At 38.6% G+C, this 243793-nt stretch overlaps 5 protein-coding genes and 1 long non-coding RNA gene across 8 annotated transcripts; 5 read left to right on the forward strand and 1 right to left on the reverse strand.

Annotated features, from left to right (window-relative positions):
- The first annotated feature begins 2065 nt into the window (after positions 1-2065).
- Positions 2066-62613, forward strand: SPRED1 (sprouty related EVH1 domain containing 1). Its single transcript, XM_082316628.1, has 6 exons — positions 2066-2574; positions 37654-37828; positions 45756-45924; positions 47233-47282; positions 55839-55997; positions 60837-62613. The coding sequence occupies exons 1-6, from the start codon at positions 2543-2545 to the stop codon at positions 61494-61496; spliced, it is 1245 nt and encodes a 414-aa protein (XP_082172754.1). The 5' UTR covers positions 2066-2542; the 3' UTR covers positions 61497-62613.
- Positions 62614-91466: 28853 nt separating this feature from the next.
- On the forward strand, positions 91467-109228 carry FAM98B (family with sequence similarity 98 member B). The gene is made up of 8 exons (XM_082317964.1): positions 91467-91576; positions 92492-92640; positions 93484-93618; positions 94329-94507; positions 101355-101435; positions 101830-101946; positions 104356-104523; positions 106026-109228. Exons 1-8 carry the CDS (start codon positions 91512-91514, stop codon positions 106377-106379), a joined length of 1248 nt encoding a protein of 415 aa, XP_082174090.1. The 5' UTR covers positions 91467-91511; the 3' UTR covers positions 106380-109228.
- Positions 109229-111397: 2169 nt separating this feature from the next.
- Positions 111398-154639, reverse strand: RASGRP1 (RAS guanyl releasing protein 1). 2 transcript variants are annotated; one of them, XM_082317962.1, is made up of 17 exons: positions 154238-154639; positions 151712-151881; positions 135250-135355; positions 133042-133104; positions 131067-131198; positions 129808-129961; positions 126434-126607; positions 125633-125749; positions 123589-123864; positions 121278-121358; positions 120570-120674; positions 119418-119527; positions 118604-118748; positions 117843-117879; positions 117092-117238; positions 114905-115278; positions 111398-113448 (listed from the first exon to the last, which is right to left on the reverse strand). In XM_082317962.1, exons 1-17 carry the CDS (start codon positions 154267-154269, stop codon positions 113314-113316), a joined length of 2358 nt encoding a protein of 785 aa, XP_082174088.1. In that variant the 5' UTR covers positions 154270-154639; the 3' UTR covers positions 111398-113313. The 2 variants fall into 2 exon arrangements, with proteins under 2 accessions (XP_082174088.1, XP_082174089.1); XM_082317963.1 differs by lacking the exon at positions 120570-120674.
- On the forward strand, positions 154431-180912 carry LOC309593432. Its single transcript, XR_014228825.1, has 4 exons — positions 154431-154551; positions 155753-155926; positions 174673-174729; positions 177382-180912. It is a non-coding gene; the product is annotated as an uncharacterized lncRNA (long non-coding RNA).
- A 15880-nt stretch (positions 180913-196792) lies between these two features.
- On the forward strand, positions 196793-209222 carry ARHGAP11A (Rho GTPase activating protein 11A; the record flags this gene model as incomplete). The annotated part of the gene is made up of 11 exons (XM_082317961.1): positions 196793-196921; positions 199517-199587; positions 199918-200014; positions 200566-200822; positions 201342-201502; positions 201620-201766; positions 204279-204446; positions 205694-205829; positions 206181-206289; positions 207075-207222; positions 207634-209222. The coding sequence occupies 11 exons, from the start codon at positions 196793-196795 to the stop codon at positions 209220-209222; spliced, it is 3012 nt and encodes a 1003-aa protein (XP_082174087.1).
- A 2896-nt stretch (positions 209223-212118) lies between these two features.
- Positions 212119-243196, forward strand: LOC309593430 (neuroendocrine protein 7B2; the record flags this gene model as incomplete). 2 transcript variants are annotated; one of them, XM_082317965.1, is made up of 6 exons in its annotated part: positions 212119-212168; positions 213409-213641; positions 230054-230203; positions 233781-233893; positions 239350-239403; positions 243101-243196. In XM_082317965.1, 6 exons carry the CDS (start codon positions 212119-212121, stop codon positions 243194-243196), a joined length of 696 nt encoding a protein of 231 aa, XP_082174091.1. The 2 variants fall into 2 exon arrangements, with proteins under 2 accessions (XP_082174091.1, XP_082174092.1); XM_082317966.1 differs by having other exon boundaries at positions 212152-212185.
- Between the last annotated feature and the right edge of the window lie 597 nt (positions 243197-243793).

Consider the following 243793-nt stretch of genomic DNA (forward strand, 5'->3'; position numbering starts at 1 on the left):
CCAGTCTCTCCCTTCCTTGGGAAAAGTGGCCAACCAACAGTAGTGTGGGAATCAGACACATATCGCCAAGGGATCTCGCACCATCTTTTTCAGACAGGAAGAGAGAACAGCTCATCGCTGCTCCTATGACACCGCCGGAGTTTGGAAGAAATGCCACAGTTACAGGGAAAACTGAAATGGGATTAGAGTTCACAGACAAGGCTCTTGGAGAGCAGCTGTGAAAATGTGAGGAAGCACAAAAGAAGCCAGGGATAACGAATGTCCATCAGGGAAGCGATGTCTCTTACAGTAGCACCGTAATATTTTACTCCATAGATTTTGGACAATGAGATATACCAGTTGGCAAGCATGCATACAAAGACTAGGCAAGAAGAAATCAAAATCCAACCAACAGACAAAACCACAATATAATCTTTTATTATAATCTAATTTACTTGATGGTCTGACTCATGATTTTTGAGTCCTCAGGGTTTGCAGCACTGCTCCACTTTTCCATCAGATCAAGCAGCACATTTACTATGTAAGTTCCTGAAACGGGATTTGGGTTCAATTGCTGCTGCATCTTGATTTCACTGCTTACCTGGATCAACTATAAACGCTTCCATTTCAGTGTGCACTTAGAGAGAGGGACCAAGTCAGGGTTTCGTGCACCCTCCTGTGCCATCACCCACTTAGAACTGCTCCCAGACTTGCACAGTTAAGGAACTAACTACAAGGGGCTCCCCTTCCAAAGGGAGAAGGGGAGCCGCGCACATCTTCAGAGGGGGGATGCTGCCGGCAGCCTCACACAGCATCACTTCAAGCAGAGCAGATCCAGGTTAAGGTGACTGCATCTCTTGGCTCGCCCGTCCGTCCTCTTTACCGGCGCATTTCTGTTGGGCACGGAGGCCAACGGCGGGCTGCAAGGATGGAGATGCCGGTGCCAGCTATCGGGAACGGGACACGGCGGGTCCCGCTCCGCCGGCCCCTCGCACTCCCCAGAGGCTGCCGCACACTGAGCGCTTACGTTCACTTCGGCTTAAAGAAGTAGAAGAGTGGAAGCCCGGCCCGCCGGCGCTCAGCCGCGCCCGCCGGAGCCCCTCGGCCGCCGCAGGCCGCCGCCAGGCCGGGCCCCCCCTCCGCCAGCGGCCCGCTCCCGCCGCACCCCGGGCCGCCCGCCCCGGCCCACGGCGGCGGCCCCGGGGGTCCGCGCTGCCCCGCGCCGAGCAGGGGCCGCCGGCCGCGCCGGCCTTGCGGCCCGCCTGGGGCCGGCGGGTCCCGCGGCGGGAGCGGCTCGGCGGCGCCCCGCGCCCCCGGAGCAGGAAGGAGGGCGCCGCTGGGGCAGCTGGCATATCCCTCCGCGGCGCCGTGCGTGCGTGTGCGGCGGCGGCTCCTCGGTAAAGCGCGTGCGGCAGCGCCGGGGGGAGGGAACTACTTTCAGGGACGCGGCGCGCGGGGCGGCCGGCGGGCGCCGCGGGGAGGGCGGCGGCGCGGGCCCGTGGGGCGGCGGGCGCGGGCCGCGGGATTACTTTCCCCCCTCCCTCTTCCCCGTGGTTATTTTGGATCAAGCTGTGGCGGCGGAAGGAGCTTGAAGTCAACGCTTCCGCCCAGTTTTCCTGTGAGGAGGCGGAGGCGAGGAGCCGAGGCGGCGGCCGCTAATGGAGTTGCTGCCGGGGAGGGAGCGCTGCCGCTGAACTTCCCGCGGGCTTTCTCCCTCCTCTCCCCCTCGTCCCGCGGCCGGGGGCTCCTCGCTCGCCCTGGCAGCGCCTCTCGCCCCCCCTCCCCGCTCCTCTCCTCACACAAACAGCCGTGACGCATCCTCGCTCTCCTCCGTCCCCCCCCTTCCCACCCCCGGGCTGGTTTAAAACGCCTCCCTCCCCCCGTCAGCAGCCTTCTCCCGGGGGCCGGCTCGCCCTCCCTCCGCAGAGCTCGGCGTCGCTTCGGAGGGGGTGGGAGAGCCCAGCCGAGCCGCTCTGCCCCCCTTTCCCCCGTTCCCCCCCCCGCCTGCCCCGGCCTGTGGCGGCTCCGGTGTCTGGAGGAATTTCTGCCGCCGCCGCCTGCCCCGGCTGGGCGCGGGAGGCGGGCGGGCAGGGAGGCGGCCGAGCAGCAGCAGCAGCAGCAGGAGGAGGAGGAGGAGGAGGGCAGCAGCGAAGGCGGCTGCAGCGGGAGATGAGCTGCAGCGGGAGGACGGTGCGGTGCAGCTTTTTGCGGCGGGGAGCCCTCCCTTGTCTCCACCACTCTGTTCCCCTTTAACCGGGAGCCGCTCAAGAGCAGAAGATCCGTGGTTGTTGCTGCTGTTTCCACCACTACCTTCACCATCATCATCATCATCTCTAAAGACGGGGAAATACGCTCCAGCGCCGGACAACAGGATTTCGTGTTTCCAGGATAAAGATCGCTCTCCCCCCGCCTTGCCCTCCCCCCCAGTTCAGACACTGCCCGTGCCCTGGCCGGGGGCGGCGGACCGGGGGGGTAACAATGGTGAAGTTTCTGGTGAGTTCTGGCTGCGCCCTGCCTGCCTCCGTGCTGCTCCGTCTCCCAGTCGGATCGCGGTGAGGAGAAAATGAGCGAAGAGACGGCGACTTCTAACAACGAGTAAGCGGCCGTTCCCCCCGCGCCGCGCCGCGCCGGCGGCTCGCCCCTGCGCCCCGGGATCGGGCCGGGGCCGGGGCCGGGGCCCGCGCGTCCCCCCGGCTCCGCGCCCCGCGGGGGCCCCTGCCCGCGCACGTACGTGTCCCGGCCTCGCCGTGCGCCTGCTGCGCGTTTCTGCTCGCGTACAGGGAAGCCCAGAAGCTCCCTCTTTGTGAAGGAGCTTGGTTTAGAAGGGGCTGCGAGCCAGCGGCCAGGAAAGCCTGGTTTCATTAAAGCCCGGTAGAAAACCGTGCAGGTAACGCTGGTGTCTTGGAGGGGGAAGGTGGGTTTTGCATGCCCAGAGAGGTATCGGCACGTACCACCTCTGATAATATCCTATTACTTGTAGATATTTCACATGGAAACTAGTGTGTGGGAGCTTCATCCTGCAGGAAACTGCTCCTGAATTTTAATTGGATGAGTCAGTCAGTGTAAATACAGCTTAAACCTACCCTAAAGCCTTTTTTTTTTTCCCCCCTTTTAATGAGCACTTGGGACTTCTTTATTTTAAAAAAAAAAAAAAAAGAGGAAGGGGACAGTTCGAGGATCTCTTTAATATTTTTAATGTGACTGGTTTGGAGGAAACCCAGAGGAGAATGTGTGTCTGTGCGGCTGTATCCCCCGGCATACGATCTGTCTTTGAAATACATTTTGGGTCGGAGGAGATAAATAATTGTCAGAAAACATCCGACTTCTTTATGGCACTGAAAACCAAACATAAAGTATTTTGAAACTTTTAATATTATCGGGAAGTTTAAGGTCGATGGCTGCAGTCCCCGAGCTTTGGCGTTACGATTCGCGATGTCGGTGTTGGCTGGGGCTGATTTTATGAATGATGCGGGTGCCGGCCGCGGCCATGGCGGTGGGGAGGGAGCCTTGCGCCCGCTCTCTCCGCAGGTGGCGGTCGGTGGGCGAAGAGCAGCCCGGCTGGCGGGGGGCGGGCGGGTCTCCTCCGGCAGGAAAGACGGGTTTCCCCTTTCGCTGCCTTCCTCCGAGCAAAGCCTGCGCGCCCTCCCGCGCGCTCCCCAAAATACGGCGTTTTGATCCCCGAGGAGCCCCGCCGGGGAGCGGAGCCCCGCCGGGGAGCGGAGCCCGGGGAGCGCGGAGCGGGCCGGGCCGGGCCGGGCGGGAGCCGCTGCGGCGCCCGCGGGGCCGGGAGCCGGGGCCGCCGCCATGTTTCCTTTTTTGTGAATCGCTCTCATTTGCATACCACAATCTCCATTCATAAAAAAAAAAAAAAAAAGACCAAAAAAAAAATTGCTGTCATCACCGCTGACCTGCGGCAAAACCTGCCCTGCAGAGTGCCCAGAGCTGCTGCTCCTGTGCTAAGGACCAGCCTGCAGCCAGCGGCTGTCGGAGGACGGCCTCCGGGACCTGCTGTATTAATATGTGCTGTTCGCTGCTTGTTGACACAGTTATGTGGGAAATATCAGCTCGGGGAGGTGCTGGGAGCACGTGATCCGCTCCATTCATAAAATACCTGGCTGTCCATTCACAGTGCAGTACAGTGTCTGCATTCAGCAGCCTCGCAGATCAGACCTGCATGGGAAGGGAGAGGCAGCCAGGCCGGCAGGTTTCTCGGAGAGGGCAGCAGAAAGAGGGCTTATGGCTGCGAGCATGGGAAGCTACTGTAAAGATGGAGGGGGGGGCGAGGGACTTGTTTTTATGGTTTGTGTTTGTCCTTTTCCTGTAAAGGAGCATTAGTTCAGAAGTACCCTCTCGCTGTACCGTCTAACATTTAAGCAGGGAAGAGTTTTATTCAGAAAACGTTGAAATGTTTTCCCCTCCAGAAATACTGCCTCAAAAATAAAATACTGAAATTCAAATTCATTGTTGTGAACGTTTTTTTAAGACAATATATTGATCCATTTTGGGTAATTTACATTTTATTGAACAATACCATCTTACATCTGCAAGATATCAGCATAGTGCAGAAGGAAGTCAGTCATACCTAATGAGACATCTGAAAACGTTGCCTATTATACAGGTAACAGTGAAGACAACTAAATTGATAGAAATCAGCAATGCAGTTAATTTTTGTCCATTTGCTTTGAGAATTTTATGTCAGATTAGCTATCGTCATTTTTCCTTAACCTATGCTGTGGCTGAAGAGACCTCTGAAATATCAGAATAACAGAGAATTGTTTTTAATATAGCATAAACTGACCTCTAAACAGTTTATTAGCTTTGATTTTAAATATTTTGACATCTTTAAAAAAATGAAATCGAATGAAACTTAGTGATGAAGGATCCCTGAAGCAGACAATGTATTTGTTTGATGTAACTGTTTTGTGGTTGCCAGTGTTAAAATGGTGATGTTCACTGCTCATGAATACACTATTTCATTACCTTAACAAATTACACTAAGGTGATCCTTAATTATACATTCGTGGTGTGGAGGAGGCTTTGTTGTTAGTGCAATCTAAGAGAATACCTGAAAGATTACTAATCTTTACTTAAAATGAGAAAGGAAAGCTCACATACAGTATTTGGTTTGAGTTAATTCAGTGTTGTTATGGCTGTTGAGCTAAATGTGTATAACCTTACAAAACACTATAAACAGTGCTTTTTTTCTCAAAGAACAGATTTTTTTACTTTGGTTATTAGAATATCAGAAAAAAAATAAGAAAAATATTTCTCTTCTCGGTTTCATTTGCTTTTTTTGACAGCGTTTTTGGCGAGGCCAGAGTCGTCGTTCCTCTTCGGTTGATTTTCCACGTAGCACAAGCATGTCACTTTAAATAATAGGGAAATATGATTGAAACTCCAAAGAAACCGTTTGTGAAAATAGGGCAGATCTACAAATTGAAATTCAGCATATATTAAAAGTTCACTGTGTTTAATTTTATCAGTATAATTGATGACATCAATGGCCTTGAATTCATTAACAAATCGCTTGGCGTATAAGGGCGAATACGGGTACTTTGCAATGCATTTTGTGTCAGTGTGGCTACCGGGAATATTCTGGTAATTGAGCATTATTCTATGTTTATAAAACTTCATTTTATGGAGTAAGATATAAATATTTGCGGTGTCTAGAGTTTGACCTCAGTTAATAATGTTAAAGTCTCAGTGGTGGTAGGAAAGATGAATTAAAAAGCTGCATTAAGGACTGCTAGGTTTCTTGTCAATCGTGAACGTATGGAAGGCAGCCTTATAAAAGTCTGACTGCCACGGATGAATCTTCGTTGGTAATTTTTACATTGTTCTTGTAACGACGTTATTGTATTTGTCAGATATTAGTTAAATGAGAGTGTTTCTGTATCTCCAGATAATTCATTTTTTTTCCCCCTCAGTGCTGTTTTGCAATCTGTGTGGTCAGCGTGAATACAATGTGGTGTTCACAAATACTATCAGTTTTTAAATGAAGGCATTAGTAGGATTTGTGGACTCGTGGGTCAATTTGTTGTTCGTGCAACTTGACATAATAATGTCAAAGCAGGCAGGTTGGCAAGAACTGTACCAAATTCCTGTTTTGGTGGCAGATTTTATTGCTGTCTAGAAATGCTACTGAATTTCAGTGTTAGGTAAAACAGAATAATTGTTACGTTATGTAGTCCCCATTCAGTAGGGATGAATGATGACAGCCTTAAGATGGAGTCTGAGTTGCTGCTATTGAAAAGTAGGAGCACTGCTTTATTGGTTTGTTTACTTTCCTCTGTATTGCAGGTGGCCTCTTTCTTTTTCAGGGAATGCTTGTGCTCTTGAATTATATTCGGAGTTGTTTTTACGTATTGTATTTTTACAGATTCAGACTGTCATATGCTAATTGTTTTGCTACATAAATATAGATAATCTTATACTCATTTTCCTAGATAATTTAATTCAAGAGATTATAAATTAAAGAAACATGGAGAGTATACTAATGCTGTGTGCTTAACAACTTCTAGATTTATAATGTTATAAACACCCTTAAGTGTTGATTTGAAAAAGTAAAGCCGAACTAAATTTCTAAAATGAAATACTTGATACATTCATGTCTTCTTTCAATATTTATGAAAATACCCTTTATACTGTATTTGTGCTTCAGAACTCCTTGTATTACATTCCAAACACTGAAAGATGAACATGAAATCATATAGCAGAAAGTAAAGCCAACTGGTTTGGTTTTATTAGTTCTGGGAGGATTTTAACACTTTTCAGCAGGCTCATTTTCTTTCTGCTATTTAGGGCATATATAGACTTTGGAATTCTTTATCCCTTAACGTAAGGAATTTGTAAAAAGAAGTAAGAATTTTTTTTTTTTTTTAAGGAAAGCATCTTTTAAACCAATTGATTATATGAAATCATTGCAATTCTGATATATTTTCTTTTGGGGGAATGGTTCTTTATAGAGTCCTGGGGAGGCTTTTCCAGTCTTATCAACTGCTTCTTGCTGTCTCTTTGGCTTTATGTTACATGACACTATTTTGAAGGTGAAGCTGAATTTGCATGTTACATAATCTGGGAGTCAGGTTTTTTGTGTTTGTTTTGTTTTGTTTTTTTAATTTAAAGAAATGTTTTAATTTTTTTTTAAAAAAAAAAGGTTCACCTTAGCAACATTCCTTGATTACTGTGGTATTGCAGAAAAATGCTTTCTGGATGTTTTGGCATAACTGGAGCCAGCGATAATATTTGAATTAAGAAATGACGAGTGTTTGCCTTGTTTATTCATTTAAAAGTTAATGTTCTTGAAGTGTTAAAGTGGCAGTGAGGACATCAGCCTATGTTTAAAAGTAGAGATGTTTCTTGAAAGGAATATATCCTGACAGGATTGGAAGTCACAGGATTAAAGCTGAGGGCATTCCTGGTGATTTTTAGGCTAAACACTGGTATTTTTATTTGTTATTTACCCATTCTTTGTGTATGTCTGGAGAAATCGTATGCATTGGTGATGACTTGATGGGATATGACAAAAATCAGAAGCAAAAAATACTTTTCAGAATATTGACACAAGTTTAAAAAGGAGACAAAGGAAATACTTTTGTCGTTTTTGGTTTTTACTCCCCTGATTAAAAAAAAAAAGTAACTATGATATGGCATACAATGTATGTTGTCTTAAATGGTGTCTTCTGATGTTTAAATGTCTGCTTTCTCCCTCTTGTTCTTCTTTCTTGGTTGGAACGTTGCAGTTTCCTTAAAGGAATTTGAAAGATGGCTGGGAGTTGCCATGTTGTTGAGGATCCCAGTTTCTTTATGGATATATTATAGACATATCTTTGTCTTTTTCCTCTCTGTTCTAATGTGCAACAACATTTAAGCAAGCAAATTTTAACTAGCGCAGTTTGCACAGTTACTGAGCAGCTGCAATTGTTTGTAAACAAAAATTAAATGATCCCTGAAAATATGAAATTTGTTCCTCCTTTCTCTCCCTTGAAAATATTCATTCCTCTTTCTGAAAGCACTTCTACTTGTGAAGTATTTATTTAATTATTGGTGACTAATGTGATAGAAATATTCCAAATTAAAATCCAATAAGATGTAAACGTATTTGCAACATTTTTTATACTTTCTAATACTTCGTTAGATGTGTCTTCTAACCAGTCTTGGTATTGAGCAGAAATAATCTTCAACGGTGCTTGTTTTTTGAGGGAAGGAAGGGGACTGGATGCTTTTTTGGTATGCTGTATTAACATATATTTCTAGACTTAAGACAATACCAGTACATATTTTTGTTGCACTTACTTTTCCTGTACTCTGTAAGAGAAGATTATTTTTTTGCTAGTGCTTAGACTATGATCTAGTAAAATCTGTTGGCTGGCACTACTCCCTGTGTTTTTTCTCATACATGAGGCGGTATCATGTTGTATATGCTAACATATTTTATGGTATATGGTACCAGGGTAAACATGGTATCGCTCCGACTTGAAAAATACTTGTAATAGTAATCAGTCTATCTAAGACTATGGTGGTGTTGAATGGCACTTACTTGTAGGAAGTAAGCAGACATTTTAAGTGCATGTGTTTTCACATCTTTTCAAGCTTATCTTTACATAATGTTGATGCTGATATCTGTGATACCAGTTTGTTAAAAGAATATATATTCATTCATTTATATTCAGAGCTTTATATTCACTGTTTTTCTCCTATGTATGACAAGAAAAGAATTTAAAAAAAAAAAAATTACCAACAAATCTTTAGATATGCTAAGGGACAAAAAATGTGCATTTAAGTGCTTTGAGTACTAAAATTGTTTATAAATGTGGCTCCAATTAAATAATAACTGACTTGCTACACCCAGTTGCAGGCCCTAATTCCCAATGCTCCAAATAAGGTAGGGAAAATGAATAATAATAAAAAAAACCCCCAATATAATGATGATAAATGCATCTATATACGCAGGGAGATCACAAGCATTTTTTCTCTAAGAACTCACTGTCATATGACAGTAAATACTTCAATTCAAACAGGGAAAATAGGCCATAGAAGCTTCAGCAGCTACTGTGCTCCGTTCTGCATTGCTGCCTGATACCAAGTTTCCATTCAGAAGAAAATATTTTTCATGTGTGCTACACAAGAAATCCCTAAATGTGTACTGTTGAAACATCTAAACCATCTTAAAAATGAGGTGGTAAAGATCTTTTTTTTTTTTTTTTTCTTTCCCTTTCTTCCCCCCCACCAGATGTGTTCATTCTTGTGTGTGAAAATTTTGACTACTGCTGTTTGCGATATTTTATTTGGGTGAGGAAATCTTGTAATCCATACTTCTGCTACAGTGAGTCAAACACTTACCTGTTCAGAACCACTAAAGAAATTCTGTGAGCTGACGTTTGGCTTGAGTGGTTTGCGAGTGCAGGTGTCATTAAAGTCTATGGAAGAGTTGTCCTTTTTTTCTAAAGAAGAAACTCCAGAAAAACAGTACCAAATAAATAGGTCTTCCCCAAGATGATCTGACAACTATTGACAATTACCATTTTTCCTTGACTTGTACCGAGGCGTTGCGACACTAACGGAAGTATGTAAAAGCAAAAATGAAACTGATTTATTTCAGCTTTACTAAAGTCAAATGCTGTGAATAAACAAGCATAGCAAGAAGTATCAAGAATTTCATTAATAAAACAAGTAAGTACTGAAAACTAGTGTCAGGTTTATTAAAAATTGTTACTGAGGCTGACTGCCTTCTCTAAATAAACCCAGAATTGGTAAGATATAACTCTCGCTGAGGATTCCTGCCTGGGATTTTTTTCTTTCAGAAATTGTGCAGAACTGTTTTGGTGAAGTGGTATAAACCTTGAGGGCAGAAGTGATTTCTCTCTCTTTAACCTTTTGAAAGGATTAAGTAAGGGTAGTGAAAGGTGGGACTACAGAGCCTGCTCTGATTTAGGGATTTTTGTGTAGCTTCCTAGAAACTTTTCAGCCTCTCAGACGTGATGAAGTACTCTGTGCTCCAGGTATTTCGTTCTGTGCATGGCATGCTTACTCTGGATCCCAGTACAGCATGCCTTAATACGAAGTACATTTAAAATGGGAAATCCTGAGTTTTTTTAATCTACGTAAGTGATGACCTTATGTACCAAACCTGTATGTTTTTAAGCACTAGTTACTGTTGCTAATCACTGGTCTTTGCTCCCTAAGACCAAGAATAGATTGCAAGTTTCCTAGTAGGGTAGACTTAGGTAGCTATGTTTGCCCTCTTCAGGGGGCAATTATCTATCTCATTACAAGTTCCACTTGTAGTTCAAATGCTACTCATCTGTGCTACTGACATTATGCAAAAAAATTTTGGGGTTGCTTTCTCTTACTTTAATTTTGCAAGATTTTAAGGAAAAAAAAAAAACCAAACAAACTGTAGAATAAATTATGATTGGTGGTACCAGTGGTACATAATGAGTATGCCAAGGGAATGCAAAGTGTAAAATGAAATGCTTGGGGATTTTCAGGCTTGAGAACTGAGATTGTTTGTGCAAATATAATCCATGTGGCCGGGGGGTATGAATTTGGATAATGAGACAGAGCCAGGAATATAATCAGATTACCTGAGTTCTGCTCTCAAACCTTCACCAGGAGGAAACGCCTGTTTTCTTTTTTTCAGCCCCTTGCCTCATACACTGCTCATCCTGTGCCAGAGAAGAGGACTGCACCTTCTGATCAGGCGCAGGTAGTGCCGTGTAATGGAAGGCTGCATCTTAATAAGCATTAAAATTCAATAAATACTAATATTGAAAAGTAAAGCAGTGTTCTAACAGGTTTGTTAGGGGTTTGTTTGTTTGTTTGTTTCTGCAGTTTAGTCTGGGTTTGGTCTTTAATCTTCAGATTTCAACTATGGGAGTATTTCAGATGTTGGTAATATTGCTGTAATTCTATCCAGACTTGTAGCATGCTGTTTCTTATATTCTTTCTGCTAGCGTGATTTTCTTAGTTCTTATCTGAAAGTTGGGGGTTTGGTGTTGTTTTTTTTTTTCCCCACAATTTGGAAGCTCTCTCTCTAGTGTAGTATGAGAAGTTATTAGGGCGAATAATACATTTGTTATGTTGAACTTGCTTTTGGTTTGGTTCTTTTAAGGCGATAATGACATCTCTTATGAGAAGTCATGCCACTATGGGATATGTGCATCTAGCATGCTAGTCGCAGAGCACCAGTTAGGCTGTTGGCATGAATGGGCATATTTGCTGTGGTGGCACCTAACATACGGATTACCATTAAGCCTGGATTTCTGTGGTGTCACTCGTGTATCCTACAGGAATAGTGTCCTGCTTCAGGCATGTAAGTGCAAAGTACTTGCAAAGTACTCATTGAAACGAAAATGCCAGTTGCTTGTCATTTCTTAATCAGTAAATATGTTTTTCTAATTAGTTCTTTTTTCCGCCTCCTTTTTTTTTTTTTTTTTTTTGGCAACAGGTAGGTAAAGTGTATTGTTCTTAAAATTTTTTACCATGTTCTGCTCTGTGGTTCCCGAAGAAGTTAGAGACAGTGTCTAAAATCAGGCTGTTATTACACACCTGTTTTTATGCATTAAGGCCCATAAATGTCCTGAGTCTTGCTTCATCATCTGCTTCTTTCAGCCTCCAGAAAACTTTTTAATGGATGTGTAACTACTGCTTAAACAGTCCTGTGGTGATCTCTAGCATAGTACTTTCATGCTTTCTGTATTTGTACTGAACGGGTCTAGCTTAAAATATCTTATATTGTCTTAGCTGTATTCAACTTGACACATCCTCTAGAAGAGCCCCCATATGCACCTTAAAATGTACGTGCTTTGTTACTATGGTGATGGAAAAGAATCGTGCATGTTAACAACCCCGCGTTAGGTAATGGAGGATTTGCAGAAATCAGTTAAGCGTTTTCCTGGGGTGCTGAAAATTGAGTCCGTGACCATACTTCCACCCCAGCCTCTTGGCTACAGGCAGGCTGAGGGAATCTTGTGATGGGATTAGACGCTTCTCTGTTTTCAGGTTGTTTGGGGGATGAAGAGGACTTTCTGGAAATGGTTTCAGAAGAAGCTGAAGTAGTGTTGCCTTATCACATGCTTTTAAGTGTTTTACGTCATATACTTAGGGTGCTCTGCACAGTGTAAAGGAGATGCTTGTGCAAGCATGTTTATGTTTGTCACTGATACAAAACCAGTTTCGTTTTTCTTTGAACTCCCTAGGTTGACAGTGCAGGAATTCACTACCTTTCATTTCTCTGTTATGGCTGCCTGCAAAGGGGGAATATGTCAACATTCATTCCCCTGAAGCAAGGTAGAAAATATGACCTCTTCTTCATCTACTAGTAGAATTCTGGATGAAGAGCAGGTCTGTTCAAGGAAGCGATTCCAGAACAAGACATAGATTTAGAGTGCTATTAGTTTAGTATAGTGTAGTTTCCTGTGGGGGCCTTCTATTCTCCTTCTTCTGGAGTAAGTTGTGGTTAACTAGGGGAAAAGTGATAAGCTCAGTTGTCTAATTAGAGGAGCTTTTCAGGTTCTCCCTTCTTTTTCCTTCTCTGCTGTACCTTTTTAAAACTGTAGTTTTCTTGCATTAGTTATTTTGTTATTTGTGTATATTTTTTTCTTTTTTTACTGCTGAAAGTGGCATATTTTTCTGTGTTTTGAAATGCATTGGCTTTTAGAGAAACCCATCCTTGTAGGTTTTGTTTTGTTTTTAGCATTTTAGGCAGCATTTTTCTGAGCATTTCTCTGTATTAGTGTTCTCATACAGCTTATCCGAAAAAGCTTCTCTGGAAAATAAGACACTGGTTAGTGTCTCTTTGAGACATTTTGACTGGCCCACTGAGCACCCTTATAGGTCTTAATACCAGGGTTTTACCCTTGAGCAATGCTAGCAAGAAGCCTGTTTTTTGCCACTCTGGGACAACAAAAACATAACCCAAATAAAAACATGTGTTTCCTTTGCTGTAGAAAGACAGAATACTTCCCACAGGCTACGAGTTCTTCCTCCTTTCCGCAGTGAAAGGAGAAGACATTACAAAAATGTTGAAAATCACTGTTGAGTGACTTCTCCACTACAGAAAATTCAACTTTTTTGACATTTGTGAACAAATCTTTCTGAACTAGAAATTACATGTATAACTACAATTACATGTATAGCTTCTTTTCTGAACAAAATCAAAATGTATGGATTAGACTTGTGGACTAAATGGAAATAATTTTACCAGATCTGTTATTTCAGCTGATTTTTTTTTTTTTTTAGGCCTGAGCAGCTACTGGGAGGTATAGGACTGGCTCTTCTATCTTTTACTAAATCTGTGCTGCGTGAGCTTGACCCCCCACAACTGAAACTCAACAGATGAAGTAAAAGCTTTAAGTAAGCTTTAAGGTCCTCATGCTCCTTCCAGCTGGAGGATGCAAACAATGAGCTTTGGTCAATGTGTCATCCCAAATAAGGCACGATGATCCCAATCTCTGCCATGTGCTTCAGGAAAAGATCATTTCAGAAGAGAAGGTGCAAGAAAAATCCTAATTAACTTTTACATGTCAAAGGAAGGAACAAGTGTCACTTCTCCAGGGCAAGAGTAATTTTGGCCAGCTTTTCTGAGGTTGCTTCACAGTTTATTTCCAAGGCAATTGCAACAAAATAGTGCAGAAATCATAGTATCCTACAGTATAAAGGATCTGCTTTCTACATTTTTTTGTTTCTTGTCTAACTTGTAGTTAGATATTTTACAGTGGAGAAAGCATAACTGTCATTTCTCAGTTGCAGCATTAATATCTATGATCTAGGGTGTATTTGGTGAGAGGGGATTTTTTGCAGTTTTGGTATTCCTCGGCTGAGACAAATATTCCCTTATTTTGTCTAGATAATAAAATCGTATATTTGATTCCCAAGAAATGCAGTCTTAACAGTTAAATTGAAAGATGCTGTTCAAGCTTTTATCATTAACCAAGAAAATCGGTTTGGTTGTATCGTGTTTTCAGTAGGATGCAGCTTCTGTTGTCTTTATTTACACTGGAAAATGGTGTTCTCCAAATGACTATTCTTACTTTCCTCCACAATGAGTTGCTCAGCAAATAATTTTGTCAGGAATTGCTTCTGTTTGAGTTTGGGATATGTCCTTTGGCAATAACAATGCTGGTCAAGAAGTGGGAAGTTCTCTTGGTCTAACCTTTTTTTTTTTTTTTTTTTGTGCATTATTCCAGTAGATCACAAGAAGCTGAGATTGATACTTCTCAAGGTTTAAATAGCCAGGAAGTAGTTGTGTGCCTTTAACTTTCATAGAGATCACGATCAGAAATTGCTCTAATATCTGACAGCAGAAGTAGGAAGGATTATGTATTACTTCTGTCTATAACTTTTTTTAGGGTTTGTTTTTTCCTGGTGATGAAACTTCTGTTCATTCATCTTCAGTCTCTTGAGCTCCATTATATACCATTTCCTTCACAAAGGAAAATGTTTTGTGTGTGGTTTATTTATTTCAATACGAAGCCTTGCAGCAGCAGTTGCCCAATCTGGTGGTTGAGGCTGCTACCAAGCAAGGTTCCAAGATCCACAGGAATTAAGTTTAATTCAGTATTAATGATACTATTTGGGATTGCATGAAACTACCTGTCTGTAGCTCTGAAGGTCTGGAAGTTGATGCTCCTTTGTAAAACTATGCAGAAAAGGGTACTCACAAGCAAATATTCATAATTCTGTGGGTGTTTTTAAGAGATGTAAATCAGAACTTTTTTTTAAATGCCCCCTCTCCCAAATGGTATGAAGTTTTGTAGTGGTATAACTGATACGTGCTATGGGTGGGTTTGTTTTAATGTTTTTTGATAGGCTATTTGCATAATTTGAAATACTTAACTCTTCAGAAGGGTTTGGGTATTTGTTTGTTTTTCCCCACATCCTTTCTGTTAACCTGTGAAGTGTTTCAGAATAAGCTAAATAAAGTTACATAAGTACACAAGCCATTTAAAATAGAAATGAAAAGAATTCCATTAATGCCCTGCATTTTACCAACACTGACAAATCCAGTTTTCACTAAATAAACAGCACTGGTGCTGTCATTTTGACACACAAAATAACTTTGTCTCTATGTAGTTAATAGCCACCTCTTAAAGCATCTAAAGCAAATTTACAGTTTAGATTAGTTAATGAGGAAGTGTGGGAGTAGATTTATTTAAAATCCACGGAACTTAACTGCTCACTTGTTTGCTTTTTAATGGTAAAGCAGATACGTGGTTTGGAATGGTTTGGGGAAGTTTTTGTGACAAGGCAGATGATAGTTCAGAACTACTTGAAAACTACCAAGAGGTCAGTTACAGTTTCTCCTTTTTGGGGATTGGAAATCTTCCTTTGAAAATGTTCAAGAAACTTGATAACTGAGATATTAAAGATCTTCAGAGATGCAATTAATATCTGTACAAAGTGCTCCAAGGACATCACAAATAAATAATGATTTAGTACTATATTTTATTGTCTTAAGATGTTAATGCTGCTATTACCGTAAGATATTAATGCTTTACATAAAAACATAAGAATTGCCATGAAGGATCTGGCAGAAATTCTTGTTGACATCCTTTCTCTGACTTTTCTACTTGCTATACTTGGTTAAATTCCATATGCATCTATTTCCTCATCAGGAAGTTTGAGCTGAAATACATTATTTGTTTCTTGATTGTTTGGTGGAAGAGTTTACCATGCAGTTGTTTCGTAGGACTTCATTTTCCTTTATCAGCAATTTAGTTTTGGATGGCTTATCTGTTCTTAATACAAGTGTTGTGTTTTCAGGCATCAGAAACTGCTATGCCAGATTATTCAGTTTTAATCTTTTGGTATAGTTTGCTGTTCATGTTTGCATGTTAGAACTTGAAATTAGTCTTAGTATCTAAACAAGAGTATTTCAGACCATTATGTACTGCATGGGTATTTCTTTTCTTGAAACGGCTTGTCTCACAAGAACCATGTGAATAAGGTGATGAGATAAAATGGTAAGCATGATGTTCTAAGGAGAATCTTAGCAATGCAGTTTTGTTAGGAAGTGCATTGAGTTTATGGTCATGTCAATGTCAGCTGCTTGCTTTCTGGTGCTAAAGTAGTGTTTTAGCAGAAGGAGAAAGGGGATTGGGAGGTGCTGGTGCTCTTGGGCTTTGGCTTTGAACGAGGACCTCATGAAGTGAGGAGGGGATCGCCTGTGTCGCCTTCCTTCAGTCTCCATTCAGTCAGGGCTGGCTCATCAATACTTTGAAGCGGCTTTTTTTTTTTTTAAATGCTACTTTACACTAGATATATCTGAGGTGCAAACAAAGGATTTCTTGATTAAAATCAGGTAAATACTTCAAAATTTATCTGTGTGTTCCATTTACTGGTAGGTCTATCTGTCATTTTTGTACGCAAAACAAAATGCGCTTAATAGAAATCAACTGAATGCAAGGAATTTCTAACTGGTTATTTTGGCCAAGGCAATGCAAGCTGTAAATGTGAAATCATATGGATTTGAGAGAGCTGCTGAGTATTTTAAATTACTTTTTTTCCCCTCATTGCTGTTAGTATTGTCAGACTTCTTGCAGACAATTTCTTAGAAGTAAATTACCCCAGGGCTGCTCTTGTTGCATGCAACCCTTTCTCAGCTGTAAAATCTTAAGATGTATCATCAGTGAAACTGTCTTGTTTTTTCAAGGTGGGATTAGAGAGATGAAGGTATCAAATGAAAATAAGGGGGGGGGGGGGGGAATGGAAGGGCAAAAGTAAACCTGCTGTAAGAGCTACCTATGTCTACAAAATATATTAATTCCTTTCCCCTTATTAGAGCTGGGCCTTCTGCCAAGACAGATCTGCTGTTCCAGCTGGGGCTCGCAGAAGCAGTAGTGACTGCAGGAGGTGATATATACCATTCTTTTAATTCTCAATGGCATTGACAGTTACCAAAGTTCCCTTTCTTTGCTCAAGTTTATCCTTGCTAGAAGTTAAAATGAAAGGCAATGGAGACAGTAAGACAATGCTGGAAAGATAAAGACGACTGACAAGGAGAGAAATCTAAGGCCTAGTTTTATGTATGCATTTAAAAGTCAATTAGGCAAAGTACCGGCATTAAGTTTCTAAAATTATTTCAGATGCCTGTCTTGCTATTTGAAAGCTCTTCTTGTAACAGATTTTTAAGCTTTTTCATTGAAGTATAGTACAGTGAACATTAGAGTCCTTTATTAAGACTGCTTCTCATATTGAGTTATTGCCCTGTCACCCAGTGCATTGGGTTCTGGAAAAATACCTAGTAAACTCCACAGCCTAATTGATGTACTGTTTGGAAGTGTTGGAAGCTATAGATAGTTTGTCTAAGAATTGCTTCCAGTCCTACCAGTGGTATCCATGGCACTAGTAAGAAAGCATTTCTGGGCAATTTTTATCGGCTTCACTTGTTAGCTTTCTTGCTACTTTTAAAGAATGCCCAAACACTATTCTGAAACTTTAAAGAAAATGCAAAGAGAAGTTTAAATGTCTCTATGGGCTATGCAGCTGCCACTCTTTATATGAAGAATGACAGGCTTCACCAGAATGCCTGGTTCTTAAGGCAGGAGACCATGATGCTGAAACACATTAGAGCAATGTTATTTATATTCTGCCAAAAGCAATTATCCTGCAAGACTTATAAATATGCGTTAGCTTTTATGTGTGTGATAAACTTTGCAGACTTCCACAGAGATCTGTAGGTCTACTCAGAGTGATATATTTAAATTTTTGCAGGACTGAAGCCCAAGTGCTTGCATAAAAAGATGTTTCTAGTTGCAGGCATATGCTGATTATTCAGTAGTGTGGCAGAAGTGTTTCTTTGGGATTGGTCTGTTATGATTAGGATTGTTATTATGCCAAGGTAAAGAGTTTTTATATTTAATAGTATTTGATAAGAGTTGTTTTAAGAAACCTGTTTTGATCCACCAGTATTTCTTTCCAACAACTTCTTCTAAGCTCCCAAGGGCTCTTATCTATCCAAGAACCCTATTTTTTAATTCATGTGAATCCTTTAGTTTTCCTCCCCATGAAGATTTATTACTCCTTAAAAGTATCTTCAGTCAGCTACTTTTAAGCCCTAAAAGTGGCCTTGTTCTGTGCTGTGTTTTTTCGTCACGCTGTGACAGAAAATGAGCTCCACTGTTCGAGGGGAAAGGCCTGTACTTGGGATCTTGGCTACCAAATAGAGCAGCTTTTCTGTTCGCCCCACAGCTGCTGTTAACGTTTCATTCTGCAACTGCTAGAGGATGGGCAAGTAACCGTCCTCATACGAGACAAAAATATAACTCCATTAGTCAGCTGGCGTGGGTTGTTGAAGCAGAAATGCAGGCAGTATTTTCTCCTGGTGGAGAAAAATCCATCACATCCTATTAAAGTTGCCATTAGCTGACTATGGGGGAATGTACATTTCCTGAATCCACGATTGCCTGTTCCCCTTACTTTGATGGCTGTCTACTTTAAAACTTGTAATTTAGTCATAACTATTATAAGATCATGTTACATCTCTGGGGTTAAATCTATTTGACATATAATCTGTCTGAGAAAAGCCCTTAAGAAATAATGCTGCTTGACACTAACTGAACCTTAAATTATTGTGGCGTGAATTAGAGGACCTTATTCCTAAAGAGATTCCATGAGCTTTCTGAAACCTGGACTTCTAAGATTTAGTATTTTAATTTTTAGACTATTTAGTATTTTAACTCAGTGCTGTTAAACATGGATTTTGAAGTTTCTTTCAAAGGTGGGTTTGTTTGGGTTTTTTGGCTTTTTTGTTGTTGTGTTTTGGGTTTGTTTGTTTTTTAACAGCTGTCTTTTGAAGGTTGAAAACGTGCTAGGCTAGTGGCATCATTGACATCCTCTTGCCAGTGTTCATTGTAAGGTTTAAGTGAGGGAGAGTTATAACCCTTCAATTTTTTTCACACTAACATCTGAGCCCTTAAGGGTTTTGGATGTTTAATCTTCATAACATGCAATTATGACATAAAGCAGAACCAAGAAAATGCAAAGATGCCTTCTTTTCATAGCTGCTTATCAGTGAAAAGAAAATTGTTTTTCTTTGTTTTCTGGAAGTGACGATTTTTAGTCGTGTTTAGAGCAGTGTTTCAGCAAAGGATGACTTTTTCTCTGTAAGGCAAATGCAGATGAGGTCAGGCTTCCTCTTAGTGCTTAGTTTAGTGCTTAGAGATTTTGTTAAAATCTCTTGGCTACCTCATTCCTTATTTCTTTAATCACTTATGTCCTTTTTGGTTTTTTTATGTAGTGTGGACAGAGAGAAATGTTCAAATCTCTTGAGAGGGGTGAGTATTTAACCTTGAGATGAGGAGTGAATGGTTCTTTACAATAACACTTCTGGTATTAGTATATCAAATGTTATGGATCTGTAATTGCAGATTACAGGTGCATTAACACTTATAAATTAAAGGCAGAATATTATTCAGTCTTATCCTGTATGGCCCATATCTGTCTCCACATTGCGTACAATATTAAAGTTGAAGGAGAAATGATGCAGTGGCAAACTGTAGTCTAGTTTTCATTTTTATTGTAGTTATGTTCTAATATAGGCAGATGCTGGATATATCTCCAGCTAGTTGGCAGTTGTCTGTCTCTGGTGTTTTCCGTGTTTCTTTAAGGCAGGTAATGGGCAATGCCTTATGCTGCTTTCAGTTTGCTCCCTTCTCCCTCTGATCTGGTTGCTTCTTGTTATTCTCAATAAGCAAGCTATGTGGTAGTAAAGAACTTCAGAACATAGTAGTGAACAGTAAAGTTAAAATAAGAAAATTAGATTACTGTGGTGTTATACAAATATAATTTAGTTACATACTTAATGACTCTACTAGTTGAATTAAACTAAAAAGTAAAAATTATGCAGCTCCAGCTGAGGGAGCTATCTTCTGTCAAGTCGGTTCCTTGCATGTTCATGTAGGTCATGTTCCCTAAAACTTGGTATGGAAATCTAGACAAAATTTTGTACTATTTTACACAAGAACTTGGTTGCTGGGCTAAAAGCTGTTGTAGAATGCAATGATTATTTTGTAAGATTGAAAATAAAGTCTCTGTAAAAATCTGTTTTAACTTTTCAGAAAAGGAAATGAGCAAGATCCTATTCCAATGTATTTGATCCGACAATCCTCGTTTTACCGAAGAGCTAAACACAACTTCATGTATCCAAAGGTTGGGCCCTTGTGAGAAACTTACCTGCTCTTCGCTGAGAGCGAGTAGTGGAATTTCTCCTGAGGTGCTGTGTCTGGGGGTTGTTTTCCTATTGCATTTTTGCACTTTGGTGTTCAATAAAACTTTAATGTTTTCCCCTCATGAAAGGAAAATCCATCTCCACTACGTTTCTGGTTGGCCTGCCTCTGCCTGGCAGCTTCCAGGCAGCTATGGAGGTTTCTTTTCAGCTTTCAACCTTTCTCCTTTTCAGTTTCACTCTCCTGTGAGTAGGCTCATCCTCTGCATGCGTTGCTCATTAAATAGGCACTGTTTTTCCTTCAGTGCAGTAATTTTCTTTATGTCAAAGCCTTCCTGCATGCTGAATAATGCATCTGAGTCTTCGTTTTTTTCTCCGTAGTACTTGAAGTTGCATGTAGGCAGCTGGCTAGTTTTGCGTATGGTGGAGAGAGGGAAGCTGGAGTACGCTATAAATGCTTTTGTGAGCATGGGCAGGGCTGCTCTTATCCTTGGAGCAACGTTTTCTATAGTCCCTACTTGTTACTTTAGTCATAGAATCACAGAATACCAGGTTGGAAGGGACCTCGAGGATCATCTGGTCCAACCTTTCTAGCACAATCTAGATGAGATGGCCCAGCACCATGTCCAGCTGAGTCTTAAACATGTTCAGCGTAGCGGAGTCAACCACTTCCCGGGGAGATTATTCCAATGATTGACTGTTCTCATTGTGAAAAATTTACCTCTCGTGTCCAATCGGAATCTCCCTGGGAGTAACTTGTACCCGTTACCCCTTGTCCTCACCGTGTGACTCCTTGTAAAAAGGGAGTCTCCGTCTTCTTTGTAGCTCCCCTTTAAGTATGGGTACATGGTGATGGGATCACCTCTAAGCCTCCTTTTCTCAAGGCTGAACAAACCCAGCTCTCTCAGCCTGTCCTCATATGGCAGGCTTCCCAGACCCTTGATCATCGTGGTGCCCCTCCTCTGGACCCCCTCCAGCCTGTCCACATCTCTTTTGTATAACGGGGACCAAGAACTGTACACCGTATTCCATGTGTGTCCTGAGAAGCGCTGAGGAGAGTGGGATAATGACTTCTTTATCTCAGCTGGTGATGCCCTTTTTGATGCAACCGAGCGTCCTATTGGCCTTCTTGGCCGCAGCAGCACACTGTTCACTCATGTTGAGCTTCCTGCCCACCAGGACCCCCAGGTCCCTTTCCATGGAGTGGAATATATTGGCAGAATTTAGTAACTGGTCTCTGTGAACATGGAGATGTGAACACCGGGATCTGTAGGCTTTCTCTCTCACCTGGATCTCTTTGGATTGGGTTGGTAGGGAGCTTGTTTTGCCTCTTACAAATTGAAAGAGATTGCCATATGGCCTGGTATAGTTCACGTACACAACTATGATCCAGTAGAGGAAAGGCAAACTCCCAACCCCCCTACTGCTGTTTCAGAAAGGAACAGACAGGAGGAAGTAGGAGTGAGAACAGATTTCTGGATAGATTGGTAGGCAGCGGGGTGAATTCTTAGCACTTCCCACCAGAAGTTTATTCTAATAGGCATGGGGTTTTAACTGTGTAACTGCTGCTCAGGAAGCTGGAATATGAGGATCAAGACTAAATGCATAAATAGACTTCTAGGGCTAATTTCAAATTAAAATGATAAAAGTATTTGTTTCATATCTGAAACAAGACTGTGATGCTCTCAGCCTCTAGTTGTGTGAAGTTAATCATGGATTCATTTTTTTTTTTTAATTTCTATTTTTTTCAAACTTTATGTACAGCTGAATGTAAGCACTACTGGCTATATCTGGAAAACACTACTGTAGCAGTATCCTGACTGAATGAGACTTTCCTAAGATTCACACCTGGTGGTGGAAGTGTGTGTATAATAGATCTACAGTGACTGAAATATGTCAAATGCAACAAAAGATTTTTCTTGGTTTCTGGGTCTCTTAAAGCAAAGGGGTAATTTTGTCTATTTGTTCCCATACTGTACAGGAGGAACAAATGCATTTTTATGTTGGACAAATGGCTATGTTATTGGTCATCAGTTTCAGACTGATTTAAACCAGAGTTAAAGCAGTAAACAAAACAAACAAACAAAAAGGCCAAGTATTTAGAATTAAAATTTGTGTATAGACTACAGAACGACTTTTATGGCTTTCCTTTGGATTAAAGGTGAATTTATGTATAAGTGCCCCCCCCACCCCCTTGAATAGTTTAGATAAGTCTTTAAATAATTGTGTAAATCTGCTTTACTAATGATGAAGTATAGTTTTGGGCTGCCACTGCAAAGGATGGTTTACATTCACCTACACAGCCTTGGCCTTAGATCTAAGGGGCACATGACTGCAGGTGATGTGGGGCACTGATCTGTCACAACCATCTTTTGGGGATGATGGATTTTCTGTTTCGGTTGCACAACCAGCTCACTTCACAGATGCATACTGGTTTGAGTTAACACAAGGGAAGTAGCAGAACTGTGCCCCACGTCTGGAGGAGAAGAAAGGAATAGGGATTCAGGCTGGATTTAGGTGAGTAGGTTTAGTTGCCTTCTCATTATCCAACAAAATCAAATAATTTTTGCTGCAGACCTACAGATGCTGAATCACTCTACATGTATGACTGTTCAGACATCTCCTATGAATAAAATCTTGCAATTAATAAAGAGCTCACAAAATGAGAGATCTACATAGCATTTATGTGCTATGCATAGCATACTGTACTCCTATTGTATAACTGTTCAATGGAGCATTGCCCTTTAATTTGTCTCGTGGAGATGCATCATCTGTCTGTGTCAAAATGCTTGCATGAGTGTAATCTGGAAGCTGTTTTTCTTCTGAGTGCCAGTGTACTGGAACCCAGTGTTTAAAGCTTGAAATTCATGGATTTTGTATTTCCTTGCATTCTCAACAAATACTGAATAACCTTCCGTAAATAATGATCCTTATTAAAGGATGAATAGCTGCAAAACTTGAAGGGTTTTAATGTATTTTTTTCTTCTTCTTCCCCTTTTGAAAAGGGGAGATTTGTATTTCCTCTCCCTTATGTGCTTGGCATAATAATGCAGGAGTACAAACTACAAAAAAAAAAAAAAGTGGTAACAAGCAACAGTGGTTCATGATGCCAATAGTACTGCAGTTTGGAAAATGTGTTGTACCAGTAAATTGACTAGTCTCAATTAAAATTTAAAGAGTCTCCATTGCAAGTAGTTAGTTAACACTATAGTCACTTGATCAATTTATGTTATTTCTTAAAATGAATAAATGTTTTCTAGCAGAAAAGGTTCGGTTGTCAAATGATTGTTTTCTAGGTTGTTCTTAAAGGCTACTTTTCTATTTTAAAACTTTTTTTGGGTGATATTTTCTTGGATATTGGTGACTGTGCATCAGTGAAGATAAGCTGATAAATCACTTCGGACAAATTACATTTGTTTGTTATATGTTAAACTTCTTCCAAATAGAGGTTGCTATAACTCCTTTCCAATAAAAAGATCCAGACTGTTTGCATTCAGACTTCAAAATACAGACAATTGGAATACAATATTTAGTGTTACTTTATTGTAAAATTACTGTTAAGGAGTATAAAAGTTTGGCCAGATATGCTGTATCAATGTTTTAATTTGCAGCAAGATAGTGCTCATTTCTTTCACCTCTGTGTTCAAAATACTAGGTTTTACGTGGATTAATGATGTCAAAATTAAAAGCTACATGCAGGTTACATGTGCTTATAACTGATTCTCATATTGTGATGTATTTTCAGTTGTATTTCTTGAAAATTGTGGTTTCTCTGCATCTCAGTTTTCACCACATTGTGGGATAAATTTTTTGCAGTGTTCAGAATATCTGTTATCTGTGCTACCAGAGTTAATCCCCTTGCATCTTCTGGAATCAAGAGGGCTTTTGCTTTGTGTATTCAGTCACTACATAAAGGAAATATAGTTTGTTTTGTTAGCATGTAAACTGGGCTTTACTAAATACAAAGAGGGCCAAAACATATCACAGTAAGAATTTAGAGAAAGAAAACGTACGTTTCTTGGGAGGAAGAAAACTATTCATAACTTGTTACGTGTTTGGTGCTCATCATTCCACACATATGAAGCCAAAAAAACGGAAAATCTAAGACTTCAGTTCTGTTGATACTGCAGAAAGAGATCAAACGTGCCAAACTTTGTGACTTAAATCCTAGGTGCTCACATTACTAGTTGTGGCTTAATCTGAAAATACATATATAATGTAGAGAAGCAGTCAAGCTTCAACTGGGCTGTAATGTGACTGATCCCTTCTTTTCCTGATCCATGCAGACTTACGTGACTGAGAGCTTGGCAATAGCTGCTGACGGTGAAGCAAACGCTCATACATGCATGCGTTCAGACACTGCTTTGGAACTTGTGTTGAAGTATCATGTCTACAGAACCACTTTGAGCCGTTACAAGATAGCCTTGTGACCAAAGTCAGTCGTTTACTGATTAAGATTGGACAATTGTTCTGGATTGAAGTTAACCTTTCTTCTGGATTACTCTTGATGCACATCAGCTTCCCAGTATTGACCACTGCAAAGTTGCAGAAGCAGCAGAGAAAGTGCACGGCAGGAATAAATGATCAGGGCAAGAGAAGGATGAAGAGTGCTTCTGGCAACAGGGACAAATCGTATTGTTTTTGAAGTGCTTATAACAATAATGGTAGTGCAGGTATGAAAGTTGCCCTGGACTTGTTAGTAGCAGATAGTGTAGAACTGTCAGTGGTTTTGTATCCTCTTACCAGTCTCCATTAAAGGACCTCCTGAAATCAGGCTGCAGAAACTGGTTACAGGAAGGGTAAAAAGAAATCTGCTGTGCATTTTCATCTGTCTCTGCTTACTGTGGAAATACTGCTTAGAACCTTTCTTTCCACTCTTTCATGATCCGTAGCAGTTTTCCACCTGTGTTACTTAAAACTATTAATATGATATAGATGGTAATACAATAGCTTGTATTTGAATTTTTGCTAGTTTAGATTTAGCTACAAGATTTTGTACTTCTATTTTAATACAGAAAAAAATCAGTGTGTTATAGAAAGCCGTAGCATAAGAATTGCATGCTGAACAGTGGTATGCCTTGTGATCATGCTTCTCTCATACAGTTAAAAGCAAATACTTTGTGTTTGTGCTGCACACATTGAAGAAGGGCATCCAGTTTTTCGTCATGTCTCCTGCTTCTTGTTTGGGAAAAGGAGATGCTGTTTCCTCTCTTTCTCCTGTTCCCCCCCCCACCCCCGCCTTTTTTTCTTTTTTTTTTTTTTTTTTAATGTTATTTACTTGGTAGGGAAGAATTTATGCAAGCTGTATTCTTCCCCCTGATCTTTTCATGTCACTGACTTTTGAAACATCTATTACTTCATTTTTGTTACTTGAGTTCTGGCATTTTTAGCTCCCCTTTCTTCCCCTTAAATAACTCTTGGGCAATCTTTTCTTTTTTGTGCTTCCTAAAGAAACAACTGTGTCAGCTGTTTTTCTTTAAACATCAGCTTTTTATGTGGAATACTCAATATTGTTTTTTTTTTTTTACTCAGTCTTTTGTGAAAATGCCTCAAATAGATGGTTGTGTTGAGTACCAGTCACACAATATTTCCCAGTCAACATATGGGTGAAGAAAACAAGGATGAGCTACTTGAGTCATCAGGTAGTTAAAATTGCAGAGTGTCGGTTCTAGAATCCTTTGACTCAGACAATCACTTCTCTCTTGATTTTTCTTTTAGTCAATAAGTTTTTAAAATTAATAATAAGTCTTTAATAACACTGGGAGGAATGGATACAAATTACAAGCAAATGAATTCTGTCTAGGAATTACTGCATGACTAGGGAATACCCTTTCTTCCCTTCAAACACTATAACTTTTTGACATTTGAGCAACCAAATTCAATAAGCAGAGCCCTCGGAAACACTATTGTACATCCTGTATATAAAGCTCATACATGATGAATGGATTCCCGGTGTTGGGTTGTGAACGAAGTACAGAATTCTGTCAGATGAACTTTTACAATACAGCCAGTATGTTAGGCTTAAATAGTGAAAATGTTGGCTCAAAAATTAGAGATTATTTGTTAGCATCACTAAAGAAGTTACTTGTAATATGTTATTGGTCTTTTGACCTCATTTTTCAGGATGCATAATAAAATGCTGATTGCTTTTCTTTAGCTAGTAAAGCAGTTAATTACTTCTCCTGGTTTATTGGGGTTATTTGGACAGTCTCGTTGCAGATAAAAGTACTCAAAATTCATTGTTATTTGTAATAAGGGGAAATTTATTTGTAATTATTACTGGTTTAATAGTAGACCTCGTGCTTGGGATATGGATAGAGAAGGTCCTTCTGTTGCTGGAATAAGAGCAAAAGTCCATAACAAAACACATAGGTACAAATGAAACAGCCAAATTTTGGTTCCTGTTTCTTGAGTTCGATCTTCACCATCTATACCTATTTGTCCAGTTTTAAACACCAGTTTAATTTCTCATTATATTTATTTAATATATATGATATTATCTTCTGTCTCTCTAAGCAGAGATACTAAATTTTCTGTTTGTATTTTTTCAATTATGCAGTCAGGATTCATTTTCAGTGCTGTTAAATACAAGAACACAAATATTTGTGGAACGGCTTAATGTATATCTCAACTTAGATTTTTCAGGTTTGTACTTTATACTATATTTTATAAACTATTTTATTATACCATATTTTGTGTAATAGAAGTGGCAAATAGTCACTTAAAACGTTTTTAGGGTGAATAGCAATCTGTTTTGTCTAGTAAAACTGTGCAACATAGATGTCAGAGCTGCACCAAAAAAAATCTGCCTAGTTGTTCCTACGTGACGTTTTTGTCTCATAGATTGACTGGAACAGAAAGATCTTTCTTTTACTCCTTGCTTGGATTCTACTTTCGAAGAACTGTTTTGAGCTTGCATTGTGTCATGTTGCACTTGCTTTCTTGATACTCTAATCACATATTTTGTGCAGTGTGACTTAGCTATCTCTAGCACCCTTTTCAGGACTTCCCCCTTATGGTGAAGTCCCAGCTCAAACCCGTAACTCCTAATGGTATTAATGGTTTTGAAAAGTCCAAAGAGGAAGCAACGAGATGTAATCATAACGCTAAATCATCCCATGATCTCAGTGTTGTAACTCTTTGTTTAGGACTTTGCCGTGGCCAAACCAAGGAAAATGTAGCTGGTGGATCCCTTTTCAGTTGCTGAGTAGATTGAGAGATTCAGTGATTATTGTGGGAGTTCTCATGACTAGCTATCATTTATGAAGTGTGAATGTATTCTTATTTTGTTTTGTTACGTATTTGGGGGGAGGGAATGCATGTATGCTTTTTTATTCTTTTTCTGTGCAGTTGGTTACAAGTTTCTAAACTTTGCAGCAAATGACACAACTTAAATAATCTTCCTTTGAACTGAAAGGCCTTTCAGTGTGTTCTTTTGCCCTATGTTATGTTCATGCATGACCCGTGTATTCATTACATACGGCTTTTTGTAGAAACTTGGGAAAAGTATTACTTTAGCAGTTGTTGGAGTGGGGAATGTAGTCACACAAGGCTTAGTTGCGCTTTTTTGATGCACTATTAACATTCCTATGTTCTCTGACCTTAGGACTTGTGAATCACTTATTTCTATGCTCGAGACTGCTGGCTAGGATGCTAATTATTACTGAGATTATCAAACATAGATCATACAGTTACATATTGGCTATGTAAGTCACATTATTCATGCTGACGTATTGCAAATATGAAGGGCATACCATTAAAACATTTTGTATAATCTTGTTAATCTTTTATTTCTTCTCCTTTGATGGATTATTGTAATAGAAATCTTTGCATTTGACTTTCGCTTGTCTGTCTCAGTTTATTTCCTCTATCCCAAATAATCATGGTTTGTTAAAACTACAAAAAGACTGATTCAAATCACAAAGTGTGGTGCTGCATAGCAAGGGAATGGTAGCTTCCATTTGGTCACTGAACATAGACCTTTAAAATAGATCTGTAAGTTCACAAGCTGTCTTCCTTAGGGCTCATTTAGATTTTCATTTTTACTCTGATTTTTGTGCTATTTGTTAAGCATTTTGCAGTTTGGCTTGTAGTCTTTCTGTTTTGTTAGTGTGGACATTTATGATTTGTCCATTTTGTGTTTGTTGTTTTCATATTATGTTAAAAAGAGCAATTTAGCATTAGGGATTTTCCTAGAATATAATTTACTTTGCAACATCACTTTCATATGGGCAGGTTAAAGTCCTTGAAAAGCCACGTCAATGTAAATGTTGAGACAAGCTTTAGGCCTAACAATATCAACAAATGATACTGCCATTCTAATTCACATATTTTTAAAACACTATTTCTTATACAACATTCATTAGCAATCTCACAGCTCAGCAAGACAGTTAAAGGAAGATTATTTTTGTAAGTGTGGATATGCTTTATTTGGTTTCAGGTTCTGTTCCTTTTCTGTGCAGGCTGAGTGGGAAATGCATGCCAGGAATAATCTGGACCTTTTATAAATTTGTTTTAATGTGACAAGATTAAAATTTAGATTTTGTGGTTGCCTACCTAATACCAAGTGTTACTTGAGGTGAGTAAACTCAGTGGGATTGATGCTTTTTTCTTCCATAAATGTATTGCCAAAAGAGTATGTAGGGCCTCATCAGCTAAGCTCTGTATACTGTATACCAACTTGTATACCACTCAGATCTTTATTGAATTACTCTCATTACAGGTGCTCCCCGTCCTGAAGAGTGTATAGTCCAGGACAAGCTGAAAGAAATTCAGACATAGTAAACATAAAATCTGAGACAATGTTTTCTGGTGTGTTGGAGAAAGTATAGTAGGATCTACTTGGTTTGTCCTTTATTTTTGATAAATAAGTTCTTAGGTGTGTTAGGAGGAGAATAACAGCTTTTTGGACATTTGTGGAGCACTATTCTTAAATGCAAGGAGCAGTGGAATAAAAAGTACACAGGCGCTTGTTTGAAAATCACATATTCAGGACAGCCTGTCATACCTTCTTAGAGTAGCTAAAATGGTTCATAAGAAATCTTACTATGGTCTTCTTTCAATGTATTAGTTACCTTCATCTTTTTTTAGTGGTCAAGAACTTTATTACAAAATGACTTGTTGATTAATGCATTCACATCCCCTGTTAACAGGGTCTCCAGAGTCCTGCCATACTTAATCTTGATAGCTAGATGACTAATAGCTTCGACTATGAGAGTGATCTAATTGTACTTGCATACTTGAGTGAAGCTCAGGGACTTTGTGAGTATGTAAGACTGGAGGAAAATGGCCCTGAGAGAAGAGAGAATTCTGACTTCTTCAGATATAACTATTACCTGAAAACTTTCCTTAAATTATCTTTCATAAACTGTGGTAATCATTGCTATTCCAAAGAAGATAAAAGGCACAACTGAATCTGTAAGCTCCATTTAAAAAAAAAAAAAAAAATTCTTTCTAGGCTGGATGGTTGTTGTCTGATGACATTTACTGGAAGTGTCAAGTTGTCTTAGCTTCAGTGGAATCTGCCTTAGGCTATAAACTTGTACTTGTCCCAAGTTCGCTGAAGTGCGGGCAAAAATTAAAAGCTTGTCTTCCATCGTTTCTTTAGACGTTCCTCTGTTTTTGCAAGGTTGGAAAGAAATGGTAACTTATCTAAAAAATTAACTCTTTCTCTTGTTTTATTTGTGGGCTTTTTCATCTTTATTTACATGTTTCCATACTAAGCAAGTCACAATTAATGCATGGCATCAGTACCCAGTAGCTCGATTGCTACTTGATAAGAAACAAGTAGTGATTTCACAAAATTAGAAGAGGTACAGACAGTTCTGTGCTATAAATGGAGTGAAGAGATTCCTCTCAATCTTCAGAAATTCTGGGGTAAGGAGGAAGAAGAAACTATGAGAATATATAGAGAGAGGAGAAGCTGGGCTGGGATGAAAAATGGATATTTCTGGAGTTCAGGGCTGTCAGCTTGTAAAAATGAGACAAATTTAGGGTTTTCTGGAGGAAGCCCGCTGAACCTGGGGGGGAATATGAGTAGCAGGATCTGACCACTCAAATTCTGTTATCCCATCTGCCTAAAATCGGGTGGAATTTAATCCAGGAGTCCCTGCTACCAGCAGTCCTCTGTTGTTAAGCGGGCAGCTGTGGGAGTCATTAAAAAGCACCTCCCATGTCCGGCCCATCTCACCGACTCTTACAGAGGGGAAGTATATACTATATACTATTTTTTTAGTTCTGCTACATGTGTCCAAAAGCTGTGGACTCATCTTTGAATGTTACTTTGGTTCTTTTTAACTTCTGTGGGGATGGGTAGAAAGACAAATAAGTTTGTTTGGGTTTTTTACTTGCTTATGTATTTGATGTTGCATGTAATTTTCTAAGTAATATGCCTTGACCAGATGGTGTTACAGAATCCATACTATTAGGAAAACTTAGGCCTCCAGAAGGCAGTTTCTTTAAAAGAGGTGGAACCCAAGTATGTGTCGTGATCTCCTTTAATCTGCTAAAATATTACTTCATTTAACCAGTCCTCATGGATGACATACAGAAGTAATAGAAACTAGCTACAATTATTAAACAAGAGGAGGTGCTGGGGAGCAGGGCTAAAATGTTATTCACAGAAATGTCAAGTATCTACTTTGTGTGTAACTTTCATGGTTTTCAAATCTTTTTAACAGCTTCTCTGTTCTTCATGTGCTCTTGTGCATTGCAAAAGCTCTTGCCGTAGTAGCCATTCTTCCTTGCAGCACTGTTTATTTTACATGGTCACAAATCTTAAGTTGCTGGTATTCAAATAGGAATGTGGTTCTAGTGCTGCTATTTTTTTAATTGTGTTTTTTTTTTTTTTTTTTTTTCTGATGTTGTGTCCAAGAGAACACTTCATAACAGCAATATACTGTTTTGACAGTTTCCCGTTTTGGATGGTTGCTCATTTGTGTCTCATTTTCCTTTTTGAATTGTGGGTGCACTGTCAAACACCTTGTTTTACAAGCCTCTCCTGCTAAATAATAATTGTATAATCAAGTATTTTTGGCTCTTTCAGAATACCAGTTATCCCCTCCTTACACAATACAGTTTCCCACATAGCTTTTTTCCTTCTGCCATTTTGGGTTCAAGCCATTTTGCTTGGTAGTTCAGATTTCTGTAATTAGATTTTTTTTTTTTTTTTGTGTGTGTTCAAGCAGGAATGTCCCATTCAGGTTTTTTTGTCAAAGTCCAAAGCTCTTCAGTAAATTGGTGTTGGTACCATTATCCTAAATGTAACAGCATTTGTCTATAGTTTCTCGTGGAAATCCATGTCTTTTCTTGCCAAGCTCCTCACAAAAATAAATTTCCTGGGCATAGTGGCCACACATGGTTGCTGTACCTCCTGTCTTTACTGTGAAGAATACCTTTTGTCTCTCTCTTAAAGAAGGAAAATCTGTAAAGTTTTACCTTCTACCAGCATAATAGTTTGGTATGTATTCTGATTTGCTGGAATAATTTTGAGAGGAGAATGATAACGGTCATGTCAGGCAGAGCCTCATATAGTAGTTGTTGTTATGAAAAAAAAAAAATATATACAGCAGTTTCATAAAAATGAATAGGATATGCTGTCATATGTTTTCTTGGTGTAAATTATGTCTTGTTTAGTACTCGTGCTATATTTGCATCTTCTGTTGTAGATAAGTCATTAATGTTTTGTGCCAGTGGCAGTCATTCTCTAAACCTGTAGTAACAGCGGGCTTTATATCATTAGCAGTGTACCGATATGTTCATGGTGAAATTAATTTTTTTTTTTTTTTTTCTAAATTGAGTCAATACTCAACAAATGTTGTCTGCAAGTAAAATAGACTTTAGCTCAGTGGTCTGATATTACTTTTGGTACTCTGGGCATGCACGTACTCATGAGCACTTCTCTAGCTGGGAATTGTAAAATCTTGTGCTAAGCTATTTGGATAATAAGAACCATAAAAAGCCAAGTGTCGTTCATGTATGCTCTTTGGGTGAGGCTACAAACACATAAGTATATTGCAGCAGAAGCTGGAGAGGTTAAAGTACGTGTGTAAAGTGCCAGTCAAAGGTAAAGAGCCTTGATCCATGACCAGTTCACATTCAGAGATCAGCCTGGAGCTGTTACTTGCATGCCAGCAAAGATAGTGTAATTTCATAGCAGAGTGTGTCACGATTTTTCAGAATGCCTTTTTTTTTTTTTCCTTAGCCTTGTCAGAAGTGTTTAAATAGCAGTTGTGCACAGCGACAACTCTTACTTAAAAGTATCATGAATTCTCATAAATGAATCCATATTAGGTATATTTATATGTTGTATGTTATTGAAATTGCTGTGCTTTGAAATATGGTATTAAATAAAAGAAGGAATCACAGAATAATTGAGGTTGGAAGGAACCTCTCGAGGTCATCTTGTCTACTGTCCCTGCTCAAGGAGGGCCACCTAGAGCAGGTTACCCAGGACTATGTCCAGGTGGCTTTTGAATATCTCCAAGGATGGAGACTCCACGACTTCTCTGGGCAACCTGTCCCAGTGCTCAGGCACCCTCACAGTGAAAAAGTGGTTCCTGATGTTCAAATGGAACCTCTTGTGTTTCAGTTTGTGCCTATTGCCTCTGGTCCTGTCACTGGGCACCACTGAGAAGAGCCTGGCTGTGTCCTCTTTGCACCCTCCCTTCAGGTATTTGTATATGTTGATAAGATACCCCCATGTCCTCTCCAGGCTAAACAGCCCGAGCTCTCTCAGCCTTCCCTCATATGACAGATGCCCCAGTCCTATAATCATCTTAGTGGCCTTTGCTGGACTCCCTCCAGTAGCTGCATATCTCTCTTGTACTGGGGAGCCCAACACTGGACGCAGCACTCCAGGTGTGCCCTCAACAGTGCTGAGTAGAGGGGAACGGTCACCTCCCTCGACCTGCTGGCAACGCTTCTCCTAATGCAGCCCAGGACACCGTTGGCCGCCTTTGTCTCAAGGGCACATAGCTGACTTATGTGTCCAAATTGGTGTCCACCTGAAACCCAAGGTCCTTTTCTGCAAATCCACTTTCCAGCTTTGAAAGAAAACGTAATGCTAAATATTTTTACCAAAGCTAAGAGGATCAATTTCTCATATGGTTCAGTTTATAATTCCACTTGAAGATCCACGTTTCTTGATGGTGATGGTAATAGCTTTGTAGTACTAAAAAACAATTTGCAATTGCAGTTCAATTGTCTTAACAAACATTTCTGAGATCACTCTTATTATTTTTCAGTCCTATATTAAAATAGAAATGTGCAAGATGCAATACAAATAGAAGAATGGTAGTGCTCAGTGTGAATCTAGGAGAGGGAGGATTTGCATACCATTGAAACTGGGTTAAAATAAATGTAACGCAAGAAGATAGCTGCTTCCCCCCCCCCCCCCAACATCTCTTCCCCTTTTTCTCTGGGAAAAATATTTTGGCAGAAAATTCTTAACCTTCATTCTCTTCTGGATCGCTAATGGAAGAGAGGACAAATGTTGTAATAACATTCAGTATCTTTAATTGGCTTGATACTACTCATAAGAAATACCCCAAATTATCAAAACAATTTATTTGTTACAAAAAAAGCCACAGGGATGAAATAACAATTGTGTTCCTCCCCTCAGCCACCAAAAGCAGGATTGTTCATTAGTTGCTGAGCGGAAGGTCCCAGCCTGTCAAGGTCAGTGGACTGCTTCCTGGGCTCGAACAACAGTTCGGTCATCCAGGTCATAAGTCAGCTTGCACCCAAGAGCATTACAGTGGTATAAACACACAGCTTTTGGAGGGAGGAGAGAACCTTTAAAACCTGTGGTCAGATTTTAATCCTTGATGCTCTTAAAACAAAGTTGATGGCAGGCAAGGGCTGCAAGTCTTACGTCTTTACTGTACTTAGGGTTTGTAGCCCTTTGTTTCTGCCCCCTAACACTTTCTCAGACTTCTTAATTCACCCTACTCCAGCTTTTGATTTTAGTACAGGAATCATCTTCATTTGCTGATATTTTTAGAATGAAACTTCACACAATATACTATGCTATCTTGAAATTACTTCATATCAAGTTTAATAGGTATACCGTTCAGACACATGCTGTACTCTTGAGTAGCTCTTCACTACTAGGGGAAAATAACACTGTAGATAACCTCTTTTTTCTTTTTTCTTTTTTTTTTTCCCCTGCTTCATCACACTGTAATCACATAAGAATACCATACTCTCATCTCCTTACCTGAGGCACTCAGCTGTTAGAGAGAAGATCTGTTTCCATAGTTGTTAGGAATTGGTCTTGGATTCCTGTGTGGTTGTCCCCAATCTTCACTGGTGCTCAGTACTGACTCCTGGGACGCAGCATGCTCCTATGGACCGAATCCTATTTGGCTTTTCCTGTAAACCTTGCTCTGCCTCAAGAGTTTCCAGCAGCCACAACCAAAATCAGGGGGTCTCAGGAAAGGCTGGATGTAATACAGTAGAATAGATTTGGGCCTGCTGTTGCAATGCTGCTCTTAATGCTACATGTCACGTGCTTGTGGTAGCTCTAGTAAAATGATTCAGAAGAGCAGTGCTCAACTGATTGCCCTGTTTGGTTTTCTTTTGTTTAGTTATTCCTGATAGAGTTGCTAAACATGCAAGAGTAGGTAAAAATGTGAGGCTGTAGAGGTGGTGCCGGAAAACACTGGAGCTTTGTCTGCCCTTTTTCCCACAGCTAAGCTACGCTGGCAGTTTAGCAAATTGTTCTAAAATTCCCAAAAGTAGATGGGACTATAACGCTTAGAGATACAAGATATCTGAGTGGTTTCAGTAGCACCAGTAGTTGACAGGCAGATGCTGTTTTGTTTGCCGAGGATTCTGGAAATGGAAATCACCCTAAGTCCTGCTGCTGCTTTGTGGCTAATTGCAAACCAGCTTGTATTGTTACTAAAACCAGCTATCGTTACCAATTGTGAGTTCCTTTAAAATATAAAAAATAATATTAAAAACCAACCAACAACAAAGCCACAAGACTAAGCAATCTCTTCACAGTCTTTGGCATTGTTGCAAATACAGTAATGAATTTGTCTAGTTAATTTACAGGGTGGTTGTCTGGAAAAACTGTTTTGTTTCAATTTAAGAGGTTATTCATTAAATATTACCTGTTGGGGAATTTTGTTTTGGCTCTTGCACTAATGCAGTGGATTTTACAGTAGTTTCTAAAATATTTGAAAGGATAAATGTTGTTTAAAACAGTTTAGAAAATATGGAAGCAAAACACAAGATTGTTAGGTTACCAGACAAGGCATCTCAGTAATAGAGAAGGCGGAAAAAACCAACACTGACAGAAAACTTCTGGCAAATGGAAGTAGCTAAGCCATTGAGGTATGATATGCATCCTCCATCTTTGCTTCTCCTTAGCAATTCTTGAAAAGAAAATGGATGTGGAGTGTAAACTTTCATTTAAAAGAAAGTTAATCTGTTGTAGTTCAAGTTTTCTCATGTAGCCTATGTGAAGTTCTGTTATATCCCTAGATGATGCTTAACTGAACTCTTGCTGCAGTCTGTTGGTATATAAAAGAAAGCTCTGATATTCAAATTTACAACCAAATTTATAGAATGAATAACTTTAAAGCTAAATTTGTGGTTCGCTTGAATGGAGAATAGCAAAGAGAGTGTGTCAGTTTAACCAGTTGGTACGTCCTATTCCGTACTGTTTCAGAGGAAAGTCCCGGTGTCCTCAGTTTCTGTCAGAAGAGGCTCTTCACCTGAGAGAACTGAGACAAAAGACTACCTGTGTCTGAAGTGTGCAGCTACAATCTGAACTTATCTCTGAGTGAAATACAGTGATAGAGACCAATGAATGACTCAACTTTCAGTAATATTATCGAGCATCAAGATATAGCCATTTTTATTTGCAGATATTATAATTGATAGATGCATACAATGAAGGATTGGATTTTTCTTGATTATATTTGTCTGCTGTGTGGGAGGAGTTACTAAAAGATGTTGGTACAGAAATGGTGAGAAACATTGACTGAACTGTCATTTTAACTATGAGGTTTAGGGGGAGGAGGAGGCTGGTTTTTTGCTTGGAGGGGGCAAACAAAGTCTATAAACAAATTCACTTGCCTATAAGCTAAAATTGGATAGTCTTGTTCTATTTCCCATTTTGCAAGCCGTTATGTATTTAAGCTTTAGATGCTTGCAGCAAAATTCTTTTTTATATATATAAGTGAATCATATGCGTGAATCATGTGTGTGTATGTGTGTGAGAATGTAATGTATTAATTACGCAAAAAAGCCTACCTTCAGTTATTTTGGGACATTTGGGGGGAAAAAATGAAGCAGTGATCATTTTAAAATACAACAGTTTGGTAAATGGTTATATCACAAATAATTTTGTACAGAAGGAACAACTTTGTCCTCTTCTAATATTTCCTGTTCGGTCCTTAAATTTGAGATCACTAATGCTAACTGGCATAAGTACTTAAACTCTCAATCAGAAATACGTTGCAAAAGATATCATGAAGCTTATTTCTTTTAAAGTGTTGGAATGTTCATTCATGGACTATTACATTCATGCAGTAAATACTACTTCAAATGTAGGATCTTATAACATCCTTGGTAAACAATGGGGTTTTCCAACTGATGTAGCAGCAAATTCATAACCAAAACTAAAATGTGTCATTTAATTTAAAAGAAATAAATTAAAGCTGAGAAAGAGAAGGTCACCAAAAACTCATTTTCTGAGACTCTGAAAAAGGAATTTGGCTTTTAAGTAATGAAGTCATAACCGTTTGTTTATTTTATAAAAATGCTAAATGATGGGAAAAGCTGTTAAATTATAAAATGCAAGTAATTTTCCACACACTGCAAATACAGGAGAGAACCAGCTAGTAGACACTGCAAATACTAGGTTTTAAGTAGCCGTAACTGGTTCTGTTGTCGAACCCCACAGCGTGTGTCCTGACCTACCCTTGCAAAGGACGGGTTATGTGCGTGGGGAGGAGGGAGGGAGGGATGAAGGGAAGCGGGGTTTCTGGCTAGAAGCCTGTTCTTGTTTAGATTTCAGTGGCACAAGGCCTGACCTCTTTCGGCTTTCTTGTTCTCTTTTCTGTGCAATTTCATGGTGGCTGACTGGCTTCACGATTAGTCTAAAATAAAACGGGAGTTGATTCTTACTCTCTTCCCACCCCTGGCCATCTCTAGCTAGATCACTGACTGTAAAGTTTTTGGAAGAATATCAGTTTTGACTCTGAGGAACTGTATTATCTGTTTAAGTTTCTTTACAAGGAATCGCATTTAAGCTCCAAGAAGTCCTAATGAAGGCATAAAAGTACAGAGGAACATTTTTTTAGAGGGTCGTCTTAGGCTGGTTTCTTCTAGGTGACTGTGATGGAAGGACTGAACCTCCACAATATTAATTATTCTGATCTTGGTTGTGGGTTTGTTGTTTTGTTTTGTTTTTTGTTTTGTTTCTCTTTTTAACTAGATTTAGCTGGTTTGCATTTATGGAAAACTAATTTCTTCTTTTGCATCTCTTCCAGTAATAGTTATGCACGAGTGCGAGCTGTGGTGATGACCCGGGATGACTCAAGTGGTGGATGGTTACCACTTGGAGGGGGTGGACTAAGCTGTGTCACAGTCTTCAAAGTCATTCCCCAGGAAGAGAATAGCTGTGCTGATTTTCTTATCCATGGAGAACGACTCAGGGATAAAACGGTAACAATTTACATCCATTTAATGTTCCTATTAAAACTACATAGGACCTAAGAATAGATGTTTGCTTGTAGACTAGAAAGCAAATTTATAGTTTCAGTCTAATGCAGTTGCTGAGCTTTTATCCATAATCGGTGATTATATACCTAAGGAGCCAATTATTTGTTCCAGGTATAATACCAAGCATTTCTAGATTTAAGCATGTTGATCTTTTAGAAACTTTCAAACATATTTTTTTCATTGCAGATTTCCATCCGTTTGGGGAAACATTGTGCTATTCAGGTTTTGTTTTTTTTTTTTCCAATGGAAGGTTAAAGTTAAATCTTCCTGTTATCCTGTTTATACACCAATGATACGGTGTTTAATAGATTAGAGTGTTAGAAAATGAGAACTTGTTAAGAACACAAAATCTGAAGGAATTCCTCAGTAATGATTCCGTTAGTTGTGGAATTTGACTATGACAAAAAGTGGTCATTTTACATGAAAACAACTTTTGTGTTGGAAGAAAATATGAACCTGACAGGTCCAAGAATTGATCTGGTTTGATGAACACATAGACAGTATTCATTTATCAGCTACATTAAATAAGATACCAGTAATAAACTTGTCTTAAATAGCATCATGAAAGTGAGCCTCACAAAAGCAAAACTACTGTAGGATCTCAGCCATTTCTACATGCAGACCTATGAAAGAGAAAATTGGCTTACTAAGGCTTGCTTGGTTACTTGTGTGCCAAATGGGATTCTGAAGGGGAGGGTGTCTGACTGTGGAAACAGAGAAGTGGGGAAAGCACAAAACCTCCATCTTAATGACTTTTATCAAGAACTTACTCTTTTCTGCCAATAATTTGACTCCTGTGTAAGCTTAAAAGGTAGAATTGCTTCTTATACTGTACCGCTGATTCTTTCTCAAACATACCAGTTTCTCCCTTGAGGCAGGACTGCTGAGTTTTCTGCCTTGACTGTGACTGTTGTAGGAAGAGAGCATATAAATAGAAATTCTGCTGACTCAGTTGTTTCAGCGAGGCGTAGTGCTATTAGCAGAGTACCCTATGTTCCCGCACAGCTATGTGCACCTGCAGTTCCTTCCTCACTTTGCAGTAGTTCCCTTTAGAACTTTTTTTAGCCTTATTGAGGCTGTTTTTGAGGAGCTTAATTGCATTTAGAGATACTTGACAATTTTCTCTTAATTCTTAATATTTTTGACATTCACAGCTTGCCTTCAGAATCTGAGGGTAATAAAATGCTTAGAACTGGAGGCTGGTTTAATGTTTCTACTGCGTGCATATGAATATGTCGTAGCCATCAGTGTCCTGATCTGTTTGCACTCTCTCTCATGCTTCCTCTGGGCAAGCCTTGTTTCGTTTCCACTTCTGGTAGAAGGCTTTAAATGTCTGTGCTCCTCTTCTTGTCTGAAATCAAGCTTGTGTTAGTACAAATATGTTTTCCAAACCTTTATTATCCTGAACAGGTTTTTTGTTTTGGGGGTTTATTTGTTTTTTTGTGTGTGTCCCATCCTGTGTCCGTCTGTCCTCCCCTCTACTGCCCCTAAATGTGACCTACTCGTCTGTCAGGGCAGACTTTGATCTTACTGCAGTTTTAGGAAGTTGCTGTTGGAAGTCAGCCCCTCAAAAACACAGGATAAAAGATGGAAGAAATGCAGCTGGGAGGAATATCTATCCAGTGTATATTGAATAAAGCTCAGGGAGCCAACAAATACAGATTTAGGCTATGGGGAAGAATACCGCAGAGCCAGTGATGCTTTGGTGACGGAGTAAAAGGAAGCTACACATGCACATATTTCCTCAGACTTCAAATAACTCACTTATAAGCAACAGCTAACGTGTAATGAATTAACAACAAAGTTGCGCAGTATGCAACAAGACCCTTGTTGGCATAAAAGAAACAAGGTCCTACACCAAGCTATGTGAGGACATTGTTAGGTCATGACACTTTTTCCAAAGGACTGCAGCAGAGACTGGAAGAGAAATTCTGTTGGACAAGGATCCGGTCACTGATTCGAAAACTGTTCTGATCCTTATGCTTTCAATATAGTTAATGGTATTACATTTGTTTTTAGGATATTCCTGTGGATTCACTCTTCAAGCACAATTTTTAACCTTTTCTTTAATGAAGCCAAACAATTGGTTTTTTAGTCCAAATAGAATGGACAGGTGACTACTATATTTCATAATGCAAAGAAAAGACCAAGAAAAATAACACCAAGAAATTGAAATTTAATTGTCTGTTCCAACTGAAAGAGTGGAGAAGGCTGTGTTCTCAAAGAGGCAACCCTGAAAAGGACTGTTAAAGATTACTTCAGTGCCATAAAATGCTATTTTTTATTTTTTCTTTAAAAATAAAGTAAAAGTAGAAGTTCTTATGGGTTCATCATGTTTGCTATTGAGTAGGGACCAAATATTTTGATCGTCTTCTGATTTTGAGTAAGAGTTATACTGAATATGGTGTTTCTGTGCTCCATCACTCTAATCTCATTTTAGAATAGCCTCGGTGTGTAAATCTGTACACCTGAATAATCTTTGAAGTTAGTCATACACTGTTTAATTGGTTGCTGTGCCATTGTGTTTGCAAAGAGAAAGTAGCAGTATCATTTTTAAAAAAGCTTCCTAAACCATTTTGAACATTTACATTATTCAGACTTTGAGCACATGTTTCTTCAGGACAGTTTAATCTATTGTAGTATCTAGAAGTCATTACAGCTTGGTCAGCTAGACCATGATTTCCAGTTCACTCACTTTTTTGCAAGGTACACACAGCCATTTCTGAAAATACTTCTGTGGATTAAAAAAGGAAATAAAGGAAATAATCCTTAAAAATGGAGTCTTCTCCCCCCCAAGTCACATTACACACTGTTAACATACCTTTATAACTAGATTATATTTTGATTTCCTCTGGCCAGTAAGTCTGTCTTTTGTGAACTGGCTTAGCTTCCAGAAAAGGTGCAGAAATTCCCTTATCCTGGAAAACCTATAGCATGGAACTTGGAACTTTTCTGGGACACAGGGAAGCATGGATTTTGAAATACCTCAGGTTAGAGAGCAAATGGAATTCAGTTCTATGGCTTTTACCTAAGATATATGGGAATCATAATGCCAGTGTTACTGTTCAACCTATGTATCGGTAGAAAGGTGGAATTTATTCCAAAGCAACTTGAAATCCATAGGTGAGGTACTTGATGGAGGTATCTTCCAGATCCCTCTTAAATGGTCATGCTCAAAAAGAATGAGAGATCTTTTATCTCTGCTCTTACTGTTTCTTGTAAACTAGCTTTAGTTGCTGCTTCTCCAGGTACTGCTTCTGACACTCCATTGCAATTCCGTTCCAATGTGCCAGATCTCTTCATATATTTAATAGGATATGCGGGCATTTAATTAGGACTATAGATCTCAGTCTGTAAGTCGGTTGTATAAATTAAATACTATGGAACTGAACATCAAAATATTGAAGTTCCTTGTTGGGGGTTTCTCATCGTTTCTTTGTATACCTTAGAGTCAGGTTGCTATGAGCCCTTTTACGAACCAGCTTCAGGCTATATGTAGAAATTCCAAAATTTTTGTACGGTACCGAGCTATTTAAAATACCTCATGGGGTTCACAAAAAGCATCCTAGTTATCTGAGAAGAAAATAAAAGTGGTGGCACTGTTGAATTAATTTAGGAGAGGGAATGCTCCCCGCTAGTTTGCTCAGGTTGTTTAGATCTGCGTTGGAATGTAAGGGTATTCTGTGAAGACTTTGACATAATTACACGTTTCCTCCTTTATTATACTCACCTTCCTAGATCTGGCTCCAGCCAGCCTGCTTGGAACAATTGCACTTCCTCCTAACCTGGTCAGGTCTGCTGCTCTCTTTTCACTGTGTTTACAGTAGCTCTCTTCTATCTTAATAGCACTAGTGCTAAACATACATTAGGCTCAAGCTTACAGGTTTTTAGGCTTTGGTGAATTTTACATTCTTGAATGAAAAGTCTGATAGACTTCTCTGTTCTGTTTTATTTTCTTCTCCAGTCCTTTGCCATGCAAGTTTTTACTGAAGGGGAAAAAAAAAAGTGACTAGTATCTTTTGGATCATGAGTCAGGATTGACAAATCAAAGTTTCAAATCTTTCTTTTGAAGAACAGGTAATTGTGTAAAGGGAGAGATACAAAGCTGAAACTGAATATAAATACTGTTCTCTTCTAAAAATCTGCTGTTCAAAAACTTAATTTATCATTGACTTTTTAAACTGGCTTTAAAGCTTGAGAAAAGATTGATTCTGATGGGCTGTAGTACAGTCCTTACATGGTCTTAACCTTTTGAATGGAAAAGAAAAAAAAAAAGGCATGCACAGAAAATAATCATGTCACAGGGTCACAGTGGCACTGGGGCCACATGCTCTGTAGCATGAATACACTCAGGTCATGCTGCTTGGTCTCAAGACTAGAGAAAAGCCTTTGATTCTATTTAGCAGAAAAGGCATTCAAAAGTTTCATCAAAAACTATCCTTATGTGTTTGTAGTTTTGGGCTGGGAATCAGAAATTGTGAAACTACCTATCTACATGGAATGTTGTAAGCTGTTGAAAGTACAGCTAGAAACCGGTAAAATAGTACCCAGTATCTAGAAATGTTCAATTATGGGGTCTGTTATCAAAATAGAAATTGATATCAAATGCAATAAGGTTTTGTCATATTTGTTTCTGAAACAAGCCCTAGCTAATGATGCTAATATCTTAAATACTCATTTTTGTTTAAAAATATTTGGGTTTGAAGAGTTGAAGTTTAAAATTTCTGACTTTAGACATTCATCTTGTCTACACAAGCCAAATAGTTTCTAATATCTTTAAAGAATGGAGCTTGTAGGGGTGGGAAAAGAAACACGTAGCAAGCATTTTTATCAGTAGTTATGAACTCATTAGTGTTGCACTTAATGACATCTGGATATTAAAAGGATTTTTTCATTAAATAGTAGTAAGTAGATATACAGCCCTATTTATGCTCTGAGAATTTAGATCTTGATCTTGTGGATCTGGAGCTCTTCTGTCTTGAGTCTGATAACTCTGCAACATTTGCCATTACGTGCTAAGGTTGCTGCTTCATATTGGCATGGAAGTCTTATATTGTCTCCAAATGAAGAAAACCTTCAGAACAGTAACCCGTGTTTATTAAAAAATGCAATTTTGTTAAACTATAGCCACTTAATTTACAATTTTGCAGGTTTTTGTTGTGCTTATCACTGGAGATCTTAGGGAAGGTCTACCTAAAAAGGTTTGGGAAGACAGATTTTTGGTAACCATGTGGGAGAGTCTGATATCATCTTCACATGTGATGTGGAGAGTTCCTAAACCATAGCAAAACGCAGTAAAAAATAGTATGTTTGAAGACTCGAAAAAAAATCTGTATTGCTAAAAGCTTGGTTTCCATTTCCAGGCTTTGGAGCTATGTGTGTTGGGATACTTCTTCCTCATCCCCAATGATAGTTTGCATGCTTCAGCATAAAGATGCCTTTGACAGCATTGTGTTTAACAAGGAAAAAAATACGTTGTTGCTGCAAAGCATAGAAGCGTTTTGGGGAGGAAAAAAAATGCTTTAGGGGGTGGTTGGTATGTTTTTTGTTTGTTTTTTTAGTATTTCTGGATGCAACAAAAACTATTGAAGACTGGGCATTTATAGATTTGTGTCCCACTGCTAATTCTGACCTACGGTTTTTGAGTTTTCTCTCAGGTGGGGCAGGCAAAAAGTCTCGCCTATATGGATTCGTATGTCTGATAACACATACAGTTTTCATCCAAGTAATTTTCCCCTTTTACCATTTGTATTTACTGTGTTAACTGGTCTGTTTTCATACAGCTTTAGATCTGAAAAATCAGTGTTGTCCTGTCAAATTTGTTGTTTCCTTAAATCAAGCTGAAAACAATTCAGGTGTTGGATAGAATGTTTGCTTGTTTGGTTAATGAGTGCTTGTCTTATAATATGTTGTGAGGGTTGGAGGTGGGGGTAGGTGGTAGCAGTTTCTCTTTGGGTTGGGGGGCTTGGTTTGGGGGTTGTTTGGTTTGGGTTTCTTTGAAAATGATAGCTTTTACTCAGTAAAGTTTTAATCCAGTTGTTAATCTCCAGTGGTACTATCTTTTAAAAATATTTGTCATCCAGGTATGAATTTTCAGTATAAAGTAATCTGGATTAACTCCTTTGGGAACAGGTGTTTACTGAGATGCTATAAAATCAGTCTTGCAGTACTTTTTGTTGATATTTTGGGTGCAACTCCACACAAATATGGTGTGAAAACAGTTGGTGTTTAATATAGTAGAGATCCCCCAAAAGTGCTCACAGACCTAGAAAATGCATTGATGTTAGACATCTTCATTTTTAACTCCTCTTTTTAGGAGGAAGCAAGTTTAAAATCATCAAAAGGAAAAAAGAACGATCAATACACATTAGAACTGCAGAATACCGTATTTTTTTTCCCTGCAGCCCCTTTTCCTGCACATCTACAGCAGATAGTTAGATTCCTTCATATTCTTTCTTGTAGGCAGTTGTACCTACATATTGTTGGCCATTTAGGGAATTCAGAGTGGAGTAACAAAAATTATTTCAATGCCGAAAGAGTTTATATGTGCAGGAAGAATGTCATCCTTCTAGAGACAGAGCTAAAAGGCAGTAAAACTCGCGAGATGATGATTAGTGGTGGAGTGTAGGGTAGGGGGAATAAATAATGAAGAGCAGAAGAAAAAACCCTATTTGCCTATGTAATAATTAGACAGGGAAAGGAGAGGAAGAACACAAAGGATATGTAAGAATAATCTACGCACAGGCAGATTTTTTTTTTGTTGAATTTGGAGATTTTTTGCTCAGTTACATTTATAATTAGCTTCATTTTTCCATATGCTGTAAGAAATTTTGTGTTTTTCTCTCAAAAAGCTGCATATGTAACAAAATTAAAAATGAAAATACATTAGTGTTGAAATGATAGAATATTAAAATTCTTCATTCACCTTTCAGTGTAGGTGTTCAGAATCTAGTAGAAATACAGAGATGCAGGTTGTCTTGCTGTGCATTTTATTAAACCTAGTGCTACAGAAGCAGACCAGTGCATGTCCCTCCATACTTTCTTGTTCACCTTGGATTTTTTTAATCAAGAAACATTCAAGGTAACAGTGTTGCATAAAATAATTTTTGCAGGTAAATTAAATATGCAAATATATTTTAAATCCCAGCCAATTTAAAGTGGGGAAATGATGTGAAGACTGCGACTTTGCTTCATAACTGAATCTGCATGTACACCTGTAATAGTTTTGTAGCCAAATAATCCTGTTAATTATTCCTAATTACCGTTTTCATTATAGTTGAACATGAGCCATAAATATATTTGTGTCTAGATACAGGCAGTAATACCTTCAAAAAGATTTTACTTTTTATTAATTTCAGTTCTTAATTCTCCTGTATTATTTTCTCTTGTCTAGTAGCCTTTCTGGGAGAAAAATGTTACAGCCTGAAAGCAGCATAAAGTTAGTCCAGTGTTCAAAAATTTTATAGAATAAGTATACAAATAAAATTCCCATTGATACAGTAATACTTAGTATCGCCACAGTAATGTTTTTTCAGAGTGTGGCCTGTTTCATTTGCTGAACATCTAGCAAGTCTGTGCTGACAGAAGTGCTTGCTGCAGGTATGAGAGATACTTTTGAGGCTGGGAAGATTCACTTGGTATACAAATAGTGTCCTTAACCCATGTCACCTATCAGCAACTGTTAGTGAATAATTTGACCATAATGGAAACGAAGTTAAAATTACATCCTCCTAACAGGAAGAAATTTAAACAGAGACTTTTATCTGCTCTTATGATGTATGTTTTCAGGTAATTCACGAAGACTACATTTTGTTCTCAAATTTGTTATATTAGTCAGTGATATCTTTTCCTCCTGTCTTCTTTCTGGAAGGTGGTCTTGGAATGCACATTAAAGAAGGACCTCGTTTACAACAAAGTTACTCCTACTTTTTACCACTGGAAGATTGATGACAAAAAGTTTGGCCTCACATTTCAGAGTCCTGCTGATGCAAGAGCATTTGACAGAGGTATTCGGAGAGCAGTAGAGGATATTTCTCAAGGTACATATTTCAGGTGAAGAGGGAGCGGTATTGAGTGTTTAGTAAATGAGATAAGTCAAAGCACTTTGCATAACATTAATGCTGACAATATTTAAGGATGTGGATTGATCTATAGCACATTGAGATTTTAACAGTTTTAAAATAGTACTTCTGGCATTTCTAAAGTGCCATTCATCCAAGTGTCTTAAATTGTTTCACAAATGCTAATAAAGTAATTCCGCGAAACATCCCTACATAATAAAGCATTGCCTCTTTTTTTTAGAGGTGAAGAAATGGAGGAAGCTTGAGCGTTATAGTGTCTTACTTGGACCTTCTTCTCAGAAGCTTCTTACAGCTTCTGTGTTCTTAGAGGATAAGCTATGAAGTCGAATGATTTGAGACCCATTGAGTTCTCTTTTTATCTGCATGTACTTCGAGTTAATAGTTTTAGTTGTTTACTAACAGCTGACAGAGTAGTTCTGAGGACAGGTTTATATGGGACGGTAGAAGAATTTACTCTGATATGGCTAACTGGTTCCAGAGCTTCACTGACCTCATGGAAACTAGTGAGCAAACCGAAGATCGTCAAGTCTCAATTCTGAGCTGAAAATATGATAAATGTATTGCTGGATGGGGAGACGGAAGGAGGGAAGATAACAGGTGTCTATTGAATGGAAAGAACATCTCTTTCAGGCTTGTAAAAGTAACTCAATGGGAGAAATTTAAACAAAATATTCTGTGCTGTGTTGTGCTGTAAATTTAGGAATTTAATGTGTGTTATCATATTAGCAAAGGGAGAAACGTGTTTCTGAAGGGAAGTGCTTTTTGACATACTACAATGACTTCTTTCGAATTGTGCTGGTATCATCCGTATCCCTGCAAGAGAAATAATTAGAGAACATATGAGTCTTTTTCTCTCCTAGGGTCTCACAGTTCCAATTTCTGCTGATTTATAGCAAAATATAGCACAGTGTGCATTCATGCCAACCAAATGTATCTGCCTTTAATGTAGTGTTTTGAAAATTAACAAGAATATACTCCCTTGCTTCTGACTTCTGATGACACTTTGAAAATGCTTTTACAAGAAAGGTGTGAACAAGAGATAGGAGTGTGGCTAGGAATATTCAGTACATAAACTACAGAATGTAAAAATGAATGGTACTTATTAAAATCAACTTGAAGTACAGTGATATACTTGTTAAAAAGTAAACAAGCATATTTATATCATCATAGCTGGATACCGAAGGATGGCATGGACTACTGGAAGCAGTAAACTGTAAATAAAAAGAAAATAACCTTGTCTATTTTGTTTTTTTACCTTTTCTGTAGGTTATCCACCCTCCCAAAATGATGTTGAAGTGGCAGAAGACTGCTTTCAAGTGAGTATTTAAATTTTTAAATTAATTGTGCAGTTATTTTTTTGAAGAAATTCATTCAACAATTTTTGTTTTCATTAGTGAGAATAAGCAAAGTAAGAGCAATAGCAAAATGCAGTTTAATAAAATAAGTTCCAGAACAGTTATCTGGAAGACTTACAATATTGTCTGTCCTAAACTAAGTAGTCAATATTTAATCAATAGGATGATTAACCATCCTGAGTTTAATTTTTAAGTTTACTGTGTCTGTTCTAGGTTATGTGTCCTCTTTGAACTTACAGGAACATGAAATATTTTTCAGGGAAATAAAAAAAATAGAGGCGTCGGGAATCTTCTTCTTTTACATGCATATCCTATTTGTTTTCCTAGATTTTCACTCTGCAGTGATAGACACTTCTAACATTGTATGGTTAGAGTTGAAAAGATGCTGAGATAACAGTTAAAAGAATCTAGTCGAAACAAGGGCGGAAGTTCAGATAATTTTTAAAAAACACACTGAAGATAAAGCAGTCCCTTGTTGAGATTCAAATTTTTATTTTTCCTTATTTGCACTATTCCATTTCTATAGGCCATAATGGCATAACAGGTAAAAACTTATCTCCTACTATGCTTCAGAGTTACAATGCTTTACACAAATACCTTATCAAGTAGTGCAACGCTGATGTGTAGCACTGCCTGGTAATATCCAAGAATCCATGTAATTAAAAAGCCAATATAAACAAATATTATGGATGCATATATACGGTAAATAGCTGTAATATAACTGGAAAAAAAAAAAAAAAACCCAAAACTTTAAAAAAAACTACTTGTGTCTATGTGTGCTTGTCTTCTCTTCTTTCCTGTTTACAGTTTCAGGGAAAGTCTTGGCTTTATTCACACATACATTCAGTTTTCAGAGTGCAGATATTTAAAATAATATGACGCTGATATAGAAACAAGTTGACTTCGGGGACTTAGTGACTATTCAGAAAACTGATAGTACTCCTAAGTGGTTTCTTGAGGGAAAGAGTTTTGTCATTTATGGAATATTAAATTCTTTACCAGTGTAGATAGATGTAGTGTAGAACCTCTGCAACACAAAATCAAGAAAATTAGCAGCCTACTTTGAAGACATAGGTAAGAATCAAATTATGGTAGGAGACTGAGAGTCAAGTATTTAGAAAGGAAACTGCAATGCAGTGGCAATGCAGAAGAGTCTCCTGATTTCTTTCCATTTTATGGTAGAAGAAATGTATCTCTTTTTGTAAGTGTTGGCTGTGCAACCACCTGTTGTTCCTTATTTGCAGTGCTTTATTTTAAGGCACTTTAATATTTATAGCAATTTTACTTTAGATATTTTGGATTTAAATTAAGCATGAGATTTTGACAGGGTGGAGTAAATGTGTGCCAAAGTTAATGCAATCCTTAATCAGCTTTTAAAAGACTTGTTTAAACACGCTTTGTTGCAAGGATTAATAATTGAGCAATTTCTACAGGCCTAATGAGATTAGAGGAAACTAATTACCTCTTGATTACGCTGCTTAGTTGTTACATTTCTATATAAGGATGCCAAAATTGAAGCAAATATCTGATTCTTTATATTTACAAAGTTATTTATTGGGGAAAGTGGAGAAAAGTGTATTTACATCATCTATTCTATATAGATGTAAATATAGATATATTTAGATATATAAATAGGTAATGTAGATATACTTTATGTATATAAAAAAACCCCACATATATTTTTTAAAAATACTCTCTCTGAATATAACTTACAGGTACAAACGATCCTGATTGGTGCAAACTGCAGGTAGAATCATCTGTTACATTCCACACAGGAAAACATATTTCATGACTTCACCACAACACACATTGCTTAATTGTGGATTTGTGCTGTGGATAGATGGCAAGAATTACCTGTTTTCTAGAGGCAAAAAAGCTAGCCAATCTCTCTTAACATATCTCTGCATACCAAAATAAAATAAATGATAATAGAATTGCCTATTGATTACCATACCAGAAGGGGGAAAAAAAAAAGAAATGCAGGGAAGGCTGAAGCCACCCTGGTTTAGCTATGCTTCGTCTAAATCAGGTTTATGTATCAATAACAAAGCTGTAATTGCAGGGTTATGGATGTCTGTGTAGAAAGGCTACAGTCTTTTAGTTACAGACACCAGGTCTAGTCATCAGGAATATCTTGGAAATACCAAATAGTGTTCGGTCTCCTTGAAATGATTAATTCCTTGCCCTTCCAAGATTGATACCATTGTAAGTGGAACTTGATACCCCAGGTCTTTTTTTAACTTGAAAGACTGCTAAGACCATTTTGTTTAAAGATAATGTATTATGTATTTGAAGAGTCATGTTGACTTGTCCCCGCTTCTTCCCACCCCACTATAGTTTAAAATGCCTAATGATTCCCCCCCCCCCGTTTATTCTATAAGCTGTTTTCCCAAGTCTCTAATAGTATTTTTCAGTAAGTTTTGGAGTATATCTATGCAAGGGCATTTTAGAGCATGGATAGAATGTTGAAGAGCAGGTTGACACTTGGATATGAGGTCAATGGGATGTTTGTTGTTTCATCAGAACAGTCTTCCAGAATTGTAATTTCTAACCTCTAAGGAATAAAGTACAAAAGATCAAGCAGTGGAGCTCTTCCATTTAATTAAAAAAATTAAGTAGTCATAAGTTGTTTCTAAAATAGCAGAATATCAAAAAGAGAAAAAGGTTATTTCACACTTACTTTTCATAACATGTTTGTTAATGCACTTATATTTTCGTCTGTACCCTGTAGTAGTTATCATGTGTATTGGTATTCTTCGGTTTCTTTTCTTTCTTTGTTAGTTAGTGTGGTAGGTAATGTCATACCAGGATGTCATCAAGGTACATTTGAAAATATTAATTTTAATAGGTCTTTGTCAGTTACATCATCTGCTGTCAAGGTGTTTTGTCTATGCTGTTCTAGTCATCTTACGCAGCAAGAATCCTATATTTAGTGCATATGTGAAGTGTGAATATAGTACGTAGTTTGTACATAAATTTCATTAACAGTTTGGGTTTTTTTAAAAAATGAAGATGATTAGTGATGGAGAAAGCAAAACATGCTTCATAAGTTATTTTACTGGCTGGTTATATTCAGTGCTACACAGAACAAATAAAATGATCCAAATGAGATCAAAACACACAGCCTTCTGATCTAGTCAGTGGCACTGCTGTTAAACCTCAATGCCCACTTGTAATAAGTATTACTACATTATATAGATGTAGCAAGCAGAAATAGGGGTTGTCCAAAGCTTGCATGTGCAACTCTTAAATGCAAACCCCAAAACAGAACTCATCTTGTGCTTTTCTAGGCTAGCATTTTGTTCACTATATTGTACCTTGGGTCACTAGATCTTTTCTTTTCTTTTTTCTTTTTTTTTTTTTTTTTTTTTTTTTTTACATTTTTAAAATAAAATCTCACAGAGAAAGCATTCTTCTTACTGAAGACCAAATCATTTTAAGAAGACGTAGCTTCATTACAGCTTCTTTAGATGCTCTGTTGTTTACAAATAATGTTAAAATCTTAAGGGTGTTCATACTTGCTTGTAAAGGTTGCTTAAATGATTACAATTACTATTAGTTGTTTAATGAACATATTATATGCAAATTGTTTATATCATTAAATAAGCCTTAGTTTTACTAGATTAATTTCAAATAGGAATACTGAAATGAGTTAATGCAGAGCTATCTGACTTCCAGTAATGTTTGTAAATGGATCCTGGAAATGTATATATACTTACATGGAAATATACACTGGGAATTTGTTTTGGTAGGAAGTTTGGATTTTTTGGTATAAAACCAGGCATTTTGAATGCAGTTAGACAAGCAGCTTGTTTAAGTCAGTTTGCTTGTTTGTTCAAAGATTGGCTCAGATTCTTTTCCTCTACCAAATATAAACTTCTTGCTCTAAAACTCATCTAGCTTAACTGAAAAAAAATTTTAAAATCAGAAATTTTTTTTCTTAGAAGTAAATCCAACTAAATGAAATCGAGAGCTTATGCATTTAAAAGTGTTTTTATCTGGGTTTTGGATACTGAAATGCGTAAGTCTTGCTTTTGAGAACTGAAAAATAGAGCAGATGAGTCTTGATTTCTTTCAGGTTTTGTTGATTCAGTCATACTGGTGTTATTTATAGGCTACCAACACATTTTAACAGTTTTGAAGTAACAAGAAATGGAGCACTTATGCTTTTGAGTTTCTTACTACTGGCAGAAGAAAACTGTAGACCGATAAATTACAAGCAGAAAAAAAAAGTTTGGCATGTTCTTTCAGAAATAGGTACATTGGGCTTTTTGTCAATATGAAGGGGAAAAGGCCTGCAACTTACGTGCATCTTAAGTGGTTTTGGTGCAGGCAAGGAGGACATAAATGGTTCGTGTGCCTCTTTGTAAATACACTATTTAGTGACCATTGGATTTATTTTGTCTACAACAAAAGCATTGCACAAGTTTTATTTTACAAAAATAACTTGACATTATGACTTGTAAGGAAATGTAAAATAATTTATGCTTGACACTGTATTGTTTTCATGGAGAAGAAAATACTACATGATAAACACTAAGGATTAGCAATATTTAGTGCACTTAATAAATTGCTAGGTGTAGTTCCTAGAACTAAAAGTAATACTAATTTATATTATCCATTTAAAATAAATTTAATAATATATTGTGCTAAAATTATTTGGGTTTATTAAGCTTTTTTGTGGAGTAGTATTCAAAAAAGAGGGGAATTTTTTTTTTTCTCACCAGTATCCCTAGCAGCTTCTTTATATCTCCATCTCTCATTTCCTCATAGTTATGCTTTGTGGTTTAATTTATTAGTTCCTTCCTTGGAATCCCTAAAAACCTCTAGTATGCTTTATATAATCAGGTAGAGCAGCTTTGGAAGAAAGAGGCATGTCAGATGCCTTATTTTTTACTTTAAAATGTACAAAACATTCAGAGTAATCTAGGTAATATTTCAGTCCATGTCAGAAATACATACCTGATTATAATAGAGTTTCTTTGCCAAACATGAAAATAGCTGCTCCGTCAGTCCTAGAAATAGCTAAAGCAGAAGGAAGTTATTCAGATGTTTTTGAAACCTGTATCATTCATTCACAATTAAAAAATTAAGGAAAAAACATTTAAACGCTCCTTGTGTTGGTTAGCATCAAACAGCAGATTTTCAGGCCTCATGGGAAGTAAATACAAGAACTGGGATGCAACGGAAATGTGGTCTCTCATCCATCCTTCTGTGTAATCATTAAACTTACTTAGAGCAGAACATTTTTAACAATGTTTGCAGAACAATGTTGAATTCTCTCCCAGACTTAACTCTGGCAAACTGGGAGAAGTAAGGAGAGAAAATTGAAGAAGAAGAGAAGCTCAGTCTGGTTTTCATTTTCTCTACAGCTGTCATCTGGCTTTGAATTCTGCTGGAGAGCTACAGCTGGAGTCATTTTATTGCTTTACCCAGCATCCTTTTGCCTGCGCGCACAGAAATGTTTTAGTAGTCTTGGAAAAAAATTCAGAGTATCTCTTAGCAACCATAGGACAGTAATTATTATACCAGCAGCTGGGAGCAAACCAGATTTCCGTTGTGCATTAAAAACTGGCGTAGGTTACTTTACAGATGATACTGAATAACCTATGCCAGTACTGTACTTTGCAGGCTGTGGTTAAAGGATATTGAATGTGGGCGGTGTAATTGCTTTGGACAGTAGAAAAGGGGAATGTGTGCATCTGTGTTTGTGTGTAATATTCTGTATATTTAATATACCAAGCTTCGTTCTAGTGGAAAACTTTACATGTTTCTTTTTACTTAAATGCATTTTCAATACAATAGCGGTTTTGTTTCTAGGGCCTCTCCCTTCAGGTTGTCAGTGTTTCCATTATAAATGGTGGTTTTCAGGTGTTTATGACCTTGTCATAAAGCATCACATTGGAGCAGGAAGTGTTGTCCCAAGAAAGCCTCTTTGATACTAATAAACGTGGTTTGGCTATATGTAAACTATCAGTTTAATTAAAAATACAGAGTTCAGGATATTCGTCTGGCATTTCTGTCGTTCTGCATAGTGAATATTTATAGGCTAAATAAGATCGGCACTGACCTGGTCGCTTTTCATTTTTCATAAATACCAGAAGTTAGGCTGTGTCCGCTTACCTGTAGTGTCTCGGTTGGTAGGCTGAGCGTTGTGCTTTCTGAACAGCTGTCTCATGAGTTCTTGCCTTACAAAGGTCAGATGCCTTTCTCTGTCTCCTGCCACCCCCAAATTTGTCCGTGAAGTCAATTAGCTTGGATTGTGGTGTCTGTGTTGGAATTTTATAAAAGCATTCCTTTATAATTGCTGCATATAAGGGCACAAAGGCTTGCTTTAAGATTAAGGTTTGTATTTCATACATCAGTGTCTGGCACTGCTGGTTAGCACTGTAATGGATGATCAGTGCCTGTATCCTTTATTAGATGGAGCCCTTCTTGACTGCCAAGGGGAGAGTGTGTCTGTGCGAGCATGTGCTTGTGTCCTTTTTGCTCTATAGTGTAGGTAGTTTATTTCTGAAGAAGAAAGGTGTGAATCACCTGCAGGGACAGGAAATAATGCAGGCTGTTGCAAATCTCAGCCAGGGACAAAGGCTGGCTTGTGGGTAGTATGTGTTTTTTTCCCTGGGAAGGAAGGAGTAGTAGTTTTTGCAGCTCTCATCCTTCTCCCTAGACCACTCAAATTGATAATAGCTGGGAGGGTAAAGGGGTTAGGTAGTGCTTATCACTGTGGTTTCTGTAAAATGGCTTCTAGTTGTTAAGTGTGTTCCTAGCTTAAATAGCTTCTGCTTGTAAGCATTTATAACATTGCTCAAACCAAAAATAGTTGTAGGCATTTCTTCCTCATTCTGAATGCAGCTCTCCTGTGGTTTGAACCAGTGTTTTGGAAGCTTTTTATGTCATTGGGCAATGTACCTGCAGGAGTACCTCCTGCTAGGAAGATGTTTGATATTGCACTAACATTTGATGCTTTTTGCTCTTAAAATAACTATACATCCATGAAATCTAACTCTCGCCAGTCATTTCAACGTTTCTTTTGTACTCCTTTTTCAACAGTGTTTGACCAGAAAATTTTATTTTGACAACAACAGGGTCCATTGCTTAGTGGTGTTGTCATACTCAAGGATCTGCAAAAAGTACTACTTTATGGAGTTTTGCCTGTCTTCAAAATTTTTCAGTGGAATTTTAACCTGATTGAGCTATTGTCTTTCATGGGGTGTATGCTCTCTAGTATTAATTAAAGCTGATCAGTAATTAATTACCAATTTTAATGTTTTTCCACTCAGAGTGCTTCTGAACAATATATAAATTCTTAGTGATGTGATGAATTTCTTAAAGATCAGCTACGGAACAGCTACTTCCCTTTTATCTAGATATTTTAGAACTTGATACATTCGGCTTTTATGCACATGAGGTGCTAATGTAATCCCAGAATAAGTTCCTTAAGTATTTTGAAAAATGAAAATTAATGATTCAGTGTTAGTACTTAACCTGCCAAAACTTCAGGTTTGCCTCTGGCTCAGTAGTTCTCTGCAGTATTTTTATTGTTTCCCCCTTAATGTTTTCTTGATATATACAAATCCTTATAATAAAGCTGAAACATTCTCATTGCTGGAAGCTGGATGATGCCAGAATTTTCTCAATGCTATCAAATGATGACAGCCAGTTAACTTTACAGCATCTCTCAATACAAACAAAACATTGTACAGTACATTATTTTTGGCAGCCCAGTGAGATTTGTATCAATATGCTTTACTGTATCCAAAGTATATCCCAATCAGTTAAGCTTAAAGAATGAAAACTGTTTGTTTTTCTATTCTTTTCAGAAATTGGATCATCTCACAGGCCAATATTCCACCCAAACATACTTCCTCTTCCTTGTTCTGAGTGGCACATGTCCTGCAGCTATCTCATTATATGTTGCCACATGGTCTCATTTTTGTATCAAATTGCCTGATATAACCTCAATTTCAAAAAGACAGTCATTAGTTGTTTAATACACACTTGCTGTAATTAGATATTTTAATTGAGCCAGTATGTGTTAAAACTGACTTTCTGTTCCTTTCCAGCTGATCTTGCTTTTAATTTATTAAAGGTCTGACTAGCTTTTGCCTTATTAGTCTCAGAAATTTTTTCCTCCAATTGTATATTTGTAAATACTGGCAGCCTCGTGGGTAGTTAGAGAAAGCATAATCTCAGAGACTGGGCTAATCTTTCCTTCCTTGAAGAAGTTCCTCAGTCTGATTTGGCAACTGAGTTACAAAGGCATGTATCTCTAATGCCCAAGTTGTGTACGCTCTGCAGAGAAGGAACTCTTATTTTCCAAGGCTGACTCATAGTAAAGAAAATACTTGCCTACTTATAAGTACTTAAAAAATGTGTATTTAAAAATACTTGTGTTTATAGATGCCTCTAACACATTATATAGAATATTAATGCATTTATGTATGAACTTGCTGGGTTTGGTGTGGGTTTTGTACAAATGCAAAATCATTTTAAGGGAGTTCTTATGTATTCTAGACTACTCAAGAAAATACATCAGGTTCATTAATGAAAGATCACCTTTTCCAACACGAAACTGTAGTAACCAGTGAACCTTACAACAGTGCAAATTTAAGGCCTTCAGCATTTGAGGATTTCAACACCAGGAGAGCCTGTTTTCCTAGCCAACCTAACCAGGTAAGACTACCAACAAAAGAAGCAGTTCTTACTTTGCTTGCTGCATTAATAGTACAGTATGTGGTTCCTGACAAAAAAGCACTTGATTCTAAGTCCTTGTGTGTAGTATTATACTCTCAGCTTCTTGAAATGATCAATATAAGCTTTGCAGCTGAAATATTACAGCATTATTATGGCAGAGGTAAAGCTTTGTGAAGGTATTTATCTGTGCTTGTAGTGCAGCAGACTACGCGAATAAATCTTTCACTTTCTTTGAAGTCAGATTTCTGTATTACAGACTTCTGTATCGGCAGCCTTGAAATGCTATTTAAGTTTGGTCAGAAAATGTTAATTGGCCATGAGCTCGATCTCAGTTACGTGTAGTATCTTTAAAATTGATATCTTGGATGCATTACACAGTGGGGCACTTGTGCTAAATATTTTTAGTGAAACATTGTTTATGCTTTCTAACTGCCTATTTATTCTATTTTGGTACAGAAAGGAAAACAGTATATTGCTTATGCATGAAAAGTATTAAGCTATTGGTAAACAGATTCTTAAAACAGAAAAAAAATCACTAACATGAGGAAGGCTGATGTACAGACATTTTTTAAAAGGTCATATTTATACAACATTATATTGGAAAGAACATGTTACAGCTTTTCCTTTAACAATACACATTTTGCTTTTTTCTAAGCCTCAAAGAACTGACAGTTTTTGTAGACTGCAGAAGTAGACTTCATAGTGAGTTGGATAATAATTAATTTGAGGGTCTACGCCTAGGAGTAAACACATGGGAAGCTTTTTAGAATAAGCTTAATAACACAAGTCAAAGAAGAATGAAAGTTCAAGTAGTTGCGAACACTTCATCAGAAAAGATTTTCGCTCCTTGAAATAAAGCTTTTTAATACCCTCGGTCATTCTTGCAAAGAAAGATAGGATTGTATTAAAGTCTTGTATCAGCTGCTTTCTGTATGCTTTATTGGGCAAAAGAAGAAAACAGTGTTATCCGGAGAACTAACTAAAGAGCTTGAAATGATGAACTTCTGATTTTTAACAGTTGATCTGCTCCAATTATCTCCTTGTGTAAATCACCTTATATTTTTGTTTGTTCTGTTCATCAAGAGGTACATATTTTTCCTTCTTCCCATTCCCTTTCAAAGAGAATTTAAAAATTTCTTAGAATAGAATAGATGGTTGATTAGGTTATTGCAGCTAACACTTAACAGCTACAGTAACCAGTGATGTATATGCTGTTAGTCTTCATTGAGTTGTAAAGAAAAGTGCAGTAGCCTAAAATATCCGTATGCTTTAAGAGCACATATAGAATTGGCTACTGAGAAAATTATAATCTCAGCTGTGGTATATTGGGTAGTGCCTGTCTGATAGAAATTAAATAGGAACTTCTTTGAAATGACAATGCTAAATTCACTTCTTGTAGACTGAAGTTATGGGAGATTCCATGGAAATTTAAGTAGATATTCTTTAAAATATTTTTCTCATATTGTAGCACCACCTGCATCTGACACTTCATGCTTTTTGCATGGTCCTGTGGTGCACGCATTTAGAACATAGGCAAATCAACAAAATCTCACATTCAGTGTGTACACACACTGCGCTGTCTCTGCTGAACTCCATGCATGTGACCATGTGCCACAGCAGATCTTGAGGTAAATACCTATTTTGCTTCAATTTTGTATAAGTAAGTTTGAACACTCTCACTGTGCTTGTAAGTTGAATAGCTCAAGAAGTACCTTCTCAAAAGACGTGATTAATGACAGGTCAGATCTTTACCTGTAATACTTTGTCTGTTACTAAAAAATACCCAAGTCCCTTAGCTCTTCAGCTTCTGATACGCTGACATGTGTTTAACTTAACTTTTGCAATGATATATTCAGCTGCCCATGTCCTCATATTGTGAAGTTGCAAGCTGAGCAAAGTCAGGTATATCTGTTTGAGGAGAGACAGTGAAGGCTACAGTACCAAGCAAGTGTCCATGCCTTGTTTAAAGGTGCACCCCTTCAAGTAAGATGTAATGCTAATGAGTTCAGTCACGTCAACAAAAATTTTCTGCCTAATTTCCAGTTGGCTAATGATGTTCATAATGAGATTCTCTGTGGAATTTGTTTGCTGTACTGTTCTTCTTCCTTTCCTGTTTCAGCTGTTACACAGAGATGGCACTAGTACTGAGTTATAATTTTGAATGGCTAGAGGACTGTGTGCATTATTCTCATTGAATTTTGCTGCTATTTGTACCTAACTGAATCTGGATTGTGTATTGTTCTTAAGGTTTCGTGTGCCTCATGCTTTCATATAGGTCCCATTAAACACCCAATATGTAAGGACTTTATAAAGCTCTTCCAACATTTCTCCTGTTTGCTTACTTTTCAGCATTTCCCACTTGCTTTCTTAAAAAATTTCTTCATATCAGTTGCATACAGAACGTAATGCTGCCTTGTTTGTAACATGTCAGACCTTAAGCATTTTAGTAGGTGTTTGGCTGAGGACTTGAAAAAAATAAACGAGTTCTATACGTGTGGTGTGTTCTGCTCAAACAAATAAATAGCCTTCAAAGACTGAGGAGAGGTCAGATTTTACAGTTGTTAGTATTTGTAGTGATTTTTAATGGCTATTAGCTGTCTGGGGAATGGGAGGTCGAGGGTGGGTTTTTTGGTTTGAGGGTTTTTTTTTTTTTTTCTTTTAAACAATGGGTTTTATTTGATGTCTTAAATGCATGCGTAATATTATGTGTGGACAGTGGGGTAAGGATCTTTTATGCCTGCAATATATGGAATTTTAATGACATTTTTGATGCTTTTTCCTTTAAATATATCTATGCTGTTAACTGTTCAAAAAGCCATAGCTAGTTATTGATGCTAAAACAATGGGCTCTTTCTCTTGTTTGAAAACAGAATAGAGGTGAGAAGCACTCTGCTTTTATAAGCAAAGGGGAGGCCTAACTGCTTGCATTGGAGCCTGGGGAAGTATGGAAGAGCAGTGATGTCAGTTGAATAGGATATAACCTTTCTTCACCCTGTATCCTCGAGACCTTGTGGAAGTCCAACTACGTGGCTTGAAGCCAAGAAAAAAAAATTATTCTTGTTAGCATACTCCAGTTGAAACTCCCAGGACAAAGCAGCTCTAATTACAGTTCTGTACTTAAAATATATCACACAAAGATTATCAAGCAGGGAAGTGATGGTTAGAGCAGGCTACAGATATTCTTACATAATCAGAAGCTGGCGTATTTTAAGAAGCTATTCCTTCCTCTTTTCCAGCTGCCTTCCCTCTTCCCTCCTCTGCCTCCTACCTCAAAACCAGGGCATGCAGACTTCAGTGTAGTAGGAGCATAGACACGTGCAAAGTGAAATAGAAGTGTCTTAACTTAAAACATCATCTTCAGTAGTTTGTTGTTACTCACTGCAGCAGATTAGCAACATGCAGTTCAGCTGTCGTCCTAGGCTATGGAATGGTGACACATTAATTCTCATTAATTTGATCAGTACTAATAAGGTAAACACTCTCAAAGCAACGATACTGATGCCAAAGATGCATTCCCAAATAATTCATAATTCTGGAAGAATTTGTAAGGCTAATGGGTTAGGGAGTGATTTTTTTTTTTTTTTTTTTTTTTTTCCCTCTCCCTCCTCTTCAGTCTTTTCTGTGAGATGGTTTGCAGGCTGTGCACTTGACAGGAGAAAAAGGCGGAATTTGACTTGAAGCTCGCTTATATTCTGGCTCCAACTATAATAGCCCTACAGTGTAGGAAAATAATTGACTATCTGTAAGGCAGGAATAGTGGGACATACTGAGACTTTTGCTTTTTTGCTGCACTATCTGCTATTTTCGGGAGCTCTTTGCATGCAAATGTTCTAAATTTTTTATCCTGTCGCTATTTGCACTTTTTCTTGAAAGTCGCTTGTAATGTGATTTCAGTAACATTTAGTGGCAGTCCACTATTTTAGACTTATATCTAAGGGTCTGCAGTATTTCAATGCGGATGATTCAAATTTGCCACCTTTGACAACTTCTTCATGCCCCTGTGCCCTTTCATCGTAAGGCAGAATAAACAAGAACTCCATCTTACCTCTCTGTGGTTTGTTTTGTATGTTTAGCACGTTCCTTCTTACTTGCCTTTTGAGGTAAAAGGTCTTGAATTATGGTCAGTTCATTACAAGCTGAAAATTTAAAAAGTACTTAGGTGTTTGCTTGACAATGTCCTAAACTAATCAATTTAAATACTGCATATTAGCTAAGGGGAGGTGCATTTAGAAGCCACTGTTACTGATTGATCATGCTACTGAAGATTATATTCTTCATATGGCAAAATCCTTACCTAGAATGAAGCTTTGAGAAGTAACCAGTATTCAATGCTCTTGTTGGAAAAGTGGAGGGAGTTTGAAAACTTAGAGCAGGAATAAAAGAAAGCTTCTCCTACGTAACGCGAGTAACTCAAAGTGAACGTATCAGGGAGTTAATCCTAAAGCAGTGGATCATCACTGATGTGAAATCAGCTAATTCACATAAGGCAAGTTGCCACTGTAAGATGTTAAAGCCTGAATTTTGAGCATAATTCAAAGAACAGTATCAAGTTTTATGCAGATACCAAAATATCCAAAGTTCTTAGGAGATACTAAAAAGTCAGGAAAGAATACTAAAGCTCATGGTCCTAATATCATGGAAAAAGGTCATTATTGTGGGGAAGTCTGTAAATTGTACTAGTAAGAAAATAAGCTGAAATGTTTATCTTCAGCAAGGGAAAAATCCTGTTTTCTGATTTTCTAATCTAAGTTTCACATTGTAGGTGGACATAAATTTGGGACTTCACTATAGTAAACTTGCCTTGCTTTGCCGTTTCAGGTCCCACTGAAGTCAATCAGACACGTTAGTTTTCAGGATGAAGATGAAATTGTTAGAATAAACCCTCGTGACATTTTGATACGTCGTTATGCAGACTACAGGCATCCTGACATGTGGAAGAACGACCTGGAGAGGGATGACGCAGACTCAAATATACCATTTTCTAAATCAGACAGTAAAAAATCTGACTATTTATACCCATGTGGGGATGGAACTAAGTTGAATTCCCTGAAAGACTCAAAGAGTTCTGTGGTATTTAAAACTCAGCCTTCCTCATCAAAATTTAAAAACTCAAAAAGAAGAAAAGAGGATGGTGAGCGTTCCCGCTGTATATACTGCCAGGAAAGGTTTAATCATGAAGATAACGGCAGAGGAAAATGTCAAGATGCGCCAGATCCTATTAAAAGATGTATCTACCAAGTTAGTTGCATGCTTTGCGCAGAGAGCATGCTGTATCACTGCATGTCAGACTCTGAAGGAGATTTCTCTGATCCTTGCTCGTGTGACACTAGTGATGACAAGTTCTGCTTACGCTGGTTAGCACTGGTGGCACTCTCGTTCATTGCTCCATGTATGTGCTGCTACCTCCCCTTGAGAGCATGCCATCACTGTGGTGAGGTATGTGGGTGCTGTGGAGGAAAGCATAAAGCTGCGGGATGAATCAGTCTTGTGCCAAACAGAGCTGAAAAATCTTTGTTTCCAGGAAGCATCTAACTTGGATTTGTGGAAGCTTTTTGGCAAGCTGAAGGGAATCTTCTTTCATGTAAGAGATGCTTGATGTGGAGGAAGCAACAAGACTTGTCAGACCTTGGCATTTTACAAGTGCTAGCCATGCCTAACTATTTCCTTCGAGCGCGTGGCATTTGTTGCAAGTTGTGAAGGAGATTTTGCAAAGGAAAGCCTATTCTTATTATTGGCTATAAAATGAGTATATAAACTATGATTATACTAAAAGGGATTAACTTTTGCCACTTTGTACATTCATGGTTTAGGTGAGGGGGCTCTTTTAAAAGGATTAAAACTTACCTGAGGGGAAATTTTAACTAAAAGTGCACTAGTGACAGTTGATTTAAGATTAAGAAAAGTTAATACTCGGCAAATGAGAAATGAAACTGATTTTAAGTGCAACTAAATCACTTATTAATAGTTTTTTGGAAGCAACTTTATGTATAAATAACAAATGTTTATATTTAACTAAATGTGTAAGGTACGAATTATTACATGTTAAACTTTCCTTCCCTCTGATATAGTAGGTATGGACCATATCTACTGTCACATTCCATGGTAGTATTTTAAATATTTAATTAGTTAATTTAGTCGCATTTTTATTCCAGATGGACAAATTGATATTTTCAGTCCTGTTTCCCTTCAGCTACAGTTTGTGTTGAGTTGTATCCATACATTCTGATAATCTAAAAACCTTTAAAATATTAATTATTCTAGTCTTGAGTGACCAATATTTTTTTGTTAAGCACAGATGTAATTGTCTAAAATGTTCTTGTTAGAACATAACATTTATTTTTATATATAAATGACTTTGATTTCAACATGATAGCAAAAAGGAAGTTGTTTCTGTTGCTCAACCAGCAAGTTGTTTTCTTTTGGGGTGTGCTCCAAAAATACTTTATTGCATATTCAAATGTTCATTAAGCAAAAGGTACATTAAGGCAGTTGTAACAAATTGTCATCAGTGTTCTTGTTTATCCTTCTGTTAAACTAGGATCCTGTTCAGCTGTTTATCAAGTACTATGATTAAAACAAAAGATTAATAACAAAAGTGAAATTGTTTTCATTATTTTGAACTGCAACTTTTTTTTATTTGAATGGGCAAGAACAGAAGTACTGTGTGTTTTGTTCAAAAACAACAACAAAAGACTTAGCTTGAGAAATAAATTACAGCCCAGGCAAAATCGGAGTGAACTTCTTAATTGAGGAAATTTGGAGGGAGGATGGGGGAGGGAGGGAGCGAGTGAGAGGGAGAGAGAGAGAGAGTGTGTATGTGTATGTGCGGTCGTATATTGTGTATGGTATTTGTACTTACTGTTTAACTTTCAGATAAGAATTAACCAATTAACCCATAGAGAATTTTTTAAAACATTACATGCTTTGCTCTGTCATGAAGGAAGAAACATTTACTTCTCATTAAAGATATGTAAAACACTAAAACCAGTCATAATTCATTAGCAAAGGTGCCTATTTGATATCCTGGCTGGAGTGGGACAGACTGTCCTCAGTATACCCTTGTTATTGTACAAACAAAAAAACTAATTGATTTTAAAAGATGCACATGACTGACTTTTCTCACTTCCTATGCATTTCTTCAGTATATTTTGTGTAATTTTTCTCTCTGCATGTATCGGTGCCCTTAATTTTCCTTTGTAGCCCAGAAGTAAAATGAGCAAATGTATATAACATTATCTGTCTGTAAAGTACTTTTTAAAAGAAAACATTTATATTTATATTACAGCTTGAATTGACCACCTTGTGTACACAGATCATCTCAAAGTATTATTTCACATTGAAAAGAAGACAAATATATTGATAACTGTAGAAGTTACGGAAGAGCTTCTAGTTTTGTATTAAGAGTTGATTGGATGAATTAAGTCCAAGAATATGACATGGTAGCAGCAGTCTTGGTTTTTACTGTTTATATATTTGAAAGCTGCTACTCTGGTTGATTTTCATGCTTCACACATTTTCAGCTAAACTTGGTTGCCTAGAATAGACTGTTAACTTTAAAAACAACTTTGATAAAAAAATGGTGATGTTTTTCTAGTGAATGAAAGGAATTTAATACTTGTAAGTGCTAGGTTCCTAATTCAAGGCGAAGAGAGGTATGAACAACCTAAGAAAAGAACTTGCTGGCTGTATAGGAAAATGCTATAGAATCATATTGTGTATATACTTCAGAAAGAAATGAGTTCAAGTTTCCTCTGAGCACTATACAACGTAGTGAAACTCCTGGTCCTGTACTGTATTTTATATGAAACATATATGCTTTAATATTTTTATTGAATGTGTGCATTAATATTTTCACCTTGCATTTAACCACTTTGCTGCTAAAATGTTTTCATCTTTTGCTTTCCTCTTTGAAGACTTGCTCCATCTAAAAAGGATTACTGAACTGACGTATGTTCGCTTTTTCTGCTTGTGCTGGAAGTGTCAGCCTGCATGCCCAGTTTGAGAGCGACTAAAAGAACTGCAAAGATACGTGCTTACATGAGGGCTGGTTTTAGTAGGGTGCACACATACTTTTTCTTCTGGTGTTAGGGATCTTACCCACTGTTGCAGTTAGGAGATGAGTAGTGGAAGGTGGACATACAGCAAACCATTCCAGAACGGGCTGTTACATCCGTGCACCTTTTGTTTTTGACTGCACGTAGCATTTATTCTGTCTCTTCTGAAATACTTTCTTAAGCATTTGGGAAAAGAGAAGTTTCTTCCCCAATCCTTACTCCTCCCCTCGCCCTTAGCATCAGAACTGTGGTTTCTCAGGCGTGTAGTAGCAGAGCTTTGTGTTGCTTGGAGGGAGACCCAAGCCTTGGGAAACCATCACTGAATATTAAGTCCCTCCCTTGTTGAAAGCTTCAGTTACCGTGAAAATTAAGTATTTCCCCTTGAAAGTGGGGGAAGAAGTTAAATGACAGCAGCACTGGTGCACCATCTACTGGGGGAAAAGCATTCCGCTGCGTTCAGGCACAGTATTCGATTACATAGTAATTTAACTGGCTATCGGTGCACTAAAGCTACAAAATATGTTAAGCTTTAGTTATGAATTTATAAAATAGTAATTTGGACTCTTACTGTGATTCTTTATCTCGTCATGCTTCTTAAGTTTCATTATTAATATTGACTGAAAGTAAAAATGCTTTAACCATATATTTTGTTAGGTTTAAAATAGTTACAATGGCCTACTCACAAGACCATAAAAATCGGGAATGAAATGAAAATTGTTTTTGATTCTGTCACTGGGTTCATAAGAAAGTGGTTTGTTTTTTGGGTTCTCTTTTTTTTTTTTTTTTTCTTTTTTCTCCTGCCCCTTGAAGTTCTTTCCCCCAGCAAAGGGATGGAGTTTTGATGTTCACGCAGAGGGAATCTGGCCTTTTGGTTTGTGATACGAATCAAGTTTTGAGTATGCCCAGGTGGGTCTGTGCGCTCGCGCATGCGATTCAGTAGCTGTGAAGGGCATACCTACAGCTGTGTGCAAGATTAAAGGAATATTCTGATAATAATCTACAATTGCTATGGTAACTGTTTAGTAAACAGCAGCAAATGATGGCATAAAGCTCAGATGCCTTTCCAGAGCTTATGTAAGGGTTGTTCCAAACAGTCTTAACCAATGCAGTTTTCTCTAGAGAAACAAAAGTATTTTGAAGAATGTCTTAATTTTACATGTTGGAATATAACATTCCCACTTCAGATGTGTTCTCTTCAGAACGATCTGTTCATGTGTACCTGGAGGATAACGTTGAACTCCCGTGTAAATAATGCACAGGATTAAATTAGACTTTAAATCTTTTCAGAGCTTATGGCGCAGTATGCAGCCAGTACAGTGATACATTCATATTAATAAAATGAAGATCAAGGGTGGTGGCTAGCAACAAAACAATAACTTTTAAAAGATGCCTTATGTGGTACTGTTAGTCCAGCAGCTGGGGGGATAAAACTTCCAGTTCCTTCGGTGCACTGATAAATACAAGGAGGGGTTGGGGGGGTTGTTTAGGTTTGGGATTTTTTTTTTTTTTTTTTTCCCTGAAAGCTTCTCTTTCTTAATTGCAAAAGTTGTGGTTCATTTAAGAAATCAAAGCATTCGGTGAAGAAGAAGCCTTCATGTTCAAAGCTGCGGTATAAGCTGTACATAGTTTTCCTTCTTTCGCTTGGTGCCATTTGCTTCCCACCCTAATGACCTCAAAGTGCCTCATGTGTATGTTGTTTCCATTAAACCTCAACTGCTCTTTCTTTCTACTAAATGATGTATAATTTAGTTAACTCATCCCCATAGGTGTTTCCTTTATGAATATGAATATAGCTTGTTACTTTGAGTATATAATGTAAATATGCCTTTAAGTTTGTAACTGGTTTGTAACATCATATCTTTGTAAGTTGACATAGCAGATAACACCATAAAAATTGTTTAAATGTTTTTTCCTGTAATTACCTGATTAAAGCTATCTTGAAATGAAACAACTGACATGTTTTTCCATTCTGTGTTGGGATTACTCGGAACAGTGCATATGAAATTAAATGTTGCAGCTCAAGAACGGAATAAAAAGATGTAAATACAGGTAATCATTTTGCCATAGTATTCTGCTTACTGGTTAAACAGAATGTCAATCAGTTCATTTTATGATTTTAAGACTGGTCAAACAAACATTGCATTACCTTCAAGCTCCAGCATCTTTCATTGTAAGAACCATTTTTAAGAGTTGCTGTAATGTTTTAAACAAAAATGTGCCTGTACCAGCTTGCTTTGTATCTACAGCAGTACTTGTCCTTGACATCATGCTATGGAGGTCAAGATTCCTTCATATAAATCATGTTTATTTGAGTTCCCATTCAACCCCACCACAAAAATGTGTATCTCTGAATATAATTCTAAGCTGTGTGCAAGTTAATAAGATACATACCAGAAAAGGAAGGAAAACTATAATCAATCCATGAAGAAAAATGAACACACAGAAATCTGTGAGACTATAATTGGAAAGCTCAGTGGTCAGGCTTTAGAATGGATTACTCTAAGCTGAATTGTGTTTGCCTCTCGCTTTTGCAAATGTGTTCTTATTGATTACAAACGATAAAGTAATTCTTGCTCTTCATCTGATCAGTTTCTAACTTGAAGAAATTTATTATTGCTGGATGTAATCATTACATGGACTATTAACTGTTGATACTTGAGCTTTTAAGTGATGATTTGAAAATGCAGCTCTACCAGAGATAGGAAACAGGCAAATGAATTAAATGACTAACAAGGTGAGGGGTTAATAGAGAATACTACAGGACTATGTGAAGACCACATGTGAGAAAATGACTCAGCATTAAACATGGTTCCATAAAAATTAAAAACTAGTCTTAGATCTCAGACAAATCCACCGTAATGTCACGGATAATGCACAATCTTCTAGTTTTGAACAAGAAAAAAAGGATAGGTAAGGGGCTCTTTTTTCTTTTTTTTCTTCTTCTTCTTCTTTTTTTTTTTTTTTTTTTTTTTTTTTTTTTGGACAGGTAAGTCAAACTCAGTTGCTGGGGTTTATAAATTAAATCAAAAACTGAAGTTAATCCACAGGCTATAGTCTGTAGACCACAAACCTAGTGGCCAGTTTCTAAAGAGAGTTCATAAAAATATGCCAATTAGTCCTTGCTATATAGCAATTAATACTCAGTATTTTGTATCGCTGTTTCTTGAACCTTTTGGGCTTACTGTCATGTTTCACTATGCGCCCCTGTACCAGAACGGAAAGACTTCAGTCTGTAGGGTCGTATCATCGCTTCCATCATTTGGGAACACTGAGCTGTGTAATGTAATTTAATAGCTTGGAAACAACGTAACAAGTAAATGAATGAGAATAAAAAATGAATCCCACATTTCATGCCTTTAACTTCAGGTTGGAGAGTGTGTGCATGCACGCACAATGGGATCTGACGAAATTATGCTTTGAGTACTGCATAATGTGAATGACTAGCAATACTTGCTTTTACTTAGAAGGAAAAGAACGAAGGCGATAAGTCAGTTCTTCAAGAAGCTTGTAGGTCTAGATATCCATGCCTGGGCTTGAGAAATTTGGGAGTATTTGAGAAGATAATGACTTTCACTGACAGAATAAGCCTCTCAGATGAATTGTGATTTCAGCTAAATGGTGATTTTGGCAGACTCCAGGCACATCTGAGTACCCACCAAATGATAATCTGGTGTGGCTGTAGCAATGTACGGTTATTTATGTCAGTTTGAAGTAATGCACAGGAACAACTATTTCATGTTTGGCGTTTACTGCCTTTTTTTTTTTTTTTTTTTTAAACCACCAACAAAAAACTCTTCTGCATAGTGATTTTGAGTAATATGTATCGGAGTAAGGTAAGCTGACCAAAAAGCTCGGTGTTTGGTGGAAGGATGAGTGGAGAGGAAAAAAAACCTGACCAGGAAAGCTGTTTTTAGTTCCTACTCAGGCCTACATGGCAGATAATGAAAAAACTCCTAAATGAAAGCTGTTGCAGTATGACCCGCTGTCTAAAAATGGAGACTTCATAGAAAGACAGATTTAGCTGCTTTCCATGACCATGAGCAACCTTGCTGAGAGAGAGTTCGGATTTCGCCATGAAGGACCACGTGCAGATGTTAGAGCTCCCTAACAATGGAAAAAACTGGGGGGTTTGTGGTGGTAGAACCATGTTTAGGGGGATCAACAGTAAATGTTTGACAAAGAAGGAATTATCACTTTAAATGTAGATCCAGTATTGATTGATCAAGTCTTTTTCTCCAGTCAATGCTACAGTGAGCGGTAAGAAAGCCTGTTACGATGATGCAACTTCCTGCTGCATGCGAAACCGGCCTCGAATTACGGCCTCATCTCCCCTGCTCCAGCATTCAACCTGCCAAACCGCTCCTGTGTGAGCTCTCTCCTTCCACTACCACATTTGCAGAAAACAAATCCGTTTAGGTGTATGAAAGACCTCCTAGCCCCCAACGTAGGTAACTTGCCATTTTGTATCCCACGTAAACAGCGAGTAGCGTAGTGAACGATTTCTTTCAAACTGAGGACGCGAGACTATTTCTGTTATTTCTGAAGTAAAAGGGGGTTGTGAAAACCTGTAACTGCTCTCGGCAGCTGTCACTGTCCCTTTGCCAGAGCTGACTGTCCCTTCGTGCCTGCCAATGTGCTCAGGTGCTCTTCGTTGTTGCTTTCTATTGCCTGTGAGGGAAGCGTTACAGTGACTTGATCTTTCCTATGTTTTTTTCCATAACTTGTTCCTTTTTCCTTTTATGTGGCATATAGAGTTTTTACAGGCTGTGTGTGCATCTGATGACTATAGCTGCTGATTATGGAATGCCCATTATAAATAGTATTTAAAAGTTGTATTGCAAGGGCCAAAAGAGTATGAAAAGTGCATCTCTCTTGAATACGGTAATGCTGAGAAGTTTGTCTGTTATGTGGGCATCCAGCCACAGGCTGACCAAGCCGAACAACTGGTTTCTGAATCTGATATGGTTTTACCTAAATTTTCATTTGTCTCTTGCCTATTTGCGTGTAACTGTCTATACGTTAGGGAACGGGATGAACTCTCCGGTACGTTCTTGGACAACTCCTTCCAAGGGGAGGGGGGAAACCAAACCCTGAAGCTCTAACCAACTCTTGGTTTGCTCTCTTGCCCTAACAATCACATCAGTAATACAGTTAAATAATTTTAACAGTTGTTGAAACTATGTTGAAACCAACATGGTGGAACAAATTAGTTTGGGAGGGTTGTCACTGTTGGCCTCCAACAGTACTAGAAATGCTGTTGAGCCACCAGCTGTGCAGGATCCACTGTTCTTGTCTTCCATGGTGTTTACAGCTATGTGTTAAGTGTGCTGCTTATGAAGGAGAGGGCTCTTTTTCTTTCAGGGCTACTTCTGTCATGAGAATGATGAAATGACTGTTCCTTCTTCCTTGGGCTTGGTGGTCGTCAGTGAGTTCTTAGAAGCCTGGAAATCGGTGGAGGCATGAGATGTGACAATGGTGATCCCCAAGCTGAAGAGGTACAGTATGGGACAGAGGTTAAATTTTGTGTGTGTGGAATAATGGGAATGGAGAGGGAGAGCAGAGGAAGAGGAGCGTCGTCTGGGCCTTGTTGACAAAATTAACAACTTCAGGATGAGTTGACAAGCGATACAGTATTCACAAGAGATTTCAAACTTTCTGAATACAGCTATGCAGCTTCTGACTTCCCCAGGGCCTTTGAGCCTTGTTGTGTACCTGAATAAACATGTAAAGTCTGTTCCAGGCCAGGTCCTGGCTCTTCCATAATAGGTACTGTCTCTGAAATCCACCGAGTCATAGTACAGAACACTTCTCTTCGTACATAGTACTTGTCTGGCGTTTGCACAGATGAACAGCTAATTGATTGATATTGAAGGCTGACTGCTCTCCAGACATTTCAATTAACACCCTAATGTTCTAAAGTGGCGGTGGTATTCAGACTTCTGAATAATTTTAACTTGTGGCAGACTTGCATAGATACTTCTGTCTTAGCTATGTTAGTAAACTTATATTTCTAAAGTCATGGTTGTGAAGGAGTATCCAGAAGGCTTTAGTGCATTTGGAGCTGGTTGCTCAGAGAGGTGGACGAGTCTCCGTCCTTGGAGACATTCAGAACTCACCTAGGCATGTTCCTGAGTAACCTGTTCAAACTGACCCTGCTTTGAGCAGGTGGGGTTGGGCTAGGCAATCTCCAGAAGTCACTTACAGCATCAGCGATTCTGTGGCTTGTTTCTAAAGAAAATGAAAATTTTGGAGAAGCAAGAGAGCACTCCCAGAAAATCGATGTGATTTTGTGCCTGCTAAATCTGGTCTCTGATTTGGACGCAAATCCTACTGTTAATGCTCGAATATTTCAAGTACCATAGAAGGATTGTCATTTTAGTCATGTCATCATTACACCTCAATATTTTTCACTGACAGAATTATTAAAATATGAATATATTTCACGAACAAAGGCTTCAATGTAAGTAATAGGTATTAGCATAGTATTGAGGTGAGGGGGAAAGCTATCCCAACTGTTAGTAAGCTTAAAAATATGCACAGGTGTTTGCATAAGTACTGAACAGCTGCTTCACATGCTCTTTTGGCACAGAAAATGTTTTCCCAGAGCTGCTAATGAACTTTAAGATAGTTTAGTAAAAAAAAACCAACCAAACAAACAAACAAAAAAAAAACCACAAAAAACAAAAAACCCAGATCAGGCCCTCCAAACCTTTTCCAGATTACCAATCTAGTTTAAAAGCACCTCTAAAACCTGGCTGGAACTTGAGGGAAGTTTCCTGAGCAAAGCTAGGCAAAAATGCCCGAGCAGAGTGTACTTGGAAGGCACACGCACATGCTCAGACTGAAGCATCAGCAGCAGGGTGAGACTGGACACGGGTGTCCTAACGCATGCAGAGCGAGCAGCGAGTAATGGCTGTGGCTCTGGGACCCTGTACCCACTACAAAATTTATACTGTGCTCAGTAGCCAGAGCCAAAGGATGGGTGGGGAGTTGAGAAGATTGAGTCATTGCCCTTCATGCCTCTCCTAAAAAATCAAAGTAATGTTACTGCACACAAACATCCATCCCATTTTTAGACAGACATTTGTCTCAAGTGGTTACTAGAATAGATTTTAACTATATAATTGCCAGTTCACATTTCTTAGTCCTGTTTCTCTCTTACAAAGTTTAGAATCATGAAATATTCTAAAAACCTTGGCCCTTTTTGTGGTTCTAGAAAATTCGAAAGTACCTGAACTGCATCATTTTCTTGTCAGGTATCTTGTTGTCTGTGGATGCCTGCTAGCTTACCTCCAGCCAGTTCTGAAGTGGTAACTCTGGCTCATCAGCTTACTCAGTAACATGCTGATCATGACTCAAGTCCTTCCTGCACTATCCTTGATGACTTCATGCTCTCTGTAGCTTTTCTCTCCATTGATCTACCAGTCTTTCCAAAAAATGCTTAATTATATCCTGAAGTCTCTCTTCCCTTTAGACCTGTCACCTCTTTGCTTTCCTCTCTGTCCTCATTTGTTCAGCCTGATACCTCTGACCTGACTCAAACATTCATGAGTGTGGTGGCAGTTCTGACCACTGACAGGATTGTCTTCCTATATTTATTAATTGCAGATCTCATTTCTTGGTAAACACTGCCTTGAGGCCTTACAGTAGTGTAAGTAAAGTAGAAGGTTTTTGCCCCAAGATTAAAAAAAAAAAACCAACCAACCAAAAAAACATAAAGCAACCGGAGTTACGATTGTCAGCCCCTGGAGCTGTAAGGCTCCCTCTGACTTCACACCCTGAACGTGTGGCCCATATGTATCTACTGAAACTCCTTCACTACAACAGCTATCTCCATTCTCTCTTCAGCTTCTCTGTTGCTACCTTTCAATGTCTCCAACATACACATTTACATTTAGAGGGAAAAGTGGGGTGAGAATGCTAGCAGACTTTTATTGTAACAGTACGTTAGGACAGTTACTATTATTTAGAAGAATTTTAGAAAACAGCTCAACCAGTTGAGCTTTATATTTCCAGATGACTTAGAGTAGTTTCAGATCTTCCAAACTAACCTTTACAATGTGCTTTGTCCAGTGCAGGTATTTCTAATTGGCTGTGTATATGCTGAAGCATGATCTAGAAGTTACCTTTAACATACCCCTAGGGATTAGGCTTCAGTTACATCTCAAATGCAAAGCTACCTGCACTTGGCAACTGCTTTTTTTTCAAGTCCCAAATCCCTTGATTTGTATTTTTTTCACTCTCTTCCTAGGCACCTGCACTTGAAAATCTACTTTTAATCTTCTGAAGATGATATAGAAGCCTCCCCATTCATGGAGCAGGCAATCCTTAGGTAATACAGTGGAGTCTTTTTGTAGACCTGGACAGAACACTGTATGGGCTTGCTCTTCCATTCACAAGTAGCATGTACTAAATCAGTGATGGTTTGCGTTACCATCATTTATCCACAAATGAACCTTTAACAAATGTAGGCTTCCTTATCAGGCTGTTGGTTAAAGGACTGTCCTTTGCAAGATTTTAAAGTAATACAGATTTGTAAATGGTCAAATTAGATCCTGTTATGCTTGTGGACCTCTTCTGGGATTATATGCATTCTGAAAATTTGCACGTGTGAAAAATCTCACGTCATGTAATTAATGATTATATTGTAGAAAAGATCTTTAAGCATGCCCAGTTCAAAACTGCGTGTGTGGTAACTGGACGTAAGAACATTTAAATGAAACTGCTCCCATGTGTTGTGAAGGTCATTTAGGAAAGGTTGACATCATGAGTGATTCATGTCTGCAAAAACAGAGCGACTGACATACTATCACAACATCACTTGAGATGAAAGTCTTGGCTGTCAGAGCATTTGGTGAACATGCTGCCAGGACTTGGTGAAACTTTGACATCTGTGATGCAGCCCAAGGGGAATTTCAGTTTGCATATTTACATGGATAATCAGATGGCACCTCATCAGCCACAGTCCTTCTTGCAATTATTTTTTTTTTTCTATTTCTGCTACATGCTGTAGTTAGGGCTTAACTGTATCTCTGACTTGGAAGATCAACTCTACTTGCAGTAATCTCACCAGCTGCTGACATGTTTGGAGAGTCACTTACCAGACTTTAAACAACTTCTGAAATGTGGCTGGTACCAACACACTAATAAAATTTTGCAGTGAGTTCTTTGCTTCCTTTTTTGGACAGTAAGTAGCTTGTCAATAACACATCTACAGCGACAGTTTAAGGAAAATCATGAAAGATTGTCAGTTCACTCTTATCTCGATTTGTTACAAAAGTGGGGAAAGCTAGTGAAGAGGAGGTGGGTACCAGCTGTGCTTCTTGGTGTCAGTGGACATAGCTAGAATGCAGAAGTATTCAAAAGCCTGCCATGTCATCGTGTATCATCACAATACCTGAAAAATTAGTGTTTTACCTTTCTCTGTTTATGATACTGACTGTTAGATGACAGTTGACAGTAATTTGTGATGTCAAAAGAGGACTGAAGCAAAGATTCTTCTCAAATGTTGGTGTTTGTTTTTTTTTTTTTGGTAGCATCCTCCAAGTGAATTATATGTTGGAATATAGCAGCTTACAGTGGTCATAGATATTAGGCATTCAGGATGTAAAATTGCTTAAAAAGTGAACTGGGCTCATATACAATGTCGTGAACACAAAGAATTCCTGAGTGCACAGTCTTGGTTTCTTCCAAAAACTTTAGCTTGCTGAAGACTTTCACATCCTGTAGCTATGTCAGTGGGCAAGCAGCACTTTGTCAGTCAGATAACACCGTAGACAATGTCTTAAAATGGCTTATTGACAGTCGTCTTCAGGTGAAATAGCTCCTGATGAGTTATTGAGGGCTGATGTTAAACATCAGCTGTATAAGGCTGCTTCCATTTTTTCAAGCCATTAATGGACTAGAATGAGAAAGCAGAGATGGGGTTTACCTTGGCAGCTTGGTATTCAACCTTGCTCAACCGCTGTATTAATTCTGCTCTTGCGTTCAACTTGATCACAGCCATTCCAGCTCTTCTACCAACACAAATATCTCACGCAGCACTCTGCAGAGACATGGCATGAAAAGTTGCTTTTCAGTGGGGCAGAGCTTAGTGAACCACAGCGTGTCCCCAGGAATGGCAAAAAAATCCACCCCCATGTTGAAACAGAATGTGGTATCTCAAGCAAAATCTCCACAGCCAGGTGATTCTGCTCCTCTCCCATCACCAAGTACATCCCAGAAAAGTGTTTTTTGGTTTTCTTCTTGTTCTCAGTCACTTGTTTGCTTACATACAGTGCTCCGTGAGCAGCAAATGTACATGGTTAGGCTCTTATGCTATTTGCCACCTGTAGCATTAGAAGGACATCAACTTTGGGAACATTTGTAGAAGTGGCTCCTCTATATGCACGCTGCTTTAGAGTCCTTTTGACAGGGTCATGGCCAGCTCTTTAGGAGACCTGTTATGAGCTTGAATCTTTGACAACAGACATCAGACAAGAACATGATCGATATCACTTGTAGTCTTACAGGTTCCTGTGGTGTGACTTGAAGCCTCCTGATGCTTTTTGTTAATCTAGCAGTGACAGCGTTACATTTCATCAGGCACCCCAACAATGAAATTGCAATCTTGTGCTAAGATGTACAGACCATGGCAGTTTTCTACCAATCATCCCCTAGGAACAAAGAGAAAAAACTTGCAAAAAAAGCATCTCCTAAACAATGTTTCAGGAAAAAGAAAGTGTATATCAAGGTTTCCAACAATAATGTCACAAAAATTCTTTAGTTATCAGGTTAGAGGGCTGTGTACCTTCAGCTTGAGGTCCCAGCAGAGGAAATAATTGATTTTGAAATTATGAGGTCTGATTAGATGGGCTCCCTGATCTCATATTCTTTTTTTACACCAGCCTTTCTTCTTGCCTCAAAACTTCCATTGTGACCCCACTCAATTGCCATTTAGTGTCTTCATTGTTTAAGTACACTGTTAAGCACTACCTGCACAGTTTCAAATGCTGCAGGGCTAATCTGGCCTTCTACCACTCCCCCTACATGTCCTGATATGCCAGGTGGGAACCCTTCACCTGCTTCCTATGCCACCAAAGCTCCCAAATACCTCGTTTAATCTTTATAAATTGGATCACTACACAACAACCTGGAAAGCGGCACTGCCAATGTGTGGCCCTCCTGTGTGTTGTGTTCCAATGGCCTTGTTGTGCTCTTTTTTTAGCTCACTTTCAGACTGTGGTTGTCCCAATTCCACTTTCCCTCTTTGTTTGGTCCAGTACATCCATTCCAGCTGGTAACGGGCCTCCGAGTTTGTCACTGCTCAGTGAATGAACCACATTGATAATGTTTTTGTAAGTTGCATGGAGAAACCCTGTTGTGCTTTTCCTCCTTTACTCCCTCTGCTGTAAGAAGCCTGCATAAATTTTAGTGTCGCTTAGTCACACATGAATAAGACTCTTTCAGTGCCGTGAAAAAAAAAAATATCATTGAAAGGCCAGTTATGAAAACAGCTTTAATTTTCCTTAAATCCAGTAGAAGCTGTATATATTCATTTTATCTCCAGATCAGCCCTTTAGCTAGTAGAACTTCTTATTTAGGTGCTGTTATTATGCTATACGTTTTGAGTGAACACTTTTTTTCAAGCAAAACTGCATAACTGCATGGATTTCAATGTATGGATTGAGGAATGTCAACAGAGGAACACACTGAATATTTCCAAAATTGTTTTAACCCATAAGTGGTTAATGTTAACATTTGTCTAGTGCCAATGAAGTTAAATTTATGTGGCACGTAATTTAGGAAATTGAGTAGGCAGAGAGCTGGTAGATGCCTTCTTAGCTAAAAAAAAAATGTTCACTTTCTGTTAAACGCTCACACACATTTGTCATAGCAACCTTGAAGGTGGCCATAATGCTAAGCAAAATAAACAGTGCTAGCATAATGTTCACTGTAATAACATGTCTCATGAGCTAGTTCAGTACTCCTTTTTATTACCTTATTTTCATTGCTCATTCACTGTGTTGGAGTTCTGTTTTGTGGTTTAATCATTATTACATCATTTTCCTTTCTTAATTTAAAGCTGCTGCCCTTTTCCTGTCAGTCCATGCCACCTCTTTACTATGTGCACGTATCCCTCTTAACTTGCTTTATTTCTTAATAGTGAGTTCTCTACTCTATTAGATCCCAATAAAGACTAATAGTTGGATAAATTTTGTGTAAACCTAACTAGACAATGCTTTGTCATTAGGAGAAAAAAAAAAAAAAAGTGAAGGATTAACAAGAAAAGGGCAATACAGTTAACAAAGTATGCCAACACAAAATGCATAGAAAGGTTAATGAAAAAGTCCATTACAGTCACATCTATGTGAAATAAAACAAAATTCTGAAGTTTATAGCTAATGCTCATTGAATTTCATAAGTCATGGTTAAAGCACCCAATATTTTGCACAAATCCTGAGTTTAAAGTACAAAAACTGTTCTCTATTCCAGTCTTCTTCTATCCCCCTCTTCCTTTTGTAGAAGAAACCTAGATAAAATTGAGCATAAATTCAGCGTACCAGAGATTTCCAGCAGATGGACAATTGCTACTCTATGTGCCTTCCCAGTCCCTCCTAATACATATGGCAAAATCCCCACTGACTCTCCCTGGGAAAGGCCACCTGCCAGGTCAGGACTGAAGAGGGACAAGGATTCAGGGCTGGCACCCTCTTTTACTCCTTTTACCCTTTAATAATTGACATAATGAAATAACTGAACTGCTTATTCTTAAGCAGCATATATGTACTGTATAAACAGAAAAAAATGAAAATACTCTATTACCCTTTTCCCTGGGGAAAACATGCTAGTTCATCATACTGGTAGCTATTTTTAGCTGGCAATCCTCCTCATCTGAGAGATGATACTCTGTTCACCTCAGATGGCTCGTGTAGTGGAAAAGAAATATTCACTTTTCAAAAACCCTTCTGAGTCCCGTTCACTCAATTCTATGTAAATTTGGGAAAATAGGCAGTTTTAAAAAGGTTTCATATTGTTCATCCTCTGCTATTCTGTCCAAGTCTCTGTGGATAAATGTATGAAGAAATGACCTTTGTCACATCCAAAGTACATCTCATAATGTTTATCCACAGTGCTATATTCACGGAAGGACTATCTACAAGTGACATAGAGTCCTCCAGGTTTTAATGAACAGCAGAAGGAACCAACAGGATGACAAGGAATCAAATTTAATGATATGTTATGTATATTTGCTTTATAAAACCCCAGAGAAAATGTCACAAATCCTTCCCCCAACCAAAAATATAATCCACAGAAAATATACTTGTTTTCAGGATCTTTTCCCCGGTGCTGATGCTTCACCTTCAATAACTGATGCAAATGGTGAAGTGCACCTAAAGCAGCAAAGTTGGTCTCATTCAACTGTTTGCACTGAAATATGATATAATTATTATTGCAATGGTTGTGTGGTTTCTCTCTTTTCTCACTAGCCCCCCTCTCCCTGTCCAATGCTCATCTACCAGAATAACGGGGAATAACGCAATTAGGCGAAATTCATTTCCAAAGGTCTATCTGCATGAGTAAGGACTTGCTTGTAAGAGCGGAGATTGAAAGTCTGGGTCAAATTTGGCTATATCACGATAGCTTCATTTAAAACCAAACCAAACAAAAAAAACCCCCTTTCTTATTCCAAATTAAAAGGCAATCCATATAAGCAACATTCTATAAATGGAGCAAAAGGTCTTTACTGATATTTTTTCAGCAGTACAATGTGACAATTCATTTATGCAATTGGGTTTTTTTGAATATATATGCCCTAACCTTTTCATGCAATGGTATTCTGAAGAAAATAATAGATTAGCCAAGAGCTGGTGGGCTAATGCTGTTTGTCTTTGTTTTATGATGTTAATTAGGTTTACTTGATTGTCTGCCATTTACCTCAGACCACAGGATTAACTGAGTGCCCTTCATATTAACTCTCTCATCAGATAATTATCATTGCTTTTTCCATGCAGTATTATTACATACAACATTTACTTTAATTTCCTCCAAATATTGAATAAAAAGTGTATTCATTATATGATGTATTTACTCTTAGAGTCATGAAGTCATGAACTCATTTTAAGGACTGAGGAAAAGAAGCAAATACAAAATGATTATGGGCAAGACATGCTGTCTGCCGCAGCAGTCGGTTTAACGTCTATCATGGAGAAATGTATTTTCCAAGGCCAATTGTGGCACAAGTATTTTTAACTTGCCCTTGCTTACACTGGTTTAAATCTGGAGTAACTCACTACAGTTAGAGAGTAGAAGCCTGGATGAATTCCACAAAGTGAGAAAAGATTTTGGCTGCTGGCATATAAAACTAAAGCTGTTAATCTTCCTTTTGATTCTAGAGTTGGTCATTTCTTTATATATGTTTACTACAGCTGTAGGATCTAGGAAGAAACTTATTTAACATTTTCAGCTGAAAATACATTTTCTCCTCCTGAAATATCTCAAGAAAGTGTCTTATTCTATCAAATATATTAACCTCCCTCCCTTTCTGTACAGCTTTACTGCCTCTACACTTCTCAGTCTTACCAAGTGGTTTCCTCTACACTACTTCCAGGAAGTAAGGAGGTGATAGTATTCCCATTTCATGGACAGCCAGCTGAGTCTCATAGGGATTGTGGGCTAAATTCAGAGCAAGGGGTTTTCCTCAAGTCTCTGTAGGCACTTCCAGACACATTCAGTTGGCTTATCTACTCAACATGGAAAGGCAACTAAAGTCACTCATATCTAATATTTCACGTGTGAAGTTACATTATCTGTTGCACAGACATAAAGGTGCATCAAGTTGCAGCCATATCAAACAGCTAGCTGCTGCGCAGCTCCGGAGCTCTGCCACTATTCACAAAACAGAGGTTCCTCATCCTTTTTCATCCATGATTCTTGATTTACTACCTAAGTCTGGAGTATAAATTCTCCAGTAAGACAGGTATATGAAGTGGTCCCAATAGTTCAGCCTGTCCGAGTAACTCCTTGGCCTGTGGGTCCCAGGCTTGGTCCCCATCAGCACTGGTGTGATTGGTCCTAGGTGATTGCTCCATCCACCAGGTGCTCTGACAGATTTCTTTAGTGAAGTTTGCTTTCTATAAAACACATATTTGCTGTGCCAAAAAGGCACATTTTCCAGGCATGCAGCTGGGCAGGGGAGGACTGGGTTCTAGAACTTTCTCTGTGAAATCAATTTATTCATAACTGATGATCTTCAAGAAAAGGGCTTGCCTGAGAAAGCCTCCTGTTGTAGAGGTTTGAATTTGGATCTCCCACAATACACAAAATGCTGGAATAGTGAGTTGAAGTGTACCACCTCCAACCCTCTTTTCTTAGCTATTAAAAAAAGAAATTGACTGTTACTTAGAAGAAGAACAGCGACACTCAGGCCCTTGCCCACCCGTCGATGTGTCCTACTGGATAACCAAGCTATCTCCTGCTCAGATCACTCAGTCTTATGAACCTCACCCTTTGACATCTAAGTCTTTTCAAGCTTTATGAAATATAGGCTCGGGGCATGCATTACAGCTGGTAGCATGCAAAACCTAGCTGAAGATCTGAGCATCTCCATTAAATTGTCTGCAAGAAGACTGACAGAGCTGAAGACTGACCTGGAAACTCTGCTCCAGCATGTTATCCTGATTCCTCCCTTCTGTCCACCATATTTTTCTTGAAACAAAGCAGTGTCTCAGTGGAATCACAAGTTAAAACCATTTTTTTTTTTTCCCATTTAAAAATGCCTTTTCACTACCTGTGTTTTATCTTTATGTTTAGAAAGACAGACAGGAGCACCAACCCTGTGTGAGAAAGGAGTGGTGAAAAGATCCTTGGGTGCCCACACGGTGTACTCAATTTGTCTTAGAGTAAAGGAGCTTTTCCATTGACATTGTGGGACTGGAGTGGGCCGCTGACAACGTGTGTACTTTGTACATGCTGTGATTTGTAACTGTTCCCAAACAAAGAGCTTCCTGTCTTGCAAGATGCCGAACTCTTCATCTCAGTAAAGCCAACAGGAAACAGCATACCTCAAGGTTCGGTTGTGTCTCAACACTACTTATTTTTTCATTTGTATTTATGATTGGAAATTTTCTAGGTAGTCTGGTGTCTGAGTGGATGTCTATATTATAAAAAATAAAACAAGGATGAGCAAAAGCTCCTATAAGAGAACACTTAAATAATACTAACGTGTATAGGTGTCACCTAATGATGGGAACAAATAAGGGGAATGATAATTTGTGAAGATCGGCATCGAGAGCTAACATAAAATGTATTAAAAGTAAGTTTATTGCTAAAATGGGGGTTTTGAAAGACTATTAAGGAATATCATTCTCAGATAAGGACCTAAATGGATCTACATATGCAGCTACATGTAGCTGTGTGTATGGGGGTTACAATGAAAATCAGTTAAGTTGTGAAGCAAACTTATTCACTAGTTTGTTTTTATTTACTATCTTATATGCCGATGCAGAAGCCAGAAGATCTACTGAAGCAAAAACCCTCTAAGAACACACCTGAACAGAAAGAGGAGTTAGAAAGAAAATAAGGGGCAAAAAGTATATTTGTAAGTTAATATAACTAAAATTATAAATAACTTGAATTTAATATACTTTTTCTCGCCAGAAGTCCTTTCCATTCCACTAAGGGAAGGCTACATAATCATCATTGTCTATAAAACCACCCTGTGCACATAGGTTGTGTATGTAGATAGTATACAGAGCACCATCTACTGACATACAAAGAGCATGAAATATTCTTCCTTCCTAAGTCATCTTCATTGCAGCTCATAACTCTTTGTGATTTTAGTTTTGTTACACCCCACAATCTGTCCTTCATTTAGCTATGTCTTCCAACTCTAATTCACACTACAACGTGTAAAAGGACTGTGAGGCAAATAAAAATACGTTGGGAAGTAATCAGGCTAAGGACTTGCTCTTCTTATGTCTCCAGCCAGCACATGTCCTGAATGTGATGATTTCTGTGAGTAATCACATCATGTATACAGTAATAAAAATGTGAATTTAAAAAAAAAAAAATCTTCTTGCATTAGGAGCAAAACATGCATTTGCAGAGGCCATAAGCTCTCATTCATTTTCTTAATCTGCACAATTTACACCAAATCCCAGGTTGGATGAATTCATCTTTCACGACAGTAGTCTTAACTTTGCTTGCTTGTGGGAAGAAACAGTAGAAAGTAATATATTACAGGGATCACTGTATCTGCCTCTCCTGTTAAGCTGAGTTTAAAGGTTTTAGTAGACTATTTGAGAGCTGTTGATTAAGGACCGCTGTCCTTACTTCCCTCAAACAAGAGGAAATGGTGTATTTTGCAGTTCCTATTCCTCCAGCTTCCACCAGACACACTCGAGTTGAAATTTCAGGACTGCTTATAGTGGCTTTACTGCTGTCACCCTCCAGATACGAGCCTGTGTCCCTGAAGTGGCTCAGATAACAATAGTTTGCTGATACGAGATAGTGCAGCTATGTAAGAGCTGCATAGAGCTCTGTGGGCTACATGTTTCTAATATAGATTTCCCCCCCCAGTTTTATAGAAATGAAATGCAGCTCCACAGAAAGAAAGTATGAATGACAAAAGATGTCTTGGAAATAAAAAGGAAGTTGAGTCTTCCTTACTTCTCTGTTCCATAGTATATTAAATTTTTCAAAAATCAAATAAAATACCAACAAAGGGAGCAAGAAATCCAGATGCTTCTCCCTATCTGTGTAGTTTAGCCACTAGTTACTTGGCGTATGAATTAGCAATGCAAATAGCAAGAGGGAGAAGAGTATTTACAGAGTAGCTGGAGGATTTGTGGAACCCGTCACGCATGCATGATGACAGTGTCTTGGTTTCACCCACATTACTCCCTCTTCTCAGTTACAGAGCCCCCAACTCTTTGAGGAGCAGCCATATGGTCAGGGAGAGGGGAACTGATGCTGCACAGACAGGATTTGGGTTTTTTTCTGTGCTCTCAGACAGAGATCTCCTTGGGGACAAGCTGGGCTTAGGTGGTTGCATAATTTTGCTATATTTCCTAAGCAATTTTTTGCAAGATCGTTTTCAAAGGCTTGCACAATTCTGCTTTTCTTAGTTTATAATCTTATCTTTTGGTTTCTGTCTTAATAACTCATGTGAAGGTATGCTATTGGCAAAAATCTATCATTTAACAAAGGCCTTCACAACACAGCTAGTATTTTAAAGGATTCTACTAATATTAAGAGGACGCACAAAAATCCTGCCAGAATCTTTCTGAAAGAATCGAAAAATTACTGAGCTTCCTGAGTATTCCCCAAAGGCATTTAAAAAAAAAGTAATTTGTGGATGACCCTTCTGAGTTCATCTCACCAACAGTATGTTGAGGTCATCTGAGATTTATGCAATGCAGACATTTGGGGAAAGGGAGAGAAGACTGTTCTTAAAGAGCTTCAAGGGTGCTGACAATTATTGTCATTATATGTTACCAGTAAGCTCAAAAATATATTAGAAGCCTTCTAAGAGCATCAGCCATGATGTTATCATTTGGAATTGGACCCCCAAAAAGGAAAGCATAAGCAATAAATATGCTGGAAGGTCAGAGGAAGAATTTGGCACTGACAGAATGGACTGGGTCTAAGCATTTTTCCTGATGGGGAAAAATAGCCATTAGAAAAATGATTGTTGCTATTTATGAACATCAGGTTGCTAAGTGACATCATGTGATGTTCACTGCTTCATCGGCCACCCACAGTTCCCAAGGAATAGCAACAGAGGGGGTGAAAGGGGTGAAAGAAAACCAAAAGGCTGAGTTACTATAAAAAAAAAAAAGGCCTACAGTTCAAGGCAAAGCAAAATAGGCTTTCTAAAAATACCTTCTTTCTTTTTCTAGGAGAATCCAATAGAATTAGGTTAAGAACTTTTTACAAAAGCAGTACATAGGTGAATCACTAGAAAGAGAAAGCCTAAGAACCAAAACCTACCCCCAACCTCAAATATAAGTTTGTGATGTGCTTTTATATACCCATACATATATGTATGTATGTGTGCATGTATGTGTGTTTTACATTTCCCATGAGAGGAAGACTGTATGCATTAAAGGCCACATCATACATTTTTTAATTGCTGTCAGACTTCAGTCATTTGGGCTTAAACGCTTCATGCTCCTTTAATTTACTCAATTTTTTACTACTTCAGCCTTGTCGGCTCAGCTGCTTCATGTAGATTAGATTATTTAAGCAACCATATCACTGAACCTTTAGCACTTCCTGTGCTTTGCAGTCACTTGAAATTCATGAGGGGAACTGGGACAAGGACAAGATTGAGACAGAGAGCAGAAAAAGTCTGGATCAAACACCCCAGGAAAGCATGCATGAGAAACTGATGAGCTTGGATGTAGAAACAGAGAAGATGGAAAAGAGACAACAGATTGGACAATCCATTTTTTTCTGTTGTCTCATAAGAAAATCTCTAATGGCATGGGTTGGAGGCCAGCATCCAAATCCTCACCACTTCCTATCTTGGATACTCCTCGCACTCAGGACTTGAGAGGCATGGGACATAAAGCAAGCATGCTCAGCCTTTCTAGCCTGTGTATCTTTTTAGCTGTTAATAAATATCTAGTAATTTTTTTAGTAATTTTTTTTAATCGCCTCTCCCATTATGATTTCGCTTTGATGGCTTTTTGAATGCTTTACTTTGGACCACAAGCCTTCATCTTAACTTTATTGATGCTTTGCTTTAACCTTCAATACTAATATAGAAAATGATCAAATATATATATATATATACCCTAACTGTCCCTTCTCCCACCCTCTCACAGCCTCCTGTTGCCTCTCTCCTCTTTAGATTGTTTGTTATCCACCGACTCCAGCAGTTTTCATTTTTAATGAGCATAAGCACAACAGGTTATTAATTTGATGTCTGTTGTCCAGAGAAAACCATTTAGGATATTGAATTAATTATCTCTATTTTCACATACAGTGATTAGAAAGGAAAGGCAATTTGGCAGTAGTGAGTGCTGGGATAAAGGTTAGCCGGGTAAGTTAGGGGGAATGTTTGTTAGTTTTTCCCTCACAACATGATTATCAATAAGTACCCATTATTGATACATCCTTATTAACTTTCCGAGTTAGTAGGCACAGGGGTGAGTAGCCTGTTTACAGTTTCAGAATCACAAGTTTATGCTGATTTACATTCAGGCCACACTTTGATTTGGAGCTTAATTCCCTACCTAGAAGGAAATTTCTGTCAGAGAATGCAAAACGTTGGGTTCTAATCTTGCTTGTTGAAGCCTTTCCATTACCGAGCTCCGTGAAAACTGCTTGTGTAGCACTCCTGAAGTCTTTAAATTAGAAGCGTGTGTTCTTTTAGAGAGGGAAAAGCAAGAATTTAACTTCATGCACACTTCTTTGTTGACATTTTCATTTGTGCTGTTGAAAAAAAAAAAAAACCCAACAAAAAGACAAATATGCCCTCAGTTCATTTTCCCATGTTAACAGAGTAGCTTTTTTTTCTGTGGCAAACACACCTTCCAGACAGGGAGTTGCTTTCGGACTTTAGTGGTTCACTCCCTTCCTGTTTGAGCCCAATTACGTCTCATTTGCAATACCATTAGTCAAGGAAGTGGCTATCCTGAGGTCACTTCTCAGCCCATCCTTCCTAAATGGCACTGCTGTGCCTTTCTTCCAAGCCACCGGTCGGGGAGGTTGGGCCCTCTTTGTGGTGTAGGATCCTCCAAACGTACAAGCAGTGTAAACCTTTCAGGACTGGCCACAACTAGTGCAAGTTGAAATCCTCCAAACTAATTTGAAAGCTGTGGTTTGAAAAATGACGCTGGCTATTTATTAAAACAGCAAGCATGATCAGACCAAGCCAACTTGCTGGTTTAACAGATGGAAGCTTGTTAAAAATCTTTATTCCAATATGTTAAGAATCCAGTTTTGCTACAAATTGTGAAGTATGACTTGTGAGTCAAGCCCCAGTGGAATGGATGTCTCATACTTTGAAAGTCTCAGCTTTACATTCAAGACCCAATATTTGCCACTTCATGATGTTTTGATTTGTTTGGTTTTTTTTTTTTTAGAAGTAAACTATTCCCATCATTTAATAATATCCCACATTTCCTGTCTTTTATTTTAACTAGGACAGATATTCTGATACTTTACATTTTATCAGTTGAGGAGAGTATGATTATGATTATTTCTGAAATTCATTAATTTCTGGCCTACCGTCTTTACTACCCAGACAACACTGTTTTCTACACCTGAAGCACAACGAGTTTTCCCAAGGTCACACTGTGTATATGACTAGCAGAGAAATAACTTTGTCTTACTATGTGCAAAAGATCTTCCTTTCTCTGATTTCTGTTCTCCTCATCAGAAAGAAGCCAATAGGGGAAAAAACCACAGAAAATTCACTGAACTGTGGCAAATCCATGGAATAAAGAAACAGGTAGTGACAAAAAAAAAAAAGGAGTTGTGAGCTGAAAGAGGGAGCTTTTGCAAATCTATATGCCTGGTTTCCCTATGGAGGCAGCATAGCGCCTGCGGTGCCCTCGCACACACGCTTTGCTGGAGAACTCTGCAGCCTTCCAGCGTTATTGATGTAGGTTGTGGGGACTCGGTAACAGGTTTCTGAGCTCGGAAAATCCCTCTCAGGCAACCCACACACCTGGTCACGTACCTTCTTCACCATTTAAATATGCAGCATATTTTAGTTAAATTGGTATTTGCATAAGAACTATTGTAAGACTTTTCTCTGTTGTGCTTTCTTAAAATGACAACAGAGTAAGTATCAAACAGGCACCTGTGACTACATCATACATGAATATAAAAGCTTAAAATAAAACTTTGTGTACATTTATGAGGAGATTTTGTGCTTGGTTTTTCACTTCTGTAACTCTAGTTTTGAGCCGAGATGAATAAAGTTACCTTTCAGTGTAACAAGTGAAAGAGAACAGAGACCGGCTGTAATACATGAAGCTCCTCACAGTGAAGGCCCACCACTTAACTTCTAAGAAATAATGTCAGTGTAAATCATGATGTGATGAATGCTTCACTGAAATGATTCGTGCCATATGGTCTGAAGAGCAAACCGGGCACAGTTTATTTTTAAAAGAATGAGAAATATGAACTTGGAATATTCATTGCTTTGTCCTGCCAGGCTGAACATTTGCTGTAGCAGGGGCCAGACTTACTGCAGGTCTGTCTTTTTTTTGCTCACTTCATATGTTGCACTAGTTTGAGGCTTGAGTCTCATTCATAATGGAATAATGTCCACAAAACTATGACCAGTACTCAGCAGCCTCTTCTGCACAGAAATGTTCACTGGGCACCTACAGACTAAATCACCTCCTCACTTTCTCTTTCAAAAAAGAGAAACTTCAGAAGTAAATAGTCCTCACAGTGTAATGACTATCTTAAATTGAGTCCCCTGACAGAGGTGAAAGGTGCTGGTAATTCCATGAGTCGCTCAGCGTTCTCTTTTGTAAAGCTGCTTATAGTCAACACCTTTCTTGCTATATTGTTGTGTATTAATATATTCAATGCGAGACTCCACTTAAGTAACAAGAAATCTAGATTCTTTCAATAGGCATAGCACTTCTCTTGTAATGCACCACTAGAAAAAAAACAGAAGAAAAAAAAAGTAGATGCCTGGTCTGCCACGAGTTATTTATTTTCATCAGTGATGCTAAAAGGTATGAGCACATCTCACTGAAATATTTAGGCCCCACACCTACTCCTTCTAAAGTAAATGACAAAAATCAGCTATGTGTAGTTAAGTCTACAACATTACAGAGCTAGACTGTGCCTTACTCATTTTATTCCAACTCAAGGACAATGAAAAGCCACTGTCTCCTTAGACAAGTACTGGAAAAAGAGGACTAGTCGGTATGTCGCAGTCATTGTGCAAGGTGTTGATGGCTGCCTGGTTCTGACCTCTCCCCCACCATCTGTGCAGAGACATGTGCCCCGAGTAAAAGTAGCTTGAGAGCAGTCCATTTTCAAGAAATAGAAATTTTCATTCTTCAGAATTTATCACTGTGCATAATTTCTCGAAAGAATTCATTTTGGACTGAAAACTTAGATGTCACTACTTCACATGGCTTGGTTTGGTCTGGGAGATGTTAGAAGGGTGATTTCTAGATCAAATGTTCATGATGGCAGGTCAGCTTCAATTTCAGTAGCGTAGCCCTTAAATTGATGGGCAGGATTCTTCTAGCTAGTATAAATCCATTCAGGTTCGGAGAAGTTAGTATACCCATCATTCACATCTGCTTTATTTGCAAGATTGATGCAATTAATATATATAGATCAATTTTAGCTTGCAGTCCAGTTCCACAGTGATGTAATTAAGTTGATACTGCCTGGGGTGGGTACTCCCAAATCATCCTTAAAGATAAGAAGGAGTTTATAGGATTAAAAGCTATTTAACATTAGCTTTTAAACAAGCAAGCTACACTTGTTTAAATGTCAGCAAGTCTGAAGAACAGTGCTTATTTTTTTTAATAGGTTAAAAGAATAGCTAGTACTTTTTTACAGATGGAAGTTGAACAGCTTTAACCTGTATTAATTTAAGCTGATTCAAAAAATCTGTGTAAAGAAGTTATTTAATTTTAACAATTAAACCTGTTATTGATCTGTTTTAAACACCATTAATATAAGCTTCTTATATCAACTTAAGCATGCATAAAGTGCTCTCTTTTCTCAATCACTTTTAAACTATGCACATACAGTACAACATCACACGTAGGCAAGCTTGTGTTAGAGGAAAGCATTTATTATGTAGTATATTCAATTCCTTCTCCACTCCTATGATCCCCTCTAGTGGTCAATAATTGTCTACTAAATGTTCCTTAGTACTACAAATTATTTGTACCTCTTCTGCATTAAAAGAGAGTCTGTCTCCTCCTCATTTGAATTCAAGAGATCTGTTTTTCTATTCCTGTGCTGCATATAAAAAGGACAAAGCAACCGAATCTTTCGAAAGGTGCAGCTAGCGTATCTGAGGGCAGTTTCACCTTCCCTCCTAGGAGCAGACAGATCGTACACCCCACGTACAACCAAAAGCCTGTTCTGTTGGCAGTGCAGACCGGGAGGTGACCGCTCTGCTGCAGCAGCAAGCAGGGCCCTTCCACCCCAGCCTTGCCACTAGGCACTATGAGAACGCCCAGTGCCCGTGCGCAAGCCTGGCAGGAGGAACACTTCTCCAGCGGTTTTGAATAGCACAACAACATATGACTTGTCATATTCATACAAGTAGTTCGGTAAGTGGTTGAGATTTACCTTAGTTTAACATCAATAGAAAATTATGTATTTCAGTTTTTAGTAAGATTACAGGCAAGTTGTAATTGTAGAGATTTAATATGAATTGGCAGAAGCCCTATCCCCCAAACTCCTGTCTTCACCTTGCTTTCAACTCAAGGTACTTTCCAATATATTTACAAGCGTAGACAGTTGCAGCTGCATGCTCAATTAAGATGCCATTTTGTATCAGTTCAAGTTCATTCAAGTCAGTGCTGATACAGTGCTATCTTCCTTTTCTAACCTTGGCTGTGTGTTTCTACTCCTTCCTCGTGCTAGCACCGCGACTTACCTGACTGCTGAGGGAGATGGCTAACTGCCAAACTAGTGAAAAAGAAATCCTGACAAAAACCGAAAAGCTCTAGGGCGCTGATGACCTAGTTGAAGCCACATACGCCTTTCACGTGAAAGTAATGGCTGTATGCCGAGACCTCTTCCTTTGGTTTTCTTGTTTGTGTCTTGCAAAGGGCATGCGGCAAAGGCAAAGTCCGCTCCCGTGGAAGCAGGCTGCTACAAAATATTTTTTAGCCAGCTTTATCATGATTTTTTTTTCCTCCCCCAGGGATGGGAAGCTCAGGAATGGACATGGAGAAAGTTGTGGACGGAATGAATGGCAAAGTTGTGAGAAGGTGTTAGGCAACCTCAGCATGCGATCACAACCAAAAATGTCTTTCACTTGTGGGTCTCAAGACATAATTTGGGAAATTCAGACTTTTATTTCCTCATATATGTAATACCTCTACTATACAGAAAAGTTAGGATTTTTTAAAAAAATCTTGTGGAATTAAAACAGTGATTGATGCATGTGCTTGGCTATCATATATATGCAATATTATCAAAAAACAGTAGGAGAAATTACTAGTTTATGTATTGTCCTGAAACATAAATTAACAAAATACGTTTATGGCAGGTAGGAAAATTTTCAGAGAGAGACCCAGGGAATAATGCTGCCACCTACTTGTACTACACGGTACCTCTTAAATTACCAGAGTACTTTTTAGTTTTGATAGATGATGTTATGCTAGTTTCACTTCCAGTTGTTCCCAGTTCTTTTTCTTAGCAAGCACTGTTGGGTGATATGAAAACTACTCAGGTTTCTCAGAACAACTGTACAGTGATGATTCACTGCAGGTAGCATAAAGATACAACTTTAGAAAAGAAAGGGAAAGAAAACTGGCTCTTTCTGTCTATTTCTGCGTATCTTGTTTTCTCACTCTGTTAACTGGACACTCTATTAATTGGACATTAATGTTGTTTAAACAGGAGTAAAAGTTCTTATCTTAGAATCTCCACTCTCAGGTGCATGCTCCTTCATTTAGAGAAATTATTATGTTAACCCATTTCAAACAGAAGTCCTCTTAAGCTCAGACATATGGAGCAAGACAGGGTTGAGAGCTGTGAAAGGGACCGCTGAGCTACTGGCACTGATGTACATCATATGGTCGACATAAGCTTATCAGACTTTAAGATGCTCTTCTCTCCACCGCCTGCCATAAATAATGTTTTTAATTTCTATATTTCCGTCTCTGTGTGTGGGAGGATGTCATGGCTGTCCCGATTCCTATTTTCTTTAAAGCTTAGTACTCAATAAAGCCGCGTCTTCTGCTGAATGGAAATAATTCAAAATAGTTGCTTCAAAAATTGTGGAGATTTCGCTCATTAAGAATATCTATGTTGTAATTACTTCCATCTGATTGCACGCCTTTACAGGTCTTCATCACAGATTCAGCTGCTGCATTTTCTGAAGGTCCATGTAAGACAACACTGGTAAAAAAAAAAAAAAAGCAGAATTTTCCTTCTAGTTAATAGGAAAGATAGGAGTCTACTGACAGGCTGAGCTAGATGAAATCAAAAAATCTGAGGAGCTAACATAGCAATATTATTTTAGAGGGAATTTGGGGGATGCTTCACCGGAAGTGGTGATGAGTGAGGGATAGAACAGGGATAGTTTGGGACCAAACAGACAAAACCAGCTGGCGCTAGGTTATGTCTCTCAACATTGCTGTTGCTAAGAAAAGCTTGGAAATGAGAACCCAGACATCTCAAAATAGAAAACAAAAGAGTATCAAAGATCAGACAAAGTCACGTGTTTTGGGAGACCTGCTTTCTAGGTTTCCAATGTACAGGTCTAATAGTACTGAAACTGGAAATCCGTGCAGGTCACAGGTCTGAAAAGTGCTCAGAGAGACAGAGTGGGTCATCCCACTCCATTACATGCAGCATGCAATCCCGGACAGGCTGCAAAGCTGTATGCCGCTTCCAAGGCCTTCATCACAGGGGCCACATCCAGCTGGAAACCCTCCATTCCTCAGGCGGGAGCAGCTGGTCACGCTCGTAGCCGGTACCATCGCATGCGTCAGTACAACACAACACACCCGTCCCAGCTTCCCTCCATCATTTATTAAAAATATCATAAGCAGACTGGATTTTAAGCTCAGCCAGGCCCCAGGAGCGGGTCCCCGCCAGGCCCGCGCCCCCGGGGCAGGGCAGTGGCCCCCCACAGTGGAAAATCGTGGCTACGGGGGCCCTGCAGCCGCGGTCTGCTCCGCCTCAGGCAGAATTTCACAGTTCGAAATTCAGCGAGATCCCAGAAATACCGCAGAGGTCCGAGCCTGAGAAGCTGCTTTTTTAACCCCGTCCCAGACGAGGCGCGGGGCAGGCCGTAAGGGCCCCTGGGCGGCAGAGCGGGCTCCCCAGGCTCCGGCCGCGTCCGGAGGCCGAAAGGGCGGCCGCGGTCCCGTATTTCTTCCAGGTGGCTGGCAGCTGGCGGGGGGCAGGTGGCGGGTGAGCCGGCTGCACCGGGCAGTGGCTTGGGGCCAAGCCGGAGCCGGGCAGCAGGGACAGCCGTAGGGCAGGAGCCAAGCCCCGCCAGCGACGGGTGAGCGAGCCCGGACGCCCTCCGTCCGGCAGGAAAGGCAGGGCCGGCCTGCAGCGAGGGTCACCTCCAGCTGCGTGCGGCTCGGCGGCACGGGGCGGCCCGCAGCCCCTCCGAGCCGGGGAGGCAGCCGCCGGCAGCGGGGGCGGGGGCAGCCCGGCGCCTCCCGCCGGGCCCGCGGCGGCAGCGGAACGCGGCGGCGGGCGCAGGTTGCGGAGGGCCGGTTTGAGGAGGGCACAGCGCGGCGCGGCGGGGAGCCGCGGTGCCGGCATGAGGGAGCTGGCGCCCGGCCTGAAGATGGAGTGCGACATCTTGGACGCGCTGGAGGCCCTGGGGTAATCGGGGAGCAGCAGCGGCCGCCCCTTCGCGGGGCGAGCGGCCGAGGGGCGCCGGCCGCCGCGCTACCCGGCCGTGCGCGGAGCGGGGCCCCTTCGCCGCGGGCGGGGGGCCGGGCCGGAAGCGGGGAGTGGAGGGGAGCGGAGCGGAGCGCGGCGCCGGCCGCGGCGGGGAGCCGGGGGGCGGCGGAGGGACGGGCCCCGCGTTCCGGCGGGTGCGGGGGGAGGCCCGGCGACGGCCGGGGCTGGGCCTCTCACCCCGCTCCCGGGAGCGGGGTCACGGCGCCTGCCTGGGGCTTGCCCTGGTCGTGATGGGGGGAAGGCGAAGGAAGCGCGGCTGCAGGGGCGTCTCTTGGGGCAGAGAGCGTTTGGAAGCGGTGGTGGTCAGTCGCACCGGAGCGACCGGGGGGGCAGCACCTCTGCGGGGCGTCCGGGCCTCCACCGGCGGGGCTGCCCGCCCGGTGCCTGCCTGCCTGCCTCCCGCGAAGGTGCTTCAGATGCAACAGAGCAGAAACAATGCAAAATTTAGTTTAATTTTCAGTTATCTTATTGCCCGTGCTCTGGGGCAGTGGGTTCTTCATGTGGGAAGGAAATTTGTTTGACTAAACGCTTGAATTAATACTTGAACTCTTGTCTGTTTAGCATGTATCAAGACATGAAACTCTGTTTTCACATACACATGTGATATGTGAAAATGCCTGCCTCCTATTTTCTGACAAACCATTTTGTTTATAAATTACCACTCATTTTTTGGTGTGTTTAAAGAAAGTCTGAATTATTCCTTCACAAAAGTAACTTACAAAGATTAATTTCTTTCAGTGTAGTTACTAACCAGCTTATAGTAAAATGATTTTAAAATGTGTATACTTTATGTTAAACTTGCCTCTTATCACTAATGTTTATCTCTGTGTGCAGGTACAAGGGTCCCTTGTTGGAGGAGGAAGCCCTGAACAAAGCAGCAGAAACTGGATTGTCTTCACCAGAATTTTTTGAGCTTTGTGTTTGGTTAGGTTCCCAAATAAAGTCACTTTGTAACATGGAAGAAAGCATCACTTCAACAGATGGTATATGAATGTTAATTTATTAAAGCAATTTAGTATTTGTTCAGTGGATTTAGACCCATGTTGTTCAGCTAATAGTGAAATTACAGTGTTGAAGTTTAGAAAATAGCTGACAGGTAGCCAAACTGAGGCTGATATTTGCATGTATGTGGCTCTTAGATTAAGGTCTTGTCTTGTGAAGTTTATTTCAAAAGAAAAAAAAAAGGGTGCTTTTGGGGTTTTTTAGATCTACATAAATATAAAAAGTATATTCATACATCCTGTGAATGGTTGTTATGTGTAATCATATTTTGATGGCTTAAATTCCAGTGCCTGGTGTTTTCAGCTAGTTGGTTCAGTGCAGTGTTCCATTCAGCACTGTGTGTAGATAACGCGAGTCGCTCGTTAGCGCTACCTGATTCTTTCTGTTGAGTGCTGGAACTTGGATGAGATTTTATATTGCTTATGTTTTCACAAAAAAGTAGTGAAACTAAAAACAACTATTGAAAATAACAGGCTTATGACTCCTGTAACTTGTTCATCAGAAAATTAATTACATTGATACGCTGTTTTGTGACATAAGCTGTTGACTTCCTAGTGATGTTCATTTGCATTCATGTCTTCAAAGACTGCTGTAGCATCACCTTCCTGTTCAAAGCACGAGTACAGTATTGCTGTAACTATTAAAAGGCTTGTCTGCTTGTATGTAGGACTTCTTTAAGAAGAAAATGTTACTAAGGTGGTTGGTGGTAAATGTTAGTCTGGGCTACTGAAACGTGCAATTTAAATGTATAAGTTAAGAAAATTCAATTGCAGTTTGATGTTTCTGTAAAAAGCCATTAGTTTTGTATTTATTTATTCCCATAGGTGATAAAGATATAGAGAGCTTCCAGCTTGAGATTAGTGGCTTTCTGAGAGAAATGGCTTGTCCTTATTCATCACTTGTATCTGGAGACATCAAGGACAGATTAAGAGAGAAAGAAGATTGTCTTAAACTCCTCTGTAAGTTATCACCATTTTTCCCATTTATAACCCCATGTATTTTACATGCATGCTCTATTGTTATTGTACAATTTACATTGAATAGTTCTTTATGTGTATTTAAGTATATGTGTACAATCATTACAACCTAGCTGAGCATGCATCAGCTCACTTCTGCAGAGGTGGAAAATAGAAAACTGTTAGAAAACTATTTTAGTAGAAACTAAAATTTCTTTGTGAAGTATGGTTCCACCTACTAAGGCCTCCTGATCCCTCTCTTGATCCAGTTCCAGCTCAGCTGAAACTGAGACCTTGCTTCCCGTGTTTCTGAGAGGTTTCTGGGCAGCTTAAAAGAAAATGCTATGTGATTTGAAGGTGCTGAAAGCAGGATTGAGGGAAGAAAAGTCTAGGTTTAAGCTGGACCTGGACAAAGGAGTAGCAGCAGGAATCAGTGTGATAATATGAAACTAGCCAAGGAACTAGGGGTCTGGTGGCGGAAGTGGGTTTAGCAGTTAATAAGATGTGTAGGCTGAAGGTAGGAAATCAGGTGAGAGTTAGTTCAGATAAAGAATGGGAAACTGATACTGACCTGTCCAGGAGAGAACTGAGAAAGAGTTTCCCTGTTATCATGGTCCTATTATAAATGTATATATTGTATTTGTGTATGAGAATGTGGATGCAGAAATATTCAAGTGTCTCTAAATCTGCCATTATGACACTTTTCTCCCTAGTATTTCTAAGTACAGAACTTCAGGCTTTAAAGATATTGCACAGCAAGAAGATTAAAGGCTCTCATTTGGAAAAGCACAATGAAATTTATCAGGAAGTGCAAGCTATTTGCGATGCACTGGGCCTGCCAAACTCCTCGTCCTCTGATATTCCTCCCTTGTTAACCAACGTGGAACAAAAGGTATGGGCTTTTATGCGTTCTCTCTTGTTGTGTAAGCATTATCTCTGTAAGCGTTCATCTTAGAGTTGAGGGCCCAACAGTCTAATCCATAAAAGCCCTAGCTAACAGGCGCAAAGGAATTTTTATTCTGAAAGCCAGCTTAGTGTTAAACTGTTTTAGTTCTGAGGTGAAGTATTGCAGCATTTCCACGAGGGTGCGACGTACCTGGTGAGGCATATTTTGCCATGCAAATTTAAGGTATGAGTTGAAGTAACATAGTTTTCCTGTTACCCATTCAAATGTGCTGCAGCAAGCAGAAGACTTTGGGTAATAACTGCATTTATGTACCTGTAGTCATTTCTGGGATGTATTTAAATTTAATATCCAAAACTTAAATTTTCGCTTTTTAGTTTATGAATTTCTTAATTGCAAGTATTGGTTGTTTTTTTAGTGCTGTTTCCTTAGTTGCAGAAAAGGATGAAAATGCCTGAATTACCAATAGCCAGTGAATAAGCCAACTTAAACCTTATTCAAAAGGATAGTTCGTTCAGTTTTGTCCCACCAGTTTCTAACTCGTTTCACTGATGTGATCCTTAACCTGACTTCCTCACTGTAGAATGTAAATAGGCACTTGGGGTGGAATTTATCTTCTCTGTCAGGCAGCTAAGAGTTTTGCTCTTTATTTCTCCCTAGTATTTGGGGAAAGAGTGGGTGACCAATCCCTTTTAAGAATTATGAGAGAGCATGGAATGAATCTCCCTCTGCTGCTGTGTCTTTGGGTTTAGTAATTTTACATGATTATGCTTCTTTTTTCCTTCCTCCTCCTCCTCTTCTCATCAGCCAGCGGGCAGTTGAACATTCGGAGATTTTTGGGGAGAGGGCCTGTTACTTGCATGGTTTTCTTACATCTGTACATCTTTAGTGTGACAAGACAAAACCTTTAATAGATTCATTTATAAAAAGGAGCATCCAGGTGACAGTGAAAATGCCTATTCCTGAACTATTAACTGTGCTTGATATGTTTAGTTCTAATGAAATCTTTATATCCAGTCTTTCCATTGAGTATTTTTGAAAGGATGAAGAAACAGTTCTAGCACTGTTTTCTGAGGATTAAAATGTCAGAGCTCCAGCTAATAACTAATTGATTGAAACTTGCCTAGTACTGTTGATCTCCCTCTGTGTGTGTTAGCTGTGTTTACATCCATGTGGGTTTGTAGGCTGCAGCCATGGGCAGTGGCCTTCCTTGCTCACTTCCTTGCTTCACTTCTTGGGTGCAGATTTAGATTCATCTCATGTTAAAGCAGTAGGACTCTAGTTTTGCAATTGCAGGACAGCAAGACCAGACCCGGTGGGCCAGTTCCTTCACGTACACAGAGAGAATCTAGAAGGTTTTCTTTGAGTTATTAGACTCCTAGTATCTGCCACCTTTTGCGAAGTCCAAGATTTCCTTTCAGATAGGATCACAGGCTTGAATTGGTGTGTAGGGTGCTACTGTTACAGTTTATGTAAACTGGTACAGTTTCATAAGTACTAAAATGAACAGAATCTTTAAAGCGTGTTATCTTTTTAAAATTTTTTTCTTCTTTTAATAATACTGCCTGAGCTATTTTGCGATGGTTTGCAGGTCTGTCAGTTCCACAGTGGTTGTACCACTTGTACTCACTTCAGAGCGTAGAAAGGTGGCAAAACTAGTTCATTCATCTTCTGTAACTCCAAATTAATAGTGTAATTTGTTCTCCGTATGTTTCATCCCTTACAAACGAAGGGGTTTTTTCCTACCTCTCAGGAGATTTTGTAGAATTTCTACTATATGTTTCCTTGTCCTTCATCCCTTACTTTAGTATAGGACAGGTTCAGAGTTATTTTGATACAGTACAGAGTCAGACGCCTACATTTGTAGACGTAGCTGCATTAGAACGGTGATACTACCAATTGGAATTCATTGGCTTTGTAAACATTTTTTTCAGAGTACCATTTGTTACTTTTTTTTAGATTCTCGCAAAAATTCACTTGAAATGATTGATTTCTTTTTCCAAATATGTTGTTGCTTCTGATTTAATTAGGTTCTGTGTAAAATTGCACTGTTGATTTTTAGTATTCTACTATATCATTTGTAATAAGAGACTTACATACTACTCTAGTATTTTTATTGAATTTGCAAATGTATCTGCAGCATTTCAACATGTCTACTCTTTGTCTCTGTCTAGCATCTTCAGCATTGTCAGTAGCTGTGGGAATAGTTCTGAGAATAGTTTGGCTGTGCAGCAGCAATCTACCAAAGGGACAGATCACACATTGTATTTTGGTATGGAACGTTAGAACATTGATTGTTTTAATAATTTGTCAGTTTATTGAAAAGACTAGTATAAAATCAGGATTGCTTTCTTCATGCAAACTATGAGTTTTGTAGTAGCTCAAACTTTGAATATGCAGTCATAGGAGGTACCTTTTAAATTTGCATCTCCTGTAATAAACTGAGGCAGTGGTTATCAACATAATTAAGAAAATGATAGGTGAATTGACAGTATTACAGCCTCCTACCACTAAATTTATTTTATTTTATTCTATAGCATTGAAAAACTAATAGTAATTTTTTAGTTGCTTTTTTTTTAAGATGCTGTTCCCTTATAAAGTATATTTACAAAGGGTAACTCTGGGAGGCATTCTGAAATTTAGTACCAAAAACCCCATAAATTCTAAATGAACATTGATCAAAGATTTAGAAAAGTTTATGCTGGTGTTGTGCTTTGTAATTCATGCTCACATCTGGCTTTTTTCCAGTCAAGATAGTGTGAATTTCCCACCTAATTACAAAGTGACATTCTAAACATTCTGTTTATTTGAAAGACTTCTAAATTTTTTTTGCCCACATAATTTGTTTTCTAATATGTGAAAAGTAGTCCCCTAATAATAGAGAATGAAAAGAAACTATAAAGGGTTATCAAAGAAATTAAATCAAAACTAAGCTAAAATAACATTTAAGTTGAAATATGAGAAGAATATCTTTAAAAGTATTTGGGAATACTTCCTAGAATTTATTCATATTTAAGTTAGTGTGTTGCTTTTAACTGTTAATGTTTAATAATTTTACAGACATAGTGGTGCCTGTACATTAAGTATCAGTGTACTTGTAGGAAACAAGATGAAAGAGTTGTCCTGTTCACCAGGCATAAAGGTCAAACAAAAATGTCTTTAAAGTTAGATAAATATTGAAACTAAAATGATCTGCAGGTAAATAGAAGAGAAGCAAAGGTTCGGTTAAAAATATTTTGTGCTTAAGATTTTAGGTGATCTTTCTGCAATTGTGCAGTACACCTCATGACTAATTAAGACAATGTTCCTTCCTTAAAGCGTTGATAGTTTAACTTAAATTAATAAAATTACACCTCTCTCCAGGTCAGGTTTTTTCAAAATCTTAGAAACCCTGGAGTTGCATGCATACATGATGTTTATCTGTGCAAATGGTGTTAAACATAAAAATTTACTGCTTTATTTTGACAGAGGGTAAAGATAATTAATAAATATATGGAACACGGTAGTGAAATGTGAGCTAAATTTTTTTTTAAAGGAGTATAGACTTACAAAACAGATGAGAAATGTCATGTTCAATACATAAAGATATGCTTTATTTGGTAACAGTAGAATAACTGTATATTTTTATACAGCAGATTTTGAAGTCAATGTTTTTGTCTCAAACAAATCCAATAACCGATTTGTTTTTAAACTATTTTTAGAGAGTCTGTGAACTTCCAAAGCAATCCCATAAATATTTAATGTTACCAAGGTCATTGATTACACAGTATGTCGAATAGTCAAATATATTCATCTCCGTCTAGCTTCCAATTAATTGGCTTGCTTTTTACAGCTGAGTGTCTCAGAACTTTAGGATGATTTGGCTGTTACAATTTGTTTTAGATTTCTATGAGTATATTTTCACTGCTCTTTTATCTGGGCACTGCTTTTGGTATTGTTCCCACTTACACATGTAGACTTCTTTCTGGGTTGTGGTGGTGGTGGCTTTTTTAAACTCCTGCTTATCCTTCTTAATCTAGGGCAACTGTCGTGTTCAGGAATGTGGGTTATAGCGTAGATTCTCACATCAGCTGTATTCCTGTCCTCTGGCAGACAGGTGTATGTCAAAGCTCTCGTACTCCTAGCCCTGTCATCAGTCAACACTGGGTGATGTATTCTGCAACTGTAAGGCAGCTCAGCTTATTTCACCGTTATAGTGGTAGGATATGCCCTCAGAGTCCTGCTGGTGGGAGCGAGGGCGTAAAGTGGAGATTCAGTAATCTGGGTATGACTTTACAGTGTGTCACAAACATGAACGTAGACCAGTTCATCGGTGAAAAGATTCCTTCTTAAATGTTGCTTGACTAATAAACCTGTCACTGGATAAAATTGCATAGGTATTCTCTTTAACTTGGAAAGAAAAGGTTGCAGAAGTTAGGGGGCAGTTTCCCAGTCAATAAAGGATTGTTTCATTTAGCTGCTCTTGTTTCTCTTTGTTCTGATTTTCACTGATTCTCTTCCTTAATTGTTCTCTCTAAACTTCCTTTCATTTTTCAGTTTATGGAAATCAGGAGCACTCAGTGGTGGGTTGGGTCTTTTAATTGCGATGGACTTGTGGTGGCAGAATGCATGGCTTTTGTATGTGGAGCCCAGTGTTTTATTTACCTCTTAGCTGCCCTTGCAGCTGCAAACTTGCAATAATTCTAATCTCTAGATAGTATTCAGCATCACTGGTTTCCAGATTTTCTTTCACTCTATAGCTATAAATTGCATTGAGGATTTGTTTTGGTTTTGTTGTGTTTTTTTTTTTTTTTTCAGCAGCAGCCAGTCTCATTTTGATAGACTCCCTTCGTTTCAACTCATCAGAACCTTTGAGGTTATGTTTCTGACCTTAATGGTGTATAGATGGACACCTCTTGCCTAATCGAATTTTTAATTCATCTTCTCTTTATTCCTTCTTCTGTACTAATTACTGATTTCTTCATCTCTTGCTGTCATGCTGATCTTTTTATATTGTTGGTTATTAACATTAGTTTTTGATTCTTCAGACATTTGTTTAAATTCAAGCATAGGTTGTGCTTTTGAATTTTGAAGTAGATTATGAGAGGCATCATGTACATGCTTCATTAAAATCAAAACAAGTTGGCTACATTTAGAAGACAGACAAATCAGACAACCTGGGAGGGCTTTTTGTAAAGAAAATAGAGGTTGCAAACAAGCAAGAATTAGCAGAGAAAGAGAAGTGTCGGGATCAGTGGGGTACATGGAACTGAACTTCACTGCTTATTGTGACCTCTTTTTTGGTATGGATGGAGTATAATAGCAGGGAATATAACAGTAGCTAGATGGCCACTTTTCAGATACCACTAGGCTGTCTTTTCTGCTGGAGTCAAAACACTTGTTTTCTCATCATTTGTTCATGGCGTAGTATTTTTTACTTCAGACTTTTTCCAGGGGTGTTGTGTCTTTAACTTGCCACAGTGCTGCCCAAAGGTAATGTGATAAGAACAAAATATACACCTTGGTTTTCACACAGAATTTGAGATCAGATTCTTTCCTTGGTATATGCAAAAAAAGGAAAAGGAGATAATTACAAAAACTGTGAAATATGAGAGTTGATTTATCAAGTATTCCTTTTCAAGTAGCTTTCTTTAATCAATTAACTTGGTGCTCTAGAATTTGATTTCTGTCTCCTAGAGTTTTTTTTTAATAGTGATCACTGGAGATGATATTTCTATAATATGTAGAGCTCAAAACTCTGACAAGATGAACTAAGATAGAACTGGAAGAGTGAGCGTTGAACCATAGCTTTGATAAATTTAATGTAAATGCCTGTGTGCCTACATGAAGTCTTGTAATCCTTGCAAATGTATCTAATGGCTGTCCTCAGCTACAGGTATTACTGTAGGTCATGTGCTACCTTAATCCTTCCTTGTGACGTGTAAAAGAAAATTAACTCCAGTTTTAGTCTTGTTTGACTTGGTTCCCCATAATTATTTACAAAAGCAAATGAAGATGTAGTTCTTCTCCCCATCAGACTGTGTGCAAAACTTGCAGGAACAATAATATGCATGCAGTCTACTCCAGCTGAAAAATCAGTTGGCCGGAAAGTTATGTACGAGCATTGTGGGCGTTCATGATAAGAGTTTTAGAAGAGCTGTGCCAAAGGAAGCTCCTTCAAGAAGAGGAGGTAGAGGTTTCTTGTAATGGGAGTGGAGAATGCAGTGGAGTTGGGACGGCAGAAAGAGAGAGCATACTTCATCCCCGATTATTGAGGGCAAAAACTAATGGAAGAAGTATAAGCAAGACTGATTTGGAGTGAATGCAGAAGTCAAACGTAATGTTAAATGGAACCAATCATGGGATTAGAAGAAAGTTAGTGAAAGAGAATGACCGCATACCTATCGTCTCTCCTGCCTTTCTTACTAGCACCCATCACCAGATTTTTGTAGCCAAGTCTAGCATTTGGCAACAGAACTCCTAGCTTCCAGTTGTTACGTTTCCTTAGTTGTAGTTGCAACACTTAGTAATATGTAAAATGAGTAATTTAACTGGTCCTACTGCCTGTATGAACTTGGTAAATTTGCCATATAGTTATTGCTCTACTGTAACTGGGAGGAGAAGTGGTGTGCCATAAAATGGTTTTGTATAGAGGTTGCTCATGTAGTGAGTGTATTTAGGAAATCATCTTTTTGTAATGGATGATAAGCCAGAAGATGTGTATCTGGTTTTATGAGTCTACTAAAACAAATGTGCTATATTTGATCTTACAAATAGCAAATTGTGATTGCAGCAAATTGTGCTGAAATAAATGTAAATATCATTTGTGTTCTGAGAAGCATGTGTTTCGTTTCAGATAAAGGACATTCTCTCAAAAGTTCAAAATAACCATGTGGGGAAATCGCTGCTAACAAAACCTCTGAATTCTGACCAAGTGGTAAAAAAAGCCTCTACATTTCTTTTCTGTGTTTAACAGGATGGTCAAAATTAATGCATATGGCTTCATCTAACTTTGTCCATTTTACAGTCGCTGTTCTATTGCTAAATATTAGTACTAAAATTGAATTGCTAAATATTAACAAAGTTAACCAGATACTTCCAGAATTAATGTTGTAAAACAGATTTTTTGGTTGATTCATCCATTTATTAACTTTCAAAATATTTTGTATCTACACACTACTGTAGCACTACACAGATACACCCCTAATAGTATGTAGTTTATAGCGGTCACCTGGGGATTGACATCTTAGTTGCTGAATGGGGTTAACTTTAAATTGACTTCTGTAACTTTACAGATTTGAATGTTTGGATTCTTTATTGTAACACTGCAGGAAAGATTGGAAAAAATCAATGATGCTCTTCGCAGTGAGTACGAATGTCGCCGACGTATGTTAATGAAGAGGCTAGATGTGACAGTACAGTCATTTGGCTGGTCTGATAGAGCAAAGGTAAGCTTGCTGTATTTTTTGCTTCCTGTAGGTGGGAGTCTGCTACAATTCCCCAGGTCTTCCTACCGAATATACATAGCGTGTAAATACACTTTCATTACTGTTGTCTTCTTTCCAACCAGTTTCTCATCCCTGGTTTTAACAAGTCCTAGATGTTGAGGAAGGGGAAGGATTTGACCAGATGGCACAGTCCCTCCTTTGTGACTGTTTATAGCTTCACAGTTATAAATTCTAGCATCCTCTGTTGGGGTTTCTCCCTTTATTAAGTTCACATATCCCCTTTTTCTTTGCTATATCCACCTCCCTCCAATCAAGTAAACTAGGAGGGAACCTCAGCATTCCTCGTGCAGGTGCAAGAGGAAGACAAACACTGGGCCTTAACATAGATTGAGTGCAAAGAGTGACTGCCCATAAAGTCAGTGAGATTACAGTGACTGCTACCTGTCTTGGATTCAAAGCTACTGAATAAACAGATGGTCAGTTGAACAGGTTATTTGAATAGCAGTTTGTATGAGAAAAGCACACGATTACTTGTAATCCTTCAGGTGGCTAAAAATTCCAAACCACTCCTCTGGATTTTCTCTGCTGGTATTGTTTTAATTGTGATCATTTCATTTGTACTATTTCCTAGCACTCTGTATATTAAAACATAGTCATGATTTAACCAGTCTGATATTTCTGAGCTGGAAATATATATTGTTTCTGTCCAAGAGAGTAGGGGGATAAGATACAAAAAGTTTGTAATTTGGTGAATATACGTGTGGGAAGCTGGAGACAGATGTTTTTGCTCAAGCTGCAAGATCAGCTTTCCTTCCAAAGGTTTGTGTAGAAAGCTTAAGATGGATAAGTCTTAAGATTTTGAAAGCTTACTGAAGGTATGGATTGTTACAAGTCTTTCTGGTGTCACAATTTGTCGTTGACACATGCAGACAGAATCAGTTTCATGAAGCTCACTAGGCATCACTGGAAGACATGAGTCTAGGTGCTGCTGTGCTGCTTTGGAATGGCTCACTATTTAATTTCTGCAGGGGTTGTGAATGCTTTTTTGCTGCAGGAAAGGAAAAGGAGGGCATTTAGCTCACAGAAGTCAGGAGATGTCCCTGTGTGTATAACTTCCTTATAGCTGTACCAATGCAACTATATATTTTCAAATTTAAATTATACTTCTAAAATGTAGTTGATGTTAACTGATGACTAACTTAAACAGACTAAAATTTTAAGTCACTTGATACTATTCCATTCAAATAACGTGAAAAACAATGAATACGCTTTCACAATAGAACAATAGTTCAAAGAGATTTTTAATGATGATGAGGTAGTAAGGTGATTCATTTTCCTGTCTTATAAAGGTTACATATTAATTCAAAATTACATATGATTTTAAATCTTTTTTTCCTTATTTCTCTTGTAGAAATATTTGTTTATAACTTCTTGAGGAAGGTTTTGGGGATTTAAAATGTTTTGGCATTGATAAAATTTAGATTTTTTTTTTTTTTTAAGCCAAGAGGCGAATCATTGTCCTTTTTTAATTTATTTGTTATCTTGCATTTTTTCCCCACCATTAAATAGGTATTGATGCCTTTCTCTGCTTTTGATGGTGTGGCATTTTTTGTGGTTTTTTTTGGTTGCTTGGTTGGTTGTTGGTTTTTTTTGTTTTGTTTTGTTTTTTTTAACTTGTACAGTCCCCATGAGGGGTAAGTTTGCAGATTGAAATGGATCCAAAATGGTGTAGTGATTGCCTAGCAAAACAGTCATGTAAAGGAACAGCACCTGTTGTCTGGTCCATCTGAGATCAAATTTGTTTTTACTCTGAAGATCATTCTAGATGTTTCCAGAAAGTGTATTTATTTTTCTTTTTTGTTAAACAAATGAAACATCAAAGCGTGTTCGGGGGAAAAAAAAAAATATCTTACTTTCTCCCTTTCTGAGTCTCACTTTTTCATGGTTTGCACAAGTGTTTTGCTGCATTGATACATTTTAATTTTTTTTCCACAAATTGACCTTACTTTGAAGCCGCTCTGTTTTCATCACATTTAGAAGTGATCTGTTACACATGGCTATGTAAAGCTCTTGAGAGAGCAGTTTGGATTCTTCAATTTTAGTCTTTAGATATGTTGGAAAACATCAAAGAATCTGTTTGATGTCAGGGGATAGGAGAGTTTCTTTTGTAATGGTGCTAAGTTTGAGCATCAATTAAACATAATCAGCAGCATTTTTTTGTCCAATAGCTCCATCAATATGAAGAGAATTGGTAACAACTGGCACGATATTTTGTAAGATAACCTAGATTTTCAGACATTACACCCTGAGTTCAAATTGAAACTTACTGAGACCAATACATGGTTTATGGTAAGTGTGTTTCTGTGTTTTATGCCTAGCAAGTAAGTTGTGTTTGATTTTATCATTTAGGTAAAAACAGATGACATAGCACGAATCTATCAGCCCAAGCGCTATGCGTTATCTCCAAAGTCAACTATTACACTAGCTCACCTTCTTGCTGCTCGAGAAGATTTATCGAAGATCATAAGAACAAGTAGTGGATCAACACGGGAAAACACAGTCTGTGCGATCAACAAGGTATACTTTTTCTTTCTGGATTGTGATAAAAGGACATGGGAGTTTACAGACCTATCAAAAGTAATTCTGGAATTATACTCTTTGCTTGATATTTTCATTTCTTTTTGCAAGATAGCTGGTGCTTTAAGAAAGGAAGGTTTGCAGCGTTCCAGTAAACATTGCAGCAACTTCTTTTTTATCTTATTACACAGTGAGTCATACAACAGGATGAAACAGTAGCCTAGATGAGAAGGAACAGTGGTTGGGGGGCTGTGTGTGTGTGTGTGTGTGTGTAAATGACATCTTGAGTTCAGTGGGACTGCGCACCTCAAGTTAAGGATACATGCACGTCTTTCTGGTATCAGTTCCTCGGCTGCCGCTTGCCAGGGTTATGTTGTTCAGTTCGCAAACCAGCATCTTTAGTTTATCAATACATTATAAATCGCAAAAGGTCTGTGGAAGTGTCATTTTGCTGCAAAGTAAAATTATTTGGTTTTCACTACAGTAATAAATCAACATTGTACTGCTTTCTTGTGTATGACAAAAGCTGAACCTTGTGAGTAATGACATTAGTTTCACCATTCAAATAGTGACTAAGCCTGTTTTTATTAATCCTTTATTTACAGATTTTTCTAAAGTTTTGTGGCTCATTTAGATACCCTTTAATATGTTTTGATCCGGAAGATTCTGCAATGTCTTAATTATTGTAAGATCTCAGAGAAACTTTTTTTTTCCTTGAGAGGACTTTCACTGGAGTGCCTGGGACTGACCAGAGCATATTAACATTCATCACACAGAGTATTTAGGAAATACAAAAACAAGAAAAAGACCTACTCGGATACCTCTTTGTTCTTCAACTTAATGTTTTGTATAACTTTGTCCAGTGCAGTCTCCCTTTTTGTACACTGAGTAATATCCACCAAAGTCAAGATCTCTTTTTTTTTGCCTTTTCTTGAAAGTGTTACTGCAGCATGTTATGTATTTTGACCGTTCCAGCTCTCTACTGTCGGTAGTTTCTAATCGAAGGCAAACCGGCATTCCTTTTAGAGTTGCGCATTAGTTTGCCAGTTTATGTTTTTTGCCAGCTGATTGGGTTTTGAACTTGAACTTTGAAATTTAAGTAGAAAAGCCGCATCATAAGGAGTCTTTTCTATATGAATTTATATTTATATATTGATACATATATTGTATATGAATTTATGTATATTGCTTATTGTAATACTTACACTTCACATGCATGTAGTTTTCTTCATAAAGATTTCACAAAAGTAATATGAGCTAGCTAGCTGCAGTTATTTCAGGTTTACAGGTGGAAAATGGGATCACTTTCGGAATTCTGTTGTGTGGGGGCAAGCTACAGGGACAGGAGATAGGGATTCTACTGTCAAGCTCCACGCCGAGGCAACTGTATTTCCTGCGAAGAGCAGGCAGACTGTCTTTACCCATAGGAGAAGAACCCTGTGGCCCTTCAAGTTATTATTTCTATTTTTTTTAAACTAAAAATGACCTGTTTATCCATATAGGTTCTGATGGGGAGAGTACCTGACCGTGGAGGCAGACCAACAGAGATTGAACCACCTCCTCCCGAAATGCCTCCTTGGCAAAAAAGACAAGAAGGTGGTGGAAGAGGTGGCTGGGGAGGTGGGGGTGGGGGTGGAAGGGGCAACTGGGGGGGTGGAGGGGGGAGAGGAGGAGGAGGTGGGGGTTTTGGAGGTGGGGGCTTCAGAGGTGGGGGAAGAGGTGGAGGTGGCTTCCAAGGTGGCAGGGGAGATTATGGTGGCAGGGGAGATTATGGTGGCAGGGGAGGTTACGGTGGCAGGGGAGGGTATGGGGATCCATATGGTGGAAGAGGAGGGGGAGGATACCGAAGATACTAACATACTGTAAATATTAACAGAGTAACTGGCAAAATATAGTGGTGGTGTTTACTGGTATCAGGAATTTAGATATGTTAACTTGGGTTTAGGTTAGAATTAAGTATGACCATATGAATCATTGCATTAGACCAACTGATGTTGTCGTTGAATTCTTTTAGTTAATTGAACAGAACTTTTATACTAAGATGTGATGACTAAAGTCCTTGTTTTTCGTACTGCTCCTATGGTGTTTTTTAACATATGTCATTTTATTTAAAATAAGCCTCAGAAAACTGAATAAAACCCTTTCTAAACAAACAAAAATATATTATTTAATGTTCAGGCCTCTCTATTGCATGTTGCATGTCCACTCCTGTGCTCCAAAATGCTGTGTAGAAAAAACAAAATAATAGGGCTAAGAATGAGATGGAAACACTTTTAAAAGACTCTAGAACACTGCTTTCAGTCGTTTTCTCTTCATCTAGTTTTCATGTGGGACGTGTAAATGAATTTTAGTGTCATGTTAAAATCCTTAAGGCTTTGGTCAAAATTATTCAATTAGGTTTCTTATTCTTCCAGAACCTCACATAAAAGTAACATTCTGAATTAATACTCTACAGAAACTAATAAAATCAGGTTGTGTGTTCATAAATATATTGGAAACTATTTGAAGGTCAGAGCGTGTACTGCAAACTCAGAATCATTGTGAGTTTTGATATTGTCTCTTTTGATTTTATCTGTTTTCCATTTTATTGGTGTTTCATAAAAATATTTTAAGATCAGATTGGTCAGGAAATTTCTGCAGCCATCGTGTCTGGTAAGAGTTCATTTATATATTCCTTCTCATTCAGCCTTGAGACATAAAGGTTGAATAAAGAACATAGCATTTCTTTTTTTTCCCTTCCCCTTTCCCCCATCCCTGCCTGCTCTGTGTTTGGGAATTGCCAACTGCCCAGCTAATAAGACATCTCATACAGCAGTTGCCCTTCCTCAGTGACTTCTCTCTCTCTTACTCTGCCAGCCAATTGGTGCGATAACCTAAAAGAAACTCTGTCTTGATATGGTATGGGTGCCTTCTCCTTCATGCGCAGTGTTACTCTAGAAAAAGGAGTTGGCTTTCATACAATTATGGCTGTAAACACATGTAGACAAGAATTAAATTTAGAGCTGTCAGTTAAAGAAGACGGTTTCTGTTGTCCAGCATCTTTTAGATCACCTCCCCTGTTGTGAGGTCATTCCTGAGTGCAGAGGTGGAACAGGGGGATGATGCCCAAGTATATATTCATGACGGTGTTTATCAGGGTCAGGTTACCAGAAGGAGATTCGGGAAGGTGTCTGATAAACATGGGGGGGCGTCTGTTGATTGCATAGCACGGAAACCTTGAAGCACTTCAGTTGAGTATGCAGCTGTAGGCTTAGCTGCAGGTTGAACGTCAGGATTTGATTTTGGTTTTGTGTTCCACAGGTATGAGTTCTTTCTGCACAGATTTCCTATTGGTGTCCGTATTTGGTATGCTTTAAAGATGTTTGTTATTTTACCTTCAGGAACTCGTGCATCATGTCCTGTTTCATAGGCAGCTTTGTGCCTGAACGTAAAGCTCTGTTCAAAATGAAATTTTTAGTTCTTTCAAAAGCCCGTGTCAGATTTTATTAATTAGCCATCACCAAACTTTTCATTTGAAATTTTCATCCAGATAGATAAACTTCAAAAGTTTCTCTCCTGTTATTTTCTCTCTGATCATAAGTCTGCTTGAGACTGCTGCTTGTGGTGTGATAGATACGGCCTTAGGCGTACTTTAGGGTCCCAGCAGGTGCCTAACAAAAAAGGGCAGGCGTTTTCCTTGCTGGAACATGTTAGCTTGGATGTGAAGTCTTGAAATAATGGCTTAACTTCACCCAACTGCTAGCAACATCGTTCCTTTGCCAGTTTTTTTCTCCACACGTTTCTGGCCTAAGCCGTTGTCGGCCTCTGCAGTCGTTACGGCGAGGCCCTCCTGGGTCACGTGGGAGCACAGTCCTGGTGTTTGCCTAATGCTCTGGAATAGCTCACAGATCGGTGATGCACCAAGTGAGACTGCTGCCCTTGGAGGTGAAGGGTTGGTCAGCAATGGAGAGAGTAGTTTTTACCCACCAAAGCCTTAACGTAAAATTCTGTTTGCTCATGCCAATGTTATTTTTTTGCTACAAGTAATTTCCAAACAGCAGTCAAGCATTTAGCTTCACCAAGGAGGTACGCTAGGAAAATCAAATGGCTTATCTATGCATAAAGATTTCATCAGTCTTAAGACGTGAAGTTGCCCTGGTTTAGTTGAACTGCTGTAAGTGCGTACGCGGACGTGCCTTGGTGCTTTTGCATGGTTTGTAGCAGGCAGGACAGGTCCACCTGCAGTAAACCATCGAGTGAACCAGCTATGTATGTGCCCACATGTAATTCTAACAGTTAAATTATTTCAATATCATCTCTCAATTATATTTACGTAGACCATGTCAAAGATGGAAACTTAAATAGGTTGGAGATTTTGTTTTTTAATCTGGCCGTTTCAGTTTTTCTTATATAATTCTAAAATGCGAAGCCAATAGTTGAAAACTAAAGTAAGCACCACCACATTTGATAGAGGTATCCTTTTCCGTCCTCTGCTGTCAAGAGTGTATGCTTTTAATTTATCAAAAGATGCAATAATACCATGAAAAGAATTGCTTTAAACCTCTTTTCAAATTTTGTATGTTTGTCTTGAAAAAAAGTATTTTCCAACGTTCTGTTGTAAGTAAAAGACTTTCATATATATGTTTGTGTGCATTTTTGTGTTTATTCACACTTAGTGAATATCTACCTGAATATTGTTTTGTTTGATAAAGAATTGAAAAAGAGGTTGGGGTTTTTCTCAGGATTTGAGAGACACTTTTGTTAACAGCTGTAAACACTGAGGAATAAAGTACTGTATTTGAAGTTGTTTGCATCCCTTGTGTAGTGTGATTTGGCTCCACTGTTGTGTGTTCTTCCTGGGTCTGTAAGGAGGCATTCCTGCTGGTGATTTACAACAGCGATGGAACTTACTTTTTATGATAATGAAAAATAACAGATATATTTTGACCAAAATGGAGAAGGCTGTAGACAGCAACGTAGGAAAATTTCAACAGAGAGGGCATGTCACAAATATATCCCTATAACATTGTCTGGGATTAAGGAATCTCAGTTAAATTTTATATTCGTAAAAAAAAAATTACATAGGTCTATATGATCATTACTTTTGTCTTTACATAAACTAAGGGAATATCCTCCAATTACTTCTGAAGTTTTCTTTTTTTAATTTCTATGATTATGAAGTAAACCACAACTTGTTTTGTATGTGCAAGACTGCAGAGCAGATTTGCCCATATAACTAGGAATTGTGGGTTTGGGAGTTAGCCTGCACTCCCTGTCCTCTTCCCTCCCCTCCCTCAGATGACTGAAGATAACTGAATGAATGTTCATTACCCCATCTACAAACATATTTGAGATAAGGTATTTTGAGGTTTACTACAAGGTAAAGAACAGCAAGTCTTTAGGGTGCTACAATGTGTAATAGCCGTGTAATAGCCAGAAGCCTTGCTTAAACTTGGCTATCATGCTGTGAAATCTTTTCAGAATTAGCATTCTTAACAGAAGTGAGAGATGGTGCTAATGAAGAATTGTGCTTGGTAATACTTGGAATAGTGAGTAGCAAAACAGTGTCTGTACTGTGCCAACCACTAAAATACCGAAAGAATAATGGGCAACTACCGAGCTGCCTCAGGCAAGGTTCCAAGGCTGACAGAAGGCCTAGGTTAACCCTCACAGGTGTCTCAGGTAACAGAGTCAAAGCAGATGAATAGAGGTGGTTTAGATTTCTTTGAGATACAAACTCAGAGGCGTGAAGTGCAATTTTAATATTTTTTCTATTATAAATATTAAACAAAAATCTTACAATTTATATAAAATCTTTACAATCTGTACACTTTTTCAATCTTCTCAAACAGCATTAAACCAAAAATTTTTCAAGTTGCCATAGAGATCAGTTACAACAAAATAACAGATTGCTACCGTAACAAAAACATATTTCCAAAAACATATATAAGCTACTTTAAGGGTGGTTGTGTTTAATCTGAATGTGAACAGTAGCTCTGCCTTGTTAATTGTGATATTAATCTATTTACTTTTATCTTTAAATAATCAGATTTCACACTTAAAAAATAAACAGTCGTTGGGGGAGGAGGGAACACACTTGTGTTTTCTTCCTCTATGTACAAGAAACACAGCTGAGCCTGGAGTAGGAATAAAGGCAAGTGCTTTTCATTTAAATTAACCATGACAAGATAAGATACATTTCAATATCAGTGTTTGCTAACATGGCTTTTAAACAGCACTGAGTACTTTAATAGTATCTTTTTTCCTAGCATAAAGCAGCTTGAAGATTAATACAGATGTGATTTTTGTTCGGTAGCTTTGTCAGTTTTAGCAGTATCCCTGCAGTCAGTTTCTGCTATTTAGTCTTTCACAAAGCAAAAGGGAAGTCCCAAAAGAAATAAGAAGGGACTACCACCATTAAAAAAAAAAAAATTGTAAGGGGCTCTGGGTGAACAGAGAACCTGAAGGTACTGTGAGAGCTCTGAAATTCTCCAGGTATCAACTGACAACTTTGAGGCAGGAAGTTCTCAGCGTACCTGAAGCACCACATACTTGTTCTGTAAGACATTCCCGCAAACAGAGCCCTTGTAAGTCATTCAGATTGTTTGTAGGAACAAGAAGACAACACGGAGAAACACTAAGTATTTAAGACTGTACAAATCTATGGTTGTAACTCAATTTTGAGTATTAAGTACTTGACCTAGTAACACAGTAGTATTTGGGCCAGCTGCTGATGTGAGGGAATTTTCTTTTTAAATAAGAGTTTGTTCATGATCTCCACCCCCCAGCGTAGACAAAGTATATGCACACACACAAATTCTATTAGAATCCCGAGTTTAGACCACAAGCAAGCAGTTAGCTTAGCTGCGCAATAAGATTAGCTGCTCTTTTGGGGTATTTTCAAAATACGTGAAAATGTATTCAACTTTTATCTTGTTTATTGTTGCAGAAACAGATTTTATTTGCTAAATGCCTATTAGAAATACGCCTTGCTGTAGTTCCCTGAATAGAGGGACAAGGTCAAGAAGCTTACAGAAAATAGGCAAAGCAAGTTTGCAGACATGACCTGAAAGCCATTCTGATAGCTTCACTGATCAAAGTGCAATTCCATGTTGATTGTTAATAATTCAGGTTTAGTGTATGAGGAAAAAAAGCTGCATAATCTTCACAGCTGCTGGTTTTTGTCCTATGCATTTCAGTTATTTACAGTAAGGTAACAGAAAATCATCTACTACTACTACTATTTCCCTCCATTTGTTTTTACTTATACATGGACATGCAAGCACAATCCAAATTCAAAACAAGACTTTAGAATCACTAAACCGGCAAGTAGTTTCAAATGGACTTTTTTATATATAAAGCATTCATATACTTGATAATGACTGTAAATTGTGGATGGAACATATGTTTACACCACTCTGAACACAAAGCACACATGCTATTGTAATAGGTTGACTAAATTTCAGTCTATAATGGACTTGTAACTTACACGTTTTGAGGAGCATTAAGTGGACTTTGTAGATAAATATATCAAAGTCATCAGTTTCTGATGTTTAAATGTGTGATGACAAATCCCTGTTTGATAAATGCAAGCAAGTTTTATACAACTTAAGTGTACAGATTCTCTTGGAATGCATATGCAATTTTAAAATTGGCTATACTGACAAGTAGATTTATCAGTAACTTGAAAGACTGTTTTGTTGTCTCTTAACAATATGTACACTTTGTAGCTTTAAGAAAATTAAGTTACCTCCCTAGCACCTTTTACTATACAATATTTACACACATAAGAGCACACTCATCTTGACCCTTTACCTAAAGTGCATGTGAAATCTAGGAGGAAATGGAGAAACCTTGGTTAGAACCAGATGATGTTAGGAGCTCTGGAATCCAGTAACTGTTGCACTGGGGTTACTGTACAGTTTCCCTCATAATACAGCCCTCGAGGTTCTACTCAACAATGGTGTCCACTTTGACATGAGAGAAAAATAATCAGCCTTGTCCCGTATCTACTGTATGTGGACAACAAGTTATCCCTTAAGCCAAATAAGGAGGGCTAAGTGTTCCAAGCTGTGGCATGGGACACAAAAATGGAAGCAGTATTCAATGTAAACTCTCTCTAGGCTCATCTATTTTACCTTAACAAAGGTAAGTGTTTGAGCAGCAGGACTTCTAAAGCTCTGAAAGAGGTTTAAAATAATTGTCAGTTTATCTTAACAAAGCCTAAGAATCAAATAATCAAATATCATTAGCTTAACTACTTATTTTAATATTCTTGTCAAACTTTGGAAATAAAGATGATAGTTGACTTCATGATTTTCCTTGGTTTCAGCCACAATGAGAAGGAACTGTTTCTCTTAATGGAATATTTCCATAGTTTTACTTAAATACTCAGCTTCATCAACCACTTGTTTCTACAAACCTGAAAATGGGCCAACTCTGAGGTGACACAGTCTTATTAATAGCTATTTTGTCAGAACACTTGTAGAGTAAGGTGTGCTGCTGGCAGCCAAGTCACCGGGGAATCCACATGGTCTTCATCGTGAACAGAAACTTCAGCAACAATGTCACTCTTTTTAAAAGCAAACCCAGAAGATAGATAGTATTTTCATTGCACAGATAATGCTAAATTACCTTAAAAAGTCAAAGGAATGGATTTATACATTTGGGAATGTATGATTAATATGGAAATGTGTTGAGTAAAGAGTAACATCCTTCAGGCTCTCTCTCCAGTTCACCTGGTAAAGCAGCTTTATCACAACCCCACCTTCAGTCTTACATTCTTCCACAGGAGATTTCCTCTCTTGTCTGCTAGGAGCAGTCTCTGTGTTGTAGGTTGTCAACTACATGGTTTCTTCTCTGGATTGTAAGAGATTCAATTGTTTTATGTGCCTGTTCCAGTTGGATCTTTAAACCTTCATTGTCTGCCTTTAGAATATTTCTTTCCTAAACGAAAAAAAAAATAGACAATGTTATTTTATTTTGAATTTGTTTCAAGACTGTCTGGTTGTACATTCAGGTTGACTGGCATAAATGTCAGTTGGTGTAGCTCTTTTATCAGTGGAACAGAACCAGTAACTTATTTGAACGTTTCCATAGTCACTGGTCTACCCTTTGTGTATACTCTTAAAAGTTTCCAGCAGCTGGTATCTGACAGTCATGTCCACAACCTGCATTTATCCACCCTTTGCTGCTCCTCTCATAACAGCAGAAATCTAGGAGAAACAAGAACACAGCTCACACATTACTCCTCTACTAATGCAGAAATTGATGTCCAATAATCTAACATTAATTTATAACATCAGCTGCTGTTCAGTAATTGAGGTCAGGATCTGCTGAGGGGGCAAGGACAAGCGTACATTGTGGGACTCACATGAATGGGACATTTTAAAGAACCAGTCCTTACAAGGACATCCACGCTTCACATCCTTGTCGATATTGAATGTACTGTTGACTGAAAGAGAAGTGGTCTGGACTGGAAGATTCTTGCTAATTGTCTTAATCTCTGTCTTAACCAATCATCTTTCATAAAAGATGCGCTCACTTTATCAACAGCAAAGGATACTTTGAAAGTTACGCTGATCATTCAAAGATCACACTGCAGTCCTGTTGTTGGACTGTTTCCATGTTGGTCCATCTAAGAATAGTGATAGTAATGAGTAAAGTATGAAAATAAGTCTGCCTTTGTTCCTCATAATAATATCTGGATCCATCCATCAGTTGCACTGTTGATACTGTGACAATCTCTCTAATCTGTCTGGAAAGGTGGTGTTTCTACAAACCTGAATTTGGGCCAAATATGAGGCGACACAGTCTTATGAATAGCTACTCTGTCAGAGTACTTGTAGAGTAACACAAGCCACAGCTGGGCTGATGCAGGTGAAATCTAGCAAGAGGCATCATGTCTCTTCACACAGCAAAATTTCTTGGTGACTTAAAGTTATAAAAAAAAAGAAGGGATTCACTATCAGTTGAACAAAAGCAGAGTTCCCTGCCCTCCCTGCCCCGTATATGCTGTCACATCAGGGAGCAGAGGCCACCAAAAACCAGAAGAACTTCAGGACTATGTTACTCGTTTTATGGAATAACATCCTGTCCTAAGCGACTGGATTATGGTCACATTCTTGCCTGTCACTTTTAAGACTGACAGGGATCAGTGTAATCATAATAAGGCCTTCAAAATTTACTCCCTAAGCCCTATACTAGTACTAAAACTTATGCTTGAAGTGAAGCATTGCTGGAGTTAAAGTAGCTAAGAATTTATGATGCCACTCATGGATTGTTCTGGCAATTAATTACACTGGAGTAAGGTAACACCTTCCCACCCAGCCACTCCCCCACACCCTCCAACCACTTTACAGTGCTGTTGTGTAAAACAGAACTTGTTTCATCACGTATGTACCTGCTCAAGTTCCTGGTATGAGGGTTTACAGCTGTGATGCTCCTCCTTCATTTTCTGGCTGGAGTCCTTGTTTTCCCATTTAACATACGCCTTTCTGCGGCCTAGAATTGGGCTTGGACATGGGGATGGTGGAGCTGCCTGGAGATAAGGATTTTCTGGCATCCTGTGTTCTTTCTTCTCTGTCTGCCTATGAGATACATCACCAGCCAGCAGTACAGGATCAGTCTGTGTACCTTTATGAACCACAGCTGGTTTCAGTCTCACTGAGATTTTCTGAGCTGAGGAACCCATGAGCATAATGGTTCGGTCCTTGCTGTCTTCATTGTGTTCCACTGCTTCTCCATTAGGAAATGTGAACGGTCCTTCCTCTTGTCCTGTAGAATATATATGGTAAATTGAATCAAGATCTTATCCCAGGAAAGGAGAAACAGGAGGCACAGTAATTAAACATGATTTTAATAACTAAACCAACATCTATTCTTTATTGATTTTACATTCATTGCTCTCCAAAATAGGTGTCACTGGAAGTTTCTCAACGTTGTGTGTCTTGGAACAACTCTTTGCCCTGTCTCAGTAACATAAACATGGATCAGTAAGAGGAAAACAGGTGTACTATCAAGGTCAGCTAGAGAAAAACCTCTAGGTGGCTAAGATGTTTTATATAGACCATCGATCTTAGTGAAGGGCTGGAAGATTAAACCTGGGTATTAGTTCAGCGTTATCACAACTTGCAGCTGTAAGATACAACTTACATCATCCACTTTATAAAGGTGAAATAATGACATTTTTAATTTTACACTGCTTTTCTATAGGTCATCCTAAAATACTTTTGCAGTTAAAAGTAAAAATTGATGGACGGGGGAAAAAAAACCCACAATATTAGAAGCAGTGGGCAAAAGATGTGATTGAAGGATTTAAAAAAGACTTGTTTCAGATAGAGTAATTTCTGTTGTTGGGAAAAAGACAAAATGTGTTCAAACACGTGAGGGGAAAGAACAAAGTCAGTCCAGTAGCTGCTGCAGGCTCTGGAGAATTAAATGAGGATATGGATGAGCAGATGAGGCTTACACCTTCAACCTAGACCTGAATTCTCATTCTTCAACGTGACATAACATTGAGAGGTACCACATTCTGACGCAGCGGGTGATGACGGGGCAACATGCTACAGTTCAATCTCCCTATAAGCGTGACATCCCATGAGGTGGTTATTATGCAGTGCTGCAGCCATTGCAGGTGCAATCACAGAGATGCACATGGTCAGTTATCAAGAGAAACGGGCTGCATTGTGCTCCATGTAAGTGCTAGCAGGAAGCCCAGGATGGAATCCAGCAGTATGAATCTTAAATACAACACAAAAGATTGATATCAAAGTGGCGAGAAGTAGATTTGAAGAACATTAGATACAGGCAAAGAGCAGGAGAGAAATTTAAAGAAAGTGAGTACGGAGAGAGTTGGAACATCAAAATAAAAAGAAAAAACAAAACAAAAGTAGCCTGAGGTCTTATTTAAGGACAACACTTCCTCCTTTGGAGGCCTACCTGGTAATACACAATAGGAAAAGTTTATACAGCTTGTTTGGTATGAGGAGAAAAGAACAGAGAGGTGTAGATTTTTCATTTCTGATTAAATGAAAGATGGACTGATGAAGAGGAGTTGTAGATTCAGCTACTGAAGTGGGAAAAATAAACACAATTAGCTCTTGGTTTTCCTAGGATGTGGTTTACCTAGATATGTAAGTGAACTGACTTTATAAACTCCACATTGAAATCTGAGTCAGAATTGTACCAGTGCAGTAGTCAATGTGACAACAATGGTAAAAACTGGAGCGTACCAAGACCTGCTTGTCACAAGGTGAGAGAGTTAAGGAAACCTGTCAGCTGTTCAGTTCGTGGCATCTAGTTCTCATGAGAGTCTGACAGAAGATTTACTCAGTTTTTGTGGAATTTGTGCACCACACAGTAACAAGAGATCTCCCAGAAAGGGAGTCCTTATGTATTCAGACTAGAACTGGAATGGTGTTACTTGGTCCAGGCTCACTTACACCTGGTTCTAGTTTATATGTTGATAAAACACTGCAGCTGACTAACAAAACCTAAAACGATGCTATACAACTCAGTTTTAAAAGAAAAAGGAGCAAAGGAAAGATTATCTAGATCTTTTGATCTTTTTAATGTGATCTTTTCTCACCATGGAATTGCTCTTTGACTCCTACTGGGCAGAGGCTTGAAGCAAGAGCAGATGTTGGGCTGCTGTCTGCAACTGAAGTTTTGGGTCTTCTCTTGCACTCTATCACAACCAGGTCTTTGCATTGCTTGTGACAGTTCATTCCACAGTCTGTGAACACAACAAAGTTTACATGATTCAGTGGCTCTGCTGTAGCATCTAACATCAGCTCTCACACTGTGTTGCCTCCCCAGGAAGCAAGAAAGCTTCTTTGGTGTTCTCTACATGCATTACCTATAACAACATGCATCTGGTAAACAGACCAACGACATCCCTTTGATATATATGCCTAAAACTCCATTTCATTGTGAAAATACAAAATAGCAACATTCAGTTGTAACAGCATTCTGACTGTAGGAGTTGCAGAGAAAGCAGATACCTGTATGAGGAAGAAAACTGCAAAATACACATTGTGAATGTGTTGCACAGTTTTCGTAGTGTGTTGGTGTTTGTGCCCGTTGGAATAGAAGGGCCTGGTCCCAAACCCTCTGGATTCAGTGATGTTTTGCAAAGGGTTAGAGCTATCAGTTATGAGTTCCTTCATCTTTGCATTTCTTCTGGACCATCTGTCTGTCATACTATTCTTGAATCAGTCTTCTCCTCCCTGAGAGGTCAGATTAAATAGGTCCGTAGACACAGCATCTCAGGATGATCAGGTTTTTTGTCATTCACCATCAATTATAGATTAAAATTAACAAAGTATAAAGTATCTTACCTTTGCATCTGTATCCTTGTTTAATGACTCCCCATAGCTGAAATTCAAACAAACAGAAAGACTATGTATTAATATATTTCTCTGCACATTTGATACCTCAAGATATAAATATCCACTTAAAACCTCCACTCACTTCTAATATCTGAACACCTGCAGAATACCTTGGTTTTCTACCCTTTTAATGGTAAGGTCAAACTATGAATTATTTACCTCCTTAGCATAAGGTAAACAGTATTTTATGTGTGTTCCTCAATCACAAACAAAATAGCTTGGGTTAGTGTCTAATGACTACATCAGCAGATCTGACATGCCCCCAGAGAAGTTGTGGAGCTTGAGCTGATGTAGAATTCTATCTCAGCACCCTTGGTTGATCCCAGCTAAACTGAGGATTAATAGGACAGTCAGTTTTACTAAATCTTGCTGTGCTATAGACAGGGGACATTCATGTCTGTACCAGGACATGAGTTCTAACAGCCCCATGGAGTGGAAGGCTCTGGATTTGGAAGTCTTGCCTAAGACTGTGTTTTGTGACACAACCGAACACCACAAGGTAGGAGCCATGTTTAAACAGATAATAGTACTGCCAAGAGGGGTGTAAAAGCTACCTTAAATAGCTACACAGGCAGAAGCCTGGTGTTCTACACAGCTTCACTGATGTTTTATATAGATTCATTTCTGTATAGGACACAGGGCGATTATGAAATAAAAAAAGGCATTATTCCAAACAACGTTAACATAATTTACATAAAAGGTAAGCTTACAAATCCAGCACAGTTGTCGCAGAAAGTAGGCCTCAAGTAAGTGGTCTCTTGGAAGTTGTGAGCAAAGCCAAGTCCTAGTTTGGAATAGATTGAGCTCGCCCTCATAAAGTAAGCTGTTATTTCATCCCTGCTGATCAGACCTTCCCTGAAAATAAACAAGAAAAGTTGCTCGTGAGACATACATTTTTATTAAAAGCGTAAGGAGAATTATATATATATCTTTCTTCACAATTTCTAATGGCAATAGTTTCATGGGCCAAAACCTACAGTGACCTCAGTAATCTTGTCAACTGCTCCCAAAGTCTACAGAAGCTTATCTACACATTTAAAATGCAGCCTGTAAGGATAAATGAAATATCTGCATATGTGATGCAACCTCAAAACTACTTCACAGAAAACCTCTGAATAATCACTATTGTATTTTTCCATGCTTTAAATATGTTAAGAAAAATGTTCTTAATTTAATGAAAATATACATTTGCCAGTTCTCTATTTTTGAGAGACAGGTTCATCTTAGGAAAGTTCTTTAGTAGTATATGCTGAACATCATTCAAAAAAATATTTCTTTTTCTGTTATCTGTTCTTCCTCCTACATCAGCCTGGTTACCACTGCTGCAAGCTCATGAAGATGTCATTCACAACACATTTAGAAGATGCTTTTGTCAGTTATGTTTTCACTTCTACTTGTGGGTGAAGAGGATGATTTTACCACCCTAATGATAGAAATAAAATTTAAGAACAAAAACCCCTTCCCAAAACATATGCTACAAAGTGATAAGCAGAACTAGGTTAAAAGAGATTTGCATGTACTCACCAGTCCTTAGCCATTACACAAAATGAGAACGGAAAACTGGCGGCTATCTTTTCAAATTCTTCCTGGGAAATGTATCCATCCTGATCATGGTCATAATTTTTGAAGACAGACTGTGCAAGGCAATAGTAGAATAGTTTATAATGAGGATGGGCTGAATTACCACTTTAGAAAGTCTCCACAATATTTATGGATTTCCTCTCCCAGTATCTATTAAACAGTGCAACAGTTTAACTGCTTTTTTTTGGCTTGAGACTAAAGCAGCATTATTATTTCCTGATTTGTAGCAAAATACAGATAAGTCAACATAGCCTGGACTAAATGCTTCACTACACAATGACAGCTCTTTTTTAGTTTCACTTTAAGATCATTATGTCCAGGCCTACATATACAGCTTGAACTAATGCTCTCAATTAGTGCTCTCAGCGATGATCCCTGTAGCCAAATCAGTGTAGCTGCCTAGCTTATTTCATCAGGTCAATGTTATGTGAAAAGTAGTTAGATGACAGAATTGTCATGTGGACGCCTATTTCCACTTGTGAAACAACATTACCGTTTGTCTCTGGCCCTAAGGCAAGGAGCACACCTATGCCAAGTTTAGAAATACATTCCAAAACAGTGTATCAAAGGATACCTAGCAATATGAGCAGTGTTTAGAAAGAAAAGAAATGAAGCAGGGATGTAAAGACAAACTCTTTACCTCTCTCTCTCTCTGTCAGTTTTGGAATCGATCACCTGAGCTTACTTGATGATTTTCAGTAAAACGGGTGACCCAAAAGACAGAGAAACAGCAATGGCTGCTAGTAACAAAGCCGTTGAGAGGCCCACTTTCAGACTCCACCAATAACATGATCTTGGAGTCCCTGGTAGAAATGGACTCCCTGGCTCCTTGGAAGAATGACTCTGGAAGCATACGAACCAGCATTCACACTCCCCGCTGGCTCCTTAGCCATTTAAGGAATTTCCTTCCATGCCTCACGGGCCGCCGCCGCTATTTACAGCTAGGCAGAAATATCTGTTTGCGAGGAGAGAGGCGCTTACAAACTCAGCACAGCTTTGAATGTGTCCAGTATTTTTTCCCTTCTTTGTAGCTTCTCATACCTAGAGATTAAGGCTAAGACTGATATGTAAGGTAAATGGGCCAACCATACTTACATCTACCATCCTCTGAACATGTTTGCTGATGGTTTTTGGATCAGGTTTTGGGGCTACTCCTGAGGCCCAGTCTGCAACTACTGGTGGTCTGGAGGGTGTCAAAGGCTGGAATAAATTGAACAGAAATGGCCTGTTGGACCCAACATCATGCTTCTGATAATTACATGGTACTTCAGAGGAAGCTCTTCCCTGAACTGTCCAGAACAGTGGTCATTCCTTAAATTGTCACAGTTCACCGGCAGCCCTATAAATTTACCATCTTTTCCATATTTATAAAACAGGAACAAAACTAGAATATAACACTCATGGGTTTCATCATCTGAATCACATAAGAATTCTTCATTTAAAAGAATCAGTATCAGTTGCCAAGATTGAACGTGATGTCATGTCTCTACACAAGTAACTTCATTTGTGTTTGTGTTCATATTATAAAACCTGATATGGTGTCAACTCTCCTATATATTCTAGCTTAGGCTTCATCATCAACCAAACAATTTATGCTTTAACAGATTTTGCTCAGTCTATAAAGCTAAAATGTTTTCGATTTAGCATAAAAAAATAAAATAAAAAATAAAAAATAATAAAAAATAATAAAAAATAATAAAAAATAATAAAAAATAAAATAAAATAAATGCAAGGGATAAAAGTTACATTACTCATGAAAAAAAAAAAAAAATCTTTTTGTTAAGAATCTGGAGAGGCCCTTACGGCAGCTCGGTGACTTCGTGGCTCTCGTGCATATGAAAGCTCATAAATTTCATCTTCTGTGTAGTAGAGATCAAGGGACAGCTGAAAACAAACACAACATCAGTTTAATCCCAAAACTGTTGCTACTATTTGATATACTTGTTCCTGGCATGCATTAATATTTTTTGGTGGATTAATTTTTAGTTTAGGTTGCACCTAGAAAAAATGCACTTGAGCTGCACAAGTGTTCACAGTGATTTGAAATGGGTACATTTCTAAATTCCAGACTGTTATTGCCATTATCTGGAAATCTGTAACATTACACAGCTACAGTCATTAGCACAGCAAGTGACTGTAGGCATAACTAGCAGTCAGTTAATAAGTAACCTGAAAAAAAACTGTTAGTCCCTTAATATTCAAGCAGTTGATCGTGCAGCTAAGCACAAAAGTACCATTCCAATGAAACTGTCCCTCAACTCAAATTCTCAGAAAACTCTTGTTTAAACATGTCATGTTTATCCAATCCAGCTGTGACCCCCTTGAACTAAGAAGTATATGATGAGGATAAAAGATGGACTTGCATATATTTAGTGAGAACCTTTAGCTGCCAACAGCAGTTATGTAAAGCGAGAAACATTACACCTGGGTAAATAAAAGAATTTGAAAAAATTATCAAATTTATACCTTTGCTTTTGCATGTGTCCTAGAAAACAGTATAACAAATATTTTATTGACTGGAAACAAATTTTAAGCTAAGATTGAAGACTAGTAACATGACACTTTTTGAATATTTACAGGAAAATATTCACACCAGACATGATTAAATAGAAAAGCCACACATAAATGTGTTACAAGCCTCAATCTATGGCAAGTCCAAAGAAAATATAAATTTGTTACAGAAAGTCAAGATTGTGGCAGGCATATGTATATAAACTAAGCAACCAAAATATGCTATTTTATGCAATGTATAACCTTACTCAAATTGCACATATGCAATAACTTTCTTGTAAACAACTGCAAGAATTACTGTTGTAGTCATAATAGTGAATAATTTTAGATCCTTGGGGAAATCTTAAAGTAGTTTCTGAGACTCAAAAAACAAAAGTCCAAATGCTACGATACTTCCATGAATTATTGACTTATGTATGTAATTACTAGTACTTCTTCAAACTGATTTGCCTGCTATTGGGAAAGCATATGACTAACGGGAACAGCAGAAGGAGAAAGACTGTTGGAAAAATCAGGGAACAAACAGGAAAATTATGTGCCTTAGAATATTAGCAGATTAGAAGCTCCTGCTTTGAAATGAAGTATTTCTTTTAATTTATGTCCTGTCATATATAGCTGCATGAAATTGTGGCCAAATTTCTACATATTTGCAATAGCCATTTTTATAAAACATTACTTAAAAAAAAGGTGGGGAGACTTAATAATTCAAGACAAAACATTTAAAACATTTAGCAGGAAGAAATTCACCACTCTATGTAGCTCTATTTCAGGCCCTGAGCAGATGTGCTTAATTTCACACACGAGCGCTCTCAGAAAGAACAAATAACCTCAAGCACAGAAGCATTTTTATCTATTAACTTTTTCCTGAAACAGGGCTTGTAACCAGAAAGTAGAAGCAGCCTATCTAGTTTTTCCAAGCTGAGGTACTTAAGGCCAAACAAAACTGAGAAACATGAAAGGTAGATTTACTCTTTTAACAAAAGGTAGTATTTTAACTTACTAGGAGAAGCTAAAAACTATTGTTGTGACATACGTTCTAGGTAGTATCAATTTTGTTAGTAAAAAGGCACTGCCTAGATATGACTGGAAGAGTAATACAACAACTATATTTAACTAACATTTATGTCGGACAGTTTTTTTAGTTTGACCAGAAGAAACTTGGCTAGAAATGTGGTATGCTTAACTCTATGCATCTTGAGGAACTGAACTTTTATGTGAAAGTTTGTGTGTTCAACACAAGCAAGCTTTGTATGCAATCTTCTGCCTCCAAGGTGCATCTAAGGAAGTTTTGTACCTTTCTCCCTATTTGGGCTTAATCAGCAGAGGATTCAGAGTGCTTCCTTAGTGAAGCAGAAACAAACATTTCCTTCCTTTAGAGAAATAATTAGAAGCATACTGCTGAACTGACATTTCTACCCTTGCTGCCAGATAAATCAGTATCACTAACTTTTTCTCTTCTTCTATAATTGTACATTTCCTTAAGGAAAATAAAAATCTTACAATATTATGTATTTATAATTAATGGAATTCTCTACTTAGTTGTTTGAGAGGTATATGAAATTATTTTTAAAATGGAGGTATTTATCTCATCTAACAGACTTACTGTAAGCAAATGAACAAGGTCCATATTAGCCTCCAGGGGAAGTGGCATTTCCTGGAGTTGTATCAGCTCATTTATGTGGTTATACAGAGAGTATAGTTTGTATATGTTAATTTTTTTGTCCTCTAAGTAGTCTGGCATGCCCTCATAAAGTGATATCAAGTCTTTCAGGTGGACCCCAAGGATTGGGATCTTAAAGTTACTGCACTCGTTATAGGCACGTCGGTAACTATCATAATTTCTGTAAGACGAAAGCAGTTCTGTCATTTCATTAAAAACCTAAAAATAAAAAGAAAACAAAAAATCAAAATTGGTTACTGTTTTTGTTCTGGTCATACAGCACAAGAATTTCCCATATTATTGTTAAGGGGTTTACTCACAATGACTCTTGAAACGGATTTTTAAACTTTAGGCTGAAAATGAAACCTAGGTATTCACCTCACCTAATTTAACTGTCTATAATATATAATTATGGATAGTTAATCTATAGCCTAATCTATAATGCCAGTCTTCCTACATTCCTTATTTAGTCAATGAAAAGAAATAGGATCCTCTCAAATCAAGGGGATGTGTATGCAGTTAATGCATAAGCACAGCACAAGCTCTCTGACCTTCATAAAAGCAAGCATCTTCACGTTAAAATGTGGAATGCACTTCTCTGGCTTCCAGGTCACCAGCTGGAATTGGAAAGTCCTGCCAGAGAAACCCTACGCTGTGCTATGGTCCCACCACAGCATGACCAGAACTCTTACTACAGTTCAAGGTGGCACATCTGTGTTTTTAAGAAAACTTTTCTTCCATGAAAATGAAGAAGAAACAATATATTGGACTTGTTGTAAAGGCCAAATAAATCTTAAGTCTAGCAGTATAAATATTTTTCTTGTTTAAGACTATACAGGTACAAAGCTGACTCTTAACATTATAAAGTCAATGGACCAATGTTTTCTTGTGGAAGTTCCTGTCTAACCACTTGATTTTTAACCTTCACAAACTGTTCATTATAGTTAAACTTTAAAGTATGTTCTCAAGTCACTAATTACCAGCCTTTATTTTCCTGCTTTCTATTAGCGCTTGTATACAATTTCTTGATGGAAAAAGTTATTCAAATGATGGACACATATGCAGTCCACTCCTCACAATGACAAAATTTGTAAAACATCATGCTTCTAAAATAAATGTGGTAACTGGTTTTATAGATCCTGAGAGCTGCAGCCATTATCAGTGGGAGGTCATATTTCTGGTTTATACTCCAGGTATGCACTATACATTCAAGCTGTTCAAATAAATTGTGATCAAAACAGTTTCATTAGATACCTATATGAAATCTTTCAGGCCCCAAATGTGATAAAATAATAAAGCATATTAGTCTCCTAAGAAGTAATTTAAGAAGCCATCTCATTGCTAAAAAATAGGCTTTCCTTCACAGTTTTAGTAGCCAGAATCTCAGCCAAAAATATATCCATCTGTATTTCACAAGAATTTAATTGGAAATTACAACTGATTCCTAACATTCCACTCTATTATAATGTGTATGTATTAGGGCTAAGTTTGTTCAAGTCTGAACTAGATAAAATCTGTAACAGGGAAAGATCAGATGAACAAAACTGGTCCTTTCAGTTTTAAACTCAAAGTGCAGAGGTCTGTGCTAGCATTTCATAGATTCAGCATGGTCAATGTTGCTATGGATGACAATAGTTTTGTTCTCGAATGTTCTAGAATCCAATTATCTGCTTTCATGTTTGAATGCAATTCTGTACTACTGCATATAAATGAAAATGCAGCTTGTCACATCTGAGTATTAAAAGAGAAACTTTAGAGAAGCTATACAAATCTTGAAGAAAGGTGGGGTTAGAAGTGTAGGAGTAACTGGTGTTGTAGAGATGAAATGGCAAAGAAAAACCCTCCAAAATCAAAGGAATTCTTCCTTTTTCTTTTTTTCTGTCTTTCTCCCCTTCTTATCTAATGAAGTAAGTTTGTTTTTTGTGTGTGCAGTGACAAAGAAGTTATAAGTTATCTTATTGGTAAAACTTAGAGGAGCAATACCAACCTTAATTACATCATGAGGAACACAGGAGCTTGTTTCCTTGAGTCTGGAAATGGAACTGTGACAGAGACCGCCTATCACTGCCATTAGCGTATTGAAATTCTGCAGCTGGTGGAGCTTCTGTGTTGACATACAAACAATCAGTATTTATTATGTAAAGGTTCAAGTTGTTCAATATGCACATTCAAATTCTACATTTCCTCTGAAGTCTTACAAGTTTTGTGCCACTAGACATTTGACTTCATTCATTTTGGTAATGAGCTGTGATTTTTTTCTTCACAGAGAGAGTGGTTAGGCATTGGAACAGGCTGCCCAGGGAAGTGGTGCAATCACAGTCCCTGGAAGCATTCAAAAAATGTGTGGATGTGGTGCTTAGGGACATGGTTTAGAGGTGGACCAGGCAGTTAGGTTAACAGGTTGGGCTTGATCTCAGAGGTCCTTTCCAACCTTAACAATTCTATGGTTCTATACTTATGGCCAAAGGCATGATAGTGGGTCATGCTTTGGAAAGGTAGGCAGTCACAGCTTGGAATCTTACTAGCTGATTCAAAAGCAAGTCTAGCTTTTCAGTGAAAACAATTTCTTCAGAATAGATACAAGAAAGTCATGGTGCCATGACACTGTAATATCTGAATACTTGGTATGAAACCACAGCATACTTGTGTAGGCATGCTGTATGTATGAACCAGGAGACCAGTGCCAACACTCCCAGCTGACCCTACAGTAGTAGCATGGGAAGAGAAACTAAAGGGCTGTAGCAGCAAAAGACAAAATAAACACCACACATGTCAAAATTTAACTGACCTGTGCAACATGAATGAACTTGATGAACACTTCAGCCCGAAGCTGTGGTGTTGGTCTGCTAAGAACCATTAGCTGCACCCACTGAGAGATACCATTGCAAAGAGCAATTGATCTTTCCATTGTTGGATTCTCTTTCACACAACTATTCACAATGTAGTTCTGATAATCTGAGAACTTAAAAAAAAAGTGTAAATGAACACTCATCTACAGTTTCATACACCTCATGATCTGTGTGCAGATACAGGTCTGCTTTTCAAATGAAATATACAAGATATATTTTACACCTCAAATACCCATAAGACTGAAATCTCTCCCTTGTAAAAGCTTTGTTCAGTTCAGAGCAGAAGGCTTGCACTAATTGAATTAACTGAAAGCATCTTTTTCCCTTAATGTGTATCACATCATTTGCATCACATATATCTCAGGAGCCTTGGCTCTTATAAACCCTAGGATGAGTATAATTGGGGCTTTCCTCCCAGCCTCAGTAGCTCCATAGATTCATTGAATCTAGGCTTCTACAGGGAAGGTTAAACTGAATGTAAAGTGTAATCTAGCAACTCAGTGATAGTTTAAGGAAGTTTAAGGAAGTTAAGCGTTCCGTTTATGTAGCTAGGACACACTTCTGAATTAAGCTACAGTAATAAAAAAAAGCAAGTTCAATAAGATTAATATAAAACTGAGATAAGACCATTAAGAATGAGGGCTACAGATTCCTTAATATTTTTAATACAGCTTGTGAGATTCTCTTATTTAACCAAAGTGATCTAAAATTTTTCAGTAGACACCAGTATGTGACAAAGATTTTTTTTTTTAAGCCATTCCTCCCATTAAGATCAAAGAGAAGCAATCATTTGGTTTTGTTGATGCAATGTTTATCCATTCTTTTGATTTGTCCATTAATAAGAATACACAAGAATTTGAATCATCAGAAAATGTGACACAGGATTTATACATCCATTCTTTACTATGACCACTAATACTAACATCTTACCAAAAACATTCATAGCTGTAATAGACACATATTCCTTTCTTAAGGCCACAGAAATATGCTGAATGGAATTGATGCTCAATAAAAGGTCATAAATTGTCAGGCTGCTGTTTGTTTCTTGCTCCCCCTCTCACTTTCTCTCCACTTTTTAAATTTTTTTCCATCCATTTAGTAAGAACTATTAACACTTTAAAAAGCAGATATGACAGCAGACGTGTCTGGATTAGCCCCCTTATTAAATTAGAAATGGAAGAAATATTAACAGTAATAAGTAGAGCTGTCTCTGAGATTACATAGTACTTACTTACAATTATTGTTTGAATTTTGAACTCCAGCCAGATTTGGCTGGATCTTGAAATTTAAGCAACTACTCTATACAGATAGATAATTTTTCAATTTCTGACTACATAATTACGGACTTCATAACAGTTTCAGTGCAATTATGAATCAGTTTGATTAGTTTATATTTTGTTCTCAGCAGCTCTCTCCTTCAGAAAATACTTTTTTTAAATGCTGAACAAATTTATATCTAACATACTACTTAATGTTTCGAAATAATTTTGGAGCAAGAGTTTATTAACGAAGTCAGCTGTAACAAGATTGTTAGTGGCAGATATGGTAGAGAAGTCCAGGTACTTAAATAATGCAGGAGTCTGATACTGCAATGACTAACTTACGAGCCTCAACAGGAAAGCAGAATCCAGATTCTTTTTATTTTATAACTATAAATTAAAATGGTTTCCAAACACCAGCATACCTGCAGTCATTACTCTGTGAACACCACTCCCTCCATTTTTCTTTGCTGCAAGATACATGGTGCCTTATGGAAGATTTTTGCTGTGTGCTGTATATAATCAGGGGATCAAGTATTCCTTTCTGACTTTCAAATTACCGAACCTATGAATAGTTATTCCAGTAACTGATAACACAGCAGGTCATTTGCAGCCTTCCTCCCAGTATATGCTGCCATGTTAGAATAACAAAAGGATTCTGTGGCTTAGCGTATCATGAACACATTCTGCAAAGGGTTAATGAATATAGCTATTTATTAATTACACATTATTTTCTGATCTGAGGTTTCGGTAAACTCAATTTATACCAAAACATATGCAAGGACCCTGCATATAAAATGCATACAAGTGTGTAACTGCTGGAACTCTATGACATATCTGACACTCTGACTGCAATCATATTTGTTATGCTCATTAATCATTATTTACTTTATGTCTGCACAGAGCTTGAAAATGTTAAGAGTTATATAAGCTTTGCATATTATTACTGCCTACAGGCAGCAATCTGTGCATGACTTTGGTTCTATAGCTTTTTGAATTTAACACAAAGCATGAAGAGTCATGTACTGTCAGCTCAAAATAAAGTACACTAACACACGACTGTGAAATCTTCCACAATCTATTGAGAGCTCCTTTCCTTGCAAGACTTCATCTTCAAATTGTAGTGCTTCAAAGAAAAACCACTAAATAACCAAAACAAACAAAAACCCCTAAAAAGCCCACTTTGCTTTCACTGTTATCATCACACTGACTTTGCAACCATCTTAGATTTCAGTCTCTAATGTCCACTTTTCTTTTCCATGTGTGAACTGTATCAAGTTTGAATAGAAGTAATGTTATAGCAATACTAGGACGCAAGTGAAGCCAAGATGCGTAGGGAAGTTAGCATCTTATCAGCTACCAACATAGCTGAGAAAAATCAAATTAAAGAAAACATAAATGAGAAATCCTTAAGAATTGTTTGGGTACTTGAAAGCTTGTCTAATAAAATATTTTAAACCCCCCTTACATTAAAAAATGGCATGTTCTCAAATGTCTTCTTATCCTTAGTCTTTATTTTGTTATGCACAATCAAAAATGGCAAGCAGAGTCCAGCGGACACCTCCTATACAGACAGTCCATTAATGACTGCACAAGAATGCTGCACTGTTTCCTACAGCCACAGGAGGTTAGCATTCTAGGAAAATATTCCAAGTTTCCTTCATCCTATTTCAGCATGATTACTGATTTGAGTCAAAGGAGGCTGCTTGTTCCTGTGCCCAATGCCACTGCTTGTTCTAACAAAAAGAGATTATTTGGAAGAAGATCAAATGGTTTACTGCTCTTCCTTCCAACTGACCTTGCCCCAACTCTGTTCCACAGTTGCTTAAAAGGTTCACTCTCCCTCTCTCAAATGACTGCAGCAAAAGGGTATGTACTCCGAATAAGTACCACTGGCCACCTTCAACACTAGTAAAACAAAAAGTCTGGACATAGATTCAGCTTGTCCAACAGCTTGCACTGCAGCGTTAATCTTGTAATACTACCCCTCTCCCATCTTTCCTACGTCCTTCCCATCTTTGTTTAAAATAAATAAATAAATAAATATCACTTACTGATATTCTTCTGAAAGACTTAAATTCAAGATAGGTAAGGTGGTCTGACAGCTCCTCTGGCTCAAGGTGATCAAAAAGAAGCGAGACTTTCCGTTTCTTACTGGTGTTGGCCTTTACACGCTGTGTCAGCTTTCTAGACCAATCCCTAGAATTTCTTTTAGACAAATTTTAAAACAGAATTACCCTGAGTTATTTTCTGAAGAGCAAACTTTTCCTCTCTCCCTAATAGAAAAATAAGATTGTTTTCATGCCTTACTGCAATAAAAGGTGAATTATTTTAATTTCTAAACAGCAAGCTCCTTTCACGCATTAGAGATTATATGATGAAACATTGTTGTTAGTCTTTAAGTATTATATTGATGTAGCACGTAAGTACAACTATATTACTAAACAGCATGAGATTATATATTGCACTTCCAGAATTGCTGTCCATAACTTTGTCTTCATTGAACACATCCAGTACTCCTCCATTTAATAGTTCTTACAGATTTCCTTGACCAGCTTCCGAGTAGGAACTGTCCCCCTATGCTATTCACCCATGTGGTAATGAAATTTAATTGTATTTGAAAAACTGAAATATCCTCTTTCATAATCAGATATAAAATGTATGCCAAATTCTGGTCTGCTTTTGCCTGTGCATTTCCAACCAAAGTATGAATTGACAGTGCTATACAGTTCCACAGAACTATCTTACACTCATATAACAAGGAAGGTTGTCTTCCCAAGAAGGAACTATGTGATGTATAGCTGTAGGATTTATTCTTGACAGGACAAGTAATTTCATAACTAAAATCACATAAAATAGTATCAAGAGTTTGACAATGCAATAAACTATATCTTCTCACTTACCTTTGGTGTTAAAAATACAAACACACTTTTTTAACCTCATCTGTTACTCAATCAAAATGCATTCTCCTTTCTCACCGACTTCAAGTGATCTTTCAAAATCATTAGGCCTCTACACATTTTCTAAGTTCCCCGCATACAGTAAAATTTATCTAGCATAGAGAATCAGCACAAAGTCTACACAGCAGTTAAATTCAACCTAAGCCATTCTCAAAAGGCATTCTGCTCCTCTACATAATATATATTTCATCTATAATGATGTATAAACTCTTCTAAGAATAGATAATATGACTTATTCAAATTAACCCATTATAGGACCATTATCCTGCTATACTGGAGAGACGTTATATTTGAATAAAGGAAATTCAGAGAAAAAGTTTGTTTTCCGAGCATATTGAAACTTTGGCACTCACATTTGAGTTGTGTCAATTAGACGACAGTGTAACTCCTCACCATTAGCTTTAACCAGTTCTTGAAATTCCTCCATAGTTGTGGATAGTTTAGAGTCCATTTTGAACATAACCCAGAACTCTGTAATCCAATACCTATTGCACATTGAAAATACAGAAACACAAAAATAAAGGTTTTGCTCTAACATCAGTAAGGCTGAAATTTAGATTGTATTGTAGTTGTATTTCTTCTTGATCAAGTTCAAGGGATAAATCTTGCTTTTAGATGCTTTTCCTAGGCTATGTTGATTTTATCAAAAATCAAAATTTCGAGATTAAAAACGAATTAGAAACTACCTGGCTTAATGCTGTAGAGAACTATACTACATATATGCATGCAATAAATTCAATATTAAAATTTCTAGTTTCACATTAAATCCAGATAATATACATGCTCTTTTTTTCTTCATGAACTTCTAGATAATTTTATATATTCCTTTAAAACTTGGAATTATTTGGTCTGGACATCAAAAAAATGCACTATGCTAGTCAGAATTTTATCCATTAACTGAAGAAAAATTTACTAATTAAATATATTTAATAGTTTACAGGTGATTCAGTCTCATATGCATAAAATATTTTCAGAGAACTACACTTTTCTATGTTAGACATTCAAATTGTCTCAGTCATATATTTTATATTTCAATTCCTATATGTGACTTGTCACCCATTGCGGTGGGTTGACCCTGGCCAGCAACTAAGTACCCACCCCCGTGCTCGTTCACTCCTCCCCCCCCTGACCAGCAGAATCGGGGAGCGAATAGGAAGGGCAAAAGTGAGAAAAATGTGTGGGTCAAGATAAAGACAGTTTAATAACTGAATGAAAGAAAAAAGCCAACCAACCAACCAAGTCAGGCAAAGGCAATCACTCACCATCATCCCACAAGATGCCCAGCCAGTATCCGAGTAACAGCTACTTTGGAATGACTACCCCCCAAGTTTTTATTGCTGAGCATGATACTGTATGGGACGGAACACCCCTTTGGTCAATTCAGGTCAGCTGTCCCAGCTGTGTCCCCTCTCAACCTCCTGCTCACCCCCAGCCTACTCTCAGAAAGTCTTGATGCTGTGCAATCACTGTTCAGCAACAGCAAAAATGTTGCTGTGTTTTAGTCACAAATGCAAAGCCCAGCATCATACGGACTGCCATGAAAAAAAAGTTAACTCCATCCCAGCCAGACCCAGTACACCCATGCATGTAAAAATCTATGCTTGTTGGAAAAACAGAAATGCACATTCTTATGGAAGCATGTACGTATGAATCCGCCTAGAAGCAAAAATGCTCCCAGATCACATACAACAGAGCATTCTGACCTAATCAATAACCTGCTTTGAGCTAATAAAATCATCGCCATTTAAACCCAATTTTACTTTTGTGTTACTACTTATTTCGCATTTTGTGTAAAAAAGAAGTATCACATGGTAATCTATTATCAGATTTGTATCTTTTTTTCCTCTCTTCTGTTCTCTCTAAACTATCAAACTTTATTATACTTAATTAAAAAAAAAAAGTGATCCAGGATCATTGCAAGTGACTAAGTAGAATTACTAAGGAGAATTACCTACTGAATACAATAGAGTTTTGCTTAATATAAAAATAGCTGTAATATCCCACTTCATTTTTTTAATAGACCTATATAATAACGTTAGACACAATGCTACCAATTCCTCAGCCCTGTCAATTTTCACTGATGTTTAAGACACAGATTCATGCAGACTGAGTTCAAAACTGCGATGCAATAATTCATGCACTGACTTCAATGGATCTGCACAAAGCCAGTTGGGCCTTTTTCTGTAAAGCTGCTAAAGTGAACCTTGAAAAGCTGAAGCTTTATAGCTGTTTCTCTTTTTAATGTCAGCTTAAGATATGCAAAAGCATTCTTACGTACGGCACATGGATAGCTGCAGACTAATAGCTACCAAGCAAGAATATTCTTACCTCACAAAATAGCATATCTTTACACACAGCATGGAAGATTTATTTTCTAAAGCATTAAGATAGGTAGAAAACTGTTAAGGAAAACCACTTCCATTCACATATGATATGAAATGCAACATGCTTGCTACTTCCCTACCTGTAAGCAAAAGGAATCATTCTATTGATGGCATATAATATCAGATTAGGGTTTTACACAAGTGTATACAAAGTATATGCTAAGATCGTTAGCAAAAGTTTATTGTAAATATGACCACTATGAGTAATACTGATGTAGCCGCCCAAGTACTGAGTAGTGCTAAGTAGTGAAATGACTCTGCTTTCTACATGTGTTTCTTTGCAACATGCCTCACAATTTCTGATAAAACTCATACACTTGCACATCTTTACTAAAATGTGAAACAATAATACCAAATTTACCCATCAGTGTTTTTATGAAGAAATCCTTTTCAGTTAATTACGATTCACTGGAGCTTTTCCAAAAAAGATGCTATTTTCTTTTAAACATAACCAGTTGTATACAATGGTAGAGAAAAATGTGAAATGCCTCTCCTTGCTAACATCACCTTTCTAACTATGCAACAGTTTTCATTTGACTTGCTGTGATAACTGGAAAGAAACACCCATATTTTTAGTCTAGTAGCTCTATGAAACATGTTTTGGTATTGTAGCCAATGTCTTTTGAAGACATGGAAAATCCATTTGGAAAACGTATTGTGCATATCTTGATTCTTCTGCTGTAGATTACACGTATATTTTCAGTTCTACAAAACATATTTTAATGAAAATATCATGTGGATCCTCCCACAATCTGATTGAAGTTAACTGCAGCCTAAATCTACCGCAACTGAGGGGCCATACCATCCACAATTCAAGCACCCATATTAAGTTCTTAAATTAGGCTGACTATAGAGCTAGTGAGGTCTGAATAAGTTCCCAAATATTTTGAAGGGCTCTGAACTGAATGTCTGAAGTTAGATGGCTTTCAAATCATCCATAACCATCTAAAATCACTAATGTAATTTAGGGGATGGAAAAGGTGAAACTGGGACATTTGCAAGGTTTTTCAAAATACAAGAGCCCAGACTATCATCTGATCCATTCAAAACAGTCCCTGCCTTTCAGTGTCTTTACAGGGAGCTATACACAGAGTCAAAAAACAAGCTTGCAAAATATGCAAGTCTGATAAAAGTTTGAATCACTTCTCTGACTCTAGAAAACGTTACTAATCAGAAACATGCAAGCAATTACTTTCTTCCATTTTGAAATAGTGCATGAGCCTAAGTTAAATGCAACACTACACCACAGTTAAAGCTTGGCACACTTGATCTAACTTCTTGCTTAGAGAAGCAGCAGGACAGTCAGAATCTAACACTACAGTAAAGCTCTGTTGTAAATGATGCTGCTTTTAAAAGCCAGTAAGATACAGAGTTTGGGGGAAGAAAGGATTATCTAAATTAAATTGTACCAAAATTGACTGGAGATTCTTAGCGTGTGAGGTCTGCTTCCTGTACTGTGCTTATCTAATTAGGAGTAAGCATTCTGTAAAGCTAAGTAGTCAGGTAATACACTCCACAATTAAAAATTCCTAAGAAAGACTAGTATTGCCAATATGATCTAGTAGCTTCGTTGTGTGTTTCTGGCTCATTAGATTTTTCACAGTATGAGTCCAGGCAGTCACTTCAAAATGGGAACAAATAGGAAGGAAAAGCTTTTCAGTGCACTGTAGTTTTGAGTGTGTGAGTGAGAAATAATATTTGTTGAAAATTTTCATCTCCAGGTGATACAATCAGAATATTTTCAAAAATTACACTTTTGTTCTTTGCTCTTCTATTTGTACGGAGGACAGAAAGAGATCTGAAACTTAAGCCCAGGTTCACAGTACCTAACTGAGGTGCGTACATTAATCTAACACCTGCTAGAGATTCCCTCCGTGGCCAATGGAGGACGATTTATCCTACTTAAAGTCTGAATTGGAGTTTCATCTTTTTCTCTGTGGATGATAAGCTAAACCAAACAGACAAACAAAAAACCCCAACCCTAAACCAAACAAAAACACACTATACAATCAAAAACTGTAAAGAACAAGTATATTGTTTAATTAGTGGAACAGTAATACACACATAGATTAAATATCTTCTACTTACCCATTTCAAAGTTGTCAAGTTATCTAATATTACCTTAACATCAGGTGAATATTACAAAGGATATAGATCAATTAGTTTCTGGAGCATGTCTGCAGAGGAGATGATAAACTGATGCATGGCCAGAATTATCTTTAGCAGCTGGTTGTTTTGATATGCATTTCCTTCTAAATCTAAAAAAAAAAAAAAAAAAAAAAAAAAAAAAAAGTATTTGTATTGAAATCTTGGTATACCTTCATAAAGAACTTGCAAGAAGCTTTTTGAGAATACTAATTCTAATCAGGCCTGTTCACCTACGCTATTTCAAAGACAGCAGTAACTTACTAACTTAGGAAGTGCAGCATTTTTCTGATGAGAGCTATATAACAACAACTATATTTCACTACCATGATTTGGAAGACCCTTAGCCAAAAAAAAAAACCAAAAAACAAAAAACAAAAAAACCCAAACAAAACAAAAAAAAAACGAACAAAAAAACCACACCACCAACACCCCCCCCCAAAGCAAAAAAGGCAAGTAAAAAAGCAGCTGTGTCCCAAAAGCACTCATAATATCTAGATAATTATACATAATGATCTCAGCCCAGCAATGCACTTAAATGCTTAGTCTTAGGCAGATGAGTATAACCTTTGAAACAAATTAATGAATTGCGGAGCAAAAGAATTCAGTTAGTGATCCATACCAGTCAGTCAGTGGCATGACTGAACTTATCAAACAGAATGGCAATATTCTTAAGTGTTTGTGAGGGTTTTTATACAGCTGATATACATAATGCTGAAGTACATGCACAGGTTAGGATCTATACCCAGATGCGTATGGAACGAGATGTAACGTATGCAGAAGCCCAGAGGTTAACCTATGTGTACTCCCTGTGGTGGACCTAAATGTCCTAACACATTCCTTTGAACTATCCATCACAAGGATTTCACTTGAAGAAGGTTTTTAGACTACATCTGTCTTGTAGGTCTTGTGTTTTTTTTTCCATATTCAGAAAAGATCAAGGACATCAAATGTAGCAGAATGTTTAAAAAAGTTTCCATTTCTGTAACAAACACAGTAGTGAAAGTGTTTGTAAATATTAACAGATGATGTTTTTCTACAGCCTGCCATGAGAAAACCTAAGTAGCTTGAAATGGAATTAGACACCCTTTCAAACACAAAGGAAAATCTACCTTTTTGAATAATTTTAAATACATAGTCCTCTATGAGGATAAATGTAGTTATCATGTAAAATAGCAATAACAGGAACAATATACAGAAGCAATGCAGAATAAGGCAAAATGGAAGAGGTAGGTGAAACAGCAGATTTGCAGCACCTGAAATAGCATTTACTATTAGAGGGGGGAAAAAAAAAACCAAACCATTTTTAAATTGCACAACACCAAAAAGGAACATTAAACTTAGCCCACTTGCAAAACAATATAATCCATGTTAGTCACTGAGCAAGAGTTTCCATGCCCTTCTACAGGAAGGTACCAAATGTGAAGAGAGAACCCCAGAGCCCAGGCCTTCCTTTTGAACAATACATTGGATCTTTGGTAGAACTAATAAAATCTGATTTCCTCTAGATCTGTCTCTTCTGATCTTCACGCCACAATAGTCCTATTCATGCCCTTTATTACTATACTCTCCCCTGAAAGTCTTTTCCTTCTCTTCCCCACAACAATGCCATAACTCCTCACTCATGCTTAAAGCTATCAGCTACACAAAAGCAATACAAGCTGTGGTTGAATCCAGGCTGACTGGCCAGACAGCAAATCAAATCAAACCAATGCTGGGCTCACACAGCTGCCCCTACACCAATGTGGGCACCGGTCTGGATGTCTCTTCTTCTACACAAGCAATTCTTCGAGATTCCTATCTTTCCATCAAATTTAGTTTAAGCTGGCAGACAGGCTGACTCTGTTTCATGCAGAGTATGGAATCATGGAATCATTAAGGTTGGAAAAGACCCTTAAGATCATCGAGTCCAGCCATTAACCTAGCACTGCCAAGTCCACCACTAAACCATGTCCTCAAGCACCATGTCCACCTGTCTTTTAAATACCTCCAGGGATGGAGACTCAACCACTGCCCTGGGCATCCTGTTCCAGCACCTGAGTACCCTTTCGGTTAAGAAGTTTTTCCTAATATCCAACCTAAACTTCCCCTGGCGCAGCTTGAGGCCATTTCCTCTCGTCCTATCGCTTGTTACTAGGGAGAAGAGACTGACCCCCACCTCGCTACAACCTCCTTTCAGGTAGTTGTAGAGAGCAAAGCTAGTTGTAGAGAGCAAAGAGTAGATGTAATTCAGTAGGAAGGTGACTCAGAATGGCCTAGATCTGTAGTTTACAAGTGAAGTTATTGTTTTAGCTGACTGTTTGAAGCCCTGAAAGCAGAGGATGTTCTGGGTATCATATATCTGGTGTGGGTAACTTCATTCTCCTAGCAAAAGCATACTCAGTTTGGAGGAAAGTCAATACAATAAACAGTCTTGAAATATCTTACTACAGCCAGCCTCTCAGGTAAGACAAGCAGAAAATTCCTGATCAGTAAATTCTGGCAGAGCCTATATGAACATGCAGCAACCCACTCAGCACTATCAAGCCCAGAATGAGAACTTCATGCCTCATGTGATCTTCAACACTGAAGATGAGAAAACATTTTCTGAATCTACCTTCTGTGGTTACACTTAAATTATAAGGAGCAATTCTACCCACAGCGATATGGGTGAAGGGAAAGTCAGTGTGTCCTACAGCCCCATAAACGAGAGCAGTATAGACCACAAGTAACTAAAAGTTCTTGAGCTGCCTTTTGACTTGTACTACAAGTTCTCAGTTTTATAGCATGAACTGAAGTTTATGCATTCCTTGTTCGTGTTCTCACAGAATTTCAGTCATTACCTAAAGAATCTTTCTGGGATATAAACTCCCTATGTATTACAGCAGGTGCACTGAGGGCAAAACAGTGAGTCTTCAGCCAGGGAAGTGAGAAATTTGCAGAGGAAGGCTGGGACATCAGGAATCAATATTTATTCAGGCTTTTAGTGTTTGGCATTTTGTACTCTTCCAGTGTCTTCAGGAAGAGTGAAATTATTTTAGGCCTTGCATACAGAGGCCTGTATCAATTCTCATCCATTTTACAAAACTTGGTGTTCTGCCAGAACCTCCATCCAACAGCTCTTGTTTAATCAGAAAAGCAGTTCAATATATGCTTAACTTGGAAGCCAAATGGTTGTGTGCACACATACTATTAAGTATATACAGCTGTAATTAAATCACCAGCTTTTCAGAAGTGCTCAATATAGATCATCTCCAGCTGACAAAGACAGCAAATAACTCTCTCAGAGCAGTTTCTCCTCTGGGCGTATTCCAAAATCCTCTGCCATGACGTAACACAGGTACCATTTGGCACCAGGTTCCAGACTGAATTTCTGTCCTCCAGAAGGTCTCTTTTCCACTTTACAAAGATGCAGAGAAAAACAGTATGTTCTGCCCACTATTACTGATTAGGTCAACACATTTATGGTATTTTCTTGCATAACAAAAGTACATTTATGCTTCACAACATCCAGACCTAACTATCCCACAACAGAGGTAGACTTCATTACGACGACATGTAATTATTTTGCACGCATTAAAGCAGTACTAAGATTTATGCTATCCATTCCCTCACCCAACTAAAAGCCTCATGTCCACAAAGAAAAACATTGTATTAGCAATGGTCTAAAAACCAAAATAAGCAGCCTGCAGCAAAAAATCTTAAAGTTCCCAGTACAGTTCAGCACTGAACAGCAAGCCTGCATGGAATTGTAGCAGCACACGGTTTTACAAACACATGCAGTACCAAATATTTAATGTCATCTTCCTGCCCAATTTTAAAAGGAAGCACTTTTTAAGTGCATACACCATGATATGGCAAGTGTTACTAAGAAGAAAAATATTGAGTCTGATACCTCTTCCATTTTTATTTCACAAATTCATAATTAAAAAAAAAAAAAAAATCTATGGAGTTAAACTGGTAAAAATGGCCCTTAGATGAGAAGAGACTCCAGCTCAGTTTTGGTTTCAGAACTATCACTGGGTCTTTCACATCTCTGACCACTAGGTCACTTCTTTTCAAGAGAGCTAACCTGCTAAACATAGCTGTGTGTAAGGAAGTAACAGAAGTTATGGTAAACTATCTTTGTGCAAATGGTGGAGCCAATAAGAGGGCTTTCCTGACTGTGTTGCAAGAGTGCTTCTGAATGCCTCTGCAGCATTCTCTTGAACCTCCAGCAGTTTGTTTTAAAACTTTGAGACTCATTTTCATTTCCGTTTGTATACCTGTTTCTAACCACACACTCTGCTGAGCAAAAACCACCAAGTGAATACTAAATAAAGTGGAATGGGTGTGTTTCAGTTAGTCAATTTACCTTAAAGAAAGCTGCAAAATACTGCATAAGCCTCAGCTTTGTTTCACTGCAGCAAAATACAAATAACCCACTGGTTACATGCTTCTCCTCCTGTAAATGCCCTTATTGTACTAAAATGTTTTAATAAATATTCTCTGAAACAAACAAGGAAGCAGGAGTTGAATATACTTTTCAGTATTTAACTACATGAGTGAAAGCACAAAGACATTTAGGGCCAAATATTGTATTATCTATGTAGTAACACAAAGCCACTAAAAACTACAATTACAAAAGTTCCATTGCATATGTGAGACTCGGAACACACAAGGTTAAGAACATCCTTATCTAGGCCCATCAGCCACTCTATTGCACGCTCCATTGGTGGCTCCCTGTGATCCGTGATTTAGAAATAACTGAAGTATCACTTGTTCCTAGAATAGTTGAAAGAATCAAAGTACTCAAAAGCCAATAAGCAAGGCTTTAAGAGCAAACTGCCTGCTTTTCACCAGGTCCTGATGTTCACCAAGCCTGTGGTAAATATACTTAACAGAAAGAGTATGTTCCATAGACAAGATTGTTGTACTGAGACCTTCCCACTCATGAGTGCAATGATAAGGCAACAGGAAGAATGCCAAGGATGTCTTAACTGAACTGAATTTTGCAAGAAAGAAAAGTTAGTTTTTCTAGGTCTAAGGGGCCTTTATTTCATAAGCATTGTCTTTATTTCTTAAGCAGGTTCCAACTCTATCACCTAATGTACAATGTGAAATGAATCAGAAGTGAATCACAGAGCACTGACATCACGTGATCAGTGACTAAGCTACTAAGAACATCAATAACTTCTTGTAAACTCCCTGAAGTCTTCCAGTGGTTATCAAAAAGTAGCACCAAAACCAATGCAATGCAAGAAAGCATCAAGCAATTGCCAGGCAGTCTTATTAAGTACAAAGCTGAAAGTCGTGGGTTGCTATACTGATATGCTACATAGAATTCTTCAAGATTTCTGCAAAGTGGATTTTTTCTGGTGGCTTAAAGAAGATGGTGTGGGGATGGTGTTATAAATGTCTGCAAAAATTACTAAAGCAGCATGTGATTTGAAAACTGGGGGAACTGATGTTCTTAAGGTCTCAAAGACCTTGATGAAACACACAGATATATTAAATATGAAGGTACACGTGGGAGTACATGCTAGGGTTTAATGACTGAACTGAAACAGCCATAAGTCAATGTCTCTGCCCCATCTGTGAGGTGCAGTACTATGAGATAACCTTAGAATGGCTAGAAGCAACCAAAATTCAATGAAATATTTCATGAGTATTTCATGGATACTTCCTGGAACTTCCCTTCACAAATAGGAAGCACTCTGTTCCCCTTCAGCTTAAAACTTATGCAACACATAGTAGTCTTCTTACTACAGGCTTATTATTGCCACATTGGAGTTTGGTAGCCTCTAACAAAGGTATTCATTTAACTCTCTTCATGAAATTGATCACATTTGGTCAGAATCAGATTCATAAGAAGCCACCATCCTGCTCATCGGTTATGACACCATCATGGAGTAAGCAGATTCAACTTAAACTAGGGCGTTTACTTTTTGAGGTGGAAATAGCCTTTATTTTTTAATGACAGCTGAAAGCTCAGTTGATGGCAGAAATCAGGGCTAGGAGCTAATGTACTCTATTCCCTGCTCCAATGCAGAATCAGCTTTCTCAAAGCCAGTACACTTCAGACCCAGTTTAATTTGTTGTTAAAATTCTACAGCCATGAGGATTTCACAGCCTCTGTAGGTGACTTATTCCAGCACTTGAGCATCTCCATCATTAGAGAGTTCTCCTTACTGTCTAATCAAAGACTTCAGGCAACTTGGGCAGCTTAAGCCTATTATGCCTGGCCCCCAGCAGACAGCAAAAACATTCTCCTTCCCTTATCAATATATTTTCTCTATTTAAGTACTGCTTCCCTCGTCTCTTTTCTGAGCTAGAAAACACCAAATTGGTCAACATTTTTCCTCAGAAGCAGGGTTTTCTACATCTCTGGTCAACTTTGATGTCCTTTTCTGAACTCTTTGCAGCTTGCACCTTTATGAAGCAATCCTGCATATAGTACTCCAGAGGACATCTTAGCATCAGAGCCAGAATATTATTTTTAATATCCTGTACATGATACCTTTATATACATAAAATATAAATATATATGTAAAATATATATTTACATATAAAATATAAAATATATATGTAAATGTACATATATAACGTATATACATTAAAAAATTAAAATAAGTACACACATCCCTCTATGCATGCACTTATCTCCTTAGAGTTTCTGCAGTGGTACAATATCATTAAACCATTTTCAGTTTTAAAATCCATCTTCACATTGAGATCCTTTTCTGCAGAAATACTGTATATCAAGGACTTTACGATAATGTTTCTACAATTGATTACCCTAACTGGAGAACTTCGTACCTGTCCTTAGTGAATTTTGCTTCATTTCAGATCATTATTTTAAGTGCTTAATATCTATCAAAAATAACATAATTTAATTACAATGTCCTTACAAAGATGATGCACTAATTGGGTAAAAGAATGATTGTTTTAATTTTAGCTGCAGCAGAAAGCAGGTGGAGTCTTGAGGTCTCCAGCTTGCATTTAATTCTATACAGGATGGTGGTGTTCACCCTCATGCAACAAGAATGCTATAATGTTTAGCAGACAGCACCAAAATACTCAGGGAATTCCACTAAAGCTCTTTTTTTTTTTTTTTTTTTTTTTTTAATTGGCTTATTGTCCATGCATGCTTGTAACTATTGAGCTAGTCATACATAAATTTATTTACACAAGTAATTGGTCTTAGGAGGAAAAACTCCAAAACTAAAATGAGAATAAATCAGCACTTGCCAGAGAGGAAAGAATCATACTACTTTGTGATCAATCCTGCAGCAACAGAACCCTAAACAAGCCAAGTAAACACAGATGTTGGAAGAAACCCTATAAACTTGACGTTTCTCCAAGTCTACTTCCCCCTTCAAACTCCCTACAGAATGGGGAGGGGGAACCCACTGCTGTTCCTCCAAATACTCATTAACAATGCAGATATATCCAAGACACAAGTGAGTCTAATATGCATCCAAAAAGGATAATAAGACTTCTGTGTGAGGGTACAGAACATTAGGGGAGAAAAACCTCAAGGGAAAGCCATTACCCTCTCTCAGAAACAGCTTTTGGAAAGCTACATCTTGCAGAAAGAGCTCTGGGTGGGTAATTCTTTGAAATGAAAACAAGAAGATAAAAGCTCTTGTCAAGGGGAAATGGGATGATTTTGAGAAATTAAAATGTACTTCGGAGAAACCAAATGAAATGTGGGTGGAAAGCACTCCATTAGCCTTGGAAATTCAGATCAAGTACACAGAACAAGATAAAAAGTTAACACTCCCCCCCATACATTGTTCTACAGCATGTTTAAAATATTGATTTTAGCAAATTTAGATGAGAACTTTTAATCAAATAGTCTTTTTCTCCAAAGCCTACAAAACATAATTTGAGTGTTCAAGATTTTTTCAAAGCTTTAAATCATGATACTGGAGCCACGTGCAGCTTTTGAGCTGCAGGCAACTCTTGAATAATTCAAGTGTAATGCCTGGCAACACAGCTGTGCTGGCATAAGCACTGATGGATGAGACAAATGAGACTCCCAGAACAGAATCAGAAACTTCTGAGGCCGGTATGACTATTTGACCACTGAACCCGGCTGCACGCTTAGCACTTACTCATCCCACTATTGCAGTGTTTTATAATAAGCTTCTAACTGCATGATTGATCCTGGGGCAGCCAGTCATCAGATCCAAGGAAGCACAAAGTCAGCCCCATCCAAAGGTTCAAACTGTAACAGACCAGTAGACTCCAATCTGCTTTCCTCTCAGGGACTTGAAGACATTGCAGATCACTTAGATCCCAGTTCCTGGCCTTGATTTCCATGACTGACGCATGCTCCAACTCTACTCCTGCTCTAGTATTTCTGACTTACTGTTTCAGGTTTCCCTCCCTTACATACCTCAGCTTCCTAGTCTTTGCTCTAACTTCTAGATATATTTCTGGAATGAGGGTATACAGACACTCTGGTAAACTAGCTTCTAACCCAGCAGTTGGGGCATGCCTCCTCACACTGCCCCACCAGCGAGTAGGCTGGGTGCGGGCAAGAAGCTGGGAGGGGACACAGCCGAGACAGCTGACCCCAACTGAGCAAAGGGATACTCCATACCATATCATGTCGTGCTCAGCAAGTTTGCCAGGGCTGCTGTTTCTCGGGGACTGGATGGGCATCAGTTGGCTGGTGATGAGCAATTAGGGTTTTTCACATCACATGTTTTTCTTGGTTTTGTTTGGGTTTTTCGGTTATTGGCTTTGGTTGTTTGTTTTTGTTTTGTTTTGTTTTGTTTTTAAACTTATTAAACTGTCTTTATCTCAACCCACAAGTTTTCTCACTTTTACCCTTCCAATTCTCTCCCCCATCCCACTGAGCAGGGGTAAGTCAGCAGCTGTGTGGGGCTTGGCTGATGGCCTGGGTTAAACCACAACAGTTAATCCTTAGACTGAAACATCTCTTGTTCACCATGGACCAAAAGAACCAAAGTTTCAAAACAACCCCGCAGCTTCACTCTCAACTTAAACCATACCTAATCACCAGGTAGCACTATCAAATATCTGCATACAGAAGAAGCTCCCCAATTGCTGATTCAAGCTAGCTGAAGTAGGCCAAATTTTCATCAGAGAAACATTCCCAGATGTGTTCAAGTGAAAGCTTTATTGGCCCCGTTATATCGGTTGGTCTAGCACAGAGCAAGTCTCATGCCTCCTAAGTACTATTGCAGGGCATTTCTTAATATTACTAATGAAGATATCTGCTCATTTTCTATGTTATTCAACCTAAACAAGCACTTTTTTGTTTTAATGAATGCTTTTAAAAGAGTAACACTACATACTGGAGATCGACATTAAACATAACTGGTTCTCCCAGACGAAGGGAGAAGACAATCTCACCCATACCCAAAGTGAATATTTTGAAGGTGAATCTTTTTCCAAAAAAAATGTAAAGGTTAAAATAGAAAAGAAGTTCTTGACATCTCACACTTGTTCTCTGCCAGAGGAGTTCCGTACTTTGAAAGAAAGATATGGTCTCTCTCTCAATAATCTTTCATCACAATATAGGTGGCACAAGGCACTGAATTTTTCTTAATGTAACCTCCATACACATTTGAGTATTAAAACTGCAGTGTTTGGGGATTCCTAAAGTCATCTCCAATGCAAGTGTAATCTTAATAGCACCAAAAAGGTACTCTCTTATCTTTGCCTTTTGCCAGCTATTGTACTTGCACTTCCTTACCTCAGTAATGGGGGGGAAAAAGTGGTATCATGTTTAGAAAGTTATCTTAGGTTTTCATCTCCAGCCTGTCCTGCATAATAGAAAGATCTACTGAACTATGTAACAGTCTAAGGAAAGCCCCATCTTTCTCAGACTTTTAAAAAAAGCAATGAAAAAGATATGTCTTCACACTTGGCGATACACAGCAAAACACTGAAAGACTTCACTCTAAAGCACACACAAACCAAACCAAATAACATAGAAAGTAAAATGCATGGGGAAGCCTAAAGAACAAGTGACTTATTTCTTGCTTCAACTTCATACACAGATTGAGGAGAAGAAAGAATTAAATTCATACAACATTCTCAGGAGAAGGAATTATTTTCTATTGCTATCTAAGCTTTTTTGCATTGCTAAATAAAAGTTATATTGTTTTTTCTGAAGTTATATTTAGAAGTATGAAGACAGAATTTTCTACCATATCCCTGTCATAAATATAAGTAAATGGGAGACTCCTTTATAAAGCAAGAAGTCTAAGTTTTCTTAATTTTCTTTTATTACTTATTTCTCGACTTCAGAAAATCATATGGAAAATACTGAAGTCAAATTAGCTAAATAGAACTTTTATATATATATATAAAAATATATATATATAAAGATATCTAAAGTATATATATATATATATAAAGATATCTAAAGTATATATATATATATATATAAAGATATCTAAAGTTATATATATATATATAAAGATATCTAAAGTTTTTTTTCTTTGGGAAATTTTTTCCACAGATGTCAAGCTAAAAAAGAAATCTATTTTCATTTTGGTACAATCACAATTAACTTTAATAGTTAGCTAAACAGCACTTAGTATTCTCCAGAGCAGTAACTACTCTTCTGTTCCCACAGTGTCATGCATTCTACAGAGCAGTAATGACTCTTCTGTTCCCACAATGTCATTAATTGATCATTAACATAGTTTCTGTTGCAAAGTGATACTAAAGTTTCTGCACTGTATTTGACCATACCGCACCCAGATTACTTAAGACATAATGATCAACAACATTTTAATACAAAACAATACCGTGAACAAACTTTAACTACTTTTGAGGGGACTGGAGACCTCAACATTTAGCCTAGGCTTCAGGGGCGAGGGGTGGAACCCTGCAAGTTTGTGGAGCATGAGAAAAACAAGTGATTGTTCAGGCAAACCTAGCAGAAAAAAGTAAATCACCAGAGTTGCCTTCTGTGGGTATGCATATGCCTTGGAAGACATAACTGCTTTTGAGTCAGAATTCTATGCCAGAATTTGGTATATGGTAAATTTGCTAAAAGAATAAAAATAAACTTGGTACTTGAACTGTGATTGTTTTACTAGCTATTGTATGTTTTCACTAGACTGGAAGAACGTACTTATGTTAAGAGTAGCGTGGGTTTTTCTAGATAACTGAAAGGGGAAAAATTGGATAAAACTTTCAGATTTTCTATATGTTAGAGGAGAAGATGGCTATGGTTCTCCTAATGAGTGAACTGTAACTTGCCTGTTCCATTGTTTGTAAAATGGATGCAATACTTACCTGGCTCTCAAAGAATTCCTAAGACTCAATACATTTTTGCATGATGCTGATACAAAAGTGAGCTATAAAAATATTATCAGTTCACAGAACTAGACAGGTCTGCTAATGTAGTTATTTTTTATTCTAAAAAATGTTAACTATGATTAACTTGTACAGTTTTAGGCAGGTAGCACCTAAGAGGCAACCAGCACCAGCACCTTTGCCAGATTTCTGATTTCTATCAACACAATTCCGTGGCATCTTTAATCCCGATCAGTCTGGAAGTGGCTTCCAGAATTTCTAAGGTTTGTTTACAAACATCTCACTTTATCACACATTGAGGCAACAAGCTAGTTTAGCACTGATCAGACACGGCAGAACAATTTACATCACAACCTGCTCTTAGACCTAGCTGTCTAAGAGTATTATGACCAGAAGAAGTTGCAGATTGCACTAGATCCACATAAATTCTATTAAGAACATTGCTGATCTTTGAGGTTATGATTTTTAACTTATTTGAAAAGTAGTAGCCATGGGTTTAATTTTTTTTTTTTTTATTTAAGATTGACATAGCATTATAAACAACTAACTCCACTGCAAACAGCTTATCGTGGCTGAGCTTCCACATAGAATTATGCTACATATTCTGGGAAATTTTTCAGTTGCTTTCCTAAAGCCCTTTACTTACATCTCTCTTAGGAAACCAGACAGAGGGACACTGCATGGTGACATGCATTTAAAGATGATGTTTCATGATTTCTTTTTTCCATTGAGCAAACTCATCTTGTCTAGCAGTAACTGAAGTGCCTGAATTGTAGGATAAGCATAAGTCTTTGTGTGCTACAGTAAACATGCTTCCAGTACTCAAATGTAAGAGGCGAATGAGTAAGATCTCGCACTCAAAGGTTAAGAACAGAAATACCTTCATAATATTAAAATTTTGAGATCTTAGGGTTTCTGAGCTCTTAAGTGATCCTCAGATGGTTTTAGGACCACACAAGTGTTTGTCTAAATTATGACTTTCAAGTGCACTCTTGGAGTTGCTTGTTAGGTAGTTCTAAGTAATGTTTCAGGACTTTAGTGTGGACAAAGCAGGGAGATAGCAAATCAACACTATGCTGAAGATACATTTTGTCCCGATTGCAACAGAGTTTTTAAACACTTGTAAAAACAATTTAAACAAATGTTTTCTGTGAGCAAGGAAAAGGCCCTCTGACCTTACACGGTCTATAAGCTTGAATGCGTATTAAAATAGTTCATCGAATCTTTGAAAGGTGTATTTGTTTAAAAACAAGCACACTTAAACCTTACTCAAGACAAAAAAAAAAAAAAGGTAAATTTATAAGATAAAGATAGACACTTACAGTCACAGGAAAGAAACAGGGACCTCTTACCATGCACAAACATATAGTGAAGACAGAAATAGAAAAAAATATCTGCTAGAATAGAAACTGACTTGCTAACACATAGTCAGAACATCAAGCTCACAGTAGCATGAGCATAGCCTAGGGTGAAAGGTGCTATGAACAATTATTATTTCATTTCCATAGTCAGCAGATACACAGTTAACAAATTAAGATATCCAGTGAAGTGAATACTGCTGATATATTTTTCATCTCTGATCTGTAACACTTTCTGGACTAAATATATGTTAACATGCATTATGCAGTCTCACAAAGATTACTATAAGAAGAACTAGTAAAAAGCAGGGCTGTGCTACTAAGCATATGCTTCCTGTGTTCTACTGAACTGTCAGCATTAAATAGTCAATATGGCCGTGGACCAGCAAACTAGATCCTACTCTGTTGGTTTCAACAGCAAAGCTGATAGAATAAGTGCCTTTACAACTAGCAAAGTAGGAGACAAAGCCATATTGACTTTCAGAGAACTGTCTGCCAGTCAAAAGTACATTCTTTTACAGGCATTTTATGTACTACATAGCGGAAAAACATGGATGCAGATGGTTAAAGTAACTCTTCTGCTTACAATTCTACTCCAGAATCACAGTCACTAATGAAGATCTCCTCCAGAATAAATCATCTCCCTCCTGAAGCTGTCATATTCCAAGCCAAGATCTATTAATTACTTCTTTGCTTCCCTGAACTCACAACTTCAGTTATCTTGTTGCCAATTGAACATCTACCTTTAATTTTCTCTTTATGAACTTTCTGTTCAGAATTAAGCTCTCTGATGGAGAGGTTTCACTGAATCTAACATTTCTACACCCTCTGCATTTTCTAGTCTTTTCAGTCATTTTACCCTACCTCCTCCTCTTCCTCTCTATGCACTCTTCTCCCTTCTTTTATTTCTCTTTTCCTCCTATTATGACTTCTCTTTCTTTCCACATGATCACTTTTTAATCTTTAAAAGTTATTGTCAGCTCCACTTATATGCTACACTTCCCCTTCGTTTCTAAGGCAATCACATGGGATGCATTTACTTGTGCTCTACAGCTCTTCTTGTCAATCCAGATCATAGCAGCAACAGCATCTGTAGCTACTTATAATGTTGAGAGATCTTCCAAGTCATGTAGAACATGTTTTGAATCACTGTCCTATATAACCAAATCTCTTCTCTTTAAACTGATGAGAGCGGTTTAAAGTCTCTACAAACCTCCTAATCTTAGGACCAATATTCCTTTCTAAGACACTTCCTGCCTTCAATCTCATATTTTTCCTGAGCTCTTGCCCCAGCTGACATCCTGGCTTTTCTGTTGCCTTTACTTTTGGCAATTCATTTGCAGGATGATTCATCTTACTCATCCTAATGCAGGCTTTCATGGGACTTGAAGAAACCTCTACTTTCAGCATCTCCTTCTCATCATGCTATTGAATAAACACTGGTGTAATGCTGATCTCTCAGATGTAGTGATCATCTACATGACTTCACACTACCTCATATGACCCTCACTGTTTCTGTTTCCAAAGCACATGCCTATCATTCATCAGTTCAAGCTAAAAAGACCAAATTTGAGAGGTGAAAGAGCATACACTAATCGTCCCAAAGTAGATGTTTAACTTAAACGGAATAAGCTTTCGGTCTTTTCTAAAACCAAAAACAAAAACAAAAAACAAAAAACAAACAAACAAAACAAAACAAACAAACAAACAAAAAAAAAGAAAACAAAAGGCCTCCTAACTCTTTACTTTTGGAATTAGCAGGTACAACACCACGATTGTAACTCACACTATTCTGTCCACATTGTCATCTTCTACTCAGCACTGTTGTAGACCCACAGACAATATAACTAACTCCAAGATCCAATCTTTGTTCCTTGCCTTCTTAGCATAGGTTTTGGATTAACTTGGCTGTCTGGACAAAACTTGTCATTCTACAAAACATCCTGGAATCCATTTAAAACACTTCGGCAAAGCTTAGCCTTCTCACTCTTCACTTCAACTTAGCATATCCCCCTTTCTCATTTTTTCCCCCTTATCCAAACTGTAAGACAAATAACTTATACTTGTGTTCTTCACAGCTGTGTGTATTAATTCTTAATACCATCTTGGCTAGACATTCTTGTGATATTCTCTGCATATATGGCAAAAGGCTGCCAACTTCCCCTTACACACCATTGTTGACAGCAGCCTCTCTTACACATTATTTGCTTTTTCCAAACTTGTATAATTAAGTCCAGGAACATAAATTCAGCTGCATACTTTATACAGGAATTATACTTGTAATTGCACACGTAATATTAGCAAGTGCAGTATAATATTAACATGATGCAGTATATATTCTGAAATGTGATGCATCATCATCTCTACTTGCTGCCTATTGTTCTCCTTAACCCTAGACAGCAAACAAATCAAGGGCTTTTTCCAGAAAGTAAACTTAATATACACAAAGTAAATCTGTGCTTACATTTTAGGGGTTTCTGTGTTTTTAATATTGAAATAAAACTTATTCGGATCATAATAAGGAATTTCTAGAATAATATACAAAATATCATAGGTCAGCATATCTGCAACTGAAGATATAACCTCAGTCTGAACAGAACTATTAGAGTACAGGGTAATATCTTTACTTTAGTACTATGCATGGGAAGAAACTTGCTCAGTCACTCAGTTTACCTGTAATTATTCAGCAACTATGCTTTTTTCCCCACCATTTTTCTCCCTACCCCCACCCCTCCTCAAACGCCCAGATTAAAGTTTTTTCCGTCTCCTCCTTTATTGGCACGATGATGTGAATGAATTTCAGACAGTGTTTTTGTTGGTAGCTACAAGAACCTTCTTTAAGGAACTTCATTATCTAGGTTATCTATAGTTGTAAGAGTTGCACTTTACAATTTATTTAAATACCCTACTGGGAAATTCCAACATAGCTTAAGAACACACATAACGTCATAGAAGATGTACAAATACAGACACTGCTATGAATTGGCCAATGAAGAGTCTAAATTTCTGCAGCACACATCATAATTCACATGCATATATAGCTGAACTTAAATGCAACCAAGACTTTGCCACATATGCTTTGGGAATAGCTCATAGCACCAAAAGACACAGCATTAGCGAACAGATGTACTACTTACAAGCAGATTATTCAGAATAATTTTGAGTGCCTTCAGTACTAACATATTTTAATAATATAAAAAATAAACACAATTACTAATGAAAAAGTTGGAAAGCGAAACTAGGGACATAGGGCTCAGGCAACAGTCATGCTTGTCCATATATTACAATTCTTATTGTAAAAAGACAAATGGATAACTGATAGGCTCAAAAAGGTATACAGTTGTGATTTTTGTTTGGATTCTTTCGGTTTTGTAGAGAAGCAACTTTAAATCCATACTGATAATGCAAGAAGCAATCCAGTGTTATTTTATCTAGTTTAAAAATAGCCCTGCTCATTTCAAAATGTTTAATCTAAACATGTTGTTCACACACATTATGAGAATATTAGTATGATACGCAAAATGTAATGATTACTTGCTAAAGTTTACCAAATTGGTACTTGAAAGAACAATAAAAAACACACGTAGAAGTACAGATGACTGGCGTTTGTCTTATTCTCTCAAAAAAAAAAGCAGTAATCACACTAATCTCTTAGCATATATTACACACATGCATAAACAGATCCACAAACCTATAAAAATATGCGGTCACCTACGGTATAGAAAATTTTCAGTTATGCCTTTCTAGTCCACTAATAAATCAATGTAATTCACTAATATGTAACCTAAACATAGCCAGGACAGAAACAAATTAATACGATTTTAAAAACCTCCAGACACTCACCAAAAGACTGAATGCAGGTTTCAAGAAGATCTTCCAAAGTGGCCCCTTTGGCTAAGTGCCCCAACGGCACCATCGTGGCCTGGGTAAGATTTGAAAGGCTGGGACAATGACTGATCGGCTTCAGCTCAAGTGCTGATTCAGGGGCAGTGCTGCATGGTTGGGCAGGTTGCCTAAAAGAAAGCACAATAGTGAAGTAAATACCAGAAGATCGAGTGGTAAATTTTACACTGCAAGGAAAAGGAGCAGAGATTTAAAGGACAATTAACTCCCCGTAGCTAGGGTGCTGAAAGACATAACCCTCCCACTTAATACGCACACCAAAGAGACTGCTCAGTAAGTGACTTATTTTTTTTTTCTGCTAAATGTGGATTGTAGAGCACACGTTATAGAGATCCTTGAATGATCTGTCAAAATTATCAGAAGTCTTGTTTCTTTCTTAAGGAGTTATGTTTACATTACTATTTCAGCACAAGCATAAAAACCCCTCAAACTATGTAACAGGAATATTGTTATGCAGTAATTTACCACCACATATTTGTGTGCCCACCAAACGTAAAGGAGAAAAAAAAAATTATAACTATAATCAAATATTACACACATTGGAAAATGCCAGACTAGCTTTATTAATTTCATTTGGAAAATCACTAATAAGTAAACAAAATATCAGTGCAACTTTATAGTGGAGTATTTCACAATTAAAAAAAAAAACCAAACCAGATTAATTTGCATCTGTTCTATACTATTATTTCCTACTAAGTTGTTTTAAAATTGCATACATGACTAAATTAATGTTTTTAATAACAAAGGTAAGAGACACCAAAATAAAGTACATATCTAGTACGATGAAAAGTGCTGAAACATTTTTGCCTGTAAATAACAGGAACCACTTCAAAATCTGACTTGAGAGTATAACCATGCAGTTCACAAAAGGGCAACAATCACTGCTGTTTCAATAAAACTTGGGTTTATTTCAGGGAGAATTTACACTCTACAGTCTTCCTAAACAAGTGACTCCCAGCATCTTCAAGATGCTATCTTAAGCTTTCATACAACTTTTCTTGGAACACTATGCAAGACTTCATTAATAAACTGACAGTCCTGGGAAGAAAAGGCAAAGAAATTTATCCAGCGTGCGTATTACATAAAGATAGGGCAGGTAAAGACACAAACATCCCCGTATGGGCACTCCTGGATGAAGCTGGAAATACGCATGCCTTATGAAGACAGACCTGGCCCTACCTCACCCCAGTAAATTTCAAGCGTTATCTTAAATTTCTGTCTCATATGAATGCTGGGAAAGCCACCTGATGTCACTTATAACCCAGCACTGACCCCAGGCCTCCATAGTTTCAAAGTCAGGAAAACACAGGCCAGACCCTGCAGAGGTAGTGGCCATCACTTGGCTCCTCTGTAGTTAAGCTGACAGTGGCTATGCGAAGAATGCCCTCTTCCCTTCCCCCTTTCTCTAAATTTCCCTCTTAGCTTTGTGATCTGACTTCCTGTTCTCATATAAAAAGAGCAAGGGCCTGATCAGCTTTCAGGGTTTTCTTTTTACAAGCTTAAACTCCTCTCCTAACTTTATTCCAGTGCCTCTTCAACACAGGGCAAAGGATCCTAGCAATGCAGTAGTAATAAAGCAAGAGTTACGGCAGAAGATATTTTAGGTCTTGGCAACAGAGTGTAGAAAAGCTAAAGTGTCCACACCCCCAAAAAAGTTTACAATAACACCGTGGCCCACTTGGCAACACTGGACAGGCCAAACTCTGCCGGTGACGCGTCTGAAACTAACCCTTCATTAGAACAGATCCTCTTGCAGCAGTTACTTGACATGAAAAATAGATTAAAGCTGTGCTGGGGGGCGGGACGAGCACCCTGCACTTCCACTGCACGCTATCTGGCGGTGGGGAAGGACCCACAGACGAATGACCATCCGCTCGTGAGCTGACACCCGGGGCCGGTGGCGCTTCCCCGGCGCGGAGGGGACAGCCCTGCTCGCCGGCCCCGGCCGCAGCTCCTCGCCCGGCGCCCCGCGGCAGACGGCCGGCGGCGCCGCAGGTAACCGGAGCCGGGCCGAGGGCCGAGCCGCCGCTCCCGCTCAGCCGCCACCGTAGCGTGAGGCTCTCCCCAGCCCGCGCTGCCCGACCCGCCCAGCGCACGTCTGCACCCGAACGGGGGAAGCACGATCCTCCCTCCACGCTCCCCCTCCCGCGCTTCTTTGCCCCTCTCTTTCGCACCCGGGAGGGCTTCGGCCGGCCGCCGCGGAGCCCCCGCCGCCCGGGCGCCCGCCCCCGCGCCCCACGGAAGCCCACGCCAGCCCCGCCGCGGGGCAGCAGAGCGGCAGCACCGCCGCACCCCTCCCCGGCGCCCCGGGTCGGCGCCCCGGGCTCTCAGGCGCGGCGGCGTGCGGCCCCGGCACCCACCGCCGCCGCCCGACCGCAGCCTGCCCCGCGGCGGGGCACCGTCCCGCCGCCGCCGCGGGGAGCGGGAGACGGGAGCGGGGTAATCAAAGAGCAACGGCGAACTCACTGGTTTTCTCTCCTTTTCCCTAAGGTTCCCATGTCGGTGCCAGCCGCGGCTCCGCCGCCCGGCCGGCTCTGCCAGCAGCGCAGGGAGCGGGGCTACGCGGGGCGGAGGAGGCCGGGGGGAGCAGCGCGGCCCCGCGCATCGCCGCCTCCCGCCTCGCCGCTCTCCCGCTCGCCTCGGAGGAGCCCGAAACCAACTCAAGTGGGGCAGCGGCGGCGGCAGCCGCCACCCGTGACGAGCGCAGGCGAAGATCTTATCGGCAGAAGGAAGTTCTGAGCTACTGGGCTGCTCTTCTCTGAAGCCACCGGATTTACCAGGTACCGAAACACGCTCCCCTGCTCGCACCGCCTGGCGCTACAGCGCCCGCAACTTTTTCCACCGCACAGCTTCGGCCCGGCAGGGCAGGGCAGGACCCGCTCGGGGCAAGCCCCCTCCCCGCGGCGGCGCTCACGCGTGCCTCACGGCACGCCACGGCACGGCACGGCACAGCACCCCTCCACGCCCGCCCGCGGCCCCCGCTGGCCGAGGACCGCCGCTGCCGGGGCACCTGGGAAGGCTGCGCCGGGGCGGGGCGGAGGGCACAAGCGCAGCCAAGCTCTCGACCGAACCGCGGCCGCTCCCCGCGCCGCGGGCCGACGCCTCGCCGGCAGCAGCACCGGCCGCCGCCGAGCCCCGCACACACACACGCACCCCCACCCCCCCCCCCGGGGTGACGTGACAGCGGGTGGGGTGGACCCACGCGCGCCCCGAACCGGCGCGCGCTGATTGGCTGGCTCGCCAACGGCCGGCGGAGGGGAGGGGTGGGTGGGGTGTCAGCCGCGGCCCCCCCGCGCCGCCACCTGCCGCCGGCTGCGCCGAGGGGGGCGCGGGGGGCCTGCGGCGAGGCCCGGCGGACGGCAGGGCGCCCGGGTCGTTCCGCGCCGCCTCGGCAGGACCGCGCTGCGCTCCCCCCGCGGCTGGAAGTAAGCGTCTGCGCGACGCTGGGGCGGGGGCGCAGAACTGAGGTACCCACATGGACGATTGTTATTTTAAAGCCTCTCTGCTTATTTGGCACCTTGCGCTGTCCCTCCTGTTTAGTCACAGAGCAAGGAAGGGGGACCCAGTAGTTTTCATGGACCTTGTATCATAATGAAGGATTGCTGAGAGTTCTCCCAACTCAACGTTGACAGTTCCTTCGCTTCTGAGGAGAAATGACCAGGCAGAAAATCTGAAAGGGCGAACTCACCCCATATCCTGTAACTTACAATTTGACCAAATGGTCTTTTGTTGAGAAATGCAGTCAACGGAGCAGTACAAAAGCACTGGGTCACAGGGCGCTTCGGCTGCTGCATTGTCAACAGCTTAATTTGAGAGTTCCATTTATGTTGTTAAAAATTGTATATAATGGCATCATAATGCCATCGTGCCTCACACCAAGATCCAGACAGTTTTCATAAGCTGTTTCTTTAAGACTAACTGGTAAGGTTCAGGTATTCAAAGTAATTCTGTTGACACCAACCAGGGCACATTTCTCTTTAGGTCTCCAAAATGACCAATTTTGCAAAGGACTCAGCTCGCCGGCGCTTTCTCAGAGGCAGTGGTAACTACCATTATCACAACAGGAGCTGTGCAAACCTGACTTGTCGCTTTGCTGAAGACCTCCAGGTAAAAGGAAAAACCCTGCATACTCCTGGAAATCACTTCAGTGATTCAGTAGGTGGCATTCTTCTGAGTAAGTTTTAAGCTGATTCCTAGCATAGAGCTTGAAGGTCACTGTGGTTTAAGAAACACAAGTATATTAATATATATCCAAGATGACAGGTCATGTGGTCTGTGATACTATCTGTAGCAATTATGTTGTTAAGCCAATCTCCTGGCTGAGTTGTACTTCAGGGAAGTACATCCCAGCTATCTTTGCTTTTTCTTTAACACATTTTCCTTGAGAGGTTCATGTGCATGGATACACACACAAATAAATGGCGGTTTGACAGAAAGAATACTCTCTAGCTTTGTGGCCAGAAGGTAATCCATATGTAAATCTTACAGTACACAGTCTCATACAAAAATTCAATTGTAACTTACATGCCCACACAGCAGTCTGACATACTGATCCTTGAATGTGACATTCTTCAGATGAAATGGTCTCCTACTGTAAAGTAGGTTCATGCCTGTTTGGTGTCATCAGAAAATCAGAGATTTGCTCTGTGGAAAGGCAAGATATTTCTTCTGTTCTCAGAGCTTCAATCAGTAGATGATTACTTTAAAATATAACTTATGATCCAAAGGAGCCATGCTAACAGTTGCAAGATGGTGATGGCTAGGATGGGCCATATTGCTCCTGAGGGAACCTGACCAGCCAGGCGTTGTTTTACTGTGGTGCTCAGATTCCTGGAAGATCTTGCAAAAATAGTAACTTATAAATTGGATTTTACCATTGGAACCACATGAAGGGACCAACTTACTACCTCAGCAGAAGCCGGATCTTTGAAGTTCTGTTGTACTTCAAGATATGTCTTTCTCCCTCCAAGGTTTGTGAGCCCACAAACCTAGCTTGGCCTTGAAGCGGAGTGGAAATTATTTTCTTAAGCTGTTCCTTCATATTTACTTTAAGCTCATTTAATTTGCCATCTTTCCTGGGTCCATATTCCTGCTATTTACAATGGGCCAACTAGTGGAGCTTGTACAACCACATGGTGAGTTGCACACAGAAGTTAATCAAGGCAAAAAACCCAACTCAACTAAAAATTATACACATTCTGCCATACAGTATCAATTATTTCTTTCATTTCACCACCCACTCATATTAGCTCCACTTCTGCCACAACCAAACAATGGTGAGAGAGCAAGATCACACTTTTTTCCAGTAGCTTTCACTTAGATCTATTTTACATAGATCATTGTAAAATCACAGCCTGATTCCAAAAGCTTCTCGGTGTCCTTGTGGGATCATGAATGAGAAGGTTCCTTTGTGCTGACAGAGCATCTGCTAGGTGGCAGGGTCAGAATACAACATTAGAAAGGCAAGCCAGACAATCTAATACAGGAAGCAATTCCAGAAAAGGAGAAAAGCTTGCTAACATAATTGGCAAGAAGGACGGCAAATGGAAAGCTACGAAGAGTCACTGTATGAAAAGTCAATGTATATTATGCCAACTAGGTAATAATCATGGGTTTAACAAGTTGTCATCAGTGAGGGCCTGCTAGCAATTGCACATGAAAAAGCTTTCATCTGAACTGTGATATGCCAAAGGTGTGGCTATCCTGTATGATCAGCTGATAAGAATAGCAGCCCTATTTAAGGCATCATCTAAATGTACTTGTCTGTTATAATTAAAGTTTGTACCTGTTAGAACAGTTTTTGTTGGTGTGAGTGTTGATTTCTCTTACAGCTAGTAGAGCATTTCTAGTGTCTTGTTCCAAGCCTGGGTCATAACTTTTGATCAGGATGATCTAGGGTTTGGGTGCTTTCACTAATTTGTCAAACATTTCTGTTTTTAGGAAGTTGTAGTGTTAGTGAAGGTTTTGGCCTGATAACCCCACTAAGGTTAGTTCCACTTGCTGAAGCAATGTGACCTATAACAGTGTTAGTTTTTGTGACTTTATCACAAGTATCTTCCTTCAGTTGTGCATGTTCTAGGGTGACTTTTTGGACAACTACAGCTTTCATTATAAGTGGGAGGCAATAAAACTCATACTCATGGTTCCAGAATGGGACCTGAAAGTTTAAGACTGTAGGATTGAGACAGTGGACAGTAAAATAAGAAGAATGTGAATCCTCTTTTTAAATATGATCTTCAAGTCAGGTTGAAGAAGACTGGACTAATCTTATTTGAGTGCTTTGGGTTGTCAATAAGGTACCTCTGAGGTTCCAGTTTTTCTGCAAGAATAGAAGGAATTGAGAGTGCCCAGTAGCCACTGCCTCCTTACGTTTAAGGACCATAGGTTTGTGTACCTTATATGCAAGACATCTTACAAAGTTAGTAGCTATTCTGCTACAGATCTACCTATCCAATCTACCTCTATACTGACATTTCTTCTGTAAAGGCTGCTTCTGTTAAACCTTTTAATGTCCAGCAGTCAGCCTTGAGCTGAACAAGGTGGAAAAGAGACAAGACTAGGATTCATGAAAGAGGAAAAGGAAAAGCTTAGGAAAATTGTCAGAACCTAGAGTAGCACATGGAGTACCCGGGTCTCACTGGTTTTGGTTTTTGCTAGAACATTTCTTAGGTTATTTGCCAGCCATGGGTTCCCCACCACTCTCAGTGAGCACTCAGGCTGATCATTACAGCTACTGTGAGTCATTTTGTCAGTTCAAATGCCAAAGGTCTGTGGCATGGATTGAATGAGTCCAATCCTAGTAATGATCCATGTAGGTGTAAACATGCTGCCACTTGATGGAACATCTTGGGGTTTTAGTCTTGGAAATTATAGGCAAGACATAGTTTGTAGGTAAAAGCAATATCTTTTTCAGACCAACTGGCACAGTTAGAAAAAGACAAGGTTTTGAGTAGACTTGAAGAGGGTTTCTGCAGAGAATCACAGAATCATAAAATGACTGAGGTTGGAAGGGACCTCAGGTCCAGCCTCTGCTTCCATTCAGATCATAGTATGGACATGTAGTAGGGGCAAATAAGGAGGCATACTGATGGGAGTTGTCATTTTCAACTGCTTTGGTTACAGAAGGTAGATGGCTTCTAGTCACTAGGGAAAGAGGATTGTAGAAGTAAAATTATGGTCTGATGGCTGAGATAATTTAAAACTGCTTGTGCATCTTCTATGGACTCTTCTAGAGTGCCTTGCCCTTCAAGTAATGGTGCTGAAAAGAGCCTTCTACATATCTATTGAATGTATTCCTCAGGTTTTGGATGCTGACTGGGCATTCTTTTACCTGCAGAAAATTCAGAAATACGAGCATTTGCTAGTGAAAATTAAATAAACACATGTACTTTGATCATGCAAAGTACTAAGTAATGCTAATTAGTTTTTTGGAAAAAAGGTCCTCATTGTCTCATTTTGAGTACCACAACTTCTGTGGCCTTTCCCTTGTGCCTCTGCTCCCCCTTTTTAAATAGGAAAAACAACCTAGCTGTATTTCACAAAGATGATTGATAAAGTCTTTTCTTGACTTACAGCTGTGTTGGTGAGAATTTATCCAATTGCTTAGTAATACTCTGAAAATAATTGCATTTATGCTTGTGCAAGTGCTCATATATTCCAGTGATGCACAGTATACATGAGTGCATGATTTTGCAGTCCAAATTAGAGGTTTCACATTCAGTCCGGTAAATTTGACACTGATAGATGGATATATGCATCAGGCAGTGCACACAGTACATCAGTACCTGAGTTTCATCAGTACCCTGACTGGGATTCTGAACAGAGACGAATCCCCCCAAAATGGCCAAATTCCTCTTCCCTTTTTCTTCTTTTCAGACAAATCTTATAGGATGAAGTAAGCCAGTCCAGGAACATTTAGATATTTCATAATTTTTAATAACTTAATTTCTCTTTCTATTTTCACCCTGGACTCCCTAAAAGACTTAAAAGTCATCAAAGAGTCTAAAATTTCCTTTAAGAACTATGCCTAAGTTTATCATTAGTTGTTTCTACAGATAATTTGGAAGCTGCTGATTGGCAACATTCTTGCATTCACCTATGTGTAAATGAAACTTAGATTTTTTTTGGTTGTTTTTAATCTGGAAGACTTTAAATACCAGTGGACTAAAATTAATTGTTCCAGTAAGAAAAGCAATTAACATATGTCTTGGTAATATATAAAAACTTCAAGTCTGGTAAGTCAGAAAATGTTACTAGCTGGTGGCATTCTTCTGAGTAGAACCACACTTTGATTTGTGTGACTGTGAGGCTCAGTCCTACAAGTAATACCTCGGCCTTTCTATTGATTAAAGATTTTGATGTTTTGCTATTTAGGAGAATTCTGAAATACAGTAAGCACTGATCATCTGCCTAGAAGGGTCATCTGCCTACCTTGCATTGATGTCCAGCTCTTTCAGAAGTAGCACACAGTGGGGCTATTATGATACTGCAATATGCAGTGAAAGGTAATGGTATTGCTAACTGAAATCTGTGTTCTGTGTCACTAAAACCAAAATCACTTTTAATTCTGGCATCAGGGGAAGATAAAAGCTTTTATTTACTATAACTGAGTCCAAGAGCATTGTCATCATAACTTCTATTTCCCTCCAGTAGTCCATAGCAAAATAGTTTTCTTTCCCTTATGGTCTTTCTGAATTAACATACTTGATCAGTTTTGATTCAGGTCATCAGGATGCTTATGTGTACATACAATTTACCAATTGGTTTTGATAAGAATTGCACAAAAATGAATCTCCTTCCCTTCCTCCTCCCACTCCCCCCAAAACCCCAACCATGCTGCAACACCTTCTTTCTTAAAATGCATGTGTATAAAGTATGGATAGATGAGGTGAAAAACAGCTGGTACCCTTGAAATAACCACTATCCAGAAACAGTGAAACTCGAGATACAGAAAGGAAAAGCATAACAATACTACTAAGAGTGCTTCTTTTTAGTTCACCATCTGATCTAAAAGAACAAAACAGCTACTTAAACAGGATGTAGATAACATCATCCCAAGCGTCCCTTTGTAAACATTTTCCAAGGAGACAGTGATTAGCTGCTTCCTTTACGGGATATCTCTTGGTCAGCAGCAAGAGGCAAGACACCACTCACTAGAAATATATTAAGTGTATTGTTTTAACCTTTAAAAGTGGTTTCACAGAGAAATTGTTGTGGATATAACAGTCCCTTTGAAAGTATCACAGGATGCAATTTGCGCTCACAGAAGTGGTTTTTTTGTTTGTTTAATGTAATATTTACTTAAAAGTTTTCTGTTTAGCAAATAGCAGCTAAAATTACAGTGCTCCTTCGAGTTGGAAAGAAATGTAGACATGATTTCCATGTGGTTTATTTCTGACAGAGCTGCTTCAAAATTTCCAAACTGAGTGGTAAAATTTAATTTTGCTGCTGCAGTGTTCAAGGCCAGTATTAATGATTTCACCCTTGTTTTTTGCAGTGACAAATTCAGTGGTAGGGATTGTGTGAAGAAGCAGGAGTGACAGTTGAGGTGAGGAGAGACGAGGAGTAATCACAGGGGTTCACAGGATGTGGGTGTGTAGGAAGTGGTGTTTCTCTGCCCTTTCTGATCTCATCTGCAGGGCAGGAACCTTTTCCAAGGGGATTTCACCCTGAAGTGCAAGGTTGTGCTGATTTGAACTGAACACTGCACTGAGTGCTGAAATTGTAAGGGGACATGATACACCACATAGACAAGGCCCATACTCTGCCTCTGCTGAGGGACTCTCCCTTTACATTGCTTTAAGGGAAATGCTTTTTTCCCTTTTCACCAGGTTGTGCTTGCCTCTCTCTCTGCTTCTCTCAGTATGCTCAGTATGTGAGTCAGCTGGGGAAGAGAGGAAGTGAGAGGAGGGAGGGGAAGAGCATCTTCCCTCAAACCCATTCCAGCAACTTACTGGAGCCCTTGGTGCTGGGGGATCAGAAGGAAGCAGAACAGGGCTAAGAACAAAGGCTGCAGATAATAGCAGTGGCTGCTAAGGGCTTTATCTTCTGTTGTTTTTGCTACAAGAGTTATCAGTAAGTTGACTGTTATTTAAAAGGAAAAAAAATAGTCTTAGTTGTGGGCTGAAAATGGCAAGTTTACCAGCCATATGTATGCATGAAGGGAAAGATTAATCTTTCTAGGACTCCATTTGTCTCTCATGTGCTCTCTTGTTCTCAGTCTATATACTTATGGCTTGACCTGGAGGCTATTTGCTCCACATGTACTGCAGAAGGAAGGGTGGTTGACTGAAGAAGTTATATTTGATGCCTTTTCAGTTGAACAGAACTGATATTTCATAACATATTTGGAGCTAGTTAGAAAAAAACCTGTTTTTTTCAAAGCTGTTTACAAAAATTGTTACCCACAACAGTACCTTGTTGAATTTTTACTTTGTCCCTGAAGAATATCATCAGGATAGGTCAATGCACTGGTCAGTCTCTATAGTTCGGAGGGTTATTAAGAATGAATGGAGAAAGTACTTTGAAGAGGTGAGTGATGCAAATACCAGCAAAACCATGCTCAGACTCTTTATAGGAGAATACTTAACACTCCTATGTTGATACCATTGGACTTCTACTTACATGAAGGGAATGTAAAACCCATTCCCCCGTTTGCTGGATTTAATAGACACTTGCAATAAATTATGTTGAGAACGGAACCAGGCAGATGAATGCAATAAAGAAAATTCTGAGTAAGCAAAGAGATAATGGACCACCTTCATTTATGGTCCGTTGTGGCTAGATGTGAAATTAGTATGGGGAAATGTCAATTATTTAGACCGAAAATGATGCAAGTTTTCCTGAACTCCTAAGGTCTTTTCCTTCTCCCAGTTGTATACCTCCTTACCTTCCCAGCTTTAAAGCAATGTGTATTGTTTCCTGTTTTAAAGGACCACTCAGAATACCAATATTGTCAAGCATTACTGTCACTTTTCTGGATTAGAAGCATTATCTATTGCTGGCTTCAGTTTTAATCAGGGACAGTAGCTGTACCAGTACTGAACAGAATGTAATCATGAATATATGCCAAAACCAATGTTCAGCACCATATCAATAATCACATAATTTGAAGGTATTTAGGCACCAATTCAGCAAACACATTTAAACCCACTCTTATTTTAAAATGCCAAACAGGGACAGGCTGAAAATTCATATGCTGAAAATGAATCTGGTTTAACAGAAATCCTTATTTGTTAGGAGCTCCTTGAGGGGCAATATTAAGGGGTTCCTGTAAAGCCCTAGCCCAAGTACATTGTTAGGTTCAGGAACTTCGTCTCTAATTATAGGTGTCTCTGTGAACATCTGACTTAGAAAACAATGCACAATTGTCAAGATATGCTGAGCACCTTTAGTGCTAAGATTTCTGGTATTCAGGCTGCAAGAGGGTTAGGTAAAGTATCCAAAACTTTTTGTAGCCTCAACTATAAGTTTTTTTCAAAATCATTAGTTTGCAGCTTTTTATTTTGCCCCTTCAATCATCTGTAAAAAAAGAGTTAACAGTACCTTTCTTTAACACTTTTCAAAGCTTCTAAAATCCTGTGGTATAAACATGAACAGTGAAGTCTTACGACAACCTGACAATAATACGGTAGTGAAAATTAGAGATTCTATGTCTGTCTGAAAAGTGGTTGGTTGGGTGTGTTTTCTTTCTTCCTATCTACCTGTCCTACTTTATCACTTCTTTGGAATTTTGAAAGGAAGGGTTGTTAATATTTGTTCGCAATGACTCACAGGTTAAAAAAAGAATTGTTGTGTGCTATTTCTTTGTCAAATACAAGCACATTTTAAAATTTGAGTTTAAACTTAGTGGTATCTATCTTTAAAAGATCAGAAAACAAAGAGGAGGAGGGAAAAACATTGTCAATAAATTGTGTGACTAATGAGTCAGAGTAACTGAACTAGTATTCTTAATGCAGATTGTTTACATCACTTTTTAGAATACACCAAACACTATTATTCTCAGCATCAGTTACAGAATATTATTTAAGAATGTGGACAAAAAAGTTTAATGTATGTTTCCATAGTAGAGAGATGACAATAAAGAAGGAAAATTGTGCTTAAATGGACATGTCAGATTCTACCAATATTCAAATCATTATTTTACAAGGTGCAAACTATTGGTATTCAGACAGGAAAGTTGTTTAAGTGCTTTTGTCTCAGTCTGTGGTTGTGGCAATGAAAAAATAATTCAAACTCTTAAACAAAATAGGTCTGTAGATCCCTCAGCTTTTTTGCAGGATAGGTTGCAAAAAATAGGTAGTAGCACCCTGTAGGAGTAATTGCTGATTGAGATTCAGAACTTTATACCTCTTTTACCTAGCTTTTATGATTCCTCTGACATACATTGTATTTATGCACTAGTTACTGAGGATTCAGTTTGACCCACCTGTGGGAAGCATTCATGTGCCATGCTGACTTTACAACATTGTTCATCACCATTAGAAGTTGGGCAAGTATGTAGATGTGCTGGACCATTTCATTTTCATACAAATTTCCAAGACTGTGCTATGCTAATAGTTGCGGTGGTGATGCTCAGCTAAGCAGATAGATACAATTTTAATGTTTGACATGCTTCCATGGGAAGTTGGTCCCTTGGAGCTGTGTAGATTGCAGAACGCGCTTAGGTATACCACACAGGACTGAAAGAATTATTTCATTGATTTTTTCTTTTGTTTTCATGTTTTATTTTAACTGCCTGTGTTTACTTATATACAGTTCAAGTCAATATGCAGCCACCTTTTCAAGCATTGTTTGTATCCCTCAACACTACTTTCATCATTTACCTCATTCTCCTGTTCCTTGAACTCTAATCTCAGTGTTTTTGGAAACATCAGGGATAAGACGAAATTCAGGAGGTGATCCCAGCTATTTAACAAGCTTATCTCAATCATGTGCCTTCTCTCTTTCATTTTTCTGCCATTTATGTATAGACCAGAACATGTTGGGGTTTTTTTTAATTTCATTTTATCTGTTGTGCAAGTATCTCCTTTTCCTTTTTTATTTCTTTGTATCTCATCTGTCTCTTTGGCTCTCACACGACAAGTTATTTAACAAGACAATTATTCAAAGTGCTCTGCAATTAGTTTATGGAATATGTTTTGAAAAACAACAAAAACTTCCCACTATACAAAGTCCTTGTGCTATCTTTTGACTGATTAAATACTATGCTTTTTGCAAGCGCAATTCTTTTAATCTTTTTGATACTTTGAAAAATTGCTTAAAGGAATCTTTTAATTTGAAGCTGTTTACCTTTGTTAAATTTTTGTCAGTTGTATTTTTATCTTCCATGGCCATATGGTGGTAATTTCTGGTTTTCTCACAGTTTTAATGTAGTTAATCACACAGAACCTGGGGCAGGTAGGGAACTACCAACATTGTCATTTTACTAATGGACAACTGTTCAGCAAGATTGACATCTCAGTCCAAAGAGTATTTTGTATTCCAAATTCTTTAGATCCAAGTTAAAATTCTTAATCTGGTGGCATCTAAAGCTCTGTTTCTGGACAGGCTAGTAAGCCCCCAGCAATCAAAATCCGTAGGCTGTTTGCTGCTCTGGCTATGTTGCTTGAAAAGCTTGATCCAAGGACTACTTAATATTAAATACAACAGAAAAAGAACCTAATTTTTCCCCTTCCCAAGAAAATGTTCTGGTAGTTGGCTGTGTTAATGTTTGTTCTGTTCATTCACTGTGCACACAAGGTTCTTTAATTATTGAATAGGAGAGAGTCAGAGCGCCCTTCCCTTTTAAACATCCTATAGCCTGGCATTTAAGACATTTTTCCACTGAGACGTGGGAGGTAAGATTTGAATTTCCACAGACAGTGGAAGGAATTGAACCTAGGCATCTCATTATATGATATCATGAGTGCTAGAGCACTCTCTATGAGTGAGAGCATCTCTATAAGGGCTCCTAGCATCTTAGCCATTGAATTTAAATACTTTACAAAAACAGAGTGTTGACTTCCTTGCCCTTTGAAGGGACTCTATCCTAGGGAGAAATTGCAGAACCTCAAGTAAAAGAAATGCCTTCTTTCAGCAAAGACCACTTATGCACCTCAGATGATGTAATTTAAGATATGATATCTCAGAAGAAATTACTATTAACTATGTTCAGCTGCTCCCAGCTCAGAATGCAGCCTATTATCAATCTGAGTAACTTAAGGTTCTGCATTCTGCTCCATGGCCAAGCACCTAAAATGGCTTGTTACTGCTCATAACTTTTAGTTAACACTGTGTTTCACTGGATCTGAACGAAAAGAAAGCTGAATTTAGATGTCAAAACATCTTAACCAATAGCCAGCCTTCCTCTCTCAAGTATTTAATCATAATCCAATAAACATATCCTAAGCATGCTGTTGACTTATGCTTCCATCTTTCCTTGATTACATCACTTTCTCACATTGCAGTTGTATTGCCACTGTTTGAAAGCACCACCCCCTTTAAATGTGTAATTGCCGTGATTGCGCAATCAGCTTTATATGTATTCGTTACTATAGCAACCAGAATAAAAACATTCGCTAGCCCATCCCATGTAAAAAGGTCTTAAGAGTTTCAGCTTCTCTCCTTCCATTTTATGCTTATGCTGAATGAATGTGTGTGACACACTGGAAATTACGTGCTTTGGTTTGGTTGAAGGCTGCTCACATTAGTGAGGGTGGAAAACTGAATTATACTGAAACCCTTGTTTTAAAAAGGGAAATAAAATTTCAGACCTGCTCAGCAGTACTCAAAAGAAACATGTACCCTCTCTCCAGCTTCATTCACCCACTCTTTGCAGGGTATCTCACCACCTAGGAAGAGGAGCAGTGCTTGTAAAGGAGCAAATAAGTTCCAACATGAGACAAACTGCATATTCTAATGTTAGAAGTGAAATCGTTGCCTTCCCTGAGCCTCAATGAGGCCTTGTCTACACAGATATTTTTGAGTAGACCTTGCCTGATTATAACGTCTGAGATCACTAACATAAATATTCTCAATCATGAACATAGCTTCCCCCCAGTTTTCATCTCTGTTTCCTCATTCTTCCTTTAAATACAGCAGTGGGGCTTTCTGCTACCACCAGTTTTACCCTCTGAAGCACGGAGGAAATCTGAATGGTCTTGTGGCTGTTCATAAAGACATGATACCCGCAGGCTGGAAGGAGAGATCTACATGCCATCCATGCATGAGCAGTTATTCTAGTTCATTATTTTATTATGAATAATACTGTATTTGGCTTTCTTCCTTTAAGCTCCAGTTCCTAATGTTGCATTGTTTCATGAGATTCTGTTTTGTTGGTGGGTTTTTAATTAATAAATTTCTTAATACGGAGGAAAACTCTAAAACCTAACTGAAGAGGTCAGTGAGTGGTTCTGTTAACATCAAAACTAAAGTAGTATGATTTCTATCAATCACATGAATTTTCTTAGTCTTAGGCTACACTCTGGCATCTACAGTTGTCCCCCTATTTTCACAACATTTGTAGTATGTTACCTTCAGACCAATACCTTTGAACTACATGATCTTTGAGACCAATACTTTGTGTCCAATTTTGCTACAGCTTGCCAACAGGTTCAAAAGTTATGACTTGAACACATGTGCAGGCACCCATACACGCCCACTGTGATTGCACAAGTTTCATTTCCTTACTGAAATTAAGGAAATCAATTACCAGACTGAAAACAAGGCAAAACCAGAGAACTCAAAATTGTGTCTCCTAATCTAATATGCTATCCACTTTCTAGCAAGTGAGAAAGTGGAGTATTTAGTTTCTCCTGTAAGTTCTACAGGTAAAAAGCAGCTTGATCCACTGCTTATTGGGCTCAAATGCAGGAAATCTTGATTCCTTTGTTTGCTATTAGTCAGTTGTGTAATTTTGGTCAAATTCTCATCTCCCATTTCCCCTTTTGCCCGTTTAGACACAGTTCAGTTCGGCGGGAGCAAGCTCTTTGTCCATGTCTTTACAGTGCTTAGCATGCTGATGCCCATGAAAGACTCTAGAAATCAATTCAACTACATAATGCAGCATTCCTCTAGTTGGTTATTGTATAATTAACCTGAACAGAAGCAACATCTGAGGACTTCAGTCACCAATACACCAGAAAATAGAGCTGTTCACAGCCAATTTTTTGAAATCTTCCTGCAGATTAGAGGAGATTTGTTTATCGACTCTGTGGACAATTTTAAACTGCTACATCTTTTTCTGGATCATTTAAAAGCAGAAAAAAAAGTCAAATAAATTACTCCTTATGAAGAATTAATCCAAATTACTATTTTTTTTCTACTCTTAAGCACTTCTTAAGGATTCTTCTCTTAAGCACTCATTTCTTTGGCTATTTAGAAAATGCAAGGCTCCTAAGAGTGAATTACAGTCTTACTTTCTATTTCTCCTTTTTCTAAATTGAGAATGAAAACTACATTGAGAAATTCTGTCTAGTTTTGATGTTGCTGGTGGTGCAAGTGCTGATAACTGCAGCAGAATTTTTTAAGTGAGTTCAAAAGAGCTGTAAAAGCCTGGCTTGCTCAGTACCTTACTGTAAACAGACCAAGGGATGGGTTCTACGATAAGATAGTAAGCACGCACCACACCCTAGGTTCAGTTACATCAGAAAAAGTGAGAGGTTTTCATTCACACTGCTTCTCTGAGATGCTGTTTACCTCTGCTTTTCTTTCCACACAGACTAAAATAATGGATTTGTGCCTCAAGTTTAACATCTATAAATAAGGGTTCTGAACTGTTCAAAAGCCATCCTTGGCTTAACCATAACTGATGTAGTCTCATTTTGCATGAAAAATGTGTGCTGTGCTTTGGACTAATATAACAGTGATCCCACAAAGTCTGTGCAAATTATGAGGAACAGTCAGTGAAACATGAGTTTGGATTAGATGTCCATCATTCTCAGTTTATGTTAAATCAGTAACAAGTTTTATATTGGCAAAGCCACATCCCTCCTCCAATTACTTTTAGGTCTCCTTCTTCTTATGTTCAGTGTGTTTACAAAGGCCTAGCTCTCTTTCATGCACTAATCTAGGAATTTCCAATGTTCAGAAACTTCTGATTAATTTTCCTACCTGATTGATAACTAATCAGAATTTGTCCCTGATTCATAAAAGGAATTTTAAGAAAAAACAAACCTTGACAACAGGATATGACTAGTATACACAGCATGAATTAACAGCCAAGTACTAAAAAAAACATTTAAGCTGGCATTAACTGATGCTCTATGCGAATTACCATGAAATGCTGTAGCAATGAGTACAGTTAAGCTGATGGATAGAGGTTGGAATAGTAAGGAGAAGCAAATATGTTGTCTGTGCTAGGAACATGAGAACTGTCATTCTAGAATGCATCAATGCTCTTTCCTTTCAACCTCGAACCTTGCATTTATTGAGTACTTCAAGTAAGACTTAAAAAAAAGGTGCATTTTTACTTTTTACTTAAGCAAATATTTCCATCATGTCATGTTGTAGATTTTATAATAGGCTATTTTGTACTTAGACTGCTGCTTAGGAAAGAATCCCAAGTAGCTGGGGTTCAACCTTGTAATGAATGCAACAGTACTGTCATGAAACAGGACCTTTTCAGATCCCCTAGGTGGAAAGAAATTTTACTTTGGGGCTTAATTCTATTTCTACTTTGTTTTTCAAATGCCTTGTGATGATCTTTGAAGCAACACATTGTGCAAATTGTGTCCAGTAACTACAGAATGCTGTTTTAAAAAAACGGGTAATGCCTCTGTATACCGAAGATCAGAGCTGAAGCATCACGAAACTGGTGTCAGGGAAGGCATATAAAACACACTACATGGATGTTTTCTGTAACTTAGATATATGACACTTGTACCCACACAGCTGTACGTGGAGTAGAGAAGACTCTTTTACAGGTTTGGGGCAGGATAAGAGAGAGATGATGTATGCTTTTAGAACAAATCCTTACATCTTAGATAAGTGAAGTTGTTGTGTAAAAAGCTTCAGGTGATAAATAAGGGAAATAACTTGACAATATAGAAAATATTACTTAACATTGTTTTGGAAAAAAATAGCACAGATATTTATCCTTTCTTATCAGCACATATATGAACAAAACTAATTTACCAAGCTTTGCACATTTATAAAATCTAGCTCATAGGTTACTGATTCTGCCATGTATTAAACATTCATTATTAGATGTACTACATCTATTAAAATGATTCATGCATTTGTATGTAGAATTCCAGTAACATCCTGGTTGCTAGGGTGCACGTGATCACTCTGACATATAAAGTATCTGTTAGAAATAGATTTTTTTAAAGTATATAATGAACAAATCTGCAGGGTTTTTTATTCAATAAATGTTTCTGCCAGTAGTTAGTTATGCAAAACAGCATGACATTTTATGCCTTCAAATAAATATTGAGTTGTATTATACACAATCCCTAACTGATACATGTGACAATTTTCTTTTTCCATTTCAGTAAACAACCTTTTATTTCTGCCATATGCGTGTGATACAATAGTTTCCTGGGTGATTTTCCTTGACTTATTTTTTTCCCCACTGGCCCACTCTGTCAACATTGTTGCTTGCCTATAATTGGTTTTTATCTTTGTTTCAAGCTTCTCCTAGCTTTTTTTGAGGACCCGTACAAAAACATTACCTCAAATGTGCATACGGCTTTTGATATATGCTTCTATGTCTTCATCTTAGAACTACAGGCTTGTTTATACACATGGCACTGTGTTTGTGCCTGCATGAAATGCTTCCTTGCAGAGACTGGGAAGATTTGCAGGCGCTATCACTCCTCCATTAGTCCAGCCTTCTCCAGAATTTATGCTCGCGGATAGTGGGACACAATCTGAGCTTTAAGACCAGAGCTTTCTCTGCCACACTGCTATTTAATTTTAAAATGTGTCCTTAAAGACCTGTGTTAAAAGAACACTAAACCTGCAAAGTGATGGGGTTAGCGTATAAGGAGACCAGAATTCATGCTGCCTGTAAAACTAGAGGTGGGTTAAATAAATTATTTTTTTGGTTCTGTTGCAAAATCAAAGCAATCAGAAAGTACATTAATTTTATGTCAGTCCAAAAGACTTTTTTTTTTTTTTTTTTTTTTTTTTTTACTCAAAATATGTTTTTCTTAGTTTGGAGTCACGAAAAATACTTCATTGTGAGTCACTAAGAATTTTATTCATTTATTCCATGTAACATTTGCATCTTTTCAATTGTTTTTAATTTATCTCAGTAATGAAACAAGGCATGATTGCATGATTTTTCAAAATGAAACATCAAAAATATTTTGTCATTTATGAAATGAAAACTTTTGCCTTAATATCAGCAAAAAACTAGAGTTTAATACTCCTCTTAGTATTATGTATCAGATTCAACTAGTGTTTGCAAATAGTGTTAGCACAGTAGTAAAAGACATTTTTGATTATTAAAAAAATTCCCTAGATTTATATAAATCCTTACTTTAGTCTCTAGGTAAACATGCGTCATTAGACAGTCTTAACCTAAATAAGAACATATTATTTTTGCAGAAATCCTGCCTAGTGACTGTGCATTCAGTGCACGTGATAAGCAATGTTCACTAATTATTGAAAGCACTATATTGTGAGGGAGGAAGCTAGCTAAAAGGAAGATAACAAGTCACATTGAAAGGGAAAGTGTTGTTACAAGAGTATGGTTACTGGAGGTCTTCAAGGGTCAGTCTTTAAACAGTTCTTGTTTAATAATTTCATTAATAAGCTTAGTATGGAGATACAAGGGTGTGATAATTTGACAGCAAAAAATATGTCTATCATTAACACAGAAGAAGGCTGCAATATCCAGGAAGACCTGGATGACTGTAAGGACTGGAATAATATAAAAGGGATGAAATAGTATGAAGTACAAGTACAAGTACTCTTTGGTACTAATACTGAGAGTTTCTGTTAATTTGTGAGCTCACTGACTGGAAACAGCTGTGGTGGGGACAACTGTAGTGAGTGGTTGATCACAGAATGATTTATGAGTCACCGGTGTGATACGGCTGTGGAAGAGGCAAGTGTACTAGATGACATTGGTTACAGTAGCGTTGAAAAGCAGTTGTGTTATTTGATGCGCAGGACCTATCTCATCTACAATAGTTCTTGGCATCCAAGCTCATGAAGGATGAATTCAGACTGAAACAAATGTTGTGGAAGGAGGTGCTTCATTTCTCTGCTATATTCCAATCTTTCATACAATCTTTGTGCATTTAGCTGAATATATGAAATTATAGGAAAACATAAGCACAAGAGCAGATAGAAACTTACCATGAATAACTTCGGACTGAGCATTAGAAGTTCCTGGCAAAATGGTCAGTAAAATCCAGAGATGGCTGGGTTGTGGCTTCTCCTATTATGGGCAAGCAATTCAATAATCCTTAAGACCTATTTGGAACATTTAGGAAAAGGATTAGATTAGGTGGTTGGCTGCAATTGCAGGAGATTAGATTTAGTGGCCCATAGCATAATTTAGGTCTGATAGTTGTATGGTCCTATGTACAGTTTGCTATTTTCTGCAGTATACTGCTCCATGAATTATTTACAGTTTATTGCAGTCTGCACTGAATACAGAATAATTAGCTTCCATTTTACAATTTATGTTGTTATTACTTAATTCATTTTAGTAAAGACTGAAAGAAAAATTGTTTATGTTGTATATATGGAACACCAAAGTACTGAGAGTAAAACCCAAACAGTGAAATCAAGTAATGTTGGGTGTCCCATCTAAGATATCTATAATCTGGTTTTCCAAGTATTTAGAAATTTATATTCAAATCATACTTATCACTGACTTCTGCTGAGGAAACTCAGCTCTGCTGCAAGTCAGACCACAGGTGCCTTTTTTTTTTTTCTGTCTTGAGTGATACTTAGATTGAGGAACTGTATGGAAGAGGCAATTTAATATAAAATCCTCTATTATGTTCTATAACACTAGTTTAAGCTGTAGCAAAAGACCGTATTTCTTTTCACCTGATTTGTCCCTGACAAGTGGAGATGTTTATCCAAGCAATGTTTTATTTCAAGGTGACTGTTAAGTGTTGAAATTGAAATGGTGCCAATATGCAACTTATGCAAAGGACTGAACTAGACAACATGGTTAAATTAGTACCGCTTGTTTGCTCCTCTACCAGTCACTGTTATGATCCCCCTGAGCTTCGGTTTGGGGGATAGCCCCCACAGGCTCTAATTCCGCTATACAGGGCTTCGGTGGTAATGCTAGTCTGAGGCATTGTTGTCTTTCCCATGCCTGGACGTTCATTACTCCGGTGCTGCGGTTCACGTCCCCTGCCTCGTACCTGTACAGCTGACGGTGGGACTATGTTGTGAACTAAGTCAGCCAACTCATCTGCCTTATTTGTGCACATTTTCTTTCTTTCTGACATAAATCAGTTAAGTCCTCCAGTTCACAGAATGACTCACAAACTGTTGCTGTGGCTTAACCTAGAAGGGGGACATGCACTACCGCATGAGTCCAGGAACAATCAACCTGAATAGCTCCTCAAGCCACAGTATCATAGAACAACGCCTTCTGGGTATGTCTGTGTTGGACACTAGATGTGTGACCATTTCTTGGGTAGACATAAGAGTTCAACTGTGAATTTCTGTTTGGTAAAAGTGGCCGTAGTCATTACAAAATTATCAGATGAAACAAGTTTTAATCAGGGCAGGCAAATCCACACCATCATCTTGGTGAATTTAACAAAGCATGAGAAGATTGATTATATCCACTGGTACTGTTCATAGGCCGATCCTATTATTTAATCTTCTCAGTCTACAGAAGTCTAGAATGTAATTTAACACAGGCAATACAATGTATTTTCTGTTGATTTTACTCTCAGAGATGGTTCCATTGTGGTAGCTGAAATTTACAGAAATACCCAGCAAGTGGCAAAGAGTGGCATGAAGAATTTCAGCCCAAATAGTTGCAGTTTGCTAGTTAGAAACAAGGAAAAGTAAATTCTTATTATGGAAAATTGTAAGTATTATAACACTTACAAAATCATAGAATCATAGACTCAGAATGACAGAATCATTAAAGTTGGAAAAGACTTCTGAGATCATTGAGTCCAACCATTAACCTAACTGCCAGGTCCACCTCTAAACCATGTCCCTAAGCACCACATCCCCACGTTTTTTGAACACTTTCAGGGACCGTGACTGTACCACTTCCCTGGGCAGTCTGTTCCGACGCCTAACCACTCTCTCCGTGAAGACATTTTTCCTAATATCTCATCTAAATCTCCCCTGGCACAACTTGAGGCCATTTCCGCTAACCCCGTAAGCATTGCACTTACTGCCCTACTTAAAAAAAAATAAAGGCGGGAATGTTGTTTTTAAGCTGTGGTTTTACTCTGTCCTTACATGCTCTGCTTTGATTTTGACACAGCCTATATGAGCTTCTAAAAACAGTGATACGATAGGTGTTTTTAAAGTGTGCTTCTGGGAAATCTTTGTGTCTGTCAGGTAGTGATTTTGTAAAGTCTGACAAAAAAGAGAGCATTAATGTCATCACCAGATACTAGTTTCTTCTTTAACTTTCTTTCTCAGTCATGTGCAAGTAGTTTCTATTTAGTCAGAATTCCTGAACAGTCAGACCTGAACTTTTCTCACACTATAAGGTGCTGCAGGTTGCACAGGTGCATTTGAGAAGTGTTGTGTCTCAGATGTTTTTTGAAGTCTTGGGTTTAAGCCAGAATTTGTATGTTCATGAACTGCATGTTACAGTATTCTTTCAAGCTCACCTGCCATATGCTTTAACCAAGGAGGTCATTCTGCTTTTGTTACCATTCCTTTCAAAGAGAAGGTAAAAACTGGAAATTTTAGCACATGAGCTAATTATAGTAAAACAATCATCTTCCTTTTTCATGTGTTTCTCATAGGTATCATGTAAAGCAAGTGACCATGTTTTCGTTTTGCCTAGTGTTGAGCAGTGAGTGGTAAGTTGAAGGATAGCCCTTCAAGTTACTTTAATTATAGAAACTGGGAATGACTGCTTAAAGAAGAATCCATGTTGCAATCTTTTTGCATTTTGTCTATTCAGATTTTGCTCACCAACTTACTTGCTAACTCAACTGTGGTCTTGAATCTGAAAAAGGCACATGTGACAGATGGATTTCAAATGAGTTAACTAAACTAACCTAACCTAACTTGAATGTAAATGCTATGTGCTACAACAATGCAACATCTAGAAGTCTTTAGCTCATTTATAGCCTAGGGTTGTGCTTTAGAAAGCACTTGTTTCTTGTTTGAAAATGGGGAAAACTTATAAATAAATAAAATAAAAGCAAATAGACATTGAAACATGAATTCTAAATGAGGAACAGCTGAAGTCCCATTCTCAGTCCAGGCTTTTGTGTAAAGGAACGCCACCTATATTTCAAAAAGTAAATCCATGGGATGAAAAGTTAACTTCTTTTCCTCTCATTCTAGCTAAAAGTGCAGACAAGGCTCCCTGTGAAGTAAACGCTTATCCAGTAAGAAAAGTGTTGTGGAAATTTTACATTTCTTTAACAGAGACTCTACCTTTCTGTTTGTATGGCACGTAACACCTGACAAATAAGACTAGACATTTTTTAAAGAAATTCTACAACTCAGAATTATATTTAACTCATTGAACAAATTAGTTGAGGGAGAGAAGGGAGTAAAGTTCAGCATTGCATGCATCACTGAGTAGAGAAGATAAAACCACATTTCTTATTGAAAAAGTTCCAAGGCATTGATTCACCTAATGCAAAATTTATCCTATTAGAGATACTGCTTTGGTTTCACTTCTCTTCTTTCTCTTCCACTCTCTCCCTCTCCTCTCAAAGTAGTAATTTGTTTGCTGTCTTTTAAGAAGTAACAAATGTGTCCCTTGTTATATAAACAAATTAATTATACACTCTTTAAAAAACAGATGGAAACAACATCACAGTAGAGGAGGAGGAAGGAACGACATGGCCTTTCTGCTCAGGTGGTATGCCATGTGCACTTAAGGGGAGACAACAGCCTTCTTACCCTAAGTCTATGCCTAAACAATTCTGTACCTTGTAATCTCCATGATTCACTGATTACTTTAAATGTAACCACCTAAGCATATAAGTAACAGTTATAATTCAAAAATTCAATTAAAAAATCAGCCTTAAACTCTAGCCTACTCTCTAGTTTAATCATCTATATTCTGATTTCCACACCAATATATACACAAGCATTCAGATGAAAGACTGGGCGTGTGGACCTCTATCTTGCTCTTGGGTGAACACCATAACCAATTAGGTGCATCTCTTGCTGAGTGCATGAGATAATGCACAGGCCTGAATATTGTTTTCCTACAGGGTGTCAAAAACTAAGACAAGAACAGACTAGATGATACATCCTTCTATTTTGATCTACTTTCACCCTCACAATAAAAATGTAATGTATGTATTTGTCACAGAAAAAAGCCCTTTTAGTGAGAGCCTAAGTTGCCTTGAATTCAATATTTAATTACATATTCAAGAGACAATCTCCACTATATACCTTCCAGAAGCAGTGCAAAGGAGTAATGATTTGGAAGAAGTAATTTTCAGAGATTACTATAGATAAGTACATAAAGTTTCAGATGTTATCAGCAGTGTTTCTGAGCTTTGTAATGGTTGATTAAAGAAGAAGCTATGTTACTCAGCATTGACCCAAAGACGAATACATATCCCTAGGCTCTGAAGAGATCTTAAATAGATATTCCCTTTACAGCCTGAGAATGTGTTGGAACTGAAATGGAAAGAGAGGAAAAGAACAAAAAGTTCTGTAAGGACACATCAAAGGCCATTAGAGAAAGAGCTTTTAAAAAGGAGACAGTAGCATATGGCAAAATGATCAGACAGTGCTATATAGAGAAGAATAATATTCAGCTATTACATGGAACTGACTATGTTTTGAAAGCAATAGAACATTCAAAATGTATAAAACTTGCCTGTGAGGTGTTTTCTCTTTAGTTAAAAGCTTCTTTTTAAAAGGTTTACCAAAGGATAAGCATGTATTACTTCTCTGAATTCATTTATTATTTTTAATGGAAAATAATATTTATTGTTCACATATTGCATATAGGTAATATCTGGTTCTTCTAGGCTGAAAAAGTATATAGATAAAAAGAGTTCAGCAGGTCTATCATTTTAATGCATTTTAATAAAAACACCAGAAACTCCATGTGGCTTAGTAAATAAGAGAACATTTTAATTAAATGGAAACATTAGGTGACAAAAGAATGACCACTTTTAGTCATATTACTTTAATGAAGTCATTTTACATTTAATAACTCAGACCATTTAACACTGAGATTAATCGGTAAAATTTTTCTTAAAGTTATTGCTAAACAGTATTCTTCTCCATTAAACCTAGTTAAATCTTTCAGTATCTTGTATCTCTACTTTATGCTAAAAATGGCCTCTCTGAGAACATACTGACTACATGGCAAATTTTTAAGTATTTAAAATAGTAACTTGAATGCATGTTATACTGGAAAGCATATGCACCTCATTGGATGGATTAGAATTGACATTTTGCACAGTACCTGGCCTGCACAAAGAAAGCATCTCATTCTTTTTTTCAAAATTTTCATATTTTTGGTCCAGGTGACGTGACTGGTGAGGTGCAAGACTGCTTTGTTCTTCACAAGACTCATGCAAGTCATTGGATAGAGTGAATATCATGTCCTTTTGGAAGATCATGTCTTCATCTCATCTTCACCTTGATAAAAAAGCAAGGAAAAGAGTTGGACAAGCAATATGGGAACCAGAAGCCATAGCTGCGTTGGCCACGCCACACTGAGCAAAACTGGCAAAATCCTGTTTGGCTTGGAAGAAAAGGCTAGGAATCAGAGAGAAAGGTATATCGATACCAGTGTCCACAAGATCAAAAGTTTATCAGTTAGACGTGTTCAACATCACCCAGGAGCCAGAGAGACTGTATATACTTCTTTACTGAGAGCTTGGTCTGCAGCATATCTGTGCACACTCTGTCACGTAATAATGTGGTATCATCAGGGTGATTCTGGTGCCTGTTTTATGAGACATTACTGAAGAGAAATGGGGAGAATGTGCTGAGGTTATCTTCCCTTTTTAATTCTGGTTTTGAAAGTGAAGATTTGTGCAGGAAGCCTGCACTGACAGTCTTACATTTCCTGCTGAAATATCCAGAAAGATAATGAGCTGCTACATCCAAGACCAATGCTATGGATTTCTCAGGAAGCGTATGTGCACCTTTGCATCCCTTAAGAACATGCCAAGTAAAGGATTTGCAGAGCACTTCCGATGATGTAGGAGTCTGTCAGACAGTCAAGGCAATCAGAATGCCCATCATTCATTGCATGGTTCTCTCACACACAAAGTAATAGATGAAACCAGACAGCCTAAACATCTAAGGAATACTTTTTGGGAAATGACAGGGAAAATCAACTGGGAAAAAATCAGGAAAAGAGATCTTTACTAGCCTAGCTAACTAAAAAGTCCAAGTATAGTTACATGAGTTAGGAAAGTAGAATAATGCCAAAACTGAAGCTCCATAGAAGCAACCCACCCTTTATCCTTGGTGCAATGCAGGAGGGGTTAAGAAATGCTTAAAAACTTTCCAAGATCTTGCACATGAGGGGTGACACACCCACAGCAGAATGATCCCTCGGCTAGAACTGGAGCTGCACTGTGTTGATACAGAATGATTAACTTTCAACTCAAAAACCAGGTAAGATTTCTTCTTGGTTAAGAGTTTGCAGAACAAGAACTCTCATACTGTAAATTTCTCATATGTGACCTGAAATGAACACATTTCTGAGAGTAGGCTCTTTGACAACACTGGGTGGCATTCAGCAATATGTAACATTATAGAGTAATAGAATATGTATACAGATTTTTAAAGTTTATCATCTTCTGCCCTTCCAGCCCTCAGATTGTAAAAATACTGGAAGGAACTCACAGCTAGCTTGGATACACATACATGTGCAGCAGTTTTAGCTCCTGAGCACACAGACAGACATGATGTCTTTATTGCTGCCTCTCAAAGGAAGTGCTTATGCCTTTGTGTATAATTAGCTCCACTGTGAAAAAGTACTGAGAAGAAAAAGGCTTGGTTATCTTGTTAGACTTGTGGTTCAACAGGGTGGGGGGGTAGTGATGTAGAACAGAGGGTTTTGCACTTAGTCATAAGTGGTGCTAGAGGCAACTAAAATCATTAGTATAGACTGGCTCTGTGTGGGATTCCATTACCAGTAGAGGAGAGATTCACAACCCGAGACTGGTTTCAGAGAAATGCTGCAGGGTGGAAATTCCATTCCCTCCTGAGCTCTGGACCTAGGGGCTCGTTTCCCATTAAGGAACAAGAAAGAAGAAGAAAAATAAATTTCCATGCAGAGAAACAACACCCGTGCATCAGATGACATGACTAGACACAGATGTGAATGACATTGCTGATGATGAGTGAAATTTGTTTTCCTTTCAGTTATTTGGTATTTTATAGTATCTAGCAAGTAAACTTTGGCATGAAATGCTACTGAAGAGGCACATAAGCAAGTTCAGCATAAACACTTACCTATATTTAAAGAAATCAATTGAGTTAGTATCTAGATAATTTGAAAAACAAATAAGAAATAAAATTAGATGACTTACCTGTCTTTTATTGTTATCTCTGTGGTTTTACCTCATGTAATTTTAACGTTTCTTTCTCCCTCGTTGTTGTATGAAGTACAACATAATTGGTAGGACCCACTTGACCAAAGTATATCTGATAGGACTTGATATATCTGATTTTTCAGCAAGTAATACAGAGCAAAACAAAGAAAACCTTTTTCATCTTACTCTTTCAGTGGTAGTTGGCTAAAAATAAAGATAAGCAGCTATTTAAGTTCCAAGCTGTTTTTAATAGGATGCTATTTCTTAGGAAATGGGGCTTAAAAATCTTTTTTAATTAAAGAAGGAGGAAAGAATACTAATAAACTAGAGCTCTGGTCCTGTAACAGTAACATGCATTATTGCTTTATTTGCATTATTTGACTACATACAAAATTGGTAATTGTAAGAGTATATAAAGCTACATCTCCTCCTCAAAAATATATAAAACTACATCTTCACTCCATCACAAGTACACGTAATGGTGTTGATACAAAGATACTTGCACAAAAATATATTCTTTATTATAATACTGTACAGGTTTAATTGATTTGATAAAGAGTAATTGGAGCCATACTGCAAATGGCTAAGTTCCCATAAAGTAGCAAAATGTTTGAAATGCTCTGCTTTCTCATCACAAGATCCTCAGGCCAGGGGCTTTCCTTATTCATGTCTGTACATATTTTATTTAGGAAAATGAAGCAGAATTATTTCCACTCTCAATCTTAGGCCCCCAATTTGGAAGACTAAATTAGTGCTCTACAGTCAGTGACAGAAGGAAGGCACTTCTATAGGGCTATTCAGGCCATCTGTGTCAGAAGTTGAATTGCTGCCCCATTTTAGGTGGTCTGAATCGCCTTACAGAAGATTCCCATCTTTCCCCATTAATACATAAAATTTAAGAAGCCTACTCACCTGTATAGAAACTTAATGTAGCGGCATATAAATTGGACAGTACTATTAAAATTTCTTTCTACAAGACCGATAAAGTATAGGTATGTACTTCACAGGAATGAAATAATAAAAGCTACTGCATCATTTTTACTCTGCTGTATTTATTTGCAATTGAACCTCATCCTGTACATTCTCTTGCTGCTCTCCTCCACGTTTATGTTTAGATGGCTGAGAATATAAACACATTACCTTATTCCTCCTTTTAAAATCTGACATGACAGTAATGATTCACTTTTCTACATAGACCCTTCTCTGCACCACCCCCCACACAAACAAAGAAGTGGAATTTGGAAACGTAGGATTAGAAATTACTTTTTGAGTCACTCAGTCTAGTTCCCTTTTATAGGCAAACATGAAATATCTTTTGTAAAGTAATAAAGTGCCATCCTAAAGCCAGTGAGTTTATTTATCCAATTTCTCCTATTTTGGAACCTTAGTTTCCTGATGGTTGGAAATTTTCTTCTAATTTACAATCTAAATGTGTTCATACTACATATATCTACTTGTGTCTTGGCTATCATTAGCCTTAATCTAAATAATATCTTACTTTATCTCTGGAGGGTTTCTTTAACTAATGCCTTTCTAGACATTCTTTTTTTCCACACAAGCCAGTTCTTTTAGTCTCCCCTTGCAATACATGACTTTATTCCTTTCATCATCCTAGGAGCTCTATTGGATTGTCCTGTCAGCAAAGTATAAATAATTGCCAATTGCAAGATTCAAAGGATAAGAAGGGAAGCCAGACTTTTCTAATGTCTAAAAAAACCCCAACAAAATATTTACACCAGTCTTGCTGCCAACCCTTAGTTTTGTGGAAGGATGGATTTCCACAAGAGTGGCACATGTCATTTGTGATATTTTGAACTTTTAGACGGAAAGCTGCTATACAAAAAGTATAGAAGGAATTCACTTGTTATAGTGAAATATCCATGATGATAAACATTTGCAATAGAACTGAATGAAGATCCTAATTTATCTCTGCTTATTGTACAATGTGCAAATTTTGCATCGCTTGACAGAGATCTTCATCTAAGAGTTATATTTTTCTAGGCCAATAAGGACTATACTGAAGTTCTGCTCCTACCTGGTTAATGTAAACCAATTTACTTGACTTTACTGATAGTAGGTGTCTAATGTTCATCCATGTGAACAACCCTATTAGTTCCATAGCAAAAGTTATATAGGTATCAAAGCTGTGTTATAACTTCTATAAAATCATGGTTGTACAATATTAAAGTCTCCAGTTATTTAATCAAGATTTTATGAGTTTTGTTTAGCTTATATTGAAATGCTTATATATGTGTATAAAAAATATATATTTATATAAATTTAAAGAAAGATATTTAGATAGTATTTTATTTTGTCTTAGACCACTTAGAATGCTACAAAGCCAGAAGGATTTTAATGGAGTTGCTGTTGATTTACAAGTTAATTAGTAATCAGTAAGAACCAGGAAAACCAAGAGAGTGCTGATAATAATGGATGAGAAGCGTTTTCATATGCACACCCGTAAGTTTTGAAAATCTTGAAATGGATGAGATCAGAGCATTTAAAACCTTAAATCTACATCTGGACTTTGTTTTCAAAAGTGCCAGTCACTCTGGATATTTCAGTTTTCTCTGCACTTGATTGGCAAATGCAGGTCTCTGGGGGTGCCCATTAGTGACTACAGCAGTTATTCTTAGTGCTGACTATTGCTGTGCATCAGCTCCTAGATATTTTGAGATAATCAGTCAAAATGGCATTTAAATTCAAACAGCTCCTAAAATCCTATGGCCCTTCTTTTAATTATTAAGTACTATTCCAGCCAACTTAATGAAATACATTTAACTTAGGGGCCCAGGTCTTAGTGGTAGAAGCTAAACTATAACACTCTGACTCTGCTAACTGCCGGTGAGATCATTTTCAACACCTGAAGCCCTGCAACCCCTTTTCTTCTCTCATGTGTGCACTTTGTCTTTGTACCCTGTCCCTCGGTTGGCCATGTAATGCTGATAGAGCCACCCCTGCCCTGTGAAGCAGTCGTGTGCCTCCATCATGGGACTGTATTTCAGAGGTGCGGCAAATGAAGTGCAGATGGATGGGAAGCCAGAACCAGCAAGCCGTGGAGTTACTTCTGCTTGGCTTCCGGTGCTCAAGCCCTTCACACACAGACAGGATTCAAACACACAGTGGGGAGGAGACAGGGGGAGCTTGGCAGAGCCACACGACTGACTTCAGGCCCTGGCATGAAGCAAAATTCCTGGGGATTAGATTAAGAGACCTTTAATGTGGACAGTTATAAGGTCTGGGTTTAAGGGTATCCTATTGTATCTCAGAAATGACACTCTCATCAACGTCACACAAGCGTAGCAACACTGAACACAGTATTGCCTAAATACTTTTAGAAGCTGAATACCTAAGATAATGAAGCTGTTTTCTGAAAATGTGGGTTTTTAAGGTGTTAAAGTCTAAGCTATTTTCATTAATTAATCATAATCATTTTAATTATGGAAAAACTTGAGTTTAAATTGGACATTAAATACACTGAACATTTGGCTTTGAAAAATGAGTAGAAAACTAGGAGTCGTCATCACCAGACAATAAATAAATAATAAATATCAATGAATATATTTTAATTAAAAAAAAAAAAAAAACACCACAAAACCAGTCTGCTAAGTACCACAAGTTACCTGTTGCTCTCTTCACGTTGTTCTTTTCCTTGTCAGTCATGTAACAGACATTATCCTGGCACCATGGGTTTGAATCTTGGTAACTGACTTGAAAAGAGTGGGAAGGATTTTAATTTTTCAGAAAAGCAGCAGGTGGAAAGTGACTTGGTAAAGATGACAGTTGACTGAAAGAAAAGCAGCTGCCTACTCTTTACCCAAGTACATGCTCTTTGGAGCAGCGGAAACTGAAAATTTTGACACTAAAGGATGCAGCTTGCTTTGCTTCATGCTATATCATCACATCCAGCAGTATTAACAGCATACATCAACCAGAATGTCTTCTTCACAGAACATGCAAAATATTTACAAGCTGCTCTGCATCAGTACGCTTTAACGCAGTAACTGCTGAAAGTGGAGGACCTCTCAAAACGTACCTTTTGTTCTGCAATTAGCTTATGGTTTCTCAAGCAGGAAATCAGCTTCGAGGTGGTGGTTTTTCTGCAGCTAACATAACGAACATAGGAATTGTTTGATCTTTGCAGGTTTTTAAACGGATAGTTTTGTGCAGAGTCAATGGAGAGAGTTAAGTATCTCAATAGCTACCTGGAAATATCTCATACAGCTATAAATAAATGGATGTAGAAATTACTGAAATGAGAATTTCTTCACATTCCAATAATTTTGTTTATTCTACATTTAGCTGTCTTGAGAGCTTGTATACTTATGAACGATTGAAACCAAATGGAAGAAATAATATGCTTCTCCAATAATATGCTAATAACTTTGTTTCCTCTAAAACATGAACAAGGGAAGTTTTCCTTGTTTGAGGATTACACGATGTAGGTTATTTAAAGAAGTATCTGACTGGTAAAGGGAAAACTGTCTAATTTGAAAAGGGGAAGAGCAGTCCTGCAGCTGTGACACTGGAACTGGTGGATGCCAGTCTTCCATTCCTGGCAAAATTTCCTCCGAGAGCATGTACAATTCATAGTCTGTTTCTATTGGAATTGTCTGATTTTCACTTTTCCTTTCTGCTGAAAACAGTTACAAATACCACAATCTGAAAAGTGCAGTATTTCTTTATTTTGCTGTATTCCTTTATTTTTTTATTTTTGAAGGAAACCTGCATTATAAACATTTACTTGATAGAATACAATACTCACAAGGTATTGTGGCAATTTAAGAGTAAATTAAAATTGGATGTAGTGTGGGAAGCTAGGATGACATGTAGCGTTTTCAGCTTGACAGTCTTTCACTGGAGGTGGCACAGTAAAAGATCTTGACACATCTTGACACCAGTGTGAATGCCTTCAAGTGGAAGGCAGGTAATTTTTTTCAGCTGCAGTAAGAATCTAAACTTATGGGTAGTCATGAGACAAAAAAAACAGAAGAACTTCTGCATTTCCTAGATGAGTGATGATCTTATGTGTATTTTTAGGAGCAAAAGTAAGTAACTAAAAATAAAACAAATTTAAAAATAACATATAAATAACATATATGTAAAAATAGCTATATATACATAGTTAGAACTAGTTTGCCTAGTAGAATAAAGCTGTGGAAAAAGTCCAATATGGCAATTTGGAAAATTGAGATATTTGGAAATGTCATGTTAAAAACAATGCAAAATTCCAGAGATCACGAAGAACGGAGGAAATTTAAGTATACAGCAGTAGGTTCTTATTTGCCTCTTTCGCTAGCTGTCTCAAGAAACTTTTCTGTTCTTTTTTCTTTTGAGCTGCTGCCTTCTTTTAAGTTCTCCTTCTCGATGTATTTAGTGTCTTTCAGTCATCTTTTACGTTTTCTTCTAAAATAATTGAAAATAATAGATGAGCAGACACTTAATTCTAATCCTGTAAAATAACAGTTTTACTACATGAAATTTCAAGTTTATTTTAATAGGATTGCCAACTATATTAACATTCAGTACGGTTAGTTTTCATTTATGTAAGATGATGAGGAATGAGACAACACAGTTGAAACATACATAATACAATACTTAGGTAATAAAGCTAGAAGAATATATGATGAGATGTAATAAAGAAAAGATTAAGCATTGAAGAATGCTTAGCTGTGAAGTGCAGACAGTTTCAAAAGCCTGCAGGCTCACACAAGGAGACATGCCACATACATGTGTATCAGCAAGGGATGCTGCGGAGCCACGGTTGGGTGGTGCCACTCCCAAGTGACAAACCCGTCCCCCGAGGCAGGGTCACATATGGCTGCACCAGACATGCCTACACTGCAGAGGTCCAGTTCCCATAGTCACCCACAGAAAGCTGACCTGAGCTTCTCTGCACTCACAACACACTGAGTCTGTGAAATGGATTAAGATGCACCCACAAATAATAGAAAGGTATCTATATGTGTAAGAGGTTTCAGGACTGTGGCTTTGTAGGTAACAAGACTGTTTCTAACTACATTCACGTATAACCCTTATGACAGTGAGATGTCAGTGCTATTTGTAAAAGTAACTGTAATGAAAAGAAGAGTAATAAATGTGACCTTACTACTGCCACCTACAATAATGCTGCATGTTTGTGTCTGGTTTTCTCTAAAAGCTTGTCAGTAGACTATTCAGATCCAAAAATGGGGGATAAAGAAGTTATACTGTGGTGTCTTAAAACAGTCACCATTGTCTAAATCGAGGTCTGTTTAGTTTTTTCTCCATCATATTTACTAACCAGTCCTGACTTGTGAAAATGTTCTTGGTGCATTGGTTGAACTGTTTGCGTAAGCCTATTTGAAGGTATGCTCCCTTTACTGATTTGCTCTTCAATATGAGCTGGACTCAATAGCCATTAGAAGTCTTTGTATTTATTACAAAGGTAACAGGATCGGGCCATATAGGAGAAATGTATGTCTAAGTCACACAGTACCACTGTATCTACCCAGTTAGAATTACTGATGCTTTATGAAAAAAAGAGATTGCATAGGTCAGTGGGTGGTTAGTGGGACTGAATTTCAAGAGACCTGGATTCTGTATTTAGCCTGACATTCCTAGACAAGCCATATCATTGATCTGTGCCTCTTCTACCTAATAATACATGCTGCCTGGTTTATTTTGATTCCAAGCTTTTCTTAATAGGTCCTGTCTCTTACTGGATTTATGTAGCATCTAGCATAGGGAGGCTAAAATGCTAGCTAAAAGTCCAGCAGGCACATCTGTAATATAAATGTGTAAAAAGAAAGGGAAGGGGAAAGAAAGAAGTAACAAAAATAACAGTGAATATTCATGTTCATATACAAATACCTTTTCTACTGGAGTGAAAAAAAAAGTGATTTTGTATAAAGAAATTAGATTAAAGCAACTCCAAAGATTAAAAGAATGGAAAAAGAATTGGGGGTGTATATTAAATAAACCCACAGAATAATCCTTTAAACATTCAGTAGGCAGAGAGCCTTTTACAGGTGGAGGTTTAAGAGGAGCCCAGGACCACACAGCAGGAGAAAGACAGAGTTAGAAACAGGGGCCAGATTTCCCATCCCAAGCACTGGGGTATCACAACAACCCCACAACGAACAACTAAGTAACTGATGAGTGTAGAAAAAGCTACACTCCTCAGGGAGTGAGGAGTGAAAACTACTTTTCCTCAGGGAAAACTGAGGAAGGAAAGCCTGTGTGTGCTTTTCAAAATAAGTTTGCGTAAAACTACACATCAGGTGGTTGTTCCTAGGCCAAAGAGTGCACTTTGACTACAGATACGCACAGCAGAGCCCTCCAGTGACATGTACATCACTATGCAGTCTATGAAACTAAACAACAATGCCATCATGAATATTATCTACAGATTTTATTTCTTCAAACACTCTCACTGTTGGTACATTAAAACAGCTTATTTCTGCCTCACTGCACACAGGAAAACCCCATTCCACAAGAGAAACAGAAAATGGGGTTAGAAAAGGGCATCTGTGGCTTCTGTTCTCTGCTGTATTCCAGTAAAGTTCTCCTTTGAATTGGCAGATGAAATTTAGTTACTGCTTGTTTTTGTCCAGCCCCAACTCTAGCCCTACATACAGCACCGCGATCTTCAAGCCTGCACTGAGTTCCTAAAACTACATACACTCCATTGCAAAATGATCTAGTGATCATTGTATCTAGCGATACATTACATTCGTAAATTGTTTAAATTACAAGGCTGTTGTGAAAGTAGTTTGAGACAACTGATCTGTAGTGACGAAAAATACTTCTATAACATTCAAATCCTTTAGCACCCTTCAAACATTCCAAAAACCAAAGGACACTAATTGTGTAGGCACAGCTTTAAGCTTAAAAACCTTTTTATGCAAGAAATTAAGTCTTCATCAAGAAAATAACCGTTGAAATCTTAATATCTTTCAATGACAGCCACATTTGAAGAGCAATTTTATAGCATAATGATCCTTGTTGCATAATTTGGACAGGCTTTTGTTCTCATTTTAATTTCCCATACACAGCTTGCTTTACCATCTCTCCTTCCCACACCGATTGAAAGGGAGAGATCAAAACTCAGGAGCGAAAACATCAAGATTTGGGTCTGGAGTTAAACTTCTAAAGATTTCAGAACAGCTCCTCCTTCAAACATGCTATGGCATATCTGACTAAAGCTTTGGGTGCCTCACATGAGACTTGGGCAGCTGCTTTCCATCTGAGATCCCACTGTAGGCACAAGTCCAAAATAGCAACTTTAAAACCCCACTCAGCTTCCACCCAGGACTAGAAGTATCTAAACTTCCTGCTCTTTGATTTTGATATTCTCAAGGCATCTAGAATATGAACCTGCCCAGAAGATGTGCCAGAAGAAGAGGCATTTTTTCCCCTCTACTTTACCTCATATCAAAGGTTGTCTAAAATTCAGAAATTAGTTCCTTAGTCTAAACCTTCCTCCAGTAATGATCTAACAGGCTTCCTCAAAATAGGCCTATAGGACTGGGTAGACTATAAAATGGAGTTTCAGATTCTTGCTTTATTATCTGTGTAGCTGGAGGAGAGGCTTATACCCATCTTTTATACAATTTCATAACAGTGACAGCATTTGCCAAGGAATGCAATTTTCACTTTTTTTGTGCCCAAGAGAGTCAAACACACATCATTCTCCCATTAGAAAAACTGTCAAACCATCAGTTGTTACCCTTAGTACATAAATTGCTGGACTGTGATGTACAAGAGGTCAGACTAGACAATCTTAAGAGTCATTTCTGGCTTTAAACTCTATGATAATTTATGAAAACTAATGTGTTGCCATAAATACATAAATAAGGCATTTTGCCTCTGAGTCACTACTTTCACAATGTGATAACAATTTGCTAAGGCAACAATGAAAAATTAAAATCTTGTCCTTCTGGAATATTTGTGACAAGTTCCATGACACAAGACATGATGCTTAATGTCCCATCTAACTTTGCCTTGGGGTCTGCCCAAGTCAATGCCTTTGTACTTTCAACTGCCTGAGGATTTCAGCAGGTGAGCTGAGTCCTACCTATAGTTTGTGAAGCCCTTCTGATCTCAAGTATTCTATAAATGTGCAGTAACATAAGAGGAATCTTAAATTCCTTTCCATATACAGAATTATACCAGTCTGAAGCTTTTATTTCCTCCCAAGGAAGATTTATTAAGCCTTAAACTCTAGAAACATAGGTCTTCAGAATGAATGCGTTGTATCAGTAATGCATTCTCAGCATGAGTGGATCAAAACCATATCCCTTCAGAGAAGAAACGTGTATTGGGTTTGCATGGCAAGGTTTTGGTAGTGGGGGGCTACAGGGGTGGCTTCTGTGAGAGCTGCTAGAAGCTTCCCCTATGTCCAATAGAGCCAGTGCCAGCCGGCTCCAAGACGGACCTGCCACTGGCCAAGGCCGAGCCCATCAGCGATGGTGGTAGCGCTTCTGGGATAACAGATTTAAGAAGCGAGGGGAGGGGGCAGAACTGCGCAATTGCAGCCAGAGAAGAGAGGAGTGAGGATACGTGAGAGGAACAGCCCTGCAGACACCCAGGTCAGTGAAGGAGGGGAGGAGGAGCTCCAGGTGCCGGAGCAGAGATACCCCTGCAGCCTGTGGTGAAGACCATGGTGAAGCAGGCTGTGCCCCTGCAGCCCATGGAGGTCCATGGTGGAGCAGATACCCACCTGCAGCCTGTGGAGAACCCCACGCTGGAGCAGGTGGATGCCTAAAGGAGGCTGTGACTCCTTGGAGACCCTGCAGTGGAGCAGGCCCCTGGCAGGACCTGTGGACCCATGGAGAGAGGAACCCAGGCTGGAGCAGGTTTGCTGGCAGGACTTGTGACCCTGCGGGGGACCCACGCTGGAGCAGCCTGTTCCTGAAGGACTGCACCCCATGGAAAGGGCCCACGCTGGAGCAGTTCGTGAAGAACTGCAGCCTGTGGGAAGGGCTCACATTGGAGAAGTTCATGGAGGACTGTCTCCCGTGGGAGGGACCCCACACTGGAGCAGGGGAAGAGTGTGAGGAGTCCTCCCCCTGAGGAGGAAGGAGCGGCAGAGACAACGTGTGATGAACTGACCGCAGCCCCCATTCCCTGTCCCCCTGCGCTGCTCGGGGGGGATGAGGTAGAGAAAATCGGGAATGAAGTTGAGCCCAGGAAGAAGGGAGGGGTGGGGGGAAGGTGTTTTAAGATTTGGTTTTATTTCTCATTGCCCTACTCTGATTTGATTGGTAAGAAATTAAATTAATTTTTCCAAGTTGAGTCTGTTTTGCCTGTGATGGTAATTGGTGAGTGACCTCTCCCTGTCCTTATCTCGACCCACAAGCCTTTCGTTATATTTTCTCTCCCCTGTCCAGCTGAGGAGGGGAGTGATAGAGCGGGTTTGGCGGGTACCTGGCATCCAGCCAGGGCCAAACCACCGCAAAACCATACTGCCTTTGGTTCATTTTTCAAGCTAACTAGGTGATGCATCCATATCTTTCCAACTGAAGTGAGAACTGGGAAGATACATCTCTTGAACTATGGTACAAATATAACTGACATAAGACACTTGAAAGTCTTATGCAAAACCAGAAAAATACACAACCCATCACTCTTTCCTGAGAGTTGATGGGAAATCATTTCTCTGCATAGCAAATACTGACAAAATTGTTCAGTGACTCGACTCCATTAATAACCTCATAAAGCCTAGCATCTCCTTCCCTTACAGCTCAAGTCAGTGTCACACAATTGTATTCTAAGATAGCTGTTACCCAAATAAACTGAATTCTTGACACAGAGAGTTTTTAAAAACCTGGATTCTACCTTGGATATAAAATTTCCAATCCTTCAATGAATTAACTACTTATTACTTCAAAATTAAAGTATCCTACCAGAAACATTCCATAATCCTCTAAATGCAGTCTCTACTTGCATGGAGTTGAGAAAAGGAAATTAAAATTTCTATTACCTGAGTATTATCCCTAAGTTCTAGGATTCACAAGATATTAGGGAGAGCCACTTGATTTAAAAAATCAATTTCTCCTTTACCTACCAGGAAAGTTGTGAACGGGATGTGCTGAAAAAAGAGCTTGTATTAAGTAGAATTTGAAAAGAAAATGGAGGGTGAGAAGTGAGAGGAAGAGATGTTTGTTTTTTTCTTCTGAGTGCCACTAGAGACCCTTCATTCAGACTTGGTTAGAAGAAACTATTAAGGTTTGCAGGTTTTTTGTCTGATAGCAGCATTAAATGAATGGTACTGCACCCTTCTTCCCTTTTTTTTCTCTTTCTTTTTTCCTTTCCTCTGAAAGGGAAGTAATTACCATTTTGCTCTGCCCTGAAGACCTTACTTCAGACTGAATAAGCTATTGTTGTCCCTGCAAGCAGACTGGCAGTAGATGCCTTGAAAACTTGCTGGGGAAGTCTGCAATCTTTGCCGATGCAAGAAGAGGTGCAGCAGCAGCGAAGACCCAGATTTCCAAATAAGCTTGTATCTCTGCAAGATATAAAGAAACAAAAGCATTTCTATACACCAGTGGCAGGGTAACTGTCATTGTCCCACCTATATCCTTAGACCAGGTTTGTAGATAATAGCTCTTGTAAGACCATCTGGTATAGGTGGGAAAAAACCCAGAGAAGCCTTTAAGAACTCAGGCTCTTTTTCAAGTCTAAAATACTGGGTATAAAACCTCCACCCCTGCCCCCCGCCCCCTCCCCCAAAAAAAAAGAAAAAAGAAAAAAGAAAAAAAAACATCCAAAACAAAAGTTAGAAACTATTTTAAATTGTTATTTAATAAATCTATCATGCCAGGCTTTCAAACTGTTTTTTCTTTGTATATCTTGAAAATAAAAGCCTAAGCATAGAGTTGCTATCCTGAATAGAAACAAAAGACTGCTATGAGTATCTTCTCTGAGAAATGGAGCACTCTAGGAAAATTGAATGAGGGTAAAAGATTATCCACCCTGAGGCTACTTATCCTGAATTATCAATATTGCCTAGGACATCAACAAAGCACTGACTGTTTTTTCTATCTACTATAGGCTACTATTTGTAGAACTACTAAAACTTTTACGTTTTTTTTTTTCTAGTATTGTTAAAGAAAAGCATGCTTTCCAGGACAGTGGTTTGAATTCTGGGAAATCTTTCCTGGGCCTTTGGATGTATTTAGGTACTTGGGTCCTCCTCCAGATTCCCAGTTGTCATACACATACATTAAGGTGGAAATATGCATCATCAACTTCTGTGTTAGCTTTAGCCTCCTTTTACCTTTCAGATTTCTGTTAAATAAACCTTATTTAAACTGGAGAATGCAACTCCCGCCTTTCAATTTTGACTCTCGTCTTTCTAGGTACCTCTGTTCTTTTTAATGTTACTACTAACCTAGGAAGGAAACCAATTGCTTCTTATATCTTTTAACTTCTAATGCCATATTTGCAAGCTACTGGGGTGAATGTTACTAGTCTTCGTTTATTATTTCCATCTTGAGCAGACCACCAGTTGGTCCACTTTGCTTACATGTTGCTTAAGCTGTCCCACAGTCTATGATGTCAATAAAATACAAATCTATAACTATTCTAAGTATGTTATGGTTGTATCAATCTATATTTTAACTCACGAAGTCAGCTGTGGTTTAAGGAGCAGATGTGGAAGTCTGTGTCTGGTAGATGGCTTGTTCAACTCTGCTTTTATTTTAAAGGTAGATCCTGCAGCTTGATGTACAGATCAATGTTTTGGTTTTACCAGAAAATATTCTGCATTGAGGAACAGCTTAAAACATTGTCCTTCTTAGAGAAGGACATCACCTTTTATTTTAAATTCTGTGCTTTAGGGTCAAAAACAATGGGTGAAGATTGCACATCTAGTTGTTAAATTGTTCTGTCACAGGTAAATTGCCAGTTTCAGACCATTCAACCACACAAGCACAAGAACTGGAAGTGAGAGAAAACCAGAAAAGAGAGAACAGTCTTCCTACTAGTGTTAAAGATAAAATTAAATGTATTATAAGTGCAAAATGTCATACACAGTGTCAAGTATAAACTCTTAGCTTCAGCCATGCTTGAAAATATCAAGCACTTAAAACAGAAAGTGTCTACATTGAGTTGAGTTGACCAGTGTGGTATTATCAGTAGCTAAGCTGCTTTGAATCAGAAGCACTCTTTAAATTTCTCATGCTGGTTTCTAAGACAGTATGTGGCTTCAAAAAAATTGTCTCTCCCCTCTAGTGCGGTAAAAGGAATTTTTCAAATTTCTCAGCCTAATCAACATATCTTGTTACTTTCAGTCATTTTCTGATTTTTTATTTTCTAGCAGAGTTACAGATGATGTGGTGAACTTGAAGCCTTCTCATAGTTGATTGATTTATTCTAATTAGCACTTGAAGGTATCAGAAGTACAGTCTCCAGCCCCAAAGAAAAATAGGTAAAATGCTTCCTCAGTGCAATAAGCATGGAAGTTTAGTCACTGACTCAAGATCCTAGCATTATATATGTTAGAATCTGCCTATGAAATCTTCATGCTTTTCCAAAGTTTCACCTACGTAAATTAGAGATGCAGGTATCTTTTCCCTCACATGGTGATTCCTCCGTTCCTTCAAACATGTGGTCTTGCAGAGTAAATGGAGGAAAGGCATGCTGTATACTGCTGTTCTCTGAGAGCAGTCCCAAAATTTCAGTAGAAAAACTTATTTGACTACAGCACTAGTGAATGTAAAAAACAAATTCAATTACTACTTTTCACAAAATCAAGTTTTAGAATATTTCAGACAAAATACTGATGATTCTTAATGTGGAATATTCAAATTTGAATGAGTTAGCTTTGATAATCTGTCCCCAAGAAATCTGTACATGGAGCAAACTCAGATGTAGAGTTAACAATTTATACAATTGATACTAAGGTTTTAAGATTGTATTATCTAATTTTCTGCAATAGTCTCTTCAAAAACCTGAGGTGACAAGACAGTAAGTTGAGACCAAATTCATAACCCAAATGAAACATGGGTTAAATAGAATTATTCTATTCTCAAACCATGGTTCAGAGGAAATTCATGTTGAATGTCAGTTTGGAAGACACTCTTTCTAACCTTATTTTCCCACTTCAAATACACTTTAAATGCTCTTCCTTACTATTTTCTTGATCTGGAATTAGTTTTCATCAAGCTACTCATAGAGGTAGGGGATATAGTTAACCTTAAATGTTGAAGGTATTCAGAGTATCCAGATGTTTTTTTCTTCTGACATAATTCTGAATGGCTGCAAGTAGGGACACCGTTGCATGAGACTGATCCCCCCCAGCACTGTCAGTCCTGTGCAAAAGTATTTACTGAAGACAAGACAAAGCAGCAGAGGGAGAGGGAGATGGAAAAGGGACAAACTAACGTAAAGGCAGGCTGAACAGCACAGAGAGATGACAACTGGGAATTCGAGTAAATAATTCCTCATTAAGAGAGAAAGCCAGGAAGAGACAAGAATGAGTAAGGCTGTTCAGAATAAACTGTACCAGTAGTCAGACTCTGAGGACACCAATGCGTAAACGTCCCTTGTGCAGCTACTTTTCAGGGTTTCTCCTGGATGGTATGGTCTGGCTTTCTGCCCTCATGATCTTTCTTTTTCGTGATCTGCCCTTATGATCTTTCTGCCCTCAGCTGGTTCGGTTGAAGAAGTAAGGCAAAACCAGCCCTTGTATTGCCAGAACGAGGGATACCTACACCCTTTCCCACCAAGTTCTGAGTTTGTTCAGGGAGGGGTACTTTGGGGTAAGGTCTGTTTTCCATACTCCTCATGATGTTACGCTGCTTGTTGAAGTAGCTTGTTTCTGCTTCCTCTGGCTGAGTTTCTCGTTAGTTTGACCACTGACGGTTCTGAGTGGTTACTGAAATGAGACTATCAGTAAACATTTGACTTCTTTTTTAAAGCTCTCATTTCTGGAGTAGCTTCCAAAATTCACAAAATGCCACACTAAATGTAGGTGCTTATGTTTTTTTTTTTTCCTCCCAAAATGTAAACACGTATCTATATATGGATAGTGCAAAAGAGTGCCTCTGTGTGTGTGTGTACAAACACGTTTGTGTATTACATGCTGGATGCGAAAAGGAATGGAAGCCTGGCCCTCCTGATGACAAGAGAGTCATGCCATTTACTTCATTCCAGACAGGATTTCACCCATAGCCTCTGAAAATTAGAATTATTTAAAATGCCAGAAGCTCGGCATGTCAATTCTTAGACAATTCTGTGGGGGTAAAAGAGTAGCCAAATAGCTGTTTACTTTATTTTTTCTAACTCATGTTTGAAAGAGTGTAATAGATTTGAGTGGGGATGCTACAACTGGTTCCAAAATGAGATGCCTAATTCTTATTTGCAAAGTAATTTTTCTGCTCCAGTCCCTACCCGTAAATAAAGCGGAAATATGTTAAAATAGTCGCCTAAAGGATATTAAAATATTTGACAAATATTTTTGAAAAAATTACTAGATAATACTGTGGCTTTAAATATCTTCTGCAAAATGTAAAAATATTACCTTCACCACTTTTTTTGGAAAAAAATACAGCACAAACTATCATCATGTGTTTTTTCTTACGTGAATACTGAATGGAAAATATTTGACATGAAGAGTTTTGATATATTTATCAGATCACAGCTCCCTCTTGTGTAATTCGTTATTACTACAGAAAACTAAGTTGGACAGAGATTGCTTAAACTGAATTCTATGATACATATTTATTTTATTCCTTTACTTTTACTTTTCTCATCACTGCTATTTTAGGTTTTGGAATTTCGTATTTTCATGTAATTTCAATGTCAGGACAGATTATAATACGTACAGTAAGGCTGCACTAAAACTACATTCAGAGGAATATTACTTTTGCTCAATGACAAGATTTTGACGTCCATAATGAAAATCCTGGGGTTTTACTTAATAAAATTCATGTCTAATCTGCTATTTATTGTTGCTGCTAGGTCTTTCTTGCACATAACTTTCTAGGGTTTTTTTCTGTTTATATTTTGATGACTTTTGGAAAAACTCTAGCTATTCTCCTTTTGTTTTATTTTCTAATTTTTGTGTCCGTAACTGTTCAGAGCACCATAATGTGGTATTATCACTCTGTGTCTAAGGTTTGCAGTATTCTCTTTCTCTCAGTGAAGTAAGACTTACTTTAGAACCAGTACCAGAATATGTATAAAGGAAAAGCTGGAAAGCTCATTTTTGCTACAGCACTTATTTCTGACTCTACACAGGAAGATTGCATTTCATTAATTTGACTGCTACTAACACTTGAAGAGACATGTTTGGAAAAGAAACTTAAAAAACAAAAAAAAAGGCAGTTCTTCCTATAACAACATAGTACAAAACCCCAAGTGACCCTCCTGGAGAAGGTGTATGAGAACACAGTATGGAAGAGGTAAGCAAACCCAAATTTAGAAAGTACAAACAGACCTGGTGCTAATGGTTTAACTGCCACTTAAAACTGTGAGTTGTGGTTTTGTCCACAGAAAACTATGAAACATCTCAGGTGGATCTACGCAGACCAAACCTAATGCCAGAGAAAGTAACATCACTGACTAAAGCAGATGTGAAGATCCTTAATCTTTTATCTATCCCAATATATACCACCATTACAATCAAGTAAGGCTGACATCGTGTATTCATTCCTCCTTGAAGAGTTCAGTTTATTCACAAAACTGCACTGGTTTACTATTTTAAATTGAAATTTATTTTCAAAGAAACAAACAAACATTTATTTTCAAGTAAACAACGAACCAACGCAACCCCAAACTTGGTAACATTGGCCTGAACCTTGCTGGGGGCGAGGGGAAGGAAACGTGGTGGTGTTTTCAGCGTTTGAGGGCCCTCCGCTTGCTGCGCCTGTTGCTCCATCCCGGCTGCTGGCTCGCTCCGCCTCCCGCTGCCCCGAGACCGGGCACCCCCCGCCGCGATCAGCCGCTCCCCGACGCCGACACCACCCGGCAACCGGCCCCAGCAGCAACCGGCAGCCGCTGCCCGACCGTCCCGCCCCGCCCCGCCCCGCCCCGCCGCCGCCATAGCACCCGCACACTGGAGGCCTGCAGGGAGGGTCTGTAGGTAGCCAGCGCGATCGCCTGGCAGCGGCGCGCAGGGCCTTAGGAGCTGAGGGAGGCCGAGAGGCGGTGGAGGAAGCAGGCGCCGCCGGGGCAGCCCCGGGTGGCCGTTGGGCGGCTGGGGCCTGATTTCGAACGGCAAGCGGCCCAATCAGAGGCGCGGGCGGGGTAGGGCGCTGGGTTTGAGCCAGGCGGTAACCGGCGGCGCGCGAGCGGGGCCGGGCCGGGCGTCGGGAGGTCGCGATGGCGCTGAGCGGCGTCTGAGAGGCGGCGGGGGGCTGGGGAGCGAGAGGTCGGGGAGGCGGTGGGCGCTGGGATGGCGGAGCAGAGGCGGAGGCTGGTGCGGCTGGCGGTGCTGGAGGAGCTGCGGGCCTCTTACGGGATTAAGGTGAAAAGCGGGAGCTGCCTGGCGGCGGCGGCCAAGCAGCCGGGAGCGGCGGCGGAGGTAAGGGGGGCGGTGGCGCTGCGGCGCTCACCGAGGGCACCCGCTCCCCGGGCCGGGCCGCGGCGGCTGCCGCTGTCGCTGTGGGAGCAAAGCTTCTGCGGGTCCGGGAGCTGGCCTGCTGTCCCGGGGAGGCCGGGAGGCCGCCCGTTCGGGCACCAGCGGCGCTACCGTAAACGCCCTTGCTCCTGCCGGCCCCTGACAGGGCATAACCTTCCCTCGTGGGGAAACGTCTTAATCCCTGCAATGAGGAAAGTCGTTTTTTTCCCCCTTTTCCTCAGCGAGCAAGTGCTCCGGACGGTCGTCAGGGTAGCCAGGTTCTGACTTAGTAAGATAATAGTTTAGTGATGCTGACTCCCCCCACCCGTTTAGGACCTGAATGTTGCAAAGCAGACCAGATGGGGAACGAGATGTGTTCCTCTTTTTGTTAATGTAGTTGATGTTCTCTCAAACACGCATGCGTGCTTCTGGTCTAGGCAAGAGCTTTTTACACCTTACTGTGCTTAATGGCACTCACTATGGAATTTAAGTCTTAGTCATTGTATTATTTATTGGAATACATAGCTACTATGTAGTTTCTAAAAGCTTTATGTCTTTTATTTTACGTGATTCCTTAGATTTTCGGTTTGAATGGCTTTATTTGCATGATTTCTTAGTATAAGATGTAACTGTCGGTATTTGGTACAGACAGATCTGGCCTTGATTTGCCTGTGCTCTGAGGAATGAAATCTGTCCTGTTACCTTAAATACCTACTTTGAATTTGTTGAAGGAAAAAAGTGTGTTTTCTGTCTCAGGATTCTTATTTAAAATTAAAGCATCATAATGGATGCCAGTTTATACAGCACTGAAGTCTGTTTCAGAACACTGATCTTCTCGTAGACTAATTTATAAAGCACAGACCACTTTCAAGTCCTAAACAAGATCCCTGTGCACCTGATATGGCACAGAACAGCATTCTCAGAATGAGCTTTCTGTAAGGCTGCGAAGATATTACAAAATGCTGCAGTAACCCTTGGTCAATATAAACCAAAAAAAGTTGCGAAAACACGTGCTTGAGTTGGGTTGTTTGGAAAGGGAGAGAGCAAGAATGAAGTTAGAATTAGTTTCTTCCCCCTTGTCAATATCAAGCATATGGTTCTAGACTTTTTTTTCCCCATTTGAAGGGAAGGTAATAAGAACTGTGAATAATGTATGCATGTCATAATAAAGGATGCCTATATAGCTGTCTGTAGTAATTAAATTTTATACAAGGAAGAAAATGTATATTTAAATAACAACTGAGCAAGGTAGGAAAAGGTATAGAATAACATTTGTTTTGCCAGGAGGCATTCTATTTTTATTGTAAGGGAACAGACATAACTTTATTTTAAGAACTTAAATCACAACTTGTGATATTTCAAACAAAACCTAGTAAAGTAAGGATATCAGTTATGAATTTCGAGTGTTGAATTACAAGCCACTGGAATTCTGTATTGCATAATCTTGTAAATACAGAAAAACATTGTATCTTGGTGTTAATTTTCTTTTTGTACTTTTAGTAGCAACCTGGATTACAATGACAAACATGTTGCTTCTCTTTCCTTATCATGTTATGCTTGTTTTCTGCAGGACAGATAGGCCCACGGTGGCCTAATGGGTTAGTTATTGATTAACTATTTTCCTAATGTGGTCAGCACTTTGAATTTCAGGTATAAATGACTGAGACTTTGCATTCATCTCTGATAACAAGTTGGGCGTGATCCCAGTCCTCTTTTGGTTTGGGGAGGCGCTGGCTTGCATGTTCTGTAAATGTAAATAGAAAAAAGAGTTGGGGCAAAGAAATAAAAGTACAAGTTGTTACATTGAAATGTGGGCTTTTATAACTGAAACAACTGTGCAGTAACCTCGGATAAACATTTTAAAAAATGCTGTAGATAAGCATCAGTAGTAATGACTGAAGGAATTGCTTGTTTTCTAATATGTAACAGATACTCTGATGTCTTGCTATAAGGCAATAGAGTTATAATAGTTTCTTAAATACAAATGCTAAATGTGAGAGTTCAGAACAGTTTTCTAGACTATTCTGTTGAGTTTAATCCTCCCTGAAACAGCAATCTTGAGTGCTTCAGATAAAAAAAAAAAAAAACAAAAACAAAAAAAAAAAACAAACAAACCAAAACCAACAAAACAAACCAACTTAAAAAAAAGACTTATTTCAAATGTGTTGTGTTGATTTTTAAGAAAAATAGAATTTAGTCAATTTGAAAAGGTAAGGTGAGATTCCAAAACAGTCTGTTTAATATCCTTACTGATTTGGGGGCCTCATAGGAAAACTGACTCCTTGTAAAATAAAAAGTGCAAAATGTACTGCAGAAAACCTTTCTATTCTTTCACAGTAATCTAGGGTGTTACCTGTAACTAGAATCAGCATAGGTTCAGATATCTAGAGATGATAGTGCTTTTCCTGACAATACCTCTTATCTGTCTTATCTGAAAGACTTTGGTTTTTGTCTTAACTACCCTTCTATTTGTACTTTGTGGAATACGTGCTTTTCTGTGTTGTGTAGTTAGTAATCCTATCAACTTCTGAATAACATTAATTGAATTTTTTATTTTAGGGTAAAATCTTTGGAATATCTTTTCATGCATTACCGCAATCACTTGTGCCAGAATATGGTTATATTCCGAGGTAAATTAACACTGTATATTTAGACTTACTCTTACTTTGCTCTCTTTATAGTATTGAACTCTTGTCAGAATAGGGAACATGATATTTATTGCAGGCCTGTTAAAGGTAATGGGGGATATAAGAATAGTTTCAGTTGGGGAAGGAGGGATACAGAAGTTAGATGGGGAATTCAGAGCCACAGCTATCATTCAGTTGTATTTCTTTATACTTCTTGTCATTGGGGAGAGCTATCCTATATATTAAGTTTTATCTATTTATAATGAAGTAGTTTTTCTGGAAAAAACAAGCTTTATTCTGAGTGTCAGAAGTACATTACTGTTCTTTCCTCAGCTTTCTTGTTGATACTTGTGGATATTTGGAAGAACATGTTCATACCGAGGGACTCTTCAGAAAATCTGGATCTCTTGTTCGTTTAAAAGCTTTAAAGGTATTCTCTAAAGCCTCTCTCTCTCTTTTTCTTTTTTTTTTTTATAAGCTGCATTTCACTTGATCATCTACTTATTTTAGTTTTTGGACTCTTCAGTCATATTCAAGTTTTAATATTGGAAGTAGACGGGTAACATTACCTGCTTTAGAAATGAGAGGAGATCTAGTCCAGAAACTGGCAAATTTCACCTTTTTTTTTTTTTTTTTTCCCCCCCCTGGGAAATTTTTCAGCTTTCCAGATGGTGAGAATACACTCGTGACTGAACAAACTTGTTAGCAGTTATGCACAGTGGATACTGTGAAGACATTTGTTTAGCAATGTCCTCCCAGGAGGATGTGTACATGGGAAACCTGTAAATTAACAGGTGGTCTGACAACATGGTCTGTGTCTGTTTGTAGATACTGTAGCTGGGTAAACATGACAAGGCTGAAACTAAAAATGGGGAAGATGTGACTGTCTTTTCTGATAGGGGCTAGAGGGTTAATGCCTAAACTTAGAAATCTGATGGTATGTTGAAGACTTCAAATCATGTTTCTTATGAACAATTTCAGAGTAAACTGGATCAAGGTGAAAACTGCCTCTCAGCTGCACTGCCATGTGATGTTGCAGGGCTTCTTAAACAGTTCTTTAGAGAGCTGCCAGAACCCATCCTTCCACCTCACCTGCAGGAAGGCCTTTTCAAAGCTCAGCAGCTAGGAAATGAGAAGAAAACTGCAACTGTGTTGCTGTCGTGTTTGATGGCCGACAGAACAATTGAAGCTTTGAGATACTTTTTCAACTTTCTGAGAACTGTGTCCCTAAGGTCAGTGTAAAGAGAGTGCGTGTAAACAGCTTCCAATTCCTTTAATGACTTCTCTTTACAGGTAACTGCTGTAACTTTCTGTGAGTTGTTTGTGACTTTAAGCTTTCTTATCTGCAGTCATTCACTAGAATTCAGTCATGGTCTTTTCTTTCATAAATCCAAAGTGTTTTCTTTATGAAACCTTATTTTGCTGGAGACTTGACTTTGTTCCATTCTTTCATAGCTGTATTCCTCATTCTTCTTTGGAAAGCAAAAGGGGTGACTGATAAAATTAACATAAGCTAACTGATACCTTGCATTTCCCAAAACTGACCGGGGTCTACAACCTCTTGGTTTCAATAACACAGTCATGTGGTTACCTGGCCTGCGGTGCATAAGTCTACATGTTAATCTTGGTATGTGAGCACTCAAGTCAATGACTCCATATTTTTTTTTTTTTTAACTGCATTTGTCTTATTTGGTCTTTTCTCTGTCCATTGCTTATGTACTGATAATTTGTGTAAAAAAAACCCTTTTCTTGTTAAGATCCAATGAAAACAGAATGGATAGCAGTAATCTGGCAGTGATTTTTGCTCCCAACCTCTTGCACTCGAATGAAAATGAAAAGATGTCAGCCAGTACAGAAAAAAAAATTCGCTTGCAAGCTGCTGTTGTGCAAACATTTATTGACCATGCAGCAGAAATTGGTAAGATGATAAATGTTTATCGAAATGTCTTGTTGCACATACTTATATAGAGCTTTTCTTTTCAACTTTTTAAATAACTTAAAAAAAAAAAATATATATATTTCTCAACTAATTCAGGACAAGTACCAGAATTTATCTTGGAAAAGATTCCTGCAATGTTAGGTGTTGATGGCTTTCAATCTACTCCTTCACTGTGGGGCCACGAAGACAGTGAAAATGAATCTCCCAGTGAATGTAAGAAGAGGAGGCACCGAAGTGTTGGGGGTAGGTATGTTGTGCGAAAGTTTCAGAAACTAAAATAGAATTATTTCAAGACTTCAGGTATGCTGATTCTAAGCACTTGCTTCTTCCACAAGCAGAATAGATGCCTGTGAAATTTGTTGGATTTGATTTGCAAAATCTATATAAGACTTCACTAATCACATCACTTTATCATGTTTATTCTGAGTTTATTCTAGCGTGTCTGTTGTCTACTAAAGAAGCTATTTTGCTTGTGTTGAGATTTGTGAAGCCAGATTAATGGTACAGCTTTTTATTGAGTCAACTTCAGATCCTGTTGCAGAACAGTGATAAAGTAAAGATTTTTTTTTTTTTTTTGCTAGTTTTAAAATGATATTTGGACACTCAAAGATATTGCATACTTTGATAAGTCAGGTCCTGAGAAGGCAAGGATATAAATGGCATGTGTGTTTTGAATTACAGTAACTAATTTGTGTTTTGTAACTCTGAATTGGACAGTATTAGATACTGTGTGCACTGATATCATGGATCTGGGTTTGTTTTTTTTTTTTGCAGTTTAGCTATTCAAGGGGGGATGTGTGAAATATGGACAATCAAATGCTATATTCTCTGTTCTTCTGCATTCTCTTTGAGGAAATACAATGGAATATGTATGCTTGATTCAAATCCACTTTAACACTGGTCTTGTATGTATTGCTATAAAAATATGAGTATGTATTTAGCTCGTGTAACTGGAATATTAAACCTGACAGCAATTGAAATTAAGGCTTTATTATTGTATATGTTTAGCCAAGGCATGTTTTTTTGTGTAATGTACTTTTCCATTCTGAAGAAGGGAAATCATCCTGGAGTTGCAAAGTGATAAATATTTGTTGATGTTAAAATTTTGAGGAGAAGCAGAGTTTCTTAATTCTGTGGAATAGGTTCAGGTAGTAGGCAGCTTCTACTCTTTCTCCAGATGTAGCAAAACATAGTATTACTACACTTTATCTATTTTCAAAGATGAGGTTTTAAAAACTACCTAGTATCTACCAGACACCATGGAAGTACCGCAGGCTTGTAGTTTGCTGAGCTTTGCTATGAACACATGGAAATACAACTGTAGGTTGCAATAGCACTTAATAAAAATACTTCATTTTACACTTTTAAAAGCAGGAAAAACAGTGAAACCTCATGCATATACTCTGCTGGGTTTAATTTTGCCTTAAAAAAAAAAAAAAACAAAAAAAAAAAAAACAAAAACAAAAACAAAAAAAAAAACAAAAAAAAAAAAAACCAAAAAAAACCCAAACAGCACCCCGAAACAAAAACACGTAGTTAACAGAAAAGTTGTATGTTATTTTTTTTGTGAGACCAAAATTTCATACTCCTATTTGAACCTAACTTCAAAGCTCTAAAAGCTTTTCAGCTTCAAGACAACTGTCCAGTAAAGTGAGAAAGTCTGTGAGACTTTCTGTGAGAAGGACTTCAATGGATACCTTCTAGGTTTGCCTACAAGAAATCAGACGGCATATAATTTTATAATGACCAGTAGAATTTTCTACAAGAAACTTCTGTTGTCTGTGCATGAATTTTTTTTTTTTTTTTTTAAGGAAAATAGAATTTTTCAGCTATTGTGGAAGCAACAAAAACTATGTTGATGAGAAGATCTGGACTATGGTTTTCTTTACATAAAATGATTTGCTTTATATCTCTCTGAAAGAATACAAGTTAAACTTGAGTTGAAAATAGAGCAAGACAAACTTCATATTTAAATTTGATTGCTCGGTGTGTCTTGCATTTCAGATATTGTTAGTGGAGCACTGAATAAATTTAAATCTAACAGAACACCCTCCACTACACCTCAACAAGACAGAAGTGGTAGGTATTGGTGTATTTGTACTAAATAAAGCCCATGCAGTATCTTCTGGATTTGTCAACTATATTCCACAATTTTTTTTAACTGAAGAGCTAGAACTTAGTAAGATAAGTGATTACGTTTAAGTTGTTTAAAACTTTGAATATAGAGACATATTTACTGAGGATACTGCATTTACTGTAGTTCTTGGAGCAGCTACAATCACTGCAGCAGTGGGCTGTGCGGTTCTAGGATTACACAACTGAACTTAAGCTTTTTATCTAATGCACACTAAGGCTTCAGTGCAGTAGTGCAGCATTTTATCATCTTGGGAATGAATTTGCCAGGACTGAAATTCCTTCACTCTTACTCTGTCTCTCAAACTTACAGAAGATGACTATACTTTTTTTTTTTTTTTACCCCCTCCTAATACCTATATTATTTTATTTTGGTTTTAGATTTTCCTTTCTGGTACTCTAACTTGCGGAAAAAAAATAAAAAGCCAAACCCTAAGCTATACTGGTCGCTTCGCCTGTTTAAAATGCATGCACTTTGGCTAAGCTTTTAGAACAATTTTCTTTCAGAGTTGTTTTTAAAAAAACAAACAAACAAAAACCACAAAAACAACCAACTGTTTATACTTTAGTAAACTCTCAACATTTTAAGCTGTTATTGCAAATTTAGTTTTCTTAATTTCAGTCCTTTCATCGGTGACTCCGGTGGTTCTTACTCCAAGTACCAAGCGCAAACTTCCAACTGATTGCTCTCAGGGCTTGTCCAGCAAGAAGAGACGATCTTTTAAGCATAGTTTTGCTTTTGAGTTGTTACCAAGTAGCATTTTTAACAGCAGCTCAACACCAGCATCAGGTACAGTGCCTTCACTTTTTCCTTGCTCCTTGAAGTGGTTGTTTATGGATTTTAATTTAAATGTGCAGTCTTTTGTTCTTGTTAGGCAGTCATTGATAATCTTCACTTAACAGTGTTCCTCTCACTACTTTCCCATCTTAGTAAATAGTCTGTTTATGTTCATTAGTGACTGTCATGTTACATGCATTGAGCAAGAGGAAAATTCTGTTTCTTGTTTTCTGTTATGTTAATTTCTCAAATCTGCAGTCCTGATGTCCTTTTCTCTTTTTCAGTCCCTCTGTTTCACCTAGGTTACGCTTGCATTTCTGTCTTAGCATACAAATCCGTGAAGACTGCCTGTGCTTCCAGCCTTTTGAAAGTTGTAGCCTCCTTCTGTCTCCTAAATACTTAAATAGCTGGTCTTAGCTCTGTATGAAATGTAATTGTTGCTACTATAAAGGTTCTTTCTTAAATCCAGTCACCTCTTGTTTTCTCTAAATGCTAAATAATCTCAAAATTCTATAGAAAACGTTTTACTTCTGTATGACAGTGCTTTAATACCACTTCATTCTACTCGAGTGCTTCCAACTGTCAGGCTCTTCTGCAAAACCTGTTTTGGTTTTGTTTGGTTCCTTAATGTTCTGCTAACTGAAGTTAGAGTAAAAAGAAATTTCTGGATTGGCTATGTTTGTTTTGCCTGAAGATCAAAATTTTTTTCCTCAATTGAGTGGTATAAAACTTATTGCTTTTGTTTATTAAACCATTTCATGCTCACCATGAAGTTCTTGTTTCTATGGTGAAGCAAACCAAAGCAATGACATTTTCTAAAGATAGTAGTAATGCATCTGTTTCATAAAAAAATTAGGTAGTAGAATAGCAACTCTTTCATTTATTGTTGCTTTAACTGTTCTGGCTAGGTATGTAACAAAAGCACACTGAAAATAATATTAGGACTGAATCTAATTTTTCTTAGTAAGCTCTTAAATTTGAGGAACTGATCTGCTGATAGCAGTGTGGAAACTTAATTGAGGTAGTGATATTGGTAGCATGCAATTGCAATCCAGCAGCTTCTGTGGATGTTACAAGCAACAGCTTCATTTAATATTAAATAAAAGTGGAAGTTAAAGTAATTTCAAGCCAGCATTCCACAAAATAAGCAAACAAATCTGTGCTGTTTTAAAAACCTATTCTTTGCCTTAACTGTTAAGTCTTTATCTGAAAAGAAGTGCCTATTTTAAGATCTTGGAAACATGATTTTGTTCCTGTAGTTCAGTTTGAAGCAAGCCCTTGTGTGTCTCTTGAGTCATCACAAACCTCACTGTCTCCTTCAACTGGTGGTGAAAATCATCTGCCTAGTACAGGCAACAGAAGAAGTAAAAGGCATGCAAGCAAAAAGTTATACAGGTAATTTGCCTTAGCTCTCAGAATCTAAAGATAAATTGGAAAGGTAGGTCTAGACCCCTTGACTAATGATGGGTAAAATCTTAATCTGTTTTTAAAATGATCCTTTTTGGTGTTCAAAACATACCAAATTTTTACAGTAATCTTAAAATCACCGGATCTTCCAATGTGGCAAAATAGAACTCAAAACAAAATAAGACCTGGTATAGTAGCCCTCTGTGTCTATTAAAAAGCTTGGCAAGAAGGCAATAGAAGAAGTAAAACTAGAGAAAATGACCGTAAATAAGTGTCACAATATTTTTATTGCCCTCCTAAAGAGTTTTTTGTGTTCACTTCTTCCCTCTGTCCTCCCAGGGCTGAATCAGGAAAGACAGGTTGTTTTTCTCCAAAGATTAGCCGAAAAGAAATGGTTCGTAGGTCGTTACGCTTGAAGTTTGGTTTGGGGAAAAACAACAGAGAAATGGTAAGTATTCTGCTTCTAACCCAGTCTTCTTGTTACTATGCATATTTTAATCCTAAGTTTTGGGCACTGCTTTTCAGTAGCAGGAAGGACTTATTTGGTAATGGAGGGACCACAGCATAACTGGACCTGCTATCAAGTACAAGAAAAACCTTAGGTTTATTTTCATAGTAGTAACTGATCAGCTTGTACTGCATTCAGCTGGGATGGGGCAAGAGACTGGGGTAGGGGACAGCTGGGACAGCTGACCTGAATTGACCAAGGAACTATTCCATGCCATATAACATCATGCTCACCAATAAAACTGGGATGGGGGAGAGTTTTTTGCGAAGTAGGCATTGCTCAGGGGCTGGCTGGGCGTTGGTCTACTTGTGGGTTTGTTTTTTTGTTGTTTTTTTTTGTTACCCCCACCCCTCCTTTTGCCTTTCTAGTTCTCTCCCTCATCCTGCTGGGGAGTGGGGGGAGTGAGCAAGCAGCTGGATGGCAGCTTATGTGCCAGCTGGGGTCAACCCACCACACTTGTGATCAATAGGTCTCACAGCTACTGAAATTCTGATATTACAGCACCTATGCACAGAATCACTATGTTCAGAGTGTGGTTGAGCCTACCTTACTGCAGGTGGGTTGTTCCCTTCCTAGGGCTACAGAGAATCGAGGGAGGATGAAGTATGGCCAAGAAAAGGCTGCTATGGCTGATTTGCATAGTGTTTTCCTGGAGGTTCCTCTGTAAATGAGATTCCAAAACACAAGTTTATATGAAAGTAATTAACACCTTTTATTTGTTCAAGAATATTGTATCAGGATGTGCGGTTAGTAATAGATCTGAACATATTGGAAGGCGTCTTGCAAGTCAACAAGGTCTGGAAAGCAGAACTGAATGTGCAAAAAGAGATGTAATCTTCAGCCCATGTGTCAATGAAAAATTCCCTAAGAAAGGTAAGTATCTAGCAGAATATATTAGATGGGGAAGACTTTTGCTTTTGTAAAGCAAAAGTAACTTTATGGATAAAGGTATAAAAGCAATTGGATTAAAAGTGCTTCTAGCTAGTAGGACAAAAGTTACTTGAATGTTAGTGGCTCCTGGGGAAAAAGAATTGGTTTGGGACAGGCTTGTTGTGTTTCTAGTGTATTTTAGTAGTTCTCCTTTGTTAGTTAAGCAAGATGAGATATGTGATTTCAATTCTTAATATTACGACCTTTTTTCACATCTCTGAAACTTAAGGGAGTAATGGCATCTTTAAATTCAGTGCTGTGTTGATAATTAGGGTTTTTTAGCAAGAATTTTGCCTATAATGATAATTAAAATTGTACGATATTATTCTTAAACACTGTGGTATTTATTTTAAGGTTCAAAGAATGTGAGCAAGTCAGAAGAAAACTTGCTAACTCCAAAATGTCATGATAAAGGAGTTCACCGAATGTCATGGAATAGTCCTGCTGTTACAGATTCTCAGGTGATCAGCAAGAATGAGGGAATTCTGCCAGGACACCCTGAAATGGGCATCAGTTCTTCAGAATCTGTTTTGATATTTGGAAAGCCACCAGTTGTTCCAGATGAATTCAAATCCACAACTGTAAGCAAACAAGACAACAGCTTAGAACTTTTGCTTTGTGAAGAGGAAAGTAATTCAACTGCAGAAACATTACTGAAAGTTAAGCAAGCCTTCTCTGCATCTGGAAGTAATCTTCACAATTTGATAGGTGATACAAAACCTTCCTTCTCAGATGTAGCAGGTGAAACATTAAATAAGACTCTATCTCTCACAGGGCTCAGTCCGGAGAAAGAACTGTTAGCTGAAGAAGTTTCTGAAAATCCAGCAAATACAAAATCCAGAGAGCTGTTCCACCAATTTAATCAATCTTACACTATTGATAAACAGCAATCAAAAAAAGATGAAATTAAAGTTTCTGAGAAAAAAAACTTCAAAACTTCTATTGAGGTTGAACTTCAGGTCCCGAAACCAGATATAAAAAATGTAACAGAACTTCCTGTGCCTCAAATGCTGGCCAGGGAAGACACATTGACTGTTCAGAACAGTTCATCAAAAGATAACTTAAACAAATTAGATTCCTTTGGAGGAAAAGCGGAAATAGAATTAACGCACTCGCAAACAGCTGAAAACTGTATGGTAAAATGCTGTAATTTGGAAGAAGATACCGCTAAACTTTCTGTGGCAGGACAGCTTCCTACTTCGCAGCTGCCTAAATCACAAAATGAAGTAGGTAACCAATACTTGCAAGCTGAAAATTCTGATAAAACTTTAACTAAAACGTCAACTGTTTCTGACCATGGAAAAGTTTCTGACCACATACAATGGTTCAACAAGCTTTCATTAAATGATCCAAGTTCTACAAGCAAACCTAAACCACCTCTTAAGTTTCAACGTACTCCTGTTAGGCAGTCTGTGAGAAGAATGAATTCCTTATTGGAGGCTAACAGAAGATCTGTAAGCTCTCAGCTGCTTAAAGCAAGTGATGTTGGTTCACCACTTGTTAAATCTTTGAGCTATGACTCTGCACTCTTCTCCCGCACAGAAAAGCCCTCAAAGAATTCCATGGCTTTGCCACTCAGGAGTGAAAGTACATATGATCAAGTTTCTATATCTCATAAGCAGCTAGACTTAACATCCAAATCATGTTGCCGCCCGTTAAATCCATCAGACAAGCCTGATGTTTCTGTCAGAACTGCTGGAATCCATGAACAGAAAGCGACTGTTCATCCATCAAAGTCTGTTCTAGAAGATCTAACCAATCATGAAACAGTGAAATCCAGTTTAAAAGTTAATGCAAATATAAATATTCCAGCTGCTGCCCCAGAAAAATCTACAACCACAAGAAGTGCTCCAGGAAAAGAAAGAGTTCGTTATAGAGGATCTCCAAAGAATCCAATATCTAAAGTGAAACTGCTACCAACTGCAAAACCAGTAGACTTATAAGATCAAATATGGTGGCTGAATGGGCTTATTGTAACTTGGTTAACTGTTGGAAAATCTAAATTTGTATGATTATTTTTTTAGCTCTAATTATTTGTATTTTTTGATTTATTTTTTTAACTGTACAAGGCATGGAATTGTACAAATAATTTGTTTTATTTGGGGGTTTTCTTGATGTACTGAAAGGTTTGTAAATGCTAGTCAGTTCATACAAATGAATTTGACTTCTAAAACAAAAATAACCTGCTTTTACAAATGTTTGTGTTAGATCTCATGTTTGATTATCTCAGCTTCTAAAAACATGCTGCATCTCCCAAAACAATTTTTGCAGTATTTAGTCTATGTACCAAGTTTAAAAACAACAAAAAAAATTCTGACATTTAAAACAAAACTAACAGACATGTGAAAGAAAATGCCTTGATGCTGAGTGTTGGTAGTTAAATTTAGTTACTTCTTAGTTTTAAGTGTATTGTAGCACTACTTTGATATTTAAGTTGGACCTTATACCAGCTCTACTTCTTTTGAGACAATGGTTTTTACTTCTGTTGGAGTAAATTTGGAGTATATTTTCCTTGTTGAGCAGGTGAATTATATTTTGACGTGTACACACACACTGGAGAATTATTAGAACACATGGAAAATAAATGTGCAGTTTATTCAAGAAGTGAAAAGACTTAAAACTTCATCCAGCAATGTGTTCTGCAATAGGTACCAAGTGTTTTCAGTTGTGAGCAGTAAAATGTTTTATCTTAATATGAAAGGATGGTTTTAACTTATTTTTGGAGCAATGGAGTAGTGTTAACTAGATGGTGCAGAAGCAGGTTTTAGATGCTGATAATATTGTAAGAGATGAATGTAAGAAGCCATAGTGTGTTAAAAGTTGATCTGCACAAGCAAATGTTTACATCTTTTGAAATTAAAACTGTTTATGTCTGTCATCAGTTGTAAAATTATTTAAGAGTAAACACTTGAAACTGTTCATTAGCTTTCTGTATGTGCGAATTGCTTATTGGCAAAATGTAAGAGTTGAAAGCATTGTATACTTTTGGTTTTAATAAAACCATTGGTTTTGTCCCTTTTCTGAGCCCGTTCTTCTATAAATGACTTAGAAATTTAAATTATGTTGTCATATGCAGACTGTGGACATAAAAAATGAGTAAGTCTAAAAATACTGAATTCAGAAGTGATTCTGTTCTGGCACTCCTCTTTGTTCATATTAAATACATAATGGTGATTCTCATAACTAGCAAAAGGCATGGTGCAACACAATTTATCAGGAGTAGGCTTCTAAACTTCTTGAGTGATATGTTAATGAAAGGAATATTTCTGCTTGCTTTCTGTTCCCTGCCTCCTTCCCCACATGTCCACCACCTTCCTCGCTGAATTGGTTCAGCGGGTGATCTGGTGGAAACCTCCTGCCATCAGCCCAGCTGAGCTGCCTCACTTGCTACATTACTCTTAAGATCTAACACTAGGGAAACAGCCATGGGAGGATCTTAACAGCGTTGCTTGGTGGTGTGGTTAAGTATTGGAAGCTTCAGTCTCATGAAATGAGGGAGCCAAGGTAACAGTTTACCACCATCCAAAGAGGAAGCTGCTTCTCCCTGCTCCCAGCTACGTCCTCCTACCTTCTGCCTTTAGCTGGTGCTGGCAGATCCCTCAGCAGGCTGAACGGAGGCACCAGAGCACCATGTTTTTTATCATTTTACTGAGGTAAATAAGGCTCAGCAAAGCAACTGCCAGCTGTCATAGCTGATGCACGGAGGTAGGAGATGGAAATAGGACAGAAGGAGATAAAGGCAATGTCAGGAGGAAGAAAATGAGATCTGACTCCATCTGAAACAGTGAGCTGTCACATCAATTTGTGTTTGAAAGAGCAAGACTTGAGATTTTTTTCTGTTATATGCCAAATATTTTGAATGCTAATGTAACTTTGACAATGTGTCATGGATGGAGCAGTAAAATATTTTTGATCATCAATGCAAGCCGATCTTGAACCAGTACACTTAAATGTCAGAAAGGGAGATTTTGGTAGGGGCCTGACAAACAAACTCTTTAACATCAGGAAAGATTGTCAAAGAAAGTTGTAGACTCTGTTTTTAGAGGTTTTACAGAAGAGTTAGGCACACATCTGTTTATATAAAGTTGATCGTGTTTTTGAGAAAGATTAGAAACGCTAGATGCCCAATGGATGTCTCTACTGCTCAATCCTGCAAGTTACAGACATGCATAATGTACTAGAGACCAGCAAAAAGAGACAGTAATCCATATTTGAAGGTGTAGTTCATGGATCTGTTGTGGTTTATGGGCTGTAGTCTCAGAGCTTTTCTGTAGATAGTTATCCTAAAATGGAACATGTCGCATTCAGGTCAGTAGCAGTGAAGATGTGTTACATAAAATAGCCTTCAGAAATTACCATTTTGCCAAGTGCTATTAAATGATAGACTTCATTTAGCAAGATCGTTTTATAGCTGTCTTTTTGTTAACCTCTGCTATGGATGATGTATATAGATTTGCTTAACCTGGAGACCTTTGCCTGCAAGTGCTTAGAGATGGTTGCCATGTTGTTATCTTGTAAACCTGCAGCGAGGTAATGCTATCATTCCCTAAGTAATCCGTTGAGCGTATGTTCCAGGGAGAGAAATCGCAGCGGGAAGACGGACACAATCCTAGGAATATGTAATATCTTACTTCTGTAACCGTTAATCCATCAACAACCTTCAGTTTATTTTTAGACTATTGTGTTTGGCTGAAAAGGGAGATCTCGAATACCCCCCCACGCCCCCCGAGCTGTGTGTCCTCTTCCGAAGCGGACAAATCCACGCAGCAGCACACGGTCGCGGCAGGTGCCTGGGCTGCGGGGGGAAGGGGGGCGAGGCGCCGTGGCTGCGCACGGAGGATGCGCGGCCGCGGAGCCGCCGCACCCGCGGAGCCGCCGCACCGCAGAGCCGCGCCGGGAGCGGGAGGTGAGCGCGGCGCTGGCGGGGGCGGGCGGCGGGGCCCGGGCCGGCCCGGGGGCTCCGTGCGCGGCTGAGCGGCCCCGGGCGCCGGCGAAGGGAGCGGGGCGCGGCCCAGGGGCGCGGGGTGGCGCGGGCAGCGGAGCGGCAGCCCTGCTCGGCTGCGTGTTAGCGGGGGATGTTTTGCAGAAAGCAGGCTTTTTTCCCCTCTAAATAGAAGAAAGGTGGCCGGGCTGGTGGGCAGCGCTGCTGCAGAGGCCGAGGGCGCGGAGATGGGGGGGGGTGGTGGTGGTGGTGGTGGAGCCGCGCACAGGCGTGGCGGGGAACGCTTCCAGCATTGGTTTTTTCAGCCATTTTTGCCTCGAAGACGTTTTCAGGTGCCTTCCGTTGGGCGGTTGGAGCAGTGGAACATCTGTAAACGCCTGGCGTGGAGAAATTAGGCAGCTGTGTGTATTTTAAGGAAGACAAGGGGGATTTGAGGGTTTTTTGTTTATTCAAGGGATTGGAAGTGATGCAGTTTAATTATTCTCTGATGTGAGGGGAAAAGGAGGTTTAAGAAACAAGCGTTCTGATTAAAATTCAGCCTCTCAAAGAGGACAGCGGTGCTTGGGTTTGTTTTGTTGGTTTTTTTTTTTTCCCCCTAATTAAACTACACCGTGCAGCCATTTAGTGCAAGGGATTCAAGGAAACAAATGAAATCTATTTGCATCAGTCGGGGAAGATGATGCATATGAAGTAGGAAGCCTCTTGTCTTAAGGTACAAATAAAATATAATCCAGGTTGTTCTGCAATTTCTGGTGATTCATTTTTCAGGCGATGCAAGAATAGAGCTTGGAAAACACAGTTCCTGGCTAAAGAGTTCTTTGCTTTTACCTCAGAGCTTTATAAAATAGCATAATAAACAGGAGGGGAGGGGGAAGGGGAAACGTATTCTCATTAAGTGAAACAGTGGATCCATTTTGTTTGCAGTGACTGTTACTGAATGTTATGGGCAAATGCAAATCAGAAAATTGATTTCTGCAGTTTGCAGCTTAATATTTTTTTTTAGAAGAGAAGAACCTATCCGCCCTATTCCCCCCACCTCATTTTTCAGCTGGCTAGATTTTCAGCTGCCCCTAGAAGCTCTGGTAGTAAACTGTGATGTGCAGAAGTAAGATCAGAAGTCATTTCCAGCATGCATACTGGACTTTTTTCCACTATCGTTTATAATCAAATTCCTTTCTTTTTCACAGGATAAAAGTGGCTACCAGAATGACAACTACCTTGCTTTGTAACATGATATTTCTGCTGGCATTTGGATTGGCTTCAGCTTTTAGCCACAGTCCTAGGACCCCTGACAGGGTTTCTGAAGCAGATATTCAGAGGCTCCTCCATGGGGTTATGGAGCAACTGGGAATTGCCAGACCCCGGGTAGAATATCCAGCGCACCAGGCTATGAATCTAGTTGGTCCACAGAGCATTGAAGGTAGCTAATTTCTACTTTGAGTTATGATAAATGTATTAGTATCCTTTGGTAATAATTATTGTTTTGCATATAGATGCAGAATATCCTGAACTTAAAATCATGGACTTCCTCACCATATTGTTGCCCGATCTTTGTTTTAAAATCATCGTCCATCTCTTACCTTCCTTAACGTAATGATTTTGGCAGAAGAAGTAGTGGATTTTTTAATGTACAGGCTTTGTAGAAAAAGTCATGTTGTCTTAGAAGTGTCTGGTCTCTAGTACCTCAAAACAACAGGTTTACTAAATTCTTCCCCAATAGTGTATATAAATGCATCACATATATATTTCACATGAAACAAATGTGAGCTATAGAGCCCAAATCTCATGGATTTTTAGAAACATTTGCAGACCAGAAGAGATCAAATGTTTGCGGTGTCACGTGAGATAAAGGGAGAAACCTTATACCGGGGGGTTCTTCCTACGCGCTGCAGAACGCCGTGCAGCCCTCCGCAGGCCAGGCTGCGTGCTGGAGCGCGGGGGAAGCCAGGGCTCCGGCTGCGGCGCTGGAAAGGACACAGGTCCTCCTCTCCCTGCCTCCACAACTCGCACCTCAACACTGGGTTGCTGGGATGAATGCTCTGGGCTTGGGTTCATTTTTTGGGCCGGTACTTCAGGTCTTGCTCTGTGTTAAAATTTTCCTTGGAAACAGTCTTTTATAACCACGCAAACCATCTGAAATATCTGGCTCAGATGTTAGGGTATTAGGATAATGTTGCAATGTATTGCTATTTGAATTGTAATAAACTAGCTTTTATTTTGGGATTACAGCAAAAGGTTGAAGGTACGCAGTGCCAAATATTTACGTTCAAACATCAAAACAGAGCAGAAGCTCTCAACCCTTCTCTCAGAATTAAACCAATTTGACACAATGTAGCAAGTCTTCAGGGTTCATAAGTCTGTGCCCTTTATTTTGTCCCCAGTTTGATCTACAGACTATGCTAGCCAAAGAGATACAATTGCCTTAATGGAGGCTAAGGAGTGGATTAAAGCTGAATAGGCACTTCTACGAGATAATTGCAGACCTAAGTTTATATATTTTCTAAAGAAACTTTGATGGACATATGCTTTTCTGCAAACTTAAATGACAGAGATTAGGTTTAAGGAGTAAAATTTGGTCTGTGCCCTTTCCTCTTCCCTTATGAGTGTTTGTGTGTAGAGAAATTGGGACATACTGGTAGAAGTGAGTAATTTTACTCTCCACCTCCCTCTTTTCTCCAGACTTTTTTTTTTTTTTTAAACCTTAGAAAAGATAAGACAATCTGGATCTCTGACAAATATTTCATCACAGCTGTTTGCCATTACTTTCTAATTACAATGCTAGCAGAACCAGATTAAGAATCTCTTATAAATAGACATGCAAATCAGACCTTCATGTCAAACGTTGCTTTTCATAGAGTGTTTTGTGGTAAGTTTTTCAGATAGTAATCACTTGCTCTTTCTTTGGTTTCTTGTGGTGATATGGGTCTAGCTATAGATAGCTAGATATCTCTTAAAGTATCTGATTACAAACTTCAACTTAAGAAAGTGTTTTGAAAGTGTTGGTTCCAGTTACAAGATTAACATGGTTTTATGTCATTCTGCACAATCTTTTCTCATGCTGCTTTTTTAAAAAGTACATATAATTCAGTAAATTTTCATCATGAGTTTATCTTTAAATATAGACCCATGAATTACAGGATAGCTAATCCAACAAAACTTGCATTTCATTCTGTACCAGTGATTTTAATTATTACATTGTGAAAGACTTCAGAATTTAAGATACCAATTACTAATCAGTTAACAATGCTCTGTTATGCTCTCCTTCAATATTTATTTTTGTGTAATTTGGAGAAACACCTGCACAATGGGTCTGACTTTCTCTTAGATATCTACTTTGGAAACCGAACTGCTAAAATGGTAAGACATTTATTCAAAACAGTCTAGTTCCGTAACAGATTCCCATATATAATGCTTCCACATATGGTATCTGCCTGAAAAACTGCAGTTTTTACCATTTTCCTCACAGTCTCCCCACTACTCGGTTATTGCCAGGGGACTGACATTCCTGACCTCCCAGCAGCTCCAGTCAGCCAATGTTTTCAGAAAAGGCACTGGATTGAGGCAAGGACCTTGTCCTCTGGCGAGGAATGAGGACAGGAGGCATTTGAACGAGGACTCCCCTGAGGCATTGACATGTTATGGGCAGATGAATTGTAATGCTCAGTATAGTAAAAATATTGTGACCTTTCTGAACCGGGTGTGTGTTTGTTTGTTTGTTTGGAGGGGGGCGGGGGAGCGGGGCTGGATCTTACACACATATTTTGTGAAATTCCGGCGCATGATGTAGAAACAGAATTTCCTCAGAGGAGGAAGCTCCAATCTCTGCTCTGCTAAACAGACCTGCAGGACTTTCTGGAAGAATGTTTCTGATGGTGGTGAGCTCTTACAGCTTGCTTGTGTCTCAGATACTTGGCCAATGTGCAAGGAGGTGAACTGAGCAATGCAAAAAACAGTGTCATGGGTTGCAAAAAACAGTGTCATGGGTTGTAATGTTTAAGCAAAAAAACCCTGTGCCTGTAGCACAGGTGTTGACTGACAGGAGTATTGAGGAGGATGGAGAGAGGACTTGTGACTGATGTTCCCAGTGGTAGCCATAAGAACAATAAGTAATTTATGGTTGAGCTATGGAAAAAATAACTGCATGTTTTTTTAAAGTTCATCAGTACAAGGTTTCAGATTCTGAAGGATTCACCTATGGGCTTTCCACAACATAGTTACACTGTTATCACTGGCTAATAATTCTGTGTGCAAATGCTTAAAAAAATCTACAAGATAATAGAAGGGAAAAGTAAGGGGGAATGGAAGAAAGAGGTTTAACAATAATTGGAATATGTCACAGAAAAATAGGGGTTTCACCCTAAATACCATGATGGCAAAGTGGTAATTCACCAACTATGCTCCTGAGGCACTGTCTTCACTGGGAATTTTTGCCTGAAAGCAGTGGAGAGTAGAATTGGGTATGAAATTCTTATTATTGATGAGAAATCCTGAGCTGCCAGGAGTGTTGACTTCCAGCCATTTTTCAGACTGTAGGTTGTCAGTTTTCAGACTGACAGTTTAAAACCTGATTCATCCCATGCCAGCATCCTTATCATCAACCCACTGACTGTTGTAGAGTGGGTCTGTTTCTTATTTTGACCAGATATTGCATCTTAGCATAAAAAACTTTATCAATCAGAGCTTAATAAATTTAGTATGTTCCTACAGAAAATTGTTTTACTTAACAACATGTTTTTGTCAGAAATTGCCCCAGCAGTGTAGATCTGCAGCAGTGTTGATGGCTGTGGATGCCATCAGCTTCAGCTGAGCCAGGATTCCACTGATTTTCAAAAGGCCAAGATTTCACCCGTTATATGTGTACACTTGCAAATGAGGTGCTGTCAGGAAAAATTAATTTCGGTGGCTTTGGAATTTGGAAACAAATTTAGGCTGCCATAATATAGACAAGTTTATACTAGCAGGCTGATTATAATGAAATGTTTGCAAATTTGAGTGGTTATTATAATAACCTTTTCCAGCTGAATAAGATCTTAATAATTTTATAAGTAACAAAAATACTATTGCTGTTAGTTCATTTCCTAATTATGCCCTTTTTCCATCTCAGCTATCTACATTTTTTCCGGTGTTAATCATCATATTTTGACTTTAAAATGCTAAAAACCAGAGGGTGGATGTATTGCAAGGAACTGTACATGGTCTTTCCACCCACACCCCCCAAAAAAAAAAAAAAAAAAAGGGCTTAGGGCTGCCTTGGCTGTAGTAAGTGAAGTCACAAACTTGCTTTGTACCAAAGACAATTAAAAGATGGACGCTTTTCAGAAAATACATTTAGCAGCATGTGTTCTCTTTCCTAAGTGACCAGATAGTTTTCTTGTTGATGGATAGGAAAAAAAGTACAGCTTGTTAATTGAAAGAAGTTACTGCCTTTTCTTATGTTGAAATCTATAAATACATGGGGTTTTTTTTACTTCTCCTTCCCTTTGCATTTGTTAATTTAGCTGTTACCTCAGGTCAAGCTGCTAAAATAGGAGTAGAGTCTAGAAAACGCCTGATAAAGAGTTTAATCTACCAAGAAATTACTGTGAAGTTCAAGCTGTGTGTAATCCAAGGAGAGCTCAAGGGTCCAGAGGATTGTGAGCGTGGTGACTTTTCTCTCTCGGTGGCAGGGTGAGCCGCCTGGGGAGGATGGCTTCGCTGCCCCAGGCCCACAGGGAGGTGTGGAGGCCGCGTGAGCTCTCCTCCTTTGCTAGGGCTCTGTTAGCTGAGTGGAAGCAGTTCATGGGATAAATATGTCACAAAAATGGGAATTTGCTGACTGATTCCCTATACTTGTGTACCGCAGCCAGCAGATGGTGCGTGGCATGTCAGCACGGTGGAAGCCAAACAGATCCCACGTGATGAGTGTCAGGCAAAGATGTTTTTAGCACCCGAGCTGGTACCTTAGGAGCAGCTGGTTTTTGCTGACCACTGAACAGATTTTCTTTCTGCATACCCCCGATTCCTAAAAGTAATAAACTCATATTAACTACTTTAATTTCTCTAATAATATTCGCTCTCCTTGTATTTTATCTTTTCAGAAAGCTATACTGGAGTCACTTAGCAGTATCTATGAAAAGAGGGAAAAAACACAGAAAAGCAAAATAGGAATTTTTAATGAATATCTGTGTTTCTGTAGTTACTATTTAGGTTTATCACTAAAATACTGTACAAGCACCACTGGGCTATATTTGAGTTTTCTATAGACAAGAAGGGGGCTGTATCTATGTTAATAGAGGACAAAAGAATAAAATAAAGAAATGCCTTCAACATTTCAAAACCAGAGCAGTTATTTTTTCTGCTGGCAGGGAGTTTATGAAGTAAGAGACCACATGTTTTTTTCCTTTTCTTGCATGCTTATAAGTTTGTGCCAATATTTAAGTTTTTTTTTGGGGGGAGGGGGAGGGAATATGTGTATAATGCAAGTTTCAGGATTATTATACCATGCATAGGAGAACAGTAAAATCTCATTTAAACACATGGGGGCACCAGTAGCTCAGCTCGGGCAGTTGATAGCACTTAACTTCATAACGGGAAATGTGAAGTCCTATTTTCATTTTGCAAATATCATCGCCTTACATTTTCATTGCCTCCTGTACAATTCAATACAACAGAAAGCCTCTTGGGTGGTTTGTTTGTTTGTCTTTGATTCGGTTGTTTTGTTTTTATTTCTTAAAAACACTTCAAACAAGATGATGGTTGATAAAGGTGCTGGCATGACAGCCCAGAGAGAGTCTGAAGTTTTCAGTCTGCAAAAGAGGCATAATGCTGTCAACCTCAGTGACAACATTAAATGATGTCTCTTAAATCCTCATCGTTTGTAGGAATAAGAAAATATGATGCCTCTATGGGAGGCTTTTGACTTTCCTGCAGAGACTGCTTATAGCTACTGAGAAAAGGCTGGGGTTTATTTGATTATTTTGAAAGGAAATAAATACCTGTTTACTGTTTTAGGAAAAGGTAGTTACTGTTTGCCTGACTGAGGTGGTAAAACTCAAAAGAGTCTGGAACATTATGCTAATATTTCTACTAACAACTGGTAGTTAATGGCTTGTCAGCACAGACTATACAAATAGCACTTTGCATGAAATCTGCTGTCTGTAAAATTATGCAGATTACTCATGCATGTTAATAATGTCTATTTTGTTTATGTTTTCCTAATAAGAAAACTAAGACAGACAGTGCTGGATTACCTTGCTATCTGGCCTGTAACATACCTGCAAGACTGCTACTTTTTTCCTACGAGGACGGTAAAATCTTATTAGGAAGTTGCCAAAACTTTTGCTTGTGAATGCACCCAGTAAAACCAGTGCAGAGAGAACCTTTGCTCTCGTTTGCTTTTGGGCTAGTGTGTGTTATGCTTATACCTGAATATATTTGGACTTCCTTGGGTGACTAGAAGTAATAACCATTGATACATGGCAGTAAGATATCTAGGGGTCAGCAAACATGGCAATGTGATGGCTGCGTCCGCTTTGCTCTAGTTTACATCCTCTGTGCCAGCATCTGGGGGCAGCAGTGCAGGAGTTCCCGGGCTGGCAGTGTGCCACTGGACTGAGGCAGACCTCCTGCAGCCAATTCTGCTGCTTCGGGGCTGCTTTGTAGTGTCAATTTAGTGCAAAGAGACCACACAATCATTTGGGATTTGGATTATTGTATCTGTTCTATAGAGAAAGTCCTGCTGCAGTTAAAACATGAAGTTATATTCACATTGGGACTGCTTTTGCTGAAGCACACATGATTTTAATCAAACGCTGTGTTATGGGCCTGACATTTAACAAACAAAATCAAACCCCAACATCACTCTACTTGTCTCTGTTTTCAGGTTTTTTTTTTGCAAATTACTGAAATACAATTTCAAAATTTAATACGGACATCTCAAATTTGTAAAATAAAATAAAAATGGTAAAGCTACACTTCTTTGCACATTAATATGGTAGACATTTGGATTTGTATAGATCTGACTAAAAATACCTACCATTTTCATTGTATTTTATTCCCCAAATTGTAATGTCAAACATAACCAGAATTTGAGTATCAGGCAATGGTGCATGTCGTAAGAGAGGTGATTTAGATTGCTAATTCCTGAATTTAAAAGCTAATGACAGTGCCAAATGACAGCGGTGGTTTACAGTGGATTTTCTTTATCTGAGTAAGTGATATGGCACAGCTCTGTGAAGAAATTGCATGTAAAACAATTATACCTGTAACTCTACGAACAGGAAAATAATGAGGTGGTATGACTTTATTTATTCTTTATTAAAGACAAGTGTTTGAAAATTTGGTCCATAATATCCTTGCTTCCATATGAATTTATAAGCCATGAGAAGCAGTGGATAATAAGAAAGCAAAGTTGGTGTTTGTATTGCCATGTGGAGGTGGTATGGTGTTACCTCAATGGGTTCTTGAGGAGCAAGGGCAGGATCCAGTGAAGGCTGTGGGTGTTTCCACTGTGGGCTCTGCCACTTCTGAATTTCAGGAACTGCCCTTCCTCGCCGTCCCGGTGCTGTAGGAGGTGCGCAGGCACTGCTCTTTTCTCCTTGGTGTGACTGGGGAAAATTCTCAAAACTAGCGTGCTCGTCAGAGAAGTCAGTCAATGGGGAATGCAAGAAGAAAAGTGTATTAATCCCTGTTTCTCTCTAGATCTTTGTTATTTTCATGAGGGTCTGACTATGGGACCTATTTAGATTTGAGGCTTTGAACCTTTTCTTGAAACAACATGCATATAGCAGTCCTCGTGGCTGCAGGAGGGAGTGCAGGTATCATGTCCCTCTTCTGAGGAATCAAGAAAATAAAGTGACTCCAGCTCTTAAAACCTCCCACTAACCACTGTTATGTGGTATAGACTACTGCTGCTATTCATAAAGTCACCTTTAAAAGATGCCACCAAAGGAGAAAGCAGTTTGAGATGGGACTCTTTCAGGGAAGAAAGGTGGCAGGTCTGTACGGATTTAGAATTAAGTAGATTCTTATGTACCTAAAGGTAATTAATTAGAATAGGATTTGTAGCCACAATTATTTTTTTGTATATGTTACTAGAAGGAAACAATCCAATAAGAGAGGTAAGAAACCTGAGGAGGAGAGGGAATATGATAGCTTCTGTATTGTCTGATGCTTTATAGTTACCTCTGTTTTCTAGTGTTGGCAGATGGTATATAGAAATTTAATACGAAACTGTAAAATTTTATCTAGCAATGGAATATGATCCATAAGTATTTAAAAATCTGCCAGTGAAGATCGGCCAAATTATGATGAGCTCTTGTTTTCAAAGATTTTTTTTTTCCCCTGTTTGTCTTTCACATGCATAAACTAAATCCTTGAGCACATTAGTTAGGATTTATACCTTCTTGTAATTGTTCTCAAAATCATGTGCATTTCCCCTGCTCCCATCTGAATTTTAAATTAACTTGCAGTAAGAAAAGCTTTTTCAATTTCTTTGGTTCTGTGAAAAGATATTTTAGAAATCTAGAAAGAAGAGATTCTTGCTTTTCTTGATTGTGGTGTCGTCTGCAGGAGATGAAACCTCTGGAGCATGCCAGAGATCCTCAGAGCTATTCTCTCTGTGCTTCCCATCGTGCATGCTTTCTGCAGTGCCCTCGCAGTTGCTGCAGGGATGAGGAGGAATGTTCTCATCCACTGAGCAGGAGGGAGGAAGAAGCTGGTTTCTCCCCTTGGGATGCTTTAGTACATCAGGTTAGCTGGCCTGAGTCCCTCTTGCAGCACCAAAGAGCAGCGTTGGGCCTGGTCTTACCTGGCAGAGCTCTTCATCTCACCACTCTTGCATCTTCATCGTGTGCTGATGCTTTTACTCAAGTGCAAAAGAAACCTTATCTTGACTTGGGCCATGTTGGCAGAAGTTTTGCGTAGCCTCTGCTTTTGGAGTTGTGAGGTTATACTGGCTCACCAAAGCAAGAACTTGGGAGCCTTGTAGCCCCACACCGGTATTGTTCATGATGAGGTTGTTTGGGGGAGTTAGAAAATCTACCCTGGTGGCAGCTGTCAGATGGGCATGCGAAGCTTTTAAACACTTCTGTTGAAGAACCAGCTGGGACTTTGAGCCATCTGCATGGAAAATGGAACTGAATGAATATGAACAGGGAAATGAACAGAAAAACTTTGTGAAGCTCAGTGGAGCAGTAGACAGAAAACATGGTCCTGTTCTGCACAGTTCTGGTGCCTCCATGCTTCACATTACAGGAGCGAAAGGAGTATTTTTCTATGAGTGTGTTGACATTGATGGAGCATCTGGGCTTCTCATGCAGCTGGCGTCAATGCCAGTGAATGAAGTGCTCCGGTCTTTCATTGGCAAATTTACATTTATAGGATTGAAATAGTGTCCCATCCCTTGTGGGATAAAGGAGGTCACCGGCTTCCTTTTGTTGCCCTGTTTCATAGAGCCACGCGCTGCACATATGGTCATTAGCAAGGTAATGTTATGGCAGCTACAGGTGTGTGTTGTTTGCTGGACGTGCTTTCCCTTGACTCTGCTGATGCATGGTAGCTGGAAGTCAGCGTGGCAGAGGGGGCCTATTGCTGCCTACTGCAGGTTGCACTCTGTGTGTAAAAAGAGCAAGCTTATCCACACGCTGAAGGGCGAAAGCTTTCTGCTCCGATGGAAGGGAAATTAATATAGTCTATTAGAGGACTGTGCAACCAAGGAGGCATAAGAGATTGCTTTTGCGCTCTGTCAACAAGTGAGCTGCTGGATTTTTTTTTGTATTGTGTGTGCAATTTGAATAATGAACAATAATGTCATATAAGCTACTGTTAAAAATTTATTGAGAGGCATGGGCGTTACTTTGGTCCTAACCATTTCACAATGAAAGCATTTCATATCTTAAATATTTGTACTGTTTGTAATTAAAATATGGGATAAAATGGAATTATTCACTGAAAGCAAGGTCAGTAATTGTGTGATGTGTGTTCTTAAGGCCTTAGAAAACACATTGAAAGGAGTTTGTCCCTCTGCAGAGAAAAAAAAGAATTAATCTTTACAGTTTTAAGAAACTTTGTGTCATCAAGGAGAAGACAAGCTGACTCTGGAATCTGGGATGCTTGAGTGTGTAGAGTTGTAGTTTTCTTGGGTTTCCCGAGGCATGCTTTTGAATGGTTAAGGAAGTTGGCTAGGTTTGCATTTTTCCGCTCCTGGTTCTCATATGCTCTTTCTCCTTCCCTGTTCTCTTATTTAGCAGCTTCTGTGGAATAGAGAAAATGTGATAATTTATAATTTTTCCAGTGCTTCGCATTTCCTGATCTTAATCAATCTCAGCAACCAGGGTAGGACTCTCTAGGATGAAGCTAGCTGAAGATGCATGGGGGAAATGGCTTTGGGACTGTAAAGCTTTTAGTGATGTTAGAAAGGGTAAGGAAAATGAAAATGCATTTTTTTGCATTTAGGATTTTTTTAACAGTTTGAATTAATCAGATTACATGGTGGGGAGTCTTACAGATAATAAAGGACAGGAAAAAGGAAGTTAGTGGATGGTGTCCTATCTTAAGATACAAGAGCACCAGAAAGCATTCTGCCAAATTTGCCTGTGATTAGGGATGAGACATGACTTTTGAATGTGACAATGACACAGCAAAGGTAGATACGGCAAGATGACTGGGGACGGAAGTGCAGGGCAGTATGGAAAGCTGTCACAGTGAAAGGAAGAAGAGCTATCTCTGTATCAGAGAGGACACACTGGAAATAATTTTGAATATTTTTCCCAGTGATAAGAACTAATAGTCTAGATTAACAAAAGATTTTGCAAAGTAGCAAAGATGGTATTGCATGTCTGATTAATATCTATTTACTCACTCAGGAATCTTACACAAATGGGGTAAGGTATACCAGGCTTCCCTTGCAGCTCATATTTGCTTGGAGTTTGTACAGCTCAAGATCATAAGGGGTGCAATTCTTACTCGGGGGAGTATTCCTCTGTGCATCTGGGAAGGGCTTGGGCACTTTAAGAATCTCCTTCATGATGTTTAAGAGCAAAAATATGAAAACTAGGGCATCTAGCATGACTCTCTAAGTAAAGGGCTTTAATTTGGGATCTGGGATTTATTTACTCACAACAGATACTCGTGGTCCATTCTATTTTGTATCTCCTTGCTAAGATTGGCCAAAGCACCTCTTTTCTGAATTTGGAAGTGGGGTAAGCCTATCTACACCATGATGTGGGATACTCTTCCAATGAGACTGAAAGGCAAATTTGTCCCATTATTTGTCTTTAAATGTTCTGCAATCACTTTACACTTTTGAAAATCCGTTCTCACTGACTTTCTGGAGGGCCATGTTGCTTGTTTGTATTTGATGTGGAGGATTGCTTCTGAGAGCAGATTTGTTTCAGTTGTGCTTTATGCTACCAGTAGATGGGTAGCAGCAACTAGAACTTCAGGGGACTAACAGCATTTCCATGGGATGTGTTTGATAAGTGGAATATTCAATACTGGTGGGAAACTAGTTGCTCTTCATGTTTTCTTTTCCTTTTTTTTTTTTTTTCTTTTTTTTTCTTTTTTTTTTTTTCTCTCCAAGAGTGAAGTGGTTGTGTTGTCCTCCCACCCATAGATACAGTATTCTACAAAGAAATGAGCTAAAATGTGTGCACTTTAAATTTTTAGTCATTCCAAGTATCTCTAATTGACATGATACCAGCAGTTGGTGAGACGATTAAAGACTTCCAGAATTATAGAAAAGAGGAGAGGCATTGTTCCATTTTTGTTCCCCACCCTGCAACAGTTCAAGACCAGTGCCAGAAGATGGTTACATATACCCAGGTATTTTAAATGAAATCCAAAGCTTATGACAATAAGTCAGTCCAAAAGACCTAAACTTCTAGTTTATCCTGTAGGGACGTAAAATAACTACATGCTCACACAGAAATCCTGCACAAGAAAGGCAGCTGATTGTTTTGGAGGGTTTTTTTTGCCAGTATGTGGCATGCAAAAGCCAGTTAGAATCATAAATCGTTAAGGTTGGAAAAGACCCTTAAGATCATCGAGTCCAACTGTTAACCTATCACTGCCAAGTCCACGATTAAGCCATGTCCTCAAGCACCACGTCCACCCGTCTTTTAAATACCTCCAGGGATGGAGACTCAACCACTTCCCTGGGCAGCCTGTTCCAATGCCTGACTACCCTTTTGGTGAAGAAGTTCCCCAGATCCTCCTTGCAACCCTTCTTGTAGAGGGGTGTCACATTTGCTAACTTCCAGTCATTTGGGACCGCCCCGGTTGACCAGGACTGCTGATACATGATGGAGAGTTGCTTGGCAAGCTCCTCTGCCAGCTCCTTCAGTATCCTCGGGTGGATCCTGTCTGGCCCCATGGACTTGTGAGCATTCAGGTAGACGAGGAGGTCGGTGACTGCCATCTCTTCAACAACTGGGGCTTCATTCTGCATCCTATCTCCATCTCCCAGCTCAGGGGCGTGAAAACCCTGAGGATGACCAGTCTGACTATTAAAGACTGAGGCAAAGAAGGCATTAAGTACCTCAGCCTGCTCCTGTGCCTTTAGGACTTCCTTCTTGAATAACATCCAGCCTTCCTGGATTCCTTTGCCCTTCAGGACTGCCTCCCAAGGGACTCTGTTAACCAGACTCCTAAACAATCCAAAGTCTGCCCTTCTAAAGCTCAGGGTAGCGGTTTTGCTGACCCCGTTCCTTACTTCTCCAAGAATTGAAAACTCTATCATTTCATGGTTGCTGAGCCCAAGACAGCCTCCGACCACCACATCACCCACTAGGTCTTCTCTGTTCATAAACAGCAGGTCCAGCAGGGCACCTCCCCTTGTTGGCTCGCTTACCAGCTGCATCAGGAAGTTATCTCCCACACACTCCCAAGAACCTCTGAGACTGCTTCCTCTCTGCTGTGTTGTATTTCCAGCAGATATCTGGTAAATTGAAGTCTCCCACAGGAACAAGGGCTAGAGATTGTGACACTTCAGCCAACTGCTTGTAGAATACTTTGTCTGTTTCCTTATCCTGGTTGGGTGGTCTGTAACAGACACCCACCAGGATATCTGCCTTATTAGCCTTCCCTCTGATCTTTACCCATAAGCACTCAACCTTATCATTACCTTCATTGAGTTCTAGACAGTCAAAACACTCTCTAACGTACAAGGCTACCCCACCACCTCTTCTTCCTTGCCTATCCCTTCTAAAGAGCGTGTAGCCATCCATTGCAGCACTCCAGTTGTGTGAGTCATCCCACCACGTTTCCGTGATGGCGACCACATCATAGTTTTCCTGCTGCACAATGGCTTCCAGCTCCTCCTGTTTATTGCCCATGCTGCGTGCATTGGTGTAAATGCACTTCAGTTGGGCTATTGATCTCTTCTCCAACACAGGCATGCCACCCCTAGGCTCATCCCTAGCAAGCCTGGTTTTATCCTCTTCCCCCTTTGAATCTAGTTTAAAGCTCTCTCAATGAGGCCTGCTACCTCCTGAGCCAGAATACTTTTCCCCCTTTGCGACAGGTGAACCGCATCTATCTCCAGCAGGCCTGGTGCCGTGTAAACTGCCCCATGATTGAAAAACCCCAAATTCCACCTCTGGCACCAGCCTCTGAGCCACGTGTTAATGAGATGGGTCTTCCTGTTCCTTTCCGTATGCCTACCGCCTACTGACGGGATGGAGGAAAACACTACATGCGCTCCTGATCCTTCAAGTTCTCTAAAGCCCCTTTTGATCGTCTGTGCCTCTATCAGCTACCTCATCACTGCCAACCTGAACAACCAATAGTGGCTAATAATTGGACGATTTTACTAGCCCTAGGGATCTTCCTAGTAATGTCTCTTATCCTTGCCCCAGCGGCGCAGCAGACTTCCCTATGGGATGGGGCCGGTCCAGTTCATACAAGAAGTAAGGAGAAATGGGAAAAACATAGATTTATCTAGCCCATCCTTTCTCAGTACAAAGATGTTCTCTCTACTATTCTTCTGGATTTTTGGTAGTCCAGTTTCAAATAATTTAACAATGGTGTCTCTCGTGCTTCCCTTGGGTAGGAAATTGTGAGAAGTTCCTTGATATTTAGTAGTCTTGTCTTTTTCAGTCTCTGCCTCGAGGTTCAAGAGACCCATCTTGTGCTATTTTTGTAGCTGATTGTATATGTTTGTATCACAATATTTTGACTTGGTAGCTGCTGTGTATTTAATCCTAGTATGTTTCTTCAAATCAGTAATGTTACATTACCAAAACTAATGCAACTTGTGAATTACTGTACATAATATCCGTATTTGGCATATTCATAGCATTTCATTTTTATTATTGCAGTCTTTACCGAGTGCAATATTTATCAGAGTTTATAAGGAATAAGCTTTGCTAATGCTATTAAATCACTCAAGTGTGCTAAATTATGGCACCAGAGCAGGTGCTATTGTCTCCAGCTCTTTTGGAAAGAAAGGAAAAACCCTTAAACAATCCTGGACATTTCTACCTAAAGGAAACAATCCTTTATATTAATATAAAAAGATTGGTTTGTACTCAGTCAAGGGAATTCTTGGCAGTCGGTTTAAACTTACATGTATATATAGCACGCTGGAGCCTGCTAAGTACCTCTGTTTTCTTTATGGATGGAGCTTTGGTGCCAAGAGGTCTGCACCACATACAAGCGTAGATATGTTTCTATCTGATGGATTGTCCCATAGTGAACCACATTGTATACAGGATGTTCAAACACGTATTGATTATGTGGTTCTGTAGTTTACAGCAGAATCATAACCTGATGCTTTTAAGTACATATATGCAATCAATCTTCATGTGAAGGAGCTCAGTACAGAAGAAGTATTTTATGCTATACATTAGATGTTAGATTAAATGACATTAGATTAAATGTATGTTATACATTTTTTTAACCTCATCACCATAGCATTATTGTGAACCTATACAGTTCTTATAAGCATCATCTCTGTGCTGACTATGGACTGTAAATGTATAATGAAGTTCTTAGTGTGTATAATGCTATTCAGGTTTTAGTACCAGGTCTTGTGGTCAGCTACAAGGGAAAACCTCATGTAACACAGATGCAAATTTTTTATAGGGCTACATTTACGTTTGTTACATATCTGTAAAACTTTCCTTCAACATTGCATTACAGAATAAGAAACTTGTACTTGAGGGGGGAAATTAGCATGTTGATTAAATTTTAGTCCATCACGCAAATAAAATTGAAATATATATGCTTATGACTACCTTGCTTCTGGTACTATAATGCCAGCTTCCAACTGATTATTTGCAAAATATAGACAATTTGACTCAACTACCAATTCTAAATGTGGAAGTGAATACAAAATTTGTCAAGACTGACTTATGTTAGCAATTTTTGAAAGTGATTATGTTAGCTTACAATGCCTAGCTGTATAAAAGATGAATTAGGCTGATAGTATTTATTTGTAAGTTGGGACAGGAGTACTTAAATGATTCTTCTGGAGCAGCTTTCATGTTCAGAAGCTTTATTCCAATCTTTTGGATCTATGACAATTACAGAAATTGAAAATAAGACTATTTGGTGATAATATGGTGATCATGCTATTTACCCAAACAGTTGTGTCTGCATTCACTCTTTAACTCACATTTTCCAGTCATTCAAATTCCTTTTCCTCTCATTCATTGTTAGCGGAATTTATATGTTGACTCTGTGTTTTTATCCTTCATTATACAGGGTTTTAAAAAAATGTTGCTCTGCTGTCACACAACCATGTCGGTACTCAATAACTATATTAGCTGTTGCTGCAGTGTGTGTGGTGGCTGTCTTACAGCACGGAAAAAGAGCATGCTTGAAACTAAGTTTTTATTTGTCTGAAATTCAAAAGAATACTGTACAATAGTATTTAGAAAACTCCGCAAGCAGCTGGGTTTTAGCCTGTAGATCCATTTGGCCAGTAATGTGTGCAGAAAAGATCTGGAGCAGATAAACATTTGTAGAGACACATGTAGAGAGAATGGCCCGAGCTCGATTCCCAAACCTTTAGTGGAAGACCATCGTTGTGTCCTCCACCACTGTGTTATAAAACTTGCTGCACACTGCTGTTGTGACCCTGCGGTGATGGTTCTCTGAGTCCCACAGGGCAAATATAAAAGCCTGCATCTAGAACTGGTCTATTAAGTAAAGGCGTAAAAGTCACTGCATGTGATGTTTCATGCCGTAATGACTGTGTATGTGTACATGCACAAGAATGCCCATTAACCATACGGACTCTTAATTACTTTTCACCATTACTTCAGGAAACTCAAATTTGCATTTAAGAAATGTTTGATTTAAAAATAATTTTCCTAGCTGTATACAGCCAAATTTGCTATAATATCTTGGGTTCCCTCACATGACTAAATTTATTAATGTATTTCTAGGCTGTGCAAATAGTATTTTTTCTTTCTACAGTGTCATTAACTTTGTCTTCTTGCCATGATGCTGTCTTGACATATCTTCTTCAATTATTAGTTGTTACAATGACCAGTAACAGTATCAGTGACTGAAGATTGTGTAGCAAATGTATTAAGTTCCATTACTGTCTCATGTTTCTTTTTCTTTGCATTTTCCTACCTATAACTTACATAGTTAAGGAAAAAACAACCGTAAGGCTAATAATAACTGGCTGATTTTGTTTCCTAGTTTCATTTTTCATTACCTAAGTTATCTGATATAGGTCACAGGGTTATGTTTCTAAAATAGACATTTGAAATTTAAATGTGGATCTGTCTCTATAACAATTATATATATATTTTAAATCTAAGTCTGGATTATTTGAAGCAACTATAGCATTCATGCTTTCAATCTTGTAAAAAGACAGTGTGTGTAAATCATCTTCTCTAGGTGGTGCGCATGAGGGTCTCCAGCACTTGGGTCCTTATGGCAATATCCCAAACATCGTGGCTGAGCTGACAGGAGATAACGTACCAAAGGATTTCAGTGAAGATCAAGGATACCCTGACCCTCCAAATCCCTGCCCTATTGGAAAAACAGGTAATTCTGCTGTAGCCTTCGCACCTCTGTCTTCACTGTAACATCTTTCAGGCTTTCAGCGCTGTACTAGGCAGTACAACACTTGATCAACAGTGGGTGTTTTCTTTCGTTCTCTACCCCAGGAGCAGAACTGTTGAGCAATCAGCTGGTTTAGACGAGATTTTTGTTTCTAATATGTGCACCTTCTGTATTGCTATATGACTGCTAGAGAAGGTCAGGTGGAAGAAATCATCTTGACCTCGGAGTAGAAGATAGTGAGATCTATGATAGCATCTTGTTCCTCAGGGAGTTCATTTTTAGGCTGGCCCCTGAAAAAAAGTTATCATTCTGTACAGATGAGATTTACCCTTATTTTAGAGACTTTCATTGTGCCAAGAGGAATGAAACTGTCTGCCCTGATCTCCAACCCAGACCATGAGTCAATATTTAAGATACCTTGGCTCCAGTCCATGTGGCTTTATAGCTCACTGAGGGTGCATCTGTGCCAAGAAATGGAGAACTACTTGGACACACCCCAACGCGCTGCACGCAGGCTCGCTCTGGCAGAGGAGCAGTGCAGCCTCAGAGTGCCAGAGCAGCATGGTACCTGAGACAGCCGGTACGTCCCTCAGCTTGCAGCTGCGCATATACCAAGCAATGAGGGTGGCTAGGGCTGAAGGATCTCTAAAGCAGCACTGCATGTGCATGATATAGACATACCCTGAGGGAATTGATCTTTTTCCTGTTATTTGAGCCAAGGAATGACTTCCAGTACTGAACGTAGTAGTAAAACACCCATTGGCTGACTTGGGAGCTGGAACTGGGAATGAGCACTCTATTTTTCTCTCATTTTTTATTTGTGAGCTAAGAGGTCCTTTCAAAATCTTTTCTGTTTAGTTGTCTTTTATGTTATTTGGATAATGCAAAACAGTTGTCTGTATTCTTATTTAAAAATGTTCTAACTAGCTTTGAATTGATCAAGAAATAAATATTTGTCATGAAAAGTTTTGCAAACTGTTTTTACATTTCATTCAAAAATATGACAAAATTTTGAATAGTCCTCTCTTACCGTTTTCTATTACAGCCCATTTGCTGCTGATGCCTGCATCTCTTCTGAAATAATACCTAATCTTCCATTTTGTTCAATATAGCTATTGTCTGACAGGTTTTAAATGATGGGTTAAGGTTTTCTCACACACAGACTTTCTATCTTCTGTGCTTGCCCATTAGACCTCTGTTAGTGATTACATAAATAAATGAAAAACTTGGCATCCAGAGAAATGCCTTTGAAAATCTCTTCAATTTTTCTTTCTTAGATGAAATAAAAGTTGTTAGCTAAGCTGATACAGTCAGATCTGAACACAGGGGGAATTCTTAGGGAAGTGCTGCCTGCTCAGATAAATGGCTCTGTCGTAGGTACGCTGTGAGTGAAGGATTAGAGGATATCTACTAGGATTAGAGTAAAATGTTTTTCAGAGCCTTAAATGGAAATTCAAGTGGTGACTGCATTATGCATACAAATTACCAGAGGCCTTCCTCAATCAGGTCTGTGGATTTGCTTAATGGAAAACAATTTTTCCAGTCACTGTCTACATATGCACATTCCACAGCAGGAATACATAAGCCTGGAGCACTTGAGCTTGAAGATTTTTGGATTAGCAGTTGCAGAGGGCACACATATGTCCAGCTACCCTTTGTGCTTTCGAACAAAAGACACGGATGCTCTGAGTTCTACCACATTTCTGTTGTCACCTGCTTCTCTCTTGAGATGACCCTGTCCCTGCTGAGACTGAAATAATTTTTAAGTGCTTGTAGTTAACTTTAATGGTTTCTGAGTTACTTAGCCAGTATGGTTAGTTTTCCCGTTTCCTATTGGCAACTTTATTTTTCCCCATTCTAAGGAGAAAACAGAGAAAGCTGGATCCGTTGGACTTAGAATTAACCTCCTCAGGTCATTGAATCAACTCATTTTTAAGTCAAGTCTTTACTGTTTCCCACATCTAAAGGAAAAAGATAATCCATCTGCAAATCTTTTTACATGATGATCACACGAGGACAGAAGGGGAAGTCTACAGGTGTGTCCTCTGGAGTGCCTGTGTTCTGGCAGATGCAGCTGCTTGGATGCCCAGCATCATGCCCTGGGTGGAAGGATCTCCTTGGGTGTGTCTGAGAGAGGAACTTGGACTGCAAACTTCCCATGCTGACAAAGCAGAGGGAGCTTCAGGGGACTCTCTCCAAAGAGCTACTCTGGCCTCAAGCTGCTGAATCTTTGTTTAATCTAAAGATGACTTATTTTGGTAAAAAGTCCATAAGCTGGTTTTTAAAAGGGTATTATCCTTGATGTGACACTGTCTGCAAAACTATCCATTGTGATTAAAGGAGGTTTCTGGACCCATCAGATTAGTTCCCAATCTGCAGAAATGTCTTCAGCATAAAACTTCTGCCACATTGCATTTTTATGAGATCTTATGATGCTGTTGTGGTTTAACCCCAGCTGGCAACTAGGCACCACACAGCCGCTCACTCACTACCCCCCGGTGGGATGGAGGAGAGAATCAGAAGAGTAGAAGTGAGAAAACTCGTGGGTTGAGATAAAGGCAGTTTAATAGGTAAAGCATAAGCCACGCACGCAAGCAAAGCAAAACAAGGAATTAATTCACTACTTGCCATTGGCAGGCAGGTGTTCAGCCATCTCCAGGAAAGAGGGCTCCATCACGCATAACTGTTACTTGGGAAGACAAACACCATCACTCTGAACGTCTCCTCCTTCCTTCTTCTTCCCCCAGCTTTATATGCTGAGCATGACGTCGTATGGTGTGGAATAGCCCTTTGGTCAGTTGGGGTCAGCTGTCCCAGCTCTGTCCCCTCCCAACTTCTTGTGCACCCCCAGCCTGCGCGCTGGTGGGGTGGGGTGAGAAGCAGAAAAGGCCTTGACTCTGTGTCAGCACTGCTCAGCAACAACAAAAACATCCCTGTGTTATCAACACTGTTTTCAGCACAAATCCCAAACATAGCCCCATACTAGCTCCTGTGAAGAAAATTAACACTATCCCAGCCAAAACCAGCACAGATGTGTAAATGATTTTCAGCCATTTTGAACAAAGTGGGAAACCAGAAATGGAGTTCCATGAAGAGCTACTCAGTGAAGGAAATTCTGTCTTTGCTCACAGCATTGTTTTACCATGTGCTTCAAAAGTATTGCCTACACAATTTCTACAACTTCTTGTGGGCATTTAAAAATGAAAAGAGGATCCCTTCTGAATCAGAATAACATGCAGTTCTATGTAAAATCAAACTCAATCACTAATTTAAAAGAAAAACAAAAAGGAGGGGGAGAGCTTGGAAAATAAATGTGTTTAGTTTTGAAGTTTTCTTAAGCTGTGTTTTTTTTAAAAAAAAGCAAATTAAATATATCCTGACAAACTCCTTTCAAAAGAAAAAAATACCTGATATTTTCCAGTCATCCAGTTCTTTAAATGTTTTGTTGTTTTTTTTTTTTTAATTGCATAATTGCACTTAAGAAGTTTGCTGATTAGTGTGGCGCATATTGTGTTTCAAAGCTACTAAGCTCTCAGTGCTTTCTAACATACTTTTGCAGTTGATGATGGGTGTCTAGAAAACACCCCAGACACAGCTGAGTTCAGCAGGGAATACCAGCTGCACCAACACCTTTTTGATCCAGAGCATGACTATCCCAACATGGGCAAGTGGGTGAGTACGTGCTTCTTGCTTATTTTTGTTGCATGTGAAACTGGGTATTGTCTGCTGCGTGGGATACTATGAAACCATAAGGAGAATATTGTGCTTATTGCTGGAAAAATTAACACCCTAGGGGAAACTTCTCAAAAAGGTGAACTTGCCCTTAAAAATACAGAAATAATGCCTGTGATTGATGAAAAGCCCATAAAAATACAAAGTAGAAATCCTTGTCTTATTACCTGTCCCAAAGCATGACAGCTATGTATGTATTTGATAAATTCAACAAACTACATTTCAAACTATAGCGAACACATAACCAAAATTAGTGCAGATTTTAGCACAAGATTTCAAAACATAACAGGGCCCTAATCTGAAAGATTATCCAGGTTCAGTGGAGTGCAGCAGTGCCTAAACACCTTAAAAAATCTAGGTCCAGACAACTTGCTCTAAGGAATCCTCTCTGGCTTAAGGATTTTGGTGGACTTAATGCTATTCATGTTGTGCATTATATTATATAGAAAATATATTTTACACATCGCGTATAATAAATACAGTGAGCTACGCTAAGGGCAAAAATCTTGCTCTGAGCGTACAAGGACTTTAATAATTCCAGACAGACTATTTCTGCAGGCTAGAGGCTCCAAAGAGAGCTCTGCCGCTTAATCTTAGATTACATCAGTTAAATGTCCAATCCCAAATCCATCTTCAGGCGCCAGGAAAACAATAACAATGATCATAATTTATGCTTCTAGAGCAAATCATGAAATCTCATTTTACATTGTTATAACACTTTACTTAAGATTGCCCTAAACCAGTGCTCTGTAAGTATATATCGATAAATGGACATGTTTGGCAGCCTCTTCTCCTGTAATTGTGAGACAATGATTCATCATTCATAATGAAACCAGTGTAAGATTTATAGGCTTAATTACTTATGTGAGTGCTAAATTTCTAGAGAGAATCATGCCAAAAATCCAAATTTTGGAAACTCTTGTTGCATTCTAAGTAATTACCATCAAAGGTTTTCATTTTAAAAACACCAGATGGTGAACTTTCTTATTTATGCCAGATAATGCTGTTAGTTTTCTTATTATTCATAAGTAATTTACTTTCATAATACCATTTTGAAGACTATAAAAGCACTTCTGTAAATCTTTGGCCTATAGCAATATTTCAGAATCAAGCATACGTACTGCGTTGTCATCAGCAACATATATATTAATAAATGGTAGGTAATCATTAGTAAATACTGGCCTTTTTTCATTTCTCCATCCATCACTACTAATTCAGGGGAAAAAACTGCTCATGCATGGATCAAAACAGACTGTTAGGTACTAAACAGTAATCATATCTAGCTGCAGCATAGCCAACTCCAGATCTTTTTAATTAGAGATGAAACAGCTGGTAATGTGCATGAGCAAATGTTCTGCCGAGATCCAGGAGGATTGCCCCGATTGCCTCCTCATTGTATATTACTACACGTTAAAAAGATAAATACAACAGTATCTGGTTTTATGGCTGGTTTTGTTATTTTTATCTCTCTGGAAAAATAAGAGCAGAAAAGCACTCTAAAAATTAGCTGTTTGAGACTTTATAAAGGAGAGATAAAGTAGATCAGATCCTTTAGGTCATTTACTGTCATCTGGATTAGGTTGTAAATGACCGACACAGCCAACTGCGGGCTGCCCAGCGGGTAACTGTGTGCATCCTCATCCTCCCACCGCCCCCAGCCACCAAAATCCCCCCTGCCCGCCAGCAGCCCATTCCTGCTTGTCCCATGGAAGAGCCGGGGACCAAATGTCCCTGGAGCTGTAGCGGCTGTGTATTTACAGACTGCATTTTCACGATCTCCTGCGTGCTGTGAAGGCGCTAGGCTGTCACCACTGTCTGAGGCCCTCGGAGTTAGTGTGTCTCCTGGACCCGTGTGAGCTGGCGCGTGCTCGCGGCTCTCGGGGGAGCTTCTCCCCTGCCTTTTCCTGCCACAGAGGCAGTGTTACAGTTCCCACTGACTTGTCCGTTCAAGGAGCCAGCGTGCATTCTTTAGCGTAACCACAGTAAAACCCAAATTACATTAGCAGGTCAGAAAAAAAAAGACCTGCTTGTTCATGAATAATGGGAAAGAAACAGGTTGATTGGTTTGTTTTGGTGACAGACTCTTATGCTTGCAAAGCTGTGGGACCTCTGCAGTACCCTGTGAACAGTAGACACATTTTATAAGGGTAAAACAAACCTAGAAGCTGTCTCATACAGCAAAGTGTATGATTCTGTGTAGATGCTAAATATTATGTGTAAATACTGCTGATACATATGAAGATATGAATATATATTGGGTTAGGAGAGGGAAGAAAGAGGAAGAATTTTCCTGTCTTTGGGACAACTCTCCATGTATCAATATGCTGACACGTGGGAAGTCTCAGGAACAGGCTCTGTTTATAGGGCAAGATACAGAGCTTATACTCTTCTCCTCAGCCGCAAAGACTCTTTTTCTTCTCTTTATATGTGGAAAATGTAGAGGGGACAGTGGGAGTAGCAAGATGAGGGACTTCTGGAGGTTTCTACCCTAGTGTGCAACTATAGTTTCTATGATTTCTGGCCACAGAGGTTTTGGAGTTTTTTTCCCCTCAGTTCAGACTTTCCTTGCAGGAGACAGGTACCTTCCGTTTGAGTCTGCCTTTTCTGCATCTTGCAACTTGACTCTTTAGATGGTCTGAAGAAGTGCTGTCGGCATCCAGAAAGACTTGCACAAAGACAGTTTCCAACACACAATTTACAATACAAATCTAAAACCCACTTACATGTAAGTTGTATGTTTATGGAAACCCAAAGTGTTAACCACTACCATGTGTAGGGATTAAAAAGAGGAGGGAAGTTCAGCTGTGTTTTCTGACACCAGTATCGGTACAAATGGAAAACTAAAAGCAACTATGTATTTCAGCAACACTTCTTTTTACTGAAGCAGTGGATAATATTTCACTCTGAGGGTAGAAATAACCCCAGTTTTGCTTATCAGCTACAGTGGAAGGATCCAAGGCAGCACAAAGAAAGGCAAATGGGAAGCAGGGATAAAAATATTTGGCTCCTTGTTAAAGAAGTGCCATCTCTGGCTTCCTCATTTCAATGAAATCCTGAAGCTAGTCACTCATAAATTTTGTTTTATTCCAACTTCAGTTATAGTGAGCAACGTTAAGTGCATCATTCTTTGCCAACTGACATTTTTAAATATCTGGATGGCACTGGTGATTATTAGGATGGGTTATGATAGGTTTGGTACTTCTGTTCAATTTCAGGCAGTAAATACAGATCGTTTAATTCAGTGTCATGTGTTTAGTGTAATAGAAATTGTCATGTTCGATATTTCTGATAAGACTGTGAACTGACCGAAAAAAAAGCCCTCCTGAAAGGGTGCAACCTTGCTAATGCAATTTTCCTTTTCAGTTTTGCTTAATAATTATGCAGGTCCAGATTACAGAGCTGCTGATTTTTACTGACTTAAATTTCAGTGAAGACTGAAAGATCTAAGGGCAAATCTCTCTGGTATTAGTTAGTTGGTTATAAGCATTTTAACTAATGAGCTTTTTCCACCCAAATCCCAACCTGTAGTACCCTAATCCAAGTAGCTGGGAGGGTGCAAAGGAAGCTCCAGGAGTGAGGTGAAAGTAGCAATTCACGTGCAGCATGTCTCCAGACGAGGTGTATCTTTAACTGGAGAAACTCTGTGTCTTCATTCCTACTGAGTCCTAGGTGAGGGATGAGAATGGTGAGTGCTTCACGGACAAATTTTGGTGGCTGATGAGCTCAGGCCCTTACGCAGTGGAACATATTTTCACGATCGCTATTAGTGTACACGCACACTCTTAGCTTATGCTCCATAACCTCATTTGCTTTGTACTCCACATAGTGCTTAAGTAGTAGTTACAGTCTTAAAACATTCCCAAACAGACTAAACAAAATACTGTCTTCCTGAGCAGGAACAGTTCAATTGTAAGGAATATTCCTGAGTGACAGAAATGTTAGCTCCAGTAGTCATGAAATTCTTTTTATTTCAGAAACACTATTTTTCCTCTCATGAAAAGTATAAGGTCAAATAGCTTACAAAGACAGGCTTCGGCGGTGATTTGTTTCCTAAAGAGAATAATTTATGCATCCATGGGTTTCTTTAAAATGTTAAATTTAAGTTTTCCCAAAGTGAGTTTGCATAAGTGACTAGCCAAGAATGTCTCCCTTGGCCAACTTCATCTCTGTTCCCTTTTGGCACAGCTCGGACAAAATAACTGAGGTTGGGCAAGAGATAGGCCTTGTGAATTTGGGGTTTAATGAACATGAGAAGTACAAAACAGACAATTTTGGCAGATTTCATTGTAACACTTGAAAATGTTTGTTTTTTCTCATATCAAGGCTGCAGAGAGGGTAGAAGTGTTTGGTGAATTTGTCTCGTGCTAGAATTACACTTTCTATTTATGTAATCAACATTAGGTCAGTTGTTTATAGCAGAATTAATGGCCTTGTTTATACAGTGTTCTGCTTTTATACATGTAATTCTTCTCTCCTTCCATTTTCAGGTTAGAGTTTGGTTTTGTTTTTCTTCATAATACACAATTGAAACAAAATGTGTTGAGCATGTGTGTGTTATTCCAGACTTTATTAGAACTCACTACTTGTATGAAATACAACAATATGTGGATACACTTATGTAAACTATGGTCAGAGGGGTTTTTTTTGTGTTGTGTTTTTTTTTTTTTTTCTTTTCTCATCATCATAACTTTCTCTTCTGCCAAGATGTTTTTGGCAGTTTTTAAAAGGTTCGCCATTAAAAATGTTATAGACCAAATGGTTTTTAGAAACTTTATTGAGGGCACTACTTAAACAAAGCAAGAGTTGGCGCTGAACTCCTTTCAGCAGAACTTTGCACTGTGAAGTGTTGATATCTGGAAGGGAATAAGCAAAGACAACAAAACAGTAGGAATGACGCCGATTGCCGGTTTTAAAAGGAATTAGAAAATCCCTTGTAAAGGAAATATTTTTTGCTCCTGTTCTTGTGTTACCTCAAATATATAGAAAGATGTATCAGAGGCAGGATTCCTGCTTCCTCTCCCTCCCACTCTTATTTTTCTTTTTTTCCTTTTGTCTTGTTTTTTTTTTTAAATATATATTTATACTATGTATCACATGATGGGGAATATCCAGTCTATATCGTTATACCAGCATGTACTTGAAGCACTTATTGCCCGAACAGGGACGATAATGTAGTGCAACATAGTGCAAAATTACTGCCTTTTTAATTGTTGATAAGACTGACTGCTCCTGAAGAACTGCAAGATGTTAGCAGGAATATCCAAACATGTATTTGTGGTTTAGCTTTCCTGTAAAACTGCACACCGCTCTAAACTTGCTAATGTTTAACAGCAAATGTAGTATTTTAAAAGAAGGGTATAATGACTTTGATGGCTGCATTTTTTTTCCCCTTCCAGAGCAAGAATTTACTCCTTGAGAAGATTAATAGTGGTCCAAAAAGAAGAAAGAGGGTAACTATCAGAATATTTTATAGCCCCTGTATCATCTAGAGAGCTAATAAGAACTAAAATCATGCTGTTGAAATGAAGAGTTAGTCTAATGCATCTGCATTGTACCTTAGATAATGCATAAAGTCAGGGAATCTCTGTGATAAACTAGTACAGCAGGCTTCAGGACTGTCCACCAAGTACAAGATGTATTTCTCTAAATAGCCTGTTGCTTTCAGAAGGTGCACTTATTTAAATGTCTTTAAAATGGAATTTTAAAGTTTCCTACTAAAAATATTGGTAAAATTAATTACCACTACCAATGCATGTGAATACGGTTTTGGGTGTAAATGACAGAAGAACTGGTCCTTTGGCTCGAGTAATTTGATTCAGTTACATACTTAGATTTACCACAGAATAAACTCCTGTCTCTGTGTCCCACTTGCTTGAAAGACAAAGATGAATGGGTTCTCATCTTTCTGCCCCTGAAATAAGGAAGGCAATCCATATATCACAGAGAACCTCTGCACAGTCCACCTCACTATCTTCTCTCTTTTTTTGGTAGGATCAGCCTTTCTTTTATCAAAAAAACACTTTAAGACAGAGTTGAAGTCTTCAGCTTTGCTGCTGGTAACTTTTTTTTTTTACAAGAAGAAAAAGTCTAGCTGTCTGCCAGAAAGCAGCTTTTCAAAATATGACAGCACAGTTTATATTGTAAATGAAGTAAATTTGGTTTAAAATAACTGAAGCATAAGTGAAGATTGATTATTTATTTATTTATTTATTTATTTAACTCTCAAACCTAAAGTCTTTGCTAGAAAGGAAGAAGATGAGTTGATTTCTTATCCATTCACACATCACTGGTAATAAACACTGTTCAACCATAATGATCTATCTTGAGCTTGATATCTCCCTCCTGCTTCCATTTGATTTTTGAGTTTGTTAGCAGAAAAGCGAGTCAGGCACCTGATATTAACTCTAAAGTAAATAGAATCTACTCTAGAAATAGTTATGTGGAATATTTATTCATAGCTAGACCAGCATGTTTAAGTAGGATTAGTGCAATATATACATGAGAAAAAAAGAAAAAAGTAAATAGATTTTCTGTCTGCGTGCTGACTGATGTAATCTGATACAAAAGGAATAATGGCTGGAGAGACATGACAGCCACGTGGCTGGGGGTGGCCCAGAATTTTGGAGTTGAAGCTTCAGTTTCTTGCTTTGCAGCAGATCTATTTTCTTAGCACAGGCATGTCACTTCCTGGTAAATTCATTATCATTTAAAGTATTTTATTGTTTTGAGAGTAATACTGTAATGATTGCTAATGCTTTAATGAACAATTCAGAATTTTCACTTTATCAACAGAAGGGTAACCTAGAGCTATCAGCAGTAGAGTGTATTTTTCCAGAAACCAAAAAGCCCACTGGATTCCCTTCCTGCCTTCTGCAGTCCCTGCCATTGCTCCGTGCCCTTCTGCACAGACAGAGAGTTTAGGGAGGACAGCTTCTGGCAACAGACTGGTCTTTTTGGGTCAGAATGTCCCAATTTTAGCTTAATGCAAGTCCTATTTGGAGAATTGGGTTGTCCATGGAGAGTCACTCTGGTGTGCTAATCGAAGCTATAGTGTAACAGTCACAGAGGCACTACTGGAGTCTACAAAATTACATATTCTAAATATATGTTTATATTCATAGATTTATATGTATGCATATAAACACACATGCAAGCATACATACACACAATCGTATATATCCCAAAGGTTTGTATTTACCATTTGCTATCGTGTTATTTTTTTGCAGCCTTTGCGGTGCAAGACAAGGAAGCTTCCAGTGACCTCTAATTTAACCAGCAGTTCTCTCCTTTTTTTAATTTCTATGCATGAGCATAGCTCTGTCCCGAATCTAATATCCCGAACATGACAGGAGTCATGTAATCAGTTCTGTAATCACTGAGTCACGTTGCTGTGGGCTCTGAGCTGTGCACAAAGGTACTTGGGAACCGCATTACTTTGAATTCAGCACAGCTGTATAGGATTAAACATTTTTTTAGTTAAATTAGCCAAAAATTTTGCATTATATTTTGTGTTTTCTTTTGTCAGTTGAGAAGGATTCAAATTTTTATGTATTCTCATTCTCTTCTACTTTATTTCAAAAAGTAGCAAGCAAGTACCATTCCCAAAAAAAGACCAATTAATCTTCCTAAGAATCGTCAAATAATTCCTAGAAGTTTATGCAACAGCCGAATTTCACTAAATTAACATTAAACAGAACTTCTTGAAACACACACAAACAAATCATTTACATGTGTCTTATTTTTAACAATTTAAAGCATTAAATTAGTGTTAGTTTTATTTTCAAAGATTTTTCCACATTCGTTTCTGGTTCTTAATATTTTTATGTTTTCACTTGCAGCAGGCAAAGCACTGAAAAAAACAATGGAAAAAAGCAAAAGGGCTGCTCTACACTATGATTAAGTATTAATGATAGTGTCTACAAATCTAGAGAAACCCAAGGGCTTAAACTCGAAGACAGACAAACCCCAAATCTTTTCCAGAGATTTGACAAATACTTGGGATATTTGAAAATAAATATTTCATGACTATTTTAAAAGCTTTGTTTTTGCGTAGTTTTGAACTCCTACATTTTGGTGAAAGAAGCACAGAAATATCTCAAGAAAAGTAATGTCTATGATACTGATTTCTATCAGCCTGACAAGAATCAGGAGATACTGGAAAATTTGCATTCCTCCAAAGTTTGTCCTTAGGCAAACAGTTTTTATTGGCATCAAAAACCGGCACACTAGAATTTTTGTCTGTATCTGTGAAGGAGAAAGTATATACTTGAATTTTATTTACACTGACACTGTAATAGGCCAGAAAGTGGGTGTAAATAATATTTAAGTTAATTCTGGAGCTCCACTAAACTGTTTGATACTTGCAAATACAGTAAATACATTTTATTCCATGGGTATAGGTAAAATTCAAGCATAGGCTTTCTACATTACTACGATCTCCAAACAGTTTTGAGACAGGATCTGTTCATCTTCAGTCTCACGTTGTGCTGCTTACATGACACAAAGTGAAGTTAAACCCTCTCTGGGGATCTTCTTTCCAGCATTCCCTTGTTCTGGCAGTGGTAGGAGAGCCATTTTCTATGCCAAACCTTGCTTGGCTCTGCTTCTGTGCCAGCAGTTTTTCATCTCAGCATCAAGAGAGGAAGCGAGGAGGGGTTTCCTGGAGAGAAGATGGGCTGAAGAAGAGGCTTTGGTCAAAAATGGTATCGTGGTATCTAAGTTGTCTCCCAGCATAAGGTCCATCAGCGGCTAGTGATTTAAGCCAAAGCTTACCTGTACTTCTCTAACAAGTTCTGTCCTGCCTCAAGAATTAGGGAGTTAGATCTGCTGCTGCTTCTCTGCTGAGCTGAGGAAAGGAGGAGTGGAGCAAAAAGAGAGTGTTTAATTCAGACTGTCCTATATTCTTGATAGTCCTCCTTCACTTGTATTCTTTTTAGTGGATTGGATTAAATTCTTGCACACAAAAAAATCAGAAAACAAAACATTGATTGACTTTTCAACTTACTTCCTGGGAGCAATTTTTTTTTTTTTTTTCCAGTCTGCAAGTATTTGATAGATAAGAAATATATAAATATACCCACTAATCCTAGTTACCTTTGATATGTTTCCCTGTTTCTAATAAGTATAAATAATTTTCAACTCTTTCAGAGCGTGAACCCCTATCTGCAAGGACAGCGACTGGATAATGTTGTAGCAAAGAAGTCTGTTCCACATTTTTCAGATGAAGACAAGGGTACTGAATAAGTACAATAAAAATGAATGATGAAAACTCATGCCATCCTCTGCTAGATCGTAATATTGCTTATATATAATCATCTATTAAAATCCTTGTGAATGGCAGCATGTTTATTATTTATATAATTGTAGATGAAAAACAGCTGTATTTATAACAGTATGTTCTCCTAGATAACAAAAATATGGTTCTGCTTTTTGTTAAGTTATGGTAAAAGGACATTTCTGTTGCTTTTATTTTAGTCATGGAGCAAACTTTAAAAATGTTAGTCATTTTAATAGCTAACGTGAGGTAAATGGTCTTAATGAGCAGCTTGTAAATAGGAAGATGTAAAAAAATGCCCGGTCTGACTCCAACATTTAATCTTAAATGTTACTATGTTTGACACATCAAAATTATAGTTTTATGTTTTGTTCACAAATATTGTTACTTAGCAAAGACAAAGTATTTATTTTACCCAGAGAATTTTGGCTTTTGGTCCATTCTAATAAACATTTAAGCAATCTACAAGGTTTGCAAAGTGACATTTTCCAAAATATTTCAGAGGCTCATTTGTCTCCGTTATTGCTGTGCAAATTTAAAAATTAAAGAACTGCTTTTTGACTCTA

Source organism: Platalea leucorodia (assembly GCF_965183815.1).
Source record: "Platalea leucorodia genome assembly, chromosome: 7".
Lineage (NCBI taxonomy): Eukaryota > Metazoa > Chordata > Aves > Pelecaniformes > Threskiornithidae > Platalea > Platalea leucorodia.

What these genes read in the sequence shown, in the direction of transcription:
- RASGRP1 (XM_082317962.1), bottom strand. Translation starts at nt 154,269, where the DNA reads ATGGGAACCTTAGGGAAAAGGAGAGAAAACCA. An exon ending in GGGAAAAGGAGAGAAAACCA is followed by an intron (nt 151,882 to 154,237) that starts GTGAGTTCGCCG and finishes GCTTTCTTTTAG; the next exon opens with GCAACCTGCCCAACCATGCA. An exon ending in GCGACAACTGTGCTGGATTT is followed by an intron (nt 117,880 to 118,603) that starts GTAAGCTTACCT and finishes TTTGAATTTCAG; the next exon opens with CTATGGGGAGTCATTAAACA.
- SPRED1 (XM_082316628.1), top strand. Translation starts at nt 2,543, where the DNA reads ATGAGCGAAGAGACGGCGACTTCTAACAACGA. An exon ending in ACGGCGACTTCTAACAACGA is followed by an intron (nt 2,575 to 37,653) that starts GTAAGCGGCCGT and finishes CATCTCTTCCAG; the next exon opens with TAATAGTTATGCACGAGTGC. An exon ending in TGGCAGAAGACTGCTTTCAA is followed by an intron (nt 47,283 to 55,838) that starts GTGAGTATTTAA and finishes TATGTATTCTAG; the next exon opens with ACTACTCAAGAAAATACATC.
- FAM98B (XM_082317964.1), top strand. Translation starts at nt 91,512, where the DNA reads ATGAGGGAGCTGGCGCCCGGCCTGAAGATGGAGTGCGACATCTTGGAC. An exon ending in TAACCAACGTGGAACAAAAG is followed by an intron (nt 94,508 to 101,354) that starts GTATGGGCTTTT and finishes GTTTCGTTTCAG; the next exon opens with ATAAAGGACATTCTCTCAAA. An exon ending in GCTGGTCTGATAGAGCAAAG is followed by an intron (nt 101,947 to 104,355) that starts GTAAGCTTGCTG and finishes TTTATCATTTAG; the next exon opens with GTAAAAACAGATGACATAGC.